Here is a 288358-nt window from a genome sequence, read left to right on the forward strand (position 1 = left end):
AAGCTGCTCTATAACAGGGTTGTGCACAAGAGGTGTTCACACAGGAAAGCTCCAGGTCTGATCCCTGGCCTACACTGGCCCAGCTGATCCTAGGTCCATGTCTGATCCTTGGCCTACACTGGCCCAGCTGATCCTCGGTCCAGGTCTGATCCCTGGCCTACACTGGCCCAGCTGATCCTCGGTCCATGTCTGATCCTTGGCCTACACTGGCCCAGCTGATCCTAGGTCCATGTCTGATCCTTGGCCTACACTGGCCCAGCTGATCCTAGGTCCATGTCTGACCCCTGGCCGACACTGGCCCAGCTGATCCTAGGTCCAGGTCTGATCCCTGACCTACACTGGTCCAGCTGATCCTTGGTCCCGGTTTGATCCCTGGCCTACACTGGCCCAGGTGATCCTAGGTCCAGGTCTGATCCCTGGCCTACACTGGCCCAGCTGATCCTCGGTCCCGGTTTGATTCCTGACCTACACTGGCCCAGCTGATCCTAGGTCCAGGTTTGATCTCTGGCCTACACTGGCCCAGGTGATCCTAGGTCCAGGTCTGATCCCTGGCCTACACTGGCCCAGCTGATCCTAGGTCCAGGTTTGATTCCTGACCTACACTGGCCCAGCTGATCCTAGGTCCAGGTTTGATCTCTGGCCTACACTGGCCCAGCTGATCCTAGGTCCAGGTTTGATTCCTGGCCTACACTGGCCCAGCTGATCCTAGGTCCAGGTTTGATCTCTGGCCTACACTGGCCCAGGTGATCCTAGGTCCAGGTCTGATCCCTGGCCTACACTGGCCCAGCTGATCCTAGGTCCAGGTTTGATTCCTGACCTACACTGGCCCAGCTGATCCTAGGTCCAGGTTTGATCTCTGGCCTACACTGGCCCAGCTGATCCTAGGTCCAGGTTTGATTCCTGGCCTACACTGGCCCAGCTGATCCTAGGTCCAGGTTTGATCTCTGGCCTACACTGGCCCAGCTGATCCTCGGTCCAGGTTTGATCTCTGGCCTACACTGGCCCAGCTGATCCTCGGTCCAGGTTTGATCCCTGGCCTACACTGGCCCACAAGGGTAATAATCTCTGGATTGCTACCTGTGGTGATTATTCTTTATGTTTAGTAAGAAGTATTGTGATTGGTTGTTTGTTTCCTGCCTTGGGATATATGCTGTAATCTCATTGGTAGTTGATGTCATGTGATTCGTGGTGGCCATCTTAAATTCAGTTCTTTCCAGCCTTTAGTTGGGACTGGGTGTTGAAGATGTGTTACCGGATTTTTAAGTTAATAAAGCCTAGATTAGAAAGGCAAATCTATTCTTTATTTCAATTTATTAACTTTATGTCAGAATGGAGCGATATCTTCAACCAGAACGATTCAATGCTGACCCTAATTCTGCAGGAGTGGATGATAAATGGAAACATTGGTATTGTACATTTAAAAACTTTTTGGGCGTGTTGGATCAAGAGTCTCTAAATAAGCTGAATATGCTGATCAACTACATTGCTCCGGATGTGTATATAAGTATATTAGTATATTTTGGACTGTAAAACTTACGAAGTGACTATTTCTACATTGGTTTAACAAAAATCTTTTCCAAAGAATGAGGTATTTGCACGTCACCTTCTATCTGCCCGTAGGCAGCAGGTGGGAGAATCTTTGGATACTTATTTACAAGCACTTCGGTGCCTTAGTGTTAACTGTAATTATAAGGCCGTGACGGCTGAAGAATATAAGGAAGAATCGGTACGGGATGCTTTTATTAATGGATTACTGTCTAGATCAATTCGTCAGCGGTTGTTAGAAAATAAGACTTTGGATCTTAAAAGTGCTTTTGAGCAAGCTTCTACATTGGATGTGGCTCAGAAGTTCGGATTCTTATGTTCTTTTTAATCGGCCTGTGACTGTGGTTTCGGCAGTTCCGGATGAAAAGGAATTATGTAGACTTAATAGGAGTGGTTTACTAGATTCTGAAACAGTTTCTACTTCAGCGGCTGTTGCCTCTAGGATTCAGAAGTGTTATTTTTGTGGGAACGTCCGGTACCCTCGTCTGAAGTGTCCTGCTCAGGAGGCTGTGTGTAGTAAATGTGGCAAGAGAGGTCATTACGCACGGTGTGTGTAAATCATCAGGTTCAATTACCTCCTCTGTGACTATTCAGCCTTTAAATAGGGCGTTTATTGCATCAATTTCTGCTGCATTTGCTCATGGCCTAAACAAAGCTATAGTTACGGCTCAAGTTAATGGGTTGGAAGTGAAGGCCCTTATAGGTACGGGCAGTACCGAGAGTTTTATAAGTCTTCAGTTTGCAAAGGAGAAGCATTTGAAAATTTCGCCTGTTTCCTATCAGGTGTGTATGGCTCAGACGACTCTCACTTCACAAGTAGCTGGTTGTTGCCTTGTGAAATTGATTCTTCTAGGTAATACGTATACTGATATACGCCTATCTGTTTTGCCTAATCTCTGTGCGGATATTTTGATTGGTCATGATGTGCTTCAGTTACACGAGTCTCTCAGTCTTTCATTTGGAGGGACTAAGCCACCTTTATCTATTTGTGGATTAACCTCTTTATCCATTTCTCCATTATCACTTTTTTCCAATTTGATGCCGGATTGTAAGCCAATTGCTACCAAGTCAAGAAGGTATAGCAGTCAGGATAGAGAATTTATTAATTCTGAAGTTCAACGTCTCTTATTGGAAGGAATCATTGAACCTAGTTGTTCGCCTTGGCGGGCACAGGTAGTTGTCACGACTAACGAGAGACATAAGAAACGAATGGTGATAGACTATTCCCAAACTATTAATAGGTATAATCAATTAGATGCGTACCCTTTGCCTAAGATTGATGAGCTTATCAATAAAGTATCTCTGTATAAGGTTTTTAGCACTATTGACCTAAAGAGTGCTTATCATCAGATTCCTATTGTTAAGAAGGATCAACCATATACGGCCTTTGAGGCTGGTGGAAAGCTGTATCAGTTTTGCCGAATACCATTTGGTGTTACTAATGGTGTTGCTTGTTTTCAACGGGCAATGGATGCTTTTATAAGTGATAACTCTCTCTCTGACAACTTTTCATACTTAGATGACATCACGGTGTGTGTCAAATCAAGGGTGGAGCATGATTCTAATTTAGAAAGATTCCTTCAAGCTGCGGAAAAAGTTGGTTTAACTTTCAATAAAGAGAAGTGTACCTTTTCGACCACTGAGGTAAATCTACTGGGGTACATTATCTCGGGAAACAAGATTAAACCAGACCCAGAACGTCTGCGACCATTGATTGATTTACCTTGTCCTACTAATTCTAAGGCTTTGCAATGCGTTGTTGGACTGTTTTCTTACTATTCTAATTGGATTGCAAATTTTTCACAGAAGATCCGGCCTCTTATTCGGGTTACGACATATCCTCTATCATGGGAGGCCAGGACGTGTTTTGATCATTTTAAAAAGGATATCCTTGGAGCAGTTGTGCATTCTATTGATGAGCAGGTTCCTTTTGTGATTGAGACGGACGCTTCTGATTTTGCAATTGGGGCTACTCTGAACCAAAATGGAAGACCTGTGGCCTTTTTCTCACGTACCTTGAACAATAGTGAAAAAAGGCATTCTTCAATAGAGAAAGAGGCGTATGCAATAATAGAAGCACTGCGTAAATGGAGACATTATTTATCGGGGCGACATTTTACGTTGGTAACTGATCAAAAGTCTGTGTCCTTTATGTTTGATGCCAAACATTTTGGAAAGATTAAGAATGATAAAATAATGAGGTGGAGGATTGAGTTGGCATGTTACCATTTTGATATAGTTTATCGTCCGGGGAAGGATAATGTTGCTGCTGATGCGCTGTCGAGGGCTTATTGTTCTGTGATTCACGGAGATACGCTTATTAATCTTCACAATGCCTTATGCCATCCTGGGGTTACGAGGATGATACACTTCGTACGCAGTAAGAATTTGCCCTTTTCAGTTGAAGACGTCAAGCGGATGACTTCATCATGTTCTATCTGCGCTCTGTGTAAACCGAATTTCTTTAAGCCTCAACGAGCTCATCTTATAAAGGCTACTTCTCCTTTTGAACGTTTGAGCGTCGATTTTAAGGGGCCTCTTCCTTCAACTACTCAAAACCGATATATATTTACTGTTGTGGATGAGTTTTCAAGGTTCCCTTTTGCTTTTCCTTGCGCAGATGTATCAGCTGCTACAGTTATCAAATGTCTGACTCAACTTTTTGTCATCTTTGGGATGCCTGCGTATATCCATTCGGATCAGGGAAGTTCTTTTATGTCTTCCCAGTTGAAGGAATACCTTCAGAGTCGGGGAATTTCTACTAGCAGAACTACCCCGTATAATCCCCAGGGTAATGGACAGTGCGAACGATACAATGGGGTGATCTGGAAGGCAGTTATGTTGGCTTTGACATCCCGGAACCTTAAGAATACACAGTGGGAAATGGTACTGCCTGATGCCCTGCATTCCATTAGATCATTGCTTTCAACGGCTACTAATGTGACCCCCCATGAAAGGCTCTTTAACTATCCGCGGAGATCTACTACGGGATATTCGGTACCTTCATGGCTTACTATGCAGGGACCTGTGCTGCTTCGACGCCATGTTAGATTGTCAAAATATGATCCTTTAGTGGAGGAGGTGGAGCTGTTGGAGGCAAATTCCCAATATGCTTGTGATAAAAATAATAACTTCCGGGAAGTTATGTCATCACTTCCTGTGAACTGTGAACTATGAACTGTGTACATACCTCACTTCCTGTCATATGTGACTTCCTGTTGGACTGGTATAAATACTGGTCTGTTCAGTATTGTAAGAGGCTTCTACCAGAGGCATGGTAAAGACCTCTCTTGTATATAGTGTGTTTATAAGTTACTTAAAGCTTACTTTAAAGTTACTTGATGGTAAGTCTCCTTTTTCTTACATCAATTTAAGTAACTTAGTATTTACACTGACAAATACTAGACCTTCAGACAAACTCGGAAGTTAAGGATCCAGGGAACCACCCATCATGGAGAAAATCCTTAGACCTATTCGTCTGGACTTGGACCCGAATACACCAGCAGCTGGCAGGGTATGGAAGCATTGGTATCGTACTTTTGAGAATTTTCTGGATGAATGTAAAGTGGATGCTCCTGCTAAATTGAAGATACTTGTCAATTATGTGACCCCAAAAGTGTTCGAATATGTTGATGAATGGGATAATTACGAAGAGGTGATTCGGGCACTTAAGAAACTGTATGCGAAGACCCCAAATGAGGTCTATGCTAGACATCTACTGGCCACAGCCCGACAAGGGCCAGGGGAATCAATTGACAAATTCCTGCAAGAACTTCGCAGGCTCAGCGTAGATTGTAACTTTCAGGCAGCCTCAGCTGAGCTGTACCGCCAAGAAATGATTCGTGATGCTTTCATCTGCGGGATTGCCTCTCCATTTATACGCCAGCGTCTACTAGAAAGTAAAACACTTGAGCTACAAAAAGCTTTTGACCTAGCTTGTTCACTGGATTTGGCAAAGAGAAATGCAGACCTCTATCAGCTGCCCAGATCTCGACCTGCTGCTGTAGCTGCAACCAGACAATTCAAGCGGTCTCAGGTGAACCCTATCATGGGGGAATCTAATTCTGATAATTCTGATGAAGAAGAGGAGGACGACCCCACTTTAGCAGCCTCTTGGCAATCTAGGAAGGAATGCTTCTTTTGTGGAGATGCTTTTCACCCTAGGAAAACCTGCCCTGCTCGCAATGCAATCTGCAGTTATTGCGGGAAAAAAGGACACTTTTTGCTAAAGTTTGCCTATCAAGGGCCTCTACGAGGGCCAATCCAGCTAAGGCCTACCGAACTGCCCCAATTAGGGCCTATCAAGATGCTCCAGCTAGGACCTATCAAGCTTCCTCTCGAGCTCTCTCCCGAAGAAGCACACCGAGAGTTTTAGCCACTCTCTGTGCAACGACACCAATTACAGCTGCTTGCCCACAGAACCTGTCTCAGGCAGCCACAAAAATGTCAATTAAAGGGCATACCTTAGATGCCTTAATTGACTCAGGAAGTACTGATAGTTTCATTAAGGAACAGATTGTTGCGAAATTGAAACTACATGTCTTCCCATCGGACCAGGCAATTGCGATGGCCCAGTCATCACTTAATACCAGAATCTCCGGCTTTTGTGTTGTTGATATGACACTTCATGGTCGTATGTATCCCTCCACCCGACTTTCGGTGCTCAAAGACTTATGTAGTGATCTCCTCTTAGGGCTGGACTTCCAAAAACAGCATAAGAAACTCACCATTGAGTTTGGTGGATCCAAACCCGGACTTACTATTTCTAATATACCATCTAAATTACCATTTTGTGCATTATCAGCAGCTTCACTTGATGAACCCTCATTATTTGCCAGTATTCCGCCTCAATGCCAACCGATAATAACGAAATCGCGGCGCTTTAATCAGGAAGACCAATCTTTTATTGCGGCTGAAATCTCTCGACTTCTAGCAGAGGATATCATTGAACCATGTTCGTCGCCCTGGCGGGCTCAAGTCGTCATTGTCAAGAACCCTCTAAAACCTCACAAACAGCGACTATGCATCGATTATTCGCAAACCATCAATCAATATACCGACTTGGACGCCTACCCATTGATGATATGGTTAATAAACTGGCCGAATACAAAGTGTTCTCAACTTACGATTTAAAAAGTGCCTATCATCAGTTACCCTTGAAGGTCTCAGATAAGCAGTACACAGCCTTTGAGGCTAATGGACGGCTGTACCAATTTCGTCGCCTCCCATTCGGGGTTACTAATGGAGTGGCTGTCTTTCAACGGGCAATGGATGGCCTGGTTAAGCAGGAAAACCTAAGGGACACTTTTCCCGATCTTGATAACATTACCATTGCAGGTCACGATCGACAGGAACACGACTCCAACCTCCAAAAATTTCGGGATGCCCTCCATCGCCGTAATTTGACCCTGAATGAATCCAAATCTGTTGAGTCGCAACCGACCATCAACATCCTTGGCTACTGCGTAGGCAATGGTATCAGTAAGCCAGACCCAGAAAGACTTCGCCCGCTCCAAGAGCTCCCGTCACCTAAGAATCCAGCTTCTTTACGTCGGGCTCTCGGTCTGTTTGCATACTACGCTAAATGGATTCCTCATTTTTCGGACAAAATCCAACCCTTGCTGCATGCTAGATCATTTCCACTGGGAACAGCGGCTGTTGCAGCCTTTAACCTTCTCAAAAAACAGTTGGAGAAAGCGGCTCTTCACTCCCATTGATGAGAATCTCCCGTTCGTGGTTGAATGTGATGCCTCGGAGGTGGCGATCTCGGCTACTCTGAATCAGGAAGGTCGTCCTGTAGCATTTATGTCCAGGACCTTACAAGGTGCCGAGCTACATTATCCTCCGGTTGAGAAAGAAGCCACAGCCATCATAGAGGCAGTACGGAAGTGGAACCATTTTCTAGCTCGCCAGCACTTTACATTGATCACGGACCAACGATCAGTCGCCTTCATGCTCGATAATCGAAAACGAACCAAAATTAAGAATAATAAAATACAACTTTGGAGGATGGAACTGGCCTCTTTTGGTTATACCATTCTCTATCGGCCTGGCAAGGAGAATGTGGCCCCGGACACCCTCACACGGGCATTCTGCTCCACTATGTCATCCTCCACTCTCATGGATGTCCACAATGGTTTGTGTCATCCTGGCGTTACGCGCATGCTACATTTCGTACGATCACGGAATCTCCCTTTTTCCACTGGAGATGTAAAGAAAATATGCTCAGAATGCCGGCTTTGTGCGGAATTAAAACCTCAGTTCTTCCGCCCCTCAGATGGTATACTCATACATGCAACCCAACCGATGCAACGACTTAGCATCGATTTTAAGGGCCCAGTGCCCTCTTCAACTCGGAACACATATTTGCTCACCATGATCGACGAATATTCACGTTTTCCGTTTGCCTTCCCCTGCTCCAATATGCTGGCGTCCACAGTAATCTGCTGCCTTGAGCAGGTATTTTCTCTCTGTGGCATGCCGGCTTATATTCACTCAGATCGGGGTCCATCCTTTATGTCAAGGGAACTCAAGGACTACCTCGCAGAACGGGGAATTGCTACAAGCAAAACAACACCATACCATCCCATCGGAAATGGGCAGGTAGAGAGGTATAACGGTATCATCTGGAATTCCGTACGTCTCGCTTTAAGATCTCGGGGCCTACCAGACCAGCAATGGGAAACAGTGCTTCCGGATGCATTGCACTCTATACGGTCCCTGCTTTCTACAGCCACAAATACTACACCTCATGAGCGGTTCTTTGGATTCCAGCGTCGCTCATCTCATGGGACATCACTCCCGTCATGGCTAACTACTCCTGGACCTGTATTACTCCGAAGATACGTTCGGACGTCTAAAAATGACCCTCTTGTAGACGAGGTCGAACTAACCGATGCCAACCCCACCTATGCAAACATACGATATTCCGACGGCCGAGAATCTACCGTATCATTACGGGATCTGGCTCCCTGCCCACCAGGACCTAGTGGGACATCGGGTGATGGCATTTCACCAGGAAACTCTTGGGACCTATCGGGTACCCCTCTCCAGGATCCTGATCGGACACCAACTAGCTTGGTGCCGGTAGAACCCCGTGCTCAAGGTTGCGACCCTCCCAGTACCGCGCATGAAAGTACTGATCCGCCACAGACCAGCTCTGCACCTCCCTCTGAACAGAGGCAGTCCGACTTTGAACCTATTGGGGCTCGTACTCGAAGCCATGATCTCCCCGACCCTTCACAGGGCAATCCAGGCCACACAGACTCTGACCAATGGCCAACCGCATGTAAGCGGACCAGCGACCCTCTACGACGGGAATCCAAACGGGTGCGACTCTTCCTTGTTCGGCGGCTGCGGACCAAAAGGTAGACCACAGCCTCCTAATCCTGCAGGAGGGAAGAATGTGATAAAAATAATAACTTCCGGGAAGTTATGTCATCACTTCCTGTGAACTGTGAACTATGAACTGTGTACATACCTCACTTCCTGTCATATGTGACTTCCTGTTGGACTGGTATAAATACTGGTCTGTTCAGTATTGTAAGAGGCTTCTACCAGAGGCATGGTAAAGACCTCGCTTGTATATAGTGTGTTTATAAGTTACTTAAAGCTTACTTTAAAGTTACTTGATGGTAAGTCTCCTTTTTCTTACATCAATGCTCATATTCGATTCCAAGATGGGAAAGAAAGTACCGTTTCAATTAAAGACTTGGCTCCTTGTGGTGGCCAGCCCTCTTCTGAGGATATTAACAATAGTCATGATTCAGATAATGTGGATGCTGTTACAGATACTACGAATATTTCCAATCCGACTGCAGATAATTATACTTCTATTAGTCAGCCCTCGATGGATGTTCATGACCGTCCCAGTTTACCTCCTGATGGGATTTCTAATCCGGAAACCGTTAAATCGGGATATGGATAGCCTTCCTGCAGAAGATACTTCTGTGTCTCCTGGTGTGGGAGGGCAAGGAATTTCACCAAGGTTAAGAAGGTCGACACGAACAAGATATCCGGTCGACCGATTGAAAATGGACTTTTAAATTGATAGTAATGTTTTAAAATTGTTGAAATATTATATTATATTGTTTTAGTTGAGAGATACTTAATACTCATGTGCAATGTTACTATTTGTTGTTGCTCACTTAGTATTGTGTCATGTTGAATAGTTTTATTTTGTCTGTGCATAGTTTTAGTTGTAAATAATTAATTATAAATTGTAAAGGTTATTTAGGTTGGAGTATATTTTAAAAGGAGGGGTGAATGTGGTGATTATTCTTTATGTTTAGTAAGAAGTATTGTGATTGGTTGTTTGTTTCCTGCCTTGGGATATATGCTGTAATCTCATTGGTAGTTGATGTCATGTGATTTGTGGTGGCCATCTTAAATTCAGTTCTTTCCAGCCTTTAGTTGGGACTGGGTGTTGAAAGATGTGCTACAGGATTTTTAAGTTAATAAAGCCTAGATTCGAAAGGCAAATCTATTCTTTATTTCACTACCTGAGCCACGTGCAAATTTGGCTAGGGTAAATAAAATTAGTGAGTTAAATATGTGGCTCAAAGCCTGGTGTGGGAGAAATGGGTTTTACTTCCTGGGACACTGGCATCAGTACTGGGACAGGAGAGAGCTGTTCCGTTGGAACGGACTTCACTTGGCCAGTGCTGGGACTAGAGTCCTGGCGAATCGAATAACTAGGGCTGTAGAGAGGGCTTCAAACTAATTAGTGGGGGGGGAGGTTTTAAGAGAGCGAAAAATAAAAATGACAGCGGAGAAGGCAATAGAGCAAGGTAGCAGTGGGGGAATTAAAAACCAGAGCGTGTCAGGAAGGGACAGAATGTATAATGATATAAAGGTAAAGTAGTAAAAGGGGTAAAAGCAGGAATAAATGGTCAGAAAACATATTTGAAAGTTCTTTATCTGAATGCACGCAGCATTCGTAACAAAATTGATGAGTTGACGGTACAAATAACTACACATGGGTATGATCTGGTGGCCATTACGGAAACATGGCTGCAAGATAATCATGACTGGGAACTAAACATACAAGGGTATTTGACAATTAGGAAGGACAGACAGGAAGGAAAGGGAGGTGGGGTTGCTATGTTAATCAAGGATGGAATCACAGCAATAGTCAGAAATGATATTGGGTCAAAGGATCAGGATAGTGAAATAGTTTGGGTGGAGATAAGGAATAAGAAGGGGAAAAAGTCACTAGTGGGCGTAGTCTATAGGCCTCCTAACAGTGGCAACTCTGTTGGTTGGAGTATAAATCAGGAAATAGTTGGGACTTGTAATAAGGGAACAGCTATAATCATGGGGGATTTTAACTTTCATATTGACTGGACTAATCAAATTGGGCATGGCAGCCTTGAGGAAGAGTTCATAGTGTATTAGGGACGGGTTCCTTGAGCAGTATGTAACTGAACCAACCAGGGGGCAGGCAATCTTAGATCTGGTCCTGTGTAATGAAACAGGATTAATAAAAAATGTCCTAATAAAGGATCCCCTTGGAATGAGTGACCATAATATGGTTGAATTCCAAATTCAGTTTGAGGGTGAGAGTTGGATCTCAAACCAGCGTACTGAGCTTAAATAAAGGAGACTATGAAGGTATGAGAGTAGAATTGACTAAAGTGGACTGGGAAAACAGATTAAAGTGTAAGACGGTACAAGAGCAGTGGTCTACATTCAAGGAGATATTTCACATCTTTCAAGAAAAATATATTCCACTGAGGAAAAAGGGGAGTAAAAGAAAAGACAGCCATCCGTGGCTTAGTAAAGTAATAAATGATAGTATCCGACTGAAAACAAGGGCATATAAAGTAGCCAAATCTAGTGGGAGGATAGAAGATTGGGAAGCATTTAAAAGCCAGCAAACAATAACTAAAAGATTAATTAAGAAAGGGAAGATAGATTATGAAAGTAAACTAGCAAAAAATATAAAAACAGATAGCAAGAGTTTCTACAGCTATATAAAAAGAAAAAGGGTGGCTAAAGTGAACGTTGGTCCCTTAGAGGATGGGACCGGGAAACTAGTGATGGGGAACATGGAGATGGCAAAGACGCTGAACAAATATTTTGTATCAGTCTTTACAGTAGAGGACACTAAAAATATCCCAACACTGGACAAACAGGGGGCAATTGGGGAGGAGGAGCTAAAGACGATTAAAATCACTAAGGAGATGGTACTCAGTAAAATAATGGGACTTAAGGCGGATAAATCCCCCGGACCTGATGGCTTACATCCTAGGGTCTTGAGAGAAGTGGCGGTAGGGATTGTGAATGCATTGGTGATTATTTTCCAGAACTCCCTGGACTCAGGAAAGGTCCCGGCAGATTGGAAAACTGCTAATGTAACACCCTTATTTAAGAAGGGAAGTAGACAAAAAGCTGGAAACTATAGACCAGTTAGCCTAACATCTGTGGTTGGCAAAATGTTGGAGTCCATTATTAAGGAAACAGTAACAGAGCATTTGGATAAACATAATTTAATAGGACAGAGTCAGCATGGTTTTATGAAGGGGAAGTCATGTTTGACAAATTTGCTCGAATTCTTTGAGGATGTAACATACAGGGTGGATAAAGGGGAACCAGTGGATGTAGTGTATTTGGACTTCCAAAAGGCATTTGACAAGATTACTGATCAAGATAAGAAATCACGGGATTGGGGGTAATATACTGGCATGGGTGGAAGATTGGCTATCTAACAGAAAACAGAGTTGGGATAAATGGTTCATTCTCGGGCTGGCAATCAGTAACTAGTGGTGTTCCGCAGGGGTCAGTGCTGGGACCCCAACTCTTTACAATCTATATTAACGATTTGGAGGAAGGGACCGAGTGCAACATATCCAAGTTTGCCGATGATACAAAGATGGGAGGGAAAGCAATGAGTGAGGAGGACATAAAAAACCTGCAAAAGGACATACAGGCTAAGTGAGTAGGCACAGATTTGGCAGATGCAATATAATATTGGAAAGTGTGAGGTTATGCACTTTGGCAGAAAAAAATCAAAGAGCAAGTTATTATCTAAATGGAGAGAAACTGCAAAGTGCTACAGTACAAAGGGATCTGGGGGTCCTGGTGCATGAAACACAAAGTTAGTATGCAGGTGCAGCAAGTGATCAGGAAGGCCAATGGAATCTTGGCTTTTATTGCAAGGGGGATGGAGTGTAAAAACAGGGAAGTCTTGCTGCAGTTATACAGGGTATTGGTGAGGCCACACCTGGAATACTGCATGCAGTTTTTGTTTCCATATTTAAGAAAAGATATACTTGCTCTCGAGGCGGTTCAGAGAAGGTTCACTCGGTTGATTCCGGAGATGAGGGGGTTGGCGTATGAGGAAAGGTTGAGTAGGTTGGGACTCTACTCATTGGCGTTCAGAAGAATGAGAGGCGATCTTATCGAAACATATAAGATTGTGAGGGGACTTGATCGGGTGGATGCGGGGAGGATGTTTCCACTGATGGGTGAGACTAGAACTAGGGGGCATAATCTAAGAATAAGGGGCTGCCCATTCAAAACTGAGATGAGGAGAAACTTCTTCACTCAGAGGGTAGTAAATCTATGGAATTTGCTACCCCAGAGAGCTGTGGAAGCTGCAACATTAAATAAATTTAAAATGGAGATAGACAGTTTCCTAGCAGATAAGGGAATTAGGGGTTACGGGGAGAGGGCAGGGAAGTGGACGTGAGTCTAGATTCGGATCAGCCATGATCCTATTGAATGGCGGAGCAGGCCCGAGGGGCCGTATGGCCTACTCCTGCTCCTACTTCTTATGTTCTTATGCTAGGTCCAGGTTTGATTCCTGACCTACACTGGCCCAGCTGATCCTCGGTCCAGGTTTGATCCCTGGCCTACACTGGCCCAGCTGATCCTCGGTCCAGGTCTGATCCCTGGCCCAGCTGATCCTAGGTCCATATCTGATCACTGGCCCAGCTGATTTCCCAATCTCTCACCATTTAAAAAAAAAAAAAAAAAAATCTGCTTTTCTACTTTTCCTACCAAATTGGATAACTTCACATTATATTCCATCTGCCACATTCTTGCCCACTCACTTAACCTGTCTATATTCCTTTGCAGCCTCTTTGTGTCCTCCTCACAACTTACTTTTCCCAATTAGCAGCACGGTGGCATAGTGGTTAGCACTGTTGCCTCACAGCGCCAGGGACCTGGGTTCGAATCCGGCCTCGGGTGACTGTCTGTGTGGAGTTTGCACATTCTCCCAGTGTTTGCGTGGGTTTCCTCCGGGTGCTCTGGTTTCCTCCCACAGTCCAAAGATGTGCGGGTTAGGTTGATTGGCTATGATAAAATTGACCCTTAGTGTTAGGGGGATTAATTACGTGGGGTTACGGGGATCAGGTGGGATATGTGTCGGTGCAGGCTCGATGGGCCGAAATGGCCTCTATCTGCACTGTGAGGTTTCTGTGATTACACTCGGTCCCCTCATCTAAGTCATCGATATAGATTGTGAATAGCTGAAGCCCAAGCACTGATCCTTGCAGTAGCCCACTAGTTACAGCCTGCCAGCCCATTTATTCCTACTCTATCTTCTGTCCGTTAACCAATCCTCAATCCTTGCTAATATCACCCACAATCCCATGAGCCCTAATTTTGTGTAATAACCTCCTGTGTGGCAGGTTCTCGCATGCTTTCTGAAAATCCAAATACAGTACATCCACTGGTTCCCCCTTTTCTATCCTGCTAGTTACAACCACAAAAAACTCTTAACAGATTTGTCAAACACGATTTCCCTTTCATAAATCCATGTTGACTCTGCCCAATCATATTACGATTTTCTAACTGTCCTGTTACCAAGTCCCGAATAATAGATTCCAGCATTTTCCCGACTCCCAATATCAGGCTGGAACTAGGGGGTATAATCGTAGGATAAGGGATTGGCCATTTAGGACTGTGATGAGAAATTTCTTCAGAGGGTGGTGAATCTTTGGAATTCTCTACCCCAGAGGGCTGTGGATGCTCAGTCGTTAAGTATGTTCAAGACAGAGATCGATAGATTTTTGACTCTAGAGGAATCAAGGAATATGGAGATCGGGCGGGAAAGTGGAGTTGAGGTCGATGATCAGCCATGATCATATTGAATGGTGGAGCAGGCTCAAGGGGCCGTATGGCCTACTCCTGCCCCTACTTCTTATGTTATGTCCCCAAATGTTTATTGTATATGTAAAGCTTAACCGTTTTTGTCTGTATATGTAATTGTGGAAAAATTATAATTGCCAATCATCATTTAATGGTGAAAAACCACTTGTTCACTAAAAACATTTTTTAAACAGGCCTGTGTTACCTCTACTCCTCCCCCTCCAGTTGTAGTGGTGCAGTGTTGATGAGCAATATTTGCAGTAACAGCAGCAGGGAGACACCAGTCAATATGCATAATGACTCAGAAACAGGGCTTCTTCCAGCGAGATCATGGACCAGGACAAGACGATGACGCAAGAAAATAATGCATGTTATGATGAAAGATCACCAACCCATCAATCCTGGTCCTTCCACAAAGCATGTATAATCTACCCTTTCATGAACTTTTCCCCTTTTCAAACAGTTCCTGAACAGCAAAATCCTAATAGGTTGCATTTTAAAAAAAGTGAGGGGAGGCAGAGTTTAGGGAGCTAGGAGAGAGATTAAAAACCAGGACCTCAGAAAGGTAGTAATCTCCGGATTACTCCCGGTGCCACGTGCTAATGAGTACAGAATTAGGAGGGTAGAGCAGAATGAATGCGTGGCTGGAGAGATGGTGCAGGTGGGAGGGCTTCAGATTCCTGAGGCATTGGGACCGTTTCTGGGGGAAGTGGGACCTGTACAAGCTGGACAGGTTACACCTCAACTGAGCCAGGACCAATATCCTTGCCTGGGGGGGGGGGGGGGCTGAGAGCACAGACAGACACTTCAGAGTATGATATTATTGCTATTATTACTGAGACATGGCTGAAAGGGCAGGTATGGCAGCTCAACATTCCTGGTTACAGGGTTTTCAGACAGGATAGAGAGGGGGTAAAAAAGGAGGGGAGGTTGCAATATTGATTAAAGAAACAATTACAGCTGAGAGAAGGGATGATATGTTAGACGGATCATCATGAGGCCATGTGGGTTGATTTGAAGAACAAAAAAGGGGCGATCACACTGCTGAGAGCGTACTATAGACCCCCAAACAGTCAGAGGGAGATAGAAGAGCAAATATGTAGGCACATTTCTGAGAAGTGCAAAAACTATAGGGCAATAATAGTAGGGGATTTCAACTACCCTAATATAAACTGGGGTAAATTAGTGTGAAAGGTATAGAGGGTGCGGAATTCCTAAAATGCATTCAGGAGAACTTTTTTAGCCAGTATGTAACAAGCCCAACAAGGGAGGGGGCGGTTCTGGACTAAGTTTTAGGGAATGAAGCTGGGCAGGTGGAAAGGGTATCAGTGGGAGAGCATATTGGTGCTGGTAATCATAATTCAGTTAGATTTAGGGTAGTTATAGAAATGGACAAAGATAGACCAGGAATAAAAGTTCTCAATTGGGGAAAAGCCAATTTTGCTAAGCTGAGATGGGATTTAGCCAAAGTGGACTGGAAACAGCTACTTGAAGGTAAATCAGTGTCAGAGCAGTGGGAGGCATTCAAGGAGGAGATCCGGAGGGTTCAGAGCAAGTATGTTCCCTTAAAGAAAAAGGGTGGGACTAACAAATCTAGGAGCCCCCTGGATGTCAAGAGACATACAGGGTAGGATAAAGAAAAAAGAGGCTTATGACAGATACCGAGGGCTCAATACTGCAGAAACTCTAGAGGAGTATAGAAAGTGCAGGGGTGCAATTAAAAAGGAAATTAGGAAAGCAAAGAGAGAGCATGAAAAAATGTTATCAAATAAAATCAAGGAAAACTCAAAGATTTTTTATAAATACATTAAGAGCAAGAGGATAACTAAAGAAAGAGTAGGACCTATTAAGAGACCATAAAGGTAATGTGTGTGTGGAGGCGGAAGATGTGGGTATGGTTCTTAATGAATACTTTGCGTCTGTTTTCACAAAAGAGAGGGGCAATGCAGACATTGCAATCAGGGAGGAGGACTGTGGAAATATTAGATGAAATAAACAGTGAGAGAGGAAGTATTAAAGGGCTTAGCAGCTCTGAAACTGGATAAATCCCCAGGCCTGGAGAAATGTATCCCAGGCTGTTAAAAGCAGCAAAAAAGAGGAAATAGCAGAGGCTCCAACCATCATTTTACAATCCTCTCTGGTTACAGGTGTGGTGCCGGAGGACTGCTAACATTGTACCTTTATTTAAAAAGGCAGAAAGGGATAGACCGAGTAATTAAAGGCCTGTCAGCCTAACCTTGGTGGTGGGAAAATTACTGGAAAAAGTTCGGAGGAACAGGATAAATCTTCATTTAGAAAGACACAGATTAATCAAGGACAGTCAGCATGGATTTGTTAAGGGAAGGTCATGTCTGACTAACTTGATTGAATTTTGAGGAGGTAACAAGGAGGGTCGATGAGGGTAGTGCGTTTGATGTAGTGTATATGGATTTTAGCAAGTCTTTTGGTAAGGTCCCACGTGGCAGACTGGTCACGAAAGTAAAAGCCCATAAGATCCAGGGCAAAGTGGCAAGTTGGATCCAAAATTGGTTCAGAGGCAGGAAGCAAAGGGTAATGGTTGATGGGTGTTTGTGACTGGAAGGCTGTTTCCAGTGGGGTTCTGCAGGGCTCAGTACTAGGTCCCTTGCTTTTTGTGGTATATATCAATGACTTAGACTTGAATGTAGGGGGTATGATTAAGATGTTTGCAGATGATACTAAAATCGGCTGCGTGGTTGATAATGAAGAAGAAAGCTGTAGACTGCAGGAAGATATCAGTGAACTGGTCAGGTGGGCAGAACAGTGGCAAATAGAATTCAATCTGGAGAAGTGTGAGGTAATGCATTTGGGGAGGGCTAACAAGGCAAGGGAATACACATTAAATGGTAGGACACTGAGAAGCGTAGAGGAACAAAGGGACCTTGGAGTGCAGGTCCACAGGTCCCTGAAGATAGCAGGCCAAGTAGATAAGGTGGTTAAGAAGTCATACGGAATACTTGTATTCTATGTCTCGGCTAATAAAGGCAAGAGCAGGGAGGTTCACAGAATCACAGAAACCCCACAGTGCAGATAGAGGCCATTCGGCCCATCGAGCCTGCACCGACACATATCCCACCCGATCCCCGTAACCCCTACACCAACACATATCCCACTCTATCCCCGTAACCCCATGTATTTAATCCCCCTAACACTAAGAGTCAATTTATCATAGCCAATCAACCTAACCCGCACATCTTTGGACTGTGGGAGGAAACCGGAGCACCCGGAGGAAACCCACGCAAGCACGGGGAGAATGTGCAAACTCCACACAGACAGTCACCCGAGGCCAGATTCGAACCCGGGTTCCTGGCGCTGTGAGGCAACAGTGCAACAGGTTATGCTTGAACTGTATGAAACACTAGTTAGGCCACAGCTAGAGTACTGCATACAGTTCTGGTCACCACATTACAGGAAAGATGCGATTGCACTAGAGAGGAAATTTAAGAGGATGTTGCTGGGACTGGAGAATTTTAACTACGAGGAAAGATTGGATAGGCTGGGTTTGTTTTCTTTGGAACAGAGGAGGCTGAGGGGAGACCTTATTGAGGTGTATAAAATTATGAGGGGCCAAGATAGAGTGGACAGGAGGACCTATTTCCCTTAGCAGAGAGGTCAACAACCAGGGGGCGTAGATTTAAAGTAATTGGTAGGAGGTTTAGAGGGGATTTGAGGGGAAATGTCTTCACCCAGAGGGCGGTTGGGGTCTGGAACTCACTGCCTGAAAGGGTGGTAGAGGCAGAAACCCTCACCACATTTAAAAAGTGCTTGGATGTGCACTTGAAGTGCAGTACCCTACAGGGCTGCGGACCAAGAGCTGGAAAGTGGGATTAGGCTGGATAGCTTTGTCGGCTGGCGCGGACACGATGGGCCGAAATGGCCTCCTTCCGTGCTGCAAATTTCTATGATTCTTCTATGAATGGCAAAATGGAGTACAAAAATTAAAAGTATGTCTCCCCGTCACAACGGAGCTGATGCAGAAGAAACGATTTCAGGTGGACAATGCCTTCTCCCTGATAATTTACTTCAAGGCTGCAGCCAAAGTGTATCATTTTACAAAAGAAAAAGGCTGCACAGGATTTGTTCCAAGTGCCATTGTTGAGTGAAATTCATCTCAGTTGTGCCTTCACCAGAGCCCATTAGCCCACAGGGAAATCTCCGGATCATGGAATCATAGCTTAGGATGGGAAAGAAAAAGGTAGACCGGCACTCCATGAAAGAACAAACTTGCATTTATATACAGTACAGCTTTTCACATCCCAAAGCACTTCACGGCCAATGCATTACTTTTCTCAAGTGTAGTTACTGTTACATGGGTGACAAATGCAGGAGCCAATCTGCAAACAGCAACAAGGCCCCACCAACGACAAGATAAATGACCGGTTAATCTGTTTTGGTGGTGTTGGTTGAGGGATAAATACTGCCTAGGACACTGGGAGAACGCCCCACTTTTCTTCAAATAATGTCATAGGATCTTTTAAATGCCACCTGAAAGGCAAATGAGGCATTGGTCTAACTTTTCATCCAAAAGATGTTGGGCCGGAATTTGTGGCAGGTAGTAACGGTGAACTAACAGCTGTCACCGTTATTACCCCATTGAAACTGACCGCAGCTTCAGGATGTCGTGCACGCGCATCGGAACGCAGAAATCCTGAAATTGCGGTCAGTGCTGTGCTGTGGAACCCACCCCCAAAAGAAAATCCAGCAATCAGTGAAACTGACAAAAACTTGGGCTTTGCTGCAGTAATATCTGTAATGTATATACCTTTAAGGGGGGAACTATCTTTTACAGCTCATGTATACTGCAGTACCGGCAGTGACCACACCTGTATATAGCACTGAGTAGTAATCTGTACAGATCAGTTCCAGTGTGAGCCATGTTGAGTAAACACCTGTTGTACCGTTCTCCTGCAGTCTGTGTCTTATTATACACAGACACAACATTGGCGACAAGGCAAGTTCGAACCTACCTGCAACTCTGCATCACCTCCTGGGGATTCGTTCCTGGAGATCACTGGATTGGAGGTCAAGGCCAGAGACTCGGGCGTCGACCACGGGCAACCGCCCAGTCATCCAGCAGAGACTCGAGAATTGCAGGGGAGGCTGTCGAGAGCCAGGCTTGGCTTTCCAGTCGAGGTGGTCCAGTGAAATGGGCTGGCAACAGGTAGTGCGCAGACCCTTCCCGGACAGCGGCGGGCTAGAGCCCGACCGAGCAGCACAGCAAAGGGCCGAGCAGCGTCGATGGGGGAGAGAGAGGGCAGAGCGCAGCCGGTGTTCAGGGGCCGAGCAGCGTCGAAGAGAGGGAGAGAGAGACGCGCAGAAACCAGTGAGGCGCCGCCATTGCCACGAGGACTGCAGAGAGCGGCGTTGGCAGCAGCGCAGGAGAAGCGCGCGAAACCTACAGGGCGCCGCCATTGCCACGAGAACCGCCGGGAGCGGCGTTGGCAGCAGCGGGGGAGCAAGGAAAGCGCGGGAGACGCCATTTTAAACCACACCCAAAATGCCGAAGAGTGGCAGTATCACCGCATTTGACAATGAAGTCGAAGATTGGACGACATATGTCGAACAAATAGAGGTATACTGCAAGGCAAATGAGGTGTCAGATGACAAGAAAGCGTCGGTATTGTTAAATTTAATGGGTGCAAAGACGTATGGTTTATTACGAAATCTAGTAACCCCAACGAAGCCAATGGAAAAGAGTTTTGAAGACATAGTAACGATACTACAGGAACATTTAAACCCCACACCGCTGCTGATAGCAGATTCAAGTTTCACAAACGGAACCAGCATAAGGATGAAAGCAATGCTGATTATTTAACAGAACTGCACAAACTATCGCAACACTGCCAGTTTGGAGCGGGACTAGCAGATACCTTAAAGGACAAGTTTGTGTGTGGGCTTCAAAGTGAAGGAACCCAGAAACGGCTTTTATCTGAAAAGGACCTTACGCTGAAAAAAGGCTTTCAGCATTGCGGTATCATATGAAGCAGCAGCACGGGGCGCTGCAGAGATACAGAGACCGCAAGAATATGGCACAAACGAAATGTCATATAGAACAGAGAAGTGCAATCGCTGCGGCAGAACAACACACGACCAGAATGATTGCTGGTTCGAAGACAAAGTGTGCAGACAGTGTGGAAAAGTAGGACACATAGCACGAGTCTGCAGGTCGGGAAAGAAAACCAGCAATAAGAAACCTACCAAAGGAAAGTACAAGAAGGTACATAAGATGACGGAGAATAGTTCAGACGAACAAAAGAGTGATAACGACTCCGAAAGCAGGGAACTGAGTTGTCTGAAACTACATAATGTGATCACAACGGAGGATCACCGAACCATTTGGGTCACTCTCAAGTTAGCAGGAGTCCAGGTAAAGATGGAATTGGACACAGGATCAGCCCTAACACAGTCATAAACCGACGGGACTACGAGCGGCTATTCTCACACATACCCTTGAGAGACACAAAAATTATTTTGAAGACGTACACGGGGCAAAAAGTCTACCCCAAAGGAAAAATAAGGGTGACCGTTATATATAACAGTAAGGAAACACCAAAACTAGACCTGTATGTATTGCAAGATGGAGGACCACCATTACTGGGACGTGAATGGATCCGCAAAATACAACTGGATTGGCATTCCATACAGGCACTGACTGTGGCTGACAAAAAGGATGATGACGTCACACCTGGGCGACTGTCAAAAGATCCTAACTGACACGAAAGAAGTGTTCCAGCAAGGACTCGGAACACTAAAAGGCATGACAGCGACGATTAAAATTGAAGAAAACGCAAGCCCAAAATTTTTTTTAAGGCCAGACCGGTACCCTATGCGATCCGCCCAGCCGTCGAAGCAGAGCTGGAGAGTCTGGAACGTTCAGGTGTACTGTCCAAGGTAGACTGGAGTGAGTGGGCTACACCCATCGTCCCTGTGATGAAGTCGTTCAGCAGCACGCCTGGGGAACCAAGGAAGGTTCGCATCTGTGGGGACTTTAAGGTAACAGTGAACCCGGTCCTTCACACCGTACAATATCCACTTCCACGGATTGAAGATATTTTTGCCTCGCTATCTGGAAGGAAACGCTTCACTAAGATTGATCTGGCCCAGGTGTCTCTGCAAATGGAGGTAGAAGAAGCATCAAAAAAATACCTCACTATCAACACCCATAAAGGTCTCTACCAATACAACCGGCTGGTATTCCGGGTAGCATCAGCTCCGGCTATTTGGCAGAGGGCAATGGAACAAGTCCTGCAAGGGATCCCAGGGACCCAGTGTTATTTGGACGACATCCTGGTCACGGGCGAAAATGACAGTGATCACCTTGCCAACCTGGAGCAGGTGCTCACTAGATTGAAGGAATATGGGCTCCGAGCTAAACGCCCCAAATAGGAGTTTTTTAGAAAACGGATCTCTTATTGTGGCCACATTATCGATAAAGAGGGGTTACATAAGTCTCCAGAGAAGATTGAGGCAGTAGTCAAGGCTCCAGCACCGGAAAATGTGTCACAACTGAGGTCGTTCCTCGGGCTGGTAAACTACTACCATAAGTTCTTGCCAAATTTGTCTACAATACTACACCCACTGAACACCCTACTGCAAACTGGGGTGCCATGGAAGTGGAGTGACTAATGTAGACGAGCTTTCCAGAAGAGCAAAACACTAATCACATCAAAAGAGGTATTGGCCCATTACAACCCGGCATTACCAATTCGGTTGGCATGTGATGCATCACCCTACGGCATTGGAGCGGTGCTGTCGCACAAATTCTCGGACGGCTCAGAGAGGCCAATAGCCTTTGCGTCACGATCACTAACCTCAGCCGAGCGTAACTACGCCCAGATTGACAGGGAGGCCCTCAGCCTAGTGTGGGGAGTGAAAAAGTTCAATCACTATCTGCACGGGCAGAAATTCACCTTGCTGACTGATCACCAGCCTCTTGTCTCCATTTTTAATCCGAAGAAGGGCGTTCCGGTGATGGCTGCGCAACGACTACAAAGATGGTCACTTTTTCTAGGGGCGCACCACTATGAGATTGAATATAAGGGCACGAAACAGCATGGAAATGTTGATGGGCTATCACGCCTGCCATTACCTACTGCGGAGGAAGCACCAGCAGTGGATCCTGTCGAAATATTCCATTCGACTATAGTTGAATACCTACCGGTAACTAACGCTTGTATCGAAAAGGAAACCCGAAATGACCAGACACTGTCTCGGGTATATGATTTGACGGTGAAGGGATGGCCAGCACATGGCGACTCACTGTTGCCAGCATTCTCGACAAGGAGAGAACAGTTGTTAGTGTGCCGGGGGACCTTGATGTGTGGATCCCAAGTGGTAATTCCACCCAAGTTAAGGGATCGAGTGCTCAATGAGCTTCATGAGGGTCATCTGGGAGGGGTAAAAATGAAAAGTCTAGCCAGGGCTTATGTGTGGTGGCCGGGAATCGATAAACAAATCGAGGACCTGACCAAGAGCTGCTCAGGATGCCAGAAAGTCCAAAATGCACCACCACAGGCCCCTCTACACCCATGGGAGTGGCCCTCATCTCCATGGCAACGGGTGCATATTGATTTTGCTGGTCCATTCATGGACTCAATGTTTTTAATAGCCGTGGATGCGCACTCGAAATGGCCTGAGGTCATCAAAATGTCCTCCACCACCACGGAGAAAACTATTGCAGTCCTACGGACCATTTTTGCCAGGAATGGCTTGCCAGAACAGATTTGCTCCGACAACGGACCACAGTTTGTGTCCGAAGAGTTCCGGAGGTTCTTGAAAAAGAACGGGGTAAGGCATTACACATCCGCCCCGTATCATCCAGCCACAAATGGATTGGCGGAGAGGTTCGTACAAGCCTTTAAGAAGGCAATAAAGGCTATGTACAATGACAACATTCCGCTGCAGCACAAGGTGGACAATTTCCTGTTCGCCTACCGGAATGCGACACATGCAGTCACCAACCAGGCCCCAGCCATGATGTTCTTTAACCGAAGGTTAAGATCTCGCCTGGATTTGCTCAGACCAAACGTACGAAGAGATGTTGAGAGTAAGCAATTCCAGCACATCCATGGAGAAGCCAACAAGGAGCTTCAATGTAGGGCAACCAGTCTTGGCCCGTGACTACCGAACAGAAAAATGGCAGCCAGGAACGATATCCACACGGCAGGGCCCACTAATGTACACAGTGGACGTTGGGGAGAGCATCGTGAGACGCCATGCTGACCAGATCCTAGAGTCACAGGAACAAGTCAACCCCATGCCTCGCCCATACGTACCTGGTGATGAACCCGACGTACAGGTCGCATCTACCCCAGAAACAGTAGCATCAGAAGCTGATGAACCAACCGACGACAGGGGGCCAGAATCGCCTCCGCACCAAGAGCAAGACACTCGGGAAAGGCGCTATCCAGAAAGGATCAGGAAGCCTCCGTAAAGATTGAATATATAAATAGACTATTTTCAGCTAATGTTGCATGTTAAAAGTGTTAATTGTAATTAGTTTGATATTTAATTGTTAAATGAGTGTTATGGTACTGTTAATCTAAAAGGGGAGGAATTGTAATGTATATACCTTTAAGGGGGGAGCTATCTTTTACAGCTCATGTATACTGCAGTACCGGCAGTGACCACACCTGTATATAGTAGAGTAGTAATCTGTACAGATCAGTTCCAGTGTGAGCACATTGAGTAAACACCTGTTGTACCGTTCTCCTGCAGTCTGTGTCTTATTATACACAGATACAACAATATCACTGTTAAATACCCCATTAAATGTTAAGCCTTGTTGGAATAGGTGTAACTGGGGTTTTAACAAACATTATGGCCCTGAAAAGCTAATTTTTATATTTGTAGAGTGTCAAATTTCTCTATTCTGATTAAAAATTACAATTTTAAAAATCTTTAAAAACAGGTTTTAAAAGTTTGTTCATGATATTTCAGGTTCTACCTTATCCCCACGAGAGATTCCCAACCTTTGTTTCGCGCTCTAACATTTTTTTTAAAGTCCGGATAAAAGCAGCTTCTCATTACCTAGTTTCCTGTCTGTGAGAATTCTGCAACGTGATTGGCTGCTTAGACTGCTTGTTGACATCACAGCAACATCGCACTAGGGAATTCCCACTACAGAGCGCTGAAATCACTTGAACGTCGCAAAAGGCAAACTTCTCACCACAGCGATCGCAAAATCTCTCTCTGTGGGCAGCTTTCTTCGGGGGCCAGCCGCAAACGCTTTTGCTTCGCTGCTGACTGCAAATTCCAGGCCTTTGTCGCTGACAATGCAGCACTCCTTCAGTACTGTACTGAAGTGCCAGCTTACATCGCTCGTGTAAAAGGGAAGAGTACTAGCAACTGAGTCAAGCTGACACTTGCCCAACATTGTTAGAGGGTCATCCTCATTGATGCAGAGATTGGAGGTACCTATCCACCCCACTTCAAAATGCTGCCCAGCAACCTAGAAGTGGGGGATAAAATAGCAGAGAGGGGGGGGGGGGCAGAAATAGCATCTACGGCAATGTTGTGCAAATCTAATTTAGCGTTTAAAAATTAAAAAAAACACTTCCTGCTTTTCGTTTTGATTTCCTGATACGAATTGAAGTTGCTTATCAGAGAAGGCAAGCTTGCTGGCGGGGTTACCCCACAGGGAACACTAGTAAGTGATGAAACATTTATTGCCATCAGTTTAGGATTAAGAATGCCAGAGTTAATTAAATGGAAATAATATATATCTTGTCGAGCAGCAGTCACTATTTTAACTGTCCATTTGGGTTTTTAAAAAAGGGTGACAAGTTAATGACATGCCCAGACTGTAAATATGTGAAGTAAAGGCACGTTTGCATCCGATAAGTCGACACTAAAGGGATGGATTGGAGTGAGGTGCAAGGCGAGTTCAGGCGCTGCTGCAGCTTCCCCGACGGTCACCTCACGACACAAGAAAGCTCCCGGACAGACTGGGCGTCTTTCCTTCCTCCCCGCCGCGGGCGGCGGATTGGTGGGGGAAAAGGCCACAGTCAATGAGAAACATGTTACAATTGTTTAACCTCTCTCCTTTACCAAAAAAAATTACACAAACCTGCCTTCGGCCTCTTCAACTTGGCTCCGTCCTGTCCTGTCCGGTCCACGCAACGACTATTCCAGCAACCGCATCCTCACCGCATGCCGACCCCGCCCCCCCGGACGATGATAGACAACCCCGTCCGCCAATAGAAAGAGCGGCCGTCTCCCGAACCGCCAATCGCATCTCCGTTCATAGTTTAGGGGGTTCCCGCCCACTTTAAAATGAGGGTGTCGAATGGAACACGGGCCGTCATTGGCTGTCCAAGTTGAAACCCTCCTGCACGTCAGGTTCCTGATAAGGATTACCGTACCAGTCAGAGAATTGTTAAAGATAATTGTTAGCAGCTTCATAGGTAGTTCACTGCAGTAGCTGCCAACTTACCACATTACAAGGACAGAATTTTGAGCAAAAAAAAAGAGGACGACCAACTGGCAAATCCATTAGAATCATAGAATGGTTACAGTAAAGAAAGAGGCCATTCAGCCCGTCAAACCAGTGCTGGCTCTCTGCAAGAGCACTTCAGCTAGTTACACCACCCCCCCTTTCCCCGTAGCCCTGCAAATTTCTTTCCTTCAGATACTTATACAATTCCCTTTTGAAAGCCATGATTGAATCTGCCTCCACCAGCTTTCAGGCAGTGCATTCCAGATCCTAAACACGCGCTACGCAAAAAGATTTTTTCTTACGTTGCCTTTGGTTCTTTTGCCAATCACCTTAAATCTGTGTCCCCTGTGGTTTTCGACCCTTCTGCCAATGGGAACAGTTTCTCTCTATCTACTCTGTGCAGACCCCTCATGATTTTGAACACCTCCATCAAATCTCCTCTCAACCTTCTCTGCTCCAAGGAGAACAACCCCAACTTCTTCAGTCTATCAACTTAACTGAAGTCCTTCATTCCTGGAATCATTTTCTTAAATCGTTTCTGCATCCTCCCTAAGGCCTTCACATCCTTCCTAAAGTGTGGTGCTCAGAATTGGACACAGTACTCCAGTTGTGGCAGAACCAGTGTTTTATACAGGTTCATCATATTTTCCACATTTTTGTACTCTATACCTCTATTTATGAAGCCCAGGATCCCATAAGCCTTTTTAACTGCTTTCTCAACCTGCCCTGCCACCTTCAACGATCTGTGCACATATACCCCCAAGTCTCTCTGTTCGTGCACCCCCTTCAGGATTGTACTATTTCGTTTATATGTCCTCTCCTCATTCTTTCTACCAAAATGTATCACTTCGCACTTTTCTGCGTTAAATTTCATCTGCCACGTGTCTGCCCATTTCAGCAGCCTGTCTATGTCTTCTTGAAGTCTATCACTATCCTCCTCACTGTTCACTATCCTTCCAAGTTATGTGTCATCTGCAAATTTTGAAATTGTGCCCTGTACACCCATGTCCAAGTCATTAATATATATCAAGAAAACCATGGTCCTAGAACCGACCCCTGGGGAACACCACTGCATACCTTCCTCCAGTCCGAAAAACAACCGTTCACCACCACTCTCTGGTTCCTGTCACTTAGCCAATTCCATATCCATGCTGCCACTGTCCCTTTTATTCCATGGGTTTCAACTTTGCTGGCACTTATTATGTGGCACTTTGTCGAACGCCTTTTGGAAATCCATGTACACTATGTCAACTGCATTACCCTCATCAACCCTCTCTGTTACCTCAAAGAACTCAATCAAGTTAGTTAAACATGATTTGCCTTAACAAATCCATGCTGGCTTTCCTTAATTAATCCACACTTGTCATAGTGACTGTTAATTTTGTCCCTGATTACTGTTTCTAAAAGCTTACCCACTACCGAGGTTAAACTGACTGGCCTGTAGTTGCCGGGTTTATCTTTACACCCTTTTTTGAACAATGGTGTAACATATGCAATTCTCCAGTCCTCTGGCACTACCCTGTATCTAAGGAGGATTGGAAGATTATGGCCAGTGCCTCCGCGATTTCCTCCCTCAATTCCCTCAGCGTCCGAGGATGCATCCCATCCACTCCTGGTGATTTATCTACTTTAAGTACAGCCAGCCTTTCTAATACCTCCTCTTTATCAATTTTTATCCTATCAAGTATCTTCACTACCTCCTCCTTTACTATATCTGTGGTAGCATCCTCTTCCTTGCTGAAGACAGATGCAAAGTACTCATTTAGTACCTCAGCCATACCCTCTGCCTCCATGCATAGGTCTCCTTTTTGGTCCCTAATCGGCCCCACCTCTCCTCTTGCTACCTGTTAGATCCGTGATTCTGAGGGTATGCTGTTTTTCAATAACCACACGGATGCTGTAACTTAACAATAAACAGGTATTTACTGGAGGAGGGTAGTCTCAAGACTGGGGGTACAGAGGCATGCGCAAAGCTTATATACAGGTGTGGTCACTGCCGGTACTACAGTATACAGGAGCTGTAAAAGTAGTTCTGACTTAAAGGCACATACACTACAATTCCTCCCTTTTTAGATTAGTAGTACCCCTAATATTCAAATACCAATTAACACGGTAACATGTACATTAAACAACAATAGTCCATTTATAGATTCAGTCTTTGGGGCGGCTTCCTGACCCTTTCGGGATAGTGCCTTTCCTGAGGTTCTTGTTCTTGGTGCAGAGGTGATTCTGACCCCTTTTCATCGGGTAGTTCATCGGGTTCCACTGCTACTGGTTCTGAGGTAGATGCTACCGGTATGTCGGACCAGGAGAGCACCGAGGCGGCAGTACAAAAGCAGGAGAGAGGCGAGGCCCGACCAGATCGGACCAGGAGAGCACCGAGGCGGCAGTACAAAAGCAGGAGAGAGGCGAGGCCCGACCAGATCGGACCAGGAGAGCACCGAGGCGGCAGTACAAAAGCAGGAGAGAGGCGAGGCCCGACCAGATCGGACCAGGAGAGCACCGAGGCGGCAGTACAAAAGCAGGAGAGAGGCGAGGCCCGACCAGATCGGACCAGGAGAGCACCGAGGCGGCAGTACAAAAGCAGGAGAGAGGCGAGGCCCGACCAGATCGGACCAGGAGAGCACCGAGGCGGCAGTACAAAAGCAGGAGATAGGCGAGGCCCGACCAGATCGGACCAGGAGAGCACAGAGGCGGAAATACAAAAGCAGGAGAGAGGCGAGGCTCGACCAGATCGGACCAGGAGAGCACCGAGGCGGCAGTACAAAAGCAGGAGAGAGGCGAGGCCCGACCAGATCGGACCAGGAGAGCACCGAGGCGGCAGTACAAAAGCAGGAGAGAGGCGAGGCCCGACCAGATCGGACCAGGAGAGCACCGAGGCGGCAGTACAAAAGCAGGAGCGAGGCGAGGCCCGACCAGATCGGACCAGGAGAGCACCGAGGCGGCAGTACAAAAGGTGGAATGAGGCGAGGCCCGACCAGATCGGACCAGGAGAGCACCGAGGCGGAAGTACAAAAGGAGGAGCGAGGCGAGGCCCGACCAGATCGGACCAGGAGAGCACCGAGGCGGCAGTACAAAAGGAGGAGCGAGGCACACCAACTCAGCAGCGGGGAGAGAGGTCAAAAGTAATCAGAGTGTGACGTCACCAGGGAGCAGGTAAGTGATTGGTTGGTGAGTATTTCTCTTATTAAAGTTTAACTCTGTAGTTTATAGTTGCTAAGGTCTTTTCTGGTGTAGCAGGGACTGTTGGTAAACCATTCAAGCGCCTTAGAGTTTATCTTTAATTGGTGATAGTGAATTAATTTAAATTAATTAAAGGGTAAGTCATGCCAGGAGAGCCCAGCCCCGTGTTATGCTCCTCTTGCTCTATGTGGGAATTCAGGGACACTGCCGGTGTCCCTGATGACCACGTGTGCCAGAAATGCATCCAGCTGCGGCTACTAGCAGACCGCATTGCGGCACTGGAGCTGCGGATGGATGGGCTTTGGAGCATTCACAATGCTGAGAGGGTCGTGGATAACACGTTTAGTGAGTTGGTCACACCACAGGTAAGGGCTGCACAGGCAGAAGGGAAATGGGTGACCATCAGGCAGAGCAGTAGAGGCAGGCAGGTAGTGCAGGGGACCCCTGTGGCCATCCCCCTCTCAAACAGGTATACCGATTTGGATACTGTTGAGGGGGATGACTTACCAGAGGAAGGCAGCAGCAGCCAACTTCCTGGCACCAGGGGTGCTTCTGCTGCTCAGGAAGGGAGGAAAAAGAGTGGGAGAGCAATAGTGGTAGGGGATTCTATCGTAAGGGGTACAGATAGGTGTTTCTGTGGCCGTAGACGTGACTCCAGGATGGTTTGTTGCCTCCCTGGGGCCAGGGTCAAGGATGTCACTGAACAGCTTCAGGGCATTCTGAAGGGGGAGGGTGAACAGTCAGAGGTTGTGGTTCACATTGGGACCAATGACATGGGTAGGAAGAGGGATGAGGTCCTGCAGCAAGAATTTAGGGAGCTAGGTAGCAGATTAAAGAGCAGGACCTCAAAGGTTGTAATCTCTGGATTACTCCCGGTGCCACGTGCTAGTGAGTATAGGAATAGAAGGATAGAGCAGATGAATGCGTGGCTAAAGAGTTGGTGCAGGAGGGAGGGCTTTAGTTTCCTGGATCACTGGGCCTGCTTCTGGGAAAGGTGGGACTTGTACAAGTCGGACGGGTTGCACCTGAACCAGAGCGGGACAAATATCCTTGCGGGGAGGTTTGCTAGCACTGTTCGGGGGGCTTTAAACTAAAATGGCAGGGGTTTGGGAACCTGAGCAGGGAGACAGAGGAAAGGGAAAACAGGGATAAAAGCAAAAGATAGGAAGGAGAAAAACAAAAGTGGCAGTCAGAGAAATCAACGGTTTAAATCAAACGTGGCCACAGTAAATAATAATTCTAATAGGTCTAAGTGCGTTAAAAAAACAAGCCTGAAGGCTTTGTGTCTTAATGCGAGGAGCATTTGTAATAAGGTGGATGGATTGGCTGCGCAAATAGAGGTAAACGAATATGATTTGGTTGGGATTACGGAAACGTGGCTCAAGGATGGCCAAGACTGGGAACTCAACATCCAGGGGTATTCGATATTCAGGAAAGATAGGCAAAAAGGAAAGGGAGGTGGGGTAGCATTACTGGTTAAAGAAGTGATTAATACAATTGTAATAAAGGATATTAGCTCTGATGATGTGGAATCTGTATGGGTAGAATTGCGAAATACTAAGGGGAAAAAAACATTAGTGGGAGTGGTTTATAGACCTCCAAACAGTAAGGCGGAGGTTGGGGATGGCATTAAAAGGGAAATTAAAGAAGCATGCAATAAGGGCACAGCAGTCATCATGGGTGACTTTAATCTACATATAGATTGGGCCAACCAAATTAGTAACAATACTGTGGAGGAGGAATTCCTGGAGTGTTTCCGGGATGGTTTCCTGGACCAATATGTCGAGGAACCAACCAGAGATCAGGCCATCTTAGACTGGGTATTATGTAACGACAAAGGATTAATTAGCAATCTTGTTGTACGAGGCCCCTTGGGCCTGAGCGATCATAATATGATCGAATTCTTCATTAAGATGGAGAATGAAGTAGTTGACTCAGAGTCTAGGGTCCTCAATTTAAATAAAGGAAACTACGATGGTCTGAGGAGCGAGTTGGGTAGGATTGATTGGGGAATGGCACTCAAAGGGTTGACGGTGGATAGGCAATGGCAAACATTCAAAGACCGAATGGATGAGCTACAGAATTTGTTCATCCCAGTTTGGCATAAAAATAAAACAAAAAAGGTGACTCAACCGTGGCTAACAAGGGAAATTAGGGATAGCATAAGATCCAAGGAGACGACATATAAATTGGCCAGAAAAAGCAATAATCCTGAGGATTGGGAGCAGTTTAGGATTCAACAAAGGAGGACAAAGGGATTAATTAAGAAAGGGAAAATAGAATATGAGAGTAAGCTTGCAGAGAACATAAAAACTGACTGTAAAAGCTTTTATAGATATGTGAAGAGAAAAAGATTGGTGAAGTCAAGCGTAGGTCCCTTACAGTCAGAATCAGGGGAATTTATAATGGGAAACAAAGAAATGGCAGACCAACTAAATTCATACTTTGGTTCTGTCTTCACAAAGGAGGACACAAATAACCTCCCAGAGATGCCAGGGAACATAGGGCCCGATGAAAGGGTGGAACTGAAAGAAATCAGTATTTGTAGGGAAATGGTGTTAGGAAAATTGATGGGACTAAAGGCCGATAAATCCCCAGGGCCTGATAATCTACATCCCAGGGTACTTAAGGAAGTGGCCCTGGAAATAGTAGATGCATTGCTGGTCATCTTCCAGAACTCGATAGACTCTGGAACAGTACCCATGGATTGGAGGGTAGCTAATGTTACCCCACTATTCAAAAAAGGTGGTCGAGAAAAAGTGGGGAATTATAGACCGGTAAGCCTGACATCGGTAGTGGGGAAAATGCTAGAATCTATTATAAAAGATGTAATAGCAGAGCACTTGGTAAGCAGTGACAGGATCGGACAAAGTCAACATGGATTTACAAAAGGTAAATCATGCTTGACTAATCTACTGGAATTTTTTGAGGATGTAACTGGTAAAATAGATAAGGGAGAACCAGTGGATGTGGTGTATTTGGACTTTCAGAAGGCTTTCGATAAGGTCCCACATAAGAGATTAGCGTGCAAAATTAAGGCACATGGGATTGGGGGCAAGGTGTTGACTTGGATAGAGAACTGGTTGGCGGACAGAAAGCAAAGAGTTGGAATAAACGGGTCGTTTTCTGAGTGGCAGGAAGTGACTAGTGGGGTACCGCAAGGATCGGTCCTAGGACCCCAGCTGTTCACAATATATATTAATGATCTGGACGAGGGAATTGGATGTAATATCTCCAAATTTGCAGACGACACAAAGCTGGGTGGGAGGGTAAGCTGTGAGGGGGATGTCGTGAAACTCCAGTACGATTTGGACAGATTGGGTGATTGGGCAGAAACATGGCAAATGCACTATAATGTGGATAAATGTGAGGTTATCCACTTTGGTGGCAAAAACAGGAAGGCAGATTATTATTTGAATGGCAATAGATTGGGAGAAGGGGAAGTGCAAAGAGACCTGGGTGTTCTTGTGCACCAGTCGCTGAAGGTAAGCATGCAGGTGCAGCAGGCGGTTAAGAAGGCAAATGGTATGTTGGCCTTCGTAGCAAGAGGGTTCGAGTACAGGAACAAGGATGTCTTGCTACAGTTGTACAGGGCCTTGGTGAGACCGCACCTTGAGTACTGTGTGCAGTTTTGGTCGCCTTACCTGAGGAAGGACGTTCTTGCCATGGAAGCAGTGCAGCGAAGATTCACCAGGCTGATACCTGGGATGGCAGGAATGACGTATGAGGAGAGATTGTGTCGATTGGGCTTATACTCACTGGAGTTTAGAAGATTGAGAGGGGATCTCATCGAAACTTATAAAATTCTGTCAGGCCTGGACAGACTAGATGCAGGAAGGATGTTTATGATGGCCGGGGATTCCAGAACCAGGGGTCATAGTCTAAGGATAAGGGGTAAGCCATTTAGGACTGAAATGAGGAGGAATTTCTTCACCCAGAGAGTGGTGAACCAGTTCATTAAATATATTCAAAAAAGAGTTGGATATATTTCTTAAGGCTAAAGGGATCAAGGGATATGGGGCGAAGGCAGGGACAGGGTACTGAATTTGGATGATCAGCCATGATCTCATTGAATGGCGGAGCAGGCTTGAAGGTCCGAATGGCCTACACCTACTCCTATCTTCTATGTTTCTATGTCGGGTTCATCCCCAGGTACTCGAGACATGGGGTTGACGCGTTCCTGTGACGCTAAGATCTGATTGACGTGGCGTCTCACAATGTTCTCCCCGACATCTACTGTGTACATTAATGGCCCCTGCCTTGTGCATATCGTTCCGGGTTGCCATTTCTCTGTTCGATAGTCACGGGCCAAGACTGGTTGCCCTACATTGAAGCTCCTTGTCGGCTTCTCATTGATGTGCCAGAATTGTTTGTCCTCAACATTCCTTCGCACATTTGGTCTGAGCAAGTCCAGACGAGACCTCAACCTTCGGTTAAAGAACATCATGGCCGGGGTCTGGTTGGTAACTGCATGTGTCGCGTTTCGGTAGGCTAATAAGAAATTGTCCATCTTATGCTGTAGTGGAATTTCATCGTCGCACATGGCCTTTATCGCCTTCTTAAAGGTTTGTACGAACCTCTCAGCCAATCCATTTGTGGCTGGATGATACGGGGCGGATGTGTAATGCCTTACCCCATTCCTTCTCATAAATTTTTGAAACTCTTCGGACACAAACTGTGGTCCATTATCAGAGCAAATCTCCTCTGGCAAACCGTTTCTGGCAAATATGGTCCGTAGGACTGCAATCGTTTTCTCTGTAGTGGTTGAAGACATTTTTATCACCTCAGGCCACTTTGAATGAGCATCCACTGCTATTAAGAACATTGAGTCCATGAATGGACCAGCGGAATCAATATGCACCCGTTGCCATGGAGAGGAGGGCCACTCCCATGGGTGTAGAGGGGCATGTGGTGGTGCATTTTGGACCTTCTGGCATCCTAAGCAGCTCTTAGTTAGGTCTTCGATTTGTTGATCGATTCCCGGCCACCACACATAAGCCCTAGCAAGGCTTTTCATTTTCACTCCCCCCAGATGACCTGCATGTAGCTCATTTAGCACTCTCTCCCTTAACTTGGGTGGAATCACCACTCTGGATCCACACATCACTGTCCCCTGGCATACTGACAGCTGTTCTCTTCTGGATGAGAATGCTGGCAACAGTGAGTCGCCATGTGTTGGCCATCCCCTCACCGTCAAATCATATACCCGAGACAGCGTCGGATCATTGCGGGTCTCCTTCTCTATATCCGCGTTCGTTACTGGCAATCGTTCAATTATTGACGAATAAAATATCTCGATAGGGTCCACTGCTGCTGCTTCCTCCACAGTAGGCAGTGGCAGGCGCGACAGCCCATCAGCGTTCCCATGCTGTTTCGTGCCTTTATATTCTATTTCATATTGATTCGCCCCTAGAAACAGGGACCATCTTTGTAACCGTTGTGCAGTCATCACTGGAACGCCCTTCTTAGGATTAAAGATGGAGACAAGTGGTTGGTGGTCAGTCAGCAAGGTGAACTTCTGCCCATGCAGATAGTGGTTGAATTTTTTTACTCCCCATACTAGGCTGAGGGCCTCCCTGTCAATCTGGGCATAGTTGCGCTCGGCTGAGGTTAGTGACTGAGACGCAAAGGCTACTGGCCCTCTCCAACCCGTCTGGTAATTTGTGCGACAGCACTGCTCCAATACCATAGGGTGATGCATCACATGCCAAACGAATTGGTAGCGCTGGGTTGAAATGGGCCAACACCTCTTTTGATGTGATCAATTCTTTACACTTCTGGAAAGCTCGTCTACGTTCGTCATCCCACTTCCATGGTACCCCTGTTTGCAGTCGGATGTTCAGTGGGTGTAATACCGTGGACAAATTTGGTAAGAACTTGTGGTAGTAATTTACCAGCCCGAGGAACAACCTCAGTTGTGACACATTTTCCGGTGCTGGAGCCTTGACTACTGCCTCAATCTTGTCAGGGGACTTATGTAACCCCTCTTCATCGATGACGTGGCCACAATACGAGATCTGTTTCTGGAAAAACTCGCACTTGTGGCGATTAGCTCGTAGCCCATACTCCTTTAATCTGGTGAGCACCTTCTCCAAGTTGGCGAGGTGATCACTGTCATTTTCGCCCGTGACCAAGATGTCGTCCAAATAACACTGGGTCCCTGGAATCCCTTGCAGGACCTGATCCATCGCCCTTTGCCAGATAGCCGGAGCCGAGGCTACTCCGAACACCAGCCGGTTGTATTGATAGAGACCTTTATGAGTGTTAATCGTAAGGTATTGTTTTGAAGCTTCTTCTACTTCCATTTGCAAGTACGCCTGGGCTAGATCAATTTTGGTGAAGCGTTTACCTCCAGATAGCAAGGCGAAAATATCCTCAATTCGTGGAAGCGGATATTGTACCGTGTGAAGGACTGGGTTCACTGTCACCTTAAAATCCCCACAAATGCGGACCTTCTTTGGTTACCCAGGCGTATTACTCAACGACCTCTTCATTACAGGAATGATGGATGTAGCCCACTCGCTCCAGTCCACTTTGGACAGTACTCCTGAACGTTCCAACCCTTCCAGCTCTGCTTCAACAGCTGGTCTGATCGCATAAGGCACTGGTCTGGCCTTAAGAAACTTTGGGCTTGCATTTTCCTCTATTTTAATCGTTGCTGTTATGCCTTTTAGTGTTCCTAGTCCCTCCTGGAAGACTTCTTTTACGTCAGTTAGCATTTTTGACAGTCGTCCAGGTGTGACGTCATCATCCTTTTTGGCCTCAACCTTCAGTGCCTGTATGGAATGCCAATCTAATTGTATCTTCTGGATCCATTCACGTCCTAGCAGTGGTGGTCCGCCATCTGGCAATACATATATATCCATTTTAGGTATTTCCTGGCCTTTATATATCACTTTCACCCTTATTTTTCCTTTGGGGTAAACTTTTTGCCCCGTATACGTCTTCAAGACAATCTCTGTAGCTGTCAAGGGTATATGTGAAAATAGCCGCTTGTAGTCCCTTTGGTTTATGACTGTTAGGGCTGATCCTGTGTCCAATTCCATTTTCACTTGGACTCCGTCTATCTTGAGTGTAACCCAGATAGTCTGGTGATCCTCCATTTCGGTTACCTTATGTAGTTTCAGACAACCCAGCTCCTTGCTTCCGGAGTCTGTGTCACTTTTCTGTTCGTCTGAACCACTGTCCATCACCTGGTGTACCTTTTTGTACTTCTCCTGTGGAGATTTCTTACTGTTGGTTTTCTTCCCAGACCTGCAGACTCTTGCTATGTGTCCTGCTTTCCCACACTGTCTGCACACTTGGTCCTTGAACCAACAATCCTTCTGGTCATGTGTTGTTCTGCCGCAGCGATAGCACTTCCCTGTTCCATAGGACATTTCATTGGTGCCATATTCTTGCGGTCTCCGTTGTATCTCTGCAGTGCCCCTTGCGGCTGCTTCGTGTGATACTGCCATACTGAAAGCCTTGTCCAGTGTAAGATCCTTTTCTGATAGAAGCCGTTTCTGGGTTCCTTCACTTTGTAGCCCACACACAAACTTGTCCCTTAACGTATCTGCTAGTCCCGCTCCAAACTGGCAGTGTTTCGATAGCTTGCGCAGTTCCGTTAGGTACTCAGCATTGCTTTCGTCTTTGTGTTGGTTCCTTTTATGGAACTTAAATCGTTCTGCTATCAGCAGCGGTGTGGGGTTTAAGTGGTCCTGTAGGATTTCTACTACGCTTTCGAAATTCTTGTTCACCGGCTTCTCTGAGGTTATTAGATTTCGCAGTAACCCATAAGTTTTTGCACCCATGGAATTTAACAAAACCAGTGCTTTTTTAGCATCTGGCACTTCATTCGACTGCAGGACACCTGAATACGTTCCACATATGTCACCCAATCTTCGACTTCATTGTCGAACATAAACTGCCACTCTTCGGCATCCCTGGGTGTGATTTAACTGTCAAAAATGGCGTCTCCCGCGCTTCCCCTTCTTCTCCGCTGGCACAAAATGGCGTCTCCTGTGCTTTCCTTCCTTCCCGCGCTCGCCCTTCTTCTCCGCTGCGGCTTCTAAAAATGACGTCTCCCGCGCTCTTCCTTCTTCTCAATGGCGTCTCCCGCGCTCTCCCTTCTTCTCCCTGCGGACCCTGTTCAGCCCGTGAGCCCTGGCTGTGCTCTGCGCGTTCTTCTTTTTTTTTAAATCTCGACGCCGCTCGGTCTTGAACCCGGCTGTTTCTTTACCCTCTCTCTCTCCGTTTTTTTTTTCCGACGCCGCTCGGTTTTCAACCCCCGGCTGCGCCCTGTGCGCTTCACCCTCTGTCTTACCCCGTCGACGCTGCTCGGCTTTCTCTCCGCCGTCGGTCAGCTCCAGCCGCCGCTGCCCGGGAAGGGTCTGCGCTGGACCTGTCGGCAGTCTCTTGCTGATCATCGTGGCTGGGGAACCAAGCCCGGCTCGCCACAGCCTCCCCTGCGATGTTCACTCTCTGCCTGACGACTGGGCGGTTGCTCGTGGTCGACGCCCGTGTTCCTGGCCTCGACTTTTTTTTTGCAGGTAGATTCAAATCGACACTCGTCGCCACTGTTAGATCCGTGATTCTGAGGGTGTGCTGTTTTTCAATAACCACACGGATGCTGTAACTTAACAATAAACAGGTATTTACTGGAGGAGGGTAGTCTCAAGACTGGGGGTACAGAGGCATGTGCAAAGCTTATATGCAGGTGTGGTCACTGCCGGTACTACAGTATACAGGAGCTGTAAAAGTAGTTCTGTCTTAAAGGCACATACACTACACTACCCTTTTACTATTTATATGCCTATAGAAGACTTTTGGATTACCTTTTATGTTCGCTGCCATTATATTCTCATACCCTCTCTTCGCTCCTCATTTTCTTTTTCACTTCTTCTCTGACCTTTCTATATATAGCCTGATTCTCAGATGTATTTGCAACCTGACATCTGTCATACACGCTCTTTTTCTGCTTCATCATATTCTCTATCTCTTTCGTCATCCAGGGAGCCCTGACTTTAGTTGCCCTGCCTTTCCACCTAGTGGGAATGTACCTGAACCGTACCTGAACTATTTCCTCTTTGAAGGCAGCCCATTGTTCCATTACAGTTTTGCCTGCCAATCTTTGAATTCAGTTTACCCGGGCCAGATCCGTTCTCATCCCATTGAAATTGGCTTTCCCCCAGTTAAACATTTTTACTCCAGATTGCTCCGTCCTTTTCCATAGCTAATCTAAACCTTATGATACTATGATCACTGTTCCCTAAATGTTCACCTACTGACACTTGCTCCACTTGGCCTACTTCATTCCCCAGAACCAGATCCAGCATTGCTTCCTCCCTCGTCGGGCCGGAAACATACTGATCAAGAAAGTTCTTCTGAACACACTTCAGGAATTCTTCCCCTTCTCTGCCCTTAATGCTATTACGATCCCAGTCTATATTAGGATAGTTGAAGTCCCCCATTATTACTACTCTATAGTTCTTGCACCTCTCTGTAATTTCTCTGCAAATTTGCTCCTCCATATCTTTTCCAAATGTGAGAAGTCACACAACACCAGGTTATAGTCCAACAGCTTTATTTGAAATCACAAGCTTTCGGAGCGCTGCTCCTTCATCAGGTGAAGTGAAGAGAAGCATATAGGCACAGCATATATAGTCAGAGAACACTGCCAGATGATTACAGGTAATCTTTCTAACTGCCCTTTATCACACCTCGGCAGAGAGATAATCACAGCAATCAAAGGTGTGAATGGTGTCCAAACAGGTCAGTCAGGAAAACATTACATCAAAGAACAATGAGGTGGGGTCACAAGGGGTCGAATGTTGCAGATGCTGGGGTCTGTATGAAAAACAAAAAACAATAAATAAAAAAATCACAGCAGGTCCGGCCGCATCTGTGTAGAGAGAACAAGCCAACGACGACTAGAGTCTGGATGACTCTATGTCGGGTGGGGTTACATGTAGCGTGACATGAACCCAAGATCCCGGTTGAGGCCGTCCTTATGAGTGCGGAACTTGGCTATCAGTTTCTGCTCGGCAATTTTGCGTTGTCGTGTGATTCGAAGGCCGCCTTGGAGAATGCTTACCCGAAGATCGGAGGCTGAATGTCCTTGACTGCTGAAGTGTTCCCCGACTGGGAGGGAACACTCCTGCCTGGCGATTATTGTGCAGTGTCCGTTCATCTGTTGTCGCAATGTCTGCATGGTCTCGCCGATGTACCATGCTCCGGGGCATCCTTTCCTGCAACGTATGAGGTAGACAACATTGGCCGAGTCACGAGTATGTACCATGTACCTGGTGGGTGGTGTACTCACGTGTGATGATGGTATCTGTGTTGATGATCTGGCATGTCTTGCAGAGGTTGCAGTGGCAGGGTTGTGTGGTGTCGTGGTCACTGTTCTCCTGAAAGCTGGGTAATTTGCTGCGAACGATGGTCTGTTTGAGGTTAGGCGGCTGTTTGAAGGCGAGTAGTGGAGGCGTGGGGATGGCCTTAGCGAGGTGTCTAAAGCCCTCCCTCTTGCACCATCTCTCCAGCCATGCATTCATCTGCTCTATCCTCCTATTTCTATACTCACTAGTGCGTGGCACCAGGATTAATCCGGAGATTACTACCTTTGAGATCCTACATTTTAATCTCTTTCCTCGCTCCTTGAAATCTGCCCGCAGGACCTCATCCCTCTTTCTACCTGTCGTTAGTACTAATATGGACTATGACCTCTGGCTGTTCACCCTCCCGCCTCAGAATGTTCTGCAGCCACTCGGTGACATCCTTGACCCTGGCACCAGAGAGGCAACATACCATCCTGGAGACACGTCTGCGGCCGCAGAAACGCCTGTCTGCTCCGCTAACTATCGAATCCCCTACCACTATTGCTTTCCCACTCTTCTACCTCCCCTCCTGAACAGCTGAGCCACCTGTGGTGCCGCAGACTTAGCTCTGTCTATACTCCCCAGAGGAAACATCGCCCTCACCAGTACTCAGAACCAAATACTGGTTGGAGAACGAGATGCATTCAGGGGACTCCTACACTACCTGCCTGGTCCTCCTCTTCTGTCTGGTGGTCACCCATTCCCTTTCTACCTGCACATTCTTTATCTGCAGGGTGACCATCTCTTGAAACAACTATCCACGAAGCTCTCAGCCTCACAGATGCACCGCAGTGATGCCAGCTGCTGCTCAAGCTCCAAAACCCGGAGCTCGAGCTCCTCTAGCTGACGACACTTCCTGCACATGTGGTTGTCCAGGACACAGGGAGCGTCCTGGAGTTCCCACATGGAGTCCTGTGAAATGCACATCCTGTGCCATGTGGGAAGTCCTGGACGCTTCTCGTGGCCTGGACAACCACGTGTGCAGGAAGTGTCACCAGCTACAGCAGCTCGAGCCCCGGGTTTCGGAGCTTGAGCGGCGGCTGGAGTCACTGCAGTGCATCCACGAGGCTGAGAGTTACGTGGATAGCACGTTTCTGGAGGTGGTCACCCCACAGCTTAAGAGTGTGCAGGCAGAGAGGAAATGGGTGACCGCCAGACAGAAGAGGAGGACCAGGCAGGTAGTGCAGGAGTCCCCTGAGTCATCAACCTGAAAAGTTAACTGTTTCTCTCTCTACAGATGCTGCCTGACCTGCTGAGTATTTCCAGCATTTTCTGTTTTTATTTCAGATTTCCAGCATCCGCAGTATTTTGCTTTTGTACTAGGGATAACTGCTCTTCTTCGAAATAGTGCCTTGGGATCTTGGGAGGGTTGTAGGGATGCAGGAGGTTACAGAGATAGGGAGGGATGAGGCCATGGAAGGATTTGAACACAAGGAGAACTTTAAAAATTGAGGCCTTGATGGACAGGGAGCCAATGTAGGCCAGTCACCACTGGGGTGATGGGTGAAAGAGACTTGGTGCGAGTTAGGATATGGGCAGCAGAGTTTTGGGCAGCAGAGTTTTGGAAGAGCTCAAGTTTATGGAGGGTGTAAGATGAGAGTCCGGCCAGGAGAGCCCTGGAATAGTCGAGTCTGGAGGTAACAAAGGCATAGATAAGAGTTGCAGCAACAGATGGGCTGAGGTAGGGGCAGAGATGGGCGATATTACTGAGGTGGAATCCAGCAGTCTTTGCGATGGAGAGGAAATGGGGTCGGAAGTTCAGCTCTACTAGGACGCCGAGGTTGCGAACAGTCCCTGGCCCCTATCATGTATATATTTTTTATCCACTTTTTGTTTGTGCCTTCTGTTCTTCTCTCCCACATGGCAGCTGTCTTTCATTCTGCCAGCACAATTTACACTTCATCTAGAGCCATCTTTTAGATGAACCTGTCCCATTACCATCTCCTTTTGCCTTGAATATCTCTTAATGTCTCTTAACTTCTCCTGCCTTCTATCCTGTCACAGACCTGCCCTTTTGTTCTTTCATCCCCTCCCCCATTTCCCAGCCCCTACACTTGCTTAAAAATCTGTTCCATTTCCTGCTTTTTTCCAGTCCTGACAAAAGGTCATCGACCTGAAACGTTAACTCTTGTTTCTCTCTTCACAGATGCTGCCTGACCTGCGGAGTATCGCCAGCATTTTCTGTTTTTATTTGCGAACAGTCTATTTCATCCTCAGAAAGTGGTGAGAGAGGGGGATGGAATCAGTGGAAAGGGAACAGATTTATTGGCAGGGGCCCGAAGACAATGGCTTCAGAATCTTCCCATTGTTAGGTATATTTCAACAGCATAAAACCACAACACTAAATTGGAATTGGCAAACCCATCATAAAGAGGCTGTTAATGGACTACTTTATCCAACAATTTTTCATGTGCTAGAATCAGTTGAAAATAACATTAAAAGTTGTACCTGTTGCTCTAAAAAATTGCAATCAAGTCAAATTTTACTATCATCTGCTTATCTGAAAAATAAATTGGAGTTTCAAAGGACTTTTATTGAGGTAGGTCCTTGGTTTAATAATTGAGCACAAAACATTAGAGGCAGAAAGAGAAACAGGCAAGTTCAGTAAATAGTAGTGTGTCTCCCATGGCATTGCACCTGACATGTAGGAGTGTGTGGTCTCTTTCTTACCAGTCTCTCGTCTTCATGGTGCCATTTCTCTCTCCTCTTTTGCCTCTCTGTTTCTTTTCTCTTCCACTGCTCTCTCTCCCAACCCTTTTGCTTCTCTGTCCTTTTCTTCTTTCCTATCAGATAGGAGGTGGTGTTACTGAGGATCTACAGGCTGCATATTCCGGTGGGGAACGTGAGGGAAATGTCGCCTGCAGTCCTCAGGGACTGTCTTCCCATCTCCTCCCCCATCACGTGCTTCCTCCGATCCACTCACTCCATCATGTCCCCTATCCCTTCACGTTCCCACTACCCAAGGGTGAGTGGCGAGAGGCTGGAGGTGCCCTCACGCTGAACCGGAACCCCCTCCTACATCAAAATACAACATTCCTTATAAGGAAATACTTCATGTGACCACATTTTAAAGATGGCCAACAGAAGTAAAGTGTTTGATAAAACTTTAGGCTAAAGGCCCTTAAAGTCGACAGACAGAAGCATTCAACTACCGGCATGAAACACAAGCCCAGAGTTAGAATGATACATTACAGCACAGAAACCAGCCATTTAGACATCATGTTTGTGCCAGTGTTTCCACCCCCTCCCCCCACGTGAGCTAGATTACCTATCTAGTCCTACTCTCCTGTTCATTCCCCATATCCTTTAATATTCCTCTTTTTCAAACTCCCATTTAAATTTATGGACTCTGCTTCAATAACTGCTTGTAGCAGAGAATTCCATATTCTAACCAACCTCAAAAGGAATTTTTTCCTAACCTCTTCAATTCTTTGTAATTACAATAAATTGGTGTCCTCTTGCTACCATCTCACCGATCACTTATCGGTAAATGTAAAAGGTCTAAATGTTTTTACAAGTAAAAGTTAGGACAAATCCTGAAACAGGATTGTGGCATAAACAGTCCCTTGGATAACTTTGCTGTATATATGGCTTTACTCCAGTTAGGCAGACTGGGCTAGTTAGATAAAGAAGTCATGAGAAGGACAACTTCAGACCAAGGGCATACAAAGGAAGACATTCAGAATAAGGATTAAGAGTAATTCAGTCAGGCAGACAAAGGGAGACCCTGTAGAAGATGCAGACCACTTTAAAACAAAGAAATCTATGCTGAAGAGGTAAGGCAGCAAAAGCTCAGTTCAGTCAGAGACTTATCTAGCAATATTGTGACAAGTAATTCAGTAACAGTCAGAAGAAAGAGAGAAGATGCCTAATGAACCAAGAACAAAAATCGACAAATAACCTAGATTCCACTCACATGGCAGAGAGAATGAATGTGCAGAATTAGGAAAACAGTGTTAGAGATACATTTGTGCTGCCATTCATTTCTTGATCTTTAGTAAGTTATAAGCCAATTGTTTTCCAAACTAATACAGCCTTAAAAGGTTTACAGCACAGAAGGCCACTCGACCCACCATGCTGTGCCAGCTCTGCTAGAGCAACCCAAAACTAATCCCACAGTTTCTCCCTCTCCCCAACATCCTATATCTTCCTGTGCTCTAAATATTTATTCACTCTTCCCTTAAACGTTGCAATGGTCTCTGCTTCAACTGCCTATGATCCACTTCACTTGGGCTATTGCAGAATCTTTAATTCATATTATTTTGATTGGTTGACGCTGAGCAAATATGGCAACATATATTACAGACATAATATATTTCCTCACTAGCTATGGGCATTGTAACTATTCATCCCTACATTAATGTAGGGTCCCAAACTTTGAATGTCCAATCTTAACTGTGTCTTGGATCTGAGGCATACTTTTCCCACAGGTACAATCTGAAAACTTAAATAAATAAATTAGCCCAGAGCAATCGCTGTCTGATTCTTAATTATCAAAGTAACCAGTTTAAAGCAACACCAAACCAATAAAACGGAGACGAGCCAATAGCTTGATTCCACCACTCCAATGAATTGCTGATCTAAGTCAACAAGATTCTAACAATACTGTGACAAGGAGGTGTGCAGAAGCCAAGAACCTTTCCTAAGAGGTGAAGTAAAGGAGGGATCAGGAGAAGAATCCCTGGCAGCTGAGCCCACACTTACATATTTCCTTGTAACTAGTTGGAAGGACAGCAATATCACAGTCCTGCACACAGGACCCCATCCCACCAGGAAGGCAGCATTCAGACTTTTTTTTGTAAAAAAAGCAAGCCTTAGAAAATCATAGATGCATTCAACTTTATTAGGTGACAATTTGAATAACCTGATGAGGAATTATTAAAAAAGACTGAATGAATGTATTTCCAGAAAAAAGTCTGAGCTTGAGAATTTATATACAGTACTATTTATGTAGTGTATTCTAAACAATGACATTCCTACTATTTCATTTTTTTGTGAATTTAGTGCATTTTATGCCACCCAATTAAGGCTTTTTGAAGGCACTACTTTTAACACTTCACTTCTGCCCACCAGCCAAAAAAGTGCAACAATAATTAATAACTTAACATAAAGTACTTGTTTTTTCTTGGTTACAGTATATTGCAGGACAGAGAAATTCTACAGGCAAGTTAAATGCTGCTGCGAAAAGCACTAACTGGCGTGAACAGATGATAGCCTGCTTGTCCTTTTGGGTAGATACAGAGAAACTATTTCCGATGGTGGGGGAATCAAGAACGAGGAGACACAAAATTTGAGGCAGGCCATTTAGGAGGGAAATCAGGAAGCACTTTTTCCACACAAAGGATTGTAGGAATCTGGAATTCTTTCCCCTAAAAAGCTGTGGATGCTGGGACAATTGGAGCTTTCAAGACTGAGATTGATAGATTTTTGTTAGGTAAGGGTATCGAGGGATATGGAACTAAAGCGGGTAAATGGAGTTAAACTAGAAAAGCCATGATCTAATTGAATGGTGGAGCATGCTCAAGGGACTGAATGGCCTACTCCTGTTGCAACTAATCTACTTCTCTGTACACAATACATCCAGTTATAATTGGAGAGATAAATTAACATTCTGATCACAAAAGATTACCCATCTTACTCAGTCCTTATTTCAGGAAAAGTTTGATCCAATTAAACAGGCTTTTTTTTGTATGTACAGAAGTGCCACTTTCCTCAGTTGATTTTCCAATAACCCCTGAAGTGTCCTTGTTTGCTTCCATGAACACATCATATTTCTTCAATATGACAGCAAGCTCCTTATCGGGGTTGAAGTGCAGCATCTGCCTGTTCAGTAGAGGGACAATTAAATTGAAACTATCTACCATTTTATTGAGTTGCTTAATATCATCTCTGAACTGCTCACAGTTCAGATTCCACTGTTTCTGGCTGTTGAGAGTCAGAGACACGCCAAGCTTTTTCCTATAACCCACCATATCATTTCTGAGTTTCTCTATGGTTTGCTTTATCTCTTTCTGCCGGACAATCCATTCTGGTTGATATCCATTTTCTATGAGTATCCTGTTCAGATTATGAGTCATGGGATCAATGTATGGATACTGCGCAAACTTTTGCAGTGGCTTCCCTTTACCACTTAGATTATCAAAATCACCTTTGGCCATCGATTCTTGGATGAGATCTTCCACCAATCGTTCCACTGCTTGGGTTATTTTTATTTTCTTGCTCTGCTGGACATCTTTCACCATCATAGTATTTTCTACATCCTGATTGAACAGTTTCTGTTTTCTGTAGTCCAGCACTTGGTCAGTGGCACGGCTGACTCTAAATTTTCTGTACTGTTCCTCTCTTTGACTTGGCGTCCCACTGCCAATGCCTTCAAAGCTAAGATACTGTCTATGTTGAGGTGCCGTGTACTTGAAATGTTCTTCTTCATCATCATCCAATCTTCGATCAGACTCTGCCTTTCTCTTCTCGGCTAAATGTTTGACAACAGCTTTGTAAGCTTCTTCCATCTGCATGAATTTTCCAGCATCTGCTCCAACAGAACCACTATCTGGATGATACAACTTTACCAATTTGAGATAGGCTTCCTTCACTTGGTCGTGGTTGCAGCTTTCCTGCACATTCAGCAAGCTGTAGCAGTCCCGGAGGCTTTTGCTCATTGCTTTGTAACCCGAGAGCATCCAAGCACTTCGACTACAAGTCACAACCCAACTCCTCTTTGCTGTTAGCATGTTCTCCCCGCACTGACGCTTTAGACAGGAATGATGACAACCACAAGGGGCGGGGGCACTTAATTGTCCGCGACCTTGAATTTAATAAGACGCAAAACCTTTGGTATTAAAACAAAATACTAAATTCCTTTCTGGGACTTGCAAAACAGAATTGAGTGGAGTTACATTTTGCACCAGGAATGAATGCAACTTGCCTTTCAGAGTAAAAAAAAATTAAGACCAGAGCGAAACTATGTCCAGAAACTCAGACTGTAAAAGTGGGCCTAGAAATCACCTCAAGTCCGTCCTCTCAGATAGGAGCCATATCTGTTGTGTGAAGTGGATCCCTGGGAGCTGTAGTTTTAATCTTCAAAACTTTTCAAAAAACACTCCAGGGCACAGCGCTCTCAAGTGGGTGAAACAGCGAAGTGATGCGTCAAGTTAAACTGCTGCTTTAGAATTTAAGCTACTCCAGAACGGTGCAATTTAAGTTTAAAAAAACGTTTAAAAATGAAAACCCCTTTGTCAATCGTTTGATTGCAAGCTTATCGTTTTGTCTAGGTCGGCAAGAATCAGCACAAACTATATATTAGTTTAAAAAAAGGCAGAAAATGTTTGCAATGTAATAAAAGACACAAGATCAAATACAAAAGTGTTACCATATAAAAATTCATTTCAAATTATATCAAAATAATATTTTAGAAAGGGGCCAAGCTCACAACACCAAACTCCCAGTGCATTGCACTCACTCTTTTAGTTAAAAAAACCAATAACCAATGTTGCTGTTCAGAAGGCGAGGTCTGACTGTGGACAATTGGGGCTCGCAGGAGCTCCCAACCCGCTGAGAAAACAAGAGAAAATGAAACATCGCCGAAAACAACCTGTACTGGCCCGAGATGCTAATCACAGGGGATTCAGACAGCACAGGAGAAGGAGGCCATTCAGTCCACTGTGCCTGTGCCGGCTCTTTGAAAGGGCGATCCAGTTAGTCCCACTCTCCCGCTCTTCCCCCCCCCCAGCAGCCCTGCAAAAAATTCTCCTTTTTCAAATATACATCTTAGCTACTTATCCGCAACAAACGAAATGATCTGCAGAAACATTTCACTACCAGCAGCACAAACTCAAAACTGGAGCTCCACCATTCTAAGCTAAGCACATTGCCCCTGTAACGTGCTAGTGATTGTAGCTAGGTCTCAGCCCTGCACTCTGGTCATATGCAGAGCAAGGTGGAAACTACAAACCCCACAGTTCCTTCTGCTTATAACCAAGTCCTTTAAAAAAAATATATTTTTAATAACACAACCCGGTTTGCAAACGTTACTTTTATTCTGCATGTTTCAGTTAATTCAGGTCACAATGCTCACACAACAAAAAAAAACACGCCTTGGCGCGCAGTCGTGTTATCCTGGTTGGTGCTTTCACACAGAGCGAAACTGCCCACTTTTCAGGTTCAAACGCTGATGATTCGCTGTGTTCAGTAATCCCACTGTCCTCTCAGTCAACGCTCTGCAGCGCCATTTGTGTGAGTAGATAAAACTCGTGCTTTTTAGTTGCTTTGATTCCTGTTGCAGCAAGTGTCTGTTTCTCAGTTTCTAACATCTGTAGGTGAGGTTGCAAACTTCCACTATCAGCTCTGATTTTAATATATTTCTTTCCTCTTCCCCCGAATTGATCAGCGTGAATGGTAAGCAGTGATATAGCCTGTATAAGGAAGACTGCATGTGTTACATTCAGAGAGGAGATGGTCGGGAATCAAGCACAGAGCTTGGGTGCTTGCTGTTTTGCACAGCTTAATACTGTAGGCATGGTGCTTTTACCTGTACTGCCGTATTATAATCATGTATGGGTCCTTCTTGGTAATAATCATTTAGCCAGTGGAACCTTGTAATAGGAAAGTTTTTTAATGAATAGAAAAGTTGCAGCGTAGATACACTAGCACTAGGATGTTACCAGAGATGAGGGGCTGCAGTTATTGAAGGGAGATGTGACAATTTAGGATATTTTGCACTAGAGCTGAGAAGGTTAAGGGTTGACCTGATTGTGTGGTCTAATTTGCTTTATGTTTGTTTTAAAAGGTTTTCAAGATTATGAAGGGTTATGATGAGGTACACAGTGATAATGTTTCTACTAGTTAGTGTCATGAGTAACAGGTATTTAAGATGATCACAAAAATAATTGAAGGGGAGGTTAAAAAAATAATTGCGTAGAGTGGTTAGAATGTGAAATTCTCTACCACGGGTTGTTGTTGTAAAGTCCATAAATTGTTTTAAAAGAGAATTTGATAGCTTATTTCCTCTTGCCCGTCAAGCCAAACCTCCCCCCAAGGCTACCCCTGCTCTAGCCCTGAATCTCTAGTTTATTCTCTCTTACTAGGTATTTAGGGAATTATAGACCAGTAAGCCTGACATCGATAGTGGGGAAAATGCTAGAGTCCATGAAAAAAGATGTAATGGCAGAGCACTTGGGAAAACAGTGACAGGATCGGACAAAGTCAACATGGATTTACAAAAGGTAAATCGTGCTTGAGTAATCTACTGGAATTTTTTGAGGATGTAACTGGTAGAATAGATAAGGGAGAACCAGTGGATGTGGTGTACTGTATTTGGACTTTCAGAAGGCTTTTGATAAGGTCCCGCATAAGAGATTAGCGTGCAAAGTTAAAGCACACGGGATTGGGGGTAAGGTACTGTCTTGGATAGAGAACTGGTTGGCAGACAGGAAGCAAAGAGTAGGAATAAACAGGTCTTTTTCCGAGTGGCAGGCAGTGACTAGTGGGGTATCGCAGGGATCGGTGCTAGGACTCCAGCTATTCATAATATATATAAATGGTCTAGATGAGGGAACTAGATGTAATATCTCCAAGTTTGCAGACGGCACAAAGCTGGGTGGGCGTGTGTGCTGTGAGGAGGCTGCCGAGAAACTCCAGTATAATTTGGACAGGTTGGGTGATTGGGCAGATGCATGGCAAATGCAGTATAATGTGGATAAATGCGAGGTTATCCACTTCGGTGGCAAAAACAGGAAGACAGATTATTATCTGAACGGCAATAGATTGGGAAAAGGGGAAGTGCAACAAGACCTGGGTGTCCTTGTGCACCAGTTGCTGAAGGTAAGCATGCAGGTGCAGTAGGCGGTTAAGAAGTCAAATGGTATGTTGGCCTTCATAGCGAGAGGATTCAAGTACAGGAGCAAGGATGTCTTGCTGCAGTTGTACAGGACCTTGGTGAGACCACACCTTGAGTATTGTGTGCAGTTTTGGTCACCTTATCTGAGGAAGGATGTTCTTGCCATGGAGAGAGTGCAGCGAAGATTCACCAGACTGATACCTGGGATGGCAGGAATGACGTATGAGGAGAGATTGGGTCGATTAGGCTTATATTCGCTGGAGTTTAGAAGAATGAGAGGGGATCTCATTGAAACTTATAAAATTCTAACAGGACTAGACAGACTAGATGCAGGAAGGATGTTCCCGATGGCAGGGGAGTCCAGAACCAGGGGTCACAGTCTAAGGATAAGGGGTAAGATATTTAGGACTGAGATGGGGAGGAATTTCTTCACCCAGAGAGTGGTGAACCTGTGGAATTCTCTACCACAGAAGGCAGTTGAGGCCAATTCATTAAATATATTCAAGAAGGAGTTGGATATATTTCTTAAGACTAAAGGGATCAAGGGATATGGGGAGAAAGCAGGGACAGGGTACTGAGTTTGGATGATCAGCCATGATCTCATTAAATGGCGGAACAGGCTCGAGGGGCCGAATGGCCTACTCCTGCTCCTATCTTCTATGTTTCTGAATGCTACATAATCCACCTTGCCTACTTGTACAAATAAAATTCTCGTTTCACAACTTCCTAGGATTCGATCTGGGTGCTCCTTTTAAAACATGAGCTTGCAACAATCAGTTGTACTTGAGTTTATCCTGAAAACATAAGTATCTTTCATGTACACGAATACTCCAAAACTGTACTCAACATATACACATGTTGGCCGAAATAGCTTTGAATATTACTTGTTCTCATTAGGAACTGAGGAAGACAATTTCTTTGACAGTTTTTTTGTGAACTTTTTTAAAGAAGGCCCTGGAAACACATTTTAAATGTACTCACAAAATTCAATGGATTTAAACTGCAGATAATCCATGAGCACTGCAATTCCTCCATGGCCTTGCCCCTCCCTACCTCTGTAACCTCCTCCAGGAACTCTGCGTTCCTCCAATTTTGATCTCTTGTGCATCCCAATTTCCTTCGCCCCTCCATTGGTGGCTGTGCTTTCAGATGTCTAGGTCCTAAGCGGTGGAATTCCCTCCCTAAACCTCTCCACCTCTCCTTTGACGCTCTTTAAAAGCTACCGCTTTGACCAAACTTGTCACTGTCCTAATTTCTCCTTATGTGGCTCGGTGTCAAATTTTGTCTGATAATGCGACTGTGAAGTGCCTTCATATATTTTGCTATGTTGAAGGTGTTGTATGAATGCAAGTTATTGTTGTTTGCAAACTCGTCCCCTAATGTTACACAAATGTATTTTTTTCAAATAATTTTTACTTGGCAGATTGGAAGAATTGTAAAATTAGTTATTCTGCAAATAACAATGGCAATTAATGCTCATCTTCTGCACAGACAAGGTTAGCACAGTGAAGCTTGTTTGATTGAAGGAGCCATTATGCAGGGAGTGTCATACTGATAGTGTACTATTGGCCAACATTCTGATCTATTTTGAAACCTGGTCCTAGTTTGAAGTCGAAACAGCATTCTCTGTTAAAGGGTCCAGCGGAAACAGGTTAAGGGAAGACATTAGGATTGTATTAGTGGAGAACTCAAACTCTTGTATGCTGGTTCATGCGTTACATAAATAGGTAGGCAGCTGTCCCCCAGGCCTCTGTGCGGTTAAGAACATAAGAAATAGGAGCAGGAGTAGGCCAATCGGCCCCTCGAGCCTGCTCCGCCATTCAATAAGATCATGGCTGATCTGATCCTAACCGCCAATCCACTATCACAGAACCATCTCCTGAATCTAACAGAATTAGACACACGAAATAGGAGCAGGATCAGGCTACACGGCCCCTGGGCCCGCTCCGCTACCCACAGGGCCATGACCGATCCGAACCTAGACTCGTGTCCAAATTCCTGCCCGCTCCCCGTAACCCTTAATTCCCTTTACTTCTAGGAAACTGTCTATTTCTGTTTTAAATTTATGTAATGATGTAGCTTCTACAGCTTTTTGGGGCAGCATATTCCATGGACCTACCACCCTCTGAGTGAAGTAGTTCCTCCTCATCTCAGTTTTGAAAGAGCAGCCGCTTATTCTAAGACTATGCCCCCTAGTTCTAGTTTCACCCATCATCGGGAACATCTTCCCCGCATCCACCCGATCCAACCCCTTCACAATCTTATATGTTTCAATAAGATCGCCTCTCATTCTTCTGAACTCCAATGAGTAGAGTCCCAATCTACTCAACCTCTCCTCATATGTCCATCCCCTCATCCCCGGGATTAACCGAGTGAACCTTCTTTGTACTGACTCGAGAGCAAGTATGTCCTTTCTTAAGTATGGACACCAAAACTGTATGCAGTATTCCAGGTGCGGTCTCACCAATACCTTGTACAACTGAAGCAATACCTCCCTATTTTTATATTCTATCCCCCTAGCAATGAAAGCCAACATTCCATTGGCCTTCTTAATCACTTGCTGCACCTGCATACTAACCTTTTGAGTTTCGTGCACCAGGACCCCCAGATCCCTTTGTACTTCAGTACTTTCCAGTTTCTTGCCATTAAGATAATAACTTGCTCTACGATTTTTCCTGCCAAAGTGCATAACCTCACACTTTCCAGTATTGTATTCCATCTGCCAAATCTCTGCCCACTTAGTTAGCCTGTCTATGTCCCCTTGCAGGTTTTTTATGTCCTCCTCACTCACTACTTTCCCTCCCATCTTAGTATCATCTGCAAACTTTGATATGTTACACTCGGTCCCCTCCTCCAAATCGTTAATATAGATTGTAAAGAGTTGGGGACCCAGCACTGACCCCTGCGGAACACCACTAGTTACTGATTGCCAGTCTGAGAATGAACCATTTATCCCAACTGTCTGCCTTCTGTTAGATAGCCAATCCTCTATCCATGCCAGAATATTACCCCCAATCCCGTGATTTTTTATCTTAAGCAATAATCTTTTGTGTGGCACCTTGTCAAATGCCTTTTGGAAGTCTAAATACACTACGTCCACTGGTTCCCCTTTATCCACCCTATATGTTACTTCCTCAAAGAACTCCAGCAAATTTGTCAAACATGACTTCCCCTTCATAAAACCATGCTGACTTTGTCCTATTAAATTATGATTATCCAAATGTCCTGTTACTGTCTCCTTAATAATGGACTCCAAAATTTTACCTACCATAGATGTTAGGCTAACCGGTCTATAGTTACCAGCCTTCTGTCTACTGCCCTTTTTAAATAAGGGTGTTACATTAGCAGTTTTCCAGTCTGCCGGGACCTTTGCCGAGTCCAGGGAGTTTTGGAAAATTATTACCAATGCATCCACAATCCCTACCGCCACTTCCCTCAAGACCCTAGGATGTAAGCCATCAGGTCCAGGTGATTTATCCGCCTTGAGTCCCATTATTTTACCGAGTACCACTTCCTTAGTGATTTTGATCGTGTTTAGCTCCTCCCCCCCCCCCCCTTTAGCCCCCTGTTTGTCCAGTGTTGGGATATTCTGAGTGTCTTCTACTGTAAAGACTGATACAAAATATTCATTCAGTGTTTTTGCCATCTCCATATTTCCCACCATTAATTTCCCGGTCTCATCCTCTAAGGGACCAACATTTACTTTAGCCACCCTTTTTCTTTTTATATAACTATAAAAACTCTTACTATCTGTTTTTATATTTTTTGCTAATTTACTTTCATAATCTATCTTCCCTTTCTTAATCAATCTTTTTGTTATTTTTTGCTGTCTTTTAAAGTTTTCCCAATCCTCTATCCTCCCACTAGATTTGGCTACCTTATATGCCCTTGTTTTTAGTCGAATACTATCCTTAATTTCTTTACTTAGCCACGGATGGCTGTTTTTTCTTTTACACCCTTTTCTTCTCAGTGGAATATATATTTTTTGGAAGTTGTAAAATAACTCCTTAAATGTACACCACTGATCATGTATCGTCTTACCCTTTAATCTATTTTCCCAATCCATTGGTTCTATAACCATTCATGAAATGTGTAACAGCAATGCTAGGGTGCAGTTAAACTGCAATGTGTGTGTTGCTGCGGAGTGAAGTTTTTACAGAAATGACTGTATAACTCCAGAGTCCGGCCCTGACCTAACTCTGGAGTCCAGTTGTGTGTGATTTTTTTTTTCTTCCCGAGAAGAGGCAATCTCGCCATGGAATACCCAGGTGTGGTATTCAGCAGAGTTCAAGAGGTGCTGAGAGTCTTTTAGAATAACTGTGATGAAGTCAGACAGAGCTATATGAGAAAGTGGATGCTCCGACCTGAACTCTGAAAATGTTTAATGTTAATGAGATGGGAGCAGAGATCTGTGTGTGCATGCTGGAAGATTTGCTGCCAGGTAGTATAAATCAGGTACTGTCGATATGAATGCATATCTGTAGTACAGTGTAACTGCAGCCCAAAGTGACTCTTAGACCAGTTTTCTTTTACTTTCTTTGCTGACGTCCTATGACCATATGGTGGAGAACTCGTGGGGGAATCATTATTGCGATTATTCATCTTGCCATTCCAGAGTTAAATCTGGGTGGCTCCTGTGGGAGGAAAGAAACACCAACACAGACTTTATGGGCCCAAATGGCCAGTTTCTGTGCTTTCCAGCATCTGCAGTATTTTGCTATCGTTTCAGTTTCTGTGCTGTAACATCTTAAGAGTCCATGGCACAACATGTTGCAGTTCCAAACAACAACAACAACTTGTATTTATATAGTACCTTTAACGTAGTAAAACATCCCAAGGTGCTTTACAGGAGTATTATAAGACAACAAATTTGACACCGAGCCACATAAGGATAAATTAGGGCAGGTGACCAAAAGCTTGGTCAAAGAGGTAGGTTTTAAGGAGTGTCATAAAGGAGGAAAGAGAGGCGGAGAGGTTTAGGCAGGGAATTCCAGAGCTTAGGGCCTAGGCATCAGAAGGCACGGCCACCAATGGTTGAACGATTTATAATCAGGGATGCTCAAGAGGGCAGAATTAGAGGAGCGCAGATATCTCGGGGCAGGGGTGGGGGGATGGGGCTGAAGGAGATTACAGAGATAGGAAGGGGCGAGGCCATGGAGGGAATTGAAAACAAGGATGTAAATTTTGAAATCGAGGCGTTGCTTAACCGGGAGCCAATGTAGGTCAGCGAGCACAGGGGTGATGGATGAACGGGACTTGGTGCGAGTTAGGACACGGGCAGCCGAGTTTTGGATGACCAAGTTTACATAGGGTAGAATGTGGGAGGCCAGCCAGGAGTGCGCTGGAATAGTCAAGTCTAGAAGTAACAGAGGCATGGATGAGGGTTTCAGCAGTGGATGAACTGAGGCAAGGGCGGAGACGGGCGATGTTACGGAGGTGGAAGTAGGCGGTCTTTGTTATGCTGCGGATACATGGTCGGTAGCTCATTTCAGGGTCAAATATGACACCAATGTTGCGAACAGTGTGGTTCAGCCTCAGACAGATGTTAGGGAGAGGGATGGAATCAGTGACGCGGGAACGGCGTTTGTGGCGGGGACTGAAAACAATGGCTTCAGTCTTCCCAATCTTTAATTGGAGAAAAGATGGGGCGGTAGTTTGTAAGGACGGAGGGGTTAGGGGTTGGTTTTTTGAGGCGAGGGGTGATGACGGCAGATTTGAGGGCGAGGGGGACAGTACCTGAGGAGAGCGAACCATTAACAATGTCAGCTAATATGGGAGCCAGAAAAGGAAGTTGGGTGGTCAGCAGTTTGGTGGGAATCGGGTCGTGGGAGCAGGGAGTGGGTCTCGTGGACAAGATGAACACGGAGAGGTCATGAAGGGAGATCAGAGAGAAACTGGAGAAAGATGTTAGTTCAGAGCTAGGGCAGGGGGGAACCTTAGAGGAAGTTTGGCCCAGTGGGCTAGGGGAAGGAAGGAAAGTGGCAGAGGCAGCTGAACAGATGGTCTCAATCTTAGAGACAAAGAAGTCCATGAGCTCCTCACACTTGTTGTTGGAGATGAGGGTGGAGGAGACGGGGCAAGGGGTCTAAGAAGACCGTTAGCAGTGGAGAATAGAAGCCGGGGTTTATCTTTGCATTCCAGAATGATTCTGGAATAGTGAGCAATTTAGGCAGACGAGAGCAGGACCCGATAATGCTTTGTGGTGCAGCCAGATCTGGCAGTGAATGGCTAAACCAGTTGTCCGCCATATCTGTTCAAGTCTGCTTTGGACTTAAGGGATGAAGATGAGGGCCGTACCAGGGGAACGGTCAGGGTGAGAGAGAGTAATTGTTTTAATAGGGACTAGGGCATCAAAGGTGTTGGTGAGAGTGTGGTTGAGTAGATCGATAGCTGCAGAAATGTCGTGGTGAATGGAGGGCCAAAGGCTGGACAGTTGGGATTTCATAAGTGCAGTTGTGAGAGAGTTGTGAGAGAGTTTTTCCAGGGGCGGACACGGAAGGAAGTGCGGGGGGGGTGGTGGGGGGCTGTGGACACGGGATGTGGGTGGAGAGCGATACGAGGAAGTGATCAGAGATGGCCTTATTTCCAATTGACACGATGGGAGTTGTAATGTATACACCTTTTAAGGGGGGAACTATGTTTTACAGCTCATGTATACTGCAGTACCGGCAGTGACCACACCTGTATATAGCCCTGAGTAGTAATCTGTACAGTCAGTTCAACTGTGAGCCACGTTGAGTAAACACCTGTTGTACCGTTTCTGCTGCAGTCTGTATCTTATTATACACGGACGTAACATTGGCGACGAGGCAGGTTCGAACCTACCTGCAACTCTGCATCACCTCCCGGGGATTCGTTCCTGGAGATCAGTGGATTGGAGGTCAAGGCCAGAGACTCAGGCGTCGACCACGGGCAACCGCCCAGTCATCCAGCAGAGACTCGAGAATTGCGGGGGGAGGCTGTCGAGAGCCAGGCTTGGCTTTCCAGTCGAGGTGGTCCAGCGAAACGGGCTGGCAACAGGTAGTGCGCAGACCCTTCCCGGACAGCGGCGGGCTAGAGCCCGACCGAGCGGCACAGCAAAGGGCCGAGCAGCATCGACGGGGGAGAGAGGGGGCAGAGCGCACAGGGCGCAGCCGGTGTTCAGGGGCCGAGCAGCGTCGGAGAGAGACGCGTAGAAAGCCGCGAGGTGCCGCCATTGCCACGAGGACCGCCGAGAGCGGCGTTGGCAGCAGTGCAGGAGAAGCGCGCAAAACCTACAGGGCGCCGCCATTGCCACGAGAACCGCCAGGAGCGGGGGAGGAAGGAAAGCGCGGGAGACGCCATTTTAAGCCATTGGGAGACGCCATTTTAAACCACACCCGAAATGCCAAAGAGTGGCAGTATCACCGCATTTGACAATGAAGTCGAAGATTGGACTACATATGTCGAACGAATAGAGGTGTACTGCAAGGCAAATGAGGTGTCAGATGACAAGAAAGCATCGGTATTGTTAAATTTAATGGGTGCAAAGATGTATGGTTTATTACGAAATCTAGTAACCCCAACGAAGCCAATGGAAAAGAGTTTTGGAGACATAGTAACGATACTAAAGGAACATTTAAACCCCACACAGCTGCTGATAGCAGAAAGATTCAAGTTTCACAAACGGAACCAGCATAAGGATGAAAGCAATGCTGATTATTTAACAGAACTGCGCAAACTATCGAAACACTGCCAGTTTGGAGCGGGACTGGCAGATACCTTAAGGGACAAGTTTGTGTGTGGACTTCAAAGTGAAGGAACCCGGAAACGGCTTTTATCTGAAAAGGACCTTACGCTGGAAAAGGCTTTCAGCATTGCGGTATCATATGAAGCAGCAGCACGGGGCGCTGCAGAGATACAACAGAGACCGCAAGAATATGGCACAAACGAAATGTCATATGGAACAGAGAAGTGCTATCGCTGCGGCAGAACAACACACGACCAGAATGATTGCTGGTTCAAAGACAAAATGTGCAGACAGTGTGGAAAAGTAGGACACATAGCACGAGTCTGCAGGTCGGGAAAGAAAACCAGCAATAAGAAACCTACCAAAGAAAAGTACAAGAAGGTACATAAGATGACGGAGAATAGTTCAGACGAACAAAAGAGTGATAACGACTCCGAAAGCAGGGAATTGAGTTGTCTGAAACTACATAATGTGATCACAACGGAGGATCACCGAACCATTTGGGTCACTCTCAAGTTAGCAGGAGTCCAGGTAAAGATGGAATTGGACACAGGATCAGCCCTAACAGTCATAAACCGACGGGACTACGAGCGGCTATTCTCACACATACCCTTGAGAGACACAAAAATTATTTTGAAGACGTACACTGGGCAAAAAGTCTACCCCAAAGGAAAAATAAGGGTGACCGTTATATATAAAGGTAAGGAAACACCAAAACTAGACCTGTAGGTATTGCAAGATGGAGGACCACCATTACTGGGATGTGAATGGATCCAGAAAATACAACTGGATTGGCATTCCATACAGGCACTGACTGTGGCTGACAAAAAGGATGATGACGTCACACCTGGGCGACTGTCAAAAGATCCTAACTGACACGAAAGAAGTGTTCCAGCAAGGACTCGGAACACTAAAAGGCATGACAGCGATGATTAAAATTGAAGAAAACGCAAGCCCAAAATATTTTAAGGCCAGACCGGTACCTTATGCGATCCGCCCAGCCGTCGAAGCAGAGCTGGAGAGTCTGGAACGTTCAGGTGTACTGTCCAAGGTAGACTGGAGCGAGTGGGCTACACCCATCGTCCCTGTGATGAAAAAGTCGTTGAGCAGCACGCCTAGGGAACCAAGGAAGGTTCGCATCTGTGGGGACTTTAAGGTAACAGTGAACCCGGTCCTTCACACCGTACAATATCCACTTCCGCGGATTGAAGATATTTTCGCCTCGCTATCTGGAGGGAAACGCTTCACTAAGATTGATCTGGCCCAGGCGTATCTGCAAATGGAGGTAGAAGAAGCATCAAAAAAATACCTCACAATCAACACCCATAAAGGTCTCTGCCAATACAACCGGCTGGTATTCGGGGTAGCATCAGCTCCGGCTATTTGGCAGAGGGCAATGGAACAAGTCCTGCAAGGGATCCCAGGGACCCAGTGTTATTTGGACGACATCCTGGTCACGGGCGAAAATGACAGTGATCACCTTGCCAACCTGGAGCAGGTGCTCACTAGATTGCAGGAATATGGGCTCCGAGCTAAACGCCCCAAATGCGAGTTTTTTAGAAAACAGATCTCGTATTGTGGCCACGTTAGAGGGGTTACATAAGTCCCCAGAGAAGATTGAGGCAGTAGTCAAGGCTCCAGCACCGGAAAATGTGTCACAACTGAGGTCGTTCCTCGGGCTGGTAAACTACTACAATAAGTTCTTGCCAAATTTGTCTACAATACTACACCCACTGAACACCCTACTGCAAACTGGGGTGCCATGGAAGTGGAGTGACGAATGTAGACGAGCTTTCCAGAAGAGCAAAACACTAATCACATCGAACGAGGTATTGGCCCATTACAACCCGGCATTACCAATTCGGTTGGCATGTGATGCGTCACCCTACGGCATTGGAGCGGTGCTGTCGCACAAATTCTCGGACGGCTCAGAGAGGCCAATAGCGTCACGATCACTAACCTCAGCCGAGCGTAACTACGCCCAGATTGACAGGGAGGCCCTCAGCCTAGTGTGGGGAGTGAAAAAGTTCAATCACTATCTGCACGGGCAGAAATTCACCTTGCTGACTGATCACCAGCCTCTTGTCTCCATTTTTAATCCGAAGAAGGGCGTTCCGGTGATGACTGCGCAACGACTACAAAGATGGTCACTGTAAAGTCTGTGGGTTGTACAGTTAATAACGACACAGACTTCAGGAGTAACAAACAAACAGGTCTTTACTATTCAGAGGTCAGGGCGAATCTGCCCCAGTTATCCTGCCACAACACTTATATACTGGTGTGGTCACTGTCGGTATTATAGTATACAGAAGCCAAACAAATAGTGCCACACCTAAAGTAGTTCTCTTAAAGGTGAACGGTTACATTCAATAGTTCCCTTAAAGGTAGACGGGTACATACACTACAATCCTCCCTTTTTAGCTTATTACTTACAGAGTCCCCGTTAAACATACATATCTTCAACTTCATATCAAACAATTTACAGATATAATCTCGGTGGGAACAGTTCATAGATTCAGTCTCTGATCTTGACTCGTTCCGAACAGCATCTCTTTGGTGTAGCCGGTTCACATGGCTAGCGTGACTCCTCCATAGCCTTTTTCTTGACGTAACAGCTTGAACTTTCGTCCTGTTGAACCAGCAGTGCGGACTTTTACAACCAACTGGCTGTCTTGATAATTTCCGGTTTTTCAACTAATTTAGCTCCTTTCGTAGTGTCCCGCCTGAGATGGTAGAAGTGATAATATTTTAGACGGTTATTATCTTCTGCTTCTTTTTCTTTTCTGCCTTTTTGAAACTCTCGGAGCTCCTTTCTCGGCTGCCAGCTGTAGCGCCACCAACTCTCTATGTTCCTTAGACCTTAAGTGCTTCATCCGGATTTCAGCACTTTGGGAGTTTTCATCACAAACTGAGCAGACCAGATCCTCGTAATATTCAGTGTCACTCAACAGGTCATGGTAATATTCGGGGTCGTCCTGAGTTAGGCCAGTGAGAGGCCCTTCTACTTCCTTCTTATCCATCTGGACGTTAGCCGACGGTGGTTCCTTCCCTAACCATCTTTCTTGAAAAGACTTCTTCAAACATTCATATTCATCCCGCTCTTCCTGGGTTGTCTGCCATTCCTTCACTACTGACCTCATTTGTGAGTTCAATACCTTCCCTTCCATCGGGGATTGCATTATCAGGCTATTTAATCCTTCTACTGAAGCAGCTGTTTCAACATTCTTCTGTTCACATTGACGTGATTCAACGAACTCTTCATAGAGTAAACTGTAATACAAAATCTGTGTTGCCACCTCAGTTATTTCCGTAACTTTTGGGAGCTCCGAATTCCTTCCCTTTGAAGATTGAAGCTCGTGTTCCCATTGTGGAGTCTTGTCTCTCAGCATGTGAAGGAGTTGGCTGACCGTTAACTCTTCCACGGGGACTCTGTGGATCAGAGTCTTCTCCATTTCATCCACCTTTCCCTCCAATGCTTTCACCTTCCTTTCCTCTTGTACTTTGGTTTCAAGCGCTCGAAGAAGTTGCGCCTTGATGCTCCCTAGCTCATGTTCAGGGCCCATTCTTACAGTCTCTGTGTTTCTTACAGTTTCCTTTCCTTCCACTGAAAGGATTCCCAGTTGAATTTGTTCTTCAAGTCGTTGAACCTCGGTCATTGCCGCCTCATATTTGACTTGGGTTTCCTTCAATATTTTTATGAGTTCTTGGACATCTTGTCTTTCATGTTCTGCCATGTCTTTCACCTCTAAATTCTCCTCTATGGATGGAACTTCTACCGATGAGTCTGTCTTGGCCTTGAGCTCATCAAGAATTTCCTGCAGCCTTTGGACTTCTTGCTCATGTTCAACCTTTAGTTGTTCATATGCTTCTACTGAAACTAGGTTTTCGGAGGTTGCCGAGTTAATCCCCTCCAGAATTGTAGCCTGGCCTGTTCATACTGTTCTTTCAACTTCTCACACTCTGCTTGTAAGGAGTCGTAGAGAAGAACTGGAATAAAATCCTGGCTTCCTGAAGATTCCTCTTCATTTGCTTCTTTCGCAATTTCCTGTTGGAGTTCAGCCAAGGCTGCTATGCTATCTGCCTCTTGAAGTCTCACTGCCATCAAATCTTCTTTATTCTTGCAGTCTATCTCAGCCATTTTCCGTTTACTTTCATTTAACTGAGTGAGTAGACCCTTATTCTGGGCTGAGAGATATTGCACCTTCTCATGTAGACCATAGCATTCCTTCTCTGCTCGACATAGCTGGTTACTGCTGATTTGGTTCTGTGTTTCAAGTTCCAACATCCTTTGCTTAGCTTCTTCCAGTTTCGCCCCTATAAGCTCCTCTTGCAACATGGCCACATTATTCACATCAGGTAAAGAAGCGTTTCTCTTTTCCATGTCCAAGATTTCTTTCTGCATCTCTTTAAGTGCACACTGCGATTCAGCTTCTCTTAACCTTGCCTGCACTAGCTCCGTCTCCAATTGCAGAACAAAATCCTCAGTGTAGCGTGGTTTGCCTTTATGCTGTATCTCTAGATCATGCAAATATTCTAACTCCTGAACATCATAAGGGAGGTGTGATCGGTAATTGGTCACGATGGCTCTATGGTCGCTCTCTGCTTGAGCCAGCAGGTTCTGTTGTCTTTCCAGACTCTCCCATTCGGTGTCATAGAACTTTTTCATTGTTTTCATCTCTTGTACGAGACGGTAACTTAATTGTTCTAATTGTTGTCGTACTTTGAAATAATGTTGAGTTCGAGCCCGGTGTTCCTCCGTAATGCATATGTCTGTAACTTGAACAGACTCAGAATTCTCTGTCTTTATGCACGCCATCGTTTTTCCAACCTTAGTCAGTGAGTTCATGTTAACCTTGTTTTTCATACGTGGGCTGGACTTATCGTCTTCCGGCTCAGAGTCTGAGCTGCTTGTCTGCACCGAGTCCTCACTCGTCATTGCTTGTAGGTAGTGCCATTCCATGTCTATTTTCTTGATCCGCTCCCGTCCTAGAAGTGGTGGTCCTCCCTCAGGTAGTACGTACAAGTTCATTCTTGGGTGTACTTTACCCCTATCTCTCACCTTGACTCTTATTTTTCCCATGGGGTATACTTTATGCCCCGTGTATGTCTGCAATACGAACTTGGTATCTCTTAAGGGTATGTGTGGGAATAGCCGGTGGTAATCCCTTCGATTTATGACTGATACAGCTGATCCAGTGTCCAACTCCATTTTCACTTGGACTCCAGCTATTTTTAGCATGACCCAGATAGTTTGTAGGTCAGCTTCCTTACTCACATGGTGGATACTCAGACTACCCAGCTCCTGGCCGTTTGGATCTGAGTCTGGATTCTGTTCGTCTGAACTCTTCTCAGCCCCCTTGTATACCTTGTTGTACTTTTCTTGTGATGGCTTCCTTTGGTTGTTGGTCTTCTTCCCTGACCGGCATACCTTAGCGATGTGACCCAGTTTGCCACATTTCCTACATTCTTGGTTCTTAAACCAGCATTGATTCTGGTCGTGTGTTGTCTTCCCACAACGATAGCATTTTGTTGTACTCGAGGTAATTTGGTCCACCCCGAGTGCCGCCGCCTTTAGTTGCATTTCCGCTGTTCCTTTCGCTGCGGCTTCGTGTGATGTGGCTATAAGGACAGCCCTGTCAAGTGTAAGGTCGTTCTCTTCGAGTAGGCGCTTTTGCGTCCCTTCCTTGGACAATCCGCCTACGAACTTGTCTCGCAGTGCCTCTGTCAGATTCCCTCCAAACTGGCAGTATTTCGCTAGCCTACGCAGTTCGACCAAGTATTCTGCGTTGCTTTCGTCTTCCCGTTGCGTTCTTGCATAGAATTTGAATCGTTCAGCCAACATCAACGGTGTGGGGTTCAAGTGGTCCTTCAGAACAGCCACAATCTCTTCGAAAGACTGATCCGCCGGTTTAGCTGGTGCTAGTAAATCCTTCAAGAGCCCGTATGTCTTTGCGCCCATCGAGTTTAACAATGTTATCGCCTTGTCGTCTTCCTCTATTTTGTTGGCTTCACAATAGATCTCGATGCGTTCCACGTACGTGGCCCAGTCTTCTATCTCAGAATTAAAATCGTTAATATTCCCTCGCTTAGGCATCTTCCTTTCCTTGGAGCAGCACAGTATTTCTTTAAGTATTATTTATTATCTGTTTATTTCTAAAATGGCGGTTTCCCGCTCTTCCCTTCTCTCTCTCTCTCTCTCTCTGCCCACTTCAATGGCAGTTAAGATGGTGGTTTTTCCCGCGAAAATGGCGGTTTCCCGCTCTTCCTTTCTCTCCCCGCCCACTTCAATGGCGGTTTCCCGCCTCTGTCGTCTTCTCCGCCTAATGGCGGCTTTCCGCGTTTCTTCCTGGTGGAAGGGGTATGCTTTCCCCACAGCGGACAGGTTCAGCCGCTGGGCTGGCTCTCGCACAGCTCCCCTTACTGGGCTCTGTCTTTTCCTCCCGCCCGCACGGCTCTACCGGCGCTGGGTACACCCCGTTAGTGGAGAACAGTTCAGCCGCTGGGCTGGCTCTCGCGCAGCCTCCTTTGCTCGGCTATGCCTCTCCCACACGCTCGGTTTCAGCGCTCCGCGGCTTCGTCGCCGCCCGGATCTTTCCCGCCGATCGCGGTCCGGCTGTCACCCGACGCCGTTGGACCCGACTTCTGACCAGCTCAGCTCCCCCTCGACCGAGGTCGAGTGCTCTGCCCTTATCCTCCGGATACTCCTACACCTTCCCCTACTCACAGTCTCTTCGGCCGCCTTGTTCCCTGCTGATCGGCTCACTCCGTACCGTGGTAGAAGGGTAGTCAGTGCCTGTTGCAGACGGAAGCTTTTGTTGCTAAGTCTTCCACCTTTCTCCTGCTGCAGCCTCGTGTTTTCTCCCAGCAGAACGACGAGGGCGGTTGCCTCTCTTCGACGCTCTTCTTGCTTTGGTAGTCTTGCCGCTGGGTACGATCGGACTCGTCGCCACTGTAAAGTCTGTGGGTTGTACAGTTAATAACGACACAGACTTCAGGAGTAACAAACAAACAGGTCTTTACTATTCAGAGGTCAGGACGAATCTGCCCCAGTTATCCTGCCACAACACTTATATACTAGTGTGGTCACTGTCGGTATTACAGTATACAGAAGCCAAACAAATAGTGCCACACCTAAAGTAGTTCTCTTAAAGGTGAACGGTTACATTCAATAGTTCCCTTAAAGGTAGACGGGTACATACACTACAGTCACTTTTTCTAGGGGCGCACCACTATGAGATTGAATATAAGGGCACGAAACAGCATGGAAATGCTGATGGGCTATCACGCCTGCCACTGCCTACTGCGGAGGAAGCACCAGCAGTGGATCCTGTCGAAATATTCCATTCGACTATAGTTGAATACCTACCGGTAACTAACGCTTGTGTCGAAAAGGAAACCCGAAATGACCCGACACTGTCTTGGGTATATGATTTGACGGTGAAGGGATGGCCAGCACATGGCGACTCACTGTTGCCAGCATTCTCGACAAGGAGAGAGCAGCTGTCAGTGTGCCGGGGGACCTTGATGTGTGGATCCCGAGTGGTAATTCCACCCAAGTTAAGGGATATAGTGCTCAATGAGCTTCATGAGGGTCATCTGGGAGGGGTAAAAATGAAAAGCCTAGCCAGGGCTTATGTGTGGTGGCCGGGAGTCGATAAATAAATCGAGGGCCTGACCAAGAGCTGCTCAGGATGCCAGTAAGTCCAAAATGCACCACCACAGGCCCCTCTACACCCATGGGCGTGGCCCTCATCTCCATGGCAACGGGTGCATATTGATTTTGCTGGTCCATTCATGGACTCAATGTTTTTAATAGCCGTGGATGCGCACTCAATGGCCTGAGGTCATCAAAATGTCCTCCACCACTGTTGAAACGGATTTTTTTGGTCCTCAATCTGGTTCAGTACAAACACTGAGTCGGAATACTGGTTTAGTTCAACAGTTGTTTTATTCTGTTGTCCCGGGAGACTTACTCTGATACAGCACCGTTCTGACTCCAGCAGAGTCTCGACAGGTTCCACCAGAGCAAGCAATCTTTCATACAGTGGGTCACATTATTATACTTTACTTTTGAAAAGACATTAACACATCGTACATTCTACACCAATCCCGAGCGAGGCACGTACACAGTTTAAAGTGATGTCCTGGCCTGGCAGTTTGAAATAAAGAAGTCACAGTTCACTGAATGGTTTATAATATAGAAAATATGCAGGTAATGGTTTCACGATCACCTAATCATTATGGTAATGCATGGTAATGTGTTTTCGGATCGCCTATTGTCAGTATACCCTTTGCACTCCACCCTACATTGTTCCGCCAGCAAGGTGTGACATCGTGGGTGCCAGCCATATTACTTCCTGCTGCCTTCAGTTTCTTGAATTAACATGATCATCTCTCACAATATGCAAGTGACTCAGCGATGTCGACATTGCACCACCATTTTAGGCTAACAGGGTCCTCCATTTTAGGTTGGCAGGGTCCTTGGCCATGCGGAGCGAGTTGTTACCTTATTTTTGCATTCTATATTCTCATTCCCCCCTTTTATCATTCCATGATAACCATCTAAGGTACCCTGTGATTCTGGGCTTCATCCTACTGGTTCATCTCTACTTTATTGAGTCTATTATACTCCTCCTCCATTAATTCCTTCTCGACTTGCTCCTTTAACATCTCACTCGCTTCACCCTCTATACTTGGTAGTTCAATTTCCTCTGATGCTGATTTCCTTTGTACCAATTGACTTGGAATTACAGTTGCTCCTAATCTATTGCAGCCACACTTAATCAGCGTGAAAACTAGAAAAATGCACATAATAACGGCAAGTACCACCACCAGCCCATGTAGCAGAGTCTGTCCCATTGATCCTAGCCATTCTCCACTGATCCAATCAAACCAGCCATCCCCCGGCTTAGGTTTCTTATACTGGCTTACTGCATCCCGGATATGTTTGACAATGTTGGTTATGTTTTCCGAGCTATCAGGGATATAAGTACAGCACTCACTTCCTATCAAGGCACAGGTTCCTCCTTTTGCAGCAAGGAGGTAATCTAAGGCCATTCGATTCTGGAGGGTAACTGTTCTAATGGCTACCATTTCGGCACTCATGTTTGCTAGAGCTTCCTCAGTGTCATTGGCAACTATCTCTAGTAGCCTTGCCAAATTCCTTGTTTCATCCATCAAATTCATTATTCCATAGGGAGGGTTTATTACGCCAAAAAATCTTTGAAAAGCTCCTAGCTCTCTTTTAGTCCTGTATTTCTTAAATTCGTGGTGTTCCCCAATCTTATTCAAGTGGTGAATGTATGGTACTACATATCCCAAATAGCAGGACCCAGTCCAATTTCGTGGAAGCCATGGGTATGCCTTATGTCCGCAAATAAAATAGGTCCCGTTATAAGCAGTTAGGTTCATATTCGTTGTAAATGTGGAAAAGCCAGACTCGCCGTTACTCCTTGTGCTTTCGTTCCATTTCCCCCCACTAGTGAGGTTTGTTAAACCACCAAACCTCTAAGGGTGAACCTTGTTTGAGGATTGTCCAATTATGTTTACAATGACTGTTTCCGGCTTCCAGATTCCCCTCTTCTCCCTTGCTTACATTCCTTATCCAACATATCGCCCCAACGGGTCTTCCTGCCCCAGTTGTGTTTGTGAGGATAAGGTACGGTGGCTTTTTGCTTGTATTATACATGGGTTTGTACCATCCTTCAAACATGTTTAAGGGATATCCGGCACTCCTGAACTGTACTCTTTGTTCCTCCCGGTTTCTGCTCTGGGTGTCCTTACCATTAGTACTACTGCTCGTATTGTTTCTACTAACTACCCACTCAGCCATTTGAATTATATTCAATGGTATGGGTCTAAGAGGGATTCCCCCTCTGGAGTGGATTGGTATATGGCTACAGACCCAACAGTTTGTTAAGTTACAGCTTTTGGCGTATTCATAGGACATGTACAAGAAGGTGTTGATATGTAATTCCCTCTTTCTCCTAACTTCCCTTTTCTTTCTAAACCCTAAGCATCTCGGTGGATCCCTTTCCTGCAACCATGGTTCTTTAACTAATGCCTCTCTGTAACATCCTCCATTATACATCATCCATGATTCCTTTCCCTTTTCTTTGTTGGTCCTACAAGTACATTTTTGGTGCCAGCATGGCAAATCCCATCTGTTTCTATTGTCCAAATGTACTTCCCGATGTTCCTGTTTTAATAGTCCATTACAGAATTCCCATTTAGTCACGTTCCAGGATCCGAAAGCTTTAAGATTCTTGTCTTTGTACTGGAGAATATCTCTTCGGCACAGGTGGACGGTTTTTCCAGGTGTGATTTTCTTGCATTTCTTCAGTTGATTGAACGCCCCGCCCGCGAGCAGGATAACGCTCAGAAGCAGTAATAAGGTCCTCATCTTGATCCTCCGTGATCAATCAATGCGACTTATTAGTTATTAATCTGGAAAACAAACTGCTTACACAAGATCCAAAGTTAAAAACTTAAAGCTAAAATTTTAAAAATTAAAAATCGTATAATAAGTATAATAAAAGTAGGATTTTGGCAGGCCAAAACAATCCAAACACAACACCAGACCTCGTAAAACTGCAGTCACCTTTATCAAGGCCGAGCATGAGTTCTGTAGTCTCTTATCAATTAAAATAAAATTAATGATTGTTCGTAAAATCTACTCTATACTGTACTGAAATCTACTGATTATCTCCCCCCCTTTTGATTGGTTTCTCCAATCAATTTACAATGGTGGAAGTGCACCCATGCGCTTCTTCCCTCGACCTTAGCTGCAGTCGGGGTTGTTAGTAAGACCTGATATGGACCTTCCCACCTTGGATCTAGACTTTTACGAGTCCAGTTCTTAACCATCACATACGAACCTGGTTCAATTTTTAGAGAACCAGATAAGTCAGGAAGTTCACCATATGCAGCACGGACTTGTGAATGCAGCCCACGTAAAACCTTAGTAAGAGCCAAGACATAGGTCGTCATTTCTTCAGTCATATGGTGAAAATGCACCGTTGTAGCAGCATTTTGGTTCCAGGGAGTCTTGAGTGGTTTACCATAGATAATCTCAGCAGGGGTAAGTCGTGCTTTACCCGCGGGTGTGGTGCGGATCTGAAAGAGAGCCACAGGAAGCAATTTCAACCAGGTTAAGCCGGTTTCGGCTACCAGTTTAGCAAGTTTGTTCTTCAGAGTCTGATTGGTCCTTTCGACAAGTCCTGCAGCCTGTGGTCGATAAGCACAATGCAATTGCTGATGAATGTTCAACTGGCTACAAAGTTCCTTGTTCACTTCGGCAGTGAAGTGAGGACCGTTGTCAGAACTTAACCGAGTTGGAATACCATACCGAGGTATGATCTCTCTCAGCAATACCTTAACAACAGTAGAGGCTTTATTGTCTGTGGTTGGATATGCCTCGATCCATTTACTAAATACATCTACAATGACAAGTACGTATTTGTAACACTGACATCTTTCCAACTCAATGTAGTCCATTTGCAGGGTCTCAAAGGGACCCTCCGGTAAAGGGGTTTTTCCCCATTCGCAAGACACTCCCTTTCCAGGGTTGTGTTGTTGACAAGTCAGGCATCGATCGCTAATGTTCTGTGCTATTGCTTGAAGCCTTGGATGCCACCAAGTACTTAGAAGCACATCACTCACTGCCCTGGCACCACAATGAGTTGCAAAGTGTACACATTCAATAACCCAAACAGCTAGCTCATCAGACATGCAAGCCTGTTCCGCGGGAGTAGTCCAGAGTTTTGATAAAGGGTTATATACACATCCCAATTCTCCCCACAAATGCTTATCACTATTAGGAGCGTCCTCCTGCAACTTAATCACCTCTTGGATGGTTGGCATTAGTTTTTCCGAGGTAGACTGATTCTTTTTGGAATTTTTAGTCTGCCTCATAATTCGGGGCACAATCATTTGGTGACTCCTAGAAGCAATTTTGGCTGCCTCATCAGCGCGGCGGTTTCCTATATCTACTGGGTTTTGGCCAGTGGTATGGGCAGAGCATTTAATCACAGCTATCTGTTTGGGGAGTAAAAGGGCTTGCAGGAGGTCTGAAACTAACTGACGGTGTGAGATCGGACTGCCCGAGGTTAGAAATCCTCTATTTTTCCACAATTGTCCAAAGTCGTGAACTACTCCAAAGGCATATCTAGAGTCTGTATATACATTGATTCGTAATCCTTCTCCCAAAGTACAAGCTCGTATGAGTGCAAACAGTTCGGCTTGCTGGGCAGAAAAAGGGGATTCAAAGGCTGCTGATTCTAAGGTGACACCTTCCTGATTTACAATTGCATAACCAGAAATTTGTTTTCCCATGTCATCAATTGAAGAACTGCCATCCGTATACATGGTAATACCGGGATCCGTAATAGGAGTGTCAAACAAATCAGGTCGGACTGAGGTATCATCCTTAATGAGGTGTAAGCAATCATGGCTTGGTTCATCACTCTCGGAAGGCGGGTTTGCAATGAAACTGGCAGGGTTGATAGTGCTACAGTGTTTAAATGTAAGCCTAGGATTGTTCAGTAAGTATATTTCATACTTATTTTGCCTGGCGGTAGTCAGGTGTTGGGTCTGCAATTGCCCCAGTAACGCAGTGACTGAGTGACAGCTATACACAGTAATATCCTGCTGAAGTGTCATGTTAGCGGCTGACTGTAGACTGTTGTAGACGGCTGTAAGGATCTGGGTGCAATAGGGATGTCCTAAAGCTACCGGATCCATTTTTGATGAATAATAAGCTACCGGTCGATGCTTATCTCCATGCTCCTGGGTCAGGACTGCTGTTGAGCAATCGTTTATTACTGTGCAGTATAACTGGAATGGTCTATCGTACAGGGGTCGTCCCAGGGCTGGTGCTTGGACCAGATCCTGTTTTAATTCCTCAAATGCCTGCTGTGCCTCTAGTTCCAGCTCAAACTCTCCCTCTTTAGCCGTGTAGGGAGTCAGATGTTTGGTTAATACTGCAATATTAGGTATCCACTGTCGACAATAATTAACCATTCCCAGCCACTGTCTGACTTGTTTGGCCGTTTTAGGGGCTGGTGTCTCGCATATTGGCTGTATTCTACTGGTTTCCAGACTGCGGTTCTCTGCTGATAACATAACTCCAAGAAATTTAACTGTCTTCTTAGCCACTAGTACTTTAGCTGGAAATACCACATATCCCAATTCTGAGAGATAGTTCAACAACTGAATAGTGTCCTCTCTGTTACTTAGCTCATCAGGGCTGGCAATGAGAAGGTCATCCACATACTGGATCAGATTAGAGCCACGATTTAATGTCAGTGTCTGTAATTGCTGTTGAAGGCACCGCGAAAACAGGGTGGGTGAATTCACAAAGCCCTGGGGTAATCGAGTCCACGTATACTGCTGGCCATTGTACGTGAAGGCAAAAAGGTATTGGCTAGTAGCGGCCAGTGGCAGGGAGAAAAAGGCATGCTGGAGGTCGACTACCGCAAAAACTTTAGCATCAGCAGGTATCGAGGCCAAGATGTGTGCTGGATTAGGTACCAGTGCATGAAGTGGCTGAACAATTGCATTTATTGTTCGTAAATCCTGCACTAGGTGATACTGGTCAGGCTTACCAGTTTTCGGAACAGCTAGGATGGGTGTATTACAACTGGATTGGCATGTTACCAAAATTCCCTGCTCCAACAATCCCTTAATGAGTCTATCTATACTCGGAATAGCTTGCTGCTTCAAAGGGTATTGTCGTACCGTTGGCAAGGTCACATTTTCCTTCACCGGGATCTCAATGGGTTGTATGCCGGTTAGACCTACATGCGTTGGGTCTTCGGCCCATACCTGGGGATTCACATACTCCAGTATATCTTTCCCTACATGACGGTGCACCACTGTCAGGCTAGGCTCAGGGTTTTGGTAAAATTGGACCATCAGACCTCCGGGTAACTGTTGCGGCTGGTGGCATTCAGGGTTTGCCTGATCGATCGCTCGTTTTACCATGGGCCCCAAATCTTTGGCGTGGAAAGACTGGTTAACTTCCCGCGTGATATGAGGGGCCACTGTCGAAGGCTGCTTCCACAAGTGTAAGGGGACCTGCACAAACTCTGCTTTTCCCTCAGGTCCAGTTACTACAGCCTTGAGGTAGATTGTCCATTCCGTACCTTCCTGATTTTTAAAATACTCCTCAAGGGTCCTATCCTTTCCACTTCGATCATATGCCAGTGTCACATGATAGGAGGATGCATTGAGGTCGAGTGACCACCATTGAGGTGTAGTCGAAACATAACATTGCCTTTTATTTGCCCAATGTCCTATTGCTATTCCTTCATCACCACAATCAAGTTTGAGTTGGAATGCACATAGTAAGTCTCTGGCCATTAAATTGCAGTCCAAGCCGGTAGTTATTACAAATTGGTGGGTTGCAGATTGATTTTTGTAGGTCACCTGAACTGGTTCTGACATAGCATACTTGGTCCTTTGACCTTGGAAGCCTGATAATTCCTGGGTCTTGTTGGATCGGGGAAGTTTAAGGTCCGATTGGACAGAGGACATGGCGGCTCCAGTGTCTACTAAAAAGGGGTACCATTGATCCTGGATTTGCAACATTAATAAGGGTTCTTGGGCCGACTGTGAACTGCTGGTCACTAGATTAGCTAGTCAATTCTGTGGGAATGGATTATTCTGGGAGAAATTGGTATATCCTCCCCTGCCTCTAGGTCCTCCTCCGTTTCTTCTCCATCCTCCCCTGCCTCTCCTAGGTGGGTCTCCAGAGGCTAAGGATGGGCAGTCTCTGACCCAATGTCCATCCTTTCCACAGTTATAACACTGCCCTTGTCTTTGACCTTGGTATCCCCGTCCTTGTCCTCTACCCCTTCCTCTACCTCCGTAATTCTGTTGTGGAGTGGCGTAGGGTTGGCCGTATGCAGTAGCATTGAAGCCGTTTGGATGAGGGTAATATCCATAATTCTGAGAGTCTACCCCTCCAGGGTTACAGTATTGAGGTTCCATCTGATACCCTGTCTTGTCTATCGTGTGTGGTTGAATTGGGACTTCCTTCACGACATATTCTGTTTTGACTGTCTTCTGGGGTTGGTTCTCCCCTCCATTACCCTCTTTCCAATGATACTTTACGGCTCGAGCCATTTGAGTTGGAGTATTTTCTGCCCAGTTCATATTATTGGTTTTAACGGCTGTCGCCACAGCAGCCGGGAGACAGTTCATCAGAATGGCGCAGAATTGGGGTGAATTGGCTCCTGCTTGGTAATTGGTGTCCCCTGACTGTCCCTGATAAACCTCACAGAATCTTTCCAAAAATTCCTCAGGTCCCTCATCTTTCTTTGGCTTAGTATCTAGGACATTAGATATATTGATAGGTTTTTGGAGTGTAGCATTGAGTGCTGCAAACATGCGTCGCTCCCTATCAGCTGTGAGGGCGTGGGCGGCCTCTAAAGCGGCATGATTAGGGTGAGTCAGGCGTTCCAAAAATCTAGTGTGTTCGGAAGGGGTTAAAACTTGTTGAATCAAGGCCCATAGATCTCGGGAGTCTGCATTGTACACCTGTATCGTGGTTCGAAGAAAGTCCACAAACCTAGCGGGCGCCTTTTTCCTGTCTGGCATACCGGTTAGGATAGCCATTATCTCATTAGGTTTCCAAGGGAAAAATACATCTATGGTGGGGTTGGCTGCGGCAGCCGCTGCATTCGGGTTTGGCATTGTTCTTACCGGCAGATTTCTGGGCGTTCGTTTTGGTTTAGTAAGGCTAATTTCGGGTTCTGAGTCGGAACTGTTTAAGGGTGAAAGGTTGTCTTCAGAATCAGTAAGGTCACTACATGAGTCAGTGTCATCTGCTTTTGCTGGTTTATGTTGTACTAATTGTCTGGGTCTACGTTTCTTCTTCTGCCAATTCAGACTAGGGGTATTCCCCGGTTTCACGTCTTTCTTGGGATTTGTTGGATCTTTCGATCGGGTTCGACAAGCAACAGGGTCTATATAAACATCAGAAATCGGCGTGATTGGGGAGTGACTTGGGACAGTAAGGGAGGGTGTCGGTGGACTGGTAACGGACGTAATAGGGATCAAGCCAGTCTGATTTGTAAGAGGTAGGTCGGGATAAATGTTATTATATTGGGGTGGCTGAGGAGGTGCCGCGGTAGGAGTTCTAATTGTCCAATTGTTTAAGTCCTCATCCGTTCCGTCTCCCTCCGTCAACCTAAGGCCAACCATTGAACTACGTAGTTCATTTTTATCCTTTTTATCTGGCGCCATTTCAGATTTTGACCTTTTCTCATGTGCACATTCTTTCTTAAGTATTTCAATGGGTTTAGGATTCCCTCCTTCAGTTAGCTTTATTCCTAACTTAACAGCGTTCTCTTGCCAGCTGGCTAATAGGGAACTGTCTTTAATTTCTTGGTAGTACTGTCGCCAGAGTCCAATTAGTTTCTTAGTCTTACTTCCCATATTCTTTTTCCAAATCACTTCTTGAGCTTGTTTAACCGTTTCTAAGCTTTTGGGACCCCCTAGTGGCCATTGTTCGCTGCCTAACTTTTTATTTAAACCCCCTGAGAGTTGTCTCAATTGTTGGGCTTTGTCCGGGTATTGGTCACATAAGGTTTGTAGGGCACTGCCCTCGTCACTTGTGGTATCTAGGTAATTACCCATGGTTCTCTTACACTAAGGGTTCTTTTTCAGGATTCGAGTTACTTTTTGCACGTGTCTTATATATTTCACGGATACCGGCACACAAAATGAAACGCAACACTACAATACTTACAATACTTAGACTTAACAAAAACACAGTGAGTCGTCTATAGTCAAATAGTAATTTTAGCCTCTGTCACCGCCTGGTACAGGTATTCTTAGCCTAATTATTCAAATCGTAAATTTAGCCTCTGTCACCGCCTGGTACAGGTATTCTTAGCCTCTGTCACCACCTGGTACAGGTATTCTTAGCCTAATTATTCTACTTATACGACCCTTATCTTGCACTCCCCGAGTACAAGTTGCTATAGCTCTAGAGTCCCCGACTCTCTCTTTTTACTTTCTTTCAAGTATTCCTTTTCTCTTTCTTTAAAATCACTTATCTACTTTTTAGTCCAATCGGAGCCTGAGCGGGCCAAGTGAAATACGAGGCCGGCGCTTTACCCGACTTGGATACTTATTTCCTAAGTTTACACAGTATTCGCCAGATTGACCCAGATCTCGTCGGGACACCACACAAGAATTAGCGAGTGGCAAAACTTTTATCGGACTTACGGATCAGAGGAAAACCGAAGTGGTAAATTTAAACATACTCACTCCGGGGGCCCATTTCCTCCTCTCACGTCCAAAACTAGTTCGGCTCTTAATTTCGCGAATTCTCGGTGATCGTCCGTTGAGATCCCACTTCTGACACCAAATGTTGAAACGGATTTTTTTGGTCCTCAATCTGGTTCAGTACAAACACTGAGTCGGAATACTGGTTTAGTTCAACAGTTGTTTTATTCTGTTGTCCCGGGAGACTTACTCTGATACAGCACCGTTCTGACTCCAGCAGAGTCTCGACAGGTTCCACCAGAGCAAGCAATCTTTCATACAGTGGGTCACATTATTATACTTTACTTTTGAAAAGACATTAACACATCGTACATTCTACACCAATCCCGAGCGAGGCACGTACACAGTTTAAAGTGATGTCCTGGCCTGGCAGTTTGAAATAAAGAAGTCACAGTTCACTGAATGGTTTATAATATAGAAAATATGCAGGTAATGGTTTCACGATCACCTAATCATTATGGTAATGCATGGTAATGTGTTTTCGGATCGCCTATTGTCAGTATACCCTTTGCACTCCACCCTACATTGTTCCGCCAGCAAGGTGTGACATCGTGGGTGCCAGCCATATTACTTCCTGCTGCCTTCAGTTTCTTGAATTAACATGATCATCTCTCACAATATGCAAGTGACTCAGCGATGTCGACATTGCACCACCATTTTAGGCTAACAGGGTCCTCCATTTTAGGTTGGCAGGGTCCTTGGCCATGCGGAGCGAGTTGTTACCTTATTTTTGCATTCTATATTCTCACCACCATGGAGAAAACTATTGCAGCCCTACGGACCATTTTTGCCAGGAGTGGCTTGCCAGAACAGATTTGCTCCAACAACGGACCACAGCTTGTGTCCGAAGAGTTCCGGAGGTTCTTGAAGAAGAATGGGGTAAGGCATTACACATCCGCCCCGTATCATCCAGCCACAAATGGATTGGCTGAGAGGTTCGTACAAACCTTTAAGAAGGCAATAAAGGCTGTGTACAATGACAACATTCCACTGCAGCACAAGGTGGACAATTTCCTGTTCGCCTACCGGAATGCGACACATGCAGTCACCAACCAGGCCCCAGCCATGATGTTCTTTAACCGAAGGTTAAGATCTCGCCTGGATTTGCTCAGACCAAACGTACGAAGAGATGTTGAGAGTAAGCAATTCCAGCACATCCATGAGAAGCCAACAAGGAGCTTCAATGTAGGGCAACCAGTCTTGGCCCGCGACTACCGAACAGAGAAATGGCAGCCAGGAACGATATGCACACGGCAGGGCCCACTAATGTACACAGTGGACGTTGGGGAGAGCATCGTGAGACGCCATGCTGACCAGATCCTAGAGTCACAGGAACAAGTCAACCCCATGCCTCGCCCATACGTACCTGGTGATGAACCCGACGTACAGGTCGCATCTACCCCAGAAACAGTAGCATCGGAAGCTGATGAACCAACCGACGACAGGGGGCTAGAATCGCCTCCGCACCAAGAGCAAGACACTCGGGAAAGGCGCTATCCAGAAAGGATCAGGAAGCCTCCCTAAAGACTGAATATATAAATAGACTATTTTCAGCTAATGTTGCATGTTAAAAGTGTTAATTGTTAATAGTTTGATATTTAATTGTTAAATGAGTGTTATGGTACTGTTAATCTAAAAGGGAAGGAATTGTAATGTATGTACCTTTAAGGGGGGAACTATGTTTTACAGCTCATTTATACTGCAGTACCGGCAGTGACCACACCTGTATATAGCCCTGAGTAGTAATCTGTACAGTCAGTTCAACTGTGAGCCACGTTGAGTAAACACCTGTTGTACCGTTTCTGCTGCAGTCTGTATCTTATTATACACGGACGTAACAGGAGTAGCGAGCCCACGAGAGATGGCAAGGTCGAGGGGGTGGGCGTGAATATGGGTTGGGGAGTTTACGTGGAGGGAGAGATTAAGGGAGGATAGAAGGCTAGTGAACTCAGAGGAGAGAGAGCATGATGAATTAAGATGGAGGTTGAAATCACCGAGGATAAGAAGTCGTTCGGTGCAGAGGCTGAGGGAGGAAGGCAGTGAAGATATCTCGGTAATAACATTTTTATGGTACTTGGGTGGGCAGTAGAGAACGAGAATTTTAAATGAGAGGCGAGGGAGGTGGAATAAGGTGAGATGCTCAAAGGAGGAGAAAGTGCCGGAGGAGTAGGGGGAAAGACCAAGGTGTGATTTGGTGATGAGAGCCACACCACCACCATGGCGGTCTGAGCGGGGCAAGTGGTGGAAAGTATAGCCAGGTAGGGAGGCTTCAATTAAGGGTAAGGTGTCATCACCCCTCAACCAAGTTTCTGTCAGGGCCATGATGTCGATGCAATCATCCACGATAAGCTCATGGATGGCAAAGGCCTAGTTCGCAAGTGAATGGACATTTCTAAAGTGGGTGATGGCTGACCCACTGTCAGCGTCCGCAGGGTCAGCGCTGGGGGAATGAGTTGGACGGGGAGGAGATTGGCAAGATTTGCCCCCAGTGGGTGTGCTGGGTGGGAAAGCCGGTGAGAGAGTAGGCTGGGACAGTTGGGGTTAGTGCTGGTAAGGAGGTAGCGACGAGTACCTCGATGCGCCCTTCGTAGGATGCCAAGAGAGGCACAGAGGGAAGCTGTGGGCTTATCTAAGAGCGAGTGAAGCCTGGGACGGCGGCAGGAGAGTAGGAAGGTCAAAGAGTAGTGAAGGTATGGGGTAGGGATTTGGGAGGGCAGAGTACCCAAGAGAGGAGAGATGAAAGGAGGCATGACAACAGGAGAGAGCAGTCAGGGAGGGATAGAGAGAAAAGGAAATGGGGGAGAAAAAGTGGAAAAGTATTGACTGGCTCGGGTCTGGAGCGGCAGCCAACGTGCACACCCGAATGGACATGGGAGAAGCTCCGGTTACATAGGCCTGGTTAAATGTAGTAACTAATGGGATACATATTTCCCGGTAGCAGGAAATAGGTTGGGGACAATAATAGGGAGACCAGGGTCAAAGCCAGAGGCTCCATGGAGGGACAAAGCCGAGGTAAGCAGGATGGGGCCGACACGGAGCATCGACGAACCGCTGTCCAAAGCAGGCGAGTGAAGTCCAGAAGCTGTTTGAAGGGCAGAGAGTTCGAGGATGGAGGTTGTTGCTGTAGGAATGAGAGTCGGTAGCGGTGCAGAAAGATGATGGAGAAACTGACACAAGTTAGAGGTCACCCTAGATCAAAGCGGCGGAGAAAAAGTAAAACCACAAGCCAGCGACCAGCAAAAGTGAAAACTGGTAGAACGAGTCACCGGACAGCAAGTGAAGCAGCAGCTGCTAGCTAGAAGCCAGCAGAGCTAAACCTCCCCCCCCGCCACTAGAACCAGTTCAGCAGAGACACAGCTGATGTTTAAAAGTTAAAAAATCTTTTAGCAGCAGAGATGGAGACACAGCAGGTAAGTCTTACGGTGTAATCCAGTGCAGAAGCGTAGTGGTGTAATCCAATGTAGGTCAAAGCAGAAACGTAGTCTAGATGTCCAGAGAAGTCCAGGAGATCGGAATATTACTTCAAATTAAATTCTGAGAGTCAGACCAGGTTAAAACTGGTAAAAGATAAATTTAAGATTGATATCGGGAACTTCTTCACCCAGAATGATCAATGCTTGAAATGGATTCCCAGACTCAGGGGTGGAGGTGAAAACTTGAAGAAACAATTAGATTTGCAGGCTCTTTCTGGTTGAATGAATTAAGATGGGCCGAGTGGCCGCCTTCATTCGTAATTATCTTGTGGTTATATATTTGTAAGTTTTTTTTACTTGCGGCATATATAGAATGTCAGGCTGAGCTAATTCTGTTGATGAGGTCTTATTAATCCATGAGTGATGGAAGTCATGAGTAGATCATGAGGAATGCCTGCCTGCCTCACTTCTGGAATGAACTAGATGTCTGGTTCCTTCTGTGTTCACCCTTGTTTTTTTTTTAAAGTCTATTCACAGAATACTACTGTATTCCATGGTTTGGGATATTTTTCCAATCTACATCTGTAAATTTGCAGTATTTTTTTTTGTTGAGGTTTGTTTGATAAAAACTGCTTACTTTGAAAGTTGCGAAAGATCGCAAGTGCATCATTCCATTTTTTTACTTGGCATTGACAGTACTTTGCTTTATCTTAAGGGCTACTTTAGAAGGTCAAATTTGAGAGCTAACATTATTGACGTCTGTTTTTAATTAACTTGTTGGAAGGTTCTTTCTTTGCTGATTACATTGATATCGAATGTCTCGCTTGATTTTATGGACTGTCATGTTGAATCCTGACCATATTTTATCAAGTTTATGTTTTTGTTAAATGTAGGATAGGACTAAAGTCTTTGTGTTACCCATTCAGAAGTGACCTGGATGATGGTGCTATTGGTAGATGATATTGCATACTATTAAACTAAAAGGGTGAAATTATCTGAAAACTGTGATATTTATCTTGGCACTCTGTCGATGTGTATGGGACTGATTAATAGATGTGCCCCTTTCAAAGAGCAAACTGCTTGGGTGCACTTTCAGTAAGAGTAACTGAGAAAGCTACCCTTTTATAAGCTGTGCTGAGGATCGGTGCAGCAGGTGGCTGGGATTGTCGCAAGCTATGTCTTGTGAACGCGAGAGGCATTAACCTGCTGTAACAGACATGGTTGTGTTAATGTTGTGTTAGGACCATGGCGGAACGGGTACTTGTCATTGGGAGCGGAGGACGTGAGCACGCTCTGGCGTGGAAGCTGGCCCAGTCCCCGCTTGTACTGCAGGTTTTGGTTGCCCCGGGGAATGCGGGAACAGCTGAGAGTGGAAAAATCTCCAATTCAGGTGAGGGGGTTCTTGTTGCTGCTTGATTCTGTTTCAGTTCAGGTGTTTGAAATTACTGCATGCTATTTTTTTTTCTTCATATAAAAGGAACTGTTAAGGAGGTTATTTTGGTATTTTGTTGTCCCATGCTGTGTGTGTGTTTAATAATTCCTGCTAGCAATGTTCCCCCTAATTTTTTTGGGGTGTCGTGCGGCCCCTTTACAAAATTTAACATTGAAAAAGCCGGTCCCGGGCTGTGCAGCCACGCGGCTTAGAGGAAACGTTGCCTGCTAGTCAGCATTATAACCAAGAGAACAAAGATGGGTGATGCACAATTAGTTCATAATAGTACTGTTTGTGGTCAGTTGTAACCAGCAAAGCGAAACATTCTAAGGAATTCAGATCAACAATGATTTTATTCTTCTTCATTTTCTGTAATAATGGTGCTACATGTGCTGGCCCGGAAATTGCGGTTGTAATGACGGCGAAACTGTCAGCGCTCACCGTCATTACTGTGTAAAACTGACAGCAACTTCTGGCATCCGCACATGTGCAGTTAAACGCGGAAATCCAGCAGTTGCTGTCCGTGATACCCTGCTCCTCCACAGGATGCGCTGTTGCGGTCTTCGCAGATGCAATCAACACAATCAGTGATTTGGCATGAACTTCAACTTTTTACACATTGGCCCAGAAATTAGGTTTAGGGGGCTTGCCGCGCGTGCAAGCCCCCGATGTGCACTTACCCGGCGCGCCGACAGCTGAAGCCTGGGCCTGCTTGGAATTCCTGTCACTGGCCCGGTTCAGCTGTCGGCGTGCTGTGCTTGCCTGATCCAGCGGTGTAGTTAGTGCAATGTGCCGGCTGGGATCAGGTGAGCACTGGGCAGCCAATCAGGGGAGGGAAAACTTCATTAATGAGTTTGATAGTAAGAACTGTCAAACTCATGAAAACTACGGGAGCCCAAAACACTACTTAAACTTTAAATAAAATTTTAAAAAACATCCCATTAATTAAATGAACTATAAATAACTTTAAAAAAAACTATTTTAAGCAATTAATCAAATTTTTGAAAAAAAATAATTTTTTAAGAAATCGGGGCTAAAAATAAACTTACCTTACTGTAAAATCCTTAAAAACAATAAAGCTGTGGAAAAAATGTTATAATTTTAAATAATAGACCACTTACCTTAAAGAATCAGGTCCTTACGTCTCCTTTTTACATTTCTAAAAAGTTGAGGCCCTTACACACGGGCAAACCTGTCAAAAAGAAGGAAGTTCAACGCGACCTCTGAACCCCTTGGAGGAAATGCCGGTTTCCCGCGCATGCGCTGTGCATGCTGAAATCCGGCACTTCCAACGGGCCCACGCGTGAGTACCCCGTCCGTACTCACGCGTTGGGACCGGAATTACTGGGCCATTATTCTCGCTGTAACAACCATTGAAAATGTTGAGCCTTGTTGGATGAGATGTGTATGAGAGTTTTTAACGGTATACTAGTCATAAATTACTACTGAACTACCTCTCTGGCCCTGAAAAACGAATTTTATAAGTGTGGAGTATCATTTCCTCCATTCCATGATTAAAAATTCCATGATTTTTTAAATTTCTTAATTTTTTAAAGTTTGTTTATGATATTTTAGCTTCTAACTTAATCCCATGTGTATGTCCCAATCTTTATTTCACTTTCTGTAAAATGATTAAAAAGTGAATTATAATCAATGTTCCCTTTAAATTTGCTGTAGTGGCCGCGCATACGCAGTATCTTCCAGCGGCAACAGCTTGTGAGCAGCCTGCGCGGAACCTCCTGATTGATGCGCGCCCGCGAACCTTAGGGGGAACATTGATTAAAATCCTTGCTTTTTACTTCCTGGTTTGCTGTCTGTGAGAATTCTTCAGTCTGATTGGCTGCTCAGTTTGCTTGATGACTTCACTGTTGCTGGATGCCACAGATCCCCTGTAGATGGCACCAGATCGAAAGTCACGTCAGAATAGGGGAAATCGATGTTCTAGAGCCAGCTAAATCTTTGTGGGCAGCTTTTCTCAAGACCGCTGACCACAAAATCTGGGCCATTGTGTTTTTATGAGTTTAAAGACTTTTTTAGTTTACCATCAAGTGACTCCTGATCAAGTCTCAATACTGAAACTACATAATATGTGTTTGGTCCCAAACATGCTGCGTTGCTCATTGCTTTGTATGGAACAAGATAGCTGGTGGGGCTGAGGGGACCAATGCTTGGTGAAGATGTGATAATGACCTCCAATCCAGAGGCCAATCACCATATGTGTGGGTGTTTAAAAATCTTAATCCTGAGTATTTAACACAAATTTAAACGGTCTATGCTTGAAGCATATGGAATGAAATCAGAGAATCCTATTCATCTGAGGAAAAATATTGACTTAGTAGTGAAGTAAAAATAAAAAATTTAGAAATGCACAGCAGCTGAAAGAGAAAGATGATGATCTGTTTATTTTCTGATTTTTTTTTTTCTTCTTCAGATTTTCAGCATTCACCGTTTTTTCTTTTATCTAACCTGTTAGTTAGAGTTAGAGACTACAATCTAATTCAGGTGGCCATTGCAAAACACTGACATTTTACTGCCATTGTTCACCAGCCTTCCTGAACGCAATCAATACATTACTGCTATACAGACTCTCGGTTATCTATTGTTTGTAGATGGCCCTTTTGGGGTTGACCATTTAAGCTTACACAGGTCAGTAAATGACCCTCTTGATATAAGCATTAGCAGTTACATTTTTAGGGGAGAAAAAAACACTTTTCATAAAACTGTAGTAAGGTCGCAGATGATGCTGAATGAATATGTGGCTGTATATATGACTAATTGAATCAATGTTGCCGCACGCTTTGAATTTCTGCATGTTAAAATTTAATACATTGCTTTTGATGAAACCTGCTCAATCAGAAACTCCTGGATCTACACAGTGAGTTATTAGAAAAAAGAAAGACTTGCATTTTATACAGCACCTTTCACGACCACCGGACGTCCCAAAGCGCTTTACAGCCAATGAAGTACTTTTTTGAAGTGTAGTCACTGTCATAATGTGGGAAACGGGGCAGCCAATTTGTGCACAGCAAGCTCCCACAAACAGCAATGTTGATAATCAGGATAATTCAGAGAATCAGACAGCAGAAAGGCAAAAATATGAAGTGCTGCATCTTAGGAGAGTCCGAAACCAAAGTGTCGTCTTCTTGTGATACAGGTTTCTTTAAAACCAAAGATCGGGGCTTACACTTGCTGCGTGAAGCTGATGGAAAGATGTGCACTTTTATTTTTTAGTTAACTGTAAAGCTGAAAGATCAGCCCTGCAAAAATCTTCTTCGAAAGATCATGTTATAATGTATTGTGTAAACAATCTTTTCCTGCAGCTGTTTCTGTCAGCAATCATGCGATTCTTGCCCAGTACTGCAAAGATCACAACATTGGCCTGGTGGTGGTTGGTCCAGAGGCTCCACTTGCTGCAGGTAAACACAAGGTCTCCTGAAATCATGCTTGATGCATTCGTCTGATGTTCCTCTTTCCACTATTTCAGTGGAGTCATTAGCCCCTTTAAAATAAACAGCCTAAAAGCAGAGGAAGGAATTTCACAAGAATGTGTTGTGGTGTTTGTCAGTATCTCGTAGCATAATTTCAGGGCCTAGATCTATCAAGAATAAAACTACTAAATCTTCGTAAATGTGATAATGTAATTGGAATCCATATGATGGTTTAGATTAGTGATTTCTTTTTACACATTAAATGTTATGCTAAGATATAATGACAGGCCTTTGAGTCAATAATTTTTTTTCCAGGTAACTGTAGAATTCTAATTTTCTCCCGCCTCCCCTCTTCCCACTTCTAATCTCCACTGCATTGAATTGCTGGGTAGGAGTGCAGGAACGATGCTAATTGATTTGTCCCGTTTTTAGTGTTCTCATTTCCCTTCAGAGAAGCAGCTTGTTTAGGCTCTACACCTTCCAGAAATTGCGTCGGGAATTTGTAGGGGGTTGAAACCATGTCCCTCTGCCCAGCAGCGTGACCGCATGCGTGCTACACTGTGCATAGCTGCCTTGAAGGTGTACAGTTGATCATTAGTAGTGCGACCTTCAGAAGAATCTGGTCAGTTGTGCAATTTGAGCAGGGCAGTAGGTCATCATGATGTGGTTGTCTTATCTACTGCTCAGCTTGCAACAGTGTTCAGTACCAGTGTTAAGATAATCCTTAATTAATTAAATAGTTTTCCTCAGAGAACTGCTAGTATTTGGCAGCCTAGTTCTGCTTTTAATTTGAGATTTAAAAAATTTGTACTGTGGGTGTAGAAGAATCCTGGTATACAAATACTGTCCGATATACTGAGAAATCGCTATTAATTTCATACAAGGTATTTACAGAAATACCAATTTTTTTAGTATGCCATTTATCAACTATTCTTTCCAGTCCAGTTTTGTTATGCAGACTTCCTCCTAAGTAAAAAGTTTGAATTCTTAAATTTTTAAATTTTGTTTACAGTGTGATTTTTTTTAAATTTGTTTAAGTTTGTGTACTCCTGTAATTTTCAGCACATCTGTCAACGTGAACAAACCTAAGGGTAGCACCAGTGAGTTCAGTCAGTTTAACCTTACAAGGACAATCACAGCAACAAGAAAAAAACTGGGCCTTGAATTATGAAAGACTGCTTTACTGTGATAGACTGAGCTAATTTGGTAGAGGCTAGTCTTGGTTCAAATTGCATGTATTTTCAAGATTGTTTGCCACATAAGAGACTGTTACTTAATCTTTCATTTCAATGTGTTCCCTCCTGGAATATATACGTTGAGGGTGGTTTCTAGGAAGTAAAATGGGTGTATTAGGGCTTGTGCAACTCCTGTTCTGTCTATGTGCTGCATAACTGGTGCCGCTTAGTTTATTCTCTGTAATCTACCAGTCCCCAGTGTGTATCCCGTGGTCCCCAAGTGTACCTTGTGGAAGTCCAAATGAAACAACCATGCTTGAACTGGAGACCAGAGTTTTGCTAAAGTGATGCGCATAAAGAGTCTTGGGCCCTGATCTTGACTGGGCCGGGTTTAACGAGTGGGGGGGAGGAATTTAAACTCCACAGCGTGCGTTTTTTCTTCAAGCAGGTTCCCCGTCCAGAAGCCAGACTGATTGACCGGCTTGGCTTCCTGTTGGGCGGGGAACGCTCTGGAGGAGGCCACAGGCCAGGAGCGGATAGGGAGCATGGTTAGTGGGGTGGGGAGTATTCGCCAATCTGGGGGGTTGGCCCAATCCCGGGGGAGGACGGGGTGGCCGATTCCTTGATCCCAGGAGGTCCGATTGCAGGCGGGCAGGGATAAAGGTAAGCTTGATGGGCTGGGAGGAAACACTGCTGCTCCTCTTGGCCTGCGAGCAGTGCTGTAAAGACCTTTTCCGCGAAGCAGTCCTCGCCTCCCTTTAGCTATTATGTTTCCCAAGGCCTGGGAAACCTGGAGGTTAAATCTGAGGCGTGCAGCCTCATTAATATTGAAATGGCCAATCTGCCTCCTGGGAGCGGGTTGGTTTCCCGTTTTCCCCCCTCATCCCGCCTCCGTTAAAACCGTAAGTGGGCGGGTTGGAGGCATATTGGCGTCGGATTTGAGATTAAAATTTTTTTAACATCCCACCTGACCCCAACCCACTTGTTTTTTGTGGATAAAATTACCCCCTTTAAACGTAATCCATTTTTTGGTGCTAATATGCAAACTTAGAGTTAATCACAAGATGGTGAATGTTCTTTCAAAGCAATGCCTGACCTGTCACTCTGCTTGCTATTTTTACACTGTCTCTTCCTGCCGTGTGTTGTGCGTAAAGCATCAATATTCCAGGGAGAGCAGAACCTGAGAATGCAAGTTTACAGGGTGTAAACAGATTGATTGAGTGAACCCAGTAGAGACCATCATCTAACACATTTGACTCCTAAGTAACAGGTGTTGGGTCATGTTTTGTTCTTTTAAAAAACAAAGCAAAAAAAAAACACTTGTTTGGGTTCACCCAACGCATTGGATGGTAACTAGTATTGATTCATACAGAACACAAGTATTCCAGGCTTAAAATCTCCGCTGAGTTGGCTGAACTGAGCTGGTATTGTGGTGGGGACATACGATTGGCCTCAATGTCCATGAAGATAGGGATGGGGGGAGAAAAACCAGGATTGCCAACCGATAGCTATCCAGTGACTACCTGCTTAAAACAGTGCATGTGTGTGAACGTCGGCTGAGGACAGGATCGGAGCTTGACTGTGATGTTTTTCTTTAGCCTAGATCCACCCCTTCAATGCGCGCCAGCACAAGTCGCTGTGTTTAGAAGAGGAGAATGGAAAGAGAGGGAGGAAATTGAAGAATAATTTTAAAAACCTGCTTACGGTTCACCATCTGTTTGTTTTCAGGAATTGTTGATGACCTGACAGCTGCTGGAGTGAGATGTTTTGGCCCATCAGCAAAGGCAACACAATTGGAAGCTAGCAAGCATTTTGCCAAAGACTTCTTGGATCGGCATGATATCCCTACTGCTAGATGGAAAGCATTTACAGACCCTGGAGAAGCTTGTAGCTTCATCCAGCGGTAAGAAGAGCATTCGTCCACCTAGTGTGTGCATGAACTTGAAATCCTGCTGGAATGCAGAAGGCCTTCCTATTAATATGGCCTGTGACTGAGCCGCAGCACCAGAGTAAATGCCAAGCCTGTAAGCTTAATGTTTCAAAGGATGGTCTTGACCTGCAACTGAAACTTAATCATCACGTGAAAATGAGACTTACTTGCCCCCATGTTTTTGCCGATCGTGAAATCCAAATCATGTTTGGTCACAAAATTGAAGAAAATTAGTTGAGGCTCCATTACTGTGTAATAAAACAGATTTGGTCAAAAGCTGTAGCAGAACAGAGGGTGGTGCATTGTTAGCCCTCTCACCTTGTTCTAGATTGCTTTCTAGTGTGTATGTACTCAATTGGGGGCGATTTTAACCCTACTCGCTCAGCAGATCCTGTTGGGTAGGCAGTTAAAATTGCCCTGGTTCTTACCTGTCCAAAAGCCGCCATGATCGCAACGTCTGCAATTTTAACCTGCTCTCCTGAGCAGGCAGCAAGGACACGCACCCAGAGCCAACAGGGTCTTTACATATGTATGTTGTGGCCCAATGACTCTAATTTTAACTCCGGCCTGAGTGGGGAATCCACCTGGAGTTAAAATCGGGGCCTAATCACTTGCCTAAAAACATTTTAAACAGGGAATACTGTGTATGGTACAGGGAAGGAATACTCCATATCTTGCAATGGATTGATTGTTGCTTTTCTTTTAGTGCTGATTTCCCTGCGCTGGTAGTAAAAGCAAGTGGCTTGGCAGCTGGGAAAGGTGTTATTGTAGCAGCTGACAAAGGCGAAGCTTGCAAAGCAGTCCGAGATATAATGCAGGTATGTTAACGTAGAGTTTTGTGTAAGGTTTTATCCTTTTAAATATATATGGTTTTCAGTGAATTGAATGGAACACTCCTGGCTAAGTTCCTATTACAGCCTTCTCCTTGGGTACTTCTTTGATGACCTGGATCCTGCTGCCTATTGCTTTCAGTAAGCTGGGAAACCAGACTGTTAAAATGTTTCCAACCCAATTATCTGCAAAGATGGTGGATCTGATGACGAGGTCAACGACCTTGTGACGACATTCATATGCTGGAGCATTCCTTTTTTAACGTTAACTGTCTCATAATATTTGTGTGGGAACAGTCCATCCAATGCACTTCATCTTTTTTTTAAACTTACATTTATATAGCACCTTTCACATGTTTTATGGACAAACATGGTGACCATTCTGTGCCAGCAAGGCACAAAATGTTTTTAATCGTCATTTAAAGTCATCAGCACAACTCTCGGGGAAGGAGGAATGGGACACTTTTACCGGCTATGGAAAGAAAAATTAGCGGTGTAGAAATGTTGCCTCGTGTAGCCAATTTCAATGTTGAAGTTTGACTTGCTGTGGTCCCCATTTACTGCGATACACTTGAGTCTTGCTTTGTCTTGGATTCTCGTTTCTCAGTGCCCTGGTTGTTTGGGTTTCTATTGACTATTGTGTGTAAATTAAATGAGGGGTTGGAATTCACAGTAGCCTGTCAAAATCTCGACTCTGAGTAAGACTCTAAAACACAAGCAGTACCGTCAGATTGTTAGTTTATTTTACTTGCACAAGGAGAGCATCCCGCTAAGTCAAAGGCTAGCAGACTCTCTGCAGAATTACAGATTAACAACATATTTCTACAGTAAAGTAAACAGGTTATGGTTTCATCATGTGTCTTTCAAGTCAGACAAAGGGACAAAGAGTTCTTCAATCCTTAACTAAGTTCTAAAGTCTGGCGTAGAGAAAGACTATTGATAATACAATGGGTAGTTATTTATTCCAGACTATTTAATTAAGACCATCAGTATTGTTTGGAATGTAGTTACTTCATACAATATGTTTCTTCTGTTATCTGGTGGCCAAGCCTCTGGCCAGGTGGCCTGCTTAAGGTTCCCTTTACTCATGTAAATGGTCTTTGTTTACAATGCAGATAAGCAACGGTTTACAGTGTTTAGTCAAGGTTAACAGGTTTAAGGAAGGAAACGAGGACATTTCTGCAGAGGCTTCTGGGAGGACCGGGACTCCATTTTGTTTGTCAAAAAGGGGCACATGTAACTATATTCAGTTTTAAAAGGTACATTTCCACAAGCCCCACATAACTAAAGTAATGCGAGCTATTACATTTTTAATATTGACGTGAGTAATGATCTGACTGTGCTTGTATTATCTGAATTGGATTTTTAATTTATAATTCTGTAATGTTGAAATTCAGCATCTATGTCTATCTATCTCTCTCAAACTCACTCACTGACTCACTCACAGAATGGGCAAGTGGGCACAAGCAGCCTGCAACAGAAATCTAGAACTAGCTAGCTTTTGAACAGCTTTGCTAGAAAGTGGGCCTTTGACCCCAGAACCCATTAAATTTGCATTTTTGTTTGTCAAAGACAAGGGGAATTTACTGATCTCACTGTGAAAACTGTACCTTGTATTTATTCAAGTATTTGATGTAAACTGAACTAGTTTGTTAGTTTGCATTATTCGTGCCTTGTTTTGTTTTGATAGATTGATTTTCAGTCTGCCCTCCACAGAGAGGAGAATTCACATTGGTGCCGTGTGATATTTCAGTAGCCAGTACAGGAACAAGGGTTCTAAATCACGATCCCCAAGTCATGCTATAGTAGAACTAGATACTGGAGAGGAGAAAGCTACACTCTGGATTATAGGGGATGCAAGGCCTGTTTGCAGGATTGACCAGTGATGCTGAACCTAAGAGAACTGTAAAACTCATTGTGATCATGTCCAATCAGTCTGCTTTTTGACACATGGAGATTAGAACAGTCAGTTGGCCAATTTGGGAACAATATTTATGGCACACCAGGGCTTAGTATCCTATTTGCTTCATGAAGACTGCTATTGGCTTTCGAAAAATAACATTACTGTGCAGTCAGACTAAATGTCACTAGCCAACAATCTGGAACTTTTACATGGTTCTACTAGGATCTGAGGATATGATGTTATCTCTATTTATTGTATGAAAAAAAGCTATTGGAAATATGTCTGTCTCAAAGGTTTTCAGTAACCTTTTGATTTCTTCAGATAGGCAGATAAACAGGTTTTGTAGTCGATTCACATTGAGATGCAAAGATATTGCAGCACCTACAGAACTAAAGGGAACAAGGATGCTACATCTAAGATGTTGGGGGTGAAATTCGGCTCCTTTGTGTCTGCCTCCAGAGGGCGCAAAGCGGTTACTGCCCGGGAGAAGGCGAAAAAAGCGCCTCCCGTGAAATTCGGAAGGACGCTGCTGAGGCGCTACCCGATAGCGCCACAACCCCACCGGTAGAGCCCAGGCCGCTGCGCCTCCGCCGATGACGTCATCGCCGTGCGTGGTGACCCCTTCGTGCCCCGCTGCGTCCCCTTACTGCCCTGCGGCAGGAATTCGGCTGCGCCCCATGAGGCTGCTGCAGGCGGTGTCAGCGCCAGCCTCACGGGTCGCGAGCCGGGCAGACTTCCACGTGCCGTGGCATGGCCCTGGCCGCCATCGTGCAGCCCGGCACTGCGTCTTGGTGCTGGGCTGCCGCCATGACACCACTCTGCTCTGGTAGCCCAGTTGGGGCCACCAGAGGCCCTACAGAGTGCGCAGCGGCCCTCCCCTTTAACTGGAGTCTCCGTGGAGCGCTGCCGCTCGCACCCCGACATCTATCAACAAATCTGCTTAGGCCTTTGCCGACTGGCAGACAGTGCACAGAGCTAAATGTATTCGTATTTTCTTTTTTTAACAGGAAAAGACCTTCGGTTCCGCTGGTGAAACTGTAATTGTGGAGGAGCTGCTTGAGGGAGAGGAAGTTTCTGTAAGTAATGCTTGTGCCTTTTGCCGGCCCAACTCTAGTTAAAGTTCTTTTTTTATTTTTTCATTGCCAATTTTATCCAGTGGTACGTGCAGAGTAGACCAAATCTTGCACCTTTTCAGAACTGTCTATCTTTTGGTTTATATTTTTTTTAAAGTTGGACTGATGCTTTCTTATTTGAAAATGTGAATAGGCTTTTAATTCAGTTCTGGCTTGGGGGATTGCTGTGAAATTATTTAAATCTGCTAGTAATAATTGGGATTTGTGGAGTTTATTATAGATCTCATCTGGCCTCCTGTGTTCATCACTCTTTGCTTCCACTTCTAAACCTGACCTTGTATTTGCAGTATTGCATGATATACAAATAACTCCATGTGATCTCCTCTATAAATCTAATAGCCAAATTTATTCAGTCAGATTTTCATGAGCAAACCGATGAAACATAGAAAAATAGGAGCAGGAGTAGGCCATTCGGCCCTTTGAGCCTGCTCCGCCATTCAATATGATCATGGCTGATCCTCTATCTCAGTACTATATTCCCGCTCTCTCCCCATACCCACGCCTTTTGCGTCTAGAAATCTATCTATCTCCTTCTTAAATATATTCAGTGACTTGGCCTCCACAGCCTTCTGTGGTAGAGAATTCCACAGGTTCACCACCCTCTGAGTGAAGAAATTTCTCCTCATCTCAGTCCTAAATGTCCAACCCCGTATCCTGAGACTGTGACCCCTCATTCTAGACCCCCCAGCCAGGGGAAACATCCTTCCCGCATCCAGCCTGTCCAGCCCTGTCAGAATTTTATACGTTTCAATGAGATCCCCTCTCATTCTTCTAAACTCTAGTGAACACAGGCCTAGTCGACCCAATCTCTCCTCATACGACAGTCCTGCCAACCCAGGAATCAGTCTGGTGAACCTTCGCTGCACTCCTTCTATGGCAAGTATATCCTTTCTTAGGTAAGGAGACCAAAACTACACACAGTACTCCAGGTGTGGTCTCACCAAGGCCCTGTATAACTGTAATAAGACATCCTTGCTCCTGTACTCAAATCCTCTTGCAATGAAGGCCAACATACCATTTGCCTTCCTAACTGCTTGCTGCACCTGCATGTTTGCTTTCAGTGACTGGTGTACAAGGATACCCAGGTCCCTTTGTGCATCAACATTTCCCAATCTATCACCATTTAAATAATACTCTGCCTTTCTGTTTTTCCTACCGAATGGATAACTTCACATTTATCCACGTTATACTGCATCTGCCATGTATTTGCCCACTCGCTCAACTTGCCTAAATCGCCTTGAAGTCTCTTTGCATCCTCCTCACAACTCACAATCCCACCTAGTTTTGTGTCGTCAGCAAACTTGGAAATATTACATTTGGTTCCCTCATCCAAATCATTGATATATATTGTGAATAGCTGGGGCCCAAGCACTGATCCCTGTGGTAACCCACTAGTCACTGCCTGCCACCCCGAAAAAGACCCATTTATTCCTACTCTCTGTTTCCTGTCTGTTAACCAATTTTCAATCCATGCCAGTATATTACCCCCAATCCCATGTGCTTTAATTTTGCATATTGACCTCTTATGTGGGACTTTATCAATGGCCTTCTGAAAATCCAAATACACTACATCCACTGGTTCTCCCTTATCTATTCTACCAGCTACATCCTCAAAATATTTCAGTAGGTTTGTCAAACACTATTTCTCTTTCATAAATCCATGTTGACTTTGTCTAATGCCGTTGATATTTTCCAAGTGTCCTGTTATCACATCCTTTATAATAGACTCTAGCATTTTCCCTACTACTGATGTTAGGCTAACCGGTCTCTCCCTCCTTTTTTAAATAGTGGGGTTACATTTGCCACCCTCCAATCTGCAGGAACAGTTCCATAATCTATAAAATTTTGGAAGATGACAACCAATGACAGCCACTATTTCCATGGCTACCTCTTTTAGCACTCTGGGATGCAGATTATCAGGCCCTGGGGATTTATCAGCTTTCAGTCCCATTAATTTCTCCAGCACTATTTCTTTACTAATATTAATTTCCTTTAATTCCTCCTTCTCACTAGACCCTTGGTTCCCTAGCATTTCTGGGAAGTTATTTGTGTCCTCTACCGTGAAGACAGAACCAAAGTACTTGTTTAATTGCCCTGCCATTTCCTTGTTCCCCATTATAAATTCTCCCATTTCTGACTGTAAGGGACCTACATTTGTCTTCACTAATCTTTTTCTTTTTACATACTTGTAGAAGCTTTTACAGCCCGCTTTTATGTTCCTTGCAAGTTTACTCTCATACTCCTTATTTTTCCCCTCTTAATCAATCTCTTGGTCCTTTTTTGCTGAATTCTAAACTGCTCCCAATCCTCGGGCTTGCTACTTTTTCTGGCAACTTTATATGACTCCTCTTTGGATTTAATACTATCCTTAATTTCTTTTGTTAGCCATGGTTGGGCCGCTTTTCCTTCTGTGTTTTTGCGCCAGAAAGGAATGTATAACTGTTGCAATTCATGCAGTCGTTCCTTAAATGTTAGCCATTGCCTATCCACCATCATGCCGTTTAATGAAGCTCCCCAATCTATCATAGCCAACTCCCTCCTCATACCTTCGTAGTTTCATTTGTTTAGATTTAGAACCCTAGTTTCAGATTGGACCACTTCACTTTCCATCTTAATGAAGAATTCTATTGAAGTTGGGGATAATATATTAGCATGGATGGAGAATTGGCTAACTAACAGAAAGCAGAGAGTCGGGATAAATGGGTCATTTTCTGGTTGGCAAATGGTAACTAGTGGGGTGCCACAGGGATCGGTGCTGGGGCCTCAACTATTTACAATCTACATTAATCACTTGGATGAAGGGACCGAGTGTAATGTAGCCAAGTTTGCAGATGATACAAAAATGGGTGGGAAAGCAAGTTGTGCAGAGGACTCAAAGAATCTGCAAAGGGATATAGACAGGCTAAGTGAGTGGGCAAACGTTTGGCAGATGGCGTATAATGTGGGAAAGTGCGAGGTTATCCACTTTGGCAGGAAAAATAAAAAAGCAAATTATTATTTAAATGGAGAGAGATTACAAAATACTACAGTTCAGAGGGACCTGGGGGTCCTTGTGCATGAAATACAAAAAGTTAGCATGCAGGTATAGCAAGTAATCAAAAAGGCAAATGGAATGTTGGCCTTTATTGCAAGGGGGTTGGGAGTATAAAAGCAGGGACGTCCTGCTACAACTGTACAGGGCATTGGTGAGACCACACCTTGAGTACTGTGTACAGTTTTGGTCTCCTTATTTAAGGAAGGATATACTTGCATTGGAGGCTGTTCAAAGACGATTCGTTAGGTTAATTCCAGAGATGAGGGGGTTGACTTATGAAGAAAGGTTGAGCAGGTTGTGCCCATACTCATTGGAATTTAGAAGAATGAGAGGTGATCTTATTAAAACATATAAGATACTGAGGGGGCTCGACAAGGTAGATGTAGAGAGGATGTTTCCCCTCATGGGGAAATCTAGAACTCGGGGCATAGTTTCAGAATAAAGGTCGCCCTTTTAGAACTGAGATGAGGAGGCTGGGTCATTAAATACATTTAAGGTGGAGATAGACAGATTTTTGCAAGATAAGGGAGTGAAGGGTTATGGGAGCGGACAGGGAATTGGCTTTGAGCCCAAGGTCAGTCATGATCTTATTGAATGGTGGAGCAGGCTCGTGGGGCCAAGTGGTCTATTCCTGCTCCTATTTCTTATGTTCTTATGTATTATCATGTTATGGTCACTCTTCCCTAAAGGACCCCGCACAATAAGATTATTAATTAACCCCATCTCATTGCACAATACCCAATCTAGGATAGCCTGTTCCCTAGTTGGCTCCTCAATGTACTGGTCTAAAAAAAATCATCTCGTACACACTCCAGGAATTCATCCTCCACAGTATTATTGCTAATTTGGTTTGGCCAGGCGTCCATGTTCCATAAAGTTTTTAACACATAAAGCAGCATTGATTCCTAAACTTAATTCCGCTATAAAGCATCTTTTCGCTGTTTGCTGTTTCCTTTGACAATATTGTTCTGGTATGTGATGGCAATTGACTAAGCTATCATGAATCGAGCTTTTTTTGAATAGCTTGGATCTTGTTCTGAAAGTGGTGCAGATCTCTTGTGGGTAGTCAACTCCATTACTTAAAATGCAATTCTGATAATGTTGTGCAGTGCCTGTGCTTCAGTGACGGCATTACAGTTGCCTGTATGCCGCCAGCTCAAGATCACAAACGCTTACTGGATGGGGACCAGGGACCAAATACTGGTGGAATGGGAGCTTATTGTCCTGCTCCTCAGGTGAGAAAAAGTTAATTTTTCTACAGCATTTGAAAATAATCTTTATTATTTCACAGAAGAGTTTTGACAGTATGATTGCTCCCCTGAAATTATAAATGTACTGTGTTGTGCAATACTGGAGTGTTACAAGAGCTGAAGTCCACACCAAGTGACTATCGGTTCAGTGGAATTTGGCGGCAAGACTGGAAGACTAGAGGGCCGAATTTAACCCAGTTAAAATGGCCACTGTGACTTAACCCGCACCAATCCTGTTGCCTACCCATGGGTTGTTATCTTAACCTGCTCTTTTGAGCAGATGAGAGGAACTCCTGCTGGATGGCAGCAGGGTCCTTTTATAAATATGCAGCTAGGGCCCTGAGGCCCGACTGCAATTTTAACTGGAGGCCTGCGGGGGAAAGGTATTGCGCTTTCCTGCCAGGCATATCTGACAGGAAGAGGAGATGGGGCTCGAAGAGGCCCAGAAAGGTGACTTTTTTCCTTTTCCTTATGGGCCAGGAGGAGCAGGAGTGCTCCTCCTGGGCCCTAAAAGAAGACCATGGGCCTCCCCTACCACAGGCTTCCCTCCCCCGATTGCAATGCCCTCTCAACCCACCCACTCCTCCCAACCAGTTAGCTGAGTGCTGGGGACCATTCTTCCAGGTCTCGGGCAGGAGTCTGACGGGTCTTATGCAGATGTGGCCCGGGAGTTGAAATCCCCCAGGCCTCGCCCTGTGGAGGGCCAGGCGGTTTGCCAACCAACTTGGCCCCCACCCGCACGACTCCCACCAGGAGTTAAAATCGGTCCTCGGACTTCATTGGTACCTGACTTTGTAGCATTGATTGTAGACAAGGTGCCTAAGAATAGTCATGAGGATGAAATCAAGACTCGTTGCAATGATTTCCACTCTAACGTATTGTTTTCATGGGACCTCAAAATTAAGACTCATTTTTTTTGCCTTTCTTTCCACCTACAATGTACGGTCTATTAAACATCCATTGCATCAGACCCACAGACCATTTGATGGGACAGTGTAGAATCATAGAATGGTTACAGCACAGAAGGAGGCCATTCGGCCCATTGAGTCCGTGCCGGCTATCTGCAAGAGCACTCCAGCTAGTCCCACTCCCCCGTAGCCCTGCAAATTTTTTTCGCTCAGATGCTTATCCAATTCCCTTTTGAAAGCCACGATTGAATCTGCCTCCACCACCCTTTCAGGCAGTGCATTCCAGAACCTAACCACTTGCTGCTTAAAAAAAGTTTTTCCTCATGTCGACTTTGGTTCTTCTGCCAATCACCTTAAACCTGTGTTCTCTGGTTCTCGACCCTTTCGCCAATGGAAACCATTTCTCTCTATCTACTCTGTCTAGACCCCTCATGATTTTGAACACCTCTATCAAATCTCCTCTCAACCTTCCCTGCTCTAAGGAAAACAACCCCAGCTTCTCCAGTCTATCCACGTAACTGAAGTCCCTCATCCCTGGAACCATTCTAGTAAATATTTTCTGCACCCTCTTCAAGGCCTTCGCATCCTTCCTAAAGTGCAGTGGCCCAGAACTGGACATCAAAATAACTTCCTTGCTTTTGTACTCTATGCCCCTATTTATGAAGCCCAGGATCCCGTATGCTTTTTTAACCGCTTTCTCAACCCGCCTTGCCACTTTCAACGATTTGTACACATATACCCCCAGGTCTCTCTGTTCATGCATCCACTTTAGAATTGTACCCTTTAGTTTATATTGCCTTTCCTTGTTCTTCCTACCAAAATGTATCACTTCGCACTTTTCTGTGTTAAATTTCATCTGCCACATGTCCACCCATTCCACCAGCCTGTCTGTGTCCTCTTGAAATCTATCACTATCCTCACTGTTCACTATACTTCCAAGTTTTGTTTCATCTGCAAATTTTGAAATTGTGCCCTGTATACCCAAGTCCAAGTCATTAATATATATCAGGGAAAGCAGTGGTCCTTGTACCGACCCCTGGGGAATACCACTGTGTACCTTCCTCCAGTCCATAAAACAACCGTTCACCACTACTCTGTTTCCTGTCACTTAGCCTATTTCGTATCCATGCTGCCACTGTCCCTTTTATTCCATGGGCTTCAATTTTGCTTGCAATTATTATGTGGCACTTTATCAAATGCCTATTGGAAGTCCATGTACACCACATCACCAGCCCTCTCTGTAACCTCATCAAAAAACTCAAATCAAATTAGTTAAACACGATGTGCCTTTAACAAATCTGTGCTGGCTTTCCTTAATTAATCCACACTTGTCCAAGTGACTGTTAATTTTGTGTAGAGAGAGATTTACTCTCTATCTAACTGGGGTTGTTCTCCTTAGAGCAGAGAAGGCTAAGAAGAGATTTGATAGCGGTGTTTAAAATCATGAAGGATTTAGATATAGTAATTAGAGAAACTATTTCCAATGGCTGAGTGGCCGATAACGAGAGGGCACAGATTAAAGGTGATTGGCAAAAGAACCAGAGGCGACATGAGGGAAACCTTTTTACGCAACGAGTGGTTAGGATTTGGAATGTGCCGCCTGATAGGGCGGTGGATACAGATGCAATAGTAACCTTCAAAAGGGAATTGGATAAATACTTGAAGGAGAAAAAATTGCAGGGCTATGGGGAAAGAGCGGGGGAGTGGGACTAACTGGATTGCTCTTCGAAAGAGCCGGCGCAGACTCGATGGGCCGAATGGCGGCCTCCTGTGCTGTACTAGTCCATGATTCTATAAAACCCAATCTTGGAATCCGCACCGATCCACTTGACCTCCCTCATCTTCTTTTGCACTTTTTTCAACCTTAAGTGATTTCCTTGGCTTAATTTCCTTCACTTAATTTTACCAATTAAAGAAAAAGATACTGCCATTTCCCAGCTGAGTTTTTAATTGAAACAAGTTCACCAAACAAGCTCTTCTGTACCAATTGTTCATCAATCTTACTCGGAGAGGCTGTGATAGAGTGGACAATTGCAATATCACACTAATGTAGGAGGAATTTGAAAGCCTCTTAAGTTGACCAATTTCTGGATATTCTAGCCATTCCGGATACATGGATGTAAATTGTTCCACTCCAGCAGGTGTCAATTTCACTGTAGCATTAAATGTATTCATTAAAAAATTTTAAATAAACTAGCATCTAGGACATTTATGTTTCCAGTACTAGCTATGGGACTTTGAGGGTTTGCATCTGAAATATTTATCAGATGAAGACCAGTCTGCTATCTATTTCCAGCCTTTTCTGTTTTTTTAGATTTTCTTTTGTTTTTTGGTTGTGGCTCTTTAGGTTTCCAAAAATGTTCTTCAAAAGATCAAGGAAAGCGTTCTTCAGAAAACAATTGATGGCATGAGACAAGAAGGAATCCCTTATGTTGGTGAGTGCAGCTTTATTTTTGTCGGCCAGTATATTTGTTAAAACTGGAGTAGGTTGGAGCCTCAAACATCAAGCGGGTAAACAAAGCTCACCTACTGGAACAGTGAGTAAAGGCACTGCCCTTTGTAGGACTAAGCTACACAGATCCAAGCTCATTTAACATCTGTGATGAGTTAGCTGGTCACAACTGGGACAGTGCGTCAGGTTGCTGCAGCATTCTCTGAGCTAGGTAGGGGAAAATCGGCCAATATTCCTGCTCCTCATTGCTGTCTAGTGATTACCACTGGAAAGTGTGTTGGGGGGGCGGAGGGCAGCATGGGCTCAGTAGGTAAGCACTCTGTGCTCAAATAACACTCTACCAACGTTGACATGTTAGAGACTTGGGCCACTTGGGCGAGGCACTTGAGGACTGTTGGTGCCTGAGGAACTCTAGCGCCTTCAGGAGAGGAGGGAGAAATTGGTCCAAAAAGTGCGTGCAGACAACTTGTATGTTGCTAACATTGAACTATTTTAATGACTTGAGTTCTGAACGCTCTTGGTAGCATGGATGGACTTTAGGAGAAGTGGAAACAAGTACAGCAGTCTCGTGGTTATGGAACTGGACGAGCAACCCAGAGGTTGAGAGTTCAAAGCCCACCATGGCAAGTTATGAAACTGAATTCACTAAATCTAGTCATTTGTGGGCTCACGCCAGGAATAAATGAGCATGAAGTTGTCGGATTGTCGTAACCCACTGTCCTTCAGGGAGGGGAACCTGCCACCCCTACCTGGACCAGACCACACTACTGGGGGACCCTCGAGAGCCTCAGGGCAACTGGGGACCGGCAACAAATACAGCTCAATAAAAACAAAAATCAGAACACAGAACCGCAGTCTCTTCTGTTGCAGTTGGTAAGTGACGCTGTACTTCTCCAGAGTAAATCCTTTGTTTGCCCCCCTTCACTTGCCCTGCCCTACTTCTGCAGACATATACATGCGGGGTATTGCAGTAAACCTTTTGCTTTTTGTCCGAGGTAGTTCGTAACTATGGCAAATTGATTTATATTTTTACTTTAACGGCATGATAATTCTTTTTGTGCTTCATATTGTACAAATTTTGGTGTGCAAATATTGCAGGCACAACTTCACCAAATGCATCCTTCAATAAGTATTTACATTTGCGTAATAAATATTTCAATAGTGAGGTTCTGTGAGGCGATCAGACACGGTAAAGTACAGAAATTGTTTAAATGAGAGATCTGCGTGAAGCAAATAATTTCCCCCCCCCCCCTTTCTTTACAGGGATACTGTATGCAGGGTTGATGCTAACCCGAGACGGACCTAAAGTGTTGGAGTTTAATTGTCGCTTTGGTGATCCAGAATGTCAGGTAGTGTTACTGTAATCTTGTAGCCTGTCTATGAGGAACATCCTTTGATGTATATTAAAATCAGGGTGCATGTAACATAATGTGGCTTCATTATATATCTTAATTATTTTTCTCCTTTTCTGTCTCAAAAACCTGATGTTGATGCTTGGCTGTGTTTCAGGTCATTCTTCCTTTATTAAACAGTGATTTATATGAAATAGTACAAGCAACTGTCGATGGCAAACTTTCTAAAGCCATGCCCTCTTGGCTGGAAACCAGTGCAGCTGTGACAGTGGTTATGGCCAGTGGTGGATACCCAGGCAAATACCCAAAGGGCCAGGCGATCACAGGTAAAACCTGCCATGCAGAAAAGCTGTGTTAAGGCTGGTGAAATGTTGCTCGCCACTTTGATGATGAAGTTGCAACTCTATATCGGCAGTGAATTACAGGGATACGTCTGTGAATAATATGGGACAAAAAAGACTTGGGTAAAACTATTAGGGGTAAAAATTCCCGAAAAAGTTAGCGCCCCCATGGCCATTTTTCCCAGGTAGCGCCCCAAGAGGAAGGAGGGGCGCGTTCCTCTTGGGGCGCGGCGAGCCAATATCGCGGCGCTGTGGCACGTTGCGCCGCGGTATTGCAGGCCTTCCTCCCCTTATTAAAGCTCACAGAGAGCAGCCGGCACCCCGCGGGGGGGCTTCACGGGGGGGGCGGGGACAGCAACAGGGGCAGATGCTGGCAGGCGGCCAGCAACAAAAATGGGCGCTAACGGGAGGCGCAAATCAACCGAATTTAGCCCCCTTAAGCATTTCATAGTTCTGTAAGTGTTAAATCTGCTGTAACACATGTACATTTGCTAGGACCACACATCGCAGAGACTTGGTGCTTGTCTCCGAATAAACTTGCTGCTATTTACATGGATTTTTTTTATATTAATGAAATCCAAGTCAAGTTTCATAGTGCAAGACACCTTCAAGAGTGAAGAGAATAGGGCAGAAAACAAGATAAACTAAAGTAGTGGGCGACACCAAACTTCTCTTCACGCGTTTCCACCCCCTTCCCTCTTTTCCTCAAGGCTTTGACTGCTATCAGAGCTATAGTTCCACAGGTGCTCTCTAGACTATGTCCAAGTCTCCATTATTCATGTCACAGCCTTGATGATGACTGAGCTACTCACTGGTTAAAGAGTTGAGCTTTCAGAGGGCCGGAGTAGGGGGCGGCGGGTGGTGGCGTGGAGAGAGTGTCAAGCGTTGGTTAATTATCGTGCTGTAGTCAAGGCCGTGATGAATTGAGCCATACAGAGCAGGAAAGTGCCAGGTTTGATCACCGGCCTGTGCAGAGTTTGCTGACCTCGGCTGCTGTAATTGACCTCGATGCTCCCGAATTAAGAAGAGCAAAATTGACAAGGATCCTTATTCCTGACCACTCCCCAGTGATCTGCTGGAAGTGTGGTATATGAACATTGGGCAGGCCTGTGATATCCCTTGATTACTGACACTTGCGCTCTAGAGTGACACACAAAGAGTGGCCATTTGGGTCAGATACTGGAGCACTTCGGGTGCCCTTTGTACCTCAGTAGAGGATCAGCCATGCTCGACGGGCTGAATGGCCTACTCCTGCTCCTATTTCTTATGTTCTCAGTAAGCAGTCATTGCCTTCAGGAGAAATAATGTAAAAAAGAGAAGTAAAAGTCTACAGATTGTAGGGGAAGACGAGACTGATGGAGGTGAGAAGTTCTAGTTTAGTAGGTCCTGGGGAAGAATGAGCCTTGGTTTCAACACAACGAGGATGCCAAGAGAGTATGTAAGGTGGCATATTTACAGCTTATGCAGGAGCAACTGTTGATTAACAGCATCGTGCTTCTTTAACCTAAAATTCGTTTATTTTGCAGGTTTGTCACTCGCGAAGGACCTGGGCCTGCAAGTGTTCCATGCAGGTACTGCACTGAAGGACGGGACGGTTGTGACGAATGGTGGTCGAGTACTTACAGTAACTGCTGTCAATAAGGACCTGATCAGGGCAGTGGAAGAAGCCAATAAAGGTGTAGAAACTGTTCAGTTCCAAGATGCTGTTTACAGAAAGGACATTGCACATCAGGCCATTGCATTCATAAAACAGTCCAGGTTTGTGTCTAAACGCAAATAAATCTTTTCTTGACGGGGTGAGGTGTAGTTCAGCATGGGTTAGGAAGAAATATGCTCTTCCAAATCAGCAAAAGTAGGTTTAAAATTCTAAACTGCCTGTTGCTGGGCTTAGCTATGTATACCTATATAAAATCTTAATGCAATGTTTTGATATGTGAAAATGCAAGTGTAACAAAAGATTATTAAATGCAATTAAAATAGATTTATTAAATTACTGGTTTAAACTTCCTCGATGCCTTAATTAGGTGATGCATTGCTCTGTGAGCTGCAGAAACTAAGCCGGCCCGAGGTTAGATCCCAATCTGTGGGGAGTTAGCTGATCTTTGCCAGAGTAGCAGTGGAGCCACCACATTAGCCTATAGTGCTTTTGAACTAAAGGGGGGAAAGATCAGTCTGATCAGATCACTACCCAGTGACATCTGCTGGAAATATGTGGGCGGGGTGGGGTGGGCCGACAGTATGCGGCTTTGCTGTGACGTCCATATGGCCAAACAGCCTGCTGTGACCTGCACAGTCCAGGCTTGCACGTCGAGAATGGGCATTTGGATGAGGTACCAGAAAGCAACAATGCTTGTCAAATCATGTCCCAGTATGAGTCAATGTCTCCAAGAAAGAAGAGAAATCGGGAGAGCATATTGGCTCATTTTTGTGGCCCTAATAATCCTGTACTCCACTTTGAAGACCTTATCAGCAAAGAGCACTTCCTTGCTCCCTCCCAAATTAATGCACTGCTTTAAGGATTGTGAAGGGTCAACTGTGGGACAATTATTTAATTGGCCATAGGATGGAGAATGTGACTCGTCGAGCAGTGTTTGAAAGAATTTTGGTTGCCAAGAGTTATTGAGCACCCCATGTCCGCAATCTGGAGCTGAGACCTAGATTGTGAAATATTGGTCTCTAGCTAAACACTGACTCCAAAGGTTTGTTTTCAGCAATTCGGGGCTCATTTCACATCATTGAAGTTGCCAGGTCAAACCTGTGATTTTATGAGTTACCTTCTGGGCAGCTCATCTCACCCACAGAGCCCAAAGTGTTAATGAATAGAAATTTATTTTTGTAATACATTGAAGCAAACCCTGGTGGAAAAGAGCATGATACAAGATTTCAAACAGCTTCTAGATTAATTTGAGTTGTATTTTGAAAGCATTTATACCTCTTATTTTCCTGTGTCTGCTGAACTTGCATATTATCTGTTTCCCCCCGCGCCCACCCCCCCCCCACCCTAACCCAACCCCTTCCTGCAGAGGACTGACCTACAAAGACAGTGGAGTTGATATTGCGGCTGGGAATGCTTTAATCCATTCAATCAAACCACTTGCAGCAGCTACCTCCAGACCAGGTAGGCTGGTATCTGTTCTAATTGAACCACACACCACTATAATCTCCTGTATTAGGAACAGATGTATTTTGACAATTTTAAACCTTATTACAAGATGGGACGCATTTCCCAGTGGCCTGCTTGACTGCCTGCTCAGGAATAGATACCGAGGAGAAAATAGCATTAGTGGGGAAATTCAATATTTTTTTTTATGGATTCAATTGTCTGTACTTCAAAAAAAAATGTGACTTTAATAGGATTCTGATGCAATGTTACATTTTTTAAGGAGGAGGTGGTGATGAATTTGTACAAGACTTTGATTGGGCCACAGTTGGAATACTGAGAGTAGTTTTGGACAACACATTGTAGAAAAGATATTGGAGCCATGGAGGGGTAGGGGGAGTATGATGTAAATTTACTAGAATAATTCTGGGGAAATGAGCGGATATAGTTACATTGATAGACTTGGGATAACCAAGGGGTGTATTGTGGTAAACCACTGTTATCGTTCACAACCGTTCACTATTGTTACACTGTTGTTATCACTGTTTACACTGTTGTTATCACTACACAAGGTTACCTCTTGCCACGCACGCTGTTATACCTAGGCATACCTCAGCTGACTCCGCCCATGGCTCCGCCTGCTTGCCCAGGTATAAAGGTGACTGATTGGCTAGTATTCTTCCTTGTTGGAACCGATCACCCACGAGGGTGGGCTCTGTTATTTAGCCAATAAAAACCTATAGTTACTATCTTAACTCGTCGCTTTTCATGGAATGAATTGATAGGTATATCAATTTTATTGGCTAAATTTTGAAATGAATGGACTGGAGCAGCCAAACGACCAGCCAAACGGCCAGCTACAACAGCCCCAGCAGCCGACTTGGCTACGAGCCCTCCGACCGCCGTACCTGGATCTAAATCCACAGGCAGCGAATTCAGCCCTCGACTTCGATCACTGGCTGAGCTGCTTTGAATCCTACCTGGTAGCCTCCGGCGTGCCATCGGAAGCCGACAAACTAAGAGTTCTGACCGCCCAGGTGAGCCCTAAAGTATTTGCACTCATCCGGGACCTTGCTACATACGAGGACGCCCTCGACCTGCTAAAAGAGCAGTACCGGAGCCCAGTAAATTCAATGCATGCCAGACATCTCCTAAGATCCCGCTCGCAACAGCCAGGAGAGTCTGTAGATGAATTTTTACGGGCGCTACAAACACTCGGCAGGGACTGTGACTTTAAAGCTGTATCGGCTGCACAACATGCTGAAGGAAATATCCGTGATGCCTTCGTGAAAGGCCTTCGGTCCGACTACTCACGGCAAAGACTGCTCGAATCAAAGGACCTCGGCTTGAAAGCAGCTGCAGCCCTCGCTCGCTCCCTGGAAGTGGCCCATCGGGACCTCGAGGCGTACTCCGGGTACAGTGCTGCGCGACCCTGGGACTCGGGCCCGACTTCGGCCGCAATACCCCTCGCACCGCCGCCCCTGGGACCTACTACGGCGTCGGTGTCCCGGAATCGATCGGGACCGCCACCCTCGGGACCTGCTGCGGCAGCGGAGCCCCGCGATCGGGCCGCCAGCTGCTATTTCTGTGGCCAGGCGAGACATCAAAGGGCGCGCTGCCCTGCAAGGAACACGACCTGCTCCGGATGCGGAAAAAAAGGCCACTTCGCAAACGCCTGCAGGGGGAAAGCCACAGACGCCAGCAGTGCCTCATGTGAGTCGTGGGGGCGGCCATCTTCTCCGCCATTTTGTCCAACTTCGACCTCGTGGGGATCCGCGTCATGGGCGCCGCCATTTTGTTCGCCGCACTCGGCCGCCATTTTGTCTCCAGACCCGACCACCGCCTCACCTACCGACTACAGCAGCTCACTCAGCCATACACTGGCCTCCGTCACGCTTGACCAAGCTCTCCCGCATCATCTGTCCAGGTCCATGATGGACATCGAAGTAAACAGCCACGCCACGACCTGCCTGTTCGACAGCGGGAGCACGGAGAGTTTTATTCACCCAGACACGGTGCGCCGCTACTCCCTCACTGTCCGGCCAACGCGCCATCGGATCTCGATGGCGTCGAAGTCCGTCCCATTCAACAGACGTCAGCGGCTACTGTGTGGTGACCCTGTCGGTTAGGGGCACGGAATATAAAAACTTTAACCTTCTCGTCCTGCCCCAGCTCTGCGCTGCCGTCCTACTAGGGCTGGATTTCCAATGCCACCTTCAAAGTGTCACTTTGGCATACGGTGGACCCCTCCCCCCACTCACAGTCTACAACCAGCAGTTTTTAAACCGCCCGCCGCGTACCACCTGCGGCCTCTCCACTCTCAAAGTCCCGCCCCCCTCCTTGTTCGCTAACCTCACCCGCGACTGTAAACCCGTCGCTACCAAGAGCAGGCGGTACAGCGCCAGGGACAGAGCTTTTATTAGCTCTGAGGTGCAGCGACTCCTGAAGGAGGGCATCATCGAGGGGAGCACCAGCCCCTGGCGTGCCCAGGTCGTAGTCGTTAAGACCGGCAATAAACACCGCCTGGTCATCGACTACAGCCAAACCATAAACCGGTACACCCAGCTGGACGCATACCCCCTTCCCCGCATATCTGATATGGTCAACCAGATTACACAGTACCGGGTATTCTCCACCATCGACCTTAAGTCGGCCTATCACCAACTCCCTATCCGCCCTGAGGACCGCCAGTATACCGCCTTCGAGGCGAATGGCCGCCTCTACCACTTCCTTAGGGTTCCCTTCGGCGTCACCAACGGGGTTTCGGTCTTCCAAAGGGAGATGGACCGGTTGGTTGACCAGAACGCGCTGCGGGCCACGTTTCCTTATCTAGATAACGTCACCATCTGCGGCCACGACCAGCAGGACCATGTTAATCTGGAGAAATTCCTCCGTACGGCCCAACGGCTGAATCTCACTTACATTTCTCCTTATTGTATGTTTAACACCTCGCGCCTTGCCATCCTTGGCTGCGTAGTAGAGAACGGAGTCATCGGCCCCGACCCCGAAAGAATGCGCCCCCTCATGGAGCTTCCCCTTCCCCACTGTCAAAAGGCACTGAAGAGAACCCTGGGGCTCTTCGCTTACTATGCCCAATGGGTGCCCAATTATGCGGACAAAGCCAGACCCCTCATGAAGTCCACCTCCTTCCCCCTGACAGCAGAAGCATGCGCAGCCTTCTCCCTCATAAAAGGAGACATTGCGAAGGCCACAATGCACGCAGTGGATGAGTCCATCCCTTTCCAAGTGGAGAGCGATGCATCCGACTTCGCCCTAGCTGCAACCCTTAACCAGGCGGGGAGACCTGTGGCCTTCTTCTCAAGGACCCTCCAGGGCCCTGAGATCCGACACTCTTCTGTTGAGAAGGAGGCCCAGGCGATTGTGGAAGCGGTACGACGCTGGCGGCATTACCTGGCAGGCAAACGATTTACCCTCCTCACCGACCAGCGTTCGGTTGCTTTTATGTTTAATAACAAGCTGAGGGGCAAAATCAAGAACGACAAGATCTTGAGGTGGAGAATTGAGCTCTCCACCTACGATTACGATATCTTGTACCGGCCTGGTAAACTCAACGAGCCCCCAGATGCTCTATCACGAGGTACATGCGCCAACGCGCAAGTTGATAGACTGCAGACCCTCCACAACGACCTCTGCCACCTCGGGGTCACTAGACTTTACCACTTCATTAAGGCCCGCAACCTGCCCTACTCCATCGAGGAGGTCAGGACCATGACCAGGAACTGCCAAGCCTGTGCCGAATGCAAACCGCATTTCTATAGGCCGGACAGAGCAAGCCTGATCAAGGCCACCCGCCCCTTCGAGCGCTTGAGCATCGATTTTAAGGGGCCCCTCCCGTCCTCTGACCGTAATGTGTACTTCCTCAACATTATTGACGAGTACTCCCGTTTCCCCTTTGCCATCCCCTGCCCAGACATGACCAGTACCACGGTCATCAAATGCCTGAACGAACTCTTCGCCTTGTTCGGGTTCCCGAACTATATACATAGCGACCGGGGCTCATCCTTCATGAGCGAGGAACTTCGCCAGTTCCTGCTCGCGAGAGGTATTGCTGCGAGCAGGACCACCAGCTACAACCCCCGGGGGAACGGCCAGGTGGAAAGAGAGAACACGACAGTTTGGAAGGCCGTCCTCTTAGCCCTAAAGTCTAAGGGCCTCCCAACCTCTCGCTGGCAGGAAGTCCTCCCGGCAGCGCTCCATTCCATCCGGTCACTGCTTTGTACTGCCATTAACGCCACCCCTCATGAGCAAATGTTTGCTTTTCCCAGGAAGTCGACTACGGGAACCTCGCTACCAACATGGCTGACTTCTCCGGGGCCCGTCCTGCTGCGGAAGCACGTGAGGACCCATAAAACGGACCCCCTGGTTGAGAGGGTGAACCTCCTGCACGCCAACCCCCAGTATGCCTATGTGGCATACCCAGACGGACGGGAGGACACAGTCTCCTTGCGAGACCTCGCACCCTCGGGCACCCCTGAGATACCACCGTTATCCCCCACCACTCCCCCAAATCCAGCTCCTGTAGGCGGCATGCCGGAACCCCAGGAGCCTTCGTCGACCCCGCAGACACCAGCACTAACATCGGATACTGCACCACCGCCGCCGCTGCTGCGCCGATCAGAAAGACTTACGAGGCCTCCTGATAGACTGACATACACGAACTGGTAGTACACTTCACCCCGCCGGACTCAATTTTAAACAAGGGGTGAATGTGGTAAACCACTGTTATCGTTCACAAGCGTTCACTATTGTTACACTGTTGTTATCACTGTTTACACTGTTGTTATCACTACACAAGGTTACCTCTTGCCACGCACGCTGTTATACCTAGGCATACCTCAGCTGACTCCGCCCATGGCTCCGCCTGCTTGCCCAGGTATAAAGGTGACTGATTGGCTAGTATTCTTCCTTGTTGGAACCGATCACCCACGAGGGTGGGCTCTGTTATTTAGCCAATAAAAACCTATAGTTACTATCTTAACTCGTCGCTTTTCATGGACTGAATTGATAGGTATATCATGTATTCAATGGAGCAGCGAAGGTTAAAGAGGGAATCTTTAACAGAGAGGGTTAAGTTATTAAACAGTATTAGAGGGTAAACAGTTAAAGATTATTTCCACAGATCAGTGAATTGGGTAACACAGGAGCATAAACTTGGACTGAGTACTAAAAGCATAAAGGGGGAGGTTAGAAGAAATTTTCTCGCGCAAAGTATGACTAGAATGTGGAATGTATTACTGCAAGTGGCCATTGAAGCTGAGTTACTCATAGCGTTTACAAATGAATTAGATGAGCACTATTCAGTGCTCTGGCGAAACAGAATTGAATAAATAGCTCCAATGTGGAGTTAGCACTGTACAGGCACAGTGGGCCAAATGGCCTCCTTCTGTAGTGAAACCTCTGATTCTAAGAAATCGTTTCTTTCTAATTCCCAGGCTGTAATGCTGAGCTTGGAGGATTTGCAGGCACCTTTGATCTAAAGGCAGCTGGATACTCTGATCCAATCCTAGTCTCTGGAACTGATGGAGTTGGAACCAAACTTAAGGTGTTTGCATGTATTAGAACTATAATTGGAATAGAATGATAACGAACATATACCATGGTGTTATTAACATTAATTTTCTTTTCTTCTCTCCCTATCCTAACCCCATGTTGACTGTGGACAGATTGCCCAGATGTACAATAAACACGACACGTTGGGTCAAGACCTGGTAGCGATGTGCGTAAACGATATTCTGGCACAAGGAGCAGAGCCGCTTTTCTTTCTCGACTACTTTTCCTGTGGTAAACTGGATGTGGGTGTGGCGCAGACCGTGATTGCTGGTGTTGCAGAGGCTTGTAAAATGGCAGGATGTGCACTGTTGGGTAAGGCATTACTGTCGCACGAACACTATTTCCGATGATGCTGGTCAAAATAAGAATACACTCAGGACTGTTTTCTGAGTCAATACATTACAAGTCCAATGAAGGAAGCACAAGTATTAGATCTGGTTTTGGTTAATGAACTGGGGAAGTAAGTGACCTGATTGCAGGGGAACATTTAGGGGCCAGTGGTTGTGACATAATTATGAAATGATGAGGTGTCAGCCTTGGCTCAGTGGTAGCATACTTGCCTCTGCATAAGAAGGTTGTGGGTTCAAACACCACTTCAGAGACACGATCTAGGCTGGCACTTCAGTGCGGTACTGAGGGAGTTAGGCACTATTGGATGTGCCGGCTTTTGGATGAGATGTTAAATCCAAGTTCCACCTGCCCTCTCAACGTGGATGTAAAAGATCCTATGACACTATTTGAAGAAGAGCAGGGGAATTCTCCCGGTGATCTGGCCAATATTTATCCCTCAAACAAACTCACTGAAACAGCTTAGCTGGTCATCTATCTCACTGCTGTTTGCGGGACCTTGCTGTGTGCAAATTGGCTGCAGGATATAAGGAAAGGGCAGCCAAATTAGATTTGAGTAGATGGTTCCTTCCTTACTGAGTTTCCTGCTCACTAAGCATTAGTGGAGAACAGTTTCCGTTTGAAAGTTAATGTGCTAACCATTTCATGCTCATTTTCTCCCCTCTTTTCCTCAAAGTGTTGACTCTTTGCTGGGGTACAATTCCGCAGGTACCAGTTCCCTCCAGTACCTCATCTAGTGGAAAGGTTATTGAACCTTGGGAGCAGTGTTCCCTTTAAGCCGTGCGGCTCTCTGGACCTCCCGTGCGGCTCTCTGGACCTCCCGTGCGGCTCTCTGGACCTCCCGTGCGGCTCTCTGGACCTCCCGTGCGGCTCTCTGGACCTCCCATGCAGCTGGCTCGCCGGCTTTTCAATGGCAAAAACTGCTCGTGCATAGTATTTTGGCTGGGCCGCGCACACCCATAAACAAAAATTAATGGGAACATTGCTTGGGAGATGTGCTGGCCGAGCAATTACCGCTATCCTGGATGAGATTGGCAAACTCGGCACAGACACCGTGTCGAACCTGGCTTGTGTGGCTCAGCTTCTCGCTGGATGCACTTGCAAGCCATCATGGAATAGATCTGAATAGCAATTCATGATTTAAAAAAAATACATTTGGGAGCTTTTAAATAGGATATTGGTAGTGATGCCCATAATGCTACATACAACAACTTTATGGTGTCCGCCATGTCACATTTCTAAACACAATTGAAAATCAGAGTATCTTAAGGCACTTTAGTGTGCTTCCTAGGTGCCAGCTTAAGAGTATTATAGACCATGGAGCCAGTTGTTTGATCATTCTCTGCCCATTAAAAGGGGAGAGGAAAATTCTAGATTGCTGGAATTAACCCTATTTTGAAACATTTCCAGTGGCTCATTTGATGAATGTGCTGTCAAGTGTGATCGTGAGCCCTATAGACCTTGACGTCTCGGGTTTGATTCCTTAGTCTGAGTTGCTGAGTTAGTTGACCTCGAGCAGGTTGTCGGTGGGGGCACGACACTTGACCTCCGTAACCCTGGGATAGAGAGCGGAAAATCAGCTGGGGGATGCACTCCTTCCTCTGCTGGAAAGTAAATGTGCATGGGCAGGAGTAGACTTGGCCATGATGCCTCTATGGTCAAATATCTTTCTGACGTTTGCAGTACCGGATCATGTTGGTGAGGTACCCATTGAACTGCATGAGTCAGTATTTTCAGGAGAGCGAGGCAGAAAATTAAAAACATTTTTTATTGCTGTGAAAAGAAATGAATTTCCCCCCTAAACTTCTCTACCTCCGTCTCCTCCTTAAGACGCTCCTTAAAACCTACCCCTTTGACCAAGCTTTTGGTCGCCTGACCTAATATCTTCCTGTGTGGGTGGCTCGGTGTCAAATTTTGTTTGATAATGCTGCTGTGAAGAGCCCTGGGACATATTACATAGAATATACAGCACAGAAACAGGCCTTTCGGCTCAACTAGTCTGTGCTGGTGTTTATACTCCACACGAGTCTCCTCCCGTTCTATCTAATCTCAGCCTTTCAGCATATTTTTCTATTTTTCTCTCGTACTCGTCTCGTTTCCTTTTGAAAGCATCTAAGCTGTTTGCCTCAACCACTTCCTCTGGTAGTGCTAACCACTTTCTGAGTTAAGAAATTTCTCCTTATTTCCCCATTGAATTTTTAAGTAACTATCTTGTATTTATGGCTCCTAGCTTTGATTCTCCCACAAGTGGAAACATTCTCTCCACATCTACCTTGTCCAACCCATTTAGAATTTTAAAGACCTCAATCGGGTCACCTCTCAGACTTCTCCTTTCCAAAGGGAAAACAAGGTTACGTTAAAGGTGCTACAGTATATAAATGCAAGTTATACAGAATATGCATTTGACAGGCTTTTTATTTTTTTTCTGTGTGGTGCTGTCCAGTTCTGTTAACATTGTTATGACCATTTGAGTAGTAGTGGTTTTATTCTCTCCTCTTCTACCTGTTTTGTAGGGGGAGAGACTGCCGAAATGCCTGGGATGTATTCCCCAGGACAGTACGATCTGGCTGGCTTTGCAGTGGGAGCAGTGGAACGCGGACAGACGCTCCCACAGCTGGAGCGCATCTGTGCTGGCGACGTCGTCATTGGCGTTGCTTCATCTGGTCTCCATAGTAACGGCTTTAGCCTTGTTCGGACAATTTTGGAGAAGTCCTCTTTACAGTGTTCCTCCCCAGCACCGTGCAGCTATGGCTCGCAGACACTCGGTAAGGGTTGAAACGGAGTGTGGGTGTTATGAGGCCTTTACTGCAAAACACCTACATCTTGAACTTGACTTGATCGTTTTACATCAGGGAAACTCATTATACAGCCAGCAGGCCAACGTTGGTCCTCCTGAGTCTCTGATCTGGCCTTTAGCCAAGCCCTGCAGTGTGACCCTTTTGAAGGGTGAACACGAAGGGGCCTTAAGGTGGGTGTGTGAGAGCAACCCTTGAGCAAGTCACTACTTGGGTTGTGATCCCGCAACCAAAAAGCAGGGAATACATTCTATGGACAGTATCCCAAAATGGTTACAGTTTCATGCTGTGTCTTCCATTTGTGCAGTCAGTGTCTTAAGGGATGCTTTGCTTTTAATTTATGCATCTATTGAACTTGGGATATCAATTTAAAAAAAAAAAATCTAATTTGTAAAGTATTTTAATGAATTTCCCCTGATTTGAAATAAATGCGTCCCAGTGAAATATACTTGCTGCAGACTATTTCCTTATTCTTTTAATATCAGAAGTTTTTGGGATGTTCCTTTTGAATGTCTAGTTAACCTTGCATTAACAAGCGTGCCTTCCCCCCCCCCCCCGTAACCCATTCAAAACAGGTTAGCAATTGATAGCTACTGGGATTCAACTGTTTTAAAGTTGGGTTTTATAGCCAGTTCCCTGTTTTCCTATCAGAAAACTAAAATGACAGCCTTAAAATCACAGGTGGGTCAGCCACTTACGGCATTTGACAATGGAATTTAAGTTTGTAAAGATCTTCCTTTTAACTTTTTTGCAGGAGAGGTGCTGCTGACACCAACCAGAATTTATGCCAAGGCCTTGCTGCCAATTCTACGCCTGGGATATGTGAAGGCTTATGCTCACATCACTGGAGGTGGACTGCTAGAAAATATTCCCAGAGTTCTTCCTGAAAATCTTGGTGTTGCATTAGGTGAGCGCTTGTTACAGAGTGTTACATAGTAGAAGGAGTCGTTCATTTAGCCCATCAGTTGCTGTGGCATTTTTGTTGGCCATGGCAGCTCTATCTTTTCAATCCCGATTCCCTGTATTTTTTACATATCCTTTAATAACGTTTCTTGCCAATTAAATATCTATCTCCCTGTTCTGTTGATGCCAAAATTAAGTGTGAAGGGTAGGGGGTTAAGAAAGAATTTAGTAATCTTCGTTAATAGTAAACTGGGACTAGTTGCTCTAATAGTGCATTGAAGTCCCATTTGGATGGGACTGATTCAGATCCCAATCTTGTCTATCTCATTGGATAACTTACAAGTCGGATAAAATTCCCTCTGAACTACTTAAACGTCAGAATAGTACTGTACCAATGTGACTCTTTTTGTATCCCACACCAGCTACTTTTGCTTTCTGAGACCTTTGTGAATGACTGCCAGCCTTGCACTGTGGATTCAGGTCCACCAGCAATGGGATTGAATGGCCTGAGCCAACTTCACTTAAGACTCTTACAATTGGCATAGAGAGAAGATTTGAATTCCATCTCTTGGGGCTGGATTTGAGCCTCAGTTTCTGAGATTGTATTCTAACCCAGTACTGTTAAAAACACCTTAATCTGTGTTGTTATACAGTCAATACGCTTTTAAGTATTGAATAATCTTTTACTTTGAAATGACCCAAAATCTTTTTTTCTAAATACTTCTGTTGCTGAGAGAGTGCATTCATTTGTGAGGGAAGGGAATCAGTAACAAAATGTGTGAACTCTGAAGAACTTCAGATTCTCCTCCAATACTTCAATGGTACCTTTTTATTGACGTTTAAAAGATGCATCATGTTGGAAGATTCCTGAAATCTTTTCGTGGCTACAGAGAGATGGGGCCCTTTCTGAAGAGGAGATGGCTCGCACTTTTAACTGTGGAGTGGGAGCTGTGCTCATCGTGGATGAAGAGAAAGCTGAAGACGTGTTGCAAAGTGTACAAAGCCACTACGAGGCGTGGACCATCGGAAACGTTGTGCCGCATAAAACAGGTTACGTATTGTCCATTAACTGTGTACGCGTGGTGAAGGAAGGAGCAAGCTGTCAAGAATGTTGTTTATCAGAGTTCCTGCCGATTTTCTAATTATTAGGCTAGGCTGGTAAAACTTAATTGTTTATAACAGTAATTATTTGCCTACCATAAGAACATAACATAAGAAATAGGAGCAGGAGTAGGCCAATCGGCCCCTCAAGCCTGCTCCGCCATTCAATAAGATCATGGCTGATCTGATCCTAACCGCCAATCCACTGAAGATACAATAGCAAAATACTGCGGATGCTGGAATCTGAAATAAAAACAGAAAATGCTGGAAATATCAGCAGCTGCCTGACCTGCTGGGTATTTCCAGCATTTTCTGTTTTTATTGCTTCAAAGATCATTGTTACTGAATTCGCGATGAGTTGGTGGAGTTTAGCAATTGGAAGACATCAGCTGTTCTGATGGTGCAGTGGCTAAATGCACCACATGCTGTGGCACTGAGACACAGAGACCAGGAAAGTCTCTTAATTGATCCCTCGCCTGTTTTAAGTTAGCCAATCTCACTCGGGCAGAAGTGGGGGAGGTTGAGAGAGTTGAACTTGGTGGTTGGGGCTAAGGAGACAAACAAACAAGGTTCCCACTCCTGATCATTTCCTGTAACCTCAGCTGGAAGGTAGCTAGATGTGTAACCTCTACTAAATTAGCTGATCACAATTAGGGTCTCGGTCTCTCTGGGGTAGAAGGGGATAATTCAGCCAGCGGTTCCACTCCTGAAGGCTACCTAGTGACTTCTACTGGCAAATACGAGTGTGGATATCGGGTGAGAACAGGAGTGGGCTCAGCTGTGATATCCTCCATGATCAGATTGCCTGCTGATACTTGCCATATAGGTTCACCGAAGGTCTGTCATTGCCCACCAAACCAACGCGCGCACAACCATACCCCAGCAAGATTTGGGTGCCTTCAGGAGAGATGGGGAAGAAATTGAGGGAGAGGAGAGACCATATCTGTGCACTTGCTGGTGGTGTCTTACCCTTTTTACTGTGTTGAATTGCTGGTTAAAATTAGTTTAGGAGAAGATCTTTCGTGCATTACTCCTTCTTGTGCTCGTGCTCCAAACTGGTGGAGTGATGGAGCGGGGAAGGAGAGGAACAAACCTGTCCCTTTATAGAACACTAGCTGGGGGTGCCCGGCGGTGCCGAGGCTTTTTTGAGGGCATGTTGTTGTTGGAAGAGAGAGAGGGAGCGACTGGGGGGAAGAGAAAGAGGGAAGGAGAGAGAGAGAGGGAAGGGGAGAGAGAGGGAAGGAGAGGGAGAGAGAGAGGGAAGGAGAGGGAGAGAGAGGGAAGGAGAGGGGGAGAGAGAGAGGGAAGGAGAGAGAGAGGGAAGGAGAGAGAGAGGGAAGGGGGGAGAGAGAGAGAGAGGGAAGGAGAGAGAGAGAGAGAGGGAAGGGGAGAGAGAGAGAGGGGGAGAGAGAGAGAGAGGGAAGGAGAGAGAGAGAGAGAGGGAAGGAGAGAGAGAGAGAGAGGGAAGGAGAGAGAGAGAGAGGGAAGGAGAGAGAGAGAGAGGGAAGGAGAGAGAGAGAGAGGGAAGGAGAGAGAGAGAGAGGGAAGGAGAGAGAGAGAGAGGGAAGGAGAGAGAGAGAGCGGGAAGGGGAGAGAGAGAGAGAGAGAGAGGGAAGGAGAGAGAGAGGGGGAAGGAGAGAGGGAGAAGGAGAGAGGGGGAAGGAGAGAGAGAGGGAAGGAGAGAGAGAGGGAAGGAGAGAGAGAGGGAAGGGGAGAGAGAGGGAAGGAGAGAGAGAGAGAGGGAAGGAGAGAGAGAGAGGGAAGGAGAGAGAGAGGGGGAAGGAGAGAGAGGGGGAAGGAGAGAGAGGGGGAAGGAGAGAGAGAGAGGGGGAAGGAGAGAGAGAGAAGGGGAAGGAGAGAGAGATGGAAGGAGAGAGAGAGAGAGGGAAGGAGAGAGAGAGAGAGGGAAGGAGAGAGAGAGGGAAGGCGAGAGAGAGGGAAGGAGAGTGAGAGGGAAGGAGAGAGAGAGAGAGGGAAGGAGAGAGAGAGAGAGAGGGGGAAGGAGAGAGGGAAGGAGAGAGGGGGGAAGGAGAGAGAGGGGGAAGGAGAGAGAGGGGGAAGGGGAGAGGGAAGGAGAGAGAGAGACTGGGGGAGAGAGAGACTGGGGGGAGAAGAGAAAGAGAGAGAGATTGGGGGGGAAGAGAGAGAGAGACGGAGTGTGAGAGAGAGAAAGAGACAGAAAGAGAGCGAGCGAGAGAGTGGGAGTGTGAGAGAGAGAGAGACTGGAAGTGTGAGAGAGAGAAAGAGACAGAAAGAGAGCGAGCGAGAGAGTGGGAGTGAGAGAGAGAGAGTGGGAGTGTGAGAGAGAGAGAGTGGGAGTGTGAGAGAGAGGGAGAGACTGGGAGTGTGTGAGAGAGAGAGAGACTGGGAGTGTGTGAGAGAGACTGGGAGGGAGTGAGAGAGAGAGAGACTGGGGGAGAGAGAGAGAGAGACTGGGAGAGAGAGAGAGACTGGGAGTGTGTGTGTGAGAGAGAGAGACTGGGAGTGAGGGAGAGAGAGAGAGAGATTGGGAGTGTGTGAGAGAGAGACTGGGAGTGTGCGAGAGAGAGAGAGACTGGGAGTGAGAGAGAAAGATTGGGAGTGTGTGTGAGAGAGAGAGAGAGAGACTGGGAGTGTGAGAGAGAGAGACTGGGAGCGTGAGAGAGAGAGAGAGAGAGCGAGAGACTGGGAGCGTGAGAGAGAGAGAGATTGGGAGTGAGAGAGAGAGAGATTGGGAGAGTGTGAGAGAGAGAGAGATTGGGAGTGTGAGAGAGAGATTGGGAGTGAGAGAGAGAGAGAGATTGGGAGTGTGAGAGAGAGAGAGTGGGAGTGTGAGAGAGAGAGAGATTGGGAGTGAGAGAGAGAGAGATTGGGAGTGAGAGAGAGATTGGGAGTGTGAAACATATATTCAACAGAATAGCAATTCTGCTCTTTTTTTTCTCTATTATAGTGAAAAATGTAACTGAGAATCAGCTGATCATCTTGACCTTTAATTATAATGTGGAGCGTGCTGGAAAATATTTTTAGTTGCTGCCTATCTATTTTGTTACGAGATAGCACCTTGTACAGTTTATTATCCAATTCAGCTAATTGAGCATTTAAAAAAAACAGTTTTAAAGAAGTATTTCACACTTTTTTTCTCTTTTTAGGCTGTGAAGAGGTAGCAATTAAAAATCTCATGAAAACACTACATTTAAACCAGCAGTCTGATCAAAGTGCTGCTGGTGATGGTTTATCGCAGGATTGTGGGCAGACTCGGAGAATGAGAGTGGGCATTCTCATCTCCGGAACAGGTGGGTTTCTCCAATGTCGAGTGGGAATAATTATAGATGAAAGAACATTTTATTCAGTTGCACCCTGAATAAGCTGAAAGGAAGGGCTTTTGGATTGCTTCGTGTTTCCCTAGTTCCAGCCAGAACCGTACTTGTTCAATTTGACATACTATTGAGGAGGAAGTTTGTATGTATTTCCTTAATGTGGCACGCCCTTTCTCATTGCTAACAGCAAGATCTCTGCTCGTCTGTCCGCTGTGGGAGCCCTCATCGAGCAGATGCAAGGGGACCTTGTGGGTCTTCAGACTATGGGACCACTGTCTGAAATGTGCAGCGATGTATCTTTTTTTGACCACGGGCCCTTCAGCGTGTCTTGAATTTGGCGTTTGAAAGTTTGCATGGCATTGAGTTGGCCCTCTCTTAACAGTCTACACCTAAGGGTTTTGGAAGCTGCTTTCATATCTGTTCTTATTTCCTTGGTTCATTCACTGGTCACTGTTAGGTTTTCTGTGCTCTCTCGATCTAAAGTCCAAGGTGTTGAAGTGGGTGGAGTCGTGTTTCTAGGGACCTTTGCAGGTTGTGGAAGAAATACTCATGCTAGTTGGCTTCTGTTGCAGTTGGGCTATGTGGGTTAGTGGTAGACCTGGAAGAAGCAAAATAAGTCCTCTGTGTGACATGAAAATTGTTCACCATTTGCTGGAACGTGACAGCCTTGCCCTCACGGAATAGCAGGTGAAGCTTTGATTTCCCCTTAAGGTGAGCTTTGTATCTCTGGGAGCTAACAGTTGTGTACAGTTGGGAAGACCTTTCAAAGTTTCAGTTTCCCTCCAGATGGAATTATGTTTAGGCATTTTCAAGAAATGGAATGGTAAGTTTCCCTGAACACTTGTTGCTACTGTTTACATTTTTCTTTTTTCCTTTTAAGGGACAAACCTTCAGGCCATTATAGAACACACAAAGGATCCTGCCAGTTGTGCGGAAATAGCAATTGTTATCTCCAACAAAACAGGCGTAGAGGGGCTGAAGAAAGCAACCAGAGCTGGCATTCCTACAAGGGTGAGTGCGCTGCAGCCCCCTGGTGGGCTGATCAAATTCAAAATATAACCAGTAAATGTTGCATGTGAGTAAAACCCAGGGTCCAAGAAAAAGAGCAGACGCGTATCACGAGGACGGTAGCGTTTTCCCCGTCCCCAGTAGCTAGTGTGTTACCGTCGATCTTTAATCCAGCATTCAAATCGTAAAATGGAAATGCTAGAAACCCACTAAACCTAGATTATGCTTCTACACATATATTGGCATTTGAAGAACAAGATCTGTTCTTTGGAGGTTTTAAGTTGGTCCTGCTTTATTCTCTGACATTGAAACTAATGAGAGCAGAGCATCCAATGTAAAATGTACATGGTGATCCTGGTCATTTACCACACATTGACTCCAAATTTCAGCTATACTGCTCATTAGAGGTGTAGAAAAAGGGGCCTGGGTGCTTCTTTCTTTACTTTCTATTCCCCCCCGCCCCACCCAAGAAGAAAGACAATTTGGAGAGCCACGTACCCTAAGCCAATTGTGGAATGCGGCACAAAATCCAAAGATGTCAACACTGCAAAAAGCACAGTAAATACTTGAAATCGTCTGTGTTGGTGAGAGACTTGGAAGTAGATCACCTGGCCTTTTTTAACTTAAATTTTCAGTATATAGTGAGCAGAAAGACAGAAGTGTTGGGTACATACACGGGTAAATACTATATCATTGAGGTATTAGTGAAGGGATAATTACTAGTCCTAGCCCTTTTCGGGCTACCCCAGATCAGGCGTATTCCCCAGATGTTCACCTTCAACTAAAGTTAGAGATAGCCGAATTCTATAAGACGCTTAATTGGGTCTAAAGGTCCAGGCTAGCTCTCTCTAAAGGAAAGGAACGACTTGAAGATGTTACCGTCTTCCAGATAGCACTTTTAATAAGTTTAACTAGACTGTAACCGTCTGGATATTATGAGGGTCCGGAAAACCCCCCCAGAATTCTGCAACTCCTCACAAAAGAGTGTACAGAAATTGAGTTTGCGAGTTTGATACAGAAATACTATTTGAGACAATTCTAAAAATATATAGATTTATTAAAGAACCGACATGCAGCTAACAGCTGGTGATTCAATCGCAACTTTAACAGTTCAAAATGCAAATAGCTTACATTTCTTATTCTCAGAGATCCTTATTCTCAAATCTTAACTTCGTTACATTTTTACATTTCTTATTATTCTTAATCCAGAATGTCCACCAAAATCAAATAAAAGTATCTCTTGATCCCCGAGACTCAGAGTTAAAAACTTACAGATCCTGCCTCTGAAGTTGAGAATCGCTTGCCCCTTCCAGCGACTTCTGACTTCCTATCTGAAAGCTCTATATTTTATATCTTTTTGCAGTGGTATATCCTTTGAAGTTTTCTGCTGATGTAAGCTAATTATCTCTAGTCATAAATAACAACAGAAAACGCTGGAAAAACTCAGCAGGCCAGGCAACATCCGTGGAGAGAGAAACAGAGTCAACGTTTCGGGTCGAAACCCTTCTACAGAACTGAGGAAAAAAAGGCAGGAAAAGAAAAGTTTAAAAAGCAGTTTGGGGGCTGGGAAATGGGGAAGGGGATGAAAGAAGAGACATTAAGAGATATACAAGGTGAGCCGAGATAGTAATAGGACAGGTAAAGAAACAAACAATGGCTCTGGATGAAGTGTGAAATGCGCTGGCAGAGTGAGAGACAGCTGCCGTGTGGGAGAGAGAGAAAAAAAAGGAAAAGGCACAAACCAAAAGTGTGGATAAAAAATATAAAAATATAATAGGGGCCGAGGTTATGATCTGAAATTGTTGAACTCGATATTGAGTCCGGAAGGCTGTAAAGTGCCTAATCAGAAGATGAGGTGCTGTTCCTCAAGTTTACGCTGAGCTTCCGTGGAACAATGCAAGAGGCTGCAGACGGTGAGGTCTGAGTGGGAATGGAGCGGTGAATTAAAATGACAGGCGACCAGAAGTTCAGGTCACCCTTATGGACTGAACACAGGTATTCCGCACAGCGGTCACCCACTCTGCGTTTGGTCTCCCTAATGTAGAGGAGACCACATCGTGAGCAGTGAATACAGTATACTAGATTGCAAGAAGTACAAGTAAATCGCTGTTTCACCTGGAAGGGGTGTTTGGGGCCCTGGACAGTGGGAAGGGCGGAGGTATATGGGCAGGTGTTGCATCTCCCGCGCTTGCACGGGAAGGTGCCGGGCGAAGGGGAAGGGGTGCTGGGGGTGGTGGAGGAGTGGACTAGGGTGTCTCGGAGGGAGCAGTCCCTATGGAATGCTGAAAGGGGAGGGGAGGGGAAGATGCGTTTGGTGGTGGGATCACGTTGGAGGTGGCAGAAATGGTGGAGGATGATCTGTTGAATGTGGAGGCTGGTGGGGTGAAAGGTGAGGACAAGGGGAACCCTATCGTGGTTCCGGGAGGGAGGGGCAGGGGTAAGGGCAGAAGTGCGGGAGATAGAACGGACCCAGTCGAGGGCCGTGTCAACCACGGTAGAGGGGAATCCTCGGTTGAGGAAAAAGGAAGGCATGTCGGAAGCACTGGTGTGGAAGGTGGCATCGTTTTACGGCAGGTATTTTTACTTGATGTCATTTTTTCAAAGGCACATGTTTTTTAATGTTAACGTGGGCATTGCTATTGTGTTTCTTCCAATGTTCAGACATAGAGGAACCTCCAACCTGCTGTTTCAACAGGGCTATTGTCTTAGTATTAACAACCGATTCCCATTTCGAAAGCTTGTATGGTGTTTACAACTTTGTGCCAACAAACCATCTTATCTCAGAAGCCTGTATTCACAGCTTCTGTCGATTGAGGCTTTTTAGATTTTTAAACCCAGTTTATCGTGTTTTAATAAAGTCAGAATTCTGTTCATAGGATGGTGTATTTTTCTGAAATATGGCTATTCCTTTACATTAGGACATAGTTTAAGTAGTACATGTCTGTCAATGTGCTTTATTTTAGACACATGATAAGCATTACACTAACTGAAGAAGGTGTGATTCATGGTCCTTGGTTTTGAATGAGGACTATGGGGGACAGATGTTGGGCCTGCTTTATGCTAGTGAGAGAACTCGGGGTTAAATGGATGTAGGAGTATCTCTGGAAGAGGAATGGGGTAGAGTGGAGGTCCTCTGGGTTGTTCACTGGTAAATGTGGGTAGCAAGAAACTACTTCAAATATACAAATGCAGTAATAATTAACAATTGAGCTGTGATCAATCTTGAAACAGGAGCCCATGCACTGACCCTGTGAGAAGTTTAATGGAATACTTGGTTATTAACCCATAAGCCTGGACTGTCTGGGATCCCTTTTATAAGCATGGAATTTTAGCTACTGCAAATAGCACCATGGCTTATAGCTGGCTGAAGCACAGTTCTGTTGTCACATTTGACTTCAGAAGAAAAACTTAATCATAGAATAGCACAGCACAGAAGGAGGCCATTCGGCCCATCGAGTCTGCGCTGGCTCTTTCGAAGAGCAATCCAGTTAGTCCCACTCCCCTGCTCTTTCCCCATATCCCTGCAATTTTTTCTCCTTCAAGTATTTATCCAATTCCCTTTTGAAGGCTACTATTGAATCTGTATCCACCGCCCTATCAGGCAGTGCATTCCAAATCCTAACCACTTATTCCTCATCTTTTGCCAATCAACTTAAATCTGTGCCCCCTCGTTTTTGACCTTTCAGCCATTGGAAACAGTTTCTCTTTAGTTACTCTATCTAAACCCTTCATAATTTTAAACACCTCTATCAAATCTCTTCTTAGCCTTCTCTGCTCTAAGGAGATCAACCCCAGCTTCTGCAGTCTATCCACGTAACTGTAATCCCTCATCCCTGGAAGCATCGTAGTAAATCTCTTCTGTACCCTCTCCAAAGCCTTCACATCCTTCCTAAAGTGTGAAGCCTATGTATGTATTTTTTAAGCTCCATTTTCTGACATTAGCAATTGTTTTTTTTTAATAATTCCTAGGATTTACCTGATTTGAATTCTTTTACATTTGAAAATCTGTAGGTAATTGACCATAAATTATATGGAAGCCGCTCTGAATTTGACAGCACCGTTGATCAGGTACTTCAGGAATTCTCTGTTGAACTGGTCTGCCTTGCGGGATTTATGAGAATCCTCTCGGGTCCCTTTGTCAAGAAATGGAATGGTAACTATTGATATTTTTCCCCCCAATTAATCTGAACAGTCTACTAGTAGCCCTACACCAGAAGTAAAAGATTTTTTTTTTGGCATGTTCAAAATCTGAATACTGAGCAAGCACATAGAAGTATAAAGATATTTCATAACATCAAATTTGATACTTTAGCATTGACTATACAGGAAACTTTGTGCTATCCGGAGGTTGAATGTCCGGCAGCTTCGATCTAACGGCAGAAATCAGCAGCCATTTTGGTTAGGTTTTTTTTCTTCTCCTAGCATTCTTTTCACAGGCAGGCTCTGGAAAGCGTCTTTGTAGCTTAGCAACAGCTTCAGAGACGCTTCCAAGCTACTGGGCTGAGTGTTTACAAGCTGTTGCTGAGGAATAGTGTTTGTGGTCAGATACGGCAGGCTCTGGAAGGTGTCTCTGTATCTTAGCAACAGCTTCAGAGACGCTTCCAAGCCACGGGCCGAGTGTTGACAAGCTGTTGCTAAGCAACAGTCTTTGTTGTCAGATACGGAGATGAAAAGCTCCTATCTGATAACATTGACGCTGGTCTATCCGGAAGTTTTGAGGCAACGGCAGCAGCTCGGTCCCGTGGGTGCCGGATAGCACAAAGTTTCCTGTAGTAGGTCTGACATGGCCTTAATCTTGAGACCATTGTTGAGTGAGAGTATAGTGTGCTGCAGTTAATTGTTCATCTCTCCCTAAGTTACTATCTGTTCATTTAAAATAAGTAGATTAACTGCAGCTATCATTAGGACTGTTTCAATAGCTCAGAATTATTTTTTATAGGAACATAAATAATGTGGTGAGAAGAGATTTATAGGCTGCAAAATTACATACAAATAATTGTCCCTTATTAAAGACTCCATTACATGTTGGTGTTTAAAAATAACAGGAGTCCATATTGGACTTGGGTGTACACTTGACTGTATTGAATTATCCAATGTTTAACTTTGTAGCTGGGTTATTCATTACTTTCAATCCAGCTATAAAAGTGGTAAGTCACTGAACATTTATTTTTTAAATCGGTCAAATTGGACGTTCTCTAATTGTAAACTGTCTTCTAGGTAAACTGTTGAATATCCATCCATCACTGCTGCCTTCTTTTAAGGGCGTTAACGCACACAGGCAGGTGCTGCAGGCCGGAGTACAAGTGACTGGCTGTTCTGTGCATTTTGTAGCTGTAAGTATTCCGCCTTTTATTTTCAGTTTATTGCCCCCCACATATTCCATCTCTTTACCTCAGTTTTCACTTCAAATCCCCCTTAGTGCTTTCTTCAGTTGGGCCTTGAGCAATGATCACCACAGTTGGTCACACTGGCATTCTAGGCACAGGACCAATGGGAGACACCACTGTTCTAGAGCCAAACACAGTGGCCTAGAAATTGAGTTTTGGCTTAGCCAGGGCTTTAGCGCCGGAAGTTAGTGCCGGCGCTAAGTCCCCCTGCGCGCGCCAAAAATTCAGCAGGGCCGCGCCCAAACGGCTGCCGGCGCTACTGAAGGGTCTTTGCGGCGGTAAATCGGCGCTAACTGCCGTTTCGCGCCGCAATTCCGGCGCTGCGGCACCCGATGCGGTGCGGCAGGCTCGGGAAGTGCAGGCCTCCTCCTTCCCTTAAGGAGGAGCTGCCTGCACCCGATCGCGGCCCGCGAAAATCTTTTAAAAAATGAGCCCGGCACCTCGGACAAGTGCCGGGCTTGCTTCTGTTCTGGGGGGGGGGGGGGGGAAGTCCGGGGAGGGAGCTGCGGCCAGGCGGCCGGCGGGAAAGCGGCCGGCCGCCGCGGGGCCTTTAATGCGCCGGCGCAAAGACTCGTAAGACTCTGTTGCCAGAGTCTTAGTTGCGGCTGTCACGGGCGAGGCGGCCGCAACTGAATTTCGGCGCTGGGGCCCGTCGGCATGGCAACCGGGACGCTGCGCACACCGATGACGTCATCGGTGCCGGCGCAGCGCTACCGGTCTACCGCGGCGTAAGGGCCCCAGGCAATTTCGGCGCCGGCGCCAAATGCAGCGCTAGGCCCTCTAGCGCCGCAAAATCGGCGCTAAGGGCACTCAATTTCTAGGCCGATGTATTGGATTTTAATTCCAAGTGAAGTGGTTTCGCACTCGCCTACCTTCCCCAGCCATCAGTGACGGTATAGCGGCCAGATACAGAGTCACAAACTACAGTTTTAAAAACAGCTGCGCACGCACAATTATTGTCGTGTTGGGGGATCTTGAAATATAAACAGAATTTTTTTACGTCATTCAGGACCTGAGCGGAAGCTACAAAATTACTCCCAAAATTCGGTTCTCGAATATGGTCAGCGAGTGCAGAACCACTTCACTGGTCTGTACAGGTAGGCTGTGTGGCTCAGTCCACTTGCGGCCTGAAAATTGACCACATTTGATTTGAGGTCCCGTTTGCAATTATGTTGCTTTTGGAGGCAGCGCTCCCTCCAGCTAACTCTGGGAGCCTACTCTTGGTGGTGGCGTGTGGCTTCTTTAACATTTATCAGTCGAGTCATTCCTAGAACATTTGTACTTAATAATAAGTAATGCCCCCTCCTGCCATTGTGAAAAGATTTATTGTTTTTTTTTTAAAGGTTATTGAATTAATGTTTTCTTGGGTACTTGCAGACACTGACTACATAGACCGTGTTAGGGCCTTTCCTTGAAGGGTCAGGGGAGGAGGATGGATAACAGCATGTTGATGGGTAATGTGGGAAGGCCGGGTTTGGGTACCACATAGTCTCCCGCGGTGTTGGTGTGGGCAATGCGTATCTGGGGTCGCTGGGCCTGCAGGGTAGGGGCCCGCTCGTGATTGTACTTTCCCATTTCCACGCACGGTCTGCGTTTTACTCACTTGGATTGGCATCCCACAGATGTTTTCCCACATTTTCTTGTGAGGGATGTTGGGTTGTGCTACCTCTGCGGGTTCTACCTTCTCAGCAATAAAGGTGAAATATGAATTGGTGTAATGGGAACCTTCTTGTGTTTGGAGCTGGACTTGGGGTCATAGTAAGACTCATCGTGGTCCCAGTAGCCTCTAGGTTTGCCAGTTGGAGGAAGGGACATGACCAGAATATATGCAGTAGAGTGCTGCTATGCTACAATTCCTTCAACATTCATCTGTCAGGGTAGGGTGGAATTTGGTGTAGGATTTTTAATTGGCCCTCTTATTCTGCAGTTGGCGATTATGGCAGTTATCCCCCGTTGTCTCCTCTAGTCCTGCTTTGTGGTTAGGCCTTTCAGGTCTTGTTCCCTTGAGCTGCGCAGGTATATCTTATTGAGAGGATAATGTGGAGTAGAACTCCTCTTGTCCTCCTTGTCTCTCCTTGTGATGCATGCGCCCCCCCCCCCCCCCCAAACATTTATCTGGACCTGACTAAGTGGAACAGCATCCGTCTCATTGGGGAAGAGTATCGAGATAAATGTTACATCGAGTATACAGCACTGAAACGGGCCATTCGACCCAACTGGTCTGTGCCGGCGTTTGTGCTCCACACGAGCCTCCTCCCACTCTTCTTCATCTAACTCTATCAGCATACCTCTATCCCTCGGGTGCTTCTCTAGCTTACCCTTAAATAAATCCTGGTATACTTCTGCGCACCAGCTTTAGAGGAATCTTGGGTGAGGTCTCCGGACCAGGAAGATGCAAGACATAGGAGAACTGTTCGGTGACACGCACAAGGGGAATTGCAAGCAGAAAATGAAATGGGTGACAAAAATGAGTTCAGAGCTCTCCCAATGGCCTAGTGCGTAAAAGCGGCACTAGGTACAATATTAAGCCACATTCACACAAAGTCTCAGGTTTAATTCCTGGTTTATCCTGAGCTTAGCTGATGATGTCCCACTTTTTCTTCTAATTGTATTCTGCTATTTCAGGAAGAAATTGATGCTGGAGCGATTATCGTACAGAAAGTTGTGCCAGTGAAGGTGGGGGATACTGAAGAGACCCTGTCCGAAAGAGTGAAAGAAGTTGAGCATGTGGCATACCCTGCTGCTCTCCATCTGGTGACCAGTGGAGCAGTACGTTTAGGAGAAGATGGCAAGATTTGCTGGAAAATACAGGATTGCAGCTGAAGCCATGCAACAGGGGCTCATTCTGACTTGTTACAAAAGCTAAGTTTTTGAGGGGGGGAAAGTATTCGAAACCGAACCAAATTCAAATCCCTTCTGATTTGCTTTTTGTATCTCCTGTGGTACATTCCAAACCCTTGTCCACATGTCATTAAATGGAGAAGCGAATCATAGTAACTCTCCTGTGTGCTAAATTGTACTCGTTTTGATTTCCTGTTACTTCAACTAGATTATCATTAACAGAATGACTTACTTTTTCATCAAAAAAAAAAGATTTTTTCCACAGAGAATAACAGGAAATTGCAGAAAAGAAGAATAAAACAAAATCTGTACGCCCATTTTCACTACATTTTTTATTGTGGTAATAAAACTTGCAAATATACGTTCTACTCTGTTGTTTAGCAATTCTCCAAGGTATTTAAGAATTCAGAAAAAACTGGAGTTTACATTCTTAGCCTGAAGAGAAAAGCTAAAGTGTGTGGAAGTATTTCTAGCCAGCTGAAGACACCAGACTTTGATTACACCATCTACCCTTTCTTTAAAAGTCACAGTGCAGAGAATTAGGAATAGTGTAACGAGAGGCTCGTAACATCCTGCCCAACTTACAGAGCAGTCTTAGCAACTTTGGATGAAATGCTGGCTACAGTCAGAAAAAAGCAAAAGCAGTTTATAGAGACAAAAGCCGGTTACCAATCTTACAGCCTTGGTCGGTGCTGGAAGCCATCTTGGCAGTACATATAATAAGGGCTGTTTTCGCAAGCTGCACTGCATAGAACTCAGCAAGCCAACTTGAATCAAATAGAGTGTTACTGCGTATAAAACAACTAAACAAGGATGCCATGCTGCCCAGAAAGCTGTACCATAAGCAAACCTGTACCCCTCTTCTGGCCTGAAGCTACACTGCAAGGCTGAAATATTTCATATTAGATGGGTGTGAGACTGAAAATAAACAATTTACCTCTTCATGCTGAAATAGGGCAAGAGCTTCCTGATGGCCCAATGCATAAATGCACAGATCGCAAGTTGTGCGCAGTGCCAATCCCACCAGTGTAACCTGGCAGCAATCAGAAGCTGGGGAAGAAGCAGCCCAGCAATGTCAGTATTTACATTTTTTTTTAATAGTTTCCTTGTGATCCAGGAGTGCTCCTCTGGAAACTTTGTGCCTCCCCTGGCCCAGGTTTCCCTCAACCACCCCTGACTGCAATCAACTCTGCACCCCGTCCCCACTGGCCCCCATCACCACTTACTTTTAAGCCAGGATCTGTTCCCTCGGGTCCCCAGCAGCGGCCTCCTGCCACCCGAAATCTCGTTGCCGTCCGCCAGCCAGGTGGCGATTTCACTGGGTTCGGCCGGGAATCCAACTTCACACGTGGAAAGGAGACCTGGGAGTTAAAATTGCTTGGGCTTCATGCCAATGACGTCATGGGGGCTTCCCACCTGCCCGATTTGCGTTTTGAGTTAAAATCGGACGTTGATGTTTCAATTCTGAGATTTGTAGGGCTCGTTTGGTCTTGGAATTGCCTCCATGGGAGCATCCTCCACAGTGAGCTGACAAGTTATCACATTAGCATAGGATCTCACCTTTCACATGAGCTTGATTTATAAATATTTTTTTGAATGTCTTTTTAAAAGTACGGTATTGCTTCTTCCTCACACTATCCTTTTAAAACTGTGTCCTTGAAAAAGAAAATTGAATTTTCGCTGGATGCTTTACCAGGCCAAATGTCAATACACAATTTTCATTCTGTAATTAATTTTCAGTAATCACTTCTAAATCCTATATAGAATCCTGAAATTTCAATAAAGAATATAGCAACTTGGCCCAGGGTATGATGCCAGCTCTCCACACTGGAGCTATAACAAGAACAATTTGCTGTTAACAGAAAATGCCCCAAGCCACTTATGGGGGTAAAAGAAGGAAAAAAGTAGATTAAAGCATATGCTGAGATATGCTGTACGATTTAAAAGATATACTTTAATCCCACTTCCTGGCCTTTTCCTTCTATCCATTTTAATATTTGTCTTCAAGTATTCCCTCTTAAATAACAGTTTTTCTTCTGGATCACTGCTTTTGAGGTGGGGGAAGGGGTGTCGAATTTGTCCATCTTCTAAATGCTCAGCTAATCTTAAGCATGGGGGGTTGTCAGTGTTTCCCAGCCACCTCGATTGTATATTGGCTACTTTGCAGTAGGTTTAATTAAATCTTTTGCAACCGATTACTTAAAAATGACAAGTTATTCAGCTGGATGAGAGGTCTTGTAGAGCACAGATGACATTTGATTTCTTGCAGATTAATTGCATATGCTCATTCAGATTAGCCTGTGCAATAATTAAGAAATGGAGAAATATATGGCAAATTTAAAAGATATCACATACAAATTTGATTTCTAAAACATGGACTAATTTACATGGACTTTTAATTCTCGTTCTTGAGATGAGGTTATATAAATTCATAAAATAGTACAGCACAGAAGGAGGCCATTCAGCCCAGTGAGTGCGCTGGCTATAAAATCACTTTTGCTTCCTATGGCCTTGTGATGTATTGTAGTTGATATTTGTGTTGGCAAGTTAAAACAACAGTGCCTTTTCTGTCAGACTGTAGAAGGAACTGATTCTCTCTTGAATGACATTATTTGCTAACTACCAGCATTCCAGGAACATTCCCTAGATCTATATTGCTAAGTAAACTTTTTTTTGCATTTTTCCTGGGCTTTGTTTAATTGAAGCACAACGCAACTTAAAAAAAAACAGTAGATTTGTGAGTCAGCTGTTTTTAATAAGCGCATACAAAGGTGCTTTTGGGTGAGACATTAAACCGAAGCCCTGTCTGCTGTCTCGGGTGGATGTAAAAGATCCCATGGCACCATTATGAAGACGAGCAGGGGAGTTATCCTCTGTCCTGGCCAAAACAAAAAAAACCAAAATATTTATCTCTCAATCAACATCACTTTAAAAAAAACATTAACTGGTTGCTGTTTGTGGGAACTTGCTATGCGCAAATTGGCTGCCGTGTTTCATACATTACAACAGTGACTACACTTCACAAGTATTTCATTGGCTGTAAAGCACTTTGGGAAATCCTGAGGTCACGAAAGGTGCTATATAAATGCAAGTCTTTTTGAGGGAGGAGTTGCAGAGCAAAATGCAACATTGATTTATATTTCATTTCCACTCTAGCATCAAAATTCCATTCTGCACTGGGTAAACCAGTTATACTACACAATTTACATTGATCCTGATTTTTTTTTTTACCCTTCTCTTCTCTGGGTTATAGTTTAATGGGTGCCACATGTCTGTGGGACCTCGCCCAACTTCAAACTTCATTTGCAAGCCTACAACAACGCCTTTAATGTAGTAAAATGTCCCAAGGTGCTTCACAGGCTTGTAATCAGATAAAAATTGACACCGAGCCAAAGGAGACATTAGGACAGATGACCAAGAGAATCTTAAAGGTGCAGAGAGCCTAGTGAATGTTGGAAGACTATTCAACTATGGGAGCATCACAACTGAACCCAATTCTGTCCTCGATTGGTGATCACAACGGTGCATTTTCAGAAAGGGTAATTGGATAATAATCAGGAACACTAGTTTTTTTTCCCACCCCATCTAGGGTGCTGAGGCCAATTGTAGTGCCCATACTATTTTCCAAGATGGGCTAGGGATGAAATACTTAGAACATGGCCTTGTGATAACCAACACCATGTTCCGTCAGAGAGACAAGTACAAAGCTTCATGGCAACACCCTCGCTCCAAGCACTGGCTTCTGCTGGACTACATCGTCCGAGCAAGGGACCGCAAGGACGTCCGCATTACCCGCGCCATGACAGGCGTTGACGACTGCTGGACAGACCACCGCCTAATCCGCTCTGTCATCTCCATCATTGTAGCCCAAAACAGCGGCGGCAACAGAAGCAATGCCACAGGAAAATCAACGCTGGAGCACTCAAAGACCCCACTAAGGAAGTCCTATTCAGCCTGTGCCTCACAACCAACCTGACAACTCCCAGTGATTCAGAGACACAGAGTGTCCACAGCGCCTGGTCTGCACTCCAGGACTCCATAATCAGTAGAGTTGATAGGAGTGCACGGCAAGTCCGTATGCGGTAGGGGAAGGTGGTGAGTTGACATTTGGAGATAAACCCTTTGTTACAACACAGCTTTGGGAAAGAGGACATCTGAGGTGTTGACTTGTCTGCTCCTGTAAATCTACAGTATTTTTTTTGGATTTTCTGCAGTTTCAGTCTTTTTCTTTCTATTCCCTATATTTTCTTACTTTAATGTTTGTGTCTTCCCCATGCCGTTTCACTGTTTTAACTTTTCACTTCTTTTACATGTTTTAATGCCATTTCACTGCCTCGCTGAGGTGATTTTGTATAATCATTCACCAATTTCCCCCTATTCATAAAAGCTAAATACAAAAACTGAAGCTGCTGGAAATGCACAGCGGGCCAGTTACCATTTATGGAGAGAACAGACAAGGCTGCTCCTTGATTTTTGGTTGCAATTTACGCTTACTATTAATCTTTGGTAAATCAGGGCAAGCAGATCAGAGAGCCTCCTGGTGGGTCTGCTCCTGGGCCTGACAAAATCCAGCAGATACAGGTCCAGGATGCGTAGGATCTCCTGGAATGGTCTCTGCCTGCTTGCCCATGTTTAGAGCTCTGATGTATGCCCGGGTGGCCATTGAGCACCAATATTGCGGTGTCCCCTGGATTGCTCAGCTGTTTGTGACTGGTGGATACTGTGGGGGAATGTAGATAATTTCTGCAATACACGGCGTGAGTATCTGAAAATGATTGTTGTTTAGGTAGGGTCAATTGAAATTTATTAGTGGCGAGTGCTTAAAGATTGACGGGTGGCTCACAGCATAAACTGGTATCATCCCCACTGGCCCACCTAAAAAAGAGATACTCAGTTGAAACAGCAGTTCTGATGAAGCTATCACACCTGAAAGGTTACTGTCTTGACCGACCTGCTGAGTTTCCAGCATTTCCTGTTATTTTTTTAAATTTTTGCCGTTTGCCGGCTATTCAATCCATTAACTGCTTCTCTGTGCCAAGAGTGAGCATTCCTGACTTGATTTCTACCAATAAAAAGACAAAATCTGCAGATGATTTCTACCAGTTGTTTTCTTTTTATTCCCCCGCCCACTCCCCTCGTTTGATTCAATCCTATTAAGGAGATCGCTTGTCTTCCAGTTTTGATTCTGAGTATGGGTCTACTGTCAAAACAGAAAGTTGTCTTTTCTCTTCAGGTGTGTAAATCGCCAGCAATTTCTGTTTTTACTTGTTTTACATTGCCTACTTTATAACAGCTTGCAAGACTTGTCTCACTGTCAGAAGATACAGATGAGGAAAAGATGTTTGTCTCATCTTAGCCCATGTGTTCATAATCTGTCTCTCCCATCGGGGCATCTAACTGTTTCTTAAATGATTTCAGGCAGTTTTTCTTCACTGCTCCATCTGGAAGTTTATGGCATATTAAATTTCAATGCGTTAATGTTTCTGATTTGTAAAAAAAAATCTTCAAATTGCAGCAACATGATGTGGTAAACCACTTTTGTCGTTCACTATCGTTACACTATAGTTATTATTATATCGTTACTCTATGGTTATCACTGTTCACACTGTTGTATCACTATACGAGGTCGCCTCTTGTCACGCTGTTATACCTGGGCTGACCACTGCTGACTCCGCCCATGACTCCACCTACCTGCCCAGGTATAAAGGTGGTCGACTGGCTGGTATTCCTCCTTGTTGGATCCGATCACCCACGAGGGTGGGCTCTGTTATTTAGCCAATAAAAACCTATAGTTACTTTCTTAACTCGTCGCTTTTCATTGGATGAATTGATAGGTATATCAATTTTATTGGCTAAATTTTAAAATGTCGTTCCCTGAGCAGCAAAGCGAGCAGCAAAACGACCAGCCAGACGCCGAGCTACAACAGCCACAGCAGCCAGCTTGGCTGCGAGCCCTCAGACCACCGTACCTGGATCTAAACCCACTGGCTGCAAACTCAGCCCTCGACTTCGAACACTGGCTGAGCTGTTTCGAGTCCTACCTGGGAGAATCTGGCGTGCCTCAGAGATCCAAGCTAAGAGTTCTGACCGCCCAAGTGAGCCCTAAAGTATTCGCACTCATCCGGGACTTTAAAACATACGAGGACGCCATCAACCGGCTGAAAAGACAGTACCAGAGCCCGGTAAATTCCATGTATGCCAGACACCTCCTAAGATCCCGCCCGCAACAGCCAGGAGAGCCCGTGGATGAATTTTTACGGGTGCTACAAGCACTCGGCAGAGACTGTAACTTTAAAGCGGTAACGGCGGCAGAAAATACTGAAGACAATGTCCGCGATGCCTTCGTGAAAGGCCTGCGGTCCGACTACTCACGGCAAAGACTACTGGAAGCAAAGGACCTCGACCTGGACAAAGTTGCAGCCCTCGCTTGCTCTCTAGAAGTGGCCCATCGGGGCCTCGAGGCATACTCAAGGTACTGTAACTCGCGACCCTGGGACATGGGACCGACCCCGACCGCAATACCCCCTGCAGCAACCCCCCTGGGACCTACCTCAGCGTCGGCGTCCCGGACCCGATCGAGACCGCCACCCCCGGTACCGGCTCCGACATCGGACCCCCGCGATCGGGCCGCCGGCTGCTTCTTCTGCGGCCAGGCGAAACACCCGAGGTCGCGCTGCCCTGCCAAAAACGCGACCTGCTCGACCTGCTTGAAGAAAGGCCACTTCGCAAAGGCCTGCAGAGGGGGATCGACAGAGGCCAGCAGTGCCTCATGCGAGCTGTGGGGGCGGCCATCTTCCATCAAGGCAACAGAGGCCAGCATCCCCACATGTGAGTCATGGGGGCGGCCATCTTTGATCCAGGCAACCGACACCAGCAGTGCCTCATGTGAGTTATGGGGGCAGCCATCTTCTCCGCCATTTTGTCCAACCTCGTGGGAGACGCCATTTTACCCACCACGCTCGACCGCCACCGTGCCTCTAGACCCGACTACCGCCTCACCCGCAGACTACAGCAACTCGCTCAGCTATACACTAGCCTCCGTCACACTGGACCAAGCCCGCCCGCATCACCTGTCCAAGTCCATGATGGACATCAAAGTAAACGGCCACGCCACGACCTGCCTGTTCGACAGCGGAAGCACGGAGAGTTTCATCCACCCAGACACGGTGAGCCACTACTCCCTCCCTGTCCAGCCAACGCGCAACCGGATCTCGATGGCATCGAGGTCACACGCCACAGACATCAGCGGCTACTGTGTTGTGACCCTGTCGGTTAAGGGTACGGAGTATAAAAATGTTAAACTCCTCGTCCTGCCCCAGCTATGCGCTGCCGTCCTACTAGGGCTAGACTTCCAATCCCACCTCCAAAGCGTCACGCTAGCATACGGCGGACCCCTCCCCCCACTCACAGTCGACAACCAGCAGATTTTAAACCGCCCACCGCGTAACACCTGCGGCCTATCCACCCTCAAGGTCCCGCCACCTTCCCTGTTCGCTAACCTCACCCCCGACTGCAAACCCGTCGCTACCAAGAGCAGGCGGTACAGCGCCGGGGACAGAGCCTTCATTAGCTCTGAGGTGCAGCGTCTCCTGAAGGAGGGCATCATCGAAGGGAGCACCAGCCCCTGGCGTGCCCAGGTCGTGGTCGTTAAGACCGGCAATAAAAACCGCCTGGTCATTGACTACAGCCAGACCATAAACAGGTACACCCAGCTGGACGCATACCCCCTTCCCCACATATCTGATATGGTCAATCAGATCGCACAATACCGAGTATTCTCTACCATCGACCTTAAGTCGGCCTACCACCAACTCCCTATCCGCCCTGAGGACTGCCAGTATACCGCCTTCGAGGCGAACGGCCGCCTCTACCACTTCCTTAGGGTTCCCTTCAGCGTCACCAACGGGGTTTCGGTCTTCCAAAGGGAGATGGACCGGATGGTTGACCAGAACGGGCTGCACGCCACGTTTCCCTACCTAGATAACGTCACCATCTGCGGCCGCGACCGGCAGGACCATGACATTAATCTGGAGAGATTCCTCCGTACGGCCCAACGGCTGAACCTCACCTACAATAAGGAGAAATGTGTGTTTAACACCTCGCGCCTTGCCATCCTCGGCTGTGTAGTAGAGAACGGAGTCATCGGCCCCGACCCCGAAAGAATGCGTCCCCTCATGGAGCTACCCCTCCCCCACTGTCCAAAGGCTCTGATGAGAACCCTGGGGCTCTTCGCCTACTATGCCCAATGGGTGCCCAATTATGCAGACAAAGCCAGACCCCTCATGAAGTCCACATCCTTCCCCCTTACGGAGGAAGTGTGCGCAGCCTTCTCCCTCATTAAGGGAGACATTGCCAAGGCCACAATGCACGCAGTGGATGAGTCCATCCCCTTCCAAGTGGAGAGCGATGCATCCGACTTTGCCCTAGCCGCTACCCTTAACCAGGAGGGGAGACCAGTGGCCTTCTTCTCAAGGACCCTACAGGGCCCTGAGATCCGACACTCGTCGGTCGAGAAGGAGGCCCAGGCGATTGTGGAGGCGGTACGACGCTGGAGGCATTACCTGGCAGGCAAACGATTTACCCTCCTCACCGACCAGCGTTCGGTCGCTTTTATGTTTAATAACAAGCTGAGGGGCAAAATCAAGAATGACAAGATCTTGAGGTGGAGAATCGAGCTCTCCACCTATGATTATGATATCTTGTACCGGCCAGGTAAGCTGAACGAACCCCCTGATGCTCTGTCACGAATTACATGCACCAGCGCGCAAAGTGATAGACTTCAGACCCTCCACAACGACCTCTGCCACCCCGGGGTCACCAGACCTTACCACTTCATTAAGGCCCGCAACCTGCCCTACTCCATCGAGGAGGTCAGGACCATGACCAGGAACTGCCAGACCTGTGCCGAGTGCAAACCGCACTTCTTTAGGCCGGACAGAGCAAGCCTGATCAAGGCCACCCGCCCCTTCGAGTGCCTGAGCATCGACTTTAAGGGGCCCCTCCCGTCCTCTGACCGTAATGTGTACTTCCTCAACATTGTTGATGAGTACTCCCGTTTCCCTTTTGCCTTCCCCTGCCCAGACATGACCAGTACCACGGTCATTAAATGCCTGAACGACCTCTTCGCCTTGTTCGGGTTCCCAAACTATATACATAGTGACCGGGGCTCCTCCTTCATGAGCGAGGAACTCCGTCAGTTCCTACTAGCGAGAGGTATTGCCGCAAGCAGGACCACCAGCTACAACCCCCGAGGGAACGGCCAGGTGGAAAGAGAGAACGCGACGGTATGGAAGGCCGTCCTCTTAGCCTTAAAGTCTAAGGGCCTCCCAACCTCCCGCTGGCAGGAAGTCCTCCCGGCAGCGCTGCATTCCATCCGGTCACTACTTTGCACTGCCATTAACGCCACCCCCCATGAACGAATGTTTGTTTCCCCCAGGAAGTCGACTACGGGAACCACACTACCAACCTGGCTGACCTCTCCGGGGCCCGTCCTGCTGCAAAAGCACGTGAGGGCCCATAAAACGGACCCCCTGGTCAAGAGGGTGAACCTCCTGCATGCCAACCCTCAGTACGCCTATGTGGCATACCCAGACGGGCGGGAGGACACAGTCTCCTTGCGAGACCTCGCATCCTCGGGCATTCCGGAGACACCACCTTCACCCCCCCCCCCCGATTCCAGCTCAGGTAGACGGCATGCCGGAACCCCACGAGCCCTCGCCGACCACGCAGACACCAGCATCACCACCGGAGAATGCAACACCGCCGCTGCGACGATCGGAAAGGCTTACGAGGCCTCCGGACAGATTGACATACCAGAACTGGTAGTACACATCACCCCGCCGGACTCAAATCTAAACAAGGGGTGAATGTGGTAAACCACTTTTGTCGTTCACTATCGTTACACTATAGTTATCACTGTTATATCGTTACTCTATGGTTATCACTGTTCACACTGTTGTATCACTATACGAGGTCGCCTCTTGTCACGCTGTTATACCTGGGCTGACCACTGCTGACTCCGCCCATGGCTCCACCTACCTGCCCAGGTATAAAGGTGGTCGACTGGCTGGTATTCCTCCTTGTTGGATCCGATCACCCACGAGGGTGGGCTCTGTTATTTAGCCAATAAAAACCTATAGTTACTTTCTTAACTCGTCGCTTTTCATTGGATGAATTGATAGGTATATCACATGAGCTGTTATCAAATATTATGATTTGCCCCTCCAAAAAGTTCCCTTAAATTGCAAAGAACATTAGCTGTTGTTCAGGCCAGTTGCTACAAAATATATATATATTAACTTGCAGCAAGATTTGGCGCTTTCCAGTCTTGTGTCTAGGACCAACCTAAAAAAGGGTATCAGGACTACCAAAAGGAAACAGACACTGCGGATAGAAGATCACTTCCACAACAACTAGGACCCCCGGCGCATGTGGCAAGGCATCCACTCCATCACTGACTACAAGGGCAAAAACACCAGCCCCCCGGTTAGCGATGCCTCCCTTCCGGAGGAGCTTAACAACTTCTACGCTCGCTTCGACAGGGACAACAGGGAGCCGGCTACCAAAGCCTTGCCACCCCCGGAAGACCAGGTGCTCACTCTGTCGACCTCCGACATGAGGGGTGTTCTACGCGGAGTGAACACACGAAAAGCTGCTGGACCGGATAGCATCCCTGGATGGGTACTCAAGGAATGTGCTGATCAGCTGGCTGATGTCTTCACCGCCATCTTCAACCTGTCATTGGCCCAGGCAGTAGTCCCTACATGCTTCAAGACCGCCACCATCATTCCTGTGCCTAAACAAGCGGCTGTGACGTGTCTGAACGACTATCGACCTGTCGCACTCACACCCATCATAATGAAGTGTTTCGAGAGACTGGTCTTAGCCCACATCAAAGCCAGTGTTCCTGCCTCCCTTGACCAACACCAGTTTGCCTATCGGGCAAACAGATCAACGGAGGATGCAATCACAACTGCTCTACACTCGGCACTGAATCACCTAGATGGTAAGGAGACCTACATCAGAATGCTGTTCATAGACTACAGCTCAGCATTCAACACTATCGTCCCCAACAAGCTGGCCACCAAACTCCAAACTCTTGGCCTGAACACTTCCTTCTGCAACTGGACCCTGGACTTCCGAACAAACAGACCCCAGTCTGTCAAATTAGGTAACCACACCTCCCCCCCCCGACCCTGAACACGGGGGCCCCACAAGGATGTGTGCTGAGCCCCCTCCTCTACTCCCTCTTCACCCACGACTGTGTGGCTGTTCATGGTTCCAACACTATCATCAAGTTTGCGGATGACACCATGGTAGTAGGCCAGATCACCAACAACGATGAGTCAGCCTACAGGGAGGAGGTCCAGCATCTCGTGAAGTGGTGCGCCGATAACAACCTGGCCCTTAACATCAAGAAAACCAAAGAAATCATTGTGGACTTCAGGAAATCCAAAGGCGGAAGTCACACCCCCATCCACATCAATGGGGCTGTGGTGGAAAGGGTGGACAGCTTTAAGTTCCTCGGAGTCCACATCACGGAAGACCTCTCCTGGTTCCTCAATACCTCCTCTCTGGTGAAGAAGGCCCAGCAGCGCCTATATTTCCTAAGGAGGCTGAAGGGATGTAACCTGTCACCCCTGATCCTCTCTAACTTTTACCGCTGCACAATAGAGAGCATCCTGACGAACTGTATCACAGTATGGTATGGCAGCTGTAGCTACTATGACCGGAAAGCCCTGCAGCGGGTAGTCAAAACTGCCCAATGCATTACCGGCACCCGGCTACCGACCATAGAGCACATATACCAGAAACGCTGTCTACGGAGGTCACGGTCCATCATCAAAGACCCTACCCACCCCAGCCACAGTCTGTTCGCCCTCCTGCCATCTGGGAGACGCTACAGATGCATTCGCACCCGTATGACCAGATTTAGGAACAGCTTCTTTCCCAGGGCTGTCATCCTACTGAACTCCACAAATAAACTCTAAAGCCTGCACATCTGCCAATGCACTTTATTATGGTTATGTTTCTGTTAATATACTACAAGCCAAATGTATGTTGAATGTTTAAATGTCTTGATCCAAATGTACACTCTCGGGAGCCGCAAGCCTACATTTCGTTGTACTGCACTTGTGCACTAACAATGACAATAAAAGTTGATTTGATTTTGATTCCTATATGCTTGACAGATATATCTCTCTATTCTCATTGGTCTTGCCTCTCCCTACCTCTGTAATCACCTACAGCCCCACAACCCTCAGAGTTCTATGCACTCCTCTAATTCTGGCCCCTTGAGCACCCCCGATTTCGATCGCTCCACCATTAGTGGCCGTGCCTTCAGCTGCCAAGATCCTAAGCTCTTGAATTCCCTCCCTAAACCTCTCCGCCTCTCTTTCCTTTAGCAGGGGAATTATCCCTGGTGTCCTGGCCAATATTTATCCCTCAATCAACATAATTAAAAACAGATTGGTCATTATCACATTGCTTTTGTGGGAGCTTGCTGTGCACAAATTAGCTGCCGCGTTTCCTACATTACAACAGTGATTACACTTCAAAAGTACTTCATTGGCTGTAAAGCACTTTGGGACATCCGGTGGTTGCAAAACACATTATAGAAATGCAAGTTATTCTTTAAGATGCCCTTTAAAACCTACCTCTTTGACCAAGCTTTTGGTCATCTGCCCTAATATCTCCTTATGTGAAAAGAAAAGAAAGACTTGCATTTATATAGTGCCTTTCACGACCACCGGACGTCCTTTTGAAGTGTCATCACTGATGTAATGTAGGAAACACGGCAGCCAATATACGCACAGCAAGCTCCCACAAACAGCAAAGTGATAATGATGAGATGATCTGTTTCAGTGATGTTGATTGACACCAGGACACCGGAGATAACTCCCCTGTTCTTCTTTGAAATAGTGCCATGGGATCTTTTAAGTCCACCTGAGAGCGCAGACGGGGCCTCGATTTAATGTCTCATCCAAAAGACAGCACCTCCGACAGATGTGTCAGCTGAGATTTTTGTGCTCAAGCCTCTGGAGTGGGACTTAAACCCACAACCTTCTGACTCAAAGGCAAGAGTACTACCAACTGAGCCACAGCTGACACATATGGCTCAGTGTCAGATTTTGTTTGATAATTTATGCTCCTGTGAAGTGCCTTGGGATGTTTTACTACATTAAAGGCACTATATAAATGTAAGTACTTGTTGATGTTACTGTTCCAATGTTATGCTGCCTGCCTGTCTCGGAGCCCAGTCTCCCTTTTGTCTTGCGCTGCTGCCCCTGGCGGCGGGGGTGGACCCAGCAGGTGCATTGTGGGTGCGCTAGGCCGCAGGCGGGAGGAAGGGGAGAGCCATGGCGACCAACATCGAGGAGATCTTCCGTTCTTTTGTGGTGAAGAAGATAAAGGAGATCGAGGAGGAGAAGCAGCAGAGGTAAACGGGGCGGCAGTGCGATAAATATTTAAAAAAACGGCGGCCGGGGACGAAGAAAACAATCCGATGTGAAAGGGAAATGCGCAGTTGGTTGACGCTCTCGGTGAATTTTAAACCGTTTTCGAGCTGCTCCCGGCGGCTGTGGAAATGGGAGGCGGAGCTGGAGTCAGACCGATCCGGCCCCTTTCATTCACTCGCACCCGCTCCCTTTGTTGGCCTCGGAAAGCCGGCCTCGGAAAGCCGGCCTCGGCCCTGCTGTTGAAGACACCCGGCGTGTCCTGGGAGCCGCTCGGCTCGGCTGAGCGGCGGCTCCACTCAGCCAGCACCCGAGAGGGCGGCCCGTCCCGGCCCCCGGCCTGCTGCGCTCCCTCCACTCCCGCTCCAGGCAGCCTGCGAACCCGGCCGTTTTCTTGTTTTTTGGTGGAGGGAGGTGACTCCGATTCCTGTTCAGAAGTTTGAGATTCTAGTCATTTGAAAAAAACACCCACAGTAATTAAAATACTTCGCCAACTCTTAAAAAAAGGCATGTCAAACATAAAATCTACACAGTTTACTTCAAAGCCTTTTCAGGAAGTTGAACAGATCTTAGTATATGCATTCACTGCATCTGGTCATCTTGTCAGCGTTGACTTTTCTATTAAAAAAAAATAGGCGTGCCTAAACGTTTAATCCTGAAGGCCATTTTATTTTGTAGATCTCTGATTTCAGATATAAACTGGTTTGAATTGGGTTCACCTTGTGCTGTGGTGCTGGCCTCTTCTGGAAGTGACCTATTTCCCCTTCCCTTCCCCCCCCCATTCCTGGAAACAGTAGCAGTTTATAACTTAAAAGTTCATTTTTCCACCTATAGCTGGCCGACGTGAACATATAGGGCTAGAAATACCTCCAGAGTACGCCTCTGACCGGTGAAAGAATTATGAAAGTACCTGCTGGCAGCCAAACTGCAAAAAGTTGCGGTCTCGAGGTGGAGGGCAGCTTAATGGCCCACGGCTCCCAGGGACACAGGCGGTGCAGAAGCGTACCTGGGATCATGTGAGCCTGGTCCGCCAGCCAATAAGCAGAATTCCATTTCAATCATTTATGAAAGGAATCCCCTAATGAGATGCAATGGTATCCCGAAATCTAATAATTAAACAATGTACAGAAGGTCAGAAGTGGGGATGTTCGCTGATGACTGCGCCATTCGCAACTCCTCAGATAATGAAGCAGTCCATGCCTGCATGCAGCAGGACCTGGACGACATTCAGGCTTGGGCTGATAAGTGGCAAGTAACATTCGTGCCACACAAGTGCCAGGCAATGACTATCTCTAACAAGCGAGTGTCTAACCACCACCCCTTGACATTCAAATGCATTGCCATCGCCGAATCCCCCACCATCAATATCCTGGGGGGTCACCATTGACCAGAAGCTTAACCGGACCAGCCACATAAATACTGTGGCAACAAGAGCAGGTCAGAGGCTGGGTATTCTGCGGCGAGTGTCTCACCTCCTGACTCCCCAAAGCCTTTCCACCATCTACAAGGCATAAGTCAGATCTGTGATGGAATACTCTCCACTTGTCTGGATGAGTGCAGCTCCAACAACACTCAAGAAGCTCGATACCAACCAGGACAAAGCAGCCCGCCTGATTGGCACCCCATCCACCACCTTAAACATTCATTCCCGCCACCACCGGTGTACCGTGGCTGCAGTGTGTACCATCTACAAGATGCACTGCAGCAACTCCCAAACCCGCGACCTCTTCCACCTAGAAGGACAAGGACAGCAGGCGCATGGGAACATCACCTGCAAGTTCCCCTCCAAGTCACACGCCATCCTGACTTGGAAGTATATCATGGTTCCTTCATTGTCGCTGGGTCAGAATCCTGGAACTCCCTCCCTAACAGTATTGTGGGAGTACCTTCACGACAAGGACTGCAGCGGTTCAAGAAGGCGGCTCGCCACCACCTTCTCAAGGGCAATTAGGGATAGGCAATAAATGTTGGCCTTGCCAGCGACGCCCACATCCCATGAACAAATATTTAAAAAATTGGAATTTTATTCATAATTACTGTCATTTCACCAACCTCACTAAAAATTTAATTTTTGGTTAATTTTATACATTATTAAAACTGTAATCCGGGCCAATATTTGCATAAGCTCATTTCGTACAGTGTACGTACATAATTTATGATATGGTAACGTTTAATTAATGGCTTAGATATCCACTTACGCTGATGCAAACTGGCCCTGTGCCTGCTTGCATCAACAGTAAGACTTCCGTGCACAATTGCTGGCCAGCCACTGGGCAAATAGCTCAACTCTGCGCCAGCGATTGCTTTCTCGTGGCCCTGCGGATGGCCTGTCAACGCTTGCACTGACAGGCCGCAAGTTCCGGATTTCGAGCATGCAGCAATCCTGAACTTGCGGTGGATTTCAAAGGGAATACGACGGTGTAGTCTGAGAGTATGCCGTCATACACACTGCAATTTCAGGGCCACTATGTCATCTGACATTTACTACGTTGAAGCTGCTGTGAAGATTCCTCTTCAAGCCCACCTCACCAAAAAAGTATTTAGTAAGTTACTGTTCCAGTCTTCAACATCAATGTTTTCTCAGCTGTTGTAATTTATTTGTGCTATTATGTTGCAACTACCCTGTACTTGTTTTGTACTGGTGCCGATTAGAGTCTGTATTGTATTGCCCCACATGCACCACTCGGATTGAGGAAGAGCAGAACTCTGCATGTGCATATCCAAATGTGCGCACAGAGCTATGTTTACTAGTTGAGAAATTTAGATGCAGTCCAGCAGCAAGGAACACCTGGCTTATTTTTAATATATAAACTTTAATAAGTTAGCTTTGCTTTGGTATAATGGTTGCAGTATAACTGCAAATTGTGTGCAGCTGAAATGCTGTTGAGCTTCATGTGGTATCTCGCCTAGCACAGAACCAATGCCAGTTCATCTATAGTTATACTGCTCATTTTGAATTGTTGTGATGCTGAAGCTGCATTGGAGTGGTGCAAAACCTGCATATATTGACCAATAGCTCGCTCGTGACCATATAGGAGAGGGCTCATGTGTATTGTATTTTACTTTATAACCTTTAGTTGGGAAAACAAAGTACACCTTTTTTGGTGTGATGCTGTAACCCTGGTTTTGGTCTGGCACCGTGCACACACCTACAGCAAAAAGGAACAAAATGAAAAGAAATCATGTGACTCCCATGTATTTTATTCATAATGAATCCTTGTGTGTATTGGAGTCTCTTTGATCCCAGTTGACTCAGTGAAGCTTGCTCCATTCTTATTTGTTGCATTTTTCTGTAGAGGTTTCCCCCTTCATGTTCATAAAAATACATCAATAACAATATGGAAACATATTTTGGTAAATAGTAAAGAAATAAAATATTTACATCAAGTTTAGAAGATCACAGGATAATAAATACAGATAAAGGAGGCCTATCCTAGAATGGTTACAGCACAGCAATTTGGCCCGTCGAGCCCGTGCCGGCTCTCTGCAAGAGCACCTCAGCTAGTCCCACTCACCTGCCCTTTTTCCGTAGCCCTGCAAATTGTTTCCCTTCAGGTACTTATCCAATTCCCCATTGAAAGCCACGATTGAATCTGCCTCCACCACCCTTTCAGGCAGTGCATTCCAGATCACAACAACTCGCTGCGTTTAATAAAAAAAAAAAAAAAAAGGTTTTCCTCATGTCGCCTTTGGACCTGCCAATCACCTTAAATCTGTGTCCTCTGGTTCTCGACCCTTCTGCCAATGGGAACAGTTTCTCTCTATATACTCTGTCTAGACCCCTCATGATTTTGAACACCTCTATCAAATCTCCCCTCAACTTTCTCTGCTCTCAGGAGAACAATCCCAGCCTCTCCAGTCTATCCACGTAACTGAAGTCCCTCATCCCTGGAACCATTCTTGTAAATATTTCAGCCCATCTTTGGCTCATCCAACCAGTCATCACCTATAACCTCTAACTGTTCCTTGGGTATGCCTCATTAATGCATAAGAACATGTTGGGCAAACCCTTTTTGGGGATTGGGAATGGCAAGGAACCAATGCCATTTTTTCACAATGAACTTATGCTCGCGCAACTTGATTTATATTATTGCCTCGTGTGTAAGTAAATGAGAAAAGGCTTGTCAAACACTTCTTAATGGAGGTAGAGTCCTTTTAAACATTAGTTTCCCGATGAAAAGGGGAATAAAACCTGCAAATACTAGAGATCTGAAATAAAAACTAAAAATACACAGGTCATTCAGCATCAGCAAAGTTAATATTTTGGATGTACCCCGTCATCAGCTGCTGATAGGTGCTGTGATTTCATGATGTCCGGGTACAGCCCACTCTTTACTGTCTCAGCCTTTTAAATTCAATTACCTTGACCACTTTTTTTTTACTAGTATGTGTATATGAGTTGATGGGTGTGTGTGTGTGTTGGGGGGGGGGGGGGGGAAGAACTATAAGAAAGATTACTTGATTTTTTTAAAAGGCTATTTTATTATATAATTGTAGGGTATGTTATTGCCTCTTCCCCAGTTGGTTTTATCCTTTCCCGTTCTGGTCTAACTGGGCTGCGCACTTGCTGCTCCCTGGGCTCTGCCTCACTTGCGATGGTTACCAGGTGGTGCACAATAGCACTCCACCGATGGTTTTTCCTCCAATTTTCCTTCTACAGCAGTGTGGCTGAGATTGGCAAGTTGGACTCCCCATTAACATGTTGGCGCTCCAGTCAGTACGTGCCTTCCTCATGAGTTAGACCTAATAATGGATGAATGCTACAGTAGCTTGTAAGGTATTAGTCTGCTGTTGCTTGTGGATTTTTTGGGGTAACATAACCTGAGCTCCATTGTGTGTCCAATATTATAAACTTGTATTTTATATTTGCCATGAGTCAAGTTATGGGATCCTCCACAGTGTTGTGTAAAGTATAATGGTGGGGATATAAATTTGTTTTGATCTATTTGCATTTGAACTGTGAAAAGCACTCCGCAGTACGATTGAAGAGCGTGGCCCAGATTTTGCGGTCAGTGACGAAGGAACAGTGCTTGCCGTTCATCACGCTTACAGTTGCCCGCAGACTTTTCGTGGGCTTTTGAGCGGCAAGTTACGGTATTTAGAGATCCTTTTCAGTGTGGCGCCCTCTACAGGGGGATCTGTGGCATGTGTGAGCAGGACAAGCAACAGCATGTCTCTTCAACCAATCAAATTGAAGAATCCTCACTGAGACACGCAGGGCTGGATTTTGCCAGCCCTGGGGAGGCGGGTTTGGAGGCAGGACTGCCGGGAAAATGGCAGAATTTGGGGGCGGGTGCCCAACCCTCCTCCATGCCATCTTGCCAGGAGGCGGGTAGCCAACCCGAGGTGGGAAGGGGATGAATGCCAATTAACTGCCTGTTAACAGGTAGTTAACAGGCAGTTTTTTGGCTAATCCCTATTTTGAGCCCTGAAGTGTGGGCTTCCCGACAGCTCCGAACCTCGCCAGGGTCAGCGAGGCAGGCTGTCGGTCTGCGGGGGTTGGAGGGGCCGAGATGTCCGGTGTGCAGGTGAGTAATGGGTGCATGTGTACAGAGGTAAGTGTGTGAGGTGTGTGTAAAGTGTTTTAATAAGTTTTACTTACCTTTACTTCTTCCTGCAGGCTTCCTCCCTTCAGGTCTCGGGAGTCCCTCAGCTCACCGGCACAGAAAGCAGAATGGCCGCTGAACTGTCAAAAGCTGCAACCTTCTGCTTTCTGCTCAGGAAAGCTTTCTAATTGAGCCTTGAGTAAAGACACAACTTAGAAGACATATTGTCAGTATTTGACAGATGAAGCGGCACTTGCTGACGTCACCTGTAACTGGCTTTCCCTTAATTGACCTGCTAAGCCCGCTGGGTGGGCTTAACAAGGTCAATCAAGGGAAAATAGTGTGAGTTGGCCACAAGTCGATGGAGGCGGGACTAAAACCCGATAAGTGGGAGTCCCGCCTCCAAAAGCTCCCCATTGACAAAATCCAGCCTGCAGAGTCTAAACCAGGAAGTGTAAGTTAGAATATTTAATTCAATGTAACATCATGTACAGAAAGCAAATTAAAGAGAGTGAAAGAAAGATGGGATTAAGAGAGATAAGAGACAAAGAAAAGGTTTAAAAAAGATTTTAATTAAATTAAAAAAAATCTCCAACAATAATTAAATACTGAAGGAATGAGACTCCACATTTGTAAAATTAAATTTTCAGGGCCAGAGAGGTTGTTTGGCAGTAATTAAGATTTATCACGGAGTTAAAAATTCACTTGCACCTGAATGCACCAGCAATAATGTTTTCTGGCATGTTTAGAGGGTATCTAGTGGGTAAGTATCGCAACTTCATGCCCTTCATGTGTTTTAATGCGGAATCTATTGGCGAGGTACCAGTGCAGTGAAGTGTTTAACTGCACATGTGTGGACGCCGGAAGTTGCTGTCCAATTTACTCCATAATAACAGTGAGCACTGATAGGCTCACAGTTATTCCTATCACAAAATCCGGGCCCATTCAATTCAAGCTATATTGCACCTGGGTGAAATATAGGTGATTGCAGGTCTGTCACTAGTTGATAGCGTTGAGAGCTGTTGAGGTAATGAATTAATAGTGCACAGCATTAAAAAGTGTTAGCTTTAATATAATTTTTTTCTATAGTATACTGGTACCTATATACTGAAAAATGCCTAGTGATATCACTGCTCTAAATTAGCAAAATATAACATTTGTGTTCGCCATACAATATGTTGAAATCAGAATAATAAAATGCTAAACAATGATTTGAGAAAACCTGTGTGAATAGTAGTGAAACTTCTCTGTCACTGTGGGAATAAACCCAAAATCTCAATGTGATTGGATTACATGACACGGAGGAATTCACATTGTGGGCTGCAGCTGAAGGAATTAACGCGAAGGCCTCATGGTTTTTATACAGATCTTGATTGTAGCTGCTCGGTGGATTAGATAGGCAGACCTGAAGTTTATGTTTCAAGCACCCTGACGGTGTTGTCACTAGGAGTTCAGTGACGTGTAATGGTGGATGTGTGAAATGTTAGTGCAGTGCATTTGTTTCACTGAGCTTTCAGTAAAATGTAATGGGCACTGTGAAATTTTCTTGCTATGCCCATTTGAACTGTTGACAAGAAAAACGTAGCAATATAATTATAAATATTGTCCTTGCAAACTTGGGTTATCTCTTGAGATTTAAAAAAAAAGCAATCTGTTCTTGTTGCCATGACAGCACACAGTAAAGTAACAACTTTGGTTCACTAATGTGTCTGATCCTGGTAAGCATTTATTTTTAGTGGTGGAATTGATTGTCACATTTTTTCAATACAGTTGTTCTGTCACTCTCCACTTAAAGAAAATGAGTCATTCCACCACTAGCAACAACTTGCATTTATATTGTGCCTTTAACATAGGTAAACATCCCAAGGCTCTTCACAGGAAAGTAATCAGACAAATACTGACACCGAGCAAAAGAAGGAGATATTAGGATGAGTGACTAAAAGCTTGGTCAAAGAGGTAGGTTTAATGGGGCTCTGAAAGGAAGAGAGACAGGTGCTGAGAATAACAGTCTCAATTTTAGTCGGATAGCTTTTTGAAAGAAGCAGTACACAATTTTCAAGATAATGTTAAAGCATGATTAGTTTTGTCAGTCCTGTGCTGAGCCAAGGTTATCCCAGATCAGATATAATAATTACAGTTGGCTTAGTTTGTCACTGTGCCATGTTAAATCGGATTAGGAGGCAGAAAAAGGATTGGAGGGCGGGTTCTCCGGGATCTGTTTCAAGATGATTCATCCCACTGTAGAGTGTGTATATACCACGTCGTAGAATCTTACAGCGCAGAGGGAGGCCATTCGGCCCGACGTGCCTGTGCCGGCTCTTTGAAAGAGCGATCCAGTTTAGCCCCACACCCAGCCTCTTCCCCATAGCCCTGCAAATCAGTCCTCTTCAAGTCCACGTCCAATTGCTTTTTTGAAAGTTCCTATGGAATCTGCTTCCACCACCCTTTCAGGTAGTGCGTTCCAGATCGTATCAACCCAGTGTGTGACTTGAACATACATTTAAATGTGTACTTGATTTCTATTGCAGGTACGTTTTTCCCATAACTTTATTGGTATGCTACAAAGTAACCGGCACTACAGTGGGCACGTGGCACGATTATTGACTGCCAGTTCCTGAATTGGAGATCTGTTAGTTGGTGGCTAATTGAGATTTTATAGAAACCTAATCCAAACTCACAATTTTAAAATGTATTTTCTATGGCTCATTGATACTCAGTGTATAAGTTAATTTATGGTGTGGCACTAAACCAGGGCCAGTTTGGGCTAAACTTTGATGATCCCAACAATTGTATCATCCATTCACCAATGAATACTTGGATAACATACACGGCAGCTGCTGCTATCTGTGGCATTGTACCTCCATTTGAGTTGTCATCTTCAAAATTGGGGTGGGGCCGTCACAAATCCCTGAATAAAATTCTGCTTCAAACCCTGCCAGTCCTGTTCTTGATCTTGCCATGCTGCTAATTTATTTCCCTCTTGGAAGCATTCCCTTGATGATACAATAGAGATCCGGTGTTCTGTATGTGACCATTAGATACAAACTCACCGTCGATTACTGAGGCGCACAGTAAGAAGATGCGCCACAAGTTGCCAGGAGCAATTTTTCTCCCTGAGGAAAACCAGTTTAATGTCACTCTGTCTTGGAAGAGAGTGTGAATTTTCCATAGCATTTGTAGAGAACTTAAATGCCACCACATTATTTCTGGGTTATAAAATTCTCTCCAAATATTGATTGATAATCATATGTTATTCTGTCAGTTGTAGCATTCTCTGAAAGTCGTATGGATGTCAGGTGAGGACAGAATCTGGCTTGACTGTTATTCCCTGCAGTTGAATGTCTGCTGGCAATCACACCCGAGGCTTGTGCATAAATAATGGACATGGCCACTTGGGGGCGTGGAGAACTCAGCATGTTATACTTTAAATTTACAACACGTGTTATTTCAGTGCATACGGATAAATGGTTAAAACTTTATAATAACTATTTTGGCCACAACAATGGCTTCAACAAGACTGTAACCATGAAAATATTTGGAGTTTTAAGCGAAGTTTTGCCAATTGTACACTATAGTTTTCTTTACTTTTCTAGTGTAAAGGTGATCAACGAGGCAAATGGTGAAATTAAACCTGTAGTGGAGCCAAAGGTGTCTGAAGATGTGGCTGGTACCACTGTGGATGCACAGGAGGAACTGATTGTGAATAATAATGATCATGCATTATCTGGCTTTCTAGATGAACAACAAAGTGATAATCCTGGTGAGTATAGATCCTCTTTCTCCCCTACTCCCATTTCCTATCTTTTTTTCTTCTACTTTTCACACCATTGAGGCATGCTCTGTCACGTAGGACGAGAACTGATGAATCATCTGGTTTGAAGGAAAAATGCATTCTTGTATACTTTTTAATGGGGGTCTTTAACTGTGTAGTGTCGTCTATGCCCTTAAAAAATACTTTTATAATACACTTTCCCTGGCCTTGTCAGAGACTTCAAGGGGTCAGGGGTCCATCTTAAGACTCCCAGGACCACATCCTATCCGTTTGTATACCACTAGGTCAGGAGTTTGGGATGTTGACTGAAAGATGTGAGTACGACTTCATCAAGCTGTTACTTGGCTAGTCTGTGGGACAGCTCTTCAAACTTGGACACCAAGCTTCAGATGTTGCAGGGATTGCCTGTGTCTTGTCCTGATACAATGTCCAGGTCCTTGCTGATAGGCATCTTAGCCATTGCTCTTATTGTTACATTTACAACTGAGTGGCCACTTAAGAAGACATTAAGAATCAACCACATATTGTAGGACACGGGTTACGTGGGAAGACCAGACGGGTAGGAGTCAGTTGTATTTTTATTGATAGTCCGCCAGCTTTCATGGTCATTATGCTGGTGCTAGGCCAGATTTTATGAATTCAGTTTCACAATTTGCCCTGGTGGGATTTGAACTCTCAACCTCTGGGTTGCTAGGTAGTACAGGAAACTTTCGATTGACCGGCCCCTAAAAAACCGGAAATGTCGGTTAACCGGCAAAACTCGGGAGTCGGTTTCAGGTAGCTTTTATAACTTTTATTACATGCACAGCAACAAATGGAGGAAGGCAAGGATTTGGCTGCAGCTGTTGCTAAGCTACAGAGACGCTTGCAACTTGTGGACGTTGTTCTGAAGCTGTTGCTAAGCAACAGGGTTTGTTGCTTTATACGGAGCTCTAAGGTCCGTATCTTTTACTATAGCGTTCGGTTATCCGGAATTGTTGCTGAACCGGCACCACGTCGGTCCCGTCCGTGCCGGATACCAGAAAGTTTCCTGTACCATAACCACTAGGCAACCATCCCCAATATTATGGACCACAGTTCTGGTATGCCTGATTACCAAATATGACATTTTTTAGTATAGTTTCACGAAGGATAGTTTTGAACAGTACCAAAAGTCCTGTATTGTGTACACCAATAAAACTATTAAATTGTTCAGTATAGTTTTTTAAGTCATTTTAAAATCAGGTTACTCATAGGTGGAGGACTGGACACCCTTATTAAAAATACATATTTTTGGTGATAAACTCATTTCCAGCAGTATTAATACAACTGCACCGGGTTACAGAGAAGAGCTGTTGGTGCTTACGGAACTGAAAGATCGCACATGTGGGTCTGATGTTTTGGCTGCTGCAAAACTTGTCATCGAAAGGTTTAAGCTGTACCTGGCCAATCTGGTCCCTGTTACCACTGATGCTGCATCTGCTATGATTGGTTGAACCTCTGGCTTTGTTGCCCTGAAAACACGCAGCTGGTCTTCTTTCACCACGAGCCGTACTCTCGGACTGCAGGTGATGGTTCATTGAAAGATGCGATGAAAACGGTTGGAAACGCTGTCAATTTTATCTGATCCAACGTGCTAAAATGTCAGTATATTGCGCTGCAGACAGAGACTGATGCCTCTTATTCAGAAATTGTGTGCTTCACGAATGTGCGCTGGCTTGATCGGGGCAAAGTGTTGGAAAGGTTTGTCAAACCTGCAACCATCAGAGATTTCCTTGACGAGGAATGGAAACTGGAGAACTTTTTAGAAATGGTAAATAAAGCTTGGAAGTGTGATTTGTTCTTTCTCAATGATATCAATAGTCACCTGAATGAAATGAATGTGAAACTACAGGGTAAAGAAAGGACAGTTTGTGATCTTGACTGGTATGTGACAGAATTTAAGGCAAAGCAGAAACTGTTCATTCGCCAAATGGAAGAGCAATGCTTTACTCCTTTCCAAACTTTGCAGCGATTATGTGGCTGACCATGATTTAGCGAGAGATCATTATGCAGCTTGGCTTCTAAATATTCTGGAAAATTTTGAGAAGAGATTTGCTGATTTCCACAGTTTCAGTCTGGCCTTTCAGTTCATGAAAGATCCATTCTGCATTGACATTGGGAACTTCCAAAAACTAGTGGAACTGCTCTCTCTGGACAGGAGATTGATTTGATCTGACACTGCCAAGTGGATACACGACTGAGACAAACTCTGCTGAAAATATAGCAAAATGCCTTGACTGGAGGCGACTATCTGGCTGTGAGAATTGCCACTGCCAAGCTGTGTGCCATGTTTGTCTCAACTTAGCTGTGCGAGTCAATATTTTCAGCAATCACTCTGATGAAGTCAAAGTACCGCTCACAACTGCTGAACAAAAACCTAGAAGCTGCACTAAGATGTGATGTGTGACGTAAGAAAACTACTAGGCACTTGGTCTAAGCGTTAAACAAAGCTTTAATCAACTGTTTTACAACATGGAGGTCTGGTTGTGTCCTTCACTAGTTCCTGTTCAGAATGTCCTGCGCAAGCTGTGCCCGAGTATTTATACTCTCCCTGGACAGCGCCACCCGCAGGCTGCTCAGTTGATTCATGTCAATGTGTGTGATAAATTCATGCCAAATTTCCAAACTGTTGAACGAGAAAGACTGCAAAGCTTTGCATTGAATGGTGGTAAATGTTTAAGTAAATGTACGCATGTGAAGTACATCTCCCTGCGTTGTATGTGTATAAAAGGCGTTTTCTACTAAAATGAGTTCATGTGGTTAAAACGGTGTCACCGTAGCCACACTTGTGACTAATCAGTGCTTTCTATTGGACAACACTGCTTTAACTCCTCTCACGATATGCCTATTTACAGCATAACGTTTTCAGGAGCATGATAATTGCGTGTTACGTTAATGCTCCTGCCTTTTTAAAACAGCATCTCCTCTCTCTTTCCATCAGCAACAGCACGGAAGATCTGCTGGTATGCTTCAGTTGTCATTGATAGCAGTGCAATTGCAGTTCTGTCACCATCGATCTGCAAATTAAACTACGGGTACGGTAGCCATAGTGGTTATGTTACGGGATTAGTAATCCAGAGGTCTGGACTAATGATCCAGAGACGTGAGTTCAAATCCCATCATGGCAGCTGGGGAATTTAAATTTCAATTAAATAAACCTGGAATTAAAAAGCTAGTATCAGTAACGGTGACTACCGGATTGTCATTAAAAACCCAACTGGTTCACTAATGAGTCGTCCTTACCTAGTCTGGTCTATATGTGACTCCAGACCTACAGCAATAACTGCCCTCTGAAATGGCCTTGCAAGCCACTCAGTTGTATCAAAAACCGCTACAAAAAACTATAATCCACACGGATTGCAGCGGTTCAATTAGGAATGGCCAATAAATGCTGGCCTTGCCAGCGAAGCCCACATCCTGAGAATGAATAAAAAAAACTTAGTAGGTGGAGTGGCATTCCTGGTATTGTATAATGGCCGAACATATGTACTATTTCCCCTGGCCCCCCACACACGTAGTCTAATTCCGTATTTCAGCAGTATGTGGGACACTATGATGTGATGGGTTTACTGTTGCATCTGACATTTCGGGCGATCTGAATCGAGACCAGACAAGCTAGATAAGGATTGTGCTAAAATAAAAGAAAAATAATACTTTTATCTCTCGCAGAGGAATTTTGTTTTTAAACTAATTAGTTAAGTTATTTGACATCAAGCCAACTAGTACAAGGACAGTGCAGAGTGTCCAATATATTTTATTTTGTCAATCATATAATTTCTGTGGAATTCTTCTGACTGATTAATGCACAAATATATGGTATGTTTTTGATTCTGATTTTTAAAAATTTTATGTACATCAATTTTTGGTTCAAAGGAAAATTGAACTTGTTATGGTTTGAATGTTTATGGTGGCGGTTTCCTCTAAATTTTTCTTTTTGTTTTTATTCAGATAATAAAGAGAATATGGCTGTGGACAGTCTAACAGAACAAATTAAATGCCCAGCTTCGGATAACAAAGAAGATAATGCAACTCCAACAAGGAAAAGCAAAAAACATAAACACCAGCATCACCACAAGCACAAAAGTAAAAAGAAGAAGAAAAAGAAGAGGAAGGAAAAAGACGAAAAGAAGAGAGACCACTCTAAGTCTCGCTCAGGATCTCAGTCGAGTCTGAAATCACAGTCTGGCTTACAGTTACAATCGCGATCTCGGTCAAAGTCCCAATCTAAGTCACCTTTAAACAATGAATGTAGTAGCAGAAAGAAGAGCAATAATCTCTCCCTTTTGACAAAATCAGGCAGCACTGGGCCAAATAAAAATATATTTGATGAAGCAGCTGACACAAATACTGTTGTAACAGTGGGAGTTGGGAAAGAATGCTCTGTGGCTGAAAAACCATTGTTACAGGACAATTGTAACAAAGATCTGCATGTAAAAGAGAACCGTGCTGCTGACACGAATATTGGTACGGAATGGACTACTGTTGGAAATGTTTCTGGATTATTGGCTGCAGCATCAGCTGGTGAACAGAACCAAGAATCCAGATTGGTTCATAGTAGAGGTTTGGACAATGTACAGTCAAAGTCTACTCAGACTGGTGAAGAAAAGGGTAAAAATGACACAACGGAGGCAAGGAGAACAAAAAGAAGTCGGTCAAGATCTCATTCAAAGTCGACGAAACATCGCAAGTCCCAATTACATTCCCCCTCTCAACATTCTCCTACAAAGAAATCGTGTGCCAGCTCAAGCAGTCGACATCATACATCCCAGAGTTCCTGTTCCAGGAAAAGGCTGTCACCAGCTCGTCATAGGTCAAAGTCAACCTCAAGAGAACAGAAGAAACACACAGAATCATCCCCAAAGTCTAAAAGGAAACAGTCTAGGTCTCGTTCTATAGCAAAGAATGAACAACGATCGAAATCAAAATCTCGGTCTCCTTTAAGGTTACACCATAGATCAAGATCACAGTCTATAGCAAGGACCAAACAGAAATCAAAATCACGGCATTGTTCTAGGTCGTGTTCACATTCAAAACACAGGAGTAGGACTCGTTCCGGATCTCCCCGGAGATCAAAATCCAGAGTCAAACGATCACGCTCACCAAGACCTAGATCAAGGTCCACTGACAGGAGACGTCACCGATCAACTTCTAGAGGATACCATAGTAGGCTTGCGAGAACACGGCGGTCACCTGATTGGCGGAGGAGATCTCCTTTAAGAAGAAAGAGCACCAGCAGAACGCCTGAGCGCCTCACCGACTTGGGTAAGACACAACTTTTTTTTAATGTGCAGTAGGTTTCTTCCCTGCTTTACTTCCTCATCAAGAAATAACTGGGGATGACTTTTTCATGGTGGGGAATGAAGAGCTAGAATTTACTTTGCGATTAAAGCAATACTGGGAATAAAAACATTCGGTCAGCACTACCCAACAGTGTACCCCAACTTCAGCGACTACCACCTACTATGTGAATATTTGCCTTTTCCACATCTGCTATTTTTATGGCATTTGAGTTTGCTTGACCACAGAAACCACTTGAATTGTATTGACGTTGCCCAGATTTGCTTCAAGTAAGACTCGTACACCTAGTAAAGAAGAGGGACCGTCATCCCATCAGCATCTGCTGGATTCAATCCCAGGACCCAGAAATAGAAGGACAGTGTGGTTAACCTTTTACACCACCCAGTACTCTTTGAGTGAACATGCGCTTAATAATGGAGCCTTTCCTTGATTCCTGAAAATTGACTCATTACAGTTTGTGCTATTGTGAACCTTTGGTTAATTAATGAGAACTATATTTAAGAGAATTGTAATTCCGGGTAACCAATTCTACCGCTTTGAAAAAGACTTTTTTGGGGGGAGAGCAAAAACTATGTAAGTTACTGTGTTCCAGAACTGTTCAAAAATATACTGAGGATTTATGTTTCTTGCAGATAAAGCACAGTTGCTAGAGATAGCAAAAGCCAATGCTGCAGCCATGTGTGCCAAAGCTGGAATGCCTTTGCCAGCAAACCTGAAACCTATTGTGCCCCTTGTTAAAAAAGAAGTGATCACCAAAAAAATAAGTTGTTCATCAATACAAGAACTCACAGAGGTAAATAATAAATTTCTTCCTTGCAGTTTTTTATGACCATGTAATGCCTTCTGATTTCTACAGGCCATATGTTACCTGTGGCTTAAAGCACTGGAAGGAACACAACCTATTGCCAGATCTTTTGTCGAAGTCCCCCTGAGCTGGCTGTTTGAAGATGCATAGCAGTGACCTGGGGACGACTCTTAGTCTAAATTTGTTTTTCTACAAATCGTGGCTCCGCATAGCTGATTGGGAACTCCACCCTCATTGTGTGGACTCAAATGTGAAGTATGACCAGGGTGCTGGAGGGCAGCCAGTGTCCGTGGAACCGTACTGCAGCATGAGTCAGGAGAAAGGGGGTGGGAGATTGTAGAGGAGGTTTAACAAAAGAGATGTCTGAAAGTGATGATAAGCCTATAAAACAATGATATTACATCAGAGGGTAACTGCTTTGATTTTGTGCTCCAAGCATGAAGCCTTGCCCAAAGGGGCTGAAATCAGTTTAGCAGGAGGATCAATTTTTTTTCATCTCTGCTCCCCCTCTGTGTTGCTGAGGTGAGAGGGGAGGAGGAAGGGGAAAACCGACTATCTCCAGGTGATTTTAGAACATTAGAAACAGCAGTAGTCTTATTTTCATATCCCCTGCACTGTCTTTTTTCACTTAAGTAGGATGTGAAGACACGTTTCTTTATTGTCAAAACAATAAAATGAGAACAAAAGGCTCGAGGAAGTGTTGTCTGTACAAAATATTTCCCCATCTCTCTATAGAAAACATTTTAACTATCTCTTTCAGGGGGCATGTGAGTTAGAAACAAATTCAGTGTTTCATGGAAATGACATAACAGTGGAGAATAGATGGCACTGAAAAAAATTCACAATTATATCTACAACCATTCAGTAAACTACATTTATAAATTTAATGCGTGCATATATAACTTCTAGGATTCCAAGCATTCATTAATATTTGGCATAAACAACCTGATTGAACCCACTGATTAAACTTGCTTATACTTTCATCACTCATGAGATCAGCCCACTTGGAATTTATTTTTTTGCTCCCTCTAATGTCTCCCTTTAACAAGGGTCTGACTCACGCTGGGTATGGTTCCCTGTAAGCTGTGTGGCCGCGCAGCGCTCCAGAGAACCCGTGCAGCCGGCTTGCCAACTTTTCAATATAAAAACCACACTGGGCCAAACAAAGTTAGAGGGAACATTTGTTACACGTGTACTTTCTAGCAAGTTTCACTGGATAGCTATCAGGAGTGGGAGCCCTGGCTGTTTTCCCACCCCACCCTTATTCTCCTCACTAATCCAAGGGTATATAAGCCAGTTGTGGTCCACTGCTGCCATGAAGGCCAAAACCTGGGACCCTTTTTGTCTGGCTCAAATTCTCACCAAGCATCAAATTTACCAACTGAGCCATCAGAGGCGCTGTTGTAGGATAAAACTGATAACCCACAACTCTACATTGTGTTTCCTCGCCTTGGAGAGTAAAGGATTTCATTGTAATATCTATAATAGTGATTGTTTCCTTTTTCAATGTTTATATTCATCTTTTTGTGAATTATCTGGGTATTCCTTCTGTAGAAATGCAAGAAAATTGTTGAGAGCAACGATGATAATGAATTGGGTAACGAATCTCATGTCTCTGAAGAAGATGAACCATTCAATAATCAACCAATTAAAGTTAATGAACTGAAACCCATTTCTTTCAGCTTAAATGTAAGTAATAATGCATTTTTGCAAGCCATTTAGAAGTAGCTTATTTGGTGTTTTCTCTATTATCAGCTACTGGATGTAATAAATATAGATAGTTCCCCCCTCCCGATTGCCTAACGGTTAAGAGCAATGACTGTTGTAGCACAAAGCCATGCACACCAGAAGGTCCCAGGTTCAATTCTCTGTCAATGCTCAGTTAGCTGATCTCAGCCAGGGTGACCATTGGCATTTTAAGCATTGGTTTCAGCAGCCCTATGGTATATATTGGAAAAGTCAGCCAGCATCCTAATCATGGTTTGGTGATCCTACTGGAAAGTGCACATGCGAATGTCGGGTGAGAACAGGATTGGGCTTGGATTAGTGCCCGTTGATGCTCAGTGGACTCCGATGTGAAGAATGGCCACTTGTTTATGGTACTTTAGGATAGCCAGTGTCCTAGGAACCATACTGCAGTGTAAGTCAGTGCCTTCAGGAGGCAGAGAAATTTTGACGGGAGTGGGGGTGGCTAAAAAAAGTATGAAATAATAAATCTAGAACACAGTGATATTACATAAGAGAATAAATTCCCCAATTTTGAGCTCCCAGCATGGAGCGTCGCCTAAAGGGAGCACTTGTTGGGAAATTGCTTGCACACAGCCCACAAATTCTCTGATTGGAGAATTTACCCGGAAGTGTCTGCAGTGAAAGTGACATCTGAACTCTATGAAAGTGCTTTACTCGGGTTGTGACAGGCAGGACACAAGGTACGTTTTTACAAACGATGAAACATTTGAAGTCCCATTAACATAATGTAAGACGTTTTCAAAATTTACAGATATTTATTGTCTAATGCTATCTGTGTTGACTGCTTAAGAACATTCATTTAGCTTTTGCAAGGAATACAGATTTCATCGTGACAGATGTGCTTTATAAAAATATAACACTTTGAGATCAATTATAAATAACTTATGTCTGCACACACTTCCTTTCTACACCACTTGACTTCCTGTTACATTTTTGTCACACTTTGTCAGTTTTTCCATGATAAAATCCTACGTCCATATTGAAAGAGTTTTGCCTATTTAAACTTGTCACTCTTGCACAATCGCAATTGGCTCTGTGGCAGCTTTCTTAGCTGTCTGTGTCGGCTCAGCCGCCATCTTGTTTTTCCCTAAAATTTCAGATGGTAAATTGTAATTAGATGTTCTAACTTTATTAATAAAATATCTTAAACTTTGAAATGTTGTGGTATGGTACTAAATTGATTTTTGTTTAACGACGCTGATAGATTTAGATGAGGAAGACGGGAGGAGGCTCGAGTGGAGCATAAACGCCGGCATGAACTGATTGGGCCGAATGGCCTGTTTCTGTGCTGTATATCCAATGTAAAACCATCTTCCACTGTTTCCTCTCTCCCCCTCCACCATACACCCAACGCTCCCGTGAGCAGTCAGGGTTGGGGCCCCATTGAGTCTGCCTCGCACATTCTCACTGAACTGCAAAGGCTCGCGAGTTTGGGTGTGCCTCTCTACTATCAGTTTGCTGTTAGCTGTCCTTAATAGCCTCGACCTGTTCTTTCTCAGTATTGCTCCCCATCCACACATGGCAGCACAAGTCGGAGTCCTCTCGAGCAGCCCCTGATACTCCTGGATTAAGGCTGCTTGGATTTCAGACATATCATAGAATCATAGAAATTTACGGCACAGAAGGAGGTCATTTGGCCCATTGTGTCTGTGCCGGCCGAAGAAGAGCTATCCAGCCTAATCCCACTTTACAGCTCTTAGTCCGTAGCCTTGTATGTTACAGCACTTCAGGTGCACATCCAAGTACTTTTTAAATGTGATGAGGGTTTCTGTCTCTACCACCCTTTTAGGCAGTGAGTTCCAGACCCCCACTACCCTCTGGGTGAAAAGAGTTCTCCTTAACTCCCCTCTAATCCTTCTACTGAGGATTTATGCCCTTTGGTTATTGACCTCTCTGTTAGGGGAAATAGGTCCTTCCTATCCACTCTATCTCGGCACCTCATAATTTTATACATGTCAATCAAGTCTCTCCTCAGCCTCTTCTGTTCCAAAGAAAACAACCCCAGTCTATCCTCATAGCTAAAATTCTCCAGTCCTGACAACACCCTTGTAAATCTTCTCTGTACCCTCTCTAGTGCAATCACATCTTTCCTGTAATGTGGTGACCAGAACTGTACGCAGTACTCTAGCTGTGACCTAACTAATGTTTTATACAGTTCAAGCATAACCTCCCTACTCTTATATTCTATGCCTCGGCTAATAAAGGAAAGTATCCTGTATGCAATCTTAACCACCTTATCTACCTGTCCTCCTACCTTCAGGGATCTGTGGACATGCACGCCAAGGTCCCTCTGTTCCTCTACACTTCTCAGTATCCTACCATTTACAGGAAACTTTTTTTTATCCGGCACCGACGGGACTAACGTGGTGCCGGTTCATCAACAATTCCGGATAACCGAAAGCTATAGTAAAAGATACAGAGCTGAGAGCTCCGTATAAAGCAACAAACCCTGTTGCTTAGCAACAGGTTCAGAACAATGGCCACAAGCTCCAAGCGTCTCTGTAGCTTAGCAACAGCTGCAGCCACACCCTTGCACAGCAACAGATCGAGGAAGGCAAGTAATAAAACTTACCTGTACCTGAACCTACTCCTGAATTTTGCCGGTTAACCGAGATTTCCGGTTATTTAGGTGCCGGTAAATCGAAAGTTTCCTGTATTGTGTATTCCCTTGCCTTCTTAGCCCTCCCCAAATGCATTACCTCAGACTTCTCGGGATTGAATTCCATTTGCCAATTTTCTGCCCAACTGACCAGCCCATTGATATCTTCCTGCAGTCTACAGCTTTCTTCCTCACTACCAACCACACGGCCAATATTTGTATCATCTGAAAACTTCTTAATCATGCCCCTGACATTGAAGTCTAAATCATTGATATGTACCATGAGAAGCAATCTGAATAGTATGCAGTGTATCCATTCATACTAATACCCTGTCGTGTTTTACTTTTGTCCATCAGACTGACTGACTAATGGGAGACTTTAAAAAGTAACTGAAGTGTTTATTGGCAGATTCTTCTTTAGGGTTATAGAAGCAGTTATTCGAAGGATCTGTGAATGAGCCATACGGACCTGGAAGAGCCGGGCTGATTCCTAGTCCGTGCTAACCTAGCTGATCTCAGCTGGAATGGCAGTAGGGGCAATATATTAAGCCTTGGAATAGGGAAGGGAAAATAATCAGTCACAGTTCTCGTTCTTGATCACTATCCAGTGACTCCTGGAAAGTGGTCATGTGTGAATATTGTTGAGGACAGGTTGTATTGTTGGAAAAACCTGCTGTCATTCCTTGTCCTGGCTACTTATGTAGCATGGTCACTTAGGTGTGGTATATTGGGGCTGAAAGTACCTTTGGAACTGTACCTCGCTATGAATCTGTATATTCAGGAGAGATGGGGGGAATACAAACTTGTAATCTTGAATCAGAATTGTTTCTTAATATGTTTTTCTGCCATCCCCCCAGAATCCAGTATTTAAACCATTATCCAGCCACCCACAGTAGAAACCTTTTGCAGGTGCTATGTCTACGGCATTGAAGATTGTGGTCCAAGCTTGGTTCCAGTGAGCACATTGAAATTCATTTTTGGTACTGGGTTGTGTAGTTTCAGAGAAGTCTACCTGAAGCACCAAATGCTCGTTATTTACTTCTTTCCTTTTCTGAAAGTACTCACTCTGTTTTGATGAAGCAGTGGATCGACTACTTCAGGCATGTTTCCCTCAAGGTTGAAAAAAAAACGTCTAAAACTCAGCCCTTCTTCAAATGCTTATTCATCACTTCCCGTTTAGACTGGGATAAGTAGAAGTAGCTTATTTCAAACACCACAGCAGTTGGAAGTTGCCCCATGCTTCCCAAGAAGGCTAGGTGCAGATTCCTTCCTGTTTGTTACAAACTGTATTGTCCACTAACGTTGATGCAGACTTTGGCATTGCAATTCAGCTAACGTCAGAAGAGGCAATTTCATGATCCTGAAAAAGACTTGTGTGCTACTTCAGCCAGGAACAGTACATGATCTGGTCTGTAGTTTCCAGGTGTGTGTTTGTGCTTTTTTTCTTGCTGCTGGAGGAAAAGATTTCATTTTAGCATATCCATCATATGTAATACATTTTTAGCTATTGTTTGACACTGCTAGTTTATAATTTTTGTGTGTGTCTTTCATTCCAGAACTTGTCATTTGAGCTGTCATCTCTGTAATAAAATTATTACACTAATATTTTGTGATTATAGTTCTCTTTTAATTTTCTTACTCCCCCTATCCCCACCTCTCCGAAGGTGCTATTCTAGACTGGTGCATGGTTCCACAAGGTAGCAATCATAAGTACATAAGAATTTATGAGGCTGGGAAAGACCATTCTCGTCCAACAGGCCAGTCCCAAAGTCCGGAGGGTATACACCACTCTATCTCGCACATTCCTCAATTGCTTCCCATGCCAAATAACAATCCCGCTTCCTCTTGAATTTACCAGCAGTTCTCAAATAGCTGTTGTACTTTATATATGAGTCTAGCTATTGATTGTTGGTGAATTACAACAACGATTTACATTTATATAGTACCTTTTAATGTAGAAAAATGTCCATAGGCACGTAATGTTGATCTAATCAAAAATGGACACCGAAACAACAAAGGAGATAGGGAGAGGTGGCTAAAAGCTTGGTCAAAGAGGTGGATTTTGAGGAGGGTCTTAAAGGAGAAGAGGGAGACAGAAACGGAGGGGTTTAGGGAAGGAAATTAGAGTGTGGGGCTTAGGTAACGGTTGCCAGTGGTAGGCTGAGGTGGGGTAGGGGGTAGCTGCACAAGAGGCAAGAGTCAAATAAGCCGAGTTCAAGGATGGTTGTGGGAGGAGGTTTTTTTTATATTTGTTTCTGGGATGTGGGCATCGCTGGCAAGGCCAGCATTTATTGCCCATCTCTAATTGCCCTAGAGAAGGTGGTGGTGAGCCGCCGCCTTGAACCGCTACAGTCCTTGTGGTGAAGGTACTCCCACTGCTGTTAGGTAGGGAGTTTCAGGATCTTGACCCAGCAACGATGAAGATGGGATGGGGCAGGGCCATGAAAGAATTTAAACTATACTATCGGGGAGCATCACAACTGAGGCAAATCCTGTCCACATCCTACATCCACATGCTCACTTTCCAGTAGGGATCACTGGTCAATAACCTGGCTGGCTTTTTCTCTCCTACCTGGCCTAGGGATGCTAATGCCAATTCTCCGACTAAAATCAATCAGCTCGACGTCGAGCATATACAGCGATCAAACCTGGGATGTACAAGAAACTTTTTTTTATCTGGCACCGACGGGACCGACGTGGTGCCGGTTCTTCAACAATTCCGGATAACCGAAAGCTATAGTAAAAGATACGGAGCTGAGAGCTCTGTATAAAGCAACAAACCCTGTTGCTTTCAGAACAATGGCCACAAGCTCCAGGCGTCTCTGTAGCTTAGCAACAGCTGCAGCCACACCCTTGCACAGCAACAGATCGAGGAAGGCAAGTAATAAAACTTACCTGAACCTACGCCTGAATTTTGCCGGTTAACCGAGATTTCCGTTTATTTAGGTGCCGGTAAATCGAAAGTTTCCTGTACCTTGTTTATATGACCAAATACCACACTGTATAGTATATTTACCCATTGAATCATCTGGAATAAGGGATGGGTATTATTTCCTTTTATTTTTGCCTAGACTAAACCATTAACTTTGTTGACATTCCCTCATTTTTCACCACCACTTTTGCTGCTTTTACAATTTCTTTGCCTTCACTGCAAAATTAACTAAAACATACTGGTTTGTAGTTACTTATTTTATTTTTTATTTTCTCTCATTACTTCACTCCAAAAGATGGTGGCCCATAGTGGGTTACAATTCTTACTTACTGCTAGCCTATGCAAGAGCCTTCATGTTTGAGTGTTGGCCTATTTGAACATGAGAAACACCAACAGATAAACTCAATTCCTGCCCTTTTATGTCCATGCATGCACACTCCAGCAGTCGTGGCAATCAAGAATGAAAAATTGATGCTAATTGTTTACTGAGATCAGTTCATTCAGTACAGTGGGAGTGGAACTAATTGGTTAGCTCTACCAAAGACCTGCCACAGGCACGATGGGCCAAATGGTCTCCTGTACTGCATTATTCTATGATTCTATTCTATGATAACCTGGGACTTCTGCTCTATATGGCTTAATATCACACCATGTTGTGCATTTATACACGCAGATATCAGAGAACACGAATATGTTTTTAAATCACTTTTTCTTATTTCCTTTACCTGCTATACTCCACTGCTCGATGTGGTTTAGAGGGAGACAGAATTTTCAATTGTATTTTGTTTCTTGTTTTCTTTTTAAGTGTACTGGTGATTTTTTTTACTGCTATGGTTCAGCCATTGATGTTTCTTTTGATCACTCTTTTTGAAAAGTGGCTGTGCTGTCATGCTTTCATTGTGTACGTTCTATGAGTGTGATTGAGTTCCTTAAAAAATGGTTTTCAGCACTGTAGAAATCTCTACATAACACTTATTCCAGTATTGTTCATTCTTATAAGTTTTTTTTTGAAATTGCAGTTTCTCCCCACCCCCCCTCTCCTGAAAACTGAAAACTTTTATTATGCAACCTGAAGGAGATAGTCAAATATTTGTATTGGTCTTCAATGTCAGTCGCTAAAGAATATTTGCCACAATTTCAAGCTGAGTTAGGAAGAGTCCTCATTATTAATATTTTTATTGCAATGTTTAACAACTGAACTTCTGGAAGAATGTCATCCAAATGTTTGAACACAAATTATATAGTTTTGTCTTTTTTTTTGAGGTTTGGAACCAGAGCCTATTTTATTCAGAAAGCTTTCTTACAATAAATTGTTTATAAATTATTTTCCCATCTAAGAAGTTCTTGGATTTTGTCTTGCATTGTGCATACGGCAAAAGCAGCAGTAAGATTTTCTTGGGGGGGTTACAGTGTTAAGCTACATAAATCACTAAAGACTGTCTTAATTTGAATTTTAGCGGAAGTTCACCCGGTGTCTCATTTGGTAAATGGGCTCTTGGGTTATGAACTGGAGGATGCTTAACATCCATGGAACCATACATCAGGTATCAATCACTTCAGGGTGGAGGGGAGAAAATGCAACAAAAAAGCGAAGTATTCATTGATTTTAAAGGCATCACAGTTTTCAAGTTTAAATATTGATCTGTTGATTAGTGATGCTGACATCTACATGCCTGATATTGAACCAAGCAAGATGTAGATTTTGGTTCTAAAGCATTTGAGGCACATTAACTGAAGTACATTGTGGTCAACAAAGTGCCATTTGAAACTTCTGTTTCCTATTAAGATTTTAATACAGTTTATTATAATCAGAGATGCCACATATACTGTCATCTGATCCATAAATGTAACTTATACCGATGCACAGAAGTCTTTCTTTGGTTGAAATTCACACTTTTTCATGGTTGAAATTCACACTTTTTCATGTTTGAACCCAGAAGGGAAGTGTTGACAGGCTGTTTGAACATGGAGGGCATCTGTGGCAAGCTTGATCCCATCCTCACTTAACATTTATACATATACATTTTTCAGCAAGGATCCCTGAATAAGGATCAGGTTAGGAACCTTTGTTTAAAAAAAAAAGTCCCCTCTCTAGCCTCAAAATGCTAAAATGAAATGTAGCCCTTCAACTCTGGCCCTGCCTGAGATTATTTCAGTACAAACCAGGGATTGAACATGAGCTCCACCTCCGTTATGGAGCTCTACGCATGTTTTTAACCCCCTACGTCACCAGGAGAGCTTTTGGACAGTAATTTTATTAGAATATTAAGCAAATCAATTGGTTGTAATAATTTCAGAAGTATTTGTGTGCATTGATCCAAAACACATTTTCAGTTATTGTATTCTACATTTGGCCTTTTTTTTCTCTGAAAATTTCTTGTTGCGTGTTTTTTTATTTGGTACAATTCAATATTACTGATAGTTACATGTAAAATGGGTTCGTTATTCTGCTGCTAGCTATTGCAATAAAATCTGATAACCACATTAGCCAGTCTGTTACACTGTCAGTTGTTAAGTGAAAAATATGTCTATATTAGCACTACGAGACACACAATCAATCTGTCTCCAGACTGAAGTCAGCTAACTCAGTATAGACTAAGGATTGCACCAAGAGGCCGCCTGGGTTGGTACCCAACCACATGGTGCATTTAACCACTAAGCCATGCCAGTTGATTACCGGGAGTACATTTGAGAATTATCTGTATAACAGTAATCTTGTAAACAGCAGCCAGCATAGCTTCAGAAGGGGAAGACCCTGTTTGACCAATCGCCTTGAAGAAATGACAACCTAAACGGATGGTGGAAAATCCAATGATGTGGAGTATTTAGATTTACAAAAGGCATTTGACTAAGGTCCACATGAAAAGCATGGTTAAACACAAAGCAATGGGGATCTTGAGAATTGTTAACAAATTGGTGGACGGGTGGAAAACAATTGTTTAGGGAGTTTTTTTGGGGGCGGGGGTGAAGTACTGAGTGAGGTGCTTCAGGGCTTAATGTTGGGGCCACTGCTGTTTCTAATTTATATCAATGATTTTGATTCAGAAACCAGGCAAATTAGTTATATTTTCAAATGATACCAAACTAGGAGGGGCAGTGGAATTAAAGGAGGCAACTCACAAATTACAGAATGAGTTGCGTAAAATATGTATATTAGTAGAAAATTGGCAGGTGAAGTTTAATGCCAACAAGTGTAAAGTATTGCATATAGGAATGAAAATGGGCGACATGTGCACTCCATGAATAGTTTTGAAATGCAAGTTGTTGGAATAGCTTAGGACGAACTTGAAATAGACATAGGAGCCTCAGTAGACTTGACACTCAACATATCCAATGCAGAGCAGCCAGCAACAGAACCGATAGAATGCTGAACTACATAGCAACAACAGTAGAATATAAATTAAAGGAAGTTGTGTTTAAACTGTGCAGTTAACTGGTCAGACCGCACCTTAAATACTGTATCCAGTGACAAGACAGCAAAGTAGGAGTGGGACACAGTCACTGTCAGAAATCACAAGCTGCAGGTTTAGTACACTGCTTAATTGAACACCAGGTCATTATTTGCAATATAGCTTTACTCCCCGCCACCTCTTTGCCTGCACTGATCACACTATGCAGCATGTAAGATATAGAAATACTGTATACAGGTCTGATGATGTGAACTACAGTTTTACTCTGAGTCAGAAGATGGTGGGTTCAAGCCCTATTCTCGGATTTGAGCGCATAATCTAGGCTGATACTACAGTGCTGCTGAGAGTGCTGTATTATTGAAGCTGTCCCTTTTGGATAAGACATTAAACTGAGACCCAGTATGTTCAGGTGGATGAAAAAGATCATCTGGCATATGAAGAAGAGCAGGGGAAATCCCCTGATTCCTGGCCAACATTCATCCCTCAGCCAATACAATCAAACAGATTAACTGGCCATTTATGTAATTTGCTGTTTGTTGGACCTTATTATACCCATGTACAAATTGGCCGCTGCTTTTACTTAAGAAAAACAGTTACTACACCTCACGAGTATGAAGCACTTAAAAGATGTCCTAAAGTCAAGAAAGGCACTATATAAATTCCAATTCTTTCTTTCTTGGCTGGTCTCAATCCTCTGCATCACCAAGACCGCTGACTTCCACCTCCGTAACATTGGTGTCTCTGCCCCTGCCTCAGCTCATCTGCTGCTAGAGCCCTCATTCATGCCGTTGTTACATCTAGACTTGACTATTCCAATGCTCTCCTGGACAGCCTCCCACCTTGCACTCTCTGTAAACTTGAGCTTATCTAAAACTCTGCTGCCCATATCCCAACTCGCACCAAGTTCTGTTCACCCATCACCCCTGTGCTTGCTGACCTACGTTTGCTCCCGGTCCGGCAACAGCTCAATTTAAAAATGTTCATCCTTATTCCTCCATGGCTGAGCCCCACCCCCCCGCCATATCTGTAATCTCCTACAGCCCTACAACTCTCTGAGATCTCTGCGCTCCTCGAATTCTGTCCTCTTGTGCATCCCTGATTTTAATCATTCCACCATTGGCCTTCAGCTGTTTAGGCCTTAAGTGCTGGAATGCCTTCCCTAAACCTCTCTACCTCTCTTTCCTCCTTTTAAGATGCTCCTTAAAACCAACCTCTTTGACCAAGCTTTTGGTCATCTACCCCAGTATCTCCTTATGTGGTTTGGTGTCAAGTATCGTTTGATAACGCTCCTGTGATGCGCCTTGGGACATTTTACTATGTTAAAGGCGCTATATAAATGCAAGTTGTTGGTGACCAGAGCCGTGCAGAAGTTACCCGCTGGAGGGATGCATCATCTATGGTTTCCTTGATCACACTCTCCCATTACTCTTACCCTCCCCCGCCCCCCCCCCCCCCCCCCCCCAAAATCTGGGAAAGACATACAGCCTCCGCTCAGCACCTTGGAGTTATGAAGAGGCAAAGTGTGGGACCAACTTTGCAGAACCCCCACAGTATCAGTGAAATTGTATTTTGCTGTCATAATGGGATAAGAAAGGTTGTCATTCACTCCAATTAACTGCCGTTAAAAATGGAGTACATGGTGCCTGTATATTTCTTTAAAGGATTTATTTATATTGATAAAAAAAATTAAAGGTGTGCATTACAGAGATGCGTCTGGTCACAAATACAATCCAACTTGAGTGGGATAACAGAAAATGAGCACTAATTTCAGCCACAAGAACAAACCCAGCAGTGTAAATTTGCGGTTACATACTATACTAACACCCATACTTCAACTATTACTAGTTCTTTCCCAAAAGATAGTATTACCTGACAGCACCCAGAATAATTGACAATTAATAGCAAATATAAATATCAGCCTGCAGCGTTGCTTCTGTTCAGTTACCCATTTAAAAGGAAAGAATAAGTGCTGTAATCATACATTTCTTCCCTTGGTTCAGATTATTTTCCCCCAAGTTTTGGTTAATCATCATTTGGAGGGCACCGAAGGGGAATCAGTTTGACATCATCCCACTGGGCTGTCATAAGTCTGCCTGAAATGGCTACTCTTATAAAGAATATACTGGAGAGGGGTGGGGAGGAATCAGAGGAGGAAACTGAAAAGGCAAGTTATGTTAGTGATGAAACTGACCCTTAGCATTCCCCTTTATTAATCATATAAATTAGAAGATCAAAGCTATACAAAGAATATAACATAAATAGAATACCTTGTGTTTGATTAGGAATGGAAAGGTAGAAGATTGGCCATGATCTTATTGAACGGCGGAGCAGGCACGAGGGGCCGTGTGGCCTACTCCTGATCTTATTTCTTACGTTCTTATGAAAGTTTTATACATGAATAATTCTCTAACTTGCTCATGTTCTTTCAAACAATGGGCCAGAATTTACTGTCGTCGCCTGCGTTCCTTAGGCTTGCCCTTGGCCGTTTAATTTCCGTGAGCTTTTGCATAGCAAATTACTGTTTGTGGGAGATGGAACAGCACGCGCCCTCGACAGGGCATCTGGTACCTGTGTGAACAGGGCAAGCAACTGTGTGTCTCCTTAACCAAGCAAATTGAAGAATTGTTAATGAACAGCGCAGAGTCTGAACCAGGAAGTGCAAACTAGAATAATGATTCAATGATAAATCAGGTATAGAAAGCGAAATAAAGAGAGGGAACGAATGATTGGATTAAGAGAGAGAAAAAAGAGACAGAAAGAAAAAGTAAAAAAAATCTCCAACAACAATTAAAAACTGAAGGAATGAGACTCCACATTTGTAAAAGTTAATTTTCAGTGCCAGAGAGGTTTTTTGGAATTAATTAAATTGGAACTTATCACGCATACTGAAGTTGACAAGCCCTAACTTTCTGTGGCGTGTTTAGTCCATTTCTGCAACGCAATTACAGGAACTTCACGCCGTTCAGTACATTTGAATGGGGAGCCAGACGGCAAGATGCCGTTTTCGTGCAGTTTACGGAGGAGCAGCACATTTCAGACAGTAATTTCCAGATTTTTGTGTTTAACGGCGCCTCTGTACTCGCCTGAAGTATTGGTGAGCGCCATTAGCCTCACTGTTATTTGTATAGTAAATTCTGGCCCATTGTGTTTTCTTTATTCCATTCAAACCCTCGGTATCTATTATCCCAGAGGAGTCCAAACTGTAGCCCGTGAGTTCGAGCTGTCTGTCCCCAAAGCTCTTCTGTACACTCCTGAAACAGAGCAGCAAATTCAAAGAGTTTTTATAGCTTGGCTTGGGATGGGGAGGGAGAGTGCTTTTATGTGTTCCAGTGACAAAATAAATCTGTCATTTAGCTTAGAGCAGTGTCTTTTTGTGTATTGTTTGAAATTGGTGTTTTATAATTCTCTATCCGTGGCTGGCGGAACTCTAAAGTTTGCAACTAAGTTGCCCACAAAGACCAAAAGTTTAGGCACTCCTGCTCTATGCATACTGGACGCTAATTTTCATTTGTAAACTCTGAATATCTTCCAAAAATATAGAGCAGAACTAACAGTCTGTGCTTTCTTTATCGTATAATATTTGGGGGATTTTTTTCTAATCCTGTCAAACATGAGACATGCATTCATTCAACACTTGGCCTTTTTGATTGATATGTTGTCAAATATAAATGGAATACGCTAATAAATTTTGTTCAAAAGGTACATAGACTTCAGTTTTATGATTACAAAACCAGAGTTTGACAAGTTAAATTATGCTATGTTACTGGACATTCACTATCATGTGATAATTATTCTAATGTTAAAAAAAATTCTAATGTAAAAAAACAATACAGGAAACTCTTTATTATCCGGCACCGACGGGACCGGCGTGGTGCCAGTTTATCAAAAAGTCCGGATTACAGAGAGGTATAGTTAAAAGGTACGAGAGCTCCGTACACAGCAACAAATCCAGGCTTCCCTGTTGCTTAGCAACATGTGCAGGAACTCCGGCCACAGACCAAGCGTCCCTGTTGCTTAGCAACAAGTGCAGGAACCCCAGTTACACTGCCACTAATATGAAGTAAAACTTAACTGAACCTACTCCTGAATTTTGCTGGTTAACAGAGATTTCCGGTTATTTAGGTGCCGGTAAATCGAGAGTTTCCTGTATTTATATTGTATTGAACCTGAAATCTGCCTAGTATAATTTTAAAATTATAATGAATTTTCTCGAACATCCACCCACAGCGGCACGCCCTCCTCCTTGGAGGACAGCAAAGTCTGTGCTTTGTCACCACTACCTGATTCTCTAGTAGACTTCCTTATTCGGATAGGGCTAATCACAGAATCACAGAAACCCCACAGTGCAGATAGAGGCCATTTCGGCCCATCGAGCCTGCACCGACACATATCCCACCCAATCCCCGTCACCAACACATATCCCACCCTATCCCCGTAACCCCACGTATTTAATCCCCCTAACACTAAGGGTCAATTTATCATAGCCAATCAACCTAACCCGCACATCTTTTGGACTGTGGGAGGAAACCGGAGCACCCGGAGGAAACCCACGCAAACACGGGGAGAATGTGCAAACCTTAGCTCTTCAACCCTGCTGAGCTGGAGCTAATGACATGATCAACATCAAAGCATCTCCTTTAGAAGAGGAAAGTTTTATATGATGTTTTAAATAAATGCTGACTGTGCCTTTATCACCAGAATGCCACAGTGAAACCAGCAGCAAACACCCAGGTGGCTTTGACTAAGGAGTTTCCAGTCTCCTCTGGCTCACAGCACAGGAAGAAAGAGGTGCTGAATGTTTACGGTGAGTGGGTTCCTGTGGAGAAAGACAGTGAAGAGACTACTGATGATGTCTTTACAGATGTCTGTACTCAGGTAAGAATTGTGCCATTAACAATTATACACTGGTTATAACTGTATTCTACATGTGGGATGTGTTCTTTATTTTTTTAATGGACCCTGAAAGACTTTGGGACAATGTGCAACAAATGTGGCACAATCTGTATGTAGAAATTTCTTTTTTTTTTTTAAAGATTATTACATATATTATTTGGTAGAAATTTAAATTTTAAATCTTATCATAGTTCTAATTTTTCAAGTACACCTTGTAACAAATCAATGAATTTACTGATAGAATTCATTAATGATGTCATTGTATTTTGCTTCATTAACCACTGTCCGAAGCTTTATTTATAAAAATGGAAATGAGAAGGCTGCTTTTTATCTTAAACAGCAATTCTACTCCTGTCCAGTGACTCACCTAGTTTATCCAGTGAGTGGCCGAGCCATGCAGACAGGAAGATTCCAGGCTCAGTAAGCAGTTTCTGCTGAGTGAGCTAAGCTAAGGCAGTGCAAGAGCTACTACAATTGGCTTTAGTGCTCCTGGGTCAAGCATGAGATAACTGGCTAGGGTTATTGCTCCTCGCCTGTGTTTAGCAACTCCTTTTGGGTGTCTGTGTGATTGCATTGGATGACTGGATTGAAGACGCCTATGATGAACCCTGTAGTCGAATAGCCCGCTGACGCTCATTGTCGAGGCTTGTGCATTAATACTGGCCACTTGGGCGAGGTACCAGAGAGTGTGAGCTGTCTCTGTGGAACTGTTCCCTAACAAAGAGTCAACATTCAGGAAAAGAGGGGGGAAAATTGTTGAAAGAAAAGAAGCACAGCAATTCTGTCGTGCAGTGCGGTAACATTAATATTTTGTATTCTAGGCGGTGGATATCTCTGCAACAATGAGTGAGAGAGCAACAGCTCAGAAACGTCTTGTACAGAATCCATATGATGTGGAGGCTATGTCGATGATACTTAGGGCACAGGAACAGGTACGTCTGGGAAGTGATCATCAGTTAGGTCTGGGTTACTGACTTGAGGATTAAGAGGAAAAGTGGATTCAGGATTATGACTGCTTTCTGAAATGAAAGCTTGGGAATGCCCAATGATGTTGTGAGTTCAAGTCCTAATGCAGGACTTTGATCTAGGCTGACACTCCAGTGCAGTACTAAGGGAATACTAGATTGTCAGAGATGCTGTCCCTGGCACTGTTCAAAGAAGAGCAGGAATTCTTTTAATGTCCTGGCCAACATTCCTCCCTGATCCAACACCAACAGATTACCTAGTCATTCATTTCATTGAGGATCTTGCTCTTTTGAATACAGGGGGCATATTCAACATCAGCTATCATTTCCGGTAAAAAAAAAACTCCTGGAAATGATGGACATTAGCTGGGAGTTGGCTTCATGGTTTCAAACCAAATTCAAAATTCTTGTACTTGTTGGCAAGTCCCTCTATGGCCTTGTTCTACCCTACCTCTGCAACTTTCTCCAGCCCTATGGCCCAGTCTGCATCTGAGATCCTTATACTGTAGCCCAAATACATCTAATCACAACCTTAGTTGGAAAATTCTGATCAGCCTTGTAAGGAGCAGAGTCTCTGCCCACCCCTTACAAAATCAGCCATATCAGAGGGGGCGGGGCCAGGGGCATGAGCCATCCATGCTGGGAATTCCTAGTTCCCAAGTTCATAAAAGACCTGTCGTAAGACTTGAGGCACATCTGACTCGACATACTCCAGAAGAAGCAAAGTGGGCCCACCAGGGTGTCCAGACCAGGAAAGTGGTTACAAAATAAATGATCAGCTCCCTCACACAGGGGGCTACTGACAGGGTGGCCTGAGCACACATCTTACAGGGCTTGACAGGGTAGATGCAGGGAGGATGTTTCCCCTGGCTGGAGAGCCTAGAACCAGGGGTCACAGTCTCAAAATAAGGGGTCGGCCATTTAGGACTGAGATAAGGAGAAATTTCTTCACTCAGAGGGTGGTAAATCTTTGGCATTCTCTACCCCAGAGGGCTGTGGAGGCTCAGTCATTGAGTATATTCAAGACAGAGATTGATACATTTTTGAATATTAAGGGAATCAAGGGATATGAGGATAGTGCAAGAAAGTGGAGTTGAGGTAGAAGATCAGTCATGATCTTATTGAATGGCGGAGCAGGCTCGAGGGGCGAATGGCCTACTCCTGCTCCTATTTCTTATGTTCTTACGTGTAAAATGGCTGCCAGTTCACTGCAGTTCAAAGGAATTCATTGTATGTGAAGTGATTTGAAGCATTTCTGAAAGATGAGATAAGGTGCTATATAAAGGCAAATCTTTTCTTTTCATCTTAGCTTTTGCATCATTTCTTTTTAAAATATCAACATATCTGTACCTTCCTACATTAACTTTATCTTTAAAGCACTTCCACCTCCCCTGCCCCCACCCCGATTTTACATCTCTTTTAATCGTTTTTTTTGCCCCTTAAATTCCCCTCTTCTCTTCTGATGCTGACTCCTTCTGAGGTATGGTTCCGTGGATGCTTGTCACTCTCTAGCCCCTTGCCCAAAAAGCCATTTCACAAGTACAACCCTCGACAGTGATTGTTGGTAGATGATTTGACCATGGCTGCTATCACAGGCAAACCTAATATCCACACACGTATCATTTCAGGAGGATGTTCATTGGACAGCAATCTGTCGTGAAAACCTGGCTGGATTTTTTCTTACTGGCTCATTTTATCAGTAGTTTGTGTTTGATTCCAACTGCTCAAAGGTGCTTGTGTCAGAAAGTGAATCAGATAATTGGAAGGAAAAAGACTTTCTTCATAATGTAATTGAGAATGCAACTTTGTTGATGACTGCCTGAACAAATTCCTTTTTGTGCTAATATAAACCATAAATTTAGAAATTTGTAGTCTTTTTGTTACTTTCTTGTTGCTGTTTTGTATTGTAAATATACTGCAATGGGCTGCAATCCTATTTTAAGCTACTGGGTGACTGGCTGAATAGGGCAGGTGTGCAGATACTCTGAGGTCACAACCATGAAAGTGAGCATCTTTTGTACTTTTATTTTTTCCTGACCAAGCGAATGCTAAAGGCACTCCCTCACACCTCACAACTACTTCTGCATGGGATCACTTTGTGACTCATGGTCATTGTAAGATAGCCTTCATTGAAGAGTACAGATAAGGTTGCAACAGAACTTTCTGTCTACTGCAGGAAATAATACAAGACTTCCTGGACACACGATATATAGTCACCCATTAAGAAGAAGGGGTAATGCTGTGATTATCTTAGTCATCACAACTTTAGGTGATCTAAGTTGAATTTCTGCCATGTGCACTTTATATATGAAAAAAAACGTTCATTTTTACTTGTTAGAATTTTCTAGAAGCAGTGGGATTTATTTATCCCAGAGTGCAGTGAGCCATTAAAAATACGGGCTAGGGGCTCGCACAGCACGCGTACCATCTCCCCGAGGACCCTCGGGTGGCTATCATCTGGCCTGGCTGCTCTGTCTATTTTCAGGCTCTTAATTCTATCTAAAAAAAAATATGTTCATCTATGTTGATATTACTAGTTTTATTAAAATCATTGAATTCGAACAGAAGAGCATCATCTTCAAGAGTGAAGACCGATGCAAAGTACTCATTTAGGAAGGACGACCTTCAGCCGGGACACTGGAGTGGGAATCAGCCTCACAAGAAGATACTGACATGAGGACCTGGATTAAGCAGCAGATGTTGTGTTGACCTGGTACAGGAAACTTTCGTTTATCCGGAGGTTAAATGTCCGGAAAGCTCTATCTACCGGCAAAATTCAGGAGTCGGTTCAGATAAGTTTTTTTTCTTTTCGTTGCTTCTTTTCTCCAGTCCTGGCTCTGCAAGCGTCTTTGTAGCTAAGCAACAGCTTCAGCTAGACGCTTGCAAGCTGCGCTGACTGTTTTGAAGCTGTTGCTAAGCAACAGGGTTTGTTGCTTCACACGGAGCTCTGAGCTCCGTATGTTTTAACATTAGCGCTGGTTTCTACGGCAGTTTTGATCTAACGGCACCAGCTCGGTCCTGTCAGTGCCGGATACCAGAAAGTTTCCTGTACATGGCATTGGACTTGAATGTTCAACAGCAGGGTGATCGGAACAACGCAGACTGCCCTGTGTAGGTCCTTTCAACATTCTGAAGGCAGATGTTTGCTGTATGGCTGATGAAATTTTGAGACTTGGAGCGATGAGGGGTCAAGAAAGAGTGGCCATAGATATAAGATTTGGAACAGAGGGCAGGAAAAACTTCTTCACACAGCGGGTGAGGCTGTGGAATTCCGGGTTAGTGATCGAGACAGAAACTATGTCAACATTCAAGATCAGATTAGATAGGTGAATGAAGGAAAAGGGGTTGAATATGGGAACAGCCAACACAGACTAGTTGGGCCAAATTGACGGTTTCTGTGCCGTAACTTCTACGTATTTCTAGGATGACTGCTGGCGGTCTACCTAGCAAGGGCTCAAACCCATGTTTGTGGTTGCAAGGGCACTATTGATAATATTCCAGTCAGCCTTTATCACTAATGAAATAAGGAGGTGTAGATCTGTTACTGCTAACCCTGCAGGCCAAATGGGTAGAGCGGTAATAGCTGGACACATGGGGAGAAGCTTACAAGTGCCTTGCTCTGATAAGCTGTGGGTCTTTAGCTTGTTAAATCCAGTGTTACCTCTGTACACACGTTGGGATCCTTATGCTTTGCCAACCTGCACCTAAGCTCTCTGGATTTGGGTAAAAGAGGTGCTTCTTACCAGGAGATCGTGTGTATGCCATATTGGACTAAGAAAAATGTACAGGTGGATGTAGATTTCTCAGAAGCTTGAATTGTTGACTCTTACACAGGTGAAAACACATCTCCATGTTTAACACAGTTTGCAAAAAAAAGATGGCAACAGATATAGAATCATAGAAATTTACAACACAGAAGGAGGCCATTTGGCCCATCGTGTCTATGCCAGCCAGAAAAGAGCTATCCAGCCTAATCCCACTTTCCAGCTCTTGGTCCGCAGCCCTGTAGGTTTCGGCACTTCAAGTACACATCCAAATGATAACTTGTGAAAATTAGATGTAGATCTTTTCCATAGATGTCTCATATTTTTATTTAAAACAAAACCAGTTTACTGGCTCCCATGTTGTGGTAATAAACCATATAAACTAGTCAGTTCCTAGATTTCATTTTTGGACCATGCTGTGCTACCAGACTCAGCCAGAGCAGCAATAGAGCATTACTAACATAAAAGGGAATCCAGAAGTCTTCTATTGGCATATAAATAGTAAACGGGTAGTAAGAGGAGGGATGGGGCCGATTAGGGACTAAAATGGAGACCTACGCATGGAGGCAGAGGGCATAGCTGAGGTACTAAATGAGTACTTTGCATCTGTCTTTACCAAGGAACAAGATACTGCCAAAGTCATTGTGAAAGAGGAGGTAGTTGAGATACTGGATGGGATAAAAATTGATAAAGAGGAGGTACTAGAAAGGCTGTCTGTACTTAAAGTAGATGTCACCAAGATGGGATGCATCCTAGAAAAAAATTAACCAGGGTTCCCATTTCTAATTGCTTGCATCCAACTTAGCTCTGATGCCTCACTCTTTCTGTTGCCTTCCTCTCCATAGTTGAATGCTGACACTTGTTCTCTAGGCTCACATGGGCAAGGTACTGGAGGGCTTTTGTCATCTGTAGAAGTGGACTTCAGCGCGAGTCACAAGTTTCAGGAGAGGAGGGGGGGAAATTGAAGGATAAATGATTTATTAAGAAAAATTGGAAGATGTCTGTTCACATCTGGGCCCTCTGATCCACCCCAGCCAATAGAGGGAGAGTCTCCTCTCTTTTTGTATCTGTAAGGCTTCTACATACAAGTAATTTAGGCAACCTCAACCTCGTTGGTAGCAAGTATGGATTCACTCGGTAAAAATGCCCATAATTAAACACGTTCACATCTTGACTCTGTGAGGCCACAGGCTGTCTGCTGTGAGAAGAGGAAAGGTGTGTGCAGGAGGGGCTGTTTCTCTGAAGTTGTGGTTAAGCCATATTGTTGCTAAGTCAATTTGCAAAGCAAAAGAACTTTTCCTCAGTGTCTGGACGCACTGCATCTGACCTGGGAACACTCAGCGGCTGACGAGGTGACTTATACCGGACCTCTATCAAGGCTGTTGGGTAACCCCCCACCAGGAGATGTATGAAGGTGCCCCAGGGTAATGTGATGTAGTTTCCTTTCCTGATTTTCATCCCTTCTCTAATGTCAAAGCCAAGCTTGCGAACTCGCTGTTTTCAGGAATCGTGAGTGTACATCCTATATGAATCATTGTATGCAAAGTGTGTTAAAGCAGTGCCAGCATATATTATATACTGTTCTGTAATATAATAGAATGAATATAATAAACTGTTGATTTGATAATATGATTTTGTTCAGTTTTTTATGCTATCACTGGCTATTAGATAGCTCACTGGGTACCAGTGTAGATGCTGACTGTCCTTGATTCATGATATGTTCATCAATGAAAAATCAATGATCTGCGGGTTTATTGAGAAGTAATTTACATAGAATTACATAGAATATATAGCATAGAAACCGACCCGACCAGTCCATGCTGGCATTTATGCTCCACTTGAGCCTCTTCCCATCCTTCTTCATCTAACTCTATCAGCATAACCCTCTATTCCCTTCTCCCTTATGTGCTTTTCTAGCTTCCCCTTAAATGCATCTATACTATTTGCCTCAATTTCTTCCTGTGGTAGCGAGTTCCACATTCTCACCACTATCTGGGTAAAGAAGTTTCTTCTGAATTCCCCATTTGATTTTTTTGGTGACTGTCTTACATTGATGGCCTCTAGTTTTGCTCTTCCCTTCAGGTGGAAACACTTACTCTGTGCCTACTCTATCAGAACCTTTCATAATTTTAACGACCTCTATTGGTCACCCCTCTTTTCAAGAGAAAAGAGACCCAGCCTGTTCATCCTTTCCAGATAGGTATAACCTCGCAGTTCTGGTATCATCCTTGTAAATCTTTTTTGACCCCCCCCCCTCCTCTATATTCTTTTTATTATATGGCAAACTAGAGCTATACACAGTACTCCAAGTGTGGTCTAACCAAGGTTCAATACAAGTTTAGCATAACTTCTCTACTTTTCAATTCTATCCCTCTAGAACTAAACCCTAGTGCTTGGTTTGCTTTTTTTATGGCCTTATTAACCTGCATCACAACTTTTAGTGATTTGTGCATTTGTACTAACAGATCCCTTTGCTCTTCTACCCCATTTAGATTCTTATTTTCCAAGTAATATGTGACCTCCTCATTTTTCTCACCAAAATGTAATAGCTCACACTTACCTATGTTGACATTCATTTGCCAGTTACATGCCCACTCTGCAAATTTATTAATGTCTTCTTGTAATTTGTTGTAGTCCTCCTCAATATTGACTATTCCCCCCCCCCCCCCCGCCAATTTTGTGTTGTCTGCAAATTTAGAAATTGTGTTTTGGATTCCAAAGTATAAATCGTTAATATAAATTGTGAATTTGCAGTTTATTGCCTGGCAGTTCTGTGATGCAATATATTTTGTACAGAGAATAATGGCTATCCAAGTGTGATAACAAAGCAGTATATTTATCAAGAGGTCCAGGTACACATTGGAAGCCACAGGACTGACGTACAGTTGTTACCTGAAGGACAGTTATATACATATTTAACTGTATTTTTCATAGTTTTCCATTTCTAGTGGGATTTAATTTAGTGCACATATAGCACCCTGTTGCGGCATTTGGTGCTGTTCAGTGCATACTAAGAGTTTGCCACATGTTTCAAAATGGACCTTAAATAAAGCTACATAGAAAGTTTCATAAAACTTATCAGTAATTCTTGTATGAGGTCATATTAATAATAATATATAAATCGCAAGTTATAAGTAACTATTGCCGGGGTAAAGATTTGATACGCGTGAACTCAAAGCAGCTGATGGAGAGCATGGGAAGTCTAGGAGTGGATCTGTGGAGTCATATAAACTGCGTGCACCTTGCATAAGAATGAAATCCTATGTTTTCCTGGGGGCTCAGTAGATTAAGTTAACGAGTAGCTTGGCATACAGAGCAGGAGCCCAGGTTTTATCTCGGCTCCGTTATGAGTTAGCTGTTCTCAGCCAGGGTACCTTTAGGAACTCCCAGTTGGGGAGCGATAAACTGGCCAATGTCTCCGCTCTTGATCTAGCGGCTTCTGCCTGTAGTCCATCTGGGTAGATGCTGGGTGTCAACAGGAGAAAAAAAGAAAGCAAATACTGCCATCAGTTTCTTGGTGACATGGGTGTAAAATGATTCGGAATACTGGAAGAATTAAACAACCATTTATTCTCTTCATTTTGATTATTTCCAATGGCAGTTCATTACTGGTTTTGGATATTTATGCCTTCAAGTTATTTAGGTTTAATCCGATTTGAAGCAAACATTCAATAGTTGCTTATTTTCAACATGGTTTAAATATATTTTTGTTCTTTTCGTCAGATTGAAGTGTGGGCTCAGTCAAACTCTCTGCCTGGTCAGTTCACAGGCAGTACTGGAGCTCAAGTCTTGACCTATGAGGAATTAACAAATAGTGGTCCTCAAGCCTGGATCAGGAAGGTAATGAATACATTTGTGGACTAAATTCTGTTACCAGTATTGAAATTAAAATAACCATGTAAGGGAAGTGATTGTATTTAGAATCCCACCTCCAGTAGTTGAACAGAAGCAGTGAATTAAAAAAGTAGGCTACAGTTTAGAATGAGCCAGTGAAGGTGAGATCTAGAAGAGTCCCTAATTACAATATCTTTCTTGGCGACATAGTCACACTTCTGTGGCTTGATTACTGTTTTGCAATTGGCTGATAATCAGAAACCTTAAATACTTGAAAAAGAATAGATCTTCCTATTGGTTTACATTGGCTGGCTTTCTGCATTATGAGGTTGCCATCTTTTCTGCGCACCCTACATGGAATAAAACGAGCAGACAGAGCTAAAGAGTTTTTATCAACTTCAACTGCTGTTGCAAAAAGTTAATCTGGCAAAGAGAGTGACTTTGTTACAAAATTTGGCTGAGCTAGAAGACAAGATCGCTGTCTTCAAGTACCGTGTTACAAGTGGAAGGCAACTGACTTCCCCATAATCTGCCTCAATCTGAGAGTTCTTGGGCTGGATTGTGACCGGGGGTTCATTAGACTTGGGCCAAATCTTAGAAACTACAATAAATATTCCTTAGAGCTTTCCACTAACATTTGAAATGTTCAGTGGCACTGCATTTGAGGATTTGCATGTATTTAAGGATGCAATGCAAAACAAATGCCACTGATTCATGACAGGTTATATGCAGAAATGGGTGAACATTTGGATGGCAGCATACAGAACAGATAAAAGAAAAAAGACTTAGATTTATATAGCGCCTTTCACGACCACCGGACGTCTCAAAGCGCTTTACAGCCAATGAAGTACTTTTTGAAGTGTAGTCACTGTTGTAATGTGGGAAATGCAAATATGCGAATATGTCATGGATGAAATGCCCCATTTGAAGACCCAAGACCTCCAAAGGTTTGGGTAAGAAGCTATAGTAGGGAAAAGTATGAAACTTCAATGGAGCTTTTGTGTTTTATATTACTTAATGCTTAGAAAGTTGATATTAATTAGAACCATATAGATGTGCAGTATTACTATATGTAGTCATTTACTGTTAAAACTGTGAAAGGATTTTTTTGTGATATTTAAATCTGTTATCCTATGCCTTTCACAAAATTGTAATGACGTTTTAAAACACTCTTTTGCCCAACCAAGTGTTTTTACATAAAAAGTAACAATGAATGTATTATTTTCAATTGGCAATGCAAGCTGCGTTCAGTCTAAACAAGAAGGAAATAGTAAAAGGAAAAGTAATGCTTCATATTTTTGTATACTTTTACAAAATGGTAACTGACACATGGTTGGTGTTTCACTTCTATAGACAGTCCACTAGAGAAAAAAAAACTAATGTCTGTTTCAGTTTATGTTCAGTGGTGTATCCAGTTCACAAACAAGAGATGCAGTTATACAAAGAGAATCTAACTGGAGCCCGAATCAAAATTGGTATGAAACAGTTGTTTCATATATCTTTTTATTCTATGTACGTCATGAATGCACGGAAAGTTTTTGTTCTTCAAACTTATGCAATTCTATATGGATGTTTAATACATTGGGCGTTCATTGGAAGTTGTCAAGTATTTTATTTCCCTTCTGCTTTTAACAAATTCCATTATTCCAATTTTCATGAAATGACACCTGGACATGTGTGTACCCTACAAATGACACTTGCTAATTTGCGTTATGCCTGCAACTTTATTCAGCTCTCTTCCATGATTTTCTCCTTCCTTTGAAATCTATATTTTACTTCCTTTACGGGTTCCCCTTTTCCCCACTGCCATGCTTCCACTTGCAGCTGCTATAAGGGTGGGATAAAATGACATGTTTCTTCCCGGCTGCTTGCTCCGCTTTTTTTACGGTTGGCAAACATGCAGGCGATCTCCTGTAAGGCTAGTCTGCTCCTCTGAGTGTACTTTCTCCCTCCCCCTCCAGCCCCAGAGTCAGAGCTGGAATGCTTTTTGCCCTATTGTGCTTCATCTAGCAACATAGCTGAGAGCTGGCAACACCTGCTCAATGAGTACAGCTGACTTTTCCTGTTAGTCAAGACTGAGATACAATGGGCGTCTCAACACTTTAAAACCAAGGCAACTAGGCTGTCTGCTGTCGTCACATTTTTACACTTAAACCTCTTGTATGTTTTCCTTTTTCTCTGTTGTTAAAAAAAACCTCTTAGAATGATGACGTTTTTAAGCACAAATGAGCTAGTCATTTTCCCTTGTCCTGAACGTGCTTTGACTTATTTTAGTTAACAATTGCCATTTTATATTTGCACAAATTAAATAGTACAGCACGTGATGATTCTTAGTTGTATGTCTCAGGTATTTAGCTGGTTGCTGTATATTAAGAGTGTCTTTCTCGGGGTGGGGGGACGACGACACTATTTTTTCAGCATTACTTTCTCCAAAGACAGTTTGAATAATTGAGTTTTTCTTTTTACTACAAAATTTTCTTATTTTCAGTACCCATGGTGTGATTTGAGAAAAAAAAGCATGAAATAGATTTACAGTGTATTATTATTAATAATTATATAATGGGTTAATGCATTCCAGATTGTTGTTGTAGAAAATATGAAAAGAGAATACTTCGTAACAAATTATTTGATTAATGCGTGTCTCTTAACTGTGTAAATTGTATACAGATAATAAAGTATCTAAATTGGATTTGTGAACTGAATACACATTGGAGATGCTGAAACAGATGTTGATGATAAAAAAATTCTATCATTACAAAGCAGGTACAAAAGCAGGACGGAACCCTGGGCGACTTTGGCTGGGGTTTGTATCATTCTCTGCATGGTTGCCTCTTTCTTTTGTGAGGTTCCTGGAAAAACAGGGGAAGAAGGAAATAGAAGTAAGTAAAAACCAATCCAGGTTTTTTGGGATGAGGCACCTGGTATTCCAGATCCTTGGTTGATTTGAAGAACTATATTTAGCTGTTTAGACAGTTTTTGCATGCAATTCAATATTTTGTAAAAGAAACAATTTACGTTTCAAAGATGTTTCTGTTTAGCTGTAATGAAAAGTTGTTTGAAGTTCTTGAGTGAGTTTTAAAGAGTAATTCAAGTCACAGCTGTATGAAAACAGTTAAAAGGTTGATTAAATCAACTACTAAACTACTTTCAATTACATATTTTAACAATCATTTTCTCAATCTAAGCCCTTTATAAATCTGGCACTTCAGATTCACCATTTAACACACACATTTGGAGCTGATACAGAAATCCTTAAAAAATTTAAAAATAAGAGCCTTACTAAAACAATATTGTAGTAACTTAAATTTTTACTTGCATAGTTTAACATTTTAATAAGATTTTGAGGTTTCGCTATTTCATGGGCTGAAAATTATTTAAAAGCCTCACTGTAAATGTCTTTACCAAGGCGTGATTCATTGCTTTATGTCCCAATTGTTGTATTTGACCTGATAGCCACAAAATTGGGCAGACTGATTATGGTCTAAAACAAGCCTCGATGACCTCTGCATGCACTACTGAAGCCTTTTCCCAATGTGATCCACACATGGTAGCTAAACTATCATTATCAGATTTACCAGATGAAACATGAATGTGTTAATGCGACTAATCTTGTAATAAATAAGAGAATGCATATTGCATTTGTTCACATCTCCGTTTGCACTAGAACTTTGACTTACCTAATTCAGTGGTTTTCAGACTTTCCTGCGCGGTTGATCCCCGCCAGTTATTGATGAACACGACTAATTTCCAAAAGACCGCATCCGCTACCCAAAGGAAAGCAGGGCTATCGTTGCGGAAAATGTTTTTATTAGTATTCCGCAAAAGAAATCAAATGCTTGTAATTCAATAAATACAAACAAATACTGATGGCCTATGGATAGAAATCTGATGTCAGGGACCCTCTGGGATTCCTTTGTGGACCTGTTGGGAACCCCAGTTTGCAAACCTATGACCTAGATGAACTTTCTGTGCTGATCCCATTTGAGCCTTAGAATATAGACCCAGGTACTCTTATTTGTAATTGTGGACATTAAACCTGAAAATCGTTACCTCTGTTATTCACTATTATCTAATGTTTATTTATTAATTTATCACTAGAATAAAACTGTGCATTCTGTATCCACTCCTATCTTAATTCTGTACTGGTCCAATCTGTCATGCTCGCATTCTACCTACCATTCCCTAATTATTGCTCCAAAAAGCAACAATGTGCATCAGTAGAGAGGTTCTCATATGCTGGGGTTAAGATTGACTACCTTCGCCTGGCATTAATAGGGCAGTGATGGCCTCAAAAATGGGTCAGTAGCCTTACCTCCCCTTTAACACACGGGCGATGTGACAAGGCTCCATTTTGAAAGGGGCTGGGCGTCCAGAGTGTCCACTTGTTTCAGGCGATAGGTCCCTTTTAATATGAAAATCGGGGTCCTATGGACATGAATAGGCCCCCACTTGCCATTTTAGGTTCAAACTGGTCAGATCCTGTGCAGGAGTGCTCCTCCGGGGCACACAAAAATAATCTGGACCGCAGACACCATGGGACCCCCCTCCTCACCCCGCAACTTACTTTGCTGGTGGCCGACCCTGCCCGATGTTGAGGCCTGTTTGGCACCCCGCAGCTAGTTGGACAGATTTAAATGAGGCTGGTGCCTCAAAATCGTTGGGGCCGGGGCCTCTTCACTGCTGGATAGGGCGGCCGACCAAATGTCAAAATTGACCCCATTGTTTTGCGTTGCTGTGACTTGAACTGTTGTGATTTAGCACAAAATGTTATTTATTTAATGCTGGGCAGATAAACATGTAGTAAAAATATTAAATACAGATAACTTTCCTGTTAACCCTAACATATTTTACTTGAGCATATCGCATTGTGCCTTTTAGTTGTAGTGTCCGAAGAGTAGCTGCCTTGATATTCAAGTCAATTGGCAGATTTATCACAGTCATTTTTTAAAAACAATTCAATGCTGAAAAGTTTGTATTGCCTATTACACTACTAGGTCTGCTCCATTATCAAATTTTACTGACTCTAATTCACAGCAGTATAGCACTATTGACCATTAACATCTTAGAAATAATAGCATTTGACTGCTGGATTGTGTTTCCCTTCACTTATTAATTGTTACTAACTCAAAAATGTCTAAAATTTTGTTGAATTATTGGTATCCAGCAGTGCCTGGTGATCTGTTGAAATGCATGGTTGGGAGACACAAAGGACAAAGAGAGGTGATAGTTCACAGACTGACCTGTGAACTTTCACTTCTGTGTACGGAAGCCTGTTGCAGGGTCAAATCCTTGTAGCCGCCTTGTTGCCACGGTCAGTCTCAACCCTACTTTTCACTACACACCGGCAGCAGAGGTCTAGGCTAGGTATGTAAATTTTTTAAGGAGTTTTCAAACACATATCTTTAATCTGCATTTTAAATATCTGCACAGCAGACTTTACAAAGGTTTTTGATGCATGTATTTTTGTTTACCTAAAGCTCTTCAAAGTTTTTTTTAAACAGTGGCATAATTATTTGTATTTGTGTTTTGGAATGTTTGATTTATATTTTAAAATGTTCTGTGTACTCATGCATTCCTGAAATTGCAGATTGTGTTAGTCTGACTGAAAAAGGCTACTTTGGCCTCTTGTAAGATTTGTTTTTATTATACCCGTCTACTTATGAACAGGATCAATTCCTGAAGGCTGCACCTCTAACTGGAGGAATGGGAGCACATTTGATGCAGAAAATGGGATGGAGGGAAGGAGAAGGACTGGGAAAAGACAAAAATGGACCAGTAGAACCTATAGTTGTTGATTTCAAGACTGATCGTAAAGGTGATGATGCTCTTTTGTCTTTAGTCCACTAATACAGCAGTGAGTAGAATTGCTTGACAGCAGCAGCAAACCTAAAGCAGTGGTCTAACAGAGACCGTTAATGTAACAATGTCAGTTGTTCATGCAGACCATTAACGTCAAATCAGAAGCTCAATAATTTAAGTAGCCCATTCAGATTAGGTTTTGTGAACTTTGCCACTCTGCAGAAATGATACAGGGATCATTTCTCTTTGTCTTTAGTGCTCCCAGCACAGAGCTCTGAGTACACGTCACAAAATTAGGTGTGCACTGTCCACAATTTTTCATCTATTAAGATGAATGGACAGAGAATTTATGGGCAACATACGCTATATTAGGCACTTTACAGCCTCCCGGACTCAATATCAAGTTCAACAATTTCAGATCATAACCTCGGCCCCCTTTACATTTTTACTTATATTTTTTATCCACCCCTTTGTTTTGGTGTTTCCCTTCCCCCCTTTTTTTTTCTCTCTCCCACATGGCAGCTGTCTCCCATTCTGCCAGAACATTTCACACCTAATCTGAGCCGTCTTTTGTCTCCACTAGTCCTATCACCATCTCGTCTCGTTTTGAATACCTCTTAATGTCTCTTCCCTTCTTTTGTTCTCTCCCAGCCCTGCCTTTCGATCTATTTCATTTCCTTTCCAGTTTTGAAAAAGGGTTAGACCCGAAACGTCGACTCTAATTTCTCTCCACGGATGTTGCCTGGCCTGCTGAGTTTTTCCAGCATTTTCTGTTGTTATTTCTATATTTTCCAATATGTGCTCCTGGAACACAGCTTTGCACTGGGAGCACTAGAGATGAAAATTTACTCGTGTTGTGGTGGGGGGAACAGGTGGGAGAGAGTAACATTTGCAAATTCTCCTCCTCCAAGGTCCAACCATTTATAAGAAATAGGAGCGGGAGTAGGCTATTCGGCCCTTTGATTCACAACCCTTTGAGTGAAGAAATTTCTGCTCATCTCAGTCCTAAATGGCTAACCCCTTATTCTGAGACTGTGACCCCTGGTTCCAGACTCCCCAGCCAAGGGAAACAACCTGTCAAGCCCTGTAAGAATTTTATGTTTCAATGATATCACCTCTCATTCTTACAATCTTTTGAACTGGAAATGTTCTGACTGGGATGAAGTCCTGTGCACAGCATATAGTATTAAAAGTATGTAGATATCCCAGAACTTTATTTGGTTCTTGAGATTAGTGCCACTCTGACTGTGCCCTTCAATCTTTGCAACCAGCTTGGCTTAGCATTGAACAGAACCTATTTATAGCAAAAAGAAAATACTACAGATGCTGGAAATCTGAAATAAAAACAGAAAATGCTGGAGAAACTCAGCAGGTCAGGCAGCATCTGTGAAGCGAGAAACAGAGTTAACGTTTCAGGTCGATGACCTTTCGTTAGAACTGGAAAAAAGCAGGAAATGGAACAGATTTTTAAGCAAGTGAAGAGGCTGGGAAAGGGGGGAGGGGATGAAAGAACAAAAGGGAAGGTCTGTGATAGGATAGAAGGCGGAAGAGGTTAAGAGACATTAAGAGATATTCAAGGCAAAAGGAGATGGTAATGGGACAGGTTAAGAAACAAAGGATGGCTCTAGATGAAGTGTAAATTGTGCTGGCAGAATGAAAGACAGCTGCCATGTGGGGGAGAAGAAAAAAAGACACAGACAAAGTGTGGATAAAAAATATATATATATATATGATAGGGGCCGAGGTTATGAGCTGAAATTGTTGAACTCTACGTCGAGTCCGGAAAGCTGTAAAGTGCCTAATCGAAAGATGAGGCGCTGTTCCTCGAGCTTACGCTGAGCTTCCATAGAACAATGCAAGAGGCCGAGGACGGTGAGGTCTGAGTGGGAGTGGAGCAGTGAATTAAAGTGACAGGCGACCGGAAGCTCGGGGTCCCTCTTACAAACTAAACGGAGGTGTTCCGCACAGCGGTCACCCAATCTGCATTTGGAGCAGCAAATACAGTATACTAAATTGCTAGAAACATAGAAGATAGGAGCAGGAGTAGGCCATTCGGCCCCTCGAGCCTGCTCTGCCATTCAATGAGATCATGGCTGATCATCCAAATTCAGTACCCTGTTCCTGCCTTCTCCCCATATCCCTTGATCCCTTTAGCCTTAAGAAATATATCTAACTCCTTCTTGAATATATTTACTGAATTGGCCTCTACAGCCTTCTGTGGTAGAGAATTCCACAGGTTCACCACTCTCTGGGTGAAGAAATTCCTCCTCACCTCTGTCCTAAATGGCTTACCTGTGACCCCTGGTTCTGGACTCCCCGACCATCGGGAACATCCTTCCTGCATCTAGTCTGTCTAGTCCTGTTAGAATTTTATAAGTTTCAATGAGATCCCCTCTCATTCTTCTATACTCTAGTGAATATAAGCCTAATCGACCCAATCTCTCCTCATACGTCATCCCAGGTATCAGCCTGGTGAATCTTCGCTGCACTCCTTCCATGGCAAGAACATCCTTCCTCAGATAAGGTGACCAAAGCTGCACACAATACTCAAGATGTGGTCTCACCATGGCCCTGTACAACTGCAGCAAGACATCCGTTGCAGCCTTCCGGACTCGATATCGAGTTCAACAATTTCAGATCATAACCTCGGCCCCTATTACATTTTTACTTACATATTTCTTTTCCACCCCTTTGTTTTGGGTCTTCCTTTCCCCCCCCCCCCCTTTCGTTTTTTTTCTCTTTCACACATGGCAGCTGTTTCTCATCCTGCCAGTACACTTCACACCTAATCTGAGCCGTCTTTGTCTCCTCTGTCCTATTACCATCTCGTCTGGTTTTGAATACCTCTTAATGTCTCTTTACTTCTCTTTTGTTCTATCGCAGCCCTGCCTTCGATCTATTTTATTTCCTTTCCAGTTTTGAAAAAGGGTTTCAACCCGAAACGTTGACTTTTAATTTATCTCCACGGATGTTGCCTGGCCTGCTGAGTTTTTCCAGCATTTTCTGTTATTTAAGACATCCTTGTTCCTGTACTCAAACCCTCTCGCTACGAAGGCCAACATACCAGTTGCCTTCTTAACCGCCTGCTGCACCTGCATGCTTACCTTCAGCAACTGGTGCACAAGGACACCCAGGTCTTGTTGCACTTCCCCTTTTCCCAATCTATTGCCATTCAGATAATCTGCCTTCCTGTTTTTGACTCCAAAGTGGATAACCTCGCATTTATCCACGTTATATTGCATCTGCCATGCTTCTGTCTAATCACCCAACCTGTCCAAATCATACTGGAGTTTCTCGGCATTCTCCTCACAGCACACACGCCCACCCAGCTTTATGTCGTCTGCAAACTTGGAGATATTACATCTAGTTCCCTTGTCTAGATCATTAATATATATTGTGAATAGCTGGGGTCCAAGGACCGATCCCTGCGGTACCCCACTAGTCACTGCCTGCCACTCGGAAAAAGACCCGTTTATTCCAACTCTTTGTTTTCTGTCTGCCAACCAGTTCTCTATCCAAGTCAATACCTTGCCCCCAATCCCATGTGCCTTAACTTTACACGCTAATCTCTTATGCGGGACCTTATCGAACGCCTTTTGAAAGTCCAAATACACCACATCCACTGGTTCTCCCTTATCTATTTTACCAGTTACATCCTCAAAAAATTCCAGTAGATTAGTCAAGCACGATTTACCCCTTGTAAATCCATGTTGACTTTGTCCGATCCTGTCACCGTTTTCCAAGAAGTACAAGTAAATCGCTGTTTCACCTGGAAGGGGTTTTTGGGGCCCTGGACACTGGGACGGGGCGAGGTATAAGGGCATGTGTTGTATCTCCTGCGCTTGCACGGGAAGGTGTTGGGCAAAGGGGTGTTGGGGGTGATAGCAGAGTGGACAAGGGTGTCGCGAAGGGAGCCGTCCCTATGGAATGCTGAAAGGGGAGGTGAGAGGAAGATGCGTTTGGTGGTGGGATTACGCTGGAGGTGGTGGAAATGGCGGAGGATGATCCATTGAATATGGAGGCTGGTGGGGTGAAAGTTGAGTACAAGGGGAACTCTGTCGTGGTTCCGGGAGGGAGGGGCAGGGGTGAGGGCAGACGTGCGGGAGATAGAATGGACATGGTCAAGGGCCGTGTCAAACACTGTAGAGGGGAATCCTTGGTTGAGGAAAAAGGAAGACATGTCAGAAGCATTGGTATGGAAGGTGGCATCGTCAGAGCAGATGCGGCGGAGATGGAGAAACTGGGAGAATGGAATAGAGTCCTTACAGGAGGCGGGGTGGGAGGAAGTGTAGTCCAGGTATCTGTGGGAGTCAGTGGGCTTGTAGTGGATGTTTGTCAATAACCTATTCCCAGAGATGGAGATGGAGAAGTCGAGGAAGGGAAGAGTCGGAGATGGACGATGTGAAGGTGAGGGAAGGGTGGAAATTGGAAGCAAAGTGAATGAAATTATCTAGTTCAGGGTGAGAGCAGCAAACGGCACCGATACAGTCATCAATGTACCGGAAAAAGAGGTGAGGGAGGGGACCTGAGTAGGACTGGAACAAAGAGTGTTCCACATATCCCACGTAAAGGCAGGCATAGCTAGGACCCATGCGGGTTCCCATAGCAACACCTTTGATTTGGATGAAGTGAGTGGAGTCAAAGGAGAAGTTGTTCAATGTGAGAACAAGTTCAGCCAGGCGGAGGAGGGTGGTGGATGGGGACTGGTTGGGTCTGTTCAAGGAAGAAGTGGAGCGCCCTCAGGCCACCCTGGTGGGGGATGGAGGTGTAGAGGGATTGTACGTCCATGGTGAAAAGGAGGCGGTTGGGGCCAGGAAACTGGAAACTGTTAGTGGCGGAGGGTGTCGGAAGAGTCTCGGATGTAGGTGGAAAGAGACTGGACAAGGGGAGAAAAAATAGAGTCCAGATAGGAAGAGATAAGTTCCACGGGGCAAGAACAGGCTGAAACGATGGGTCTACCAGGGCAGTCCTGTTTGTGGATCTTGGGAAGGAGGTAGAAGCGGCCTGTGCGGGGTTGGGGAGCTATGAGGTTGGCGGCCGTGGGGGGAAGATCTCCAGAGGAGATGAAGTCAGTGACAGTCTTGGAAACGGTGGCTTGATGTTCAGTGGTGGGGTCATGGTCCAGGCGGAGTTAGGAGAAGGTGTTTGAGAGTTGGCGTTCAGCTTCCGCTAGGTAGAGGTTGGTTTGCCAAACAACAACAGCACCACCCTTGTCAGCGGGTTTAATAACAATGTCGGGGTTGGATCTGAGAGAATGGAGTGCTGCAAGTTCAGAGGGAGGTAGGTTGGAGTGAGTGAGGGGAGCAGAGAAATGGAGACGGCCGATGTCACGCCAGCAGTTTGCAATGAAAACATCTAGAGAGGGTAAGAGGCCAGAGGGAGGGGTCCAGGTGGAACGAGAATTCTGAAAGCGGAGAAAGGGTCAGCTGTGCGGGGGGAAGACTCCTGGCCAAAGAAGTGGGCATGGAGAAGAAGGCGGCGGAAAGAGAGCTCAGCATCGTGCCGAGCTCAAAATTCATTGAGGTGGGGGCGTAAGGGGATGAAGCTCAGACCTTTGCTAATGACTGATCGTTTGGGGTCAGAGGGGAATAGTGAAAACGCGGCAGAGGGTGAGATTATTTATAGTCTATTCATTCAATCCTCAGTATGGGCAAAAAGAGATTAATAATGATTGACACTAATTTACAGAATTTTCACAACTGCCTCCTGACAAATTTATGCCAGTGGCCAAAACTTGAAACATGTTATAGTCTGGTGGACTTGGAATTGTAACTATACCTACCTATATTATAATCCTTGAGTTTTTGTAACAATTGGCCTGTACGACATCCAACATTCATTTCAATAGGGTCATAAGCTATCGGGGGGGGGGGGGGGGGGGGGTGGTGTGGTCTGCGTGGCCCATTCAACGTTTCACGCATGCACGAAATTTCACATTTGAAAAGCCGGTCCCCAGTCTGCGCTGGACCGGTCGACAGCTACGTGGCCGCGCAGCTTAGAGGGAACGTTGGTCACAAGCCAGCCTGCTATTCTTACTTTATCTGCAGAATAACACTGTTACCGGTTGGGGGGGTGGGGGACCACAATGTCACAAGAATGCTAGTTAGTCTTGCTTGCTCCAGAGGTGGTGCTGTAACTTCTCTCAGCCTGTTGCAACAAACACCACTAAAATACAGCCTCTAAGTAATCGCCAACAAAACTACAGGAGAGTCTCTCGTAATATGAAAATGATAAGATACTGCACAATTCCTGTCTGTCATGTCACACTTTGCCGTCAGACTTTTTGATTGGCTCATAATTCATATTTATATGAAACAAATTACAACTTAATATTTAGGAATCTCAGGCAAATCAAGTTTGAGCAGCAAGGAAATGCAACAGTAAAACAAAGCTGAATAAAATAATCAAATTGCTCAAAAGATTTCTCAAGTTGCTTTTCGGAACTGTTTGAAGTTTCACCAGAAAATTTACATGTAACAGTAATGTTCATTACTAAGAAACCCATAAAATTCTGAATAAAATACATTTACCTATACAGTATGACCATATCAATCTGCCAAAAAATGTTTTTTTTCCCAAGGCAAGCTCTTTGTTCAGCAATCAGGCCCTCAAGTTCCACTAATTACCTGCAACTCCGGTAATCCAGTTGTGCTTTACTGCCCATTTTTACATGTGTGCTACCTCTGTATCCACTGGTTCACTGGAATAATCTTGGCCCCCCTCCACTTTCCACCTGCTACTCATTCCTTCTCTAGCCCTCTGTACTCTGGCTTCTTAAGTCACCTACTGAGATCCTCAAATACAAGCACTCAGTCAGTGCCACTTGCTGTCCCCCTTCAGTGACAAGGGAAGGAAAACACTTTTTTCCAGGAGCCAAACAAAAGAAACACTCCTGTTTCTGAGCACAACTCTTACAAACTTCTATCCTAATTCTTTCAGTGCAGATGCACCCCCGTCTGCACTCTGGCCAGTAATAGTGTAACCTACGGTTCTCTGTGTTCAATGCCACATTGATTTGCTGGTATTAAAATGTTTTTCATCATCTAAGCAGTGAATCTGGTTATCGTTTGAAAATTATAACAGGATAAATGTAGTTAATTTCTTGTACAAATTAACGGCCAACATTTGTGCCATTTTAGGTCTTGTAGCAGAAGGTGAGAAAACGCAGAAGAAATCTGGAAACCTCCCCATATTGAAGGATCTATCGGGTATGAATTCATTTGTACAATGTAATCCATTAAATCTTGATATTTTGCTAGGTAATTTAGTTAGTTTCTTAAACAGGGATACTACATTCCATAGATATAACAGTATAGTGAAATATAAAAACCCATAATTTTATTGGAAATCAAATGTATTTTTAAAAAATTGCTTTTTGCAAAGTACTCAAATATTTCCCCTGAATAATTACTACAATATTTGATATTTCTGAAAGGCTCAGAGCCTGGGTTAGGTGCAGACATAGTCTTTTGATTTTAAATGAGTTGATGCTTTAATTTGAAATAGTTACATTTTGATTGTTGGTCCATTTTGTGAGCCATTCTTTTCTGTTTGTACAATCCTTAGGAAAGCATCCCGTTTCTGCTTTGATGGAAATTTGTAACAAGAGAAAATGGCCACCGCCTGATTTTTTGATGGTACATGACAGTGGCCCTGATCATCGCAAACATTTTTTGTTTAAGGTGAGCAAATTGGATGCTAAAATTAATTACATCTTAAGCTCACTATTTTACAATATTTTCTGAATAGTGTTAACATTTCTTGTTTTTACAAACCAAACCAAACCAGTACTTCTAAGAGATGCAAATAGATGCCTGTGGAAAAAGCACTAGGTTTAAAGCATTTGCCACATACCATTAGGATAAGTCCAGGTGACCAATATGGAGAATCTTGGAATCAGTATGACTAAGCTTCAGAACTCTCATGCACCTTGTGGGCATGGTGAGTTCAGACACTGAGAAGTTAATCAATAATCAGCAAAATGTTAAGTAGAACACTTGACATAGCAATGTTGAAGAAAAGCTGAGCAAAATTGAACATGATGACTTCAATACTAAAGCTGCAGTTGTGAAATTCTGAGCTGATAATGAGAATTTAATTTCCTAGAACACTGTAAGGAGGCATTGCTTCTGTGATTCTCAATAACATGAGTTTAACTTAATGTTATGTAGAGGATGCATACCCACCAATCTTGGGGAAAAAATTAAAGTTACATTTTAACTCATTGCAAAGATGTCATTAGCTTCCTAACTTTGCAACAGTACTGGAGAATAGAAATAAACTCTTCCTAATAGCGTATGTGCTTAGCAAGGATGAAGCAACATAAAACTAGACAAGTTACCCGAGAGAGCAATGAATAACTGTAAGCAAAGCTTTGAATTGTTTATAGCAGGATGGCTGGACTCTTGTTTGTAAAGCAAATTTGTGAAATAAATTGGGAACAAGGGAAATGAGATTCAGAATTGTCCTCCTGAAAAATATATGTAACCACGTGCTAGTCAGAGTAGAAATAGAAGGATATTTCAGATGAAATATTTCAGGTGGCTAGAGGAATGGTGCAAGGGGGAGGGATTCAAATTCCTGGGACATTGGAACCGGTTCTAGGAGAGGTGGGACCAGTACAAACTGGACAGTTTACACCTGGGCGGGACTGGGACCGATGTCCTAGGGGAAGTGTTTGCTAGTGCTGTTGGGGAGGGTTTAAACTAAAATGGCAGGGGGTTGGGAACCTGTGCAGGGAGACAGAGGAAAGGGAAGCAAGGATAGAAACAAAAGACAGGAAGGAGAAAAGCAAAAGTGGAAGGCAGAGAAATCAAGGGTGTAAATCAAACAGGGCTACAGTAAATAATAATTCTAAAAGGACTAAGAGTGTTAAAAAAACAAGCCTGAAGGCTTTGTGTCTTAATGCGAGCATTCGTAATAAGGTGGATGAATTAGCTGTCAAATAGATGTAAACAGATATGATCTAATTGGAATTACGGAGACATGGCTCCAGGGTGACCAAGGCTGGGAATTCAACATCCAGGGGTATTCAATATTCAGGAAGGACAGGCAAAAATGAAAAGGAGGTGAGGTAGCATTGCTGGTTAAAGAGGAGATTAACACAATAGTAAGGAAGGATATTAGCTCTGATGATGTGGAATCTGTATGGGTAGAGCTGAGAAATACCGAGGGGCAGAAAACGTTAGTGGGAGTTGTATACAGACCCCCAATCAGCAATGCTGAGGTTGGGGATGGCATTAAACGGGAAATTAGAGATGCGTGCAATAAGGGCACAGCAGTTATCATGGGTGACTTTAATCTACATATAGATTGGGCTAACCAAATTAGTAACAATACTGTGGAGGAGGAATTCCTAGAGTGTATACGGGATGGTTTCCTGGACCAATGTCGAGGAACCAACTAGAGATCAGGCCATCTTAGAACTGGGTATTATGTAATGAGAAAGGATTAATTAGCAATGTTGTTGTGCTGCGAGGCCCCTTGGGGAGGAGCGATCATAATATGATAGAATTCTTCATTAAGATGGAGAGTGAAGTAGTTGACTCAGACTGGGGTCCTGAATTTAAATAAAGGAAACTACGATGGTATGAGGCGTGAGTTGGCTAGGATGGATTGGGGAACGTTACTTAAAGGGTTGACGGTGGATAGGCAATGGCAAACATTTTAAGATCGCATGGATGAACGACAGAATTTGTTCATCCCTGTTTAGCATAAAAATAAAACAAAAAAGGTGACCACCGTGGCTAACAAGGGAAATTAGGGATAGCATAATCACAGATCACAGAAACCCCACAGTGCAGATAGAGGCCATTTTGGCCCATCGAGCCTGCACCGACACATATCCCACCCGATCCCCGTAACCCCTACACCAACACATATCCCACCCTATCCCCCTAACACTAAGGGTCAATTTATCATAGCCAATCAACCTAACCCGCACATCTTTGGACTGTGGGAGGAAACCGGAGCACCCGGAGGAAACCCACGCAAACACGGGGAGAATGTGCAAACTCCACACAGACAGTCGCCCGAGGCCGGATTCGAACCCGGGTCCCTGGCGCTGTGAGGCAACAGTGCTAACCACTATGCCACCGTGATCCAAGGAGAGGACATATAAATTGGCCAGAAAAAGCAGCAAACCTGTGGATTGGGAGCAGTTTAAGATTCAGCAAAGGGATTAATTACGAGGGGGAAAATAGAGTATGAAAGTAAGCTTGCAGGGAACATAAAAACTGACTGTAAAAGCTTCTATAGATATGTGAAGAGAAAAAGATTGGTGAAGTCAAGCGTAGGTCCCTTGCAGTCAGAATCAGGGGAATTTATAATGGGGAACAAAGAAATGGCAGACCAATTAAATACATACTTTGGTTCTGTCTTCACAAAGGAGGATACAAATAACCTTCCAGAGATGTCGGGGAACATAGTGTCTAATGAGGGAGGAATTGAATGAAATCAGTATTTGTAGGGAAATGGTGTTAGGGAAATTGACGGGATTGAAGGCCGATAAATCCCCAGGGCCCGATAATCTACATCCTAGGGTACTTAAGGAAGTGGCCCTAGAAATAGTAGATGCATTGCTGGTCATCTTCCAAAATTCTATAGACTCTGGAATAGTTCCCATGGATTGGAGGGTAGCTAATGTAACCCCACTATTTTAAAAAGTTGGTAGAGAGAAAACGGGGAATTATAGACCAGTAAGCCTGACATTGGTAGTGGGGAAAATACTAGAGTCCATTATAAAAGATGTAATAGCAGAGCACTTGGAAAACAGTGACAGGATCGGACAAAGTCAACATGGATTTACAAAAGGTAAATCATGCTTGACTAATCTGGAATTTTTTGAGGATGTAACTGGTAGAATAGATAAGGGAGAACCAGTGGATGTGGTGTATTTGAACTTTCAGAAGGCTTTCGATAAGGTCCCGCATAAGAGATTGGGGGTAAGGTACTGACTTGGATAGAGAACTGGTTGACAGACAGGAAGCAAAGAGTTGGAATAAACGGGTCTTTTTCCGAGTGGCAGGCAGTGACTAGTGGGGTACCACAAGGATCGGTGCTAGGACCCCAGCTATTCACAATATATATTAATGATCTAGACGAGTGAACTAGATGTAATATCTCCAAGTTTGCAGATGACACACAGCTGGGTGGGCGTGTGTGCTGTGAGGAGGATGCAGAGAAGCTCCAGTATGATTTGGACAGGTTGGGTGATTGGGCAGATGCATGGCACTTGCAGTATAATGTGGATAAATGTGAGGTTATCCACTTTGGTGGCAAAAACAGAGAGATTATTATCTGAATGGCAATAGATTGGGAAAAGGGGAAGTGCAACGAGATCTGGGTGTCCTTGTGCACCAGTTGCTGAAGGCAAATGGTATGTTGGCCTTCATAGCGAGAGGATTCGAGTACAGCAGCAAGGATGTCTTGCAGTTGTACAGGGCCTTGGTGAGACCACACCTTGAATATTGTGTGCAGTTTTGGTCACCTTATCTGAGGAAGGATGTTCTTGCCATGGGAGTGCAGCGAAGATGCACCAGACTGATACCTGGGATGGCAGGAATGACGTATGAAGAGATCGAGTTGATTAGGCTTATATTCGCTAGAGTTTAGAAGAATGAGAGGGGATCTCATTGAAACTTATAAAATTCTAACAGGACGAGACAGACTAGATGCAGGAAGGATGTTCCTGATGACGGGGGGAGTCCAGAACCAGGGGTAAGCCATTTAGGATTGAGATGAGGAGGATTTTCTTCACCCAGAATGGTGAACCTGTGGAATTCTCTACCACAGAAGGCAGTTGGATATGTTTCTTAAGGCTAAAGGGATCAAGGTACTGAATTTGGATGATCAGCCATGATCTCATTAAATGGCGGAACAGGCTCGAGGGGCCAAATGGCCTACTCGTATCTTCTGTGTTTCCATTAAGAGTCTTCTGGACAGAAACCTGATGTATTTATTTATCTGCCCCATGTCTGGGATATGATGCATTGATTTATCTGCCCCATGTCTGGGATATGATGCATTGATAATGGCTTCTTACTCTCAGCATATATTACACTTTGCATTGTTCAGGGTTCACAGTGGGGCAGCAGTGGCCTAATTTAATTCTACCAAGTGTAGACAACTTCATCATTGCAAACAAATTTGTAAGCAGCTTACAAAGAGCATTCTTAGTTATTTAGTCGTTTGGAGTGCTGTGTATCAAAAATGAACTGTGATCTGATTCTCATTTACACTATACACATTTCTGTGATAGGTGATGATCAATGGCACAGAGTACAAGCCCAGCCTCGCTAGTCCTAACAAGAAGCATGCCAAGGCCTCAGCTGCCACTATTGCCCTACAGGCCATGGGACTTGTTCCAAAGGATAGTGATGCTTCAGCCACAGGTTTTAAGAGTGCCTCAGATGACACTATGTAAATTACTTTTCAGTACCTGTCATTGAATTCTTTAGATTGTTCAGTGATTGTGTAAATAAAGATGTTTTAAATTAGCTACTGGCTATGAATTTTTTTTTTTTTTTTATATATAAAAGTGAGCATTGTTTTGATGAATTGTTCAACAACTTTGTAAATGATGCCTAGCTCTTGTCCCTGGCTAAACATGGATATTATGTAGAACTTATTCCATGAGTGATAATCATTGTATTGCAGTTTTGCAAACAAACATTTTTCCATAAAATACATGTCTTCATTATAGCAACTTGTAAATTTCAAATATTCCTGCAGTATTGTTTTATGTAATATGGATGGCAGTGTTTAGAATTCATATTCTGCTCGACAAGAAGCTTGTGTGTTTGGGGTCTGTGGGGATGAATTTTCACAGGGGTTCTCCTGCAAAGTCTGAGGAAGAACCACTAAAACTGTGGGGAAATCATCATTTTCCAGAACATAGGAGCAGGCCATTCAGCCCCTCCAGTCTGTTCTGTCATTCAATTAGAGCATTGCTGATCTGTATCTTAACTCCATCTACGTGCCTTGGTTCCTTAACCTTCACCCATAATGCACAATTAATGACCATCTAAGATGTGTGTAGCTAGAAATCTAATTTTAAAGATGTAACTATTAAACTTTAATTATGGAATCATCATATTGCTGCTCTGAGGAAGACCTCAGGAGTGGCAAACATAACCCTCTAGAAATGTCCACCAACTCTTGGCTCAGCTGTTGGTCACTTGTGAAGCAATGGGAGTTTGACATTTTGCCGAAAAAAAATTCAAAGCATCAGTTCACGCAGACCGGAAATAAGTAGCACACACTCATTTGGATGGCAAGTTTGAGAAAATGTTTAGAACTTGTACAATTAAAAAAAACTAGAACATTTTAATAGTAAATTTAATACTTTATAAACAGTCGGGTACTTTAGAAAGATGCTGAATAGGCAGTGTCTCCAAAAAGTACATTTAAAAGTCTCTTAATTTTGAGGTTAATACCTGGCTCTCAATTAAAACCTACTTGCTCTTACTGAATTAGTGCTTCTTCATAAAATATTTAAGTCCAATCTTTTACAGTTGGCTGTAGGCTGCTCAAATAAATAAAAATGAAACTAAATAAGACTTAATACTTGTCTCTCCTCTACCTTTTTTCTTTGAGATTTAGAATCACCCTCCACCAACATTTGCCTCATGTAACTGGCTTGATGACTGAATCCATAAGCAGACTGCCGTTTTCTGCAAATTGAAATGTGTCAGGTCAGGTCAAATACGTAATCCTTATCACAGTAAAGTGCTTACTGGAAAGTATGCAAGCCACATTCTCCTGTCACCTCAGACAGCTGCAAACACCATATTTTATACTAGCTGAAGTGCCCAGCGGTGCCGAGGCTTTTTCGAGGGCATGTTGTTGTTGGAAGAGAGAGCGACTGGGGGGAAGGGAGGGCGAGCGGGCGGGGGAGGGGGGGGGCGGGGAAGGGGCCGCTCTCGGAGCCCCCGCCCCGCACTCTCGAGAGCCCTGCTCGCCAAGCCCCAGCCGCCCCACTGTCCGAGCCCCGCCCCCCGCCCGAGCCGAGCGCGGAACACTCACCAAGGCCGAGAACACTGTCGAGAGCCCCGCCCGAGCCGAGCGCGGAACACTCACCAAGGCCGAGAGCACTGTCGAGTGCCCCGCCCGAGCCGAGCGCGGAACACTCACCAAGGCCGAGAGCACTGTCGAGAGCCCCGCCCGAGCGCGGAACAGAGACGCCGCGTCTCACCTGCTCCTGCTGCGCGCGCACCCTGACCCTCGTGGCTGACGCCGTTGCCCTGGGTAGCGTGACACGGGGGGGGGGGGGGGGGGGGGGTGGGTGAGGAGCTTAGCAGAAGCCCAATCACCTAGCTCGGGCGTGGCTGGGCAAGAAAGGCGCAGGCTTTCAGGCCTAAGAAAAAAACGGGGAAAGGTAGGAAAAAGAATGTTCAGGTTAGAGAAAATATTTACAAATGAGTGATTTTTTAAAAAACAATTTAATAAATTCAATTTTATTTTGGTGCAAATGTATATTTGTAAAGAAAGACGCAGAAAGCAGGAAAAAGAATGGAAGCAAGATGGCGGCGACTCACCTCAGTTCAGAATGATAAGGCCCGCCCACACATGCACCGATTGGTCGACCGTCAGGTCACCAAAGCGTAGGATTGGTCAATCGTCCCGTCACTCGACCGTAGGAGGGCCCGGCCACACACGGCAGCAAGCCGCTGTACGATTGGTCGACCTCGCGGTCACTCTTGCTAATGAGCGGATAATGAGATGTTAATGAGCAGAATGTTGAAGGTTTTTCGGATACCGCGGGCGCGATTTTAGCCCGGCTGAAATGTAAATACGCTTAAAACCGTCTTGGAAGCGTAAGCTTTCTTTGGAGGTAACGCGCGCGTAGGTACGCCCTGTAACTTGCGAGCGCATAGCCCACCAGACGCGCAGACAGACAGAACAGAAGGACAGATGTACCGATTTATATATATAGACTAGCTGGCGTGCCCGGCAGTGCCGAGGCTTTTTCAAGGGCATGTTGTTGGGAGAGAGAGAGAGAGCGAGAGCGCGACTGGGGGGGAAGAGAGCGCGACTGGGGGGAAGAGAGCGGGAGGGCAAGGGAAGGGGGGGGAAGGGACGGGGGGGGGGGGGGGCCTAGGCCGAGAGCCCTGCTCTCCGAGCCCCCCCGGCCGAGCCCGATTGCGGCTCTGAGAGACGGCCGGCAGCCGAGCCACGCCCCCCCCCCCCCCCCCGGCCGATTGCGGCTCTGAGAGACGGCCGGCGGCCGAGCCCCACCCCCCCCCCCGGCCGAGCCCGATTGCGGCTCTGAGAGACGGCCGGCGGCAGAGCCCCGCCCCCCTCCGAGCGCAGAACAGAGACGCCGCGTCTCACCTGCTCCTGCTGCGCGCGCACCCTGACCCTCGTGGCTGACACCGTTGCCCCGGGTAACGTGACGCGTTGGGGGGGGGGGGGGGGGGGTGTGGGGGGCTTAGAAGCCCTAGCTCGGGCCTGGCTGGGCAAGAAAGGCCCAGGCTTTCAGGGCCTAACAAAAAAACAGGGAAAGGTAGCAAAAAGAATGTTGAGGTTAGAAAAAATATTTACAAATGAATGAAGTTTTTTTTTAAACAATTTAATAAATTCAATTTTATTTTGCTGGAAATGTATATTTGAAAAGAAAGACGCAGAAAGCAGGAAAAAGAATGGAAGCAAGATGGCGGCTACTCACCTCTGTTCAGAACGATAAGGCCCGGCGGCACACGCCAGCAACCCGGCGTACGATTGGTCGAGCTAGAGGTCACTCTGTCGCTAATGAGCGGAATGTTAAGGTTTTTGGGATACCGCGGGCGTGATTTTAGCCCGGCCGAAACGTAAATACGCTTAAAACCGTCTCGGAAGCGTAAGCTTTCTTTGGAGGTAACGCGCGCGTAGGTACGCCCTGTAACTTTCGAGCGCATACCCGACAGACGCACACGCGATGACAGACAGACAGAATGACAGACAGACAGACAGAAGTACCGATTTATATATATATATAGATAGATAACAGGCTAAAACTACTCATTTATTTACAGATAAAATACACAAAAATATAGGCAAAATACCAATCAAATTTACACCATTTAAAAACCAGGTTAATTGTTTAAAAAGAAAATAGGTGGTTCTTGTGGCTTTTCTCAGCAAACTGCTAGAAAGACAGCTGGGCTCTAACAGTACATACATAAGCTTCTTGTGGAGTTCTATCCATTCCCAACCAGCGATGCAGCATGGTGAATAGAAAACTGAAGAATGGTGGCTACAAGCAATGTTCCCTGTAATGTTTTTTCATGCATGCGTGGTTATTTCCATTGAAAAGCTGGTGAGCGACCTGCCCGGGACCTCTAGACTGCTGCGCAGCTTAGCAGGAACATTGGCTACAAGGCTTGTACATTGGATCCCGTTGCTGTGTAAACACGCTCTAAACATTGTCTTTTAACACATTGAATCGGAGCAGACCAACATCCCAGTAAACAATGGGGTGGTTGATCTAGAAATTGCATTTCTTAGATTTGATTATTTGACTTGACTGATGTTTTACACAGCAAATAGTTGGAAATGATATTTTTAGACCACCAGAAAGTTGAATAAAACAGCCCTTTGGAGGATCCCATGCAAACTGATAACAGGCTATATTTTGGAGAGCTAGACATGGGTATGAAACAAAATTATATTTAGATCACATATCCATATCAAATAACTTGATTAAATTCATCAAATTATCTCCAACAGCTGAACATTTAACACTTAAGTAAACTTAAAGGCCATCTGCATTGCTGTTAGCTGTCTACAACCTAACTCAGATAAAACAAAGGGAATGTTGAGAGATTCTGGACACAAGTTGTCTGATATTGATAATACAGATTTAACCTATTTAAAAACAAAAGACACAAAATCCCATTTTTGTCATACAAATCACCCTGCCTCTTATAAAGAGAGAGTAGTTTTCATTATCCCGCCTATTAACGGCATACCAGTTCCAGAGAAAACAGACACACAGCAGTGTGATGATTTTCTGACACTAGGACCTACCGGTGAAAAAAGGGCATGGGAAATCTCACTCGGTGCCCTTGTAATGAAAATCAATGGGGACTTTTCGAACAGCAGAGCCCATGACAACCCAGTTTCTAAGTTCCACATTATTAAAAATATGAAATGCATTTATCATATACATTAAAAATAAAATCTAATTTGATAATATAGCTAATACTACATTAATAAATAGGATGGGGATGTGGTCACTTAATACTCTAATGTTTGTTGGTCTCGCATTGCTTTAGTCAGCTTTCAGATACAATCCAGCTGTAGTTTTCTCCAGCATCACAACTGCATACCGCTCAACACCTAAAACAAAGGTGACTAGCGACAGAACTGTTTCATTTTAAAAGGAAATCACAGCTTCCGTTTAAATTGCAAGTAGAGTTCACAATTTCCAGGTATATTTGTAGTCATTCATTTCTAGATGCTTCATAGAGGATTTTCCAAAGGTTGGCTGCTGCGTCAGTTGATTGAGAGTTTCTGGGTGAAGACCAATATTACACAGCTCGTTTGAAGACTGGTCCTGTTAAAATGAAAAGGGATTAGAACGCCCTAATACAGCACGTGAATAGCAAAGAATTGAAAATACTGGCTGATGAGTTCTTTTGCATATTAAACACAGTAAATGGTCTCAACATTGTAATGGCATTGCACCTTTAGTTGGTGTTGAATCTATACCACCTGACTGCCAATTAACTGAACAGAAGTCCTTTATCTCGATTATAACTGCAATACGCAACATTCACTACAGGGTACACATGCATTCCCAGAGAATGGCAGACATCTTGCTAAATATAAGTAAAGGCTTCTATTGTACTAATCTCAGGGTCCACAGAAATCATGCTTTTGTGTTTTGCCCACTCTACTTGCCAGCTCCTTCTGATTAGCAGCAGTATTGTGGCTATTTTGCCTCAGCATTTACAGGAAACTCTCTGGTATCCGGCACCGACGGGACCGGGATGGTGCCGGTTGATTAAAAATTCCGGATGACGGAGACAGTTATCTACCGAGGCTATTTTTAACAAACAAAGAGTCAGACTCCTGTTATTGAGGTGTTCTGACTTCTGACAGTGCCAAGCCGAGTAGTGGCAGTTTAGAGAACTACCCCAACTGACTAACTCGGCCACCCTGGGAGACTTGGACTCGGACGTGGCAATCCGGTTATTGAGGCGTTTTCGGAGTATGAATTTTGCCGGTTAATAGAGAATTCCGGATATTTAGGTGTCGTTTAAACGAGAGTTTCCTGTATTAAACGGCTGCGTCGGACGCTGGGCCATTCTGCCTTCCGCTGCTGTTGGCTCAACTCTTCCTCCATCCGCCACGCTCTCGGTACCTCACCAAGCCTGAAGCCTCCCACTCCATGCAGCATTTCGCACCCGCCTTACTGGTGTTCCAATATGTGGCCCCTACGCTCGCTGCCGCCACCCCACCACCATAACCCTGTGATATGCTCCTGTGAAGTGCCTTGGGTTGTTTTTCTACATTGAAGATGCTATATAAATGCAAGTTGTTGTTGTTGGTGCTGCTTCTTCCCCATGCCCAGTGCTCAGCTTCTCAAATGGCCTTGATCTTCAATTAATTTACCCAAGTGAAACTCCGATTTTTAATTGTTGACTGAAGCCTATGACTTCATTAATTGCTGATTTTTAAGAGGCTGTTTCAATTAAAGCAGCATCTTTATTTAGTTAATTGTCAACTTGCTTCCCAATTTATTTAATTCATTTATCCTCACCATCGCCAACTCTGCAAGGCTGCCCTAAATTCATGGATCACCCATCTTCATTGAATTAATTTTGCTCAGTTCCACTATTATTTTCATTTTTAACTACCCTATCCTCTCTCCCATCTCTCTCCCCCTTCTCCCCCCGTGACTTGTATCTTCATTCTCTTCCCCCTTCCCCTCCCCATGCCCAATTCCCTCTGCACATCCTCTTCCTCCTGCTTTAAGTACTGGTGTTACTCGTTCCAATAGTGCAGCCGTTTCCTTTAACCCCCAACCCTACTGACATCGTCCTGCAATGCTCAATTCTTTCTCCTCCCCCCCCCCCCCAACCTGGAGACCTCTATTTCTCCTCCTCTGGCCTCTTACTATATTCTACCCTTCCCTTCCATCTAATCTTGCTTTAGTCTCCTCTTTCCCCACCAGCATTTAGCCTACCTTAACCCACTCTACCACCCTGTCCCTTATTCTCACCCCTTATCTTCGTAGTTTTGCCTCACATATGCTCCAATTATTTTCTACACACTAATTCCCCTTGATTTGAAGAATGCACTTGGTCTTGACTCCGTTTGCAATATGACAGGAAATCCAGCAGTTTAAATGGCATATTATTTTAAAATAACAGTCTAGAATGCATGCAATTTTGACTGAGGATATGTAGCAGCCCAATTACTGCACAAAAACAGCAAGGACATTAAGGCCACTGAATTTTAATACCATTAATTTATAGCTCATCAGTGGCACTACTTTTTCAGTCATACAAGAACAAACTTGCATTTACATAGCGCCTTTCACGACCTCAGGATGTGCAAAAGCGTTTTACAGGTAATTAAGTACTTTTGAAGTGTAGTCACTATTGTAATGTAGGAAACGTGGCAGCGAATTCAAGGTCCCACAAACAGCAGTGTGTAATCTGTTTTAGTGATGTTGTTTGAGGGATAGATATTGAACAGGACACCGGGGAGAACTTCCCTGCACTTCTTTGAAATAGTGCCATGGGATCTTTTACGTCCAGCTGAAGGGGCAAATGTTGATTTAATGTCTCAACCAAAAGACGGCACCTTCGACAGTGCAGCACTCCCTGAGTATTGCATTGGTGTGTTAGCCTAAATTTTGTTCTCAAGTCTCTGGAGTGGGACTCGAACCCACAACCTTCTGACTCAGTCGTGGCTCAGTGATAGCACTCGCCTAACAGCTCAGCTCAATGGTACTCAAATACCAACTGTTAACTAGGCTGCCCTATCCACTGTGATGTTAGAATAGCCATACATTTTTCCCCCTTTCAGATGGACCGAATGGCCTCCTTCTGTGGCGTAAACTTCTATGATTCTATGTTGACTGCCCAAAAAGCTTCAGAAATCTGTCCATTCAGAAAAGGGAAAATACTTAATCTTTTGAAAACTCCAGGCTCTTTAAAGATGAAAAACTGTTGTCCCTTACCTTGTTTTCATGTTGCTCCATTTTGAGGGCTACATTAAACACAGAAGTTGGCTCGTGTGTGTGAAGGCTGGCTGTGAATGTTCCTTTCTGTGCCGACTTCAGCATCAGTGTCAGAGAGTGCAGGGAGTGAGGCATGATGGGCCCAGTGATCTCAAGGCTGTGGGACTCCTCCATCCCAGAGTTAGTCTGGGTCCTAACATTAATGCTTCGGGCCTGAATAAATTATGCAAGATTATTACACTTGTGCACAAAAATACCATTCTCTTCTCACACAGGAATGGGTAATGCAAGCTGGACAGCAGTTTTCTCCAAGGGAAAGACAATGTCTCTTTTCATTCTATGCTCCCAGACTAACAACTAAGAGATGTTTTTATCTCAGAAGTTTGAACAGACTGTATCAAAATACACAAGCTAGCCCACGAAGGCCAAATCATGTTCTTCCAGCAGCTGAGTGATGGATTCCACATTTCCCAACGGGATGCCGACTGATGTGCCCCAATCAGATACTTTCTTTCGGATCCAACTGTGCCATCTAAAGTCCAGTGCAAACCAACCCCCTTGGAACTGTTTCTCTAACAGCTCCAGCGAGCAGATCGCCTGCTTCTGCTCAGTACTGTCCTTCATATCATCAGATGAGACAGAAAGCCTGTGTCAATCATAGGAACATGATTTACTCTAAGAACACCAATGGAAGGAGCTATGGAGGCTGGATTTTCAACACCAAAGCATAAAGCGAATAAATTTTACGGTGATGTGCTGATCCCTTAGATGGAAAACAAATGTTTGAAAATTTCCAGCAGGTCCACTCCCCTCATGCACTCAAAGCCCCAGCACCCAAAGGATATTCTAGCTGGACCTCAGATTGGACGGATCCCCACCTCCCAGTTAACATCTCCCCACTGCCGGATTTCAGGCACTGCTCCAGCCTGGCACTCACGAACCCTGCCACCCGCCATTTTGTGAGAGCTTCCAGACAAAAAATGACTAACAAAGTAGTAACTGCGCCCAAGCATTAAAAAAAAACCAATATATAAATTATGTAAGCTAGAAAGCAACACGTACTCTGCATTCTAGCAATGGGCCTGAGCTAATCAGGAACGGTCAGCAGAGATTTGCAACAGCAAGTCATGCTTTGCTAATTTAATCAGATTTTTGAGGAAATAAAAGGAATCTATTATATGAATTTTCAGAAAGCTTTTTATAAAAGTGCCATGCAAAAATGAAGGCACACAGTATTGAAGAGAATTTAGCTGCATGGGTAGAGGGATAGCTAAAGGACAGAGAGCAAAGGATAACAGGAAATGGATTGTTTTTTGAATTGGCAGGATGTGGGCCCATCAAGGATGTCATGGGACCTATTTTGATAAATGGTTTGGACATAGATACAAGAGGATAATATTGAAGATATCCAAGAAAACATGTAAATTATTGTGTAACTTGGGAGTGAACAGACTAAACAAAAGACATGAAGTGGGATGAATAGACAAGTTAAACGTTAGAACTAAAATGATCAAATGCAATAATGAGATTTACTCCACGATATTCCACTACAGACACACTACTCCCCTGATAAAAACAAAATTTTCATACACTTGAGCCTTACCTTTAATGTCTGCATTGTAGCTCCTTTGAATGCAACAGGTGCCAAGAGAGTAGGTGGGAGTCCTGCCTGGGGTCCAGCTCCAGCTACTATACTCTTATTGTTTATCAGGAAGTTCAGCAAAGTGAGTGTGTGAAGGCCTTTCACCAGTACAGCTGATTCAGGCTTATGGTCCATTCGCACAACATTGTGCTCCTTACGACTGAATTTTAGCATGAAGGAAATCCCATTACAACTCCTCTATAGTGCAGAAACTTTAAACAAAATTCTACAATTCATTTCAGTGGGAATTTATAACTCAATGTATTCACTAAAAAATTCCCTGCATAAGCTACAGTATGAATGCTTTTTAAAGAGGTTGTTCAAAGGCAGGATCCCTGCTTCTCCCCAAGTGAAATATGAAGACAATAACCTGCCTACATGTTATGAGAGATTATGAGGTTGTAAGTCATGCTGATATCAAGAAAATGAAACAAATCTCAACTGTAATTTACAGATTCTCCATATATTTAACAAGCTGTACAAGGGACATATGTCCCATACATTCCAACTAGGAGTAGAGGGTACAATAAAGGCAGGAGTTCCATAGTTAAGTAGGTTACATCAAAAATGAGATTTAAAGAGAGGCATGTGATAAATATAGGAGGGATAATACAAAAGAAAATATGAGAATTATAAAAAGGTATAGAGAGATTAGGAAGGCTAGGATGGAGGTGTGAAAGACATGGCAAACAGAAGTGAAATACAAAGGGCTTTATAAGCACACAAGTAAAAGTATAGTCAAAGGGGTGAGGGACCACTTAGAGATGGAGGAGCCATTTCATATTTGAGAGAAAACGGTAGAGATATTTAAGTATTTTGCATCAATTTTTACAGAAGGTGTGAAAGTAGAACTGTAGGTTGCAGGCAGACATTACTGGAGATAAGTATTCAAAAGGATACTTCATTAAGAAGTTAACTGGACTAAAAATCGAAAAGTCACAAGGCCCAGGTAGTATTCCTCCCAGAATACTGAGGAAGGCTGGGGAGGACAGAGCAGAGGCACTAACCATAATTTTCCAAAAATCTTTTGACAATGAGAATTGTGCCAAAGGACTTAAATGTGCGAAATGTTACATCACTGTTCAAGAGAGGAAAGAAAACAGACTGATAATTGTTACCTTGGTTCGGGGTAAAATTCCAAGGTCGACAATACAAGATGAAATTAGTGAACACGTAGAAAGGCGCGCATCAATCAGGAACTGTCAGCTTAGTGCTGGGCTAATTTAATGGATTTTTGAGAAAAATCACATGATAAAGTGGATGCAATGGATGTATTGTATCTGAATTTTCAGAAAGTTTTGATAAAGGTGCCATGCAAAAATGAAAGCACAGTATTGAAGGAAATTTAGCTGCATGGGTAGAGGGATAGCTAAAGGATAGAAAGCAAAGAATAACAGTAAATAGATGATTTTTTTTTGAATTGGCAGGGTGTGGGCGGTGGCATGCTTCAGGGATATCATGGGACCTATTCTGATAGTTTGGGGACTTAGATAGAAGAGGACAGTATTGAAGTTTGCTGATGATATTCAAGTTAGGGGGAATGGGAAATTGCAGAAGAACATAGACAGGTGAGCAAAGTAGGCAGATAAGTGGCAGATGCAGTTCAATGCAAGGGAGTATGATGTAGTATATTTTGGCAAAAAGTACAATGAAAGTATGTATACCCTAAATGGCAACTCTCCTAATATTGGAGGAAGAGAGAGATGTAGGGGTGCATATACATAGATCTTTAAAGGTGAAAAGTACAGATAGGCAAATGGGATTCTGGATTTTATACATAACAATATTGAATATGAAGTAAGGGATATTTAGAGCATCACCGGCAGGTTTAGGAGTCCCATTGTAGTAAAGATTCACTATAATTATACTAGCAATGACAGGCTACAGTTGTTAGACAAACTTTTAGGATTTTTTTCATTGTAACAGTGAAAGATAAAGGAGTTGAGGGAATCTAAATCAGAATCATGGAAGGTTTTAAAAGAGAGGGAATTGTGAAAAATAATGCAAGACCCCCATATGCACTCTCATACACAAAATGCGAGATTATGCGACTCCACCTTTCTCCAACACTCATCCTTTCCATCCTCCACCAAAAGCTTGGTTAATTTGTTACTCTCCACATTCCTTCTCTATCTTCCTACCCTCATCTCTCTCCGTTCTCTGGTGCTTTCCCTCTTCTACTTCTCTCGCTTCCGATTGTGTCTCTCAATGTCTCTCTTCTGCTTTTCTTTTCATCTTTCAGGTACATCTTTAAAATTCCATTATCTTCAAGAATATAATTCCTACTTCTGTGAACACCGGCAGTTAGAGATTTGGTTGGGGTCACTAAAGCAGCACAGGGAGCAGGAGAGAAAGTCAACTCTTTAAAATCGCCAGCCTGGAGGACTGGTAAAGGCTGCTCCCTGATTGTTGGATCAAGGAGTAACAATTCCCAGTCCTCCAGGCCACAACACTAATCAGCTTGAAGGTGCTGAAGTTGACTTTGCACACAAGCACAGAAATTAGACTAGCAGGAGCCTCACAGCTGGATCAAACCAGCTTATGGGCCACATTTGGCCTACCGGCCAGCTGTTTAACATCACTGCAAGTGGCTATTGAGGTAAAGAAAATAACATTAAAAGAAAATTAGCGAAGTATTTGAAAGGAATATGAAAGGATATGAGAAAAGAGCTGGGTAATGGCCTCCTTTCCAAATTCTAAAATTATCTGGGTATACCAATATTTTTTGGATAGGTGGATATACACAGGATACAGCAGTTGAGGCCAAATCTCTATCATGTATTGTGTAAACCTAGGTATGAATCAGATCCTGTTCGCTCATGAGTTAAATTCCTCCTCTCCTCCACAGGTCTTACCAGGCCATACATTGTATGAGATACAGACATGGTACGAGATACAGAAGGCAGCCCTATTTCCAGGTGTTTGCCAATGCCACTCCCTTCACACATACACCATAGCTGAGAGAGCAGGAATTTAATGAAATATTATACGCCAATGCTGCAATGGACTGCATGACAAACAATCTAATCTTTTAAAAGCTGCATACTCAAGACATTAAAAGAACTATTGGCTGCTTCACAATCTAACCGTCCAGTGAAAGACAGTTTATTGAGACTTTAACTTACTGTTTCTCATATTCATCAGAGGATCCAATACTTTCCTTGTTTAGATATATAAAGGACGTTCTGTGGGTCACTATTGGTGAATTAACAATGTTTCAACAATACTTTGTCAACATGCCCAGAAATGAATGACCATGAGTCCGACTATCTTACTGTAGACCTCTTCCATTTAGCCACTGACATATTTGCTATGCTGACAATTCTTAACCATTTTTTCCTCCAGAGTGGATCTCATTATTAAACTCAGGTGGTCACTGGCCAAAAACATCTCAAAAATCACTGGTGTGAAAGTAGCAAAATGATAAGTGGCGTGCAGCATTATTCCAAATCAGTTTTGTAAAAAAAAAAGTACCTTTCCCCTATAAATATCATACATGCAAAATTAACATACAAGTCATATGCCATGCTTCTCTGTTGCTTTATAAATGGAAAATTGCCCAGGTATGTCCTGTCCACAAAAAGCAGGACAAATCCAATCTGGCTAATTACCACTCCATCAGCCGACTCTCAATCAGCAAAGTGATGGAAGAGGTTGTGGACAATACTACCAAGTGGCACTTCTCACCAATAACCTACTCACCGATGCTCAGTTTGGGTTCCACCAGGACCACTCGGCTCCAGACCTCATTACAGCCTTGCTCCAAACATGAATTCCAGAGGTGAGGTGAGAGTGACTGCCCTTGACATCAAGGCAGCCTTTGACCGAATGTGGGATCAAGGAGCTCTCGTAAAATTGAAGTCAATGGGAATCGGGGGGGGGGGGGGGGGGGGGGAAGAAACTCTCCACTGGCTGGAGTGATACCCAGCAGAAGAGCAGGTCAGAGGCTGGGTATTCTGCAGCGAGTATCTCACCTGCTGACTCCCCAAAGCCTTTCCACCATCTACAAGGCACAAGTTAGGAGTGTGATGGAATACTCTCCACTTACCTGGATGAGTACAGCTCCAAAAACACAAGAAGCTCGACACCATCCAGAACAAAGCAGCCCATAATAAATGCTAGCTATGCCAGCGATGCCCACATCCCAGAAACGAATAAAAAAATAAATAAAAGGAAGGTGGTTGTTGGAGACCAATCATCTCAGCCCCAGAACATCGCTGCAGCTGTTACTCAGGACAGTTTCCTTGGCCCAACCATCTTCAGCTGCTTCATCAATAGGTCAGAAGTGGGGATATTCACTGAGGATGTTCAATTCCATTCGCAACTCCTCAGATAATGAAGCAGTCCATGCCTGCGTGCAGCAAGACCTAGAAAGCATTCACGTTTGGGCTGATAAGTGGCAAGTAACAATCACACCACACAAGTGCCAGGCAATGACCCTCTCCAACAAGAGAAAGTCTAACCACCTCCCCTTGACATTCAACAGCATTACCATAGTCGAATCCCCCACCATCAACATCCTGGGGGGTCACCATTGACCAGCCACATAAATACTGTGGCTACAAGAGCAGGTCAGAGTCTGGGTATTCTGCAGCAAGTGAATCAACTCCCGACTCCCCAAAGCCTTTCCACCAACTACAAGGCACAAGTCAGGAGTGTGATGGAATACTCTCCACTTGCCTGGATGAGTACAGCTCCAACAACACGCAAGAAGCTCGACACCATCCAGGACAAAGCAGCCCGCTTGATTGGCACCCCATCCACCACCAGCGCACCATGGCTGCAGTGTGTACCATCTACAAGATGCACTGCAGTAACTTGCCAAGGCTTCATTGACAGCACCTCCGAAACCCACAACCTCTACCAACCAGAAGGACAAGGGCAGCAGGCACATGGAAACACCACCACCTCCAAGTCACACACCATCCCAACTTGGAAATACATCGCTGTTCCTTCATAGTCGCTGGGTCAAAATCCCTACCTAACAGCACTGGGTGTATCTTCACCACACGGACTGCAGTGGTTCAAGGCAATGGCTCACTCCACCTTCTCAAGAGCAATTAGGGATGGGCAATAAATGTTGGCCTTGCCAGCGACGCCCACATCCCGTGAATGAATTTTTAAAAATAGATTGAGGAACTCATTTATAGTACGAGATGCTATTGCTGTCAGTTTGCTTTGGTGACATACAATAATACTATGAGCGTTTTTGCCAAACGGAACACATAGAAAACCAGTGAAAATGAAACTGTATTTCTGTACCAATCTCTGCTCACTTCTTCATCCACCATGAAGTCTGGGTTTAAAAGGATACAGTTTAATAGTCACGGAATCAGGCTTCTTAATTTTGTCCTGTACTCCCATCTCTTTGAGCCAGGAAAATCCACCATCATCGTCATCATCATCACTACTACCAGCTTGTTCTCTACATTAAAGTGCAAAAATATGATTTATGTGCCGGTTGATCCTTCATGACTGCAGAGACATATTTGTGTAAAACATTTTTAAAAAAACAGAATAATACTCCTTTGATGTCCTCATAACTGCTTCAAACATGGTTTAATAATCTGGATTATAAATAAGCTTCCGTACATCACGATTAACCACCTCCAGTGTTTATTGTATTTTCCGTTTTCAATTCAGTGTTGGTATATTAAAACATATTAAATACAAATATTGGCATGTTAATGAAACACAAATTTCTTTCCAAAAAATGGTTGCAGATGTGTCTAGACACCCCATTTGCAGTGACTGTTCAGTTTTCCTGTGAACAAAATATAACCTTTCTCTGCAATTCTGTTTCCTCAGTTCATCATTTCAATAGGTTTGCTACTTAAAAAGAACCTGAAAAAATATGCCCAATTCATGCAAAGACAGTAATTTGGTCCAAGAAAATATGATTTAAAACCAGACTTTTTTTTTTTTTTTTGAGTAACTATCTGGGGCAGTCAAATAAAAATGTTCTACACATTAAACTCCATAGGTGTGTAATCTGGATAACCAAATGTTTCTTGGTACCTCAATTTGCTTCTCATACAGTAAATGACACCCCTTCCCAGGCCTCAGCTGCCTGTTCAAGTGGCCATTAAAGATCCCATGGCACCATTTGAACAGGAGCAGGAAGATCTCCTGGTGTCACACAAACCAACATTTCCAGTATATACCCATAGTTTTTTTCCACATCAACCTAGCCAGAAGGTAGACTTACTTGTGAACATCTGAGCTTTCCTTCTGTGTTTCATCACCTGGAGTGTCTGCTCCCAAATCTGCAGTTTCACTTGTTTTTTTATTTCCATTTCTACCATCTTCCAGTAAGGGCAAGGAAAATGTGATCCCTACGTAAAGATAAAAATGTCATTAGCAAATAGGCACCCTCTTATAATCATGAACAATAGGGGACCCAGAGCAGATGCTGCTGTTGCTGTTTTTACTCAATTATCATGTTCTACATCATAACATGACTGAAGTATCAAAGTTACAATTGGATCATAAATCCATTTAAGTGAAGGGAGTAGAAAAAGAGAGGCAACATTATATAATGGAATATTAGTGTCAAAATAACCTCAGGTATGAACATATGTAGAAGTATTCAAAAATAGCCAAGATCTAGATCAATGGAATCCAACAGATCATGAATCAACCTCAGAGTGTCAACCCTGGGCATATGATGTTTTAAATGTTTTTCCCCCTAAACAACACTGTTTTGGGGAACACATAGGTTCTTACCTTCATTCTTCATCGCTTCTCTAAGGCCCCTTGTTGTAGGGGAAATAACAGCTGTAAGGACATCACTTCCTGCTACTCCAGCTGCCCGGAACAGCACAGTGAATTGATATGTGCAGAAGTAGAAATAGGGACAAAGTTTGGCTCGCAGTAAATTATACAATGAACTAAAGCTGAGTGACCTGGAGAAAGTGAACAAAAAGGTAGTCACTTAAAGCTAAATAAATGCATTGTTTTTTCTTCTCCTCAATCTTCACTTTGTCTCTTCTGAAGATATTAACTAATGCTGAATTTTGATTTTCCAGGAATTGGATTCCTACACTACCTTTCTCAAGAGATGATTCATCAGGTACATGCTTAGTCAGTGAATGCCAGTCAGTCAATTTGTAGACATGCACTTTCCAGCTGTGGTTGGTCAGCAATGAGGAAAGATAGAATTTGCACTTATTTAGATCATTTCACACCCTCAGGACATGTCAAAGTGCTTTTTCAATTAATGTATTACATTTGTAGTGCTGTTATGCAGTGAAACACAGCAGTCAGTTTGTACAAAAATCTTACAAGCAGCAAGTTAACAAAGGACCAGATAATCTGTTTTTTTGATGATGTTAAGCGGGGAGTGTTGACCAGGACAGGAGGAGAACTTCCACATCTACTCTGAGCCACAGCATCTTTTATGTCCACCTAAGAAGGCAGACAAGGCCTCAGTTTAAATTCACATCTAAAAATCATACAAAAATACTGCACCTCTTCAGATCTGCAGGCAATTCCAGCAATGGGATAGAATCATAGAATTTTACAACACATAGGTGGCCACTTGGTCCATTGTGCCTTTTTGTGGAAGAAGACTGGGTAACATTGTCCTTTCACCCCGAGTCACGAATTCAAAGCCCAGACTGTTGGTATGCAAGAGTCTTCTCTATCAAGTGTGAAACGTCTCAACAAGCCTCAGCCCAATTCGTACATACCAAAAGACTTCCCATCATTTAAGTTTTAATCCCTGTACAATTAAGGTTTAAAAAAATGGAAACTAAAAGAAAACCATGTACCATTCACTCATGAGCACTTGTTGGAGTCCTTCATCTTGCGACCACGGATTGCTTTTGCCTGCCATTTTCCGTTCTGCTCCTATTCGAGGGAAGAGTGATAGCCATGGCAGTGAGGGGTGAAGCCAGTATACAAGACTCTGCTGGAAGGCACAGCGTAAATCTGTGCACGATCTGGGGTCCTAGATAAAAGTAAAAACAAGTGAGTTCAACTGTGCTCAATAAGGAATTAGAACTCACTCACTATCAGATTAATTCCAGCCAAAAATAAAAACAGAGAAAGCAGAAAGGTCAGACGAAAGGTCATTGACCTGAAACGTTCACTCTTTTTCTCTCTCCGCAGATGCTGTCTGACCTGCTGAGTATTTCCAGCATTTTCTGTTTTTATTTCAGCTTTCCAGCATCCGCAGTACAGGAAACTTTGGTTTATGCGGAGGTTAACTGCTCGAGCCACCGGCAAAAATCAGGAGCCGTTTAGTTAGGTTTTTTTTCTTTTTGTTGCTTTTTTTCCACCAGTCAGGCTCTGCAAGGTCTTGCTGAAGCTGTTGCTAAGCTACAGACGCTTGCAAGGTACGGCCGACTGTTTAGAAGCTGTTGCTAAGCAACAGGGTTTGTTGCCAGATACGGAGCTCAAAATCTCCGTATGTTTCAACATTAGCGCTGGTTTGTCCGGCAGTTTTGATGGGACGGCAACAGCTCGGTCCCGTCGGTGCCGGATAGCACAAAGTTTCCTGTATTTTGCTTTTGTATTAATTCTAGACAATTTTTGTCTCATGTCCCCATTTATCTGTCGGCTTAACGAGGCGGTAGGGTGAGGAAAATTGCAACACAAAAAACACGACATACTGCTGGAGGCCTGCTCTTTCCAATTTTCAGGTGGGCTTTGATTTAGGCGGCAAGCACTCCCACCTGAAACCAGAGGAATAATTAATACAATAAAATGAGGGATCTATGAATTTGTTTTGGTGTCAAAGCTGCCACCGCTTCTTCCGCAAGCCGCTCAAACAGTGGCAGTACGGGTCAGAAGGTGGCCATTTGCAGCTCTACTTAAAAGGGATAATAAGCTGCAGTAGTGCAATGCTGGAAACATGCCTGGTAATGACTTTCTTCTTTTTGGGACATTTTAGCCTTAAAGGCTGCCTTCATTTCAACTTCTTGCTGCTCTTTAAATTTCCCTGTCACATTAATGTGTCGTTCCATTGATACCCCTCCCCCGATTTTTTCAGCCCTCCCCTTTTAAGGTGCTGAAGGCCCAAGTTCAGTATCTGCCCACCAGATTTCCCATCTTCCGAAATGACGAGCTGCCTACAAGCAGTGTGCTTAGTGCTGGCACCTTGCCTCCTGAATTTTAAATGAGACTCGGTCACAAAAATCGATTTGGCCTCCTACTGATAGAAACTGAGTGGGATGCTCTGCCCACCCGATGTACAGTAGAAACAAAAATCAACCCCATGAGCTCAAAACTGAATTTGAGTCAAATTTTAATCAGCTAATTTGAATTAATAGTGAATTGCAGTTAATAATTCCAAATTTACTCTGATCATATCTTCATACACCTTTTACTACAATCTTACTACAGACAATTCATTTGGTACCTCTATACGTAGAGGGAAATCAACTACTGAGGAACGACAGTGTTGAATTAACCCCTTGGCTTCCTCTGATGCCTTGAGATGACCTGTCCAAGTAAAAGGGTGAGGGGATGTGAAAAGTACCCATGTTTTGACACTCCAGTCTGCAGGAAACTCTTTGGGCAAAGATGTGCTTTCAGATAATGCTTCAGGATTTTGTAAATTCTGGGAAAACAAGAACATAGGCATAATGACAGGTTTGTCAGTCAAATCCTGAATAAAAGCTGGTGTAGAAAACTTAAATTCCATTTACAATATCCTTTTTACTCTGGAGAAGATTATAATCTTTTCTTCGAGTACACAACAACCGACATTCCATGCTACTCATAACAAGTGTGGTCAAATCTATTTCTGAGCTACAGCAATTGGTTGTGCCAATAGCAGAACCCTTGGGATTATAGTACTGAATCTTATTCAAAAACAATTATCCCTTAGAGGTTATTCTGCAGTGGTAACTAGCAACAAATTACACTGACCTTATTAACAATCAAGTCCCAGGGGAGCTGCTCAGATGGCTTAATGAAGAAAGCGTAATACAGAAGCATACAGATCAGAAGATCTCAAGTTAGGTTCCTAGTTTGTGCTGAGTTAACGGATCTCAGCCAAGGGGCTACAATTACTCTTGGTGGCTCAGTGTAAGATGAAAAGGAATTCAAAAAAACTCAGCCAGTGCTGTCACTCCTGATTGCTATCCAGTGACTCCTGCTGGAAAGGGCCCACAGGGCTAGGAGTCTGCTTGGCTGTGATGACCTCTATATTTGAAAGAGCCTGCTGACACTCAAGCTCTTGGCTCATTATGGTCGAGGAGGGCTGCCGTCTTCCTTGCAGTCATTGCCCACCAAGAGTCAGCACGGAGTGAAGAAAAGTCAAGTCACAATATACCGGAACTTTATATTTACCATGTCAGGGAGACTCTAACACCGTCAATGTAATGTCACCCATGTTACTATGCAAAAAGTAGGTAAGTTTGGTATTATTGCATCATGAACAGCAAAACATCTAAGTAGTCAGGCAGTACTGTGCAGTAATAGAATATGCACAGGAAATGGGGTCACAGCTATGATGTAGTTGCTATGGCTGTTCGGAGCCGATACTAGTGCACTGCTGGCCTTATTTCCAGGAGGAAAGGACTATTTTGTGTGCATTAGGACTTCCAAAAAAGTACTCAGCAATTGATGACCATGTATGCGTAAATAATGGTCACCATGCTTCATAAATTCATTCATTGCAGGAAGTCACTATATAAATGCACGCAAGATCATAAATTAATGTTAAACCGCTGTCGGATCTAATGGTGCATTTTAAAAAACTTGACCAATCAATCTATTCCAAGTGACACAATTTTGCTTTATGTGAATATGGATCAGGCAACAAGCAGAGCAGGGATAAAGTAGTCAATCCAAGTGACTTTCACATTTCCTAGAGACTGGTTACAATGCAGCAAAGGCCTAGGATCAGGCCACCAACCTGCCTGCTCAGCTAGGCAATGGTGCATGGGATGGATGTTTCACCAGCTAGCTGTGATCTCTTGAAGACAGCAACTAGTCATTCTTTACACATGAACATAAGACACTGAATGACTATTTAATTAAGGAGGGCTTCACAGCCGGGCTGTATCCTGTCGTTGCCCAACATTCACTCAGATCCACTTTCACTCAGATCCACTTTCCAGGACCTTCCATATGGTGCATTTCCCAACTGAGACCTCAGGAATCCAAAGCAGCTTACTTACCCACTGAAACTCCACAGAACCAAAGCAAGAACATAGGAAAGTACATGACCAGAAAAGACTCTGCAATCCACCTGGCCGATTTCAAAAACTAATACCCCATGAATAGCTATGTAATTTTTCCTTAAATATTTCCATACTATTAGCCTTCATTGTCTCTCTGAGCATTCCACATTTTCACCACCCTCTAAAGTGCCTTAAGTAAACCATTAAATCAATGTTTTTTTTTAGCAATGTTGCACATTATGGAGATATTCAAAGATGGAATCATATATAGTGGAGCTTTTCCTTTCAGTAAATTGAGTTAAAACAAAATAAACTACATTGGAATGGTATATAAAGCCTTACCTTAATTAGTACAGGAGCTGACTGTTCTTGGTAAATCAATTCTTCCCCTTCCAACTTGGAATCTTCATCTTTTATAGAAGACACCTTTTTATCCCAGTGAGAAAATACACAATATTAATATGTACTTTATCACAGAAATAACATGTTAACTCAAATTTAAGATAACATACAATAAAATGCAATTGGTCTACCAGCAGCATTACAGCTGGTTATGAAATTACTCATAAATCTAGTTCCAGGATTTGGGGGTAACTCTTCCGTAGTAATTCAGTATTATTCTATGACAAAGGCTCCTGATGCGACTGCCAAGTTGTTAACCAAAAATAAGAACTCCATCCTATTTACCCAGTTTTTCCATGTGTTCGTGTGGGTAGAGGAGAGTGGGGAAGTTTTAAATATTATAATACCCATGGAGGATTGTTTCAGTTTCCAGTTTGTCAGATGAGGGAAAAAGTCTAGATTTTCATTTAAAAAAAATCATAATTAGGGATGCATTTGGCAAGAAGCAAAAAAAAACAAGCAGCAATGATGGTATAAACTTTTGACAAACATTTTAAAGTAAACTTTCTCAGTTCTTCAGGCCGCTTAGTCTGCACCAAGAGGTGTAACTGGGTTTTTAACGGTGTACTGAATGCTGAATCACCATTCTGGCCCTGTAAAACTAATTTTATTTGTGGAATGTCAAGTTTTTCCATTAATATGATTAAGTTTTTAACTTATAATAATTTTTTTTAACAGATTATCTGGTCATTATCACATTGCCGTTTGTGGGAGCTTTCTGTGCACATATTGGCTGCCGCATTTCTCACATTACAACAGTGACTATACTTCAAAAGTACTTCATTGGCTGTAAAGCACTTTTAGACATCCAATGGTTGTGAAAGGTGCTATATAGATGCCATATAAGTGCCATGGGATTTTACGTCCACCCGAGCGAGCAGATGGGGCCTTGGTTCAACGTCTCATCCGAAAGACGGCACCTCCGACAGTGCAGCACTCCCTCAGCAGTGCTCTAGAGTGTCAGCCTCGATTTCTGTACTCAAGTCTCTGGAGTGGGACTTGAACCCGCAACCCTCTGAGTCAGAGGCGAGAGTGCGCCCCACGGAACCACAGCTGACACAAGTTATATTTTTTTCTCAGCCGTGCAGGGACTGGCTTGGGACCAGTATACATATACAATGTGGACCAGCAACTTGTTGTCAGCTGCTGCCCTCTGTGGGCTCTGCAGCATCTTTCCGAGTTGCAACCGAGCAATTGCAAGACTCGCGTGCCTTTAAAAGCAGCATGAGTTTTCAAATAGCTTCCAAACCCCATCGCATTCACGCAACCAATGTTGAAAAAAAAATTACCGGATGTGCAATATGCAATATTTTTTTTGCTTTCAAGGCTAACAAAACGATATTTTTATTTCAGATCCCAGAGTTTTTAATGCGTTCGCCCGGCTTTTTACACTTTCTCTCTCTACACACACAAATAATACATTTAAAAGCTGCACCTGAGGATCCCATTTGCTTCTCGTTTTGCCGCCGGCCGCGGGTCGCTGCTCCTGGGCGGAGAGCGACGAGTGCAGCGGGTTGTCGGCCTCGGCCGGCCAGCAGCCGCCTCGACTCGCCGCCGCCACCGACAGCTCGCAGGTGTTGGCGATGTTGACGAACGGGTTCCTCCTGCTCTTCTTCTGCTGCCGCCTGTGGTGCTGGTGGCCGGTCGCCTCCGCTTTCTCATCGGGGGAAGAAGACGCGTCCGAAGGGTTGAGGCTGACCGAAGTATTCAGCCGCACCCGCTTCCTCCTCAGCCTCAGGATCTCCGCTGGTTTCTTGAAGCTGGGGGAATAACCGGCCAGCTGCTCGGCCGACATCTTTACAAAAAAAAAGCCCGGTCCCGTATATATAAAAAAAAAACCTAACACACACTCAAGTTTTGACCTGAAACCTCAGGGATTTATTTATTTATTCAGATTATGTTTGTTGTTTTTTTGCTTCCCTTATTCAAACTGTATTTGAGAAGAGTTGATTTAAAAAATAAACTTTTCCCTGTGTTTTTTTTCCCTCACTCTCTCAGTAAAATGCCACCGTCTCTGCCGGACGAAAGTTTTTAAAAATTTCGCGCGAGCTCCTCCCCCCGTTGAAAATTTCCCGCCGAGTCAGTGCGCATGTACAATTAGGGGGGGTCACCGTCACAAAGTGGGCGGGGCGGAAGATTGCGCGCGCACGTCCACCCAGCGTCAGCTGGTCGGAGGCGGGGCAAACTGGGGACCTAGCGCATGCGCAGCGTAGTGCGAGTGTCCATGTCCGACGGGGCGACCACCCGCGCCCGTTCAGCGTACTGCAGGAAGCACGTCACCCTCGTACAGCCTGCTCATTCACATAATAGCAGCGCGCTGCTGAGTGGCTGCGCGCTCAGCGAGGGGCGGGGCGGCCGAAGCTCACGTGAGGCTGACTTTATTTAAAGCGAGCCTGCACCTCTTACAAGCACTCTGTACTTCTTCAAGGTGAGCTGGTTGTTCAGTATTTCTTAAAAGTGCTTCCAAAGAAAGCAAAATGGCTCAGCACGTCAGGGAAAGAGCACCCAGGTTCTCGGACGCAGCACTTGAGGTCTTGGTGCGGCAGGTGAACCTGCGAAGAGAAGTCCTCTACCCGCAGGGGACCAGGGTGCCCTCTAGAAACACCGTAAGAAGGATGTGGGACCAGATCGCCGAGGTGGTCACTGCCAACAATGTCGCTCCCAGGACGTGGCTCCAGTGCCAAAAGAAGTTTAATTCCTTCAGACGAATGGTTCAGGTCAGTGAATGCATTTTCAAAAACTGTTTCCTGTGGCGGTACCACCGGTTGTCCCTTACATTGAGATACATAATTCCCTTTAACTTACCTTTACTGTATGTGTCTGTTACTATACTTGGGCTTCTCTCCTGTACTCTGCGTCATGACGTCAGAGCTCGGAACCTGCTAGCAGTTGGGTTCGGAACCTGCTGGCAGTTGAGCTCGGAAACTTCTAGTCAGTCCCCGCTTGGACAAGACCTATACCACGGTGCTCCTACAGTCAGCCATCTTACCTGCCATCTTAACTGATGTAATTAGCCTGTTCCTGTAAATAAACAACTTGTTAATAGTTTGTCTAAGTCAAACTCTCTTTAGTGGCGATCTACACGAACCGCTACACTCCTACCAATTGCACCACTAGCCCCCCTCGCTGCTCAATGTACCACACCCCCATTACTCAACCTTCCACTGCACCCCACCCCCAATCTCTACCAAATACAAAGCACACCTCACATTCCTAGCTTTACCTCACCCTCACATACTTACTACTGGTGCAAGCCTTATACCCACATCTTGCACCATCCATACGTCAGCTATTCAACCATGACAGGCATATTACCCAAACACATTGGGCTGGATTTTCTTTCAGGGGCGGGTTGGTGTCGTGAAATCTGCATTTTGTGTTATCCACACCGAATATAAAGCGATGTGGGAGATTGATGGTATTTTAACTTAATTGTCCACTTGAGTTCCAGTGTGTGGGAGCCCTTGGCAAATGAGTATTTCCAGTCAAAGTCGCATAATATGATCTCATTATTGCTGCTGCATTTAAGGTCTGCAACAAGCCTTGCTGCTTCTGCAGGCTGCCAACCTTTTGGCATTTACTGTTAGAGGAACCTGGAGTCAAAATGGCCAGCGACAGACCTAGGGCTGCTCCCAGGTTCGATGATACCCTACAGGCTTTGGTTGAGGGAGCTGGAGCTCAGAGGTGCTCTTTTCTCCTTCTGGGAGGAAGAAGCCTCCTCAGCAGACCAAGGCGCTGTGGCTGCAAATGGTAGAGGAGGTCAACTCCTTAACGGTTACCTGTAGAACCTGGATACAGTGCAGAAAGAGATTTCATGACTTCGTACTGGAAAAGTGAGTATGCATTTCCCATCACCCTCAATCTGATCCCCATTGCCTTTCCTCACCAGCACTCGGCTTTAGCAATCTCTTCCTCCACATCCCACTTGACACTGACATCCATGCACCCTTACCCATTCCCTCCCTCTCTATGCTCACATTCACCTAACTATTTGACTATGCAGCCCTCACACTCCCTATCACACTGATGCTATGAAAACAACTGACAACACACAGGGAGGGCCCTTGGTCTTGCCACCTCACTCCATCTTTGTCTCCTTCTAAGTATCTATGCTATGGAATCTCTACACTCACTCCTGCATTCTCACTCAAACTCCACTTGTCTCCCTCATTGCAGGAAAAGAGAGCTTGCAATAAAAGGGCAAGAGCCAGGATAGGAGAAGGGCCACCATTAGTAGCCCAGCTCACCCCCTGGGAGGATGCCGTACTGGAAATAGTCTGAGTGGAAGAAGATGTGTAAGTTGGGGACAGACAGACGGGTGCATCACACCAAGCTGGTGACAGCATAGTTTTACATCTCCTTGACATTGCATGAGTTGCTGATAATGATTCTGAAGCTCTAACAGATGGACTTATCATATGCAATGTGCATGTAACCTTGACCTCACATCCCTAACTCTTTCCTTTATTCCCCCACAGGACCATCGAGAGCCCCTGTCCCCACTGTCCAGGAGGAAGAGCCTGAGCTTCCAGACTCAGAGGAATCTGCAACCTCTGAGGGCACAGCGTCAGCAGAATTAAGCGCACCCAGCACCAGCGCAGACACTTGCACCTCGGTGGGACCTTCGGGACATAAAGTAGTGTAGTCACCTGGTGTATCACTGCTCAAGTGAGCATCAGCAGATTGTGGAGAGCCCTTGTCGGAGGGCGCAAGACTCTGCCAGCTCGGCTCGGCTGCATGTCGACCCTCTGCCTCTGGGTCCATCCACAAGATCAGTGGTGCTGGAACTCCAGGAACAGATGCAGGAGTCTCTGGCAGGTTTTGTCTCCAGGGTCGCTGCGAGTGTGGAGCGAATGGAGGAGTCCATAGCAAACATGAGCAGAGCCTTTGTGGAGTCATTGGTGCATGAACGCATCACCACGGAAAGGATGGCAGCCTCTGTGGAAAGGATGGCTACAGTAGACAAGAGGATGGCTATGGCCATGGAGGAGCTAAGTAGCCAGAGTGTAGAAAACATGGTGAGTGTTCAGAATAGAATGACATCTGGAGGAGCGATGGTCAGCTATTGAACAGAGAAACCAGACCTTCATGGAAGTCCTTTGAGTAGACACTTGCTTGATTCTTGGTGAAATGGATGTGATTGTGTGCAATGGCAAAGAGAGCATCGGTTACCTGCGTAATGCATTTGCGTGCGGCCACCTGGGAGATGCCGCTGATGTCTGCTGCTGATCCCTGGAATGAGCCTGAGGCAAAAAAGGTTGAGTGCGGTGGTGACTGACGGCCACTGGTAAGGGTTGTCCATCTGGTCCTCTGGCCTGCAGGTATTGTTGCAGCATTGCGCAGATGTCACCCACTACCTCTCTCGAAAGTCGGAGCCGCCTTTGGCACTGCTCAGACATGCTGATGTAGCTGTGTCTGTAGACCCTGTTTGGGGGGGTATCTCCTGCGCCAAAGGGCTTCCATGGGCTGGCCCCTTCTGGCCTGTGCAGCTTCAGGTGGGTGAACAGCAGCTTGGTGCTGCTCATGGTGGTGTTGTTGCTGCTCTTCCTCCTCATCTAATCACAGAATCACAGAAACCCCACAGTGCAGATAGAGGCCATTTTGGCCCATCGAGTCTGCACCAACACATATCCCACCCTATCCCTGTAACCCCACGTATTTAATCCCCCTAACACTATAAGGGTTAATTTATCATAGCCAATCAACCTAACCCGCACATCTTTGGACTGTGGGAGGAAACCGGAGCACCCAGAGTAAACCCACGCAAACACGGGGAGAATGTGCAAACTCCACACACAGTTACCTGAGGCCGGATTTGAACCCAGAAGGGAAGGAAATAAATGGCTTCCATGCTTCTGGTATATGCCTCAGTTGAGGAAGCGCTGAGTGAAGGTGGCGAGAGGGGTTTCCCAGGAAGTCACACTGGAGATGGGTGTCGGGCTGCAAACATCCACAGCTGTGGTTATGCCTTCTAAAAGTTCCCCCAGACCTGAGACCACTAAGTCCTGCCACCTGCAAATGATGGCTGATCAAATCTCCTCTTTAATGTTTGAGCTGCAGCTGATAGTCAGCAATCTATTTGTGCTCCCACTAGGTTTCACCATAGTGTTTCAGAACAGGTGTTTCATGTGGGAAAAGGGTTAAACTCAAAGGCCTAGAAATTCAGTTCGGACGCTATTGCGGCGCTAAAGTCGGGCGCTCGGCAAATTTAGCAGCCGCCGGAAAGTGCAGGCGACCTCGCCGAAATTCAGTAGATTTGGCCAACTTTTTGGCCGAGCGCTGCAATAGGCGTTGGAACCCTGTGTTCAGGCGCTAATCCGGCGATGCGGCCTGATAACGCCGATTCCGGGCGCAGCGCAGGTGCGATCATGTGGTGAGTGTCAGCAGATACCCTGACGCCGGCCAGCTCTTAAAGGGGGAAGGGTCAACTTTGACTGCAGCCACGCCCTGCATGCTGTAGCCCTGCAACTAGGCCTCAGGACTGGTTGTGTCCCAAATCAACGCCTGGAGGTAATGGAGAGGGCCCGTTGTGGTAAACCACTGTTATTGTATATTGTTACCTCTGGGTGGCGCTGTGTACCAAGGCATGCCTCAGCTGACTCCGCCCACATGACCAGGTATAAAGGTGGGGGTTTCGCCGACTCACTTCCTTCTTGGAACCAGCCACCCACGAGAGGCATGCTCTGTTCTCTAGTTAATAAAAGCCTTTTCATCACCTTCCTGATTCATCGTCTTTTATGGAGTAATTGATAAGCGTATCAATTTTATTAACTAGAAGTAAAATGGCGACACCTGAACAGCAACAACAGCAGGCGTTGCTGCGAGCCCTCAGACCGGCATGCCTGGACCTCGACCCTCAAGCAGCGGGTTCATCAACCAATTTCGAACACTGGCTGAGCTGCTTTGAATCCTTCCTAGGAGCCTCCGCCGTGACATCGGAGGAGAACAAACTAAAAGTTTTGACCGCCCAGGTGAGCCCTCAAGTATATACGCTCATCCGGGACGCTACTACGTACACGGCGGCCCTCGAACTACTAAAAGGGCAATACACGCGCCGAGTGAACACTATTTACGCCAGACACCTCTTGGGATCCCGCAGGCAGCAACCGGGGGAATCGGTAGAGGCATTTTTACGGGCGTTACAGACACTCTGCAGAGACTGCGACTGTAAGGAGGTAACGGCTGCGGGGCACGCGGAGGGACTTACTTGTGATGCCTTCGTCAGGGGCCTCCAGTCCGACTACTCCCGGCAGAGACTGCTCGAAAGCAAGGAGCTCTACCTGAAGATGGCCGTAGCCCTTGCGCTCTCTCTAGATGCGGCCCACCGAAACCTCGAAGCATACTCACGTAACGGCGCCGCGCCATGGCCATCGCGACCGTGGGACATGGGACCGCTGCCCCCGGCACCAACTGCTGCAGCGATGTCCCGAAATCAACTGGGACAGCCGCCCCCGGTAAGAACCGCAGCGATGCCCTGTAACCAGGCCCAAAAATGCTATTTCTGTGGCCAGTTAAAACACCCTAGAGCGCACTGCCCGGCTAAGACCGCTACCTGCTCGGGCTGTGGGAAGAAAGGCCATTACGCCAATGCCTGCAGGGGGAAACCAGCGAACGCCAGCAGCGCCGCGTGCGAACCATGGGGGCAGCCATCTTATCCGCCATTTTGTGCACCTCCGGCCGCATGGCCGCCGCCATTTTATTCGCCGCACTCAACCGCCACTTCGTCTCCGGACTCGACCACCGTCTCGTCGGACGACCATACCGACTCACTAAGCCATACACTGGCCTCCGTTACGCTGGATCAAGCCCTCCCTCATCATCTATCCAGCTCCATGATGGATATCACGGTAAACGGCCGCGCCACCACTTGCCTAATCGACAGCGGGAGCACAGAGTTTTATTCACCCAGACACGGTACGTAGCCACTCCCTCACGGTCCTGCCGACGCGCCATCGGATTTCTATGGCGTCCAAGTCCCATTCAATGGACGTCGGCGGCTACTGTGTGGTGACCCTTTCGGTTGGGGGCACAGAATATAAAAATTTTAAACTTCTAGTCCTGCCCCGTCTCTGCGCTGCCGTGCTGCTAGGGTTGGATTTTCAGTGCCACCTTAAAAGTGTCACATTAGCATACGGTGGACCCCTCCCCCCACTCACAGTCTGCAACCAACACCTTTTTAAATCGCCCGCCGCAAACCACCTGCAGCCTTTCCACACTAAAAGTCCCCCCCCCCCCCCCCCCTCCCTTGTTCGCTAACCTCACCCACGACTGTAAACCCATCGCTACCAAGAGCAGGCGGTACAGCGCCGGGGACAGAGCTTTCATTAGCTCTGAGGTGGAGCGGCTCTTGAAGGAGGGCATTATCGAAGGGAGCACTAGCCCCTGGCGAGCCCAGGTTGTAGTCGTTAAAACCACTGATAAACGCCGCCTGGTCATTGACTACAGCCAAACCATAAACCGGTACACTCAGCTGGACGCATACCCCCTTCCTCGCATATCTGATATGGTCAACCAGATTGCGCAATACAAAGTATTCTCCACCATTGACCTTAAGTCAGCATACCACCAGCTCCCCATCCGCCATGAGGACCGCCAGTATACTGCCTTCGAGGCGAACGGCCGCCTCTACCACTTCCTTAGGGTTCCCTTCGGCGTCACCAACGGGGTTTCGGTCTTCCAAAGGGAGATGGACCGGATGGTTGACGAGAATGCGCTGCAGGCCACCTTTCCCTATCTGGATAACGTCACCATCTGTGGCCACGACGAGCAGGACCATGACGTTAATCTAGAAAAATTCCTCCGTACGGCCCAACGGCTGAACCTAACGTACAATAAAGAGAAATGTATGTTTCGCACCAAACGCCTCGCCATTCTCGGCTGCGTGGTGGAGAACGGAGTCATCGGGCCCGACCCCGACAGAATGCGCCCCCTAATGGAGCTACCCCTCCCCCACTGCCAAAAAGCACTGAAGAGATGCCTGGGGTTTTTCTCCTATGCCCAGTGGGTTCCCCACGATGCAGACAAAGCTAGACCCCTCATCAAATCCACCTCCTTCCCCCTGACACCAGAGGCGTGTGCAGCCTTCACTCTTATCAAGAGCGATATCGCGAAGGCCACAATGCACGCAGTGGATGAGTCGATCCCCTTCCAAGTGGAGAGCGATGCATCCGACTTCGCCCTAGCTGCGACCCTTAACCAGGCGGGCAGACCCGTGGCCTTTTTCTCAAGGACCCTCCAGGGCCCCGAGACCCGACACTCCTCTGTCGAAAAGGAGGCCCAGGCTATTGTGGAAGCGGTGCGTCACTGGAGGCATTACCTGGCCGGAAAACGGTTTACCCTGCTCACTGACCAGCGTTCAGTAGCTTTTATGTTTAATAATAAGCAGAGGGGCAAAATCAAGAACGACAAGATCTTGAGGTGGAGAATCGAACTCTCCACCTACAATTATGATATCTTGTACCGGCCCGCGAAACTAAATGAGCCCCCAGACGCCCTATCACGTGGTACATGCGCCAACGCGCAGGTTGATAGACTGCAGACCCTCCACAATGACCTCTGCCACCCGGGGGTCACCAGGTTCTTCCATTTCATCAAATCCCGTAACCTGCCCTACTCCATCGAGGAGGTCAGGACCATGACCAGGAACTGCCAAATCTGTGCCGAGTGCAAACCGCACTTTTATAGGCCGGACAGAGCAAGCCTGATCAAGGCCACTCGCCCCTTCGAGCGCCTGAGCGTCGATTTTAAAGGGCCCCTCCCCTCCTCTGACCGCAATGTGTACTTCCTCAACATAACTGATGAGTACTCCCGTTTCCCGTTTGCCATCCCTTGCCCAGACATGACCAGTACCACGGTCATCAAATGTCTGAATGACCTCTTCGCCTTGTTCGGGTTCCCTAGCTATATACATAGCGACAGGGGCTCATCTTTCATGAGCGACGAACTTCGGCAGTACCTGCTAGCGAGAGGTATTGCTACGAGCAGAACCACCAGCTACAACCCCCGGGGGAACGGCCAGGTGGAAAGAGAGAACGCGACGGTTTGGAAGGCCGTCCTCTTAGCCTTAAAATCTAAGGGCCTTCCGACCTCTCGCTGGCAGGAGGTCCTCCCTGCGGCGCTCCACTCCATCCGGTCACTGCTTTGTACTGCCACTAATGCCACCCCTCATGAGCAAATGTTCGTTTTCCCCAGGAAGTCCACATCGGGAACCTCGCTACCGGCATAGCTGACTTCTCCTGGGCCCGTCCTACTGCGGAGGCACGTAAGGACCCATAAAACGGACCCCCTGGTCGAGAGGGTGCACCTCCTACACGCCAACCCCCAGTATGCCTGGGTGACATACCCAGACGGGCGGGAGGACACGGTCTCCATACGAGATCTAGCACCCTCGGGTACCCCTGAACTACCACCGTTATCCCCCACCACCCCTCCCAATCCAACCCCTGTAGACGACATGCCGGAGCCCCAGGACCCTTCGTTGACCACCCAGACACCAGATCCGACGTTGGATGCTGCAACACCGCCGCCGCCACCACGACGATCAGGACGTCAGACAAGGCCTCCTGATAGACTTAACTACACGAACTTGTAGTACCCTTCACCCCGCCGGACTTAATTTTAAACAAGGGGTGAATGTGGTAAACCACTGTTATTGTATATTGTTACCTCTGGGTGGCGCTGTGTACCAAGGCATGCCTCAGCTGACTCCGCCCACATGACCAGGTATAAAGGTGGGGGTTTCGCCGACTCACTTCCTTCTTGGAACCAGCCACCCACGAGAGGCATGCTCTGTTCTCTAGTTAATAAAAGCCTTTTCATCACCTTCCTGATTCATCGTCTTTTATGGAGTAATTGATAAGCGTATCACCCGTGAAAGAGCCCAGCGGTTCTCTGACCATGCGCTGGGTGTGCTCCTTCATGGGGTACGCAAGAGAAGATGGGTCGTGTGCCCGGCTAGTGGCAGGAAGGCTCCCAGGAGCAAGTTCAGGGAGGCCTGGACCAAAATTGCCCGGAGGGTCTCCTCCAACTCCGATGTTCCCAGGAGTGCGGACCAGTGCCGCAAGAAATACAATGACCTATGTCGGCTGGTCAAGGTGAGTACCCTTTCCAGTGTCCCCCTCATCCTTGCATGTGCACCTCCCATTAGGGCCAAAGGGACATCAAAGGTCTAATGCCCAGCCCTCCTCCCGCTGCAATGGCACTTGCATGTTAATCAATAGCTCTTTCTGCACTTATCACACTGTCCAAGCTATTCCACCACGGGAGGCCTCACACACAGCAACAGGGCACCACACTGTCCAAGCTATTCCACCATGGGAGGACTCACACACAGCAACAGGGCACCACACTGTCCAAGCTATTCCACCATGGGAGGCCTCACACAGCAACAGGGCACCGCACTGTCCAAGCTATTCCACCATGGGAGGACTCACACACACCAACGGGGCACCACACTGTACTTAGATGCCCTCCTTTCTCTTGCAGGCCAAGCTGGCGAGGAACGCCAGGAGCCTGCGTGTCACTGGTGGAGGCCCTCGCGATTACCAGGAGCTAACGGTTCTGGAAGAGAGGGTGGCCCGACTCCTGCGTCACCCGGTGACTGGGCCTGTGGCGCTCGGCGACGCAGACCCTATACTGGAACCCACTGGTAAGGACAGGACCGGGTGCACCTCTCTCCTTGCCCTCGCGCATCAGATCTACATCCTTCCCCACTGGCCGAAAAATGCGCATAATGCACCAGTGCGGCCTCCCTCGCTGTCGGCCTGTCCTCACTCTAAAGCTACACTTGTGCCTTCCTGCTTTCAGCTGGTGAGGAGGAGGTGCTCCCTGAAGCCCACACAGCCAGGCCCTCGGAGGAGGAGGAGGACGTCGAGGAGCAGCAGGAAGGCGCCACCTCGGGGGATCCCTCCTCCGCTCCAGGAGATGGCAATGAAGGGGAGACGTCTGGCGTGCCGGAGAGCCAGGGGGAGGTGGGGGAGGGGAGCCCCGAACCTGGTCCCAGTGGCATGGACGCACGCGGCAAGGCTCCGGCGGCACGCCAGCCTTCTGCCCAGAGGGGGGAGGCGCCCTCCAGTCCGGACTCGGACGTCGCTGAGGAGGTGCGCCTCCTGGACGAGATGGCGGCATCGGAGCGGCGGCACGTCGAATTCATGGAGGTGGTGGCACAGATGCCTCACGCCATCGAAAGCCTCGCGCAAAGTGTGGTGGCTTTCGGCCAATCCCAGGCCAGGGGGCTGGAGCAAATCGCAGCAGTGCACGCCAGGGGGGTGGAGCTCCTTGTGGCAGCGCATGAGAGGGGGGTGCAACAACTCGAGGCAGCGCAGCACGCCAGTCGCCAGCTGAGAGGTGCTGGGCAGACAATGGCACTGCAGATGCGGGCACATGCCGGCGCAGTTGGGGCACTGACTTCTGCCACCCTCGCACTGGCGCCCTGCTGCCGCACACCGGTCTGGCGACCAACAGTTTGGCGCGCTTGCTCCCCGGCCAGGCCGCCCGAGTGCACGTGTGTCTGGCGAGCAGCGCGCGCCTGGCATCACCCACCTTGTCCCCATTGGTGCAGGCGAGCCTGCCACTCCCCCAGCCAGGGTGCAAGGAGCTGCTGCAGGTAGTGAAGAGGGCCACCCACAGCTGCAGCAGCCACCAGCCGGCCCCTCCCGGGCCCGCCCTCGTGTAGGCCGACCCCCAAGGGCATCTGGCGAGACGCCTTGTCGCCCTGAAGATCCTTCCCCCAGCCTCGCCACAGCCTCACGGCCCAGCTTGAGGCGCAGCAGGACGGGCCGGGGCAAAAGACGGCTGTCGACGGACTCGCCCTCTCGCCACACCGAATAGAGAGTGTGGTGAGCGAGGGTTTGGGTGATGCGGGGGCTTCTGTTCTGGGGGGCATTATGTTGTTTGGTTTTATGGGGGTGTTTGTGTTGTGGGGGGGGGCTTGTTTTTGTTAGGCCAGTGAGGAAGGCCATTTGGATGTTGATGTTTTGTTAGTCCTCCCCAGGTTTTGGGAGTGACAGAAGTTTGTGACTGTTTTTTGGGGGTCTTCTCTCTTTTGCTCTTCCATGTGGGAAGGGCCCTGAGTTTTTGAAATAAAGATGTTTATTTATTCACCATGTGCAGGTGTCATGTTTCAAGTGGTTGTTGGGTTAACCGGCTGAGGGCTTGCGGAGCGGCTGCCTTCAGCTGCGTTCAGTGGCCCAGGCCATTCCCTGACGGGGGGCCTAGAAGTGTCGAGCAATAAGCCCCCGGCCCCCGGCGGACGGCCCTTGGACCTTGTCGCTCCCTCCTGGCCTGGTGCTCCTCCTCAGGGTCCTCCTGCTCGTCCTCCTGAGGTGGTGGGGCAATGTCAGGTGGCAGTGCTTGAGTCCTGCGGATAGCCAGGTTGTGGAGCATGCAGCACACCACGACGAACTGGGAGACTCTATCCGGCGAATACTGAAGAGACCCGCCCGAACGATCCAGGCAACGGAACCGTTGCTTGAGGACGCCTATCGTTTGCTCTATTAGGTTCCTTGTGGCTTGATGGCTTTCGTTGTATGCCAGCTCCGCTGGGGTCCTGGGCGCGCGGAGCGGGGTCATGAGCCATGTGCACAAAGGGTAGCCCTTGTCCCCGATAAGCCATCCCCTTGGTGGAGGCTGTGCCTGGAACATGTCAGCCACAGTAGTCTGGCGCAGGATAAAGGCATCGTGGCTGCTTCCTGGGAAGTGGGCATTGACAGCTAGGATGCGCTGCCTGTGGTCACACACCAGCTGCACATTTAGGGAATGGTAGCCCTTCCGGTTGCGGTATTGCTCGGCATTGTGGATAGGTGCCCGCATAGCCACATGCGTGCAGTCAATGGCGCCCTGCACCATGGGGAAGGCCGCGATCCTGGCAAATCCGACTGCACGCTGCTCCTGCTCTCATTTCTAGGCCTATGTCAACTGCTGCAGCCACAACTCCAGCCTTGCACCGGGGCATGGACAGCACAGACTCTGCCTGTGGCTGCCAAGGTTACTGTTGCGCTTGAAAAGCTGCAACAAGTGACATCAGTGACATTTCTCTGTTCACCTGTACACTGATCTATCAAGAGGTCACCAAGGCTCTCTACCCCTGGACAAACACTTGCATCCCCCTACCCTATGGACAGAGTGAAGCAGGAGTAGAAAGCACTAGGCTTTGCCCGCATAGCTTCTCTCTTTTTTCCCCCCCCCCCCACCCCCCAAAAGGCACCATAGACTACACACACATTGCTTTGTATGCTCTCTATTGCCATCCTTGCATCTTTATCAATCGAAAGGGATTCTACTCCCTCAAAGTACAGCTGGTTTGCCACCAGAAACAGCGCATCATGCAGTCTGTGCCCATTATCCTAGCATCAGTCATCTGCCTTTATTCCAACCAGACTGCCAAGTTCCAGGCTGGCTTTTGGGTGACGAGGGCTATCCCCTCCAGACGTGACTTGTCCTGTTAAGAATCTACACATGAGAGCAGGCCTACAACGAGAGCCATGCTGCTAAAGAAACATCATCGAACAAACCGTCTGCATGCTGAAGCAATGCTGCCACTGCCTGGACCGTTTGGAGGAGCTTTGCAGTACACCCCTGAGTGGGTATTCAGATTTGTGGTTATCTGCACAACGTTGCCATTGTGAGGGATGAGTCTTTGCCAGCACAGGCCTCCCCTCCCCTCCAACACCCCCAGCAGTCACACCATCCGTGCCACTTTCCTTACAACATCCGATTGCCTTTCTTCAGTTCAGATTTTTGGATAATAAGGGATATGGGGCTAGTGCGGGAAGGTGGAGTTGAGGTAGATCAGCCATGACCTTATTTAATGGGGGAGCAGGCTCGAAGGGTTGAATGGCCTACTCCTGCTCCATTTCTTGTGTTCTTTATGGAAAATAGATTGTAAGCTGTGACCTTCCACAAGTTGGCTGGCATGGTTTTCATTCACATGACCTACAGCCTGTGGCTTTTTAAAAAAAAAACAGACAATCACTTAAAACTCACTTGAGCATAACTCAATCCCAGGATCCTTTCTGCCAAGAAAAATAGTGATCTTAAAGCCTGAAACGCTACGAAGACTAAATGGATAGCTCTTCCAGAGAGCTGGAACAAGCACAATGGGCCGACTGGTCTCCTATACTGTAAATCTGTGACTCTGAAATAAAATGATGTAACCAACAACTTGCATTTAGAAATTTACGGCACAGAAGGAGGCCATTCGGCCCATCGTGTCTGTGCCGGCCAAAAAAGAGCCATCCAGCCTAATCCCACTTTCCAGCTCTAGGCCTGTAGCCATGAAGGTTACGGCACTTCAAGTGCATATCCAAGTACTTTTTAAAAGCAGTAAGTTTCTGGCTCTACCACCCTTTCAGGCAGTGAGTTCCAGACCCCCACCACCCTCTGGGTGAAAATAGTTCTCCTCAACTCCCCTCTAAACCTCCGACCAATTACTTTAAATCTATGCCCCCTGGTTATTGACCCTTCTGCTAAGGGAAATAGGTCCTTCCTATCCACTCTATCTTGGCCCCTCATAATTTTATACACCTTAAATAAGTTTCCCCTCAGCCTCCTCTGTTCCAAAAAAACAACCCCAGCCTATCCAATCTTTCTTCATAGCTAAAATTCTCCAGTCCTGGCAACATCCTTGTAAATCTCCTCTGTACCCTCTCTAGTGCAGTCATGTGACCAGAACTGTACAGAGTACTCTAGCTATGGCCTAACTAGGGTTTTATCCAGTTCAAGCGTAACCTCCCTGCTCTTGTATTCTATGCCTCGGCTAGTAAAGGAAAGTATCCTGTATACCTTCTCAACCTGTCGTGCTACCTTCAGGGATGTGTGAACATGCATCCAAGGTCCCTCTCTTCCTCTGCACTTCTCAGTATCCTACCATTTATTGTGTATTCCCTTGCCTTGTTGGACCTCCCCAAGTGCATTACCTCACACTTCTCTGGATTGAATTGCATTTGCCACTTTTCTACCCACCTGACCAGTCCATTGATATCTTTCTGCAGTTAACAGCTTTCTTCCTCACTTGTATAGCGCCTTTAATGTAGTAAAACATGCCAAGGCGCTTAAGTAGCCTTATAAATTAAATAGTCAGAGAGCACTGAGATGGAGCAAGTTGCTTTGCATTTTATTAACCCTCCTTGAATGGGTAGTGCAGTGGCACAATGCATTAGAGCACAATTGTTTTGCTCCATGGAGTACAGGTTCAAATCTTGGACTTCCCCGAGTTCTATTGCTGTGGGATGACACTGAATGGAAGCCTCATCATCCTCACGAGGACAGGGAGAGTTGATTCCAAGGTGCTCTCTCATATCAACTTGTAGCCAGTGTTGGCACAGGAAGTTAAGTCCACTGCCCAAGAAAATTGGGAGACAGGAAGAAATCTGAACCTCCATTTTATATTTATAAAAAAAAAAAAAAAAAAAAATTTCTTTGAACATTCTAACCTGGAAATCTGCAGAGTTTGTATCCCCACAATGTGATAAGAAATGACAGTGATGGATAGCTGTTCCAGGTGTAGTTTACTTTTAATTGTGGAAATAATGGTTGAGGATTTTTGTTTACATTAACACTAAATTAAATTTTTACATTGCGCCAGTAAATATTCATTTGAGGTTTTGCATTTCATCACGATCTACCAGAAGTTTAATACATAATTTATTCTTCACTGGGACACTGGCACTCAGCATTAATTTCAGGACCTGTTCCAAGAGTGAAATCTGATGCAAAGGTTTTTTTCTTGTCTATAAATGGCTGAGCATGTTTCACTTCAAATGGGAAGATTTAGTAAAAATAGAATAATATGAACAAATACAGTGTATCTGAGATTAATGGCACCCTGTTTCATGGGATTTCTTGAGACTGAATGCAGATCATAAAACACAGCCCTGCTGGATTCCATTAACTGAAATATTTCCTACACATCACATCCATAGACCTGGAAAGTTTCACTTTTTTTACCCTGTCATTCTTCCGAGAACAAAAATGATTCTACTGAGAATAGCTTCTGGTTACTGAGCATGCCGTGCTTATTGTAACAGTCCTGGGAAGCAAAGAAAAAAAGACCAATCTTAATTATATTTTCAATTAATCATTAGAGCTTGTATGGAAAAACTTCTGCGTTTTCTTCTTCCCCCCCCCCCCCCTTTTAAGCGGTAAATTGGAAAAATATGATTATTGAACTCTTTCAAATGTTGCCAGGAGCATAATCAGACAAATATTGATGGTGATTAAAAGCTTGGTCAAAAAGAGAGGTTTTAAGGAGGGGTCGAGAGAAATGGTGGTGAGGTTGAGCTGGGTGTCATCAGCATACATGTGGAACCTGACGTCCTGCTTTTAGATGATGTCGCTGAGGGTCAGCATGCAGATGAGCAATAGCAGGGGGTCAAGAGTAGATCCTTGGGGGCTCCAGAGGGAATGGTGCAGGAGTGGGAAGAGAAGCCATTGCAGGAGATCCTCTGGCTAGATAAGTAAGTGTAGAACCAGTTAGGGCAGTCCCACTCAGTTGGACAACAGAGGCGAGGCGTTGGAGAAGAATGGTGTGGGCAACCATGTCAAAGGGTATAGAAAGGTAGAGAAAGATGAGGAGGGGTAGTGCACCACGGCCGCAGTCACTGTGGATGTCATTTGTGACTTTGATTAGGACCAATTTTTTTTCAGTGCTGTGACAGGGTGGAAACTTGATTGTAGAGGTTCTAACATGGAGTTGCGCGAAAGATGATCACGGATATGGGAGGCGACGCCACATTCAAGAACTTTGGAGAGGAAAGGAAGGTTGGAGATGGGGCGTAGTTTACAAGGACAGAGGGGTCAAGGATTTTTTTTGGGAGTGGGGTGATGTTGGCAGATTTGAAAGGGTGGGCGCAGTACCTGAAGACAAGGAACCGTTTACAGTATCAGTTAGCATGGGGGCCAGGAAGGGAAGTTGGATGGTCAGCAGTTTAGTGGGAATAGGGTCGAGATAGCAGGAGGTGAGTGTTGTGGACAAGATGAATTTGGAGAGGGCATGAAGGGAGATAGGAGAGAAACTAAAGAAACCTGCAACATGTTTTGGATTGAAGGATGCTTTGGAGAGGGGTTATGTTAAGGAGTATATTTTGATGGGAGTTATGCTACCGGGTATAGACATTCCAACAGTTACAAGAAGGGAACTGATCGAGTTGATATTTAAGCCAATTACTGAAAAAGGTAAAACAAATTGAAATCTGTGATATAAGCAAGCTGCCTGGTGGGGGCGAATATTAGTTTTGTACAAGTCTTTATGTATCTAAATGTGTATTTCTAGTATAAACTTCCAAATATTTTTTTTGGCTCCTGTACATTATAGGAATGCGGGAAGATAGGAACAGGAGTAAGCAATTCGACCCTGTTCTGCTATTGAATTAGATCAGGACTCCTCTATACCTCCACTCCATTTACCCACCTTGGTTCCATATCCCTTGATAACCCTGACCTAACAGAAAATCTATTGATCTCAGGCTTGAAAATTTCAAATGATCCAATATCCACAGCCTTTTGGGGGCGAGAGTACCATATTTTCACTACCCTTTGTGAAAAGGTGCACCTTAGTTTCACTCCTAAATGGCTTGGCTGTAATTTTAAGATTTAAAATTTGAGAATTTGTTCTAAAACCAAACGGCTTTTTAAAAAAACAAAGTTGCATACTTTTATATTTGTTCACGGTGGCAGTGTAGCAATGCCATTGAAGACAAAAAAAGAATGTAACACTTCGAAAAACAATTTGAAGTACTAGGCATTCTTTTTGTGTACAAATGTGATCGCACACAATCTGTCACCTGATTACAATTTTCACCAAATGAGAGGGATCACATAATCTGAATTTAGTATTCCGTTTTATACATGCTAACCACTTGCTTATGCAGATAACCAGTGATTTTGATGGTGATGTCCACACATTAGTATTTGCAGATGAAAATCCACATTTTTATTGCCTCCAGTACCCTAGGCTAAGACTTGCTGCAGAATGTCCCAAAAGTTGTTTGCGTTCATGCATGGGCTTTTGAGCTGGTGCAAAGTTCCGAGCACTTGTATGAAGTGTGCAAAGATCCAGCAATCGTGCGACTACATGGGCCTCCTCCTGCTTTCACCTGGTACTTGACAGCATCAGCTGAACAAATCTGTGAGGAAAGCATGCTGTGGTGTGTTCTAATCCCAACAGACTAAGGGAAAAATTGGGTTGGCTTGCGCCCCCGGGGGCGCTAACGGGGCACAAATCCCCTAGTGCCCAGGTGCGGCACCGTTAACGCCTCCCACGAAATTCAGCAGGAGTTTGGCGGCAGTAGCCAGTAGCGCCCCACACCACCGTGCCGCTGACTATGATGTCATCGCCGCCTGCAGAGTCCCGCTTGCGCCCCAGCCGCAAACTTCCCTTGCCCCCTGACCCATTGCTGAATGATATGTCCGACAGGATCGGGGGTGTTCTTGCAGCGGCGGCAGCGCTACTTAAAGGGCAGGTGTCGGGCGGCCATTTTTATTTTGGCTGACTGCCAGCACCTGCCCCCTTTCATATTTGTATGCGGGGTGCCGGCCGCGAACACTCAGCCCAGCACTCCTCTTGAGTGCCGGGCTGTTTTCACGCCTCCCCGGGGGTCTGGCAGGGCCTCGGTGTGCGCAACGCTAGGCCCCTCCACTTTAATCAGAAGAGGCCTGCAATGACATGGTGCTACGTGCTGATGCGCGTGGCGCTGCTGCACGTAGCACTGTGACATTCAGTAGTAGCGCCCCAAGCAGGAGGTGAAGCACTTTCCAGTAGCGCCCCACCTCCTGCTTGGGGCGCTCCTACTGAATTTACAGCAGAGGGGCTAAAGTTAGCACCCCGGCGACATTGCCGCCCCAAAATGGGTGCCACCCAATTTTTCCCCCTCCAAATGTGGAGACTCGTTTAGATTTGAAGGAAGGTTCCTGTTGGGTTACCAGTTAGAAAATTAGATGCAAAAGAATTTTCACTGGCTGCTGTAAGTGGGGAGTGAGTGAAGAGAGCTAGCTCAATGCTGCAAAGAAATAAAAATCAAATGCAGATTCATATATGCTAACCATCAGGGTTTCACATTGACAGTCTCTATTTTCGGGTCCAACCTGGGTGTTGGTGTTTGCTGACAAATCCCAGTGCAGCTGCGCTTCCCTCTTGCCCAGTCCCACTCCCGAGTCCTGTGGCTAATGCACTAGCTAATAGCCAGGACCACAGTCTCTGTAGTCTATAGGCAGAAACTCTTGTGAGAATAGGCGATCCCTGCTGCGAGCAGTGCAAGGAGGAGATGGGGCCTGCTCCAGTATATTAGCCACTGGACTCGGATAGGAGCATGAGCACCAAAAAGTGTCTAAAATCAAAATTTCCCAAGAAAGCGTGCCCCTAGACCCTGCTGGGAAATACATTTTTCACCCTCACTTCATCAAAATATTCCAAATCTACCACTAGAAAAATTGTACCTTTGTGTACTTGGTTTTTCCCTATATAATATAACTCTTGGAGTATTGAGTATAGCTGCAGCTTCGGTCATGATGAGCTTGTGTCCCACTGACTCCCTTTGTAACTATTTTGTTTTGTATGTCATAAGTGAGGCCATTGGGTTTCAGCTTTCACAGAAGAAACAAAATTAATTGTGGAATCTGTTCCCAAAACACCAATAAAAATCCTGAAATCGAATGCAATAAAAAGTAATTTAACCTATTTAGTCGTCTTGGTCATTGGCCTTTATTCAGGCCTGTATTTCAGTTGTGAGTTTTTTTTAAAAAGTTGTCAGCTTTTCTGAGATTTGTATGTTGGCATGTATGAAACCACAATACCCACATCTTAAGCCTAATAAACCAAAGAAACTACAATATTCATACTTAATTAATTGATTGATTTCTGCAATCAATTTGCTGAATTTTATGGCTATAATGACCTGCATCAGAAACATCACAAAGTGCTTTACATACAATGAATTACTTTTGAAGTATAATGATTATATAATAGTGGTAGGGGATTCTATCGTAAAGGGAACAGATAGGCGTTTCTGTGGCCGTAGATGTGACTCCAGGATGGTTTGTTGCCTCCCTGGTGCCAGGGTCAAGGATGTCACTGAACGGCTGCAGGGCATTCTGAAGGGGGAGGGTGAACAGTCAGAGGTCGTGGTTCACATTGGGACCAATGACATGGGTAGGAAGAGGGATGAGGTCCTGCAGCAAGAATTTAGGTAGCAGATTAAAGAGCAGGACCTCAAAGGTTGTAATCTCTGGACTACTCCTGGTGCCACGTGCTAGTGAGTATAGGAATAGGAGGATAGAGCAGATGAATGCATAGCTAATGAGTTGGTGCAGGAGGGAGGGCTTTAGTTTCCTGGATCACTGGGCCTGCTTCTGGGGAAGGTGGGACTTGTACAAGTCGGACGGGTTGCACCTGAACCAGAGCGGGACAAATATCCTTGTGGGGAGGTTTGCTAGCACTGTTCGGGGGGGTTTAAACTAAAATGGCAGGGGGTTGGGAACCTGAGCAGGGAGACAGAGGAAAGGGAAACGGGGATAAAAGCAAAAGATAGGAAGGAGAAAAACAAAAGTGGCAGTCAGAGAAATCAACGGTTTAAATCAAACGTGGCCACAGTAAATAATAATTCTAATAGGTCTAAGAACGTTAAAAAAAACAAGCCTGAAGGCTTTGTGTCTTAATGCGAGGAGCATTTGTAATAAGGTGGACGAATTGGCTGCGCAAATAGAGGTAAATGAATATGATTTGGTTGGGATTACGGAAACGTGGCTCAAGGATGGCCAAGACTGGGAACTCAACATCCAGGGGTATTCGATATTCAGGAAAGATAGGCAAAAAGGAAAGGGAGGTGGGGTAGCATTACTGGTTAAAGAAGGGATTAATACAACTGTAATGAAGGATATTAGCTCTGATGATGTGGAATCTGTATGGGTAGAATTGAGAAATACTAAGGGGAAAAAAACATTAGTGGGAGTGGTATATAGACCTCCCAACAGTAAGGCGGAGGTTGGGGATGGCATGAAAAGGGAAATTAAAGAAGCATGCAATAAGGGCACAGCAGTCATCATGGGTGACTTTTAATCTACATATAGATTGGGCCAACCAAATTAGTAATAATACTGTGGAGGAGGAATTCCTGGAGTGTTTACGGGATGGTTTCCTGGACCAATATGTCGAGGAACCAACCAGAGATCAGGCCATCTTAGACTGGGTATTATGCAATGAGAGAGGATTAATTAGCAATCTTGTTGTACGAGGCCCCTTGGGCCTGAGCGATCATAATATGATCGAATTCTTCATTAAGATGGAGAATGAAGTAGTTGACTCAGAGACTAGGGTCCTCAATTTAAATAAACGAAACTACGATGGTCTGAGGAGCGAGTTGGGTAGGATTGATTGGGGAATGGCACTCAAAGGGTTGACGGTGGATAGGCAATGGCAAACATTCAAAGAGCAAATGGATGAGCTACAGAATTTGTTCATCCCAGTTTGGCATAAAAATAAAACAAAAAAGGTGACTCAACCGTGGCTAACAAGGGAAATTAGGGATAGCATAAGATCCAAGGAGACGACATATAAATTGGCCAGAAAAAGCAATAATCCTGAGGATTGGGAGCAGTTTAGGATTCAACAAAGGAGGACAAAGGGATTAATTAAGAAAGGGAAAATAGAATATGAGAGTAAGCTTTCAGGGAACATAAAAACTGACTGTAAAAGCTTTTATAGATATGTGAAGAGAAAAAGATTGGTGAAGTCAAGCGTAGGTCCTTTGCAGTCAGAATCAGGGGAATTTATAATGGGAAACAAAGAAATGGCAGACCAACTAAATTCATACTTTGGTTCTGTCTTCACAAAGGAGGACACAAATAACCTCCCAGAGATGCCGGGGAACATAGGGCCTGATGAAAGGGTGGAACTGAAAGAAATCAGTATTTGTAGGGAAATGGTGTTAGGAAAATTGATGGGACTGAAGGCCGATAAATCCCCAGGGCCTGATAATCTACATCCCAGGGTACTTAAGGAAGTGGCCCTAGAAATAGTAGATGCATTGCTGGTCATCTTCCAGAACTCGATAGACTCTGGAACAGTACCCATGGATTGGAGGGTAGCTAATGTTACCCCACTATTCAAAAAAGGTGGTAGAGAAAAAGCGGGGAATTTTAGACCGGTAAGCCTGACATCGGTAGTGGGGAAAATGCTAGAATCTATTATAAAAGATGTAATAGCAGAGCACTTGGTAAGCAGTGACCGGATCGGACAAAGTCAACATGGATTTACAAAAGGTAAATCATGCTTGACTAATCTACTGGAATTTTTTGAGGATGTAACTGGTAAAATAGATAAGGGAGAACCAGTGGATGTGGTGTATTTGGACTTTCAGAAGGCTTTCGATAAGTTCCCACATAAGAGATTAGCATGCAAAATTAAGGCACATGGGATTGGGGGCAAGGTATTGACTTGGATAGAGAATTGGTTGGCGGACAGAAGGCAGAGAGTTGGAATAAACGGGTCATTTTCCGAGTGGCAGGCAGTGACTAGTGGGGTACCGCAAGGATCGGTCCTAGGACCCCAGCTGTTCACAATATATATTAATGATCTGGACGAGGGAATTGGATGTAATATCTCCAAATTTGCAGACGACACAAAGCTGGGTGGGAGGGTAAGCTGTGAGGAGGATGTCGAGAAACTCCAGTACGATTTGGACGGATTGGGTGATTGGGCAGAAACATGGCAAATGCACTATTGTGGGGGACTACGGTCTCCCGCGTAAAGAAATAGGCAACACAGCGAGCTACAAGAAATAGGTCTTTACTCCAACTCTCACACTACAGTACTGAATTCGTGAAGCCCGCGAACCTGTGATGACTCACGGATTGGTCAACTGCTGGAACCTGATTGGCTTTCCTTCTCTCCGCAGCAGGCAAGTCTGAACGTGCCTTATTCCTCTCAGCTTGCAACTGCCTTGCGGGGGGAGGGGAATACAGCAGTTAAAAGGGGATTATACAGGTTTATCTACATACACACAGTGTTTCCCCAATGTGGCAACGCCACATACGCCCCCCCAGAATCCTCGTTATCTGTAAAAGTCAGTCTCTGCGGAGGTTTGACCAAACGGCCGTAGCGGCTGTAGTAGCCATCTGGCGTGTGAGGAGGACTGTCTGGGAGGTCGGCCGGTTGGTTCGTCGGCTGGTCTGGCGGCTGGTCTGCCAGTGGGCTGGCTGGACAGGCTGCCGGCGAAGGTGGGGCGGCGGCCGGGAAGTAAGGTTCTGGCATGTCTTGGTCCTCTTGTGGGGCCGCCGCCAACGCAGGGGGTCTGCCCCGCCGTGGGGGAAGAGCCGGCCGAAACGGGAAGCTGAGGTCCAGGTGCGCTGGTTTGAGGCGGTCTACTGAAATAAGGTCCGGCTTCCCGCCGACGTCGATAAGAAAAGCTTTGTCCCCCGTCTCCAATACTGGGAAGGGGCCGGTGTATGGTGCCTGCAGCGGGCCTCTGTGCGCGTCCCGGCGCACGAAGATGAACTCCGCATGTCGTAAGTCTCGAGGCACATAGGACGGCTGCGGGCCGTGTTGCGAAGTGGGCACTGGACGGAATTGCTGGGCCGCGTCCTGGTGCAGGGAAAGCTGTCTGGCGGCCGACCACGGCTCCGTTGCCTGGGGGAGGAAGTCGCCTGGTACTCTGAGCGGTTAGCCGTAGACCATCTCGGCCGCGGAGGCACGGAGGTCCTCTTTGGGCGCGGTACACAATCCTAGGAGAACCCAGGGTAGTTTGTCGATCCAGCTGGTGTCGGCCAGGCTGGTGCGGAGGGAGGCTTTCAAAGAACGATGAAAGTGCTCGCAGAGCCCGTTGGCCTGTGGGTGGTAGGCTGTTGTCCTGTGCAACTTGGTGCCGAGGCCGGCGATGATGGCATTCCACAAGTGGGAGGTGAACTGGGGACCTCTGTCCGAGGATATGTCGGTCGGCACGCCGAACCGGGCCACCCATGTCGAGACGAATGCTCGTGCGACGTTGGTCGTGGTGGTGGAGGCGAGGGGAACCACCTCGGGCCATCTGGTGGTGCGGTCGACGATCGTGAGCAGGTGTGAAAAACCGTGCGACGGCGGCAAGGGGCTTACCAGATCGACGCGGACGTGGTCGAAACGCCTCTCGGGCACCGGGAAACACTCCAATGGCGCCTTGGTGTGCTGCTGGACCTTAGCGCGCTGACACAGCACGCATGTGTTGGTCCAGTCTCTCACATCCTTGTGGAGTCCAGGCCAGACGAACTTGATGTGAGAGGCCGTGGATGATGTCAAAAACTCGCTTGCGCCAGGCGGATGGAACGACCGGCCTAGGCGAGGGGACTGAGACGTCGCACAGGAGGGTTGTGCCGGCTGCGTGGAAGTGGATGTCGACCAGAGTGAGGCTGGTAGTTGACGTCCTGAGGGCCTGGATCTCCGCGTCAGCAGCCTGGTCTCTCGCCATGCTGGCGTAGTCGACGCCCAGGTGCACTGCATGGAGTGAGGGTCTTGAGAGGCAGTCGGCCACCAAATTGTCCTTGCCGGCGACGTGGCGGATGTCCGTGGTGAACTCCGAGATGAAGTTGAGTTGGTGCTGTTGGCGCGCGGACCAGGGTTCGGTTACTTTGGCCATGGCGAAAGTGAGCGGCTTGTGGTCCATGAATGCAGTGAACGGCCGGCCTTCCAGAAGGAAACGGAAGTGCCGGATTGCCAGAAACAGGGCCAGGAGCTCTCTGTCAAACGTGCTGTAGGCCTGCTTGTTCTTGCGCAGCTGTCGGCTGAAAAATGCCAGTGGCTGCCACGCGCCTTCGACCCACTGTTGCTGGACGGTGCCAACGGCGTAATCCGAGGCGTCCGTGGTGAGGGCGGTCTTGGCGCCCGGGATGGGGTGGGCCAGTAGTGTGGCGTTGGCCAAGGCGCTTTTGGTCTGGTGGAAGGCTGTCGCCATCTCGCTGGACCAGGTGAGTTGCTCTTTGCCCATTTTGCCCCTGGTGGCTTCGTAGAGGGGGCGCATGAGTGCGGCGACCTTGGGCACGAACCGGTGATAGAAATTGACCATCCCCAAAAATTCCTGCAGCGCCTTAACCGAGGTGGGCTGGGGAAAGTCTGCCACCGCCTGCACCTTAGAAGGTAGGGGAATGGCTCCCCTTGGCGAGATTCTGTGGCCGAGAAAGTCAATTTGGGCTGCTCCGAACTGGCATTTGGCCAGGTTGACGATTAGCCCACGTTGGCTGAGGCGCTGGAAAAGGGAGCGCAAATGCGCGATGTGCTCGGCCTTGCTGGTGCTGGCCACGAGGATATCGTCCAGATAGACAAACAGGAAGCTCAGGTCCCGTAGGACGGAGTCCATGAGCCATTGGAAGGCCTGTGCGGCGTTCTTAAGCCTGAAGGGCATGCGCAGGACCTCGAACAGTCCGAAGGGGGTGATGACCGCCGTCTTCTGGACGTCTGCGTGGTGGACGGGGACCTGATGGTAGCCGTGAATCAGGTCGACCTTGGAAAAGACGGACTTTCCTACTAGGTGTGCTGAGAAGTCTTGGATGTGCGGAATCGGGTATCTATCGGGCGTGGTGGCGTCGTTAAGCCATCTGTAGTCGCCGCAGGGGCGCCAGTCACCGCCCGGCTTGGGCACAATGTGGAGGGGGGACGACCAAGGGCTGTTCGAGCGGCGGATGATGCCCAGTTTTTCCATCGTGGCGAATTCTTCCTTGGCCACCGCCATCTTGGCTGGGTCCAGGCGTCTGGCTCAAGCGAACACTGGTGGTCCCGTAGTGATGATGTGATGCTCGACCCCATGCTTGGCTGCCGCGGCTGAGAAGGTCGGTTGTGTGAGCCTCGGGAAATCTGCGAGTAGGCGGGCATAGTCGTCATGCGCCGGGGCGGAGCAGGACCCGACGAGGGCCGGGCTATTGCTCTGCTGGCAGGCCAGTGAAGCGAAAGTTGCTGCGTCGATCAGGCGCCTGTCGCGGACGTCGACCAGGAGTCCGTGGGCGCAAAGAAAATCGGCGCCCAGCAAAGGATGTGCCACCGAGGCCGTCACGAAATCCCACGTAAATTGTTGGCCGTTGAAACAAACCTCGGCCCGTCGCTTTCCGAAAGTAGCGATGGCTGCGCCATTTGCCGCCACGAGGGGTGGGCCGCTGCGGCCTGCCTGGATGTCGAGCTGGGAGGCAGGAATTATGCTGCATTGGGCTCCGGTGTCGCAAAGGAATCTGCGCCCTGAAAGAGAGTCGGTTATGTACAGCAGTTTACCTGCGGTGCCGATGGCCATCGTGGCGGCGGGGGTGCGGTCGAGCGGGCCTTGGCGGTGGCGCGGGGCTGGTGCGTTGGGCCGGGTGGCCATCTTGGTTTGATCGAAAGAGCGGGGTGCTCTGCAGCGTTGGGCCTTGTGGCCGAAATGCGCGTGGTAGTAGCATAGTTCTGCGGCCTGGCGTGGCGGCGCGCGCTCGGTGGTGTCGGGGAGCCTCGCGGTTGCACAGCCGAGTTGGGCGACGGCAAAAACTTTGTCCGCGGCGGCTGCCAGTTGTACGCAGTCTGTGATCGGGGACCCCGCGAGGGCAGTCTGTACCTGCTGAGGAAGCAGGCTGAGGTAAAGTGCCTGAAACAAGAAGCACTGCGGTTCAGAGCCCAGGAGCGCAAGCATCCGGCTCATCAACTGGGTCGGGGTAGAATCGCCGAGGCCTGGTAGTGAGAGAAGCCTGCGGGCCCTCTCCTCCTTGGACAGGCCGTAAGCCTGCAGCAAGCGGTCCTTAATGGTTGAGTACTTGCCGGTCTGTGGTGGGTTCCCCAGCAGGTCGAGAACTTCGGCGGCGGTAGAGCTTGCTAGTGCTGAGACTACGTGGAGGTACCTTTCTTCATCGTCTTGAACCCTACGAAGGGTGAATTGAGCCTCCGAGTGCGCGAACCAAGCTGGTGTTTGGTGTTCCCAGAAGGTGGGGAGCTTCAAGGACGCGGCGCCGGCCGACATCAGGCTGCTGCTGGTTGCCATCGGGTCGTTGCTGGCCTCTGTAAGGCTGCGTGAGTCGGGGGCTTCGGCCGCCGACATTCGGGGTCACCAATGTGGGGGACTACGGTCTCCCGCGTAAAGAAATAGGCAGCACAGCGAGCTACAAGAAATAGGTCTTTACTCCAACTCTCACACTACAGTACTGAATTCGTGAAGCCCGCAAACCTGTGATGACTCACGGATTGGTCACCTGCTGGAACCTGATTGGTTTTCCTTCTCTCTGCAGCAGGCAAGTCTGAACGTGCCTTATTCCTCTCAGCTTGCAACTGTCTTGCGGGGGGAGGGGAATACAGCAGTTAAAAGGGGATTGTACAGGTTTATCTACATACACACAGTGTTTCCCCAATGGATAAATCTGAGGTTATCCACTTTGGTGGCAAAAACAGGAAGGCAGATTATTATTTGAATGGCAATAGATTGGTAGAAGGGGAAGTGCAAAGAGACCTGGGTGTTCTTGTGCACCAGTCGCTGAAGGTAAGCATGCAGGTGCAGCAGGCGGTTAAGAAGGCAAATGGTATGTTGGCCTTCGTAGCAAGAGGGTTCGAGTACAGGAACAAGGATGTCTTGCTACAGCTGTACAGGGCCTTGGTGAGACCGCACCTTGAGTATTGTGTGCAGTTTTGGCCGCCTTACCTGAGGAAGGACGTTCTTGCCATGGAAGGAGTACAGCGAAGATTCACCAGGCTGATACCTGGGATGGCAGGAATGACATATGAGGAGAGATTGTGTCGATTGGGCTTATACTCACTGGAGTTTAGAAGATTGAGAGGGGATCTCATCGAAACCTATAAAATTCTGTCAGGCCTGGACAGACTAGATGCAGGAAGGATGTTTCTGATGGCCGGGGAGTCCAGAACCAGGGGTCATAGTCTAAGGATAAGGGGTAAGCCATTTAGGACTGAAATGAGGAGGAATTTCTTCACCCAGAGAGTGGTGAACCTGTGGAATTCTCTGCCACAGAGGGCGGTGGAGGCCAGTTCATTAAATATATTCAAAAAGGAGTTGGATATATTTCTTAAGGCTAAAGGGATCAAGGGATATGGGGAGAAGGCAGGGACAGGGTACTGAATTTGGATGATCAGCCATGATCTCATTGAATGGTGGAGCAGGCTCGAAGGGCCGAATGGCCTACTCCTGCTCCTATCTTCTATGTCTATGTTTCTATGTTTATCATGTAAGTAAACACAACAGGTATTTTGTGCACAGCAAGATATCATGAGCAGCAATGAGATGATTGGTCAGTTAACCTAGTATTAGCTGAGGGATGAATTCTGGACAGGGTAACTTCCTGCTCTTCTTTGACTAGTGACATAGAACACCCACCAGAACTACTGAAACATGGAGACAGAGCTTCAGTTTAAATTCTCGACTGAAGGATGATATCTCTGACAACGCAGCACTCCCTCAGTACTGCCAATTCTGGTTCACTAATCTGCCATCCTTACCTGGTCTGGCCTATATGTGACTCCAGACCCACAGCAATGTGGTTGACTCTTAACTGCCTTCTGAAATGAATGCTCACCACCACCTTCTCAAGGGCAATTAGGGATGGGCAATAAATGCTGGGCTTGCCAGCGACGCCCACATCACGTGAATGAATTTAAAAAAAACATTGGCGGCTGTGCATTCAGCTGCCTAGGCCCCAAACACTGGAATTCCCTCCCTAAGCTTCTCTACCTCTCCTCCTTTAAGGCACTCCTTAAAACGTACCTCTTTGACCATCTCAAGCTTGGCCCGTGGCTTGATGCAGAGCCTGCCAATTCCATCCTGTGGAGCCCAACATCATGCAGCATCTGATGACTGAGGTCGCAGCTTCCACTGCAGTTATAGCAGCTTCCATGGAATGCCAAAGTCTACTACTAGCATCTTTCATGGAATGGCAAAGTGTTACAAAGAAAGCTTAGGCAGCTTGGTTGAAAGGGGCTCAGCTGCCCAGAAATCTGCTCCTCCAGCAGATCCCTGGGCTGGCTGAACTAGTGGCGTGGGCCTCATGGAGCAGGAACCTACTGGCCCTTCTCCAGATGGCAGATTTCCTGCTCCCTCTCTCGTCACTCCACCATTGCCCTTGCAGTTTTTTTTTACTCATTCAGCAAGACCAGCATTTATTGCCCATCCCTAATTACCCTTGAGAAGCCTTCTTGAGCCGCTGTTCTTTGTAGTGGTTTGGTACAACTGGCTTGCTAGGCCATTTCAGAGGGCAGTTAAGAGTCAACCACATTGCTGTGGGCCTGGAGTCACATATAGGCCAGACCAGCTAAGGGCAGCAGATTTCCTTCCCTAAAGGACATTCGTGAACCAGATGGGTTTTTATGACAATCTGGTAGTTTTGCGGCCACCACTACTGATACTAGCTTTTTATTCCAGATTTATTTAATTAACTGAATTTAAATTCCCCAGCTGCCATGGTGGGATTTGAATTCATGTCTCAGGACCATTAAATCCAGGGCTCTGGATTACTAGTCCAGTAACATAACCACTATGCTACTGTTCCCTATCCAGGTGGCCCAGCCTGCTCAAGCCCATGCTGCGATGGTGCAGTCTGAGGCGTGGCTATCATGGCTCATAGCCTCTCGAGGGCATCGCAGGAGGACATTTGAACTGCTCTCTTCAGGTTCTCAGCGGCCATCCACCTTGCGTGCTGCTGCCACTCAGGTTGCACTTGGTAGAAGCACCAGAGTAGGCAAGAACACTTATACAATAGCCACGAAAGGTAAGCACCAGGGTGAATAGTTTAATATTTGTAAGTGTTGTTGGTTGTGCCATGTTTTCATTTATTTCTCTCTAAAGAGTGATTATGGTAATTGGGTAGTGCTGGAATTGGTGATTTTTTTTATTGTGTTCTTCATGGGGAAGAGGTTGAAAGGATTGAGCGCAGATGGTGCACTTCTTAATGGATCCTCAGTCGTGGAAGGTAAGCACGTGGCAACTGCGCTCTGAAGTCTGATGGTGGAGGACGTCTCTCAAAAGCAGCCTTCAGTTAGATGGCGGCGAGCGTCCCTCCCAGGTGCGGGCCATCTACCTGGAACCCTCTGCTGGTCCCCTCATCTTCCTCCTCCTCCTCCTCCTCCTCCTTCTCTTCCTCCTCCTCAACCTCTTCCTCTTCCTTCTCCTCCTCTTGTGGTTCCACGCAATCCTCACCAACGACTTCTTTACTAGTGTTCAGCTGGTCGCTGTTAGGAGTTCGGTAATTGCAGCGCAAGCCAGCAAAATGGCGCGCAACCTCTTTAATGAGTGTTAGGAGCTAATTTAATTGGTAATCAGAGGCTTAATCATCCTCGGGGCAGCCGTACCTAGCGCGCACTTAAACTCCTTTACCAAGATGATGTCTTGCGCTAAAGGTGGGGTAATCAAGTGTTGCAGCTCAAGACCCCATCTTGGCCACCTTGGAGACTTTTTAGCACTTAAACTACCGGCGCTACAGTGGGGAAAATAGCCCCCTACAAAGTTCAAGTATAAAATAGAGCATAACAGGTTTTTCTTTAGAAAGATATTAGGGATATTTTCAGTCAATTACACATAATTTCTATGTGATTTTATTCACTGCCAACTTTGTGTCTCAAATTGTTATTGTTAAAATAAATTATTAATATTTTACAAGTTGGCACCAGGTTGCAGGCTGGGCTCCATTAGCCACAAAATAGATCATAGTGGATACAATTAGAATTATCTGCAAAATAATGAAAAAAGTAAAATGCTGAGCAATCCAAAAATAGCAACAGAACATAACTAAAGTTAGAGGTTACAGAAACAGAGACTGGAAGGAATTAGTAACTGTTAAGACTGGAATAAGCAAGACCCTGTCACGCAGCGTGTTCAAGAGGGGACTTCAGAAACAAAAGTAGTAATAATGTAAAAGCCAGTCGAGAAGATGGAGAAAACAGCCATGGAAAGTAAACAGAGAATACACTCTTCACCTGTCTGGAAAAAACTACAACACAAAAAGCCTGTGGAGTATGAGGAGAAACTAACATCTGCAGGAAGGGGAGGCTGAAATTTTATATTGTTTTGCCACTAGGGGTAGCAAGTGGACTGTGATTCTGGCACAGGAGGAGGTAGAGATTACATCAGAGTGGACTTGTAAACATTGATCTTTAAGCAGCAGAATCTGGGAATGTCTTTTAAGTTATAATTAAATTGATATTCTCACTCAATTTTTTGATCAAATACATAAAGTTCTGTACAACAATGGAGGGGGTGGTGGTGCCGATCACAGTATTGGCTGTATCAGTGCTCAAAGTCAGGCACTGTAAACTGGATTTTTTCCCACATGTTTGGGCTTACAGCAATATTAAATGTTATGTGAATTCAGCAATAAAGTCATTTTCTGTAAAAGGAAACTTAAGGCGCAGGGTAAATAAAAGAAATGATGCAGATTTTTTCAGCTGCATACATCCTGGTTAATCAGCATTTTCTTTTCTGTAGGTCATTCATGAATTCATTAATATTAGAGGCTGAAATATTCAATGAAAATGGAAAGAAAAACGGCTTCAAACAGTCTATAAATATCAGGGGAACAAGCTAACATTGGAAGTTAGGAGTTAATAGCAAGTAGGAGAGTCAGGTATAACTTTTTCACCCTGAGGGCAATAGTCAATGTCCCGCCTCCATCCTTGCCTGACCAACCAGAGGGATTTTCCCCTGATTGACCTTGTTAAGCCCGCCTGGCTCTGCAGGCCAATTAGGGAGGAAGTCACTGACAGAGCACGTCAACGTCAGACGTGCTATCTGTCAAGACTTCTTGAAAGAAGAACTGTCAGCGTTTGACAGCTCTGTGAAGCTGTCAAACACTGACATTCTCTTTAGTTTGATGAGATGCGTGTTCAGGACTCATCAAACCTTTCAGATTTGTAAATTTCACATGGCTGTTGGTAAAGAGGTTCCAACAGCCAGTCTCTGAAATTGACAATTGAATGTCTGCTCTCCCGATCCACCGCGGCTGAAGGCTGTAGACAGAAAACAAGGTAAATGAGCACTTTTTAAAACTTATCACTCAACTTGCATCCTTACCACTCCACACTTGCACCCATCACTCACCTCTACACCTTACTTCCAAGTGCCTCCGACCGCCGCAGACCTCCTCCATGTCTCCTCCAACCCGGCGGGGTTCTCTGAGATCGGGAAGCCTTCACCTGTGAAGGTAAAATGGCACTAATCCTTTTTTCTGCCTGTTAACTACATGTTAACAGGCAGTTAAAAGGATTAAATGCCTTTCCCGCCTCCAGGAGACGGGACCCGAAGCTACACATCTTCCCACCTCCTGGCAAAAGGGCACGGAGGCGGGATGGGGACAGCTTTGCCATCCGCCCCCACTTATCTGAATTTACTGGCTGTCCCGCCTCCATGCCCGTCTCCTCGGGGCTTGGAAAATCCAGCCCTCTGTTTTTTATTTTCTTCATAAAATTATTTTGAGTCCAAAGATCCATCAATACGGTAGAAATTGTTTAGTGCGCGACCACGGACACGAAACATGCGGCGCCACTCCAATGCGCCCTTAAAAAGGTCGGCTGGAAGATCTCCTGAAATTGGTCCGCGGACCTTATCATAGTAATCCTGGCGAGCTACGAGCAAATAGCCTGCGGGACCAATTTGGGCTGCCCGCCTCACATCAGGTTAAGTCCTGGGCGGTGGGTGGGTGGGGGATGAGAAGAGAACAGGATGGAGGCGATTGCGGGCTGGCAGGAGCCCGCCGTAGCGCTGTGGAGATAAGAGGAGCACACCTGCGCGCCCCCCACCCCCTCCACATAAAGGTAAGCTAAAAAAAAGGTTTACTGAACCTTTTCTTCTGTGGCCTCCAGCGGTCCCTTTAAGGACCACTGGTTAGGCCATTGTAGAATTGGAAAAAAATTAGTCAAGAGTATGCACAGTACATGCTCTGCCTAATCTTTGAAAAATATTGATTAAGGGTTCTGAAACAGGAGCAAGACCCTTCTTTGCACATTTAAATTGCGCTAACACTGCTTGGAAACCACGAGGACCAATATGGCGGTGGCCATGCTGGCTTCGTAGATCAGCAGCACCTCGTACCCAGAAATTTGTATTGGAAAAATGGGCACCACACATACCAATTTCTCTCTCAATATGTCTTTGTCTTACACTAGAATACCAGAGGCTCAGCAAAATCTCTATTTTAATCTGATTGTTTCTTTTTTTTTTGTCCAAGAGCTTTATTTTCGGTTGTCAAGACATAAAGTTCTCATTCCAGCAGTAGAAGTACTCAAGAGGTGTGGATAATTTTTTTTTGTAATAAAGTTCCGGTGGAGGAAATTTCTTTAAAACCATCAATTAGCTACATCATCATTATCTATTAATGCTTCAGGACTGTATACAGTGACATCAAATACCACACTTTACAGCCTTTGTCTCCATGTTAAATGGGTAAAAGGTCACCCATTTGAAATCCTTTTTTATTGTTTTAGCATAGCATCATCTGGGCCACCGCGCTGTAGGCAGGTTCGACTTTAGAGGGAAAAGCAGCTACTTGTTTGTTGCAGCGTTTCAGTGTAAAATACAAGGTCAGGAACACAAAATACTTCAGGTGTCACGAGAGCCAGGCTCCGTTAATGTAACATCATTAGAGGCTATGTAGGAATTCTGATACCAGTTGATATAAGGGACTACACTATGATCAGCTCTGGCTCTTGGAGCAGAGGAGGATTTGCAATGGTTAAGTTCAGCATGAGTTGCGTTGGATTTGAATATATCACAGTCTGATCCGATTAGCAGCAGCTTTATTTTTCCTAGTTTTGTTTTAAAACAGTCAGCAGCAGTGCTTGATCCATGTGACGGACAGTATATTTTTCATCACAACATTAAGTCAAGTATTCTAATGTTTAGACTTTACCATTGTACTAATACATTAAAAAAAATAGTTTTTGGGTAGTGCAATTTGTGGCAAAATCTATTTGGAAATGCTGGAGTGTACAGGCATTGAAGGTAACAGTGAGAAATAGGTTGATCAAGAGGGTTGTTGAAGGGATTTGGGATTAAGTGTTGGGTTTCCAAGAAGGACAGGGTATGCAGGTGTCAAGGAAAATAGGTCATCATTTTCCCTTGTTTGAACATTATAATTTTTTAGTGCTAATGTATTCACAAGTATAGAGTATTAAACTTCAGTAGAATATCAGTTACACCAGAAATGATAGCAGAAAATTGGATGGGCTTCATGAAGCTCAGCTCAATTTTCCATTTGGGCCTGCCAGATTTACACTTATAAATCGGACGGACCCGATCGGAAAACCCGGACTGTATTGTCTGCAGCTAAACTTACTTGCTGTGTTGTCCAGGATTGTTGCTTTGTTACATAGAATTAACAGCACAGAAAAAGGCCATTCGCCCTCATTGTTCTATGCCAGGGTTTATGCTCCACACGCACCTCCTCCCACCCTACTTCATCTAACCCCATCAGCATATCCTTCTATTCCTTTCTCCCTCATGTACTTATCTAGCTTCCCCTTAAATGCATATATGCTATTCACCTCAACTAACCCATGCGGTAGCAGGTTCCACATTCTCACCACTCTGAGTAAAGAAGTTTCTCCTGAATTCCTTATTGGATTTATTAGTGTTATGGAATCTGAATCGGCCTGGAAAAAACTGCAGTACAGCCCCATGACCATCTCTTCGTCAGAAGAGTGGAATGTTGATCTGATCTAAAGGACCCCGTCCGAGTAGTTAGGATCTGGAATGTACTGCCTGAACGGGTGTTGGAGGCAAACTCAATCATGGCTTTCAAAAAGGAAATGGATAAGTACCCGAAGGAAAAAATTTGCAGGGCTACGGGACAGGGCGGGGGAGTGCGACTAACTGAAGTGCTCTTGCAGAGAGCCGGCACGGGCTCGATGGGCCGAATGGCCTCCTTCTGTGCTGTAACCATTCTATGATTCTATGATTCTATGAATGGTCTGTTTTTGTGCTGCACATTCAGCTCAACTGGTCCTTGTTCATCCTCCACACATGCCTCCTCCCACCTCTCTTCATCTCACCCTAGCAGCATATCCTTCCATTCCTTTCTCCCTCATGTGTTTATCTAGCTTCCCCTTAAATGCATCTACGCTAATTGTCTCAACTACTCATTGTGGTAGCGAGTTCCACATTCTACCCACGTACTGGTAAAGATGTTTCTCCTGAATTCACTATTGGATTTATTAGTGACTATCTTATAGTTATGGCGGGGTTGGGGATTGGACAGATCACGGTGCGGGGGGAGTCAGATAGGTCGTGGGAGGAGGGAAGAGTGGAATGTTCATCTGATCTGAAGGACCCCGCCCGAGTAGTTAGGATCTGGAATGCACTGCCTGAAAGGGTGGTGGAGGCAGACTCAATCGTGGCTTTCAAAAGGGAATTGGATAAGTACCTGAAGGAAAACAATTTGCAGGGCTACGGGGAAAGGGCGGGGGAGTGGGACTAGCTGAAGTGCTTGACGGGCTGAATGGCCTCCTTCTATGCTGTCACTATTCTATGACTTTTTTCTAAATGTCAGCAGTACTTTCTCTTCACACCGCTGCTGATTTCCAGCATTTTAATTTGTCATCTCGGAGTCCAAGTACAGGAAACTTTCTGGTATCCGGCACGGACAGGACCGACGTGGTGCCGGTTCATCAAAAATTCCAGATAACCGAACGCTAAAGTAAAAGTTACGGAGCTCAGAGCTCCGTATAAAGCAACAAACCCTGTTGCTTCAGAACAACGTCCACAAGTTGCAAGCGTCTCTGTAGCTTAGCAACAGCTGCAGCCACACGCTTGCACAGCAACAAATGGACTAATAAAAGTAATAAAAGTTACCTGTACCTACTCCTGAATTTTGCTGGTTAACCGACATTTCCGGTTATTTAGGGGCCAGTTAATCGAAAGTTTCCTGTAGTTTTTCTTTTTACCTTCTGTACCTCTTCAAAGGTGGTTCATTTCAGTCACAAGTTTGAGTGTAGGGTTAATGCAGCAACATTTTGTATTGATTTTCCAGTAGAAATACACATTTTTGGCATACAGATAATTGTTATGGGTTTTATATTGGCCCAGAAATTCAGGTCCCAACGCGTGAGTACGGACGGAGTACTCACGCGTGGACCCGATGGAAGTGCCGGAATCTTGCATGCACTACGCATGCGCGGGAAACCGGCACTTCCGATCCTCTGAACCAAGGGGTTCAGAGGTCGAACGCGTGCGCGCGGGAGTCTGCACGTGCGCATTGAACTTCCTTTTTTTTTCAGGTTTTAACGTGCGGGTAAGTCTGTACATTTTAGAAATGTAAAAAGCAGCCGTAAGGACTTCATTTTCAAAGGTAAGTGGTCAATTATTTAAAATTAAAACATTTTTTCCACAGGTTTTTTACTTTTAAATACTTTAAAGCAAGGTAAGTTTATTTTTAGCCCCGTTTTTTTATAAAATTATTTTTTTCAAAAATTTAAATTTTTGTTTAAAATAGTTATTTAATGTCATTTATAGTTTATTTACAAAGTGCGATTTTAAATTTTTTTTATTTGAAGGTAAAGTAGTTTTACAGCCTCAGCATTTATGCGTTTTGACAGGTCTATCTGTCAAGACTTATGAATGGAGCATTCCCTGCTCCGATTGGCTGCCTGTTGCTCACGTGATCCCAGGGGACGCGTCGCACTAACTACGCCCCTGGGACACGCCAGCATAGCGCGCCGGCCTCTGGGACAGGCCTCGGAGAGGAATTCCACGCAGGCCAAGAGGTCAACTGCCGGCGCGCTAGGTAAGTGTAGGTCGGGGGCTTGCACCCGCGGGAAGCCCCCGACCCGAATTTCTGGGCCATTCTTTTTTTCTGTTTCTAAATGATAAAAGCTCCAAGTGTAATCATAAACCATTTTATACAGTTGTGGCTTACCAGCTGACAATGTTAATACTGGAAGTACTTTTCCTGTGACAATTCCAGTTCAGTCCCAAATTAAAACAAGTTCCTAGATCTTTGTTAGCATGCAGGCCCTGTGGACTGAAACCTGCAGGAAGAACAAAAAGTCTTTTCACTACAATGGGCAGTGAGGTTTTCCCAATGTAATAAGATATAAATGTTTGCTGATGCAAATGGGAACATGTTGCCAATAGACTACAGTCTAAAATGTGTATCTCACTAATTGGATTATTGGTGCCTTAGCTTAAACCTAAAGGCCAAATTTAACCATGCCTGCCCAGCAGAAACCAGGTCGACAGGCTGTTAAAATGGCTCCATAGGACTTACTCCCATGATCCCACTGCCTTCCCAAGGGTTTGCCATTTTAACCTGCTCTTTTGAACAAGCGAGAAGGACACCCGCCAGAAGGCAGCGGGGTCCATCTTTAAATATGCAGATGGGGCTCTGATCGCCAACTACAATTTTAACCCGAGGCCTGAGTGGGGAAACAGTCATGGCTTCCTTGACAGGGCAACTTGGCAGCAAGCAGATCCGAGGCCAAAGGAGGCCCAGACAGCTAAGTTATCTTTAATTTTTTTTGTTTCCTGTGGGACAGGAGGAGCAGGAGCCTCCCATGGCCTCCCATGCCATGGGTTTCCTTCCCCCAGACTGTGAAGTCCTCCCGATCCCCTCCCAGCCACTTATCAAAGTGCTGGGGACAATTTATTTGGTCCCTGGTAGCAGAATCCTGCAGCCTGAAATCTCGCTCCTTCCTGCTGGGTTTGGGCAGGATACTGATGAGGCCCATACAGATGAGGACAGGGAGTTAACATTTCCTGGGCTTCATGTTATGGAGGGTGGGAGAGTTCAAAGTGGGGGGGGGGGGGTAGTGTTAGTACAGGAGCTATAGACAGGAACATGAATGGCTGCGGAGTACATGCTGAATACAGAAAAGGATGGAAAATAAAATGTTAGCCTGAAGGCCTTTCTTCCCCTTCTCTCCACAGGTTCTACTTTCAAAGGCTTCACAGCCTGAAACATTTGTTTCTTCTCTTCCCCCCCCCCCCCCTTAACATGTCCTCTGGAGTCACTCACTCACATTGCTGTACACTTAACCAGAGAGTCTCATCACCACTGCTCCACTAGAACATTGTATAAAAAAGGAATTGTGAATTGATATGCCATGGCACTGATTTGGCAGGGTACAAGACTTTATTTAACATGGGACCTTTCCACAGAAATGTTTGTGGACCACTGCTGCTTTTATGCCGGAACCAGTGAGTCAGGGTAAATCTGCAGTGCAGTGTAAAGAAAGAAAGACTTGCATTTATATAGCGCCTTTCGCGACCACCGGACATCCCAAAGCGCTTTACAGCCAATGAAGTATTATTGGAGTGTAGTCACTGTTGTAATGTAGGAATGTGGTGTAATGGAGCAGTGGGGCGCAGGTTCAACCCCTCCGCTCTGCTCAGTTTTCCATACTGAGTGCTGATGACCTCCTCACAGTGGGAGGGAGAATTGTACTGGGAGTCTTCACCAATCCTTTTCAATTGCCTCCTGTCCCTTTCATTTGCTTCCTGAGAGAAACTTGCCGCTCTCCCTCTTGGTCATTGGCAGCGTCTGAGGGACGTGCAGTAAGGGAACTTGAATGGCTGGAGGGTACGTCTAAGCGGGAAAAAAAATCTCATCCCGGAGCTCCTCTTCTCATTCAGAGCATGCGATTGATGAATTTACCCAGAAAATTCCCCTGTGCACTATTTTAACAGAGTTGTTAACCATTTTAAAATAAATGGGATAACAACTGTTAAAATAAGCACACAAAGGAATTTTACACAACCCTATTAAGCAGCATACTACTGGAGGAAATTAAACCCTTAAGGGAGAGCAAGGCATGTATTCCGAAGCGCTGTTAAAAGCCTGTTCATATAGTTGTCTTACCTCCAGTAAAAACAGTCATTTCCACCAGAGTAAAATAAAACCTCAGGAAAGCATTCCTACATCAGAGTGTCTAAATACTTTTACAATGGTATGATTTTACTGTGATATTTGGGTAGCTGAGTAGACCCTGCTTTTTACTCACTTCCTCTGTACAACTTGTACTCAGATGTGTAAACCATTTTACTGAGGCTCCGGGGTAAAGGTGTTTCTGCAGACCAGAAACTCAGTAAAACAACTGCTGTGTGAGCAGGGTGAAAATCAATGGAATTCAGGGCTAGCTGTGCAGACAAGTAAGTATTGCGTAACAGAGACTCAGTTTGACTTACAAAATCTCTGAACAAGATCTGTCATTAGTGATGTTATTATCGTGGAGCAGGAACTTAACATACATTGCAAGAATTCCTCATACATCATTCCATCTGTTGCAGGAACACGCTGATTGTGTCTCTCTCAGTTACAGGGGAAATACTGCACCCACTCCTCATGTGCCCCTTGATGGTACACCAAACTGTCTGATATAATATATATTGTTAATGACTCTCTCTCACCACCAGAGAAAAAAAATCTTCCGCACAATGCCCTCCTCATTACAACATACTTTTGGATAGCTTCCAAAATCAGCATTATAGAGGAGGCTGAAATGTACAGTTGAGCTTGTCAGACAGAGTGGCCTTACAGAGAGGTTGATGGAGGCAAACTCCCTGAAGCAATTTAAGAATGCTGTGATGGGGAGAGCGTAGGTTTATCCAGATGCATAAACTGATGCTTGCTTGGGTCGGAGTCCAGGAAACTGGCACCTTTGAGCAGGTTTCTATTGTCTAATGTACTAAATCTGGCTCCCTTATCCCAGCAGCAGAATCAGAGACTCAGCTTTTTTGGGTCTATAATTCGGCGGCTGAGATCATGGATTTAGGAGCAATAGATCTGAAGAAGTGGATTTTTTCGGACCCTCGCCAGTTCTCCTCTCTGACACTGGAGTGGCATGACACCACTCTGCTATCGGCATGGCATAGCCCCCTCTGCCATCATAGCAGCATGGCTCCTCTCTGCCATCAGAGTGGCATAGCCCCTCTCTGCTATCAGAGTGGCATGGCCCCTCTCTGCCATCGGAGTGGCATGGCCCCTCTCTGCTATCAGAGTGGCATGGCACCACTCTGCGATCAGAGTGTCATGGCACCACTCTGCTATTGGAGTGGCCTCTCTGCGATCAGAGTGTCATGGCACCACTCTGCTATTGGAGTGGCCTCTCTGCCATCAGAGTGGCATGGCACCACTCTGTCATTGGTGTGGCATGGCACCACTCTGCGATCGGAGTGTTATGGCGCCACTCTGCTATCAGAGTGGCATGGCACCACTCTGCTATTGGAGTGGCATCTCTGCTATCGGAGTGGCATGGCCCCTCTCTGCTTTTGGAGTGGCATGGCCCCTCTCTGCAATCGGAGTGTTATGGCACCACTCTGTCATTGGAGTGGCATGGCACCACTCTGCTATTGGAGTGGCATCTCTGCTATCGGAGTGGCATGGCCCCTCTCTGCTTTTGGAGTGGCATGGCCCCTCTCTGCAATCGGAGTGTTATGGCACCACTCTGTCATTGGAGTGGCATCTCTGCTATCGGAGTGGCATGGCCCCTCTCTGCTTTTGGAGTGGCATGGCCCCTCTCTGCAATCGGAGTGTTATGGCACCACTCTGTCATTGAAGTGGCATGGCACCACTCTGCTATTGGAGTGGCATCTCTGCTATCGGAGTGGCATGGCCCCTCTCTGCTTTTGGAGTGGCATGGCCCCTCTCTGCAATCGGAGTGTTATGGCACCACTCTGTCATTGGAGTGGCATGGCACCACTCTGCTATTGGAGTGGCATCTCTGCTATCGGAGTGGCATGGCCCCTCTCTGCTTTTGGAGTGGCATGGCCCCTCTCTGCAATCGGAGTGTTATGGCACCACTCTGTCATTGGAGTGGCATGGCACCACTCTGCTATTGGAGTGGCATCTCTGCTATCGGAGTGGCATGGCCCCTCTCTGCTTTTGGAGTGGCATGGCCCCTCTCTGCAATCGGAGTGTTATGGCACCACTCTGTCATTGGAGTGGCATGGCACCACTCTGACATTCCAGCTGGCGTTTCAGGAACGGCACAGCCGATGAGACCTTGCAGGTGCAGTGTGCCCATTGGACCAAACAAATGACTCCATCCTCGAGATTTTGGACAGGTTTGGGGCTTGGGGCTAGGGTGGGTGGGGGTAAGACTCTGGCACACTAGTGCTGGTGGAGTGGTACCCCAGGAATTTTGAGGCCATGATCTAATCAATTTAACTTAAAGATATATTAAAAGCTACATCAATGCTATGATAAAATAAAATATATGTTAATGTTTGATTTTTTTTCAGATTTCCTAATCAGTTTTTTTTTGGTGGGGCAGGGGCTAAGCTCAGAAGTGCAGTTTGTTACACCAATACCCATTACTGGTGGATTGGGCGGACACATGGCAGATGAAATTCAGTGCATAGACATGTGAGGTGATGCATTTTGGTAGGAAGAATGAGGAGCGACTATGCACACGAAATGGTACAATTTTAAAGGGGGTGCAAGAACAGAGAGACCTGAGGGTGTTGGTGCACAAATCTTTGAAGGTGGCAGGACAGTTCAGCAAAGCAGTTAATAAAGCATATCGGATCCTGGGCTTTATAAATAGAGACTTTGGGCAGGATTTTCATTGGGCCATGGAGGCGGGATTGGAGGCGTGTGGGGGGTTAAAATCTCGAAATCGGGGGGGCACGAACCCATCCCGCCCCCAACCTGCCTCCATGCCAGTTTCAAAGGAGGCGGGTACCCGACCTGTGCTGGGAGCCGCCTCCCCGAGGTGGGAAGGGGATTAGTGCCAATTAACTGCCTGTTAACAGGCATGGAGGCAGCCTAATCCCTATTTTTATTGCTGAAGTGTGGGATTCCCGATGGCTGCAAACCACGGCAAGTTAGCGAGGCGGACCGTCGGGCTGAAGGGCTTGGAGGGTTCGAGATGTCCGGTGTTCAGGTGACTGATGGGTACATGAGTGCAGAGGTAAGTGTGTTTGGTGTGTGTAAAGTGTTTAAAGAAGTTTTACTTACATTTGCTTACCTTTACAGCCTTCCTTCCTTCAGGTCTCGGGAGTCCCTCATCTCACCAGCACAGAAAGCAGAATGGCCGCGAGCTGTCAAAATTTGCAGCATTCAGCTTTCTGTTCTGGAGAGATCTCTAAATCATCCTGAGAGGAAGGAATTAACTTGGAGTACAGATTGTCAGTGTTTGACAGCTTTTGACAGATGAAATGTCAATCTGTGATGTCACCTGTTGCTGGGTAGCCCTTAATTGGCCTGCTGAGCCCACTGGGCGGGCTCAACAAGGTCAATCAAGTGAAAATCGCGTGGGTTGGCCACAACTCGATGGAGGCGGGACTACAACCCCGAAAGTTGTAGTCCCGCCTCCTACACGCCTCCTCAATGAAAATCCAGCCCTTAGAATACAAAAGCCAGGAAGTTATGCTAAACCTATATAAAACACTAGTTCAGCCCGAGCTGGAGTATTGTGTCCAATTCTGGGCACCGCACCTTAAGAAGGATGTGAAGGCTTTGCAGAGGGTCCAGAAGAGATTTACTAGCATGGTTCCAGGGATGAGGGATTATAGTTACGTGGATAGACTGGAGAAACTAGGGTTGTTCTCCTTGGAGCAGAGAAGGCTCAGAGGAGATTTGATAGAGGTGTTTAAAATTATGAAGCATTTAGATAGAATAAATAAAGGGAAACTGTTTCTAATGGCTGAAGGGTCGATAACCAGAGGGCACAGATTTAAGGTGATTGGCAAAAGAACCAGAGGCGACATGAGGAAAACTTGTTTATGCGACGAGTGGTTAGGATTTGGAATGCGCTGCCTGATAGGGTGGTGGATACAGATTCAATAGTAACCTTCAAAAGGGAATTGGATAAATACTTGAAGGAGAAAAATTGCAGAGATATGGGGAAAGAGCGGGGGAGTGGGACTAACTGGATTGCTCTTCGAAAGAGCCGGCGCAGACTCGATGGGCTGAATGGCCTCCTTCTGTGCTGTACTCTTCTACGATTCTACCACACAGAACTAGGATAAAGTTCTGTGCTTATGCTTCCCTGGATGGTTAATTTCTTGATCTTAGCCCATCTGTTGAAGCTGGAGTTTCCTGCAGGGAGATATAGAAACTTGGGGGTTAATTTTCACTTGGGCGCCATGAGACACACCACCCGATTTTCCTGTCTATTGACTTCAACTGAAAGTAGAATCAATTGGCGTGTATAACGACTGGCGGATCCACAACCACCAGTGTTCCGCTTCATGTCCAAAGTAAAAATAAACTCATTGAAGTATGACTCTCTTGAGACCTGTAATCAAGCACCTTCTAAAGGCCACCGTGGAAGCTGAAGGAGTAAAAACTTTTGAAAAGATGGCAAAAGTGAAATCAAGGAGGCACTGTCTTCCTGAAAAAGAATCGACTCTAACCCAACAATATGCCTTAACACCGTGTTAGAAAAGCACCCAGAATAAAAGTAATCAGCGTGACATTTTCCATACCAATGACTGGAGATTGACAATTAAGAGGCAGCTTTGTGCTGTAGGCCCATGCCCTCTTGAAACTGAATTGAGATTGCTCAAACGCATTTCATATAGGACCCTTGGAACCAGCAGCTAGAGGCAACTTCAAATCCTATCAATGTAGCTGAGTTTGAATCTAGGGATGACGAGCCCTATGAGCTGTCCAGGCTCCTTATTCCTCTTAATGATGACATGTACAAGTGACATGGTGATATATTTTAATATGACTTACATCATGAAAAGAAACTGGTAATTATATGAGTGGTATTATAAGAACATAAGAAACAGGAGCAGGAGTAGGCCATACAGCCCCTCGAGCCTGCTCTGCCATTCAGTAAGATCATGGCTGATCATCGACCTCAACTCCACTTTCCCACCCGATCTCCATACCCCTTGATTCCCCTAGAGTCCAAAAATCTATCTATCTCAGCCTTGAATATACTCAAAAAGTCAGCATTCACAGCCTTCTGGGGCAGAGAATTCCAAAGATTCATAACCCTCTGAGTGAAGAAATTTCTCCTCATCTCAGTCTTAAATGGCCGACTCCTTATCCTGAGACTATGCCCCCTAGTTCTAGACTCTCAAGCCAGGGGAAACAACCTCTCCGCATCTACCCTGTCAATCCCCCTCAGAATCTTGTATGGTTCAATGAGATCACCTCTCATTCTTCTAAACTCCAGAGAGTATAGGCCCATTCTACACAATCTCTCATCATAGGACAGCCCTCTCATCCCACGAATCAATCTAGTGAACCTTCGTTGCACCGCCTCCAAGGCAAGTATATCTTTCCTTAGATAAGGAGACCAAAACTGTGCACAATACTCCAGGTGTGGTCTCACCAAGGCCCTGTACAATTGTAGCAAGACTTCCTTACTCTTATACTCCAACCCCCTTGCAATAAAGGCCAACATGCAATTTGCCTTCCTTAATGCTTGCTGTACCTGCATGCTAGCTTTCTGTGTTTCTTGAACGAGGACACCTAAATCTCTCTGAACACCAACATTTGAAAGTTTCTCACCATTTAAAAAATATTCTGTTTTACTATTCTTCCTACCAAAGTGAATAACCTCACATTTCCCTACATTATATATATATATATATATGTACAAAGCACTAAATAACTCAATGCCAAACTATAAATCACACTTTAATTCAAATGTCAAAATGAAGTAACTTTGACCACTCACACTCTGTCACTCTCTTGTTCCATCTGTCTGCTCCAAACACTGTCATTGTGTTAGAGGGGAAGTGGTTGGGGAGGAGACTCCCAGGCTATGAGTTTCCTCAGTCCTGGTTGGGTTCCAGCGGGCGGTCATTATGCTGGCTTAAATGAGGTGCACTAGCCTCCTATGCGTTAGTGATGGGGCCCACCCTGGGGGTCTAGGCCTTGGTTTTTACAAGGGGGCCAATAGGCACTTTAAATTTGTTTGTTGGGTTAAGGCTGCTATTGTAAACATGAGTGGCACTCCTGCCCAAACCACCCACCTTGGTGGATACCTGAGATATACCCATAGTGGTGCGGGAACCCACTGTGGTAAACCACTTTTATCGTTCACTATCATTACACTATGGTTATCACTGTTTATATCGTTACACTATGGTTATCACTGTTTACACTGTTGTATCACTACACAAGGTTACCTCTTGCCACGCTGTTATACCTGGGCTGACCACAGCTGACTCCGCCCATGGGTATAAAATCCGGCGTGCCTCCGATATCCAAACTAAGAGTTCTGACCGCCCAGGTGAGCCCTAAAGTATTTGCACTCATCCGGGACATTGCTACATACGAGGACGCCCTCAACCTGCTAAAAGAGCAGTACCGGAGCCCTGTAAACTCAATGTACGCCAGGCATCTCCTAAGATCCCGCTCGCAACAGCCAGGAGAGTCGGTTGATGATTTCTTACGGGCGCTGCAAATACTCGGCAGGGACTGTGACTTTAAAGCCGTAACAGCTGCAGAACATACCGATGGAAATATCCGCGATGCCTTCGTGAAAGGCCTTCGGTCAGACTACTCACGGCAAAGACTGCTGGAATCAAAGGACCTCGACCTGAAAACAGCTGCTATCCGCGCTCGCTCCTTGGAAGTGGCCCATCGGGACCTCGAGGCGTACTCCAGGTACTGTGCTGCGCGACCCTGGGACTCGGGCCCGACACCGGCCGCAATACCCCTCGCACCGCCGCCCCTGGGGCCTACCACAGCGTCGGTGTCCCGGAACCGATCGGGACCGCCACCCCCAGTACCGGCTGCGACATCGGAGCCCCGCGATCGGGCCGCCGGCTGCTTCTTCTGTGGCCAGGCGAAACACCCGAGGGCGCGCTGCCCTGCAAGAAACGCGACCTGCTCCGACTGCCACAAGAAAGGCCACTTCGCGAAGGCCTGCAGGGGGAAAGCCACAGACGCCAGCAGTGCCTCATGCGAGTTGTGGGGGCGGCCATCTTTCATCAAGGCCACAGATGCCAGCATCACCTCGTGTGAGTCGTGGGGGCGGCCATCTTTGATCAAGGCCACCGACGCCGGCAGTGCCTCGTGAGTTGTGGGGGCGGCCATCTTCTCCGCCATTTTGTTCAACATCGTGGGCGCCGCCATTTTGCTCACCACACTCGACCGCCACCTTGCCTCCAGACCCGACCACCGCCTCACCCGCAGACTACAGCAGCTCGCTCAGCCATACACTAGCCTCCGTCACACATGACCAAGCTCGCCCGCATCACCTGTCCAAGTCCACGATGGACATCAAAGTAAACGGCCACGCCACGACCTGCCTGTTCGACAGCGGAAGCACGGAGAGTTTCATCCATCCAGACACGGTGAGCCGCTACTCCCTCACTGTCCGGCCAATGCGCAACCGGATCTCGATGGCGTCGAGGTCCCATTCAACAGACATCAGCGGCTACTGTGTTGTGACCCTGTTGGTTAGGGGCACGGCGTATAAAAATTTTAAACTTCTCGTCCTGCCCCAGCTCTGCGCTGCCGTCCTACTAGGGCTGGATTTCCAATGCCACCTCCAAAGTGTCACCTTGGCATACGGTGGATCCCTCCCCCCCCTCACAGTCTACAACCAGCAATTCCTAAACCGCCCACCGCGTACCACCTGCGGCCTCTCCACCCTCAAAGTCCCGCCCCCCTCCCTGTTCGCTAACCTCACCCGCGACTGTAAACCCGTCGCTACCAAGAGCAGGCGGTACAGCGCCGGGGACAGAGCTTTTATTAGCTCCGAGGTGCAGCGACTCCTGAAGGAGGGCATCATCGAGGGAAGCAACAGCCCCTGGCATGCCCAGGTCGTAGTCGTTCAGACCGGCGATAAACACCGCCTGGTCATAGACTACAGCCAAACCATAAACCGGTACACCCAGCTGGACGCATACCCCCTTCCCCGCATATCTGATATGGTCAATCAGATTGCACAGTACCGGGTATTCTCTACCATCGACCTTAAGTCGGCCTATCACCAACTCCCTATCCGCCCTGAGGAACGCCAGTATACCGCCTTCGAGGCGAATGGCCGCCTCTACCACTTCCTTAGGGTTCCCTTCGGCGTCACCAACGGGGTTTCGGTCTTCCAAAGGGAGATGGACCGGATGGTTGACCAGAACAGGCTGCATGCCACGTTCCCTTATCTAGATAACGTCACCATCTGCGGCCGCGACCGGCAGGACCATGATGTTAATCTGGAGAAATTCCTCCGTACGGCCCAATGGCTGAACCTCACCTACAATAAGGAGAAATGTGTGTTTAACACCTCGCGCCTTGCCATCCTCGGCTACGTAGTAGAGAACGGAGTCATCGGCCCTGACCCCGAAAGAATGCGCCCTCTCATGGAGCTTCCCCTCCCCCACTGTCCAAAGGCGCTGAAGAGAACCCTGGGGCTCTTCGCTTACTATGCCCAATGGGTGCCCAATTATGCGGACAAAGCCAGACCCCTCATGAAGTCCACCTCCTTCCCCCTGACAGCAGAAGCATGCGCAGCCTTCTCCCTCATAAAGGGAGACACTGCTAAGGCCACAATGCACACGGTGGATGAGTCTATCCCTTTCCAAGTGGAGAGCGATGCATCCGACTTTGCCCTAGCTGCAACCCTTAACCAGGTGGGGAGACCTGTGGCCTTCTTCTCAAGGACCCTCCAGGGCCCTGAGATCCGACACTCTTCTGTCGAGAAGGAGGCCCAGGCGATCGTGGAGGCAGTACGACGCTGGAGGCATTACCTGGCAGGCAAACGATTTACCCTCCTCACCGACCAGCGTTCGGTCGTTTTTATGTTTAATAACAAGCCGAGGGGCAAAATCAAGAACGACAAGATCTTGAGGTGGAGAATTGAGCTCTCCACCTACGATTACGATATCTTGTACTGGCCTGGTAAACTGAACGAACCCCCAGATGCTTTATCACGAAGTACATGCGCCAACGCGCAAATTGATAGACTGCAGACCCTCCACAACGACCTCTGCCACCCCGGGGTCACCAGACTTTACCACTTCATTAAGGCCCGCAACCTGCCCTACTCCATCGAGGAGGTCAGGACCATGACCAGGAACTGCCAAACCTGTGCCGAATGCAAACCGCATTTCTATAGGCCGGACAGAGCAAGCCTGATCAAGGCCACCCGCCCCTTCGAGCGCTTGAGCGTCGATTTTAAGGGGCCCCTCCCGTCCTCTGACCGTAATGTGTACTTCCTCAACATTATTGACGAGTACTCCCATTTCCCCTTTGCCTTCCCCTGCCCAGACATGACCAGTACCACGGTCATCAAATGCCTGAACGACCTCTTCGCCTTGTTCGGGTTCCCGAACTATATACATAGCGACCGGGGCTCATCCTTCATGAGCGAGGAACTTCGCCAGTTCCTACTAGCGAGAGGTATTGCTGCAAGCAGGACCACCAGCTACAACCCCCGAGGGAACGGCCAGGTGGAAAGAGAGAACGCGACAGTCTGGAAGGCCGTTCTCTTAGCCTTAAAGTCTAAGGGCCTCCCAACCTCTCACTGGCAGGAAGTCCTCCCGGCAGCACTGCATTCCATCCGGTCACTGCTTTGCACTGCCATTAACGCCACCCCCCATGAACGAATGTTTGTTTTCCCCAGGAAGTCGACTACGGGAACCTCGCTACCAACATGGCTGACTTCTCCGGGGCCCGTCTTGCTGCGGAAGCACGTGAGGGCCCATAAAATGGACCCCCTGGTCGAGAGGGTGGACCTCCTGCACGCCAACCCCCAGTACGCCTATGTGGCATACCCAGACGGGCGGGAGGACACAGTCTCCTTACGAGACCTCGCACCCTCGGGCACCCCTGAGACACCACCGTTACCCCCCACCACTCCCCCAAATCCAGCCCCGGTAGACGGCATGCCAGAACCCCATGAGCCTTCGCCGACCACGCAGACACCAGCCTTAACTTCGAATACTGCACCTCCGCCGCCGCTGCTGCGCCGATCAGAAAGGCTTACGAGGCCTCCGGATAGACTGACATACCCGAACTGGTAGTACACTTCACCCCGCCGGACTCAAATTTAAACAAGGGGTGAATGTGGTAAACCACTTTTATCGTTCACTATCGTTACACTATGGTTATCACTGTTTATATCGTTACACTATGGTTATCACTGTTTACACTGTTGTATCACTACACAAGGTTACCTCTTGCCACGCTGTTATACCTGGGCTGGCCACAGCTGACTCCGCCCATGGCTCCGCCTGCTTGCCCAGGTATAAAGGTGGTCGACTGGCTGGTATTCCTCCTTGTTGGATCCGATCACCCACGAGGGTGGGCTCTGTTATTTAGCCAATAAAAACCTATAGTTACTAACTTAACTCGTCGCTTTTCATGAACTGAATTGATAGGTATATCACCCACCAGAGAAATTCAGGTGACAGAATCTCCCCTTGACTCTGGATCGTCCAGAGGGATAAGTGGCAGAGGCAAGCATGTCTTGGCACTTATGTCAGAATCAAAGGCCCATGGATTTTCAGGCCCAGCATATATTATATAAAACATCCAGGGCCTAAAATGAAACTAAAGGCTGCAATTCAATCTAAGGTTCTGATGGCATTCGTATATTTTGCTGTCATAGTTTACAGCAAGTGTCAGGAGTTGGGCTTGAACCCACAGATTACATTTCTGGGGCCTGGAATAATTGGTCATTTTTATTAATAAGAGTTTTTTCAAGACGAAGGATTATCTTTCTTTTTATCCAATTTTCTCCCTTACTCTCCTCTCTTGATGGCGTTAAAGGGTCAATTCGGCGATTCACAAAAAAAGTAAGCAAAAAGGGAGTTTAAATGCAATTCTGGTTTGTCAATGTGAAGCAAAACTCCTAAAGGCTAGAACAAGAACTCCCAGTCGTTGAGTATATTCAAGACAGAGATCGATAGATTTTTGGATACTAAGGGCGAAAAATTGGGTCACGCCCCCTTTGAAGCGCTAACTTCGCCAAAGCCCTGAAAAAATTAGCGCCCCCGCGGCCGAAATTCACTGGTAGCGCCCCAAGAGGCAGGCGGGGCGCTACTGGAAGCACCCCACCTCCCTCTTGGGGCGCTACTGGAAGCGTCCCACCTCCCTCTTGGGGCGCTGCGAGTGAATATCGCGACACTATGTGCCGCAGCGCCATGCGCTGCAGCACGTCGCGCCGCGGTACTGCAGGCCTTCCCTTATTAAAGGGGAGGGGCCTAGCGCAGCGCGACAAGGGGCCCAGCTGGGCCACCAGGGATCAGAGTGCCGGCAAAAGAGCCTCCCCGGAGTGGGGCTGCTCAGAAAGCCGGGGATGGCAACAGGGGCAGGTGCTGGCATGAGGCCAGCAACAAAAATGGCCGCCCGGCACCTCGCCTTTAATTAGCGCCGCCCCGGCCGCAGTTAGGCCCCCCTGACCCTGTCGGACATAGAGTCCGGCGGTAAGTCAAGGGGCGCTACCGAAGATTGCAAGTGGGGCACTGCACACGGTGATGACTTCATCGCCGGTGGCGCAGCGCCACGGGGCGCTAACAGTTACCGCCACCGCTAACCTCCTGCTGAATTTCACGGGAGGCATTGGCGGCACCGTGCCCAGGCACTAGTGGGCGCTAATGGGGCGCAAAGCAACCAAATTTTTAGGCCTAAGGAACTCGAGGGATATGGGGATTGTGTGTGAAGGTGGAAATGAGGTAGAAGATCAGCCATGATCGTCTTGAATGGGGGATCAGGCTGAAAGGGACGAATGGTCTTCTCCTGCTCCTATTTCTTATGTTCCAACAAAGCCCGCTTTATACAAGCAAGCAGTGCTAAAAGAGTGAACTGGTGAAAAGATTGTTGATTTTGACATGTGATCAATTTATGTAGGATTGCCAAAATTTAAGAGGTGTAGGAAGCTCCAGCATACTCTGTTAGGCCTCCAAAATTGCCAAACTGCGTGATGAATTTGTCGTCATGCAAATAGGGCATTTGGGCCTATTTACCCGATTCAGTGAGATGGGCTCCTGTAATGTGAGGGTTCCTTCTGTGAGTGTACCATCACCGAACTGGCCCTTAACTGCTTTACAGGGAGTCCTGTACAGATGGTGGCCCTCCAGTATCTTGCCCAAGTGGCCATGCAAGGGTATGAGCCTTCAAGGTGAGTATTGGCAGGCTATCTGACTGTGGAAGTCTGATCCTGCCCTTGCTTCGGATCTGCATGCATACACCTCCAGCGGTGATTGCTCTATAGTGACCTGGACCAGCAGTGGCTGATTTTTCCTGCTCTTAACACAAGGGTGCTGAGGCCAACTGTAGTACACTTACACTGCCCTTGCTGAGATGAGTTAACTCAGCACAGACTGGGTGTCTGACCCGAAGCCAGGAAGTATTATTTATAATCAAACGTTAATAGGTTCCAACTCAATAATTTAGAGCACTTTCAATCATTATATTTCCATATAGATGGTATTTAGTAAAGCCAACTAGCTGTTACTGTCCTTCCTTTCAATCTGAGCTACAGTTAATGTTCTCAGCAGCAGGCAGATCTCTTGTGGTTTGGAAATGTGCACAACCCAAACCAACTGAACTCTTTAATACATCAGCATATTTGGATGGTTGCCTCCGGAATGGTGCGAATGTAGACAACCTAATGACCTTTGTGGGTAACTGTTCATAAATGTCTACTTTGTGGTTTGCAAAGAGTTGTCTTTACCTGTCCTTACATCATGCTAACATATTTGCTGCCAGGCAGTCTCAGTGCTTTACGAGCCACAGGTATGGAATAACCAGGTAGTTTCCTGGGGAACACTAGGGCGCAAATGATTAACAAATCTTTACTTACATGGGGAATTACAAACTAAGAATAACATCTTAGCTAATCCTTTAGGCTTGTGTTTTTTGAAACACTCGCAGGTAATGCACTATTTTGAGCGGTGCGATTCCTGTGAGATTGAAGTCAGTAGAACACTGCAATGGACCAAATAAAACAAATGAAAGTAATTTAGAAAATAAAGCCGAAAATGCTGAAAATGCACAGGACTGTCAATGACTGTGGAGGAAAAAAATTAATGATGACAGTTTACATGTGTACCCGTCATCAGAAATTGTAGAACTGTTTTTAACCTGAGGTGAGTGTGGGGCTGGTGGGCCTAGTGGTTAGCTCACCCCGACTCGCCAGTGCGAGGTCCGGGCCATTTTAACTCCTGGGCCTCATTATCATTGCTGAAGTGGTGACTCCCGCCTGAGCCCTGGGTGCTCGGTGATCTTGGTGAGGCTGGCACAGGGTGCCAAACCTGTAGCCGCGTGTGAAATGGCATTGGGGTCTGAATTCCGTCATCAGACCCTGACTTTTGTATTTTAATAAGGCCCTGGCCTGCGCCTCCCAAAATCTGTGTGTTACAAATACCGCCCGCCTTCCTCTATTTTAACCCCCCGTACGGCCTGTTCTCATCAGGCAGGAGGCATTAAAATTGTCACTTACACTTCTCCTTAACTATGTAATTTTAAAATGATAATATTCAAGAAATCCTGCCACCTCCCCTCACTCAAACCAAAGCGAAATCAAGGAAATTCCAGAATAATTACCTAATCTTATATTCTGCAATATCCATTCTGGTTGACTTACATGACATCCCTAGGAATATAAGGACCACAACGTTCCACACAACATTCAACACCTCTACCTGTATTTACCCACACAACTCTCATACTTACCCCTATAGGCATGAGTACTAAATTGCCAAGTCCAAAGCAAAAGTTGTAATTGAAAGAACTCTTTTCCCTGCAGTGGTTGATGTGTGGGATAGACAGGTGCTCATCAAAAGTAACTAATGCTGTGCTGATCCACATCTTAAAATTGATTAAATATGCTATTTCCTCCTTATTCCCACTCCAGATTTTACATTGGAAAACGTAGCAGTTGCTGGCGACTTTCCACCAGTTTATGGCATTTAGAGGGTAAGACTGAGACGCGAAACAACTCCAAGGAAATGCCACATAAATTAGAATCTCTTCTTTAGTGCACCAAGGTAATGTTCGATGCATACTGGTCCAGCTATGGGTGCATTCCATTTTAGGTCAGTGCTAATTCCAGTAAAGACCACTTAGGTAACGCAAGCACTATTTTTGGAACCAGCTGAACTTTGTTATTTTTTTAGGTTGGTGTCGTGTCCATTTTATTATTTTGATTTGGACTAAAACGCATTCTGGAACCCAGAAATTGTGCTTTCCAAAGATTTAATCCTGAAGGAACAGGTTGTGCTTTCCAAAAATGTTTCCCCTGAGAACCTTCCAAAGCTTTCGCTATTGAGAATAACTGTTCTCAACGACTGATCTCAATGGTTTTATATAGAAAATGTGGCAATTTGTTGAAAATAGAAAATATTGAATCAAAATATAAAATATTCAAGGCTTGCATTATCTTTAGATCTACCAGCATACCCTTGTTTGAGTGTGTCAGCACATCTTCTTGGCCTCTGTTGTTACAATTTTCAACACAATTTTTTTCATAATATTCATATTCTAAAACAGTGTAACATGGTACTAGTCAGATCTCTATATTATTTGTTTATTTCTAGCGGGATAGAATTGAAAAGTAGAGAAGTTATGCTAAACTTGTATCAAACCTTGGTTAGACCACACTTGGAGTACTGTGTACAGTTCTGGTCACCATATTATAAAAAGGATATAGAGGCACTGGAGAGGGTGCAAAAAGATTTACAAGGATGATACCAGAAATGCGAGGGTATACCTATCAGGAAAGGATGAACAGGCTGGGTCTCTTTTCTCTTGAAAAGAGAAGGCTGAAACATTGTGAAAGGTTTTGATAGAGTAGACACAGAGAGAGTGTTTCCACTTGTGGGGAAGAGCAAAAGTAGAGGCCATCAATATAAGATAGTCACCAAGAAATCAAATGGGGAATTCAGAAGAAACTTCTTTACCCAGAGAGTGGTGAGAATGTGGAACTCGCTACCACAGGGAGTGGTTGAGGAGAAAAGTATAGATGCATTTAAGGGCAAGCTAGATAAGCATATGTGGGAGAAGGAAATTGAGGGTTATGCTGACAGAGTTAGATGAGGAAGGATTGGAAGAGGCTCGAATGTAGCATAAACGCCGGCATGGACTGGTTGGGCCACAATGCCTGTGTCTGTACCGTATGTTCTATGTAATCCTATGTAAAAGATCAGAAAGGCTGGAAGGCCTTTTTTCTTGCTGATCTGGGGGAAGAACAACAGACAGACTCAACATTTGGTTTTATTCTTTGATCGTTGACATGATCTCCTGTTGCTGAGATCCTTTCACTACTCAGTTTTGAAATGGGGGGAGTCGATACAGCCACTGGAGAAAAATATTAATCCCCACCCACTATCTTTGCTGTCCAGAGCAGCTCCGTCTGCTGCTTATTGATTCACTCAGCAGCGTCAGAGCTGGACATCAAGCCTGCTACCTTGGTGTGGTCAATGTGGAAACAAGCAGCTCCAACAGAGGAAGAAATAAAGGGGAACACACGGAATAAAGTATAATTTATATAGATTTTATCAGATCCTTTTGTTTATTGAATTCCACTCTCTTCTGGTTTTGCCATGCTGCAGGATATATTAACGAAATGGCTTCCTGGTATCCGTCAACTTTTATCTTCATTGTCAAAAGCGAGTGCTGGAGATCCTTGCCATCTGTAAATTACGGCACTATGTTACAAACTTTCCTTTTGTTTGCTCTGACCAGGCAGTATGCCACTAATGAAATACAGCTCGCGTTTCCCCGTTGTGGCAAAAGCACAAAGGAGAAAGTCATAACAATCCCGAAGCACCATTGTCTTTGACTCCAGGAACTTAACATTTAACATCTCGTATGTTTTATGTTACTAACAAAAATCGCGAAACCCTGCCATCTCAGCATGTACAGCAGCTCCCTTCAGACTAAGCACTTCTTTTGTCATCCTCTCTTTCCAAAGTCTGTTTTATTTCAGTCTGAGCATCACTCAAAGCCAAATGTTATTTGTCATTTGTAACTGGCTAATGCTAGAAGCAGTTTTCAAGGCCCAATGAATGGAAAAAAAACGTCCTGACAGTTGCCTGGCCTGCTACACTGTGAAATTATTATATTTGATCTTTTTCTTTCCTCTTTGGCAATAGATCGAACGGATGCATGTCTGAATATTGTTTTTAATGCTGCCTGATGAGTTTAAATAACCTATGAGGACCACAACACTCGTAGGAAGGAATACACTTGGAGCAAGTTTTTCTTAATATGCCTAAGCAAGCAGTAATTGCATTGCTCGGAGAAATGGATACCATGGTTAAAAGGAGTGGATAATCTAACTTTGAGGGATTAGGGACTGCGGTTTCCTCATCTACAGGAAATGACAAGTGAATGCCTCAGGTTTTTTTTTAATGTATGAATTACAGCTTGGAACACACAGGCATAGAATAGGATCAGTCGTCATTTGCTAGATTTTTCTGAGATAGTGACATGCTATGCCGTAAGGATATTCCTAATGATTTCTAATTTTGGAAAGAGTTTACATTTTCACGTTAAAGAGACCGTCAACCTCTGAAAAGTTGCTGCTTTTGCAATAGGCTGTAGTTTACCCATCGCTCCAGTACCAGAGTGCTAGACTAGAATTGAGTCTACCCATACAAGAACAAAAATTTGGGCTAGTTCCTGACAGAATTGAGAGGACTTGTCAACATATCAGCAGCAAAAGGAAGCAATGTTATCGGCCCAGAAATTCGGGTCGGAGGCTTCCCGCGGGTGCAAGCCCCCGACCTGCACTTACCTAGCGCGCCGGCCATTGTGCTGTGGGCCCGCGTGGGATTCCGATCCTGAGCCTCCTTCAGCTGCCCCACACAGTGCTTGCGTATCCCAGGGGCGCAGTTAGTTCGAAGCATCCCCTGGGATCACGTGGGCCACGGAGAGCCAATGGTAGCAGGGAATCTCCATTCATAGATTTGACAGGAAGACCTGTCAAAACTATGAATACAATTCAGCCCCAAAACATCACTAAAACTTCAAATAAAAAAAAAAAAATCACACTTTTAAAATAACTATAAATTACATAAAATAACTATTTTAAACAATAATTTAAATTTTTGAAAAAATTAATTACAGTTTCTAACGGGGCTAAAAATAAACTTACCTTTCTTTAAAGTATTTAAAAATAATAAACCTGTGGAAAAAATGTTTTAATTTTACTTAATTCACCACTTACCTTGTTAAAAGCAGGCCTTGCGACTGCTTTTTAAAAGTGTAACTGCTGGAGACTTACCCTCCCGGAGAAAGCTGCAAAAAAACCGGAAGTTCCATGCGTACGCGCTGCCTCTCCGGCGCACGCGTTCGACCTGTGAACCCCTTCCTTTAAGGGAACGGAAGTTCCGGTTTCCCGCGCATGCGCAGTGCATGCACGAAACCGGCACTTTCGTTGGGCCTACGCGTGAGTACCCAGCGCGTACTCACCCGTGGGGACCCGAAGTTCTGGCCCTATGAGTCATAGAGTCATAAAGTTATACAGCACAGAAAGAGGCCCTTCGGCCCATCGTGTCTGCGCCAGCCATCAAGCCCTATCTATTCTAATCCCATTTTCCAGCACTTGGTCCATAGCCTTGTATGCTATGGCGTTTCAAGTGCTCATCTAAATGCTTCTTGAATGTTGTGAGGGTTCCTGCCTCTACTACCCTTTCAGGCAGTGAGTTCCAGATTCAACTATGCTCTTCAGTTCTGCACAACTGGTTGATTATAAAAAGAAAAAGACTTGCACTTATACAGCACATTTCAGGATGTCCCAAAGCGCTTTACAGCCAATGATATACTTTTTTGAAGTGTAGCTGTTGTTGTACTACAGGAAAGGCGGCAGTCAATTTGCACATAGCAAGGTCCCACAAACAGCAATGTGATAATGACCAGATAATCTGATTTTAGGTGTTTGTTGAGGGATAAATATTGGCCAGGACACCCGGGAGAACTCCCCTGCTCTTCTTCGAAATAGTGCCATAGGATCTTTTATGTCCGCCTGAGAGAGCAGTTTATTGTCTCATCCAAAAGACGGCACCTCTGACATTGCAGCACTCCCTCAGCACTGCTCTGAAGTGTTAGCCTAGATTTTGTGCTTTTGGGAATAGGGGATATGGGGAAATATTTGGCTGGGGGGAAGAAGGAAGGGACAGCTGTACCAGGCTAATTAAAAACTGGAAAAAAAGTTCCCCAGACAGAGGGAGTAACTTTGACTTTGTGCGATAGTGTAAAACGGGTGATAACGAATCAGCAGCTCTTTTTACATCACACTTGATTTTTATTTCCATTAAAGTCAATGGGCTGGCGATTCGCTATCACCTGTTTTACACTATCACACAAAGTCAAAATTACCCCCAGAGCATATCTGATCTCAGGGAGAGATTGGGACCAGGTTAATGGACAGCGACTAGATTTTTTCCCATGGACAGAGAGGGAAAATCAACCGGCATCTTATCTTAGACCTCTCCTGTACCTTCTAGCAGTCAGTAATAGAGACTTGGGAGCAGGCTGCCTACCTGTCCATTTGACCAGGGACAATTTGTAAGCATCTGCGGAGCAAAATCTTTGAAGGTGAAAGAAAATATTTAAAAAATGAGGTTAAATGTACATTTATATGCACTTCACAAAACGAACAAAATGTGGAGTAAACTCTGTGATATGCCATTGGAATTTTATAATTAAAAAGGCATTTCAGTCCCAGAATCCAGAAGCGAATTTATGGACATAAAATGCTAACATTGAAATGAAAATGAACAGACATCTTAACATACTTTTGTTATCTCTAGCCATGTTCCTACTACACGGTTCTCTGAATGGCTGGGAGCCACATTGCTGAATAATTTGACATAGACAGCAAACTTGTTTGGCACGAATGTGGCACAGAAAGTAATAACATTAACCTGGAATTTCTGTTGGGGGTTCTTGGATGGTGGACAGTGTAAACGACTAAAACAAGCTGTTTCTGCCATTTTTCCAGTGTTTCTGCCAAAGTTGCAGCAGGAGCTCAGGAGAAGCCCTGCAGAAATTGAGGGCCATTGTGTCAACACAATAAAGTCTGTGTTCAAGAACTTCTGCATTGGACTTTTAAATGTAATCAGCCAGGCAAGCAAGATAGTTGAACCGTAGAAAGACTATAATAATAATAATTCAACTTTATTGTCATTGTACAATGCACAACGAAATGTGATCTTGCAAGCTCCCATGAGTCCAGTACAAATAACATTAACATTAAACGTAAATAGCACCGTCCTGGGAGAAGCAAAGCCGCTGCGTCTGTGCGCGCCGCCATTCCATTTCCACCATTCCTCCTGTCCGACAATCTTCAGCCCAACGCCCGGGCCTGCTCACCAGCCGCCCCTCCCGGGGCTCCTTCCGTGACCTTTTCACCAACCGCCCCTCCTCGGGGCTCCTTCCGTGACCTTCTGCACCTGGTCTTCCCTGATGGTCACCCCTCCAGGTACTAACCAGGCCTGGCTCTGCTTAGCTTCCAAGCCTTGCCAGTGACTCTGTCCCTAGTCCCAGGAACAGGGCCCGGAATCTCTGCGGGGGCTTCTTCCAATCTCCTGCTGTAACTGATGGAAGACCGGCGAAAACCTGGAGAAACGGCTGTAGTTACAGCAGAAAATTGGGCGAATGCCGCAGAAACTCTACCTCTAGAAATTTACAACACAATAGGAGGCTATTCAGCCCATCATGTCTGTGTCAGCCCTTTTGCTACAGAAATCCCAAACTAATCCCACAGCCCTGCTCTCTCTCTCTCTCTCCATAGCCCTGTATCTTCTTCTGCTTTAAATGTTAATTTGCTCTTCCCTTAAAAGATGCAATGGTCTGTGCCTCAACTATTCCCTGTGTCAAAGTATCCCATGCTGCAACAACTCTTTATGTAAAGAAGTGTTGACATGTTATTATGTCATGTCATTGGCATCCCCCGTCATCTGGAGGTAAGTGGCATAGATCAGATGTAGGCTGTGGTGTCACTTTAGGTTCACATTGACGCTGCATGGACAATGGAGATGTCCCAACATAAAATCCAAAACTGGAAAGGCAAGCTTTGATATCAGTGTGACTTGAGAGTGCATGCATTTATATGCGTTTCACACTAGTGTTCAGAATTGGTGCCTAGTTCTTACTGAGGCATTTCTCAAATATTTGGCACAGTAAACTAAAGAGATACAGAGGAAGGCAGATATAGGTGACTCAAATTTCATGAGATGCATTAGGTTATTAGTTCCAAATCACATCATGGTAATCAACGCTAATTGCATTTTGTTTATGAAATATAATCTTGTTCGGCTTCAGATAAATTTGATGGCAGTCATCTTGGCATTTTATTAGTTCATGTAAATAAAATGTATGGAAAAAAACATTAGAAGGCCACAGAGATCTGAAAATTTGATGACAAAATTTAATGGGACCATACATTCTCAAAGGGCATTGTCATCAAGTTTGTTTGTGTACTTTCAAATTTTTTTTTAGCTATAAGCCAGAGATCCCTCAATGCAATTAAATCACCAGCTTTGCAGTCGCCAACATGTTGGTGAGCATGAGTCTCTTGACTTCATTGATCTGTCTGGAAAGATTTTACATCACCTGTACTGGCACCAACTCCCAATGATGCAGCCAAGCTTCCTGGCTGCGCTGCTCCATTGCTTAGACTGGAATAGTTCAGTCTCGAGGCTTGCCTGCAAGTGTATCAGTCAGGTCCAGCACAGGTGACCCAGGGCATCTAACGCCTTAAGAAAATTGTTAGATATATTAAGAATGTTGCATTCATCCCAAGAGTGACATTTTTATGAATGCTTAACGTGGCAGTGTGCCAATGTGCTGTGTCACAGTGTTAAGACGCGGATCCGCCTTTGTGACCCACTACATGTTACCTATCGCAATCTCAGACTGACTTTGGTGAGGGAGAAGTTAGGGAAAGGTGCTTTCTCACAGCCAGGTGAGAAACCTGGAGTATGATTCAACTCTTGAACCCCTCTCAGATACTCCAGTACCCCAGGGAGCACTTAACACTGATACTGAGATAAATGGTTTATGTCCTACCCTCCCTGACAGGATGATCATGTCCCCTTTCAATCATGCTGGAGTGCAGTCAGTTTGTGACCCTGCACTTAAAATGGATGCCAGTATATTAGGAGAGTTATCCCTGGTGTCCTGGCCAATATTTATCCCTCAATCAACATCACTAAAACAGATTATCTGGTCATTATCACATTGCTGTTTGTGGGACCTCGCTGTGCCCAAATTGGCTGCTGCATTTCCTACATTACAACAGTGACTACACGTCAAAAAGTACTTCATTGGCTGTAAAATGCTTTGGGACATCCGGTTGTCGTGAAAGGCACTATATAAATGCAAGTCTTTCTTTATATTACTGCTGAGTACAACCATTTACAAAGAAAAGTCAAGGGTGAGAAAAGCATTGAGTATTACGCCATCATTTTTACATTATTATTTTTAGTTATCTATTATTCTCTCCACTGCTCCTAAAAAGAATCTAAATTTATACAGAAAAGCAAATTAGGATTGCTTGTACCAAATCTTGCACCTTTTATTATCCATAAATATAGCAACGGAAAATATAGCTTTTGTGGCTGTAGATGAAAAACAAGACAATTTTTAACTTATTCTGATAGTTGGAAGAGAAGACATATAACATATATATAAATATGAGGGCTGTTTGCACATCAGAGTGCATTGTTTGTTACCACCTGCATAGAACTGAGTAAAATGTAGAATTTAAGCAGATTGAAAGAGGGCATTTAAAGCTAATTTTAAAGCCACAAATCAAAATAATTATAAATATGAGATTACATATGATTCACCATGCATAATAATGTAATTCTAAAACAAACTATGTGGTATTATTCCAATCTGCTGTTGAGATATTGATTGATTGAAAAAATTTTGAGAATTAAAAATAAGTCAGTTCACTTCAGCCCAGTGATACAGGCTAGAAAATGGCAGCGTTGGCAGGCAGGCTAGTCCAGGAACTGAGCTTCCGCACATTATCCTGCAGAAGATGACAGCACTTCTTTAAGATAAATTGACTATAGTGAGTACTGGTGTTACTGTGACTTCGATTGATGAAAATTAGATATAAAATCGGGCTGTGAAGATCTCCGACCACTGCCCCATTACTAAATTTACTCCGTGCACTATTAACTCAGTAAATAACCCCTTTAAAATAAATGGGTAACCATGTTGTTAAATTGCAACAACAGGAATTTCATCCAAACATGTTAGACAATCCCCCCCAAAATAATGCAGTAATTTCTCCATGCTGCAACAATAAATCTCAAATTCTCCCTCAAATTGCTACCAGGCAGCCTCCAGTCTCTGCTCACCCAACCACAAAGCCAGTCCCACTCACAAAAGCCTATAGTACAAGGCGCTGACCATGCTCCCGATCTCAAGGACAGATGCTCCAGTAGTTGACCAAAGGTTTTGACCTTGCCCATGACCAAGATTGTGTGGTGATAGTTACCCTCCGCCCCGGTAGAGGGCGACGGAGAGTAAACAGAGAAAGGAAATGAATAAAGAAGCCTCGTGTTGATGGCTGAAGGAATACATCCCGTGTCCGTGTGTTGAGCACATTACATGGTGACAGAAGTGGCAAGTACCCGAAATACCCATGTTAAAGACTGTCCGCGTCAATGGAACTAACTTTCCCGGTGAAACCAGTCAGCTCCCGGTGATACGATACGGGTGTAGCATAGTAGCTAGTTATGCCAGGACGGAGATAAACAAGAGAGACTGAGAAAAAAAAAGTGTACTTACCCCACGTTGCTTACTATCATGGCCACTCAAAGTCCTGCATTCTTTCAGATTTCTCCCCCCATCGAATTTGATTTTACACGGCCGAAAGAGTGGCCATTGTGGCTCAGCAGATTCAAATGCTTCAGACAGGCTTCAGGCCTTGATAAACAGTCACAGGAAAAACAGGTCAACACGCTATTATATTCCATGGGAGTGGAGGCTGAAGCGATCGTCCGGTGCAGGAATATTATGGCTGATCAACTGAAAAGCTATGACACAGTTAAAACGGAGTTGTCTAATCATTTCATCCCGCGGAGGAATTTGATATTCGAACGCGCAAGATTCCATAGGCGCGTGCAGGAGAGAGGGGAATCGGGTGATAGCTTCATCAAAGTGCTATATGAGCTCATAGAACACTGTGAATATGGAGTTATGCAGGATGAACTAATTCGTGACAGATTGGTTGTTGGACTAAGGGACCTTAAACGCTCTGAAAAATTACAGATGGTTCCACACCTCACAGTTGACAAAGCAAAAACACAGGTTTTCCAAAGTGAAGCAATAAAGAAACAGCAATCAATGCTTCAGAAAGATAGTAATGAGGAGGAGGAGTCCATTGAAACCATAAGTGCCCCCCGACAATCAGCCCCCCAAAAACATTTTTCTACCAAATCAAGACAAACTGACTCACATGAATATGTACAGAGGCCTCGCACTGGAACTCAAACTGGAACACATTTCCAACCACAAAAGCGGAGTTGCAGATGGTGTGGCCGGAGTACACACAATAGACAAATCTATCCAGCCAAAGATGTTAGCTGCAGGAATTGCCAGAAAAAGGGACATTTTGCTGCAGTTTGCCGATCCACATCTGCGGTTGCTGAAATATCAGAGGACGACGACAATGAGATAGCGTTCCTGGGGTCAATTGGAGATGGGCAGGACCAGCCGTGGACCATCACCCTAAGCCTGTGTGGTCACATGACTGAATTCAAAATCGATACGGGGCTGATGTCACTGTCATCCCGGAGTGCCTCTAAAACGACCTAGGTCAAGAGGCTCTTCAGAGCACCACTAAGATTCTTCAGGGGCCTGGCCAAGTCCCGTTGAATGTCAGAGGAAAATTTTCAGCTACTCTGACCCGTGGTCCACGGTCTACAAAATAGGACATGTATGTGGTACGCGGTCTACGAACAGCGCTCCTCGGTCGCCCCGCCATCATTTCCCTGCGTCTGGTGTCCAGGTTGGACACACAAGTAGCAGAGACAGTATCTACAGACCTCGAACGGGAGGTCAGACAACGGTTCCCCAGACTGTTTCAAGGCATTGGGCGACTGCAAGAGGAGTATCACATTCACCTCAAGCCGGATGCTAAATCTTTTGCTCTCTCTACACCCCGACGTGTTTCGCTCTCCCTTATGTCCAAAGTTAAGGAGGAACTTACCCACATGGAGCAACTGGGGATAATTGCAAGAGTTGAGGAACCCACAGCCTGGTGCTCCGGAATGGTTGTAGTCCCAAAACCCAACGAAAAGATCAGAATCTGCGTAGACCTAACAAAACTCAATGAAAGTGTCTATAGAGAGCTGCATCTCTTACCCTGCGTAGAGCACACTCTGGGGCAGCTGAAAGATGCAAAGGTTTTTACAAAGCTTGACGCTCAATCTGGTTTCTGGCAAATACCCTTGTCAGAGGAGTCGAAACATCTCACCACATTCATCACGCCATTCGGACGTTACTGTTTCCACAGACTGCCCTTTGGAATATCCTCCGCCCCTGAGCATTTCCAGCGCCGCATGTCCCGCCTCCTTGAGGGACTTGATGGTGTCTTATGCCAAATGGATGATGTGTTGGTGTTTGGCGCAACCCAAGAACAGCACGATCAGCGACTTTTTGCAATTCTCAGTAAACTACAGCAAGCTGGACTTACTCTTAACTCCAAATGTGAATTTGCCAAGATGCAGGTGAAATTTCTCAGCCAGGTCATCGATGGGACCGGTGTCAGAGCAGATCCTGACAAATTCAAGGCCCTCGCACACATGGCCGCGCCAAGGAATGTATCTGAAATACGCCGCTTCATGGGCCTGGTCAATCACTTGGGCAAATACATACCCCATCTAGCCGATAAAACCAAGCCACTCCGAGATCTCCTCAACAGGCAGACCTCATGGTATTGGGGACCCCAGCAGTCCTAAGCTTTCACTGAGATAAAGACGGAGCTAACCACCCCGCCAGGCCTTGCACTGTATGACCCCAATGCACTCACTAAAGTGTCAGCTGATGCCTCATCGTTTGGCTTGGGTGCAGTCCTTTTACAAAAGAGACCTGACACTGACTGGCGCCCTGTAGCCTATGCTTCACGAGCCCTTTCAAAAACAGAGCAGCGCTATGCACAGATTGAAAAAGAGGCCCTGGCCATTACATGGGCATGTGAGCGCTATAGAGACTTCCTAATAGGCCGAAATTCCAGGTCGAAACAGATCACAAGCCCCTCCTTACACTATTGGGATCTAAAAACCTGGACGAGTTGTCCCCCCGCATTCAGCGCTTTTGGATGCGACTCATGCACTTTCACTTCACTATATCACATGTGCCAGGGAAGAGCCTAGCAACTGCCGACGTCCTCTCCAGGGCTTCCTACCAGCTGCCGATGGATGATTCCCCTGAGGTGCAATGCATAGAGAATTATGTACACTCAATACTCACTGCACTGCCCATTACTGAGAAACGCCTGGCTGCACTTCGTCAAGAACAGGAAACGGATGAACTACTTCGTCAGGTCTTCGCATACTGCTGTGAGGGCTGGCCAGATCATGCGAAACTTGACAACGCTCTTAGACCTTATGCGGCCGTTTCAGGTGACCTCACTATTGCACAAGGATTGCTGCTACAAGGGTGCCGGTTGGTCATTCCAGCATCAATGCAGAAAGACATTCTGGACAAACTGCATGATGGCCATCAAGGGATCACAAAATGCAGAGCACGAGCCAGGTGTTCTGTCTGGTGGCCTGGATTAAGCGGTCAACTACAACGTAAAGTACAACAATGCCCGAGCTGCGCCCAAATGAGACAACAACTACCAGAGCCATTGATTCCAGATGACGCCCCTGAGGGCCCATGGCAGAAGGCTGGGGCTGATCTATTTCATTTGGCTAACTCAACTTACCTGGTAATGTTTGACTACTTCTCTAAGTTCATTGAAGTTATCAAGCTCCTCTCCACCACCTCACATGCAGTCATTGAATGTATGAAATCCTGCTTTGCCCGCCTAGGGGTCCCCCTGCTGGTCCGAACAGATAATGGCCCCCAATTTGCCTCGGACACCTTTCGCTCATTTGCCGACAGCTGGGACTTCACCCATGTCACATCCAGTCCTCTGTATCCTCAAAGCAATGGGGCTGCCGAGCGCGCTGTCCAGACAGCCAAACAGCTTTAAAAAAAGTCACCTGACCCATACCGGGCACTCCTTGCATACCGCTCCACACCTCTTTTTAGCGGATTCAGCCCTGCTGAGTTGCTACAAGGCAGAAAACTTCGTACAACCGTGCCAACTATGCCATCACTCCTGACCCCAGGCTGGCCCGACCTCCAGAATTTTACAGACAAGGACAAACAATCTAAACTAAGACAACAGGCCAACTTTAACAGTCGCCACAGAGCTAAGCCCTTGTGTCCACTCCTTCCAGGTGACTATGTGTGGATACGTGACTCCCGCAAAAGAGGCATTGTGCAAGGACAGGCCAACACCCCAAGATCGTATCTGGTTGATATCCAGGGCCAGATTGTTCGCAGGAACCGCAGACACCTCGCACTTACCCAGCAGCCCCCAGACGCTGCTGATGAGCCTTCCATTCCCGATGACTACAATGGGGATGCGGGTCCTGGAACTCCTCCACCCACAGGGGATACCCCACCTCCGTCTCCTCCACCCACAGGGGATACCCCACCTCCATCTCCTCCACCCACAGGGGATACCCCACCTCCATCGGGTTCCAGACGATACCCTGAAAGGGTCCGCAATCCTCCTTCATACCTTCAGGACTTTGCAACATGAATAGCTGAAGAACCAAGACACCTCATTGGGTGAGAATAATACCCGAGGTACTTGGTGGAGGGTTCAGGAAGTCACCTTGTCCCTCCAAGCTTACTCTGCTTGCATTATTCATGTTTCTCTAAAAAAAAAAGAAGAGATACATTGTGCATTAGAGATGTTGGGCTAAAAATTCAGTTTGGGGCGCCAAGCTCGCCTGGGCGCCGGAATTACCGCTGCGTGCGGAGCCACTTGCGCCATCGGGATATTCAGTTTCTGCGCCCCAAATGGAAGCCGGCCGCTAAACGAGGCTTCCCGCGCCCCGCTTGGGGCGCTGAAACTGAATATCGGCGCGCAAAGTGCCGCAGCGCCACCCACTGCGGCACAGCACACTGCGGTACTGCAGGCCTTCCTCCCACTGTTAAGGGGGAGGTGGCTGCAACAGCGCGATCCCCGCTCGCGAGTGCCGGCAAATGAGCCCGGCACCAAGGAGAAGTGCCGGGCTCTCGGGAAACAGCTGGCAATGCCGCGGGGGGGGGGCGGTGTGTAGGAGGCCGGGGACGGAGGTGCGGGCAGGCGGCCGCCGAAAAAGCGGCCGGCCGCACCTCCACCTTAACTCGCGCCACTACCACCACAGGTTGGCCCCTGTGTACCGGTCGCTATTTGCGGCCGGCGCGGAAGAGGCGGGCGCGACCTAATATGGCGTTCGGGGCGCTGCGCACACCGATGACGTCATCGGTGGCGGCGCAGCGCTACAGGCTAACGCCGCCATTAGCGCCCCGCTAAATATTGCGGTGGTTGTGGCCAGTGGCGCTAAAGCCTCTGAGTGGCCTCTTTGGGCGCAAACTGGTGGCGCAAGCAACTGAATTTCTAGGCCGTTATGTTTGTTAGAGTTTGTTATTTCTTAAGCACAGTAAAAAAGTAATGATTTGAAAGAAGGTCATTTGAAATGTTAATAGTAAAGGAATAGTATTCAAAGTCTGTTTAGAAAGGGAGATGTGGTGATAGTTACCCCCCGCCCCGGTAGGGGGCGACGGAGAGTAAACAGAGAAAGGAAATGAATAAAGAAGCCTCGTGTTGATGGCTGAAGGAATACATCCTGTGTCCGTGTGTTGAGCACATTACAGATTGCAGGCACACTGGGCTCAATTTTAATCTGCAGGAGTGCATAAGTTTGGGTGCGGGTGGGGGGTTAAAACCATCGAAATTGACAGCGCGTTGGGAAGCCGGCTCCAACCCGCCAACTTCCACGTTTCACTCGAGCGCGTTAGGTTGTATGCGCGCGCAAACCCCCTCAGGAGAGGCGAGTTTTCAACTACCATATGTTAATCGCTCAATTAGAGCTCAATTAACACATACTTTAGGCCTTGACGTCGGGTCCACGGGTTTTCCGGGCTTCCTGAAACTCGCCAGTGAAAGCAAGGCGAGCACACAGCGGCAATTGAGAGGGCTGAAGCAATCTCAGTGAAATATGCCAATAGTACTCACGGCTGCTTTCTTACCCGCTAGTGGGAAAGGGTTTGCTCACAGTACTTTTGCTGAGAGGTTGCTTTCTACACTTTGGAGGTTTTCTCTATCACAGCAGGATGAGGGTGATTATGCTGCCTTAGACTGGACCTCAGATGAGGACCAAGATGACCAGCAACAGCACCTGTAGCTGTCACACACCTGTAGCTGCACAGGAGAGAGGGGAGCAGCAGGGAGGGCAGCAGCAGAGAAGCGACCATCAGAGAGGCAACCATTAGAGAGAGGAGCAGCAGAGAGGGGACCAGCAGAGAGGGACCAGTAGAGAGGGACCAGTAGAGAGGTGACCATCAGAGAGGGGACCAGCAGAGAGGAGACCAGCAGAGAGGGGACCAGCAGAGAGGGCAGCAGCAGAGAGGGGACCAGTAGAGAGAGGACCAGCAGAGAGGGGACCAGTAGAGAGGTGACCATCAGAGAGGGGACCAGCAGAGAGGAGACCAGCAGAGAGGGGACCAGCAGAGAGGGCAGCAGCAGAGAGGGGACCAGTAGAGAGGGGACAAGCAGAGAGGCGACTGGCAGAGAGGGGACCAGCAGAGAGGCGACCGGCAGAGAGGGGACCAGCAGAGAGGGGACCAGCAGAGCGGGGACCAGTAGAGAGGGGACCAGTAGAGAGGGGACCAGCAGAGAGGGGACCAGCAGAGAGGTGCAGCTCGCAGGAGGCACTACCCACGAACAGGGTCGACAAGCAGAGGCTCAGGTTTCTTGGCATGTCTGAACACCAGTGTCTCAGAAGGCTCAGGATGTCATGTCAGGTGGTGGCAGACATCTGTAGCCTCCTAGAAGAAGACCCGCTGACTGCTGGACCTGGTGGCCACACTTTACCAGTGACAGTCAAAGTCACCATCGCCCTCAACTATTTTGCCTCCTGATCCTTCCAGGGCTCTGCTGCAGACATATCCAGGATCTCCCAGTCGGCTGCACACAAATGCATAGGTCAGGTCACTGATGGCTTGTTTGCAGGGCCGGCAATTAAGCTAATTTTTCCTGCGATGATGCCAGTCAGAATAAGCGGGCACTCGGCTGTGTGGCTCGACTGGCTTCCCACAGGTGCAGGGCACCATTGACTGCACATACATGGCAATCTGGGCAACCCCATGACAACCAGGAGTATTCGTCAACTGCAAGGGCTTCCACTCCATCAATGTGCAGCTGGTGTGCAACCATAGAAAGATGTTTATTCTGGTGTGCGCAAGATTCCTGAACAGCTACCAGGTGCTTTTGTCCTGCAGCAGTCCAAGCTCCATGATCTTAGGGGGTGGCTGCTAGGTGACAAGGGATACCCACTGCAAACTTGGCTCATGACACCCATCAGAAACCCCAACACTGAAGCCCAACAGCGCTACAATGAATACCATATCACTACCAGATGTGTGATTGAACAGACCATCGGCATGCTGAAGATGCTCTTCATGTGCCTCAACGGATCAGTACGCACCAGCCAGTGTCTCCAGACTGGTCGTGGTTTGCTGTGCTCTGCACAACATTGCGCAACAGCGAGGTTTGGACCTGTCGGAGGAAGAAGGTGAAGAGCTCAGATCCTGCTTGGACGATTTGGAGGGGAAGGAGGAAGAAGAAGAGAGGAAGAGGGTGATGAGGGCAATGCACCACCTGCTGCTCTCAGATTGCTGTCTGGGATACCAGGGATACCCTTATTAATACAAGGTTCACTTAGGTTGCACCAGTGGACCCATGTCACCAGAAAATGCAATGGCCACTCTTCCCGCTTCCCTCCTCCCCGCCCCCAATGCCACTGGCACAATGCAGTCCTGCAACCAACCAACCACCCCTTGAACATCCCCCAATTGGTACCCATCAATTCATGTCTTCACATTCATCATTAAACAAGTTAGAAGGCCACTTACGACGCAACACCCAAGAATGGACAAGACGGGAAAGTGGTGAAAAAGAATAACATTTATGTGAGCTAAATAAAGAACAAAAACTTATCAAAACGACATTTTCTCAGACACCCATGTGCAACTACAAAGCCTTACTCTAGTACGATAGCAAAATACTGCAGATGCTGGCAATCCAAAATAACAACAGAAAATGCTGGAAAAACTCAGCAGGCCAGGCAACATCCATGGAGAGAGAAATAGAGTCAACGTTTCAGGTCGAAACCCTTTGTCAAGTCTTATCTTCTCTATCACAGCAGGATGAGGGTGATTATGCTGCCTTAGACTGGACTATATTCTCCGGAGTTTAGAAGAATGAGAAGTGATCTCATTGAAACATACAAAATTCTTAGCGGGCTTGACAGGGTAGATGCAGGGAGGATGTTTCCCCTGGCTGGAGAGTCCAGAACCAGGGGTCACAGTCTCAGGGTAAGGGGTCGGCCATTTAGGACTGAGATGAGGAGAAATTTCTTCACTCAGAGGGTGGTGAATCTTTGGAATTCTTTACCCTGGAGAGCTGTGGAAGCTGAGTCATTGACTATATTCAAGGCTGAGAGAGACAGATATTTGAGCAACAGGGGAGTCGAGGGTTATGGGGAGCGGGCAGGAAAGCGGAGTTGAGGCCAAAATCGGATCAGCCGTGATCTCATTAAATGGCGGAGCAGGCTCGAGGGGCCGAATGGCCTGCTCCTGCTTCTATTTCTTATGTTCTTAATAGAGCCTAGCATTATGTTTAGCATCTTATAAGGTACCAGAACTGATCTTTA

General features: G+C 45.6%; 5 protein-coding genes and 1 pseudogene across 13 annotated transcripts in view; 2 read left to right on the forward strand and 4 right to left on the reverse strand.

Annotated features, from left to right (window-relative positions):
- Nucleotides 1–25841, reverse strand: part of LOC147107781 (transmembrane protein 50B) — a 93390-nt gene extending 67549 nt beyond the window's left edge. Inside the window, exon 1 of one of the 2 annotated variants that reach the window (XM_086007084.1) lies at nucleotides 25730–25841. The gene's annotated coding sequence lies outside the window, so the exon portion shown is untranslated. The remainder of the gene's footprint in view (nucleotides 1–25729) is intronic. The other variant, XM_086007085.1, reaches the window with a different exon arrangement.
- An 18623-nt stretch (nucleotides 25842–44464) lies between these two features.
- Nucleotides 44465–47355, reverse strand: dnajc28 (DnaJ (Hsp40) homolog, subfamily C, member 28). Its single transcript, XM_086007086.1, has one exon. It carries the CDS (start codon nucleotides 46368–46370, stop codon nucleotides 45285–45287), a length of 1086 nt encoding a protein of 361 aa, XP_085863212.1. The 5' UTR covers nucleotides 46371–47355; the 3' UTR covers nucleotides 44465–45284.
- A 416-nt stretch (nucleotides 47356–47771) lies between these two features.
- gart (phosphoribosylglycinamide formyltransferase) lies at nucleotides 47772–125581 on the forward strand. Of its 5 annotated transcripts, none has more exons than XM_086007088.1 (22): nucleotides 47772–47871; nucleotides 79132–79280; nucleotides 82643–82738; nucleotides 85654–85828; nucleotides 86562–86673; nucleotides 89596–89664; nucleotides 93865–93990; nucleotides 97261–97348; nucleotides 98629–98714; nucleotides 98875–99043; nucleotides 100585–100816; nucleotides 102082–102176; nucleotides 107612–107721; nucleotides 107843–108041; nucleotides 110591–110842; nucleotides 111627–111779; nucleotides 112622–112825; nucleotides 116005–116148; nucleotides 117053–117183; nucleotides 121192–121333; nucleotides 122398–122513; nucleotides 125193–125581. In XM_086007088.1, the coding sequence occupies exons 2-22, from the start codon at nucleotides 79136–79138 to the stop codon at nucleotides 125388–125390; spliced, it is 3042 nt and encodes a 1013-aa protein (XP_085863214.1). In that variant the 5' UTR covers nucleotides 47772–47871; nucleotides 79132–79135; the 3' UTR covers nucleotides 125391–125581. The 5 variants fall into 5 exon arrangements, with proteins under 5 accessions (XP_085863214.1, XP_085863215.1, XP_085863217.1 ...); XM_086007089.1 differs by lacking the exon at nucleotides 47772–47871 and adding an exon at nucleotides 47874–47954; XM_086007087.1 differs by lacking the exon at nucleotides 47772–47871 and adding an exon at nucleotides 47902–48033.
- LOC147107784 (endogenous retroviral envelope protein HEMO-like) lies at nucleotides 65056–67338 on the reverse strand (annotated as a pseudogene).
- Nucleotides 125582–138633: 13052 nt separating the features above from the next.
- sonb (SON DNA and RNA binding protein b) lies at nucleotides 138634–196747 on the forward strand. 4 transcript variants are annotated; one of them, XR_015080868.1, is made up of 13 exons: nucleotides 138634–138846; nucleotides 148002–148168; nucleotides 152150–153463; nucleotides 154132–154292; nucleotides 155859–155993; nucleotides 169693–169869; nucleotides 170709–170819; nucleotides 178340–178456; nucleotides 179843–179925; nucleotides 181211–181329; nucleotides 184118–184265; nucleotides 191389–191457; nucleotides 191816–191846. XR_015080868.1 is itself a non-coding variant. In XM_086007095.1 (13 exons), exons 1-13 carry the CDS (start codon nucleotides 138767–138769, stop codon nucleotides 196671–196673), a joined length of 2814 nt encoding a protein of 937 aa, XP_085863221.1. In that variant the 5' UTR covers nucleotides 138634–138766; the 3' UTR covers nucleotides 196674–196747. The 4 variants fall into 4 exon arrangements, 3 of the variants coding, with proteins under 3 accessions (XP_085863221.1, XP_085863218.1, XP_085863220.1); XM_086007095.1 differs by lacking the exon at nucleotides 184118–184265 and adding an exon at nucleotides 196509–196747 and having other exon boundaries at nucleotides 191816–191931; XM_086007092.1 differs by lacking the exons at nucleotides 179843–179925; nucleotides 181211–181329 and adding an exon at nucleotides 196509–196747 and having other exon boundaries at nucleotides 191816–191931.
- Nucleotides 196748–200239: 3492 nt separating this feature from the next.
- On the reverse strand, nucleotides 200240–219670 carry donson (DNA replication fork stabilization factor DONSON). Its single transcript, XM_086007096.1, has 10 exons — nucleotides 219037–219670; nucleotides 217542–217625; nucleotides 215429–215629; nucleotides 213837–214015; nucleotides 212791–212969; nucleotides 212273–212399; nucleotides 211379–211489; nucleotides 206026–206224; nucleotides 204423–204635; nucleotides 200240–201785 (listed from the first exon to the last, which is right to left on the reverse strand). The coding sequence occupies exons 1-10, from the start codon at nucleotides 219394–219396 to the stop codon at nucleotides 201648–201650; spliced, it is 1791 nt and encodes a 596-aa protein (XP_085863222.1). The 5' UTR covers nucleotides 219397–219670; the 3' UTR covers nucleotides 200240–201647.
- Nucleotides 219671–288358: the final 68688 nt, after the last annotated feature.

Source organism: Somniosus microcephalus, chromosome 14 (assembly GCF_052327205.1).
Source record: "Somniosus microcephalus isolate GS21.2 chromosome 14, FLI_Smic_1.0, whole genome shotgun sequence".
Taxonomy (NCBI): Eukaryota; Metazoa; Chordata; class Chondrichthyes; order Squaliformes; family Somniosidae; genus Somniosus; species Somniosus microcephalus.

Bases quoted from the DNA above. Each gene is read 5' to 3' on its own strand.
- sonb (XM_086007095.1), top strand. From the start codon at position 138,767: ATGGCGACCAACATCGAGGAGATCTTCCGTTCTTTTGTGGTGAAGAAG. The intron at 154,293-155,858 runs GTAAATAATAAA...TTCCTTCTGTAG, and splicing joins CAATACAAGAACTCACAGAG to AAATGCAAGAAAATTGTTGA. The intron at 155,994-169,692 runs GTAAGTAATAAT...CTTTATCACCAG, and splicing joins CCATTTCTTTCAGCTTAAAT to AATGCCACAGTGAAACCAGC.
- dnajc28 (XM_086007086.1), bottom strand. From the start codon at position 46,370: ATGCTAACAGCAAAGAGGAGTTGGGTTGTGACTTGTAGTCGAAGTGCT.
- donson (XM_086007096.1), bottom strand. From the start codon at position 219,396: ATGTCGGCCGAGCAGCTGGCCGGTTATTCCCCCAGCTTCAAGAAACCA. The intron at 206,225-211,378 runs GTATCCTTTTAA...GCTAAAATTCAG, and splicing joins GATTCCGTGACTATTAAACT to TCGTAAGGAGCACAATGTTG. The intron at 201,786-204,422 runs GTAAGGGACAAC...TCATTTTAACAG, and splicing joins TGGAGCAACATGAAAACAAG to GACCAGTCTTCAAACGAGCT.
- gart (XM_086007088.1), top strand. From the start codon at position 79,136: ATGGCGGAACGGGTACTTGTCATTGGGAGCGGAGGACGTGAGCACGCT. The intron at 86,674-89,595 runs GTATGTTAACGT...TTTTTTTAACAG, and splicing joins CAGTCCGAGATATAATGCAG to GAAAAGACCTTCGGTTCCGC. The intron at 98,715-98,874 runs GTAGTGTTACTG...GCTGTGTTTCAG, and splicing joins TTGGTGATCCAGAATGTCAG to GTCATTCTTCCTTTATTAAA.